At 42.9% G+C, this 209574-nt stretch overlaps 5 protein-coding genes and 1 long non-coding RNA gene across 11 annotated transcripts; 3 read left to right on the top strand and 3 right to left on the bottom strand.

Moving 5' to 3' along the window:
- Positions 1–17760: 17760 nt before the first annotated feature.
- On the bottom strand, positions 17761–23817 carry LOC139538041 (small ribosomal subunit protein uS11). The gene is made up of 5 exons (XM_071339955.1): positions 23656–23817; positions 22689–22839; positions 22324–22485; positions 20364–20440; positions 17761–17873 (listed from the first exon to the last, which is right to left on the bottom strand). The coding sequence occupies exons 2-5, from the start codon at positions 22835–22837 to the stop codon at positions 17806–17808; spliced, it is 456 nt and encodes a 151-aa protein (XP_071196056.1). The 5' UTR covers positions 22838–22839; positions 23656–23817; the 3' UTR covers positions 17761–17805.
- Positions 23818–33610: 9793 nt separating this feature from the next.
- On the bottom strand, positions 33611–141472 carry LOC139538040 (bifunctional heparan sulfate N-deacetylase/N-sulfotransferase 1-like). 2 transcript variants are annotated; one of them, XM_071339953.1, is made up of 16 exons: positions 141130–141472; positions 109038–109220; positions 64071–65043; positions 58909–59400; positions 47675–47762; positions 47212–47366; positions 46805–46990; positions 45409–45537; positions 45011–45193; positions 43648–43744; positions 39288–39411; positions 38482–38656; positions 37998–38168; positions 37640–37749; positions 36982–37084; positions 33611–36311 (listed from the first exon to the last, which is right to left on the bottom strand). In XM_071339953.1, the coding sequence occupies exons 3-16, from the start codon at positions 64623–64625 to the stop codon at positions 36192–36194; spliced, it is 2688 nt and encodes an 895-aa protein (XP_071196054.1). In that variant the 5' UTR covers positions 64626–65043; positions 109038–109220; positions 141130–141472; the 3' UTR covers positions 33611–36191. The 2 variants fall into 2 exon arrangements, with proteins under 2 accessions (XP_071196054.1, XP_071196055.1); XM_071339954.1 differs by lacking the exons at positions 109038–109220; positions 141130–141472 and adding an exon at positions 77311–77448.
- Positions 141473–143063: 1591 nt separating this feature from the next.
- On the top strand, positions 143064–153319 carry LOC139536888 (pre-mRNA-splicing factor RBM22). 2 transcript variants are annotated; one of them, XM_071337593.1, is made up of 12 exons: positions 143064–143161; positions 143548–143601; positions 143783–143812; positions 144083–144215; positions 144382–144482; positions 145583–145755; positions 145961–146161; positions 146298–146462; positions 146667–146758; positions 147005–147130; positions 147326–147483; positions 150866–153319. In XM_071337593.1, exons 1-11 carry the CDS (start codon positions 143108–143110, stop codon positions 147466–147468), a joined length of 1272 nt encoding a protein of 423 aa, XP_071193694.1. In that variant the 5' UTR covers positions 143064–143107; the 3' UTR covers positions 147469–147483; positions 150866–153319. The 2 variants fall into 2 exon arrangements, with proteins under 2 accessions (XP_071193694.1, XP_071193693.1); XM_071337592.1 differs by lacking the exon at positions 150866–153319 and having other exon boundaries at positions 147326–149255.
- Positions 153320–155635: 2316 nt separating this feature from the next.
- Positions 155636–160735, bottom strand: LOC139536887 (ADP-ribosylation factor-like protein 3). Its single transcript, XM_071337591.1, has 6 exons — positions 160626–160735; positions 160256–160399; positions 158873–158989; positions 157231–157281; positions 156868–157053; positions 155636–156209 (listed from the first exon to the last, which is right to left on the bottom strand). Exons 1-6 carry the CDS (start codon positions 160641–160643, stop codon positions 156156–156158), a joined length of 570 nt encoding a protein of 189 aa, XP_071193692.1. The 5' UTR covers positions 160644–160735; the 3' UTR covers positions 155636–156155.
- Positions 160736–168064: 7329 nt separating this feature from the next.
- rgs14b (regulator of G protein signaling 14b) lies at positions 168065–197361 on the top strand. Of its 4 annotated transcripts, XM_071337588.1 has the most exons (16): positions 168065–168259; positions 168524–168646; positions 169448–169469; positions 173176–173348; positions 179292–179384; positions 179494–179637; positions 179865–180065; positions 180834–180960; positions 181077–181147; positions 181238–181426; positions 182889–182965; positions 183082–183208; positions 183306–183387; positions 185467–185525; positions 194055–194169; positions 194291–197361. In XM_071337588.1, the coding sequence occupies exons 1-16, from the start codon at positions 168197–168199 to the stop codon at positions 194671–194673; spliced, it is 2049 nt and encodes a 682-aa protein (XP_071193689.1). In that variant the 5' UTR covers positions 168065–168196; the 3' UTR covers positions 194674–197361. The 4 variants fall into 4 exon arrangements, with proteins under 4 accessions (XP_071193689.1, XP_071193691.1, XP_071193690.1 ...); XM_071337590.1 differs by lacking the exons at positions 168065–168259; positions 168524–168646 and adding an exon at positions 169098–169254 and having other exon boundaries at positions 181241–181426; XM_071337589.1 differs by lacking the exons at positions 168065–168259; positions 168524–168646 and adding an exon at positions 169098–169254 and having other exon boundaries at positions 182892–182965.
- A 2923-nt stretch (positions 197362–200284) lies between these two features.
- Positions 200285–206957, top strand: LOC139536886 (uncharacterized). The gene is made up of 3 exons (XR_011667419.1): positions 200285–202615; positions 205879–206066; positions 206167–206957. It is a non-coding gene; the product is annotated as an uncharacterized lncRNA (long non-coding RNA).
- The last annotated feature ends 2617 nt before the right edge of the window (positions 206958–209574 follow it).

Genomic DNA, 209574 nt, shown 5'->3' with positions numbered 1-209574 from the left:
AATACATTATCACCACATATTGGCTTTGCTTGAATTGCCCTGTCAATGCATTGTTGTTCAGGACATTTTTTTAAATTATATTTAAAAATTTGAGGTAGAATATATGATCACACCAGTAATAGATCCGTTGTTCTATTACTTGTTATGCACAGCTGCGTGAGCATACATTTAAAGACTGAACTAGATAAGACTGAACTAGATCAATTCAGTAATCAATATTTTGTTGCACCTTTAACCAAAAGCCTAACAAATGAACAACTCTGACAAATAAAGTACAAAGACCTAACTTTTAATTGTCTTTTTTATGACATCCTCTATATTGGCTCTATATTGACTATTGGCTTACGTCGATCCCGGAGCAAACTCAAATCATTCCGGAGCTAGCCAGCTGAGGAGTTCCATCAGCCATTCCTGGGCTACAGTCACCTATCCGGACCCGTTTTTTTTTTTTTTTTTTTTTTGCTGCAGATACGGAGCCCCACCGGGCCTTCACGACTGACTGCCGACGTTATCTGCCCGAGGGAGTTATCCAACTGGCACCTCCGTCCCGACGTTACCTGAACGCTCATCTGGGGCCCGCTAACCGTTAGCTGTCTTATCGGCTGCTATCTGAATAAGTATATCGGACAATTATTATTATTATTTATTTATTTTATTTTCTTCTTGGGTCACTATATCTATTTTGCCAATTTGGATTGATCCCCTCTACCACACGGAACCCCACTAACCTACCGACGGAAACGCACGAGGTATCTACAAATAGACTTCCATACTATGCTATCTTGCTACCGATAGCCATCTACCCGGCCAGCTGTCTGGATCGCCGTGACCCCAACCAACCTCTACTCACTGGACCCTTATTGATCACTCGATTAAGCATGCCTCTCCTTAATGTAAATATGCCTTGTCCATTGCTGTTCTGGTTAGTGTTTATTGGCTTATTTCACTGTAGAGCCTCTAGCCCTGCTCACTATACCATATCCAACCTCACAGTTCCACCACCCACATATGCGATGACATCACCTGGTTTCAATGATGTTTCTAGAGACAATATCTCTCTCATCATCACTCAATACCTAGGTTTACCTCCACTGTATTCACATCCTACCATACCTTTGTCTGTACATTATTCCTTTAAGCTATTTTATCGCCCCCAGAAACTTCCTTTTACTCTCTGCTCTAGAAGTTCTAGACGACCAATTCTCATAGCTTTTAGCCGTACCCTTATCCTACTCCTCCTCTGTTCCTCTGGTGATGTAGAGGTGAATCCAGGCCCTGCAGTACCTAGCTCCACTCCTATTCCCCAGGCGCTCTCTTTTGATGACTTCTGTAACCGTAATAGCCTTGGCTTCATGCATGTTAACATTAGAAGCCTCCTCCCTAAGTTTGTTTTGTTCACTGCTTTAGCACACTCTGCCAACCCGGATGTTTTAGCCGTGTCTGAATCCTGGCTTAGAAAGACCACCAAAAATTCTGACATTTTCATCCCCAACTACAAGATTTTCAGACAAGATAGAACGGCCAAAGGGGGCGGTGTTGCAATCTATTGCAAAGACTGCCTGCAGAGTTCTGTTTTACTATCCAGGTCTGTTCCCAAACAATTTGAACTTCTACTTTTAAAAATCCACCTCTCTAAAAACAAGTCTCTCACCGTTGCCGCCTGCTATAGACCACCCTCTGCCCCCAGCTGTGCTCTGGACACTATATGTGAACTGATTGCCCCCCATCTATCTTCAGAGCTCGTGCTGCTAGGCGACCTAAATTTTAACATGCTTAACACCCCAGCCACCCTACAATCTAAGCTTGATGCCCTCAATCTCACACAAATTATCAATGAACCTACCAGGTACCACCCCAATTCCGTAAACACGGGTACCCTCATAGATATCATCCTAACAAACTTGCCCTCCAAATACACCTCTGCTGTTTTCAACCAAGATCTCAGCGATCACTGCCTCATTGCCTGCATCCGTAATGGGTCAGCGGTCAAACGACCTCCACTCATCACTGTCAAACGCTCCCTGAAACACTTCAGCGAGCAGGCCTTTCTAATCGACCTGGCCGAGGTATCCTGGAAGGATATTGATCTCATCCCGTCAGTAGAGGATGCCTGGACATTTTTTTTAAATGCCTTCCTCACCATCTTGAATAAGCATGCCCCATTCAAGAAATTTAGAACCAGGAACAGATATAGCCCTTGGTTCTCTCCTGACCTGACTGCCCTTAACCAACAGAAAAACATCCTATGGCGTTCTGCATTAGCATCGAACAGCCCCCGTGATATGCAACTTTTCAGGGAAGCTAGAAACCAGTATACACAGGCAGTTAGAAAAGCCAAGGCTAGCTTTTTCAAGCAGAAATTTGCTTCCTGCAACACAAATTCAAAAAAGTTCTGGGACACTGTAAAGTCCATGGAGAATAAGAACACCTCCTCCCAGCTTCCAACTGCTCTGAAGATAGGAAACACTGTCACCACCGACAAATCCACTATAATTGAGAATTTCAATAAGCATTTTTCTACGGCTGGCCATGCTTTCCACCTGGCTACCCCTACCCCGGACAACAGCACTGCCCTCCCCTCTGCTACTCGCCCAAGCCTTCTCCATTTCTCTTTCTCCCAAATACAGTCAGCTGATGTTCTAAAAGAGCTGCAAAATCTGGACCCTTACAAATCAGCCGGGCTAGATAATCTGGACCCTTTCTTTCTAAAACTATCTGCTGAAATTGTTGCCACCCCTATTACTAGCCTTTTCAACCTCTCTTTCGTGTCGTCTGAGATTCCCAAAGATTGGAAAGCAGCTGCGGTTATCCCCCTCTTCAAAGGGGGGGACACTCTTGACCCTAACAGCTACAGACCTATATCTATCCTACCCTGCCTTTCTAAGGTCTTCGAAAGCCAAGTCAACAAACAGATTACCGACCATTTCGAATCCCACCATACCTTCTCCGCTATGCAATCTGGTTTCAGAGCTGGTCATGGGTGCACCTCAGCCACGCTCAAGGTCATAAACGATATCTTAACCGCCATCGATAGGAAACAATACTGTGCAGCCGTATTCATTGACCTGGCCAAGGCTTTTGACTCTGTCAATCACCACATCCTCATCGGCAGACTCGACAGCCTTGGTTTCTCTAATGATTGCCTCGCCTGGTTCACCAACTACTTCTCTGATCGAGTTCAGTGTGTCAAATCGGAGGGTCTGTTGTCCGGGCCTCTGGCAGTCTCCATGGGGGTGCCACAGGGTTCAATTCTTGGACCGACTCTCTTCTCTGTATACATCAATGATGTCGCTCTTGCTGCTGGTGATTCTCTGATCCACCTCTACGCAGACGACACTATTCTGTATACTTCTGGCCCTTCTTTTGACACTGTGTTAACAACCCTCCAGGCGAGCTTCAATGCCATACAACTCTCCTTCCGTGGCCTCCAATTGCTCTTAAATACAAGTAAAACTAAATGCATGCTCTTCAACCGATCGCTGCCTGCACCTGCCCTCCTGTCCAACATCACTACTCTGGACGGCTCTGACTTAGAATATGTGGACAACTACAAATACCTAGGTGTCTGGTTAGACTGTAAACTCTCCTTCCAGACTCACATCAAACATCTCCAATCCAAAGTTAAATCTAGAATTGGCTTCCTATTCCGCAACAAAGCATCCTTCACTCATGCTGCCAAACATACCCTTGTAAAACTGACCATCCTACCAATCCTCGACTTCGGTGATGTAATTTACAAAATAGCCTCCAAAACCCTACTCAATAAATTGGATGCAGTCTATCACAGTGCCATCCGTTTTGTCACCAAAGCCCCATATACTACCCACCACTGCGACCTGTACACTCTCGTTGGCTGGCCCTCGCTTCATACTCGTCGCCAAACCCACTGGTTCCAGGTCATCTACAAGACCCTGCTATGTAAAGTCCCCCCTTATCTCAGCTCGCTGGTCACCATAGCAACACCTACCTGTAGCACGCGCTCCAGCAGGTTTATCTCTCTGGTCACCCCCAAAACCAATTCTTCCTTTGGCCGCCTCTCCTTCCAGTTCTCTGCTGCCAATGACTGGAACGAACTACAAAAATCTCTGAAACTGGAAACACTTATCTCCCTCACTAGCTTTAAGCACCAGCTGTCAGAGCAGCTCATAGCTTACTGCACCTGTACATAGCCCATCTATAATTTAGCCCAAACAACTACCTCTTTACCTACTGTATTTATTTATTTATTTTGCTCCTTTGCACCCCATTATTTCTGTCTCTACTTTGCGCTTTCTTCCACTGCAAACCAACCATTCCAGTGTTTTTAGTTATTTTATTTTACTTGCTGTGTTGTATTTACTTCGCCACCATGGCCTTTTTATATTTTTATTTATTTATACATATATTTGTTTGCCTTCACCTCCCTTATCTCACCTCACTTGCTCACATTGTATATAGACTTATTTTTTTTCACTGTATCATTGACTATATGTTTGTTTTACTCCATGTGTAACTATGTGTTGTTGTATGTGTCGAACTGCTTTGCTTTATCTTGGCCAGGTCGCAATTGTAAATGAGAACGTGTTCTCAATTTGCCTACCTGGTTAAATAAAGGTTAAATAAAAAATAAATAAAAAAATATCCAATTTTAGCCCGAGCCGCCTGCACACCTGACTCCCACCAGTCTAGTCAATAACTAAACTCTCTCCCGATAAACTTCCTTCCTATCTTTTTACGTCTCAAGCGTAAGGTTTGAAAAACATACGTTTAATAAAAGCACACCTACACCTACACATTAACACACAGAAACAGTACATCCTCCATATAATTCATATCATGGGCCTAATAAAGCTCTTTTTGCACACAATATAGCTGGGTCACCCCGTCCTGCCCCTAGGGTTCCACAGCCCTGCAGCGCCCCAACCAAACACACCCCACTCAGCTTTAGGATCTTAGTAAAACATTCATTATTGCTTTCAGAGTGGCAACCAACAGTACGGCAGACCCCCAGGGCCAGGACTGAGCAGCCTAGCAGCTAGGGATGGCCTAAATAGGTATCTCCGCTGATGTGGGCATGTTTTCAATATAGACTCCTTTTGTCGTACAGTATTCCATATAAGGCATCCAGACGTTATGAAAGTTGCACAGTATACCTTTAATCTTGTAATAAATCAAATCTAGTGATAGATCACTTGACATTTCAGCCATCCATTGTGGGAGGATAACCAACCTTCCAATTAATGACAATACATTTCTTAGTCGCTATAAATTCTGGATTACACAGTTTCTACTGATAACAGTCTCCATTATCAACATTTTCAAGCAAACAAAAACAGGGAGAATCTGTAGACATGCTGAGATTAAAAAACATACTCTTTGCCAGCATTCAGCCAGCATTCACAAGACCATAAGGTAGCCTAGTGGTTAGAGCGTTGGGCCAGTAAGCTAACATTTGCCAACTTTTGGCTAGCTCTAGCTAACGGTACATCGTTAAATTTACTTCTGTTGAAACAGGACAAAACAAAGGCTACAAAACATTTCCATACACACAAGACCTGTTAGATACTGCTACCTGACAGATAGCGAGAGGCTAGCTAGACCTGACCTGGCTGTGGTAGCTACTAGCTAGCTAACTAAACTAGCTGCTAGTGGTTAATTCACTTCAGTGGAGAGGGGATGAAACATTAGCTAACGTAACATGTCAGTTACACTACTAGCTCAGCACTGGGAATAAACACAATTTTTTCTGTCAAACAGCAGTTACTTTGCTAGCTAGATCTTTCAAATAAAGAGTATCCAGTTTCTGCTCTGCTTGCTTTTACAACTCTGAGAAAAAGTGCAATACACTGCAACACACTCACAACGCTGCGCTCTGGTCAAGTTCTTTCAACGGCCATGACAGAACTACCCACCACCAACGGACCAAGCAGCGAGGTAAGGAGGAGCAGCGTGTTCAGGATTCATGGACTTGGGAGGAAATCCTGGACGGTAAGGGACCCTGGAGGCAGGCTGGGGAGTATCGCCGTCCACGGGAGGAACTGGAGGCAGCGAAAGCAGAGCGGCAGCGTTACGAGGGAACACGGCTAGCAAAGAAGCCCGAGAGGCAGCCCGCCCAAAAATCTTTTGGGGGGGCACACGGGGAGTTTGGCTGAGTCAAGTTGGAGACCTGAGCCAACTTACCGTGGCGAGCGTTGTACTGGTCAGGCACCGTGTTATGCGGTGGAGCGCACGGTGTCTCCAGTACGCGTTCTTAGCCCGGTGCGCTACATTCCAGCTCCCCGCATCTGCCGGGCTAGGGTGAGCATCCAGCCAGGACGGGTTGTGCCAGCCCTGCTCTCCAGACCTCCAGTCTCCGGTACGTCTGCACAACCCAGTGCGTCCTGTGCCAGCGCCCCGCATTTGCAGGGTGAAGATAACCACCCAGTCAGGACTGGTTGTGCAGGCTCCAAGCTCGAGACCTCCAGTGCGCCTCCACGGCCCAGTGTATCCGGTGCCTCTGCCAAGGACAGGGCCTCCTGTATGTCTCTCCAGCCTGGTGAGTCCTGTGCCTGCGCCCAGAACTAATCCTCCTGTATCTCCCCAGCCTGGTGAGCCCTGTGGCAGCTCCACTTACCAGACTGCCCATACGTCTCCTCACTCCAGTGATGATCCATGGCAAGAAGCCTCCAGTGATGATCCATGACAAGAAGCCTCCAGTGATGATCCATGGCACGAAGCCTCCAGTGATGAACCATGGCACAAAGCCTCCAGTGATCATCCATGGCACAAAGCCTCCAGTGATGATCCATGGCACAAAGCCTCCAGTGATGATCCATGGCACGAAGCCTCCAGTGATGATCCATGGCACAAAGCCTCCAGTGATGATCCATGGCACAAAGCCTCCAGTGATGATCCATGGCACGAAGCCTCCAGTGATGATCCATGGCACAAAGCCTCCAGTGATGATCCATGGCACGAAGCCTCCAGTGATGATCCATGGCACCTACCTGGCGCGCAGGGCAGCTGAATCGAGTACACCTTCCGCCAACAGTCCGAAATGAATAAAAAAAGAATTGAAACATAAGGCTTTATTCGTTGGGTTCTTTACAGAAATGTTTGGTGATCTAATAAAAATGCCTTCGATCGCAATCGACCGGTTGGTGACCACTGCTCTAGAAAGTTGAGTGATGTTCAATCTCATGCTTCTCTCTGTGGGCTGATATTTCTATGGCAAGAGTGAAAATGGTTGTCTAGCCATAATCAACAACCAATTTGATAGAGCGTGAAGAATTTTGAAAATAATTGCACAATCCAGGTGTGGAAAGCTCTTAGAGACTTACCAAGAAAGACTCACATCTGTAATCGATGCCAAAGGTGCTTCTACAAAGTATTGACTCAGGGGTGTGAATTCTTATGTAAATTAGATATTTCTGTATTCCATTTTCAATAAATTTGCAAACATTTATAAAAACATGTTTTCACTTTGTCATTATGGGGTATTGTGTGTAGATGGGTGAGAAAATAAAATATTTAATACTTTTTGAATTCAGCCTGTAACACATAAAAATGTGCAATAAGTCAAGGGGTTTGAATACTTTCTGAAGGCACCGATTGACCTGCTCCAAGTAGACCTGTTTTTTGTGTCTGGTTGATAGATAGTTTTGAATGAGAAGTGTACACAGTACATCACAAGGCAGTCTATAGAATGGTACACAGGGACCTCTACAGGAAAACTATTGGACCTGCAGTTTGCATGCATGTCTTGCAGGAAGTACTGGCAGGGGTTCATTAGTCGTATGTACAGGATACAAATGGTATGCAGCGTCCAACGAAATGCTTACTTGTAGGTTCCTTCTCGACAATGCAACAACAATAAGAAATATTAAAAGATAAGAATTTGAACAAAGTAAATGGCAGTAACAGAATAAATATTTTAGCATAAGTATAATACATGAAGGCAGAATATATAGTCCAGTATTTACACGTGTATTGGGGAAGAGGGGGACAAGTGTATAAATTAAGCAGTATAATCAGCAGACTATAATAAACATTATAGCATAACTTTAATAAAGGAAGAACATTTATAGTACAATATTTACAAATGATTCAGATTGGGCTGCAAGTGTTTAAATTGTGCAGTATTATCAATAGGAGTCTGGTAGCAGCAGCAGTTGTGATGTGTGTATAGCATGTGTGTGTGTGTGTGCTAAGGTGCGGATAGACAGTGCAGGTGGTCAGTGCAGTTCAAGTGTTCAGCAGTCTGATGGCTTGTAGATAGAGCCTGTTAGTGTCAGACCTCATGCTCCAATACTGTCTGCCCAACGGTAAGGGAGTGAACCGCTCATGGCTGGGGTGTTTGGGGTCCTTGATGATGCTGCGGGACTACCTCAGGCACTGTTTCAAGTAGATGTCCTGGATCGGTGGGAACACGGCCCCAGTGATATACTGGACCGTCTTCACCACCCGCTGGAGGGGCTTGCGGTCTTGAACGGAGCAATTCCCGTACCAGGCCATGATGCAAGTGGTCAGGACATTCTCAATGGTATTTACCAACGTAAATCCATCTACCTACTGATATAACACTGGACATCTGGATTGTACATTACAATTCCATTAGTGTCCAGTACAGCCTTTCAGCCAGGAATTAGTATATGGGCAAAATTGAACTGATTTACCACAATACTTGTTTTTTTAGGCCCATTCTTGAGAAAGGCACTATTAGATAAATGATTTTTTCCTCAGACAGTGGGTTGTAGTCTCCTAACAGCCATTGTCACGAGGGGTGTAGTCACTAAGAACCAACAAACTAAACGGAAGTCAACAGAACAAAATGGAGAGGTGCATACCTGAATTTGAGTAGAAACTCATTGTGTTTCCGTTGCAAAAGGTTTTGCATCTGTTTGCATGGTCTTTCTTGGTCTGAATGAATACCCCCAGACTGACAGGTGTTTGAGAGCTTAGTGGAAAGAGATGCTCCCAATATTATTCATGTTCTCAGCACTAAGATGCAGTCTATCTGTCAATACTTTAAAGAACTGTCAGGAACAGTGAAACAAGAAATTCTCAATATCAGAGCATTTTTTATTGGTTTTCCTTTTTCTGCATAGATGATGCATGTTACAGTATATCGGTGTTGTATGTTGGACTGTTTTCCTTCTTGTGGTGACAAAATGTAATGGCACATTTTCTTTTGCTTTGATTGGCTTTGGTTGGTTTGTGTTTTACACTTGAAATGGTATGAAACTTGAATTTTATGGCATCTCAGTTTTTAACGATTAGCAGTGAGCAGCAGTCAGTACACCTGACCATATTATATTGACTATCGTAGGTTAATTAAAAATACTTTCCACCCATAGAGAAAATACAAGAAAATAAAACTTTTTAGTTTCCAATGTAATTTCCACAGAATCAGGGTGTTCGGAGAGGAAGTGCTTACATGTAGCTAGACTACATGACAAAAGTATGTGGACACCTGCTCATCAAACATCTCATTCCAAAATCATTGGCATTAATATGGAGTTGGTCCCCCCTTTGCTGCTATAACAGCCTCCACTCTTCTGGGAAGGCTTTCCACTAGATGTTGGAACATTGCTATGGGGACTTGCTTCCATTCACACACAAGAGCATTAGTGAGGTCGGGCACTGATGTTGGGCAATTAGGCCTGGCTCGCAGTCAGCGTTCCAATGCATCCCAAAGGTGTTCGATGGGGTTGAGGTCAGGGCTCTGTGCAAGCCAGTCAAGTTCTTCCACACCGATCTTCGACAAACAATTTCTGTATGGACCTCACTTTGTGCACGGGGGCACTGTCATGCTGAAACTCTTGCCACAAAGTTGGAAGCACAGAATCGTCTAGAATGTCATTGTATGCTGTAGCGTTAAGATTTCCCTTCACTGGAACTAAGGGGCCTAGCCCAAACCATGAAAAACAGCCCCAGACCATTATTCCTCCTCCACCAAACTTTACCGTTGGCACTGTGCATTCGGGCAGGTAGCGTTCTCCTGGCATCCACCAAACCCAGATTAGTCTGTCGGCCTGCCAGATTGTGAAGAGTGATTCATCACTCCAGAGAACACGTTTCCACTGTTCCAGAGTCCAATGGCGGCGAGCTTTACACCACTCCAGCCGACACTTGGCATTGCGCATGGTGATCTTAGGCTTGTGTGTGGCTGCTTGACCATGGAAACCCATTTCATGAAGCTCCCGACAAACAGTTCTTGTGCTGACGTTACTTCCAGAGGCAGTTTGGATCTCAGTAGTGAGTGTTGATAGAAATCTGAACACACTACCAGCACTTTGAAAAGTGTATTTAATGATGCTTTCCTGTGGATATATTGTCTCCAACCTGCAAAAGAACCAACCGGACAACCGGTAAATTAAGCTAAAATATCAGGTCTTGAGAGGAAACCTAATTTCATTAGGTCTCCAGGTTAGATAATAATGGTTTAAATATGTACTCATCGATCAGCACAGGCATGAATGCTCATGGGCACATCTGTAGACAGAGGAAAGATAACCTTTTTATGTTCACTTATTTCCTGTTCACTTATTTTTCTCCAAATAGAGGTTGTAGCTGTGATAGCGATTAGCTGACACTAGACCCCACAGGCCCAGGCCCACAGTCTCACCAGCCCTAGACTCAGGTCCTCCTTCAGGAATTTGCTCTGTTCCTCCTGGGCTTTAATGTTGTTCCTCTGGACCAGGACGAAGTAGGCCGTCAAAGCCTGGCCAGAAATGAGCAGGCAGGCCAGGAGGGTGAAGCTAGCTATCTCGAAGGCCCTCTTGTTGGACCCTCTGAGAAGGAGACAGAATATAAACATTTAAAACATGATGGATGCTTTATTGCTTTGTTATAAGTATTTTAGGTTGTCTGGATTTTTCGTATGATTCCAATATTACAGTAATCAATATAAAAGTGTTAGAGGCGAAACGAGATTTTAATCAATTAATAGACCATACTAAAGCATGCGTTCTTTCTGCTGGTATAAGTAAATTCCACAACATAGTGACATCAGGGGTTTCAGGAATTGATCTAGATTCTAAATCACATAAAAACAAAATCAGCATCTATATAGACAAAATGTATCCAATCACAGATTAAAACTAATACTGCGTGACAATTATTTATATCTAGATAGCCTTTTAGCCAGTATAGTAGTGATGATAACTGTTTAGTTTGGCTATTAAAAAGTATTATTCCCTTCTTACCCTGCTGTAGTTTCCACATGAATTGCAGTATGTGGCTAAGACATCATGCGGAAGTCTCTCTGTTACAACCTTTCTAATGGGTTTTCAATCTGAAATGGCTCCCCCAAAACAGACAGTTTATAGTCTGTTTGAAGAGAAGTGAAATTGAGACTGTGGTCAGGTCCAAGGAAGAGCTGATAGCCGTTGAGGGCTGATAGCTGTCACCCGCTTGCCTTGAAAAACAGTTTGCCCTACAGCCAATTCTGTCAAATCAAAATAAACTGCAAAAAAGCATCAGATTAAGACTGGCTAATATGCAAAGAAATTTCAAGGAGAGGCGGTACAAAAATGGTCAGATCAATACTGCCATTGAGAAAATCTTAAACAAATCGAGACATGATCTCTTTCAAGGACACAGTCTTGTAAAAAGAGGCATTCATCATTCACAAACATTGGCACATTCTAAGACCCAATGACAGTATTGGTAATGTGTTTTCGGAACCTCCCTTGGTCGCATTATCGCGGGGCAGAAATATCAGAGATCAATTGGTAAACTCTGATTCACCACCCCAAAATACCCCCGCACAACATCTATTTGCGCCTCTACCGGATGGAAATTACAAGTGTAATGGCTGTGCTAAATGCAATGGCACTTACAAATGTAGAGCCTTCAAACAACCCTTAAACAGGGAAACAGATCCCAATCAAAGGTGTTATCACGTGCTCCACTAATGCAGTTATTTATCTTATAACTTGTTCATGGTTAAAATGATGTGGGTAAAACGAAGCGCGAATTAAGAGCAAGAAACTCGGAGCATCGTAGTGCCATTAGATGAAAAAACTCCACGTACACAGTTGTGGCCCACTTTTTGGAAGCAAACCACTATTTCTTCCCTTCGCTATATCGGCATCGAACACGTCACCCTCCCTTGGAGTGGGGTTGACCTCGACAACTTATTGTTAAAACGATAGGCTGCATGGCTCTTTAGTTTAAAGACCCTTGTTCCCTTCAGTCTCAACATAGACTTTGATCTGAAACCATTCTTGTGATTGTTATTTTGTTATTCATTGTAGATGTTTGTAGGCCTATGTAGCCAAATTGTATCTACAGTTGAAGTCGGAAGTTTACATACACCTTAGCCAAATACATTTAAACTCAGTTTTTCACAATTCCTGACATTTAATTCCTGACATTAATTCCGTCTTAGGTCAGTTAGGATCACCACTTCATTTTAAGAATGTGAAATGTCAGAATAATAGTAGAGAGAATGTAATATTTCAGCTTTTATTTTTTTCATCACATCCCCAGTTGGTCAGAAGTTTACATACACTCAATTAGTATTTGGTAGCATTGCCTTTAAATTGTTTAACTTGGGTCAAACGTTTCGGGTCGCCTTCCACAAGCTTCCCACAATAAGTTGGGTGAATTTTGGCCCATTCCTCCTGACAGAGCTGGTGTAGGCCTCCTTGCTCACACACGCTTTTTCAGTTTCTGCCCACAAATTTTCTATAGGTTTGAGGTCAGGGCTTTGTGATGGCCACTCCAATACCTTGACTTTGTTGTCCTTAAGCCATTTTGCCACAACTTTGGAAATATGCTTGTGTCATTGTCCACTTGGAAGACCCATTTGCGACCAAGCTTTAACTTCCTGACTGATGTCTTGAGATGTTGCTTCAATATATCTACATAATTTCCCTACCTCACGATGCCATCTATTGTGTGAAGTGCACCAGTTCCTCCTGCAGCAAAGCACCTCCACAACATGATGCTGCCACCCCCGTGCTTCATGGTTGGGATGGTGTTCTTCGGCTTGCAAGCCTTCCCCTTTTTCCTCCAAACATAACGATGGTCATTAGTTCTATTTTTGGTTTCATCAGACCAGAGGACATTTCTACGAAAAGTACAATCTTTGTCCCCATGTGCAGTTGCAAACCGTAGTCTGGCTTTTTTATGGCGGTTTTGGAGCAGTGGCTTCTTACTTGCTGAGCGGCCTTTCAGGTTATGTCGATATAGGACTCGTTTTACTGTGGATATAGATACTTTTGTACCTGTTTCCTCCAGCATCATCACAAGGTCCTATGCTGTTGTTCTGGGATTGATTTTCACTTTTCGCACCAAAGTACTTTCATCTCTAGGAGACAGAACGGGTCTCCTTCCTGAGCGGTATGACGGCTGCGTGGTCCCATGGTGTTTATACTTGCATACTATTGTTTGTACAGTTGAACGTGGTACCTTCAGGCATTTGGAAATTGCTCCCAAGGATGAACCAGACTTGTGGAGGTCTACAAATTGGCTGATTTCTTTTGATTTTCCCATGATGTCAAGCAAAGAGGCACTGAGTTTGAAAGTAGGCCTTGAAATACATCCACAGGTACACCTCCAATTGACTCAAATGATGTCAAATAGCCTATCAGAAGCTTCTAAAGCCATGACATAATTTTCTGGAATTTTCCAAGCTGTTTAAAGGCACAGTCAAACTTAATGTATGTGAACTTCTGACCCACTGGAATTGTGATACAGTGAATTATAAGTGAAATAATCTGCACGTAAACAATTGTTAAAAAATGACTTGTGTCATGCACATAGTAATGTCCTAACCGACTTGCCAAAACTGTAGTTTGTGAACAAGAAATGTGTGGAGTGGTTGAAAAACGAGTTTTAATGACTCCAACATAAGTGTATGTAAACTTCTGACCTCAACTGTATGATCGTATGTTATCCATTAATGCTTTTTAAATATATTTAATTTATATCTGTAAATCAACCAATGACATCAAGCCACACCCGGCCATAATTACAGAACCCTGTGAACTTCCAAACTATATAAATGACCCGCAGTTTGTCATTATACCCCGATAAAGACAGCTTGTCTGTCAAAGTTGGTTATTAAATTATTGCATCTGAGCTCCTGGTGTGGCTCTCCTTTTATTTTTCAAGTGTTCTACTTTGCTAGCCAGCACCTCACCTAAAAAGGTGTGCATTTCTTTCGCCCCCAGACATAATTTATCCAGCTACCCACGCTTTATCCAGTTTCTTTAGCTGTCACCTTGATAAATTGGCTACACTATCTATCTATCTCTCTGGCACCATTCGACACCCTGTTAGATATTGCATGTCTCGCAGCGTCTGTGTCCTGAGAAGGTGTCTGCTGGAACTAGACCCTATTGAAATAATTGCCAAAAGATCTGAATTCGGCTGCCTGTGTAAACGAAGCCTTTAGTATCCGATGGACATCCAGGTTATCCCAGACTGATTGAGTGTATGTAGTACAATCTAAAATATTTATCCTACAAAATGTTAACTACTTTCCAGCTACAAACCCGATCAAAATTCAACACATAGGAACATGGTAGGGCAGCAGCTTATAATATTGCATTATACAGTGCATTTGGAAAGTATTCAGACCCCTTCCCTTTTCCCACATTTTGTTACATTACAGTCTTATTCTAAAATGGATTAAATAAATAAAAATCTTTTAGATGTTTCTACAACTTGACTTTAGTCCACCTGTGGTAAATTCAATTGATTGGACATGATTTAGAAAGGTACACACCAAGGTTCCACAGTTGACAGTGCATGTCAGAGCAAAAACCAAGCCATAAGGTCAAAGGAATTGTGTCGAGGCACCAAAAAATGTCTGCAGCATTGAAGGTCCCCTAGAACAGTGGCCTCCATCATTCTTAAATGGAAGAAGTTTGTATCCACCAAGATTCTTCCTAGAGAAGGGCCTTGGTCAGAGAGGTGACCAAGCACCCGATGGTCACTGACAGAGCGATGGAGTGATGAATCACGCTTCACAATCTGGCAGTCCGATAGGTCATACATTGGTTACTACGTGATACAAATAAAAAAGTCCCTAGTGGACGAAACCGATATGACGGCTTGGTAGACAAAGGAAAGGGGTGTGGATAGCTCAAGAGCGGGAAACTCAGAGCTGATAACTACACTCATAGAAATTGCTAATACTTTGAAAATGAGCAACCGCTCATTCAAAAAAAATGGCAATTTACATATTTACAAGTGTCTTTGTTGTCCCTCTCTGCGATCGCCAGTCCGTCTGCTGGATAGACAGTCGACAGAAAGCCTCTGGTTTGTCCACCAGAGATCAAAGTTTGTCGTAGTTGTAGATTGGTACTCTGAAGTATCCATTATAACATTCAGAAATGTTCTTAGGACAGATGTGTTTACCAGACTAAAGTATTTAAACAGCTGCAGGCTGAATAATTGGTCTTTAGTTTGTTTATTTCTTCACCATTTCAGCGTGGGGATGATCTCCACGTTTTCTGGTCTTGTCCTTTTGTAGAGTTGTAGTTTGAACCACTTCACACACCAGCTTCACCCGGCATGTTTTGGTATCTAGAGTGATAGCCATTCCAACGCGGGAACCTCGTCCCGACGTTAACTCTAGTTTGTAGATTTCTTAACCATTCATGGCGTCCGGCTTACCGTGGGTCTCTTTGGCATAAAATTTACATTTTGTCACGAGTGGTTTTATACACTTCTGGGAGAAGGGGCGGTTCATGACGCCGAGGTAATGTCTGTGCTTACGTGGGCGTGGCCATTGACTTGGTTTTAAGGCTTCATATGGAACACCATTTTCTTATTTAGAAGGTTAACATCACATCTTTTCACAAATAGTTTCATATTTAATCATATACATTTCAAAACATTTAGATGTAAACCCCATAATTGAGAAGTGTACACAACCAAAGACACAGTAATGTGTGTTTCCTGTCCTTCATGAGATCACCACATGAAACAAACTCGACATGATTGTCCCTTAACTGTCCACAGACCATTTCAACTGCTTGGAATAAAGAAATACTTTTCAATTATTCAACCTTTAATGTCTAAGTGTCTCTCTGTGTTCCACAGTTACATTCCAATCTCGACCACTACAGAGCATAGAGGCAGCGTATTTTACGACCGCCATAAATTGGCCCCCTCCCCCTCACCCTCTGCGGGAGAGAGAGAGAGGGCGTTGTAGAGACTGCAACCTAATCCTTCGAATCTTCACAGGAGAGTTATGATAGTAGAGTGGCCAGATGGAAGCCACTCCTCGGAAAAAAAGGCACATAACAGCCTGCTTGGAGTTTGCCAAAAGGCACTTAAAGGACTCTCAGACCACGAGAAACAAGATTCACTGGTCTTATGAAGATTGAACTCTTCAGCCTGAAAGCCAAGTGTCATGTCTGGAGGACACCTGGCACCATCCCTATGGTGAAGCATGCTGGTGGCAGCATCATGCTGTGCGGATGTTTTTCAGTGGCAGGGACTGGGAGACTAGTCAGGTTTGAGGGAAAGAGGAACAGAGCAAAGTAGAGTGATCCTTGATGAAAACCTGCTCCAGAGCACTTAGGACCTAAGACTGGGGAAAAGGTTCACGTTCCAACAGGACAATGACCCTAAGCACAAAGCCAAGACAACGCAGGAGTGGCTTCGGGACAAGTCTCAATGTCCTTGAGTGGTCCAGCCAGAGCCCAGACTTGAACCGGATCAAACATCTCTGGAGAGACCTGAAAGTAGCTGTGCAGTGACACTCCCCTGACAGAGCTTGAGAGGATCTGCAGAGAATGGGAGAAACTCACCAAATACATGTGTGCCAAGCTTGTAGCGTCATACCCAAGAAGACTCAAATTCATTTAAAGATTCTATGAGTTTTTAAGTCAATTCACATTTGTGCACCCCAATACGTCAGACCCATGCTTACGTTATGTACCCAGTAGGTCCTTCAGGTCTTCTGGCACTGGCCTTTTAACAATCCCAAAGCCTAGGACCAAGAGGCATGGAAAGGCAGCCTTTAGTTACTATGCCCCCAGCCTCTGGAATAGCCTGCCTCAGAACCCGATATGGAGGAAAAAACACTTTTTTAGCTTTGCTTATCCTTAAGGTGCTTTTGTCATTCGGTTATTTTTATCCTTGTGTTTGTGTAGTAAATATTAACATTTTTATTTATTCTTCCTTTGAAGCACATTGTGTTGCATTCCATGTCTGAAATGTGCTGTATTAAGCATGATTTGACATTGTTAATTTCTCTACCATAAGCCACCTCCAATCAATGTGGCAACAGCTCTGGTTGACATTCCTGCAGTCAGCATGCCAATTGCACTCACCCTCAAAACTTGAGACATCTGTGGCATTGTGTTGTGTGACAAAACAATTTAGTGGCCTTTTGTCACCAGCACAAGGTGTACCTGTGTTATGATCATGTGGTTTAATTAATCAGCCTCTTGATATGCCACACCTGTCAGGTGGATGGATTATCTTGGCGAAAGATCAATGCTCACTTACAGGGATGTAAACTAATTAGAGAAATAACCTTAATGTGTATGGAACATTTCTGGGATCTTTTATTTCACCTCATGAAAGATGGGACCAACACTTTACATGTTGCGTTTATATTTTTGTTCAGTGTAAATCAACCCTTTGATAAAGCCACTCATATCCCTGCATACAACTTGCAAACAAGTCTTAAGCCAAGCTGGCTTGTTTTGCTAAATAATTAAAACTATTTGCTTGACGTATAAGAACATTCAATAGGATATTATTCCTAGACAGACTTGGGAAAAAAGAATAAATCGAGAAACCACTGAAGAACCAGACAGAAAGCAGAGGTTGGAATTAACCTTTTATTGAGTGAAAATCTCAAAATGAGCACATTTACAGACGACGCCCACGACGACCTCCCTTTCTGCGGGTGCTGTCTGATGGAATAGGGGTGACATCCTCTGCAAGAGAGCAAGGGTTAGTGAGCATGATAAACAGTAACAAGAATTGTACATTGAATCCTTTATTCATCAACATCCTCATTTTAACATGTTCAATGAATATTGTCTGAAGGGCATTGAACAGATTCATACATTTGGCCAACATGTCTCATCCAAAGTCGCTTTGAATATGAGCATCTGCTAAATGTGTAAAAAAGACATGGTTGTGACAACAGTATTCCAGAGTACCGTAAAACTTTAAATGAAGTCTCATAGCCGCCTGTCCCCTTTAGCCGGGCAATGACACACATTTCAGCAAATAAAGTGTTTCAAATAAACACCCAGTCTAAATCTACGGTTTATGAGCTTACCATGAATTGGCAAAGATTTAATGTTTGATTTGTTACATAATTCAATAATGACTCGAATAAGATGCCAATCATCCCAATTTTTTTAAATATTTTTTAAATATATATATATATTTTTTTAAATTATTATTATATATATAGTTTTTTTTTTTTTTTTTTTTTTTTTTTTTAATCGGCAGTAAGAAACTGCTAGCCCTTGGCTGCTAACAGATGAATACTGCTAGCTAACTGGCAATCACAAACAGTCAACTCTGGGAGTACAGACCAAGTAAAATCGACTGATCGCCCTCTAGTGGCCAAAGTAAGAACTGCCGAAAACGCACAGAAAGAAATTATTAGGATGTTTTAGGACGTTCTTGAAATAGAGGTATACTAACACAATAAATGTGACGTAAATAACAGTGCAGGAAATTAAGAAATTGATTAAAATGCTTTAAGTGAATGCTGGAATTAATTAATTAACTAGGCAAATGAGCAAAAGCGGTATCCATTATGGAAATCGACGCCCGGCTCAAATAGAAACCCGTCTAAGCGCCTGTTGTGGTCAGTGATTAAAGCTAATAAAACACCCAGGCTAATAATTGAAAGTTTTACTGTATGCATATAAATAACACCGTGTTCAGGATGCTTAAACAAAATCAGACCAACAGAAAAGTACAATTGTTTCACATTTAGTATAAGACTAGCAGAAAAATCATTTCCCAAATGAAACATTCTTATCCCCCGGAAAACATCAATATAAGCAGTATATATAACCATTCATGCATGAAATAGGCACACACATGGTAGTGTTTCCCAACGCTGTCCTTGATTAGTTGAATCAGCCATGACAGTGCAGTGCTATAACTGGGCGATATGGATTAAAATTCATTTATGGGGGATTCACAATATACACCTACTGTAGTTTTTTTTTTTTAGGTTGTCTAAATAAGCTTTGCTGCACAATTAAAAAAGGTTGATACACTGCATTTCAAACAGTCAGGAATCAAATTCAGGGCTTGTAAAGTTATACCTAGGCTAAATATAAGTCTTCAAAAACCATAAGAGCCTCTAATAATTATAGCAAAAAAATTGACGCTGCTTTTTTGCAATAATCACTCCTCTAGTTCTCAAGTCTTGTCTACGAAAAGGCAGTTTGTTACAAAATTAACCAGAACTGTGCACATCCACTAATGACCAACTTCTAGTAGCAGGCATTATAGGAAATTAAAAACACGTCTCAAACAATGAAGCACAAGCCCACGTGCTAGTGAGTAGCCAGCTAATCTTTTAAATTTAAAGCCAATGTGGATCTAATTGCTTGCTAAAAAGGTAGAAGTTAACTTATGAATAGACCCTCCTGTCCGTGTCCAACTGTTTGAACATCGCCTGTTCACTTTGTCTAGATGAAATCAAGTGGCCTACCTGGATAAGATACTTTCTCAGAATGAGAACGGAGTAGCCAATTCCTTACATAAATGAGACTGTTCATTGCAAATTTATAACACAGCCTAGACAGCTAGCACACAACTGTGGCTAAAATGCTGCTAGCGGTATGGGGGTACTGCAATGGTCTGTGCGATACGGGATGCTTGGGAGGTCCAGATCACCGATTGAAGTTAAACTTCTATATGGTCAAAGTTATGCTGAAGTTTAGGGCCATTCCAAGGATGCCAAATAGCACTGATCGTACCGCAATGCAGAGCGCAACAATCTGTGCATTAATGTTCCAGTTTTACTGTAGCAGGGTATGCTTTTCTTCATGTTAAAACAAAAACTGCATCGCAAGACAGATTCGGTTGTCCCAAATCTTATAATGCAAATAGCGAGTTCAAACTGCTTGTTGTCAGAAAGGGAGACGTGATCTCGTGAGTGGCAGTGGGAGGGGCTTTGTGTCTGTGCAAGTGGGGAGGTGCACAGTGCACACAGTACAGAAGGCGCAAAGGGGATAAACCAAAAAGACAAACGCCCATTAAAAAGTAAAAACCTTGATTTTTGTAATACTGGTATTTGGAACATCGCACTAATACAAATAAATTCAATATATCGCCCAGCCCTACTAACAAGTGGGCCATCTATTGGTCGAAGGCAGGGGTTGAGAAAAAATAACAGCACCATCTCTTTTATTAGATACTCCTGACAGACTAAATGAGCTATAGCTTACCGATGCGTCCAATCTTCATGCCAGAACGAGCCAAGGCACGGAGAGCAGACTGTGCGCCTGGTCCAGGGGTCTTGGTTCTGAAAGGCAAAATGTTCACACTGAGTACTGTTGCACACAAGACAATCTAATTTAGTCCACTATAGATAAATTCAGTTCCACAACACAGACAACCGGGCAAAATACAGAATACACGTAAACGCCCGCACTAGTAGAAATCCACTTTCGCGAGCTGTAAGAACGGTGTTGCACAATGATTTAAGTCAAGTCATAGCTTTAGTCAAAGTATGATATATTAGGCCTTGAAGAGACAAATCCAAACGACCCACTTTGTGCAAATCCGTGTGAATGCACATGATACCTACGTTTCGTTTCAGGGCTAGGTTTATTTCAATGTTACCACCCACCAGCATGGCATTGTTTAACCAGAAACAGGTGCTAAGTGATTCTTCTTGGCGACCGAGATGAACCAAGTAGCCTCATGTCCACTTGGCTGCCTGAGCAAATTAAGATGGGGCGGGGTACAAACTTGATATTGCACCTCCACTTTTTCCCCCTGCCGAAAATTCTCTTAATCCATTGCATAATTTGTAAAATCTCTTTAGCTAGTATGTATAAAAAATAATAATATCTGACCATTTTATTAAATTGCGTGATATGTCATTTAACAAAACCTGCTCCCCCAAGATGAATGTGTTGATCACTAAAGTTCCGCCTCACTACAGTTCTTTGATTTGTGTAACGTTTGCTAAAAAACATTTAACTTCCAGGGTCTGTAGTGACGCCTCTAGCACTTACGATGCAGTAAACCGTTGCGCCCAGAAAGCACGCTTATCTTTTTGTGTGTTTTGTTAGTGTAATTTTAGTAGGGGGGAAAATATTTGGGATGGTAAAAAGATGTAATTGGCTGGTAGATTTTTAAAAATTTACCTGCTAGCGTCTGGTGTACCAAAAAGGTAATTTTATTCTCTGCTCATATAGTTCAGTTGGCTGATATTCTGACTACCAGAAAGGGCCCAACATTAGAAACTCCCATACTACCCCACTTCTGAATTGGAAATCTAGTAACTATAAGACTGGTTGGTTCTAGAGGTTCCGCGGGTCTCTAAAGTTAAGGAAGACTACTTTCCGTTACTATGCCTCTCAGTCCTGTAATGACCTACAGGTCACTAAAACTGTAGTCTTTTGTCCCAAAAGGTGAATTTGCGGCTCTGATACCAATGGAAACCGCACTTGTTTTGATTGATTGTATACATTAGTTTCCACTGACCTTTTGAATGTAATGCAACGTATTTGTAAGTATGTAACTAATGCTGTAGTGATAATGCTTGAATTGTTGCTCACATTGGAAAGACGACCCTGGTCCTAATGGTTTCCCCTGGTTATATAAAAGTTATAAAAAAAAATACAAATATGGCAAAGTCAAAGACATGCCAGTGGTTTCCATCTGTGGCGAAGTTTTCCTTAAATAAATGTTTATTGCAAATCCAGCTCCAGCCAGAGCCAGCTTGGCTAATCTTTTGAATATGGCGTAAAAAAAATAAAAAATAACATTAGCTAGCTAGATAAGGTTAGCAGGATACTATACCTAGCTATCTAACTAGATAAGGGTAGCATGCTGGCTAGCTATATTGAGCTGTCAGTGACCTATTTGTTGAGGTTTATCAACTCCACAGGAAATTCTCACACCCAATTCGTGAATATGTAAAGTAGCATTCGTCATACTTCAGAGGTGGAACCTAAAGGTACATTTCCTCTCTAGGACAAGAAATTACATTTAAATAGTGGCTGCAACTTCCCCTGGGAGTGGGTCCTTTAATTGCACGGTATATTTACACATGCAACAAGAGTAGTTCAAGGACAATGTACCAGAACAATTTAGCTGCATCATCCACTGTAGATGTACAAAAGACATGGAGCAACACCAGATTGTGCTTCAGATCAGTGAGGGTGGGTTCCTAACCTGTTGCCGCCAGTGGCCCTCAACTTGATGTGCAGGGCAGTGATTCCCAGCTCCTTGCACCTCTGGGCAACATCCTGGGCGGCTAACATGGCGGCGTAGGGGGAGGACTCGTCTCTGTCGGCCTTCACCTTCATACCACCAGTCACACGGCAGATAGTTTCCCTGGAGGGAGCGGGTACACGTTTAGAGCAAAGCATTTGAAACCAATTCAGACAAGGCATTTACTCACAATATGATCATACGACCGATTGCTATTGATGGATAGCATGCACTTTACACACAGCTTAAGCCAAAAACGGCACACATATTTCGTATTTTTTATTATAAAGCTGGGCATGCACTGTTCCATTGTATCCTGTACTTACTTGCCAGAAAGATCAGTGACGTGAACAAAGGTGTCGTTGAAGGACGCAAAGATGTGGCAGACTCCAAAGACATTCTCGCCTTCGGCAACCTGAGGTCCCAGGGCGATGACCTGTTCTTCCTTCTTTTCCTTACCCTTACGAGGTGCCATAGCTGCAAAAGATGCATTTGTCAGTATTGATGGCGTCAGACATGTCTGGCATTAGCATCCATTCAAGCGCCCCAATTTGGGACCAGGTGGAGTGAGCACCAGTGCTAAATAGTTAGCAGGCTAGGTCTTGGTTAGGATGGGTTCCTTTGTAGTTAACTTCACCACAATATACTTTTGTAACTAGTTAGTTCGCTAAGTAACTGTAGGAGAGCATATTAACCATTAACTAGATATTATCGCAACTGACCAATAACCAACTATCTGGCATAAAAGCCAACGCGCGATAGAAAAATTACATAGCACGACAGGAAAGCAGCTAGACTTGCTAGCTATATCATAGCATATACGACAATTTCCATACAAAAATAACCCATGTGTGATTGTCAGTCACAGCAAAGTCGAGACTAAAAACTGCAGATGCCCATCGTTAGCCGACTACTTTAACCTTAGCACTGAATTACCACGACAGCAACCTAACTAGCTACAGTCAACATGTCTCTTCGATTTAATTTGAAACGCAATCGACTTCAAAGCTGCAAAAATGCACATGACTTAAGACAATATGGTTAACATGGCAAATCATAAAACCCACTCAATATGCTCCATCCAGTAAGCGAAATGCAGGCCTTACAGTGATGGATACCGCTGCTTACAGCCAACACCAATGCCGTCTAATCCAAACGTCTAAAGCCGATTTCAGACAAATTACACATTTAACATACCAATTAAAGTTCAGTGTATCGATTAAAAGCCCCAATGACACTTTGTACATTATGTGAAACAGGATTAATTTGGATATAAATTCTGCGACATTGTACCTGTGTGTGTCTCTTCTAAAGCCGAAACAGGAAAGGAAAGAACAAACGCAACCGGGTTCAGAGTTCAAGCTTTCTTTTTCCGGAAGTGGACCATGCATTTCACTGCCATCAAGCGGTTCATATGTAGCATAAACAGCACGCGCAGTCGATCTCTCTCGTTGTGTACAGGCAGAAATATAGGTCCGATATATGAAAACGGCCCATTATTGTATATTTCAACAGATACAGTATGTGACATATATGTACTTATGTGTGTGGATACATATATCTGTATGTATGGGCATAATACTTATATGCTCATATATGTGTGTCTCATACAGTATTCACATTTATATTACATTCACTACATGGCCAAAAGCATGTGGACACCTGCTCATCAAACATCTAATTCCAAAATCATTAATATGGAGTTGGTTTCGCTTTTGCTGCTATAAGATCCTTAACTCTTCTGGGAATGCTTTCCACGAACCAAAATATATGGAAATGTCTGCTTTACTCAAAATTACAACCAACTAATTGCAGGATTACCACAAAAATGGAAGAGGCAAGTGGAAGGGGGAGAAAGTAAGGAACTTGTCTGTCAGTCCTGCATCAAAGACCAAAATTGGTTAAAGAAAATTGTGATAAATAAAAAAGTATACCAGTTTCATTTAAGGACCCAAAAATTGACAGCTGTGCCACATAGATTGCAAAATAGTTGGGAAGAGATTTTCGATGTACCGATTCCATGGCACATGGTTTATGAACTGATACTCAAAATGACGCTGGATTCAAAACTTAGAATTTTTCATTTAAATTATTATACAAAATTCTGGCAACCAATAGAATGTTATATATTTGGGGGCTCCCGAGGGGCGCAGCGGTCTAAGGCACTGCATCTCAGGGCTAGAGGTGTCACTACAGACCCTGGTTTGATTCCAGGCTGTATGTGACATATATGTACTTATGTGATTGGGAGTCCCATAGGGCGGCCCCCAGCGTCCGGGTTAGAGTTTGGCCAGGGTAGGCCGTCATTGTAAATAAGAATGTTCTTAACTGACTTGCCTGATTAAATACATGTTTTTTTTTAAACATCCCAGCTTTACAGATTTTGCTGCGATGAGACAGAATCATTAGATCATTTGTTTTGGTACTATCCATATGTAGCTTGTTTTTGGTCGCAGGTCCAGGAATGGCTGAAGAACTGCAGATAGCACTACTGCGTGATTTGAAAAGTCATAGTCAATCGATCAATAATATAATAATACTTTATGCAAAAAAAATTATCTTTAATTTAGAATCTGTAGAAACTATGAGAATAGAAAGGTTCAGAACTTTTGTGAAACATCACAGCACAGTTGAAAAATATATGGCAAATAGAAATCCAATAGGGATGGTGTTAAGAGATAGGTCGGAGGGGTTGAGTGGATCTGAAGGGTGGGACTAATAACAAGATAACTAATGTAAAATATACTGTGTCCGTAAAATGTATATAGGTTCAGAACTTTGTGAAACAGCACAGTTAAAAATATAGGGCAAATAGAAATCAAACTGTATGTTCTTCAGAAATAGATGGGACGGGTTGATGGTAGCGGAAGGATAGGAGTAAAAACAAACAAGAATAACTATTGTAAAATAGATGGTGTCTATAAAATTTGAAAATGTATATACAGCACCAGTCAAAAGTTTGGACAGCTCCTCATTCATGCTTCACGGTGGGAACCACCCATGTGGAGATCATCCGTTCACCTACTCTGCATACTCTGCATCTCACAAAGACACGGTAGTTGGAACCAAAAATCTCAAATTTGGACTCATCAGACCAAAGGACCGATTTCCACCGGTCTAATGTCCATTGCTCGTGTTTCTTGATCCAAGCAAGTCTCTTATTATTATTGGTGACCTTTAGTAATGGTTTCTTTGCAGTCTCCTCTGAACAGTTGATGTTGTTACTGTGTCTGTTACTTGAACTCTGTGAAGCATTTATTTGGGCTGCAATCTGAGGCACAGTTAACTCTAATGAATTTATCCTCTGCAGCAGAGATAACTCTGGGTCTTCCTTTCTTTGGCGGTCCTCATGAGAGCCAGTTTCATCATAAAGGTTTTTGCGACTGCACTTAAAAAAACGTTGAAAGTTCTTGAAATGTTCCTCTTTGACTGACATTCATGTCATAAAGTAATGATGGACTGTTGTTTCTCTTTGCTTATTTGAGCTGTTCTTGCCATAATATGGACATGGTCTTTTACCAAGTAGGGCTATCTTCTGTATACCACCCATACCTTGTCACAACACAACTGATTGGCTCAAACGCATTAAGAAGGAAAGACATTCCGCAAATGTACTTTTAATGGGATGGGTGTCCCTAAACCGGGACGAATGTTACTAACGTGTGCTAATGTGACTAGAATGACGTTGTATACAACAGCCAACTTCCCGGGACATAGGCATGTGTTATATGGGCATAAAGCTTAAATTCTTGTTAATCTGACTGCACTGTCCAATTGACAGTAGCTATTACAGTGAAACAATACCATGCTGTTGTTTGAGGAGAGTGCACAACAACAAAAAACTTTTATCACTGGCTTGATACATTCACCTCTGAAGGTAAATAATGTACTTGCATTCAGTACTCTTGCTCTGATTTGTCATCCTGAGGGTCCCAGGGATAAAATGTAGCATAGTTTTGTTTGATAAAATCTATTTTTAATGTAGGAACTGGGGTCTAGAGTTTGACCCCACTGCTGTCTCTTGCTCCACACCCACCACACCCGGCCATCTAGATGTGTGAAAGTTAGTGTATAAGCTAATGTTCCATCATGTATGACATTCCTGGGAGTGTGTAAACTTAAATTGTTTATTACCATAGCATACCATATCATTTTGTATGTTCTCTATAGTTATGTACTTGAAAATGTATGAATTGACCAATTCGGCACATTTGCGCAAACTCCTGGCAGACTTGATACAAAATATTGTGCAGTAATGTAATTCTTCACTGGATCAGTCTGAAATGTTGCACACCCACTGCTGCCATTTGGTTTCCAAAATCTAAATTACACCTAGACTCCTATCTGAAAGTATGGCCTTTCTCTTGCATTTCAAAGAATGTGTTATATTCTCCTACATTCATTTCATATTTCCACAAACTTCAAAGTGTTTCCTTTCAAACGGTATCAAGAATATGCATATCCTTGCTTCAGGTCCTGAGCTACACGCAGTTAGATTTGGGTATGTTATTTTCGGCTAATATTTAAAAAAGGGTACAATCCTTAAGAGTCACACCTGTTAATTGAAATGCATTCCAGGTGACTACCTCATGAAGCTGGTTGAGATAATTCAAAGCTGTCATCAAGAGTGTGCAAAGCTGTCATCAAGGCAAAGAATATAATTAGATTTTTTAAACAGTTTTTTTGTTTACCGCATGATTCCATATGTGTTATTTCATAGTGCTGATGTCTTCACTATTATTCTACAATGTAGAAAATAGTTCAAAAAAATGAAAAACCCTGGAATGAGTAGGTGTGTCCAAACTTTTGACTACCAGTCAAAAGTTTCGACACACCTACACATTCAAGGGTTTATATTTTTACTATTTTCTACGTTGCAGAAAAACAGGCTTTCCACTAGATGTTGGAACATTACTGCAGACAATTGCTTCCATTCAGCCAATTGCAGCCAATTGCTTCCAATTGCTTCCATTCAGCCACAAGAGCATTAGTGAGGTCGGACACTGATGTTGGGCGATTAGGCCTGGCTCACAGTCGACGTTCCTATTCATCCCAAAGTTGTTCGATGGGGTTGAGGTTAGGGCTCTGTGAAGGCCAGTCAAGTTCTTCCACACCGATCTCGACAAACCATTTCTGTATGGACCTCACTTTGTGCATGGGGGCATTGTCATGTTGAAACAGGAAAGGGTCTTCCCCAAACTGTTTACACAAAGTTGGAAGCACAGAATCATCTAAAATGTAATTATATGCTGTAGCGTTAAGATTTCCCTTAACTGGAACTAAGGGGCCTAGCCCAAACCATGAAAAACAGCCCCAGACCATTATTCCTCCTCCACCAAACTTTACAGATCGCACTATGCATTCGGGCAGGTAGCGTTCTCCTGGCATCTGCCAAACCCAGATTTGTCCATCGGACTGCCAGAAAGGTGAAGCGTGATTCATCACTCCAGAGTCCAATGGCAGCAAGGTTTACACCACTCCAGCCGATTCTTGGTATTGCGCATGGTGATCTTAGGCTTATGTGTGGCTGCTTGGCCATAGAAACCCATTTCATGAATCTCCCGATGAACAGTTATTGTGCTGAAGTTGCTTCCAGAGGCAGTTTGAAACTCGGTAGTGAATGTTGCAACCGAGGACAGATTATTTTTTGCACTTCAGCACTCGGCGGTCCCGTTCTTTAAGCTTGTGTTCTACCACTTCACGGCTGAGACTTTGTAGCTCCTAGATGTTTCCACTTCACAATAGCAGCACTTACAGTTGACTGGGTCAGAAATTTGACGAACTGACCTGTTGGAAAGGTGGCATCCTATGATGGTGCCATGTTGGAAGTCACTGAACTCTTCAGTACTGGCCATTCTACTGCCAATGTTTGTCTATGTAGATTGCATGGCTGCTCGATTTTATTTACCTGTCAGCAACGGGTGTCGCTGAAATAGCCGAATCCACTAATTTTAAGTGGTGTCCACATACTTTTGTATATATAGTTTATGTAACAGGAGCATTATTTCAGTGATACTTAGTAGTCATGGTAATAAAACGTTTGAACAAATGACACAACACACTAAACACATTTAATCCAATTAATTAAATGTTTTGCTCTCATCGCTTCTTAATTCAGCCATTTATTGCTGTAAGCCATTCCCACGTGTCCATTTGTTGAACCAGGGAAGCACTTCATGACAGAATCTGTGGAGGGTTTGGGGTCAAACATGTTTTTTTTCAACGTTTTTTTTTTCAAACCTTTAAGTGAAAAGCTTATCAGATTCAGTTGAATAAGAAATCCTTGACCATTAATGCCCTATTTGCAATGATTAAATTAACTTCTTGACGCTAGGAGGCAGAATTGTTATTTTTGGAAAAATAACGTTCCCAATGTAAACGGCCTATTTCTCAGGCCCAGTTGCTAGAATATGCATATACTTGACAGATTAGGATAGAAAACACTCGAAAGTTTCCAAAACTGTCAAAATATTGTCTGTGAGTATAACAGAACTGATTTTGCAGGCGAAAACCTGAGGAAATCCAACCCGGAAGTGCCTCTTATTTTGAAAAATCCCTGTTCCATTGCCTGCCTATCCTCCATTTAAAGGGATATCAACCAGATTCCTTTTCCAATGGCTTCCACAGGTTGTGAATAGTCTTTAGACATAGTTTCAAGCTTTTATTCTGAAAAATGAGCAAGATTTATCAAATCGCGTCAGTGTCCTTGATTAGTTCTTCCGCGTGAAAGTGGTAGCTCGACATTTTATTTCTGTCTTGTATTGAATACTTTATCCTCCGGTTGAAATATTATCGATTATTTATGTTAAAAACAACCTGAGGATTGATTATAAAAACGTTTGACATGTTTCTACGAACTTTACGGATACTATTTGGAATGTTCGTCTGCCCTTCATGACCGGCACGAGCCTGTGGATTACAGAACATAACGCGCAAACCAAATGGAGGTTTTTGGATACAAAAATCATCTTTATCGAACAAAAGGAACATTTATTGTGTAACTGGGAGTCTCGTGAGTGCAAACATACAAAGATCATCAAAGGTAAGCGATTAATTTGATTGCTTTTCTGACTTTCGTGACCAATATTTATTGCTGCTAGGTGTTCGTAATGTTTTGTCTAGTGATCGATAAACTCACACAAACGCTTGGATTGCTTTCACTGTAAAGCATATTTTCAAAATCGGACACGACAGGTGGATTAACAACAAACTAAGCTGTGTTTTGCTATATTGCACTTGTGATTTCATGAATATAAATATTTTTAGCATTTTTTTTTTAAATTTGGCGCTCTGCAATTCAGTGGTTGTTGATGACAATTATCCCACTAAAGGGATCAGTGCGCCAAGAGGTTTTAAGGGATAGTTCACTTTTTTACACCTTATAGTCAGTAAGATGGTTCCTTACCCTGAAAGTAGTCCATGGGCCAGGAGAAACTGTAATCCATGGTTCAAAGATTTTTAAATAGCCACTATTAACTTGAGGGGATTTAGCAATCTGACTATAAACTCTAAAAAAGTAAACTATTCCTTTAACATCTTAAATTTGTTGAATGGGGGGGAAAAAAGAAATCTCGAAATCAGTGTCTGGAATAATATTCACCATTCTTTCTGCCATGAGTCATTTAGAAGTGATATTATTTTTAAAACAATATCATGACGATACCTGCACACTGTCAAATGCTTCTTTGTAATTGATGAAGAAAACAACCTACTCACCGGTTATTGTTATCACTTTTTCAGGATCCAATCTGTCTTTTTCCCCCCATCTTCTTCCATTTTAGCTTTGCAACTTAGAATTGTTCAAAATAAATATGTTCAATGTGTCATGATTAATGACACAGCCAAATATTTAAGTTTGAGTTAGGTCTAAAGATAATGACTCTGGTTTAGCTGTACAATGCTACAAATAATACATACATATAGTATATACATACTATACCACAGCCATGGATGTCGATTAAGGGAGCCCCCCCCACACCTCTCTGATTCAGAGGGGTTGGGTTAAATGCGGAAGACACATTTCAGTTGAATGCATGTACAACTGACTAGGTATCCCCCTTTCCCTTTCCGTAGTCCCATAGAATTAGAATGAATAAAACGGACATTCCCATCAGAAACAGTGTTGGTTTGCGTGAACAGCAACTAGCAACTCCGGTTACCTGTTATCCTTATATGTGCATTCTGAGATGGAGACCCCCAAAAAATAACCCAATGTGATTAGATCTTCTTCAAACTGGGAGATGAAATTCGACTGAGCCTGAAAATACTTCTCCATCACCTGCAAGGCCCAGCCCTTCCATGATCTAAGGGCCTATGTCCCTTATAGTCATTCTAATTCTACGGTCTATACGATCTCTTTACATACCTCTCAGGTTGCTCTTCAGCAACATGTCAACATCAAAAGCACCCAACAGCGCTCTTGCCATGTCAGTGGAACTGTTGACCTGTTGACTGTTGACCTAAAACATGAATAATTCAGTCAGATACTGTAAAAGACTAGAACGTACTGTAAGTACAGTAACATAATACATTCTCTTTATTTAAAATAGTCATGCTAGCTAATACATTGACTTGTATTTAAAAATACACCATTATCTTAACCTCAGATTATATAAACGTTAACAATCATCAATAAAAATAAATACACATATAAGGAAGCCTGTTTTAACCTTTATAGCTAAATAAAAAATAAACCAAATCAGCCATCTCAATACTGAGCAAGCCTACGGTAGCACCAAGCTAATAGCAACCCTATAGACTTGACAGGCTAGTGTTAGCGCAGTTAGCTTAGCGTTAGTGTATACCGTTTAAAAAAATGAAATAATACAACTCTGTAATATATAACACTTGAAATCTGGAGATGTCAGGGTATAGAAAATATAAACGGAGTAGAAAAGAAACCACAATATTACCTCAGAGAAGGTATGAATCAATAAATTCAAACCAGAATATTAGCTGGCACCATTTCTTCATGTTATTCTATGGGCTAGGCTAGCTTGGCCACAAACCCAGTCATCTCTATGTCAAGATCGCTTACAGTTTTCACTCGATCAATTTACACATTTAAACTTTACAAGTTCAACATAAAAGGTAAATATCACTCAGAACACCATTTAGTCTCCAACATTTCTATAAATAATGTGCTTGTTTACAGTAGCGGTGCGTGGGTCAAATCAGTGGGGAAGCCAAGCCAGAAAAAAAGCTAAATTACAACCTACTGTATGTGTTGTGATAACTGTGTTGTTTGCTCTGTAACCTGTTAGTTCATATGCCTTGCGACCATGATATAGGCTTAAGGCCGAGACAATAAGAAGACACAGTGGCAGAATAAATTCAACCACACCTTTGTTTCATCACAAAACTGAAATCAGAAGAGCAATTTCACACTGTCCGGTGAAATCCATAAAGCACATTGCATGTAACAAACAGTTATGTAACAAACAAAACCATTTCAACTTCAACATTATCAAATCACCTATGCTTAGTCTAATACATTGACAACTAAAAGATACTAAAAACAATTTAGTCCAATCAACATAAGCTAAATATGATGTGGCTGAATACACTGCTTGTGTACACCACACACCTGTTTAACAGAACAAAGACAAAGTAGACAGGAGGAGAAACGGTTAGTTGTCACAGACTTCTTCGAGTGTTGGTGAGGGAAGGGGAGACGCTCATACACATACGCCCCCTGCTGTTGGCAATATGCATAAACGATTCCCAATGGAAATTCTCGGAGGACTCAGTCCAAAATAATAGGGAATTACAACCCTACTGCAGTCATTAGTTAGAACAATAATATCTAAACCATGTTTTATAAATCCAATGTGATGCCATAACCTTATGGGCAGCCACAACTACAGTGTATGACAATAAACAGGTTTCTGTGCATTTTTAAAACTTGTACATAAATTATAAACCTACAATAGTTGTCTACGCCATGTCAATCTATTCTCAAAATTTTGGCAAGTATCATCTACAGTAGCTACAAGAAACAAAGTAGTAATAATGTTGCCTAACACCAAATGCAATGACTAAATAATGAATCCCTACATGTGAGATTTATGTATGGTTTTTAAATATATGCTATGTAAAAAAAACTTTTATGGAAAACATTTCAAAGCAATAAATCCATTGAACAAAAGAATAATCTACGCATATTAAAAATATATATCCATATAAAAAAATGTATGGGGGTTGTGAGATTTATATGAGTTTTAAATATATGATAATATATTTTAAATTGTCTGTCACGTTCTTTGATATTTATGGGCATACATTACTTTTCCCTATCCTGTTCCGGCAGGATTCAGCTCAAATGAAGCACTGGATTTACTGTTATATGACAGCTAAGAAGACAATTTACAGTCACTCACCACGTTTCCGTCCAGTTTTTATGAAAGTAAAGTCATATCTTATTTTGAAAAAATCACAGCTGTGATAGAAACAGGTAGTTTCGGTACAATTTTATAAATGCCGACATTTGTTTGACATGGGATATTTTTGTGTCGGTGAAATTAATTGACATAAATTGTGCTGGAAACGCCCTTATGCGCAAATGTTATATAATAACCATCAGATCGAAGTAAACTTGGAGTCAACGCGATGATATGGTGTGTGGTCCTCCCAATACGACTCAGGACACCATGCAGTTTATTAGGCTACAGATGAAGTTATGAACTTCACAGGGTGGTGAAAGTGCACGATGATCTTGATGCTCCTTTCCCATATATATCGAGGGTCTGATTCTGGTGACATGATTGATGATTGCCTGCCGTTTGACAAATAAAACTATTCTCGCTCTTATCCATAAACTAGCCTACCCGCACTGTATCTGCGTGCTGTTGGTTAGAGCTCAAATGCCAGGACCAGAGTAGCTGTATTTGCTATTTCACGCAAAACACGGTAGAATTGACTCGGTAAAATTTTAAATGCGACGGAAACACATTGAACTTTTATTATTCGGTACATGAACATGTAAGTGAAAAAAACAAACATTTCTGCACTGTCATCACGCACTGACTTTTATCCGCAACAAATCCGTTTGGTGCGAAAATGCGCATATTTTCTTTATGATTTTTTATTATATTCGCATTAAAATCTGTCGCCAATTGGATGAAACCTCGTTTGTGTGCCACATTGTCTTACACAGCTTTTAGGGTGAGTCCCTGTCCTGCTCTTATCATATTACATACTCCAAAATATCGTCGTCAACTACATGGAAAATTAAACTGCATGACAAAAGTTTAAAAGACAGTGGTTTCTTTATTTGTAAATTAAAAATCAAAAATATTAGCTACAAACAATAAAAAAATATTAACAACAATTGGTTGATTGTACAGTCCAGATGATTATCATTTCCTTATAGTTAATGAATGATCACTACTCAATGTCCAACATTATCATACAGAGTGAAATTCACTGGGACTTCGGCTGAGTGAGTGGGGTAAAGAAGGAGCTGCCCAGACATGGGAACTCGCTCGGCCCATCTCCTGACCGTAGTGTCTAGGCTCAAAGAACACAACACCCTCCCTGATACTCTGAACCAGAACACTTGTACTTTATATTGCATTGTAAAATGGCTCAAAAGCAAAAGGAAATGACGAGACAAAGGATTTGTGAATATATTACAGCTCCTTGAACAAATTGAAATGAGAGCAGCATTTGTGTCACCACACAAGGTGCATGATTCAGTACCTTAAATACAATTCATCTAGAATGGACCCATAAGACCACACTTCTTTACAAGGGTCCAGGTAATACAAAATGCTAAATGGACCCTCGTATTCTGGAGCACTGCAAAATCCCTCACACAAACAAGGACTGTTCTCCTTAACAGGAAAGTTGTACCAAAACCTTCTTCTTACATTGTGTTGAGAAATAAATATTGTGCTTCTAGGAGAGCATGGATTCAGAGTAGATCATGTATTTGTACATACCGGATTGTAATACAACAAAGAAACATTAACCTCCCAGATATGTTCATATTATTCGTATATGCATCCATAGCAACTGACAGGAGATAAAATGATGCGAGTTTACATTCCTATAACCTTGACTAATAAACTGAGAAAAAAAAAAGCTCTCAATGTCTCCTGTATAGAACACCCCAGCTCCTCCAGAGGGTGGGATTAACAGTCTTGAATTTGCAGCTTCAAATCCAATTTCACCTCTTAATTTCCCCCAAAGTCTTTGCAGAACACACCTGATTGGACACTATGAAGTGGGCTCGGACTATAAGCTGCGTTGATGAATAATGTCCGAGGATGACACGGGACAGTGTGAACCTTTAAGAGCCATCCTACACGGAAGGATAAGGACCACTTCTTACAGGCCGCCAGTTACACTACCAACTGATCCAGTGGGCTTGGGTTCAAAGGGCATACTAAATCAACCACCGCAGAGCTAGAGATACGTTGCTGTGAACTACGCTCCTCTGGTGTGTTGGTTTGACCACAACATGTGGCAAAGCCATTCCAAGTGGAAGGGAAGACAGTGTTGTCTGTAACTGGAAACTAGGAGACAAGGGCTAGGGGTACCAGTATCCTTCCCCAGTGGAGCCGATCAAAAGACATCCTTGTATTCTGCACTCACCTATTGTACAGGCACAAAAGGAGTAACCAATCAGATGACAGAATGAATAGGGAAGTGATTAAGCTCTAGTCAGCTGAGTTGGGAAAGACCAGGAATCAACATCCTGCTCTATTAGCGGGAAAATCAAGAGACGTGCTCGGTACAGTAACTAGTTGGATGGCGACGAGGATGCCCGTCTCCTTGGAGTGAAATTGCAATATCCACTTTAAGGCCTTTAAAACAGGCAGCTACATTTTTCATGTCACATTTACGTTCAGTTTGTAGTGTACTCTACAGACATGGTAGGGTCCAGCTGTATTTAGGAATGGGTTTCAATATATCATTATTAAGGCAGTTACGACCGAGGACAACGTTCCACTGACCAATACAAAGCAAGCTGGTCTCATTTGGAAATATGACCATTTTCCACTTTTTTAATCCCACTGTACTGTGGATTCATTCGATTGAAGGTCTTAAAGACCAAAAGGTGATTTGACTTGACTTGATAAAGGTCAAGTGTCGGTGTGGTCTGTGGGAGCAATTCATGGACTCCAGTTATGTTTTCAGATGAACACAGATTAAAAACATGGGACAGTTGAAAGGAACATACAATGCTCGAAAGACGCATCGTGCAACCATAACAGCTCGGAAAGAAATACAGACATCCAGCAGTATATGAGTGTTAATGATTAAAATATAAATTCAGAAATACTTTCAAATTAACATTCCACTCCGGCACTTGAATATCCATTATTGGCTAGTGTATTTTTCCATAACTGGCACAGAGAAACAAAGTCTTTCTCCGCCCTCTGCAAAGCGCACAGAGAGTGAGTGTGTCTGCCTGTCTGTGTGAGAGACCGAATAACAACATTGGTTCTCCTTGAGGAAATGATACATCTCTTTGATCCCTCCCTCCTCTCTCTTGGCCCCAGCGTTGCTGTGTGCATGTGCCCATGGTCAAGACGGGCACTTTGTCATTCTTTCTGAGAAAGAAATGGAACAATCCTAAACACAGTTCATGTCTCTCCTTCACCCCTGCCTCTTTTCCCTTCTGAGGCCCACACCCCAAACTGGGGTCGCTGGGGGCCACTGGGTTGAGTGGGCATGGAGGGCCTGCTGTGTCTCTCCTGCTTCCTCAGCTCCTGGTCACCCCGCGTGGCGCTGGCTGGCTGGAGCGGAGGGGAGAGTGCACCCCCTATGTGTGGGCAGGTTGGGGTGGCGTCTCTGTCCTTGTGTCCCCGGCCATGCTGAGGCTACCTGGTGTGGATCAGCTCCTCCCTGAGCCAGCTGGGCAGAGGCTGGCCCATCTTATAGAGCAGCTTGGACAGCTCTATGTTGTGGTCCCTGTAATGCTCCCTAAGGAAGGCGCGAGACTGCCACAGGATGAGAGAGGGGGAGAGAGAGAGTCAAATATAGGGCCATATAGTTACAATAAAAATTTGAATAGACCAATACATCATTTATAGCTCCCACCCACAGTAGCTGCCCATTTAGGTGGTGCTCAAATTATATAAAAATATTCAATGTTATCATGAATATCTAACTTTTATGCACAGGCACAATACCACATTACATATGATCTGTAGTTAACTTAGTGTGCAGAGATTTTTTTGCCCAGATACTGAGCAACTCAGGCAGCGTGCACTGCAGCTCTGTGAGTCTCATGAGCCCTGCCATTCTGACTGCAGCAGAGAGAAAAATCACCCGCCATTACCCAGCTAATTACCTCCGAGGTGTCTGTGCCAAAACAGTCAAGGTAACTTCAAGGACCTGAGCTGTGCCCACTGCCCACCCTGCCCCCCTCACAACCCCTCTCTATGTCTGCTCATTAGACACTCTGCCCGATCTGGTGGCTTTCCAAACCCAGCCTGAAAGGAGCGGAGTCTGTCACAGACAAGCAATGATAAAGCAGCACTGACTGTAGGAAATAAATATTTTTTTCTTCTATAAAATCAAAAAATACTTGCTTTTCAAGGTGACAAAAGTGAAATAAGTGTTGAATAATTTAATCCACTTCTCTTTAGGGAAAGCTTCATAACTTACATCTGTGTCCATGTCAGGGTATCTCCGTCCTTTACTCTTGCCCAAGCATTTGGTCTTCCCCCCATCTAACAACTGGCACCAGAACCCTTTTTTGGGATCAAACCTGGAACAGAGGAACACAGAACCATAAAACGGAGGAGGGCCAGTCAAAATGATGAAAATAAATTCCCAACCTAATCAAAAAGGGAACATCCTGAACAGATGGTTTGCGGCTCTTCGTGTTTAGAGAAGAGACGCGGGACAAAACATATCCATTGTCTACAGAGGATGTGGCCGACAGATGTTGCTGTTTACAAGGATGGCTGAGTGATTATGTGGTCAAGCATCAGAGGCAGAAACAGAGATATATGGGGGGGCTGGAGACCAGGGGGAGGCAGAAGAAAGGGAATAGGTTGGCAGAGAGATGTCAAAGCGATGGTAATCCCTCCAGAAGGGAACATTCTGAAAATCACATCAAAGCTGTTCACAAAGCAAGCACCTCTGCTCTAAACAGGAAAGATAGGCTCCTGCACAACCACACCGGTGTCGGCCAGCTCAATGCATTAATACGCATAATGTTACATTTCACAACGGTTAGGGAAACAAAAGCCTTCATTTGCCATGTGTTGGCTCCAGCAAGTGGGTCTACAGTGTGTCGAAGCCCAAATAAGACACTCACGCTAGAATCTTGTGGTAGTTCAGTGTGTTTGTCAGCCCAAGGAACTTCTGGATCTTGTCCATCAAGGCAAAAGGCTCTGTTCTCAGTACCTGACCATCCAGAACCAGAATCTGAGGAACCAGTTACAACAGCACAGTAGGTCAGATAGACTAGGTGAGCGGTCTTAAATTCAACACCAACAACAGTCTATACACACACACACACACACACACACACACACACTGTACTAAACACGTTCATATAGTATATACAGACTGAATAAATGTTTGTTTCCATTTAACCACATGCTTATGCACAATCCCTGTAAACACACATGAGTATAAGCATGCACACCTGGGACCCAGATGACCAAACGTACCTGGCTGGGGTGGTAGTGGTTGAGCCAGCGGCCCAGATGGGTGGCGTACCAGCCCGGTACCAGACAGCGGTTCTGGAGCACCCGCAGCTTGATGGGGGCATTGCGGCCAGCAGTGATGACGTCATGGAAAGTATACTTCAGGGCGACCGAGTCACCATGGGCACGTTGGTGCTGGGGCAGAACAGACAGATATGACGTCAGTCAGCCCACCTTGCCAGATTCCTCCAGAGTACTGTGTCCTTGCAGAGGGCATTCCAACTCATTTCACACTCCTACAAACCGGTACATCACCTATTTCTATACCAGCATATTAGATACTTTATTTGCAAGCTCAAGGGAAATCAGCAATGCGGCTGACCTGGAAAAGGAGTGAAGCTACCCTGAAGCCACCCACAGCATTTCACCCAATTGCTATCCCTATAATAGAGTCTGGTGTTGGAAATGGAACGATGGGAAGTGTTTTTTCTCTGGGAGCGAGGCTCACCTGGTACCATGAGTAGGCCCTGTCTGCAGGGTTGATGAGGATGGTGATGATTTTGGCCTTGGGCAGGAGGGCGGCTGCACGGCGTGCAGCCACCTCCGAGTCAAAGTAGTTGGCGCTCTTCTCAAAGTAGAAGTCTGAGCTGGTGTTGGAGGGTAGGGGAAAGTACTCCATGTACCTGTTCCAGCGAGGACAAACAGACAGAGCAGTTTGAACCGGATTAGATGAATCGGTCACCAAAAGACAATTTGGTTATCACCATTTAAAGTACAACAACAACAATTGCCTGACAAAAAGGATCTAAGGATCAGAATGATTCAAGATAAACAATGTCATTCGTGTCCATATAACAAATACCAACATCCTACGTAAACAGACTAGTTTAATGTTTCATCAATAACTACGAAAATGATTAAATGTTCTGGATAAAACATATGACTGCACCGGCATAAACCAGTCACTAGCTGAAAGAGACCAATTTTCCACAACCGAGCCCACCACACATTAATACAATGGTCTGCTTTCTGTTAATCAATGATTGAGCTCAGAGGGGGATGAACCAAAGCCTCTCCCTTTGAAGGATGAAACATTCCACTAAAGCCAAAAATATTAACTGGAATACGTCTCAAAACAGTTGGTTTAATACACTATGAAAAGCATGGCGGGTTAACATTAGCGATTTCTCTTTCCATTCTAACATGCTACCCCCAAAACCCAACCAGAAATGTTGGAAATGTCTTGGAGAAGAGGAATTAGTGCCAGAGTGGTGGTAATGAAAATGATAAAGTAGGACAAGGGAAGTCACATACCAGTCGATGCCTCTGTGGTAGTTGTGGCCATTGAAGAACTGGATCTCCTCAAAGGTCTCTTTGCTGGGGTAGTTACTGGTCAGATCAGGATGCATCCCCAGGAACAGATACAGGGCTGTGGTGCCTGCACAAAGACCAGCAGACCATTGCTGATACAAATATCCAATATAGATACTATTAGACGATGTAAATATATGTTAGATATTAGACATAGTCCCTTCAGAAAGTATTCGCACCACTTCAGTTTTTCCAAATTTTGTTGTGTTACAAAGTGGGATAAAATATATTTCATTCTCATTTTTGGTCAACGATCGACACAAAATACTCTACAATGTCAAAGTGGGAGAAGAATTCTTACATGTATTAAAAATGAAAAATAAAACACTAATATATCTTGATTAGATTAGTATTCGATGTCGTGATTAGTATTCAATGTTGTCTTGGTAAGAAACTCCAGTGTATATTTGGCCTTGTGTTTTAGGTTATTGTCCTGCTGAAAGGTGAATTCATCTCCCCGTGTCTGTTAGAAAGCAGACTGAACCTGGTTTTCCTCTAGGATTTTGCCTAGTCTTTGCCGATAACAAGCATACCCACAAAATGATGCAGCCACCAACATTCTTGAAAACATGGCACTCCGATGTGTTTTTTTGGGGATTTTCCCAAACATAACCCTTTGTATTCAGGACGAAAAGTTTATTTATTTGACACATTTTTTACTTTAGTGCCTTGTTGCAAACAGGATGCATGTTTTGGAATATTTTATTCTGTACAGGCTTCCTTCTTTTTACTCTGTCAGTTAAGTTAGTATTGTGGAGTAACTACAATGTTGTTGATCCATCCTGTTGTTTTCTCCAATCACAGCCATTAAACTCTGTAATTGACTGGAAACCCCGAGTGGTTTCCTTCCTCTTTGGCAATAGAGTTAGTAGTAGTGACTGGGTGTATTGATACACCATCCAAAGCCTAATTAATAACCATTCTCAAAGGGATATTCAGTGTATTTTTTCTTTACCCATCTACCAATTGGTGCACTTCTTTACGAGGCATTGAAAAACCTCCTTGGTCTTTGTGTTTGAAATTCACTACTCGATTGAGGGACCTTACAGATAATTGTATGTGTGGGGTAGAGAGATTGGGTAGTCATTCAAAAAAAAAAAAAAAAATCAGGTTAACCACAATTATTGAACACAGAATGGCTCAATACAACTTATGTGATTTGTTAAGCACATTTTTTTCTCCTGAACTTATTTAGGCTTGCTATGAAGGGGTTGAATACTTACTAACTCAAGAGATATCAGATTTTCATTTTTTTTTATTGATTTCCCAAAAGTTCTACAAACAAAATTCCACTTTGACATTATGGGGTATTGTGCGTAGATCAGTGACACAACATCTCAATTTAATAAATTTTAAATTCAGGCTGTAACAAAATGTGGGGGAAAAATCAAGGGGGTGAATACTTTGAAGGAACTGTAAATGCCAGGGGTGTAAAGTACTTAAGTAAAAATACTTTAGAGTATTACTTAAGTCGTTTTTGAGGGTATCTGTACTTTACTTTTTATATTTTTGACAACTTTTACTTCATTACATTCCTAAAGAAAATAATGTACTTTTTACTCCATACATTTTCCCTGACACCCAAAATTACCCGTTACATTATGACAGGAAAATAGTCCAATTCATGCACTTATCAAAGAGAACATCCCTGGTCATCCCTACTGCCTCTGATCTGACGGACTCACTAAAAACAAATGCTTAGTTTGTAAATTATGTCTGAGTGTTGGAGTGTGCCCCTGGCTATCCGTCAATTTAAAAAATAATGCCGCCTGGTTTGCTTAATAAGGAATTTGAAATGGTTTATACTTTTACTTTGACATTTAAGTATATTTAAAACCAAATCATTTTAGTCTTACTCAAGTAGTATTTTACTGGGTGACTTTCACTTTTACTCGAGTCATTTTCTATTAAGGTATGACAATTTTTCACTTTTCCCACCACTGGTAAATGCTAAAAAATTTGATATATTTCTGGTTCTTTACCACAGCTATTTACTACCCATCTGAAATGTGCTATAGCTTTAAATAGCAACAGGTCTAGCTAGAGGCTGAGAGCCCAAAACACTCTACTAAGTAAGAGATAAAGTGCCAGGTAAAGAGGAGTGGTGGATGTGAAGTTGACAGACAAGATGGCTGATGAGACTATAGTGAATGCTGGTGCAGTTTGGTAATTACAATGGTGAAATATGTACATTTACTCTCAGACCCAACCCCCTAATCCGTTTTTATTGAAAAGATTAACATGGCCATTTTACAGCAGTCTCAGGAGGGCTATCGCTCCCTTAAGACATCTTTAAGAAGTTTAATTAGGCTACGCACTAAACCTGAAATTCCCATTTAGTGGGAAGCAGTCAAGGTTACAATAAAACCCAATGACTGACTGCTTGCCTGCCTCTGTGGTGATCCTATAAATTAAATAAAGTGTGTGACACTCCGTAAATGACTGCCCAGATGCCAATTATCCATCCCTTCTCTCCTTGCTGTCAATAAACAGAGGTTCAAGGCTGTTCCATGCCAGGCAGAGAAGCGCTTGTCCTTCTGGTGCAGTGGATCTAGTACAGTTAGTCTACACACCACTAGGGTATGGCTATCTGAGACACAGTGCATTATCTATAACCCCCTAGCTTCACCTGGAACGAACTCAGGCCATGTCTCTCTGGATGTACAGGTAACTGCCAAAATAAAGGAAACACTTGAGTAAATGAAGGATACAAAGTATATTGAAAGGATGTGCTTCCACACAGGTGTGGTTCCTGAGTTAATTAAGCAACTAACATCCAATCATGCTTAAGGTAATGTATAAAAATGCCCAGTTGTCCATTATTTTGGCTACCATGGCTAGAAGAGGAGATCTCAATGACTTTGAAAGAGGGGTCTCAAAGGAGTATAGGGGGTTTAAATGGTGTTTGTGTCTCAGTCACCAGATCTCAACCCAATTTAACACTTTTGGGAGATTCTGGAGCGGTGCCTGAGACAGCGTTTTCCACCACCATCGACAAAGCACAAATTTATGGAATTTCTTGTGGAAGAATGGTGTCGCATCCCTGTAATAGAGTTCCAGACAATTGTAGAATCTATGCCAAGGCGCATTGAAGCTGTTCAGGCGGCTCGTGGTGGCCCAACGCCCTATTAAGACACTATGTTGGTGTTTCCCTTATTTTGACAGTTACCTGTATGTTAAATGATGACCCCAGAGGAAATTGCTGCCACTATTTCAACGTCATTTCCTGTCATGGAACCTAAATGTGCATTTCCGCTCTACCTCTGAGGGATGGCGAAGGCTTCTTATACATATTCACAAATTGGGAGAGGGAATTTCCACGTGGCGTTAACAAACATCAACAAATAGGGCACTGACAGCTGTCAGTGTAGCTAGCCAGCTTATCTAGATAGCTAGCCAGCCATTTTGCTAACCTTATCTGGAGCATGTAGTGACTTTTTGTGGTCAAAACCAATCTTCTTGGGGGGACGGGGGTAGCGGGGGGTTATGCAAAATGCCATCCTATGCAAAATGCCATCCATTTATAAAATGGTCAGATATATATTTATAACATAGACTAGCTAAAAAATAAGTAAACATTTATTTTCTTTCTCTAATGGATTTTGATAATTTTTAAAAATGGTATAAAAAAGTGGAGGTGGCCAATAACGTTGGAATAGCTTTGCAGCTGTTTCTAATTAACAAACAATGCCATGCTGGTGGCTGATAACAAAATAAAACCCAGCCCTGGACAAACCAGATTGGATGGTGTATCGCTGCAGAATGCTGTGGTAGCCATGCTGGTTAAGTGTGCCTTGAATTCTAAATAAATCACTGACAGTGTCCCCAGCAAAGCACCCCCACACCATCATACCTTCCCCTCAATGCTTCACGGTGAGAACCACACATGCGGAGATCATCCGTTCAACGACTCTGCGTCTCACAAAGACACTGGTTGGAACCAAAAATCTCAAATTTGAAGCTGGTTGAGAGAATGCCTAGAGTTTGCAAAGCTTTCATCAAGGCAAAAGGTGGCTACATTGAATAATCTCAAATAAATTTGGATTTGTTAAACCCTTTTTTGGTTACTACATGATTCCATGTGTTATTTCATAGTTTTGATGTCTTCATTATTATTATTCAAAAACCCGGACGACGCTGGGTCAATTTTGCACCGCTCTATGGGACTCCCGGTCACGGCCGGTTGTATCACAACCTGGGATCGAACCCAGGTCTGTAGTGACGCCTTAGTCCGCTGCACCACTCGGGAGGCCTCATGAGATATTGTTTTTGTACAATATGATATCTGTTGTTTACTGCTCACCTGTCTTCTGTGGTCCAATGATGAGCAACTTCGGGAATCGGTCGCATGTCTTCTCTTTGGACCAAATGTCTTTGTGCCTTTTGTCCTCACAGGGGTCCTGTAGTGACAGAGTTAGTTCACCTGGAAGTTCAGTACAGTAAAACGGTAAGGTGCCTCAGGATAAGTTGCCATGGATGTGACTTGTACGCACACACACACACACACACACACACACACACACACACACACACACACACACACACACACACACACACACACACACACACACACACACACACACACACACACACACACACACACACACACACACACACACACACACACACACACACTTCAGGTTCCAGTATCATATCTCGCGGCAGTCTGTTTGTAATTAAAGTCCACCGCTGACTTGGCCAGGGGACTTCAGTGTTACGTGATTAAAGCCAGCCAAGAAAGCAGCGAGACCTTTGTGGGGAGTGAACAAACATGCGGCACAATGGTTACAGGCAACCGTATCCACCCTGTGGGACCAACGATGCCAATCGGAGGACGGGTACTTTCAATTCAGCTCAAATGAACCCAACCAGTCCAGTCCAACAGAGGTTTGGGGGAGCAGACTCAAACATTCAGTTACTGATTCACCCCTTGATCAATTATGCTTGTACAAGAAAGGACTAGGGAAGGAACCCGTAATCAGTATCAGGCAGGCTGTCTTTCCATTGTTTTTCCTGAGTGGTAAGTAGCCTTCAGTGTATCTGTGTGGAAAATAGTTCAGAGCAGCCCTGCAAGGCGAGCATCTTCATGTGCCTCAGGGTCAATCTGCATGTCAAGCTGACGCCAACTGCCTTCAATCTACCTGCCTCCTTCCCTTCGGTCCCCACTGACATCTGCCTGATGGGTAATGAAGTGACCAGGATATCACATTAATCCCAAGACACTTAACACAGCGCTGTGATGAAGAAGCCTTTGGACCCAGGCAGGCACAAGTTTGCTCCAAACTTCAAAGGGAGCCGGCCGGCTCACATTAACCTCTCCCCTTTGTGAGAACTCAATATTGACAGTCAGTGTGAGCAACTGCCAAGATGGCACTTGGACCTCTTAGGGAAGGAAACCTGTCTTCTTTCTGCGTTGATGGGAAACAGTGTCAGAGTGCTACTGTGGAAGCAGGAGCACCACAAAACCACAGTTCAAAGAGCCAGCCTCTCCTCGCCGTACCTACCAAAATAACATTTGCACTGTATGACGCAATGGAGACTGAGTCAAAAGGCAACATCTCTTCTAGCCTTCTCTTAAATGACAGCCTGGTTTATGATAGTCCCGAGTTCCAAACACCCAGTGACCCCACAGCTCTCATGGCCTCTCACACAAAAAAAACACACACCTGCCAGATGGGGTCTCTCTCCTCGGGGAAGATCTGGAAGTAGCGCTGGGCCAGCTGCACAGGCGCCAGGGTCTGCAGCCGCAGGTTGGTCCATGTCTGGACGAACTTCACCAGGTTCTTAAAAGTGTACAGACCCAGACGGTCATTCCCGTAGTTGGACAGGTGGGTCATAAAGATGCTGATCTGTGAGGACGGAATGAAAAAAACCAGAACGACATTCAGAGACCACGCAATGCACCGTCGTTTCCAACCACCCTGGCACAAAATGAATTTAAAAAAAAGTATAAATAAAATCAATTTAAAAAAAGGGTTTTCAAAGCAGCCGTAGAGAGAAGAGCAGCACTATCCGTGATGGTGAAATGCAATCCTCTCTTGATGCTAGTGGTGTCTGGTCTCACCGGGTTGAGGAGCACCGTGAGGAAGAGCTCCCCTCCGTTGATGAGTTTGTCCAGCTCCTTGGGTCCTCCAGGGTACTCGTTGTAGAAGATGGTGTGAGTGAACAGGCCACACGTCTGCCTGGGCAGCACCTACAGTACATTAACACACACAATCAATATTACATAGCAACACATCTGCACAGTGGGGAGTGTACTAATAGAAGCAGACCCTGGTACCCAGTGAATAACTAATCAAATACACAAAAGTCCAAACATGGCCACTCGGTCAGAAATGCTTGAGGACTTTTTATTCCTCTGGGTTGACCACACTCTTCCAGCTCAGGTGGTTCAATATCATTATCCCAATAAACTAGAGTGGTCACACTGTCATTGTGGAGAATGAAATATGACGTAGCTCAATTTAGTCTGTCAGCGAACCCAGTTCTCGATCCGAACACAAAGCCTCTGTCCTAACATAGTTAAAACACAACAACTCGCAATCGGTTGGCATCTGAGCACACAATCATGCTAGCACTGTCTGTTCAGCCGAGGTGCACGGTGTATCAAATCGGGCCCTGTCATAATAGCTAGCTGGGGCTGTGGGTAAAAATAGCAGCGAAAGCAGCAGTGAAATGCTTAGGGAGGGAAAGGAAGGGAAGGCTGGATGTGCAGACTGAAGCTCCCAGGCTTTTCTCGCTCTCTCTGATTTTTGAAAACACAAGAGTGGCTAACGGTCCCACGCTAACGGGAGTCACAGACTGCTGATGAAGGGGTAAAGAGGGAGTGGAAGAAAGAAGAGGGAGAGAGAGAGAGAAAAAAAATCTAGGTTTACTCCTCAGAGGGTCTCTGCCAACTACCCAGTGAATATTTCACAGGGACGTGTTGAGGTCGGAATTAACATCTCCGCGACATCATCGCACTCCTCCAACAGACAATAAATAAATAACTGAAAACTGCTGGAGCTAGAAAAAGGGGCCTTCTGACAGAGAAAAAAAAAAAAAAAAAAAATCCTAAACACATTGTGTATAAAGAAAATACAAATGTCTTTCAGCTTTAAAATGTATGAGACATCTGAGCGTAAATATCTTACCCAGGCAAGCTGTTGTTTATGCCCATGCCAAGCATATGGACATAAAATTACACTTCGTAGAGATACTGTAAATAAATTGGCATTGACAGCGATATTACATTCGTCTGAAAATGACAATGTTCTCGTCACATCACAAGCCAAGCAGTTGTCTTTGTTGATTTTGGCAGGGCTGTCATCGACGGTGAGATTGTCATGTTGAGCGAGCTTAACATAGCAATCATAGCAGATCATTTCAAGAACAGCTAGTTTATACATAGAACCTAGTGTGTGTGTGTGTGAGAGAGAGAGAGAGCATGAGGATAGGGGGTGATTGGGCCGAGTTCTTACACTGATGCCACTGTGGTAGAAGCCTCGTCTGAAGCGGGCAGGTTTGAGGTGGGGGTACTCCTCCGTGCTGGTCACCTTGATGCCCCACACCTTCTTCCAAGCGTCGTACAGCTGGACGTGGACGGGGTACACCCCAGAGTGGTGGGGAGCCACCGCGTAGCCCATGTTGGTGGGGATGCCATGCTCCTGGGCAGAGAGAACCGGTTGATTCAACACGTTATGATTTAATTCACCGTGCTATTTTTCTACCTTTTTTAAAAATCAACCGTAATGCTAACATTCAAACAGAAAAGCATTTTTTTAACACACCACCTAGTATGACGTCTCCTAGTATCAATATAACAAAACCCTCAGTGTGTAGAATATGTAGAGTGTGTGTAAAGACCGCAGAGGCCACCCCAACCTACCTGCGCAAACCTCCTGTTGAGCAGCATCTGTTCGGCCAGCACGGATTGGTTGTGGAAAAGGTGGGGCTGCATGTGGCTCCACATGTGGGGGAACCACCAGAACTCTTTCCCATAGGAGAGGAGCAGGTCATCCCCCAGGTCCTCCTCATCCGTACCTGGAGCATAGAGACAGAGGGAGACTGGGAGTTTAGTCTAGTCTACACATACGCAGGCATAGGTGTGTGGCGGTGCTGAAAACCTAGCTATTAGTGCTGAAGTTCATTCATTAATAAGCATAAAAATTTGCGCATTTTTTTGTTGATATTTGATCTATGCATTTTCTTGGTGATGTACCTCATGATCAATGGTATTCTCTGGAACATACAAGACTTGGATTGTCTGTCATGAGACATTCTATTATAAGCTCTGCCCTGGGTTCGCCTATACAGTCATACAGTGGGTAACCAACTGCCTGTCCACTCACCAGTATGGAAGAACTTCCCAGAGAAGCCCAGGTTGAAGGTGAAGTTGGGGACGAAGGTTCGGAGGTCATTCTGGGTCTCCAGTAGGGCCTGGACAGAGGGGACATGGATAACTGTTAGGAGTCATTCACATGCATTACATACATTTAATACACTACCATTCAAACGTTTGGGGTCAATTAGAAATGTCCTTGCTTTTGAAAGAAAAGCACATATTTTGTCCATTAAAGTAACATCAAATTGATCAGAAATACAGTGTAGACATAGTTAATGTTGTAAATGACTATTGTAGCTGGAAACGGCTGATTCTTTATGGAATATCTACATAGGCGTACAGAGGCCCATTATCAGCAACCATCACTCCTGTGTTCCAATGGCATGTTGTGTTAGCTAATCCAAGTTTATCATTTTAAAAGGCTAATTGATCATTAGAAAACCCTTTAGCAATTATGTTAGAACAGCTGACAACTGCTGTGCTGATTAAAGAAGCCATAAAACGGTCCTTCTTTAGATTAGTTGAGTATCTGGAGCATCAGCATTTGTGGGTTCGATTACAGGCTCAAAATGGCCAGAAACAAAGTACTTCCTTCTGAAACTCATCAGTCTATTCTTGTTCTGGGAAATGAAGGCTATTCCTTGCGAGAAATTGCCAAGAAACTGAAGATCTCGTTGATCTTCATTATAAAAGGTTTTAAACACTGTTTCCCATGCTTGTTCAATGAACCATAAATAATTAATGAACATGCACCTGTGGAACAGTTGTTAAGACACTAACAGCTTACAGATGGTAGGCAATTAAGGTCAGTTATGAAAACTTAGGACACTAAAGAGGCCTTTCTACGGACTCTGAAAAACACCAAAATAATGATGCCCAGGGTCCCTGCGTGAACGTGCCTTAGGCATGCTGCAAGTAGGCATGAGGACTGCAGATGTGGCCAGGGAAATAAATTGCAATGTTCGTACTGTGAGACGCCTAAGACAGCGCTACAGGGAGACAGGACAGACAGCTGATCGTCCTCGCAGTGGCAGACCACGTGTAACAACACCTGCACAGGATCGGTACATTCGAACATCACACCTGCGGGACAGGTACAGGATGGCAACAACAACTGCCCGAGTTACACCAGGAACGCACAATCCCTCCATCAGTGCTCAGACTGTCCGCAATAGGCTGTGAGAGGCTGTACTGAGGGCTTGTAGGCCTGTTGTAAGGCAGGTCCTCACCAGACCTCACCGGCAACAACGTCGCCTATGGGCACAAACCCACCGTCGTTGGAGCAGACAGGACTTGCAAAAAGTGCTCTTCACTGACGAGTCGCGGTTTTGTCTCACCAGGAGTGATGGTCCGATTTGCATTTATCGTCGAAGGAATCAGCGTTACACTGAGGCCTGTACTATGGAGTGGGATCAATTTGGAGGTGGAGGGTCCGTCATGGTCTGGGGCGGTGTGCCACAGCATCATCGGACTGAGCTTGTTGTCATTGGTGGCAATCTCAACGCTGTGCGTTACAGGGAAGACATCCTCCTCCCTCATGTGGTACCCTTCCTGCAGGCTCTTCCTGACATGACCCTCCAGCATGACAATGCCACCAGCCATACTGCTCATTCTGTGCGTGATTTCCTGCAAAACAGGAATGTCAGTGTTCTGCCATGGCCAGCGAAGAGCCCGGATCTCAATCCCATTGAGCATGTCTGGGACCTGTTGGATCGGAGGGTGAGGGCTAGGGCCATTCTCCCCAGAAATGTCTGGGAACTTGCAGGTGCCTTGGTGGAAGAGTGGGGTAACATCTCACAGCAGGAACTGGCAAATCTGGTGCAGTCCACAAGGAGGAGATGCACTGCAGCACTTAATGCAGCTGGTGACCACACCAAATACTGACTTACTTTTGATTTTGACCCCCCCTTTGTTCAGGGACACATTATTCAATTTCTGTTAGTCACATGTCTGTGGAACTTGTTCAGTTTGTCTCAGTTGTTGAATCTTATGTTCATACAAATATTTACACTTGTTAAGTTTGCTGAAATAAACGCAGTTGACAGTGAGAGGACGTTTCTTTTTTTTGCTGAGTTTACTTACACACACACACACACACACACGCACACGCACACGCACACACACACACACACACACACACACACACACACACACACACACACACAAAGTATTCAGACCCCTTGACTTTATCCACATTTTGTTACGTTACAGCCTTATTCCAAAATGGTTTAAATATGTTTTTTCCTCATCAATCTACACACAATACCCCATCATGACAAAAACAGTTTTTTCGACATTTTTGCAGGGAGGTGACCAAGAACCCAATGGTCACTGACAGAGCTCCAGAGTTCCTCTGTGGAGATGGGAGAACATTCCAGAAGGACAACCATCTCTGCAGCACTCCACCAATCAGGCCTTGATGGTAGAGTGGATAGACAGAAGCCACTCCTCAGTAAAAAGCACATGACAGCCCACTTGGAGTTTGCCAAATGGCACCTAAAGGACTCAGACCATGAGAAACAATATTCTCTGGTTTCATGAAACCAAGATTGAACTCTTTAGCCTGACTGCCAAGCGTCACATCTGGAAGAAACATGGCACCATCCCTACGGTGAAGCATGCTGGTGGCAGAATCACGCTGTGGGGATGTTTTTCAGCGGCAGGGGCTGGGAGACAAGTCAGGATCGAGGGAAATATGAACGGAGCAAAGTACAGAGAGATCCTTGATGAAAACCTGCTTCAGAGCACTCAGGACCTCAGACTGGGGTGAAGGTTCACCTTCCAACAGGACAACGATCCTAAGCACACAGCCAAGACAACGCAGGAGTGGCTTCGGGACAAGTCTCTGAATATCCTTGAGTGGACCAGCCAGAGCCCGGACTTGAACATCTCTGGAGAGACCTGAAAGTAGCTGTGCAGCGACGCTCCCCATCCAACTGGACAGAGCTTGAGAGGATCTGCAGAGAAGAATGGGAGAAACTCCCCAAATACAGGTGTGCCAAGTAGCATCATACTGTACCTAAGAAGACGAGACCGTAATCGCTGCCAAAGGTGCTTCAACAAAGTACTGAGTAAAGGGTCTGAACACTTATGTAAATGTGTCATTTCAGATTTTGCTTTGTCATTATGGGGTATTGTGTGTAGATCGATGAGGGAAAAGACAATTTAATCCATTTTAGAATAAGCCCGTAACGTAGAAAATAATAATAAATACTTCCCGAATGCACTGTACGTGAACTATTTTCGATGTTTACTGGACAGAGAGAGAGGGAGGTGGGGTGAAAGGTAGGAGAGAGATCTGAAAGAGCCTTTGCGCTACATCTTCCATGTGCCTTAGATCACTAGGCCACCACATACGCATTCTTTATCCGTTACTCCAAGACGCACTGCAGTTAGCGGCAGTGCTTCAGTCCACACATGTCCCCCCGGCACAGACAGACAAATGCACTCTCCCTCCCTCTCTGACAAACACACACTGATGTCAGTTGTTTATTGTGCCTCCAGCAACTTAGCGTCTGTCTCGTCATCCCTCTATACTTCATTACCCCGTCCACATTCACTTTGCATCTGGGTCCATTTGTTTTTTTTTTAGGTTTAGCCCCGCACTGCCACAGCTCAATCAAAGCCTGATTCATATTTAACACTGTGGTGGCAGACAAGACGACAATGCTTTGATTGTGTTTGTGTTTCATTCCCTCATTCCCCCCTTCACGGAAGAACAGTCCATTGCACCGGAATGGGCCTCTCAGAAGAAGAATACGAGAGGAGAGATAAACAACACAAACGATGCAAAGCTGCGTCTGTATCAAATATTCATGCTGTAGGGCCCGGTCTGCGGACGCCCCTTGAACAGTGACTCATCACAAAGCAAAGCCGAAGATAGTGGTTGAGCTGAGCTTCACACCCTGCTGCTGCTGCTGCGGCAGGGAGGGGGTGTTAAAAGGCCTGGACGGCTAGAAAGACTGGATGGACAAAGGATGTCCTCGGGGTTGGAGGGAGAGAGAAAAAGATGTAGACAAACACTGGAGGGCGGTTCGTGACCTTTTGTTTGAAATAAGTGTTTGACTGAGGAGGAGGCTGTATGGGATTCCAGTCTCACGGAGTCTTATTCTACTTTCAAAAGAGACATTGGATGGCAATACAATAAAATATATTCTGTTCCACTCAGTTGCATTCTGATCCTTCTCTGGCTGTGAAGGGGATATACAGTGACAGCGTGAGGGAGAGACAACCATGGCAGTCAGGCCAGCTGTGTCCCCCTGTCCTGTGTCCTCAAGACGGCACCCCCTGGGGACAGACATGTTGGTGGCTGCCCCTGTGCCCCTCGGTCACTGCCACATCTGCACAACTCTGGCATGGGCTCACTCACACATGGTAAAGTCACCTGGCTGTCTCACTGTCTGTGTCCCTCCAAGGTCAGCTCTGCCTCTGGCGTCGACACCTGAATGACTCACTGCTTATTATAGTTAAGTGTTTTTTATACATTTATTTTTATTCGAAATTCAGTTTAGCTTCAGTTGGTTTTCAGACCCGATTTGCTCGTTTTTATTTAGTTTTAGTTTTCTAAAAAAACATTTATGTTTTTATATGATTTAGTTTCAGTTTCAGGGTTCGGGACAAAAAGGACGCGTGGGAGACTAGGAGCCATTTGGTTTGTATAGTTTGTGTTTTTTGGGATGTCACGTCTTGCCACTATGGGGCGGTAATACATAAGGTGATGGGGTCAGGTAATAGGTTTAAATTATAAAGTCAATATCAACGTGACTTGAATTTAAAAGGAATAGCGCCTAGACTGGTACAAGGGATGTGGTAGAATGAAACTCTTGCTTATGTTCACACCAATCCAATGCTTTAACTTTAGTAGTACATGTCAGAAGAATCAATAACTGTGACCTTTATCTGACAAAGTTCTCAAAGTAATCCTCTACGGGGCTTTGCTGTTATCGACCGACCACTGGAGGTTCACGGTTTGCTATTGCTTAAACACTGCGCTCACCCTTTGGCTAGGTCATCTACCTAGCGGATTTCTTCCCTTTTAGCTAGCTTGTGATGCACAAGCAAGGTCCATTTCAAACCTCACCATTTCCTGGCAGCATTTACCAGCCAGATTCAGTGGCTTGAATCACCTCCAAAAGCATGAAAACCCCATGAATGTTAGGCACACAGTTTAGGAAAAAAATAAACTAAAAACGGACATAATTCATGATGGTTTTTATTTTAGTTTTTGTTTTGGAGTCAAAGATAGTTTCAGTATAGTTAGTTTTTAGTTTGTTAATTCTTTTATTTCAGTTTACTAAATCGTTTTTTTATGACTAGTTGTTGTCTTAGTTTACTATAATAACCTTGGCACTATCACACAGTAAAGCTCTCTGGGAATATGTATGCCAGCAATAGAATAGGGCATATTGATATGCAACAGATTAGTGACTAGCAGAGGTGTGGACTCGAGTCACATGACTTAGACTGGAGTCTGCCTCGAGACACACATTTCATTACTTGAAACTCGAGTTGATAGAAAAAAGAAAAAAAAACTTCAATCTGACCAGGTTTAATAACGTTTTGTAACTCATTTTGTGGCACAGAGTCTCCGTGGATTAGGGTAATGTGGGGTAACAAGCTCCCCCCACCTGAGAACAATGTCCAATTGCTGGCACAGTTTGGTATGTGGATGATGGTCAGGCTTAGGCCAACAAACTATGAAGGGAAATAAGTGGCTACAGTTTACACTTATTTCATTAAAATGTTTTTAGAAAATGGGCATTTTCCCCAAGTACCGGGGTAACTGCGTCTTGAATGTTGACCAATGACCAGTCATTAGCATGCAAAGGCGGGCACACATTAGTGACCAGAAAGCGCTTGTTTAATTTTCAATTTTTTTTCCTGGCAAAAACAGAGTAGCCTATGCCTTCCTACATTACTATTATCTATATAAAGTCCAATTTAGCAATCTGCTACGGACGCATCTTTGCCACAACAATAGGCAACCAGGTGATTTCATTGATCATTTTCATATTTCAGATCGGTCTAGTTTGGGTGGGTTATAACTCTATACCTCAGTGGTGGTACTGGCTATATGTCTAAAGAAGGCTGTAACATTGCACTACCTTCAATACTGATGGGATGAAGACGTAACTAGGGCTGTTACGGTGACCGTATTACCGTCACACGGTCAGTCACTAGTCATGACCGCAGTTCAATTCCACGTGACCGTTTAGTCACGGTAACTAGGCTTCTCCAACCTCTGATGCTGCTGATGGTCAACATCCTGCTGACGGTCTATATTTCTCAACTTTCCTAATATCAAGCACACTACTGATCTTTACAACAGGAGTATAGCCTACCTGGCTGGCATGAAAATGAACCATGAGAAAAACGTCCTCCATTCGCTATTTAAGCACCCAGATGACATGTATTTTCCCCCTGCACATGTTCCGAGACAGGTGCATGATACTGGTCCATTTTAAATCAAAACTCATTTCTAAAATATATTATGTAGTATATGTAAAGACAAGATTACATTAAGAATAGTCTGATGGGTGACAATATTAGCCTTTCACTAGTGAATGAGGCCCAGCTTGTGTGCAGTAAGGCAAGAAACAGTGCAGGCCTTTTGCGACTTTTTCAAATTATAGTCACACACCTCATGTAGCCGAGCCCATAGGCCTATATGTTTTGATAAGGTTTGTATCACAACTAAAGTGGCCAAATAATTTTAAGAAGTTAAGCACTTTAATCCACTTTACAACCAATGTCGAGCTTAACTAGCATACATAGGCGGCGCATAAGTTTCAAGTTTGAAGACACGTTTGAGGTCACTTTTGAGAATGGTGTTTTCCCACTACTGGATTGCATTTTGGAACATTCACGCTTATAGCCTACGGCCGTGTGCGCATTGCGGCGCTTATTATGTGAAGAAATAGCCTAATAGTTTATCAACATTTTAAGCTTAATGTTCTGATTTGTTGCATCAGCCCCATTGCTTTAAAAAGAAATGTGACGTGAGTGGTTGTATTCATTTGGGATCTATCGCATCCCACAACTGTCCCAGACTATGTTTGGAATATTTCTTCCTCGCAATAGAATAGGTCAACCTTTGCACTATTGGGGATAGTAGATTGACATAGACTAGTGCTTTTGCTGTTCGTTAGGCCTACTCATCTTGTTGGGTGACGAAAATCCTCACATGGTCTCTCCTATCATTGCTATGCAGACGACACACAATTAATCTTCTCCTTTCCCCCCTCTGATAACCAGGTGGTGAATCGCATCTCTGCATGTCTGGCAGACATATCAGTGTGGATGACGGATCACCACCTCAAGCTGAACCTCGGCAAGACGGAGCTGCTCTTCCTCCCGGGGAAGGACTGCCCGTTCCATGATCTCGCCATCACGGTTGACAACTCCATTGTGTCCTCCTCCCAGAGTGCTAAGAACCTTGGCGTGATCCTGGACAACACCCTGTCGTTCTCAACTAACATCAAGGCGGTGACCCGTTCCTGTAGGTTCATGCTCTACAACATTCGCAGAGTACGACCCTGCCTCACGCAGGAAGCGGCGCAGGTCCTAATCCAGGCACTTGTCATCTCCCGTCTGGATTACTGCAACTCGCTGTTGGCTGGGCTCCCTGCCTGTGCCATTAAACCCCTACAACTCATCCAGAACGCCGCAGCCCGTCTGGTGGTCAACTTTCCCAAGTTCTCTCACGTCACCCCGCTCCTCCGCTCTCTCCACTGGCTTCCAGTTGAAGCTCGCATCCGCTACAAGACCATGGTGCTTGCCTACGGAGCTGTGAGGGGAACGGCACCTCCGTACCTTCAGGCTCTGATCAGGCCCTACACCCAAACAAGGGCACTGCGTTCATCCACCTCTGGCCTGCTCGCCTCCCTACCTCTGAGGAAGTACAGTTCCCGCTCAGCCCAGTCAAAACTGTTCGCTGCTCTGGCACCCCAATGGTGGAACAAACTCCCTCACGACGCCAGGTCAGCGGAGTCAATCACCACCTTCCGGAGACACCTGAAACCCCACCTCTTTAAGGAATACCTAGGATAGGATAAAGTAATCCTTCTAACCCCCCCCCCCCCCCCTTAAAAGAGTTAGATGCACTATTGTAAAGTGGTTGTTCCACTGGATATCATAAGGTGAATGCACCAATTTGTAAGTCGCTCTGGATAAGAGCGTCTGCTAAATGACTTAAATGTAAATGTAAATGAAAAGTAAATGTGGACAGTTCTAACATCTTCAATTAATTCAATAAGGACGAGCGCAGTTGCGTTCCCGATTCGTCTGTCTTCACTTGTAGCCTACGTCGGAGCTGAGATGCCTGTGAGAAGGACCCGATCACGTGACGTGCATTGGCTAATAATAATTGCGATATCTGAGAGAGCCATGTGAGTGAAAGGTTTTTCGGGGCACGGCGATTGGCAGCCGGGAGAATGGAATTTTAATTATTACATTCAGACCAAGAGCACAACGGCCGCAAAAGGCATGGATGTTTTTAGGGGGCATTATGGCTACACAAGGGGGATGCCCCCGGGAAATTCGAGGCATAATCAAGAGCTTGTCAAATTGTGAACGAGAGACTGATGAAGTGTGTGCAGCCTGTGCAAGAAACAAAGCAGAGCGCATGCCTTTGAGGGAACTCTTTTCTAATTATCATTGTAGACGCATCATGCAGCCTTAGAATGAATAAAAAAATCTAAACATATAGCCCAACGTTTGTATCACAACTAAAGTTGCATAAATAACTCAAAATAAAACATATAGGGGGACCTGTTTCTTCGTTAACCGCTGAACACAATAGCCGCACGCGCGCACTTCCTCAGAAATCGCTCAGAGAAAATATCCTTTCCATTTTATTCCACTATGTTCAATTGTGTTCTTCAAACTACAAAACAATATAAAATAATGCCACGGAATTCTAAGCAAATATTGTCTGCTAGCCAGATCAGGGTCTAACATAAGGACACTCATAGTAAGGTATTATGTTCTTCTGAAATAACTACATTTTCTTCATAACATGTTTCTTTGGACCTGTCTAAAATAAATAAACGGATTTACTGTGATGGCGTAGGCTATATTAATTGGATTTACTAGACGTTTTCAAATGTAGATGTTCCAAAAGTCTTCATCAGTGGCTTGAAGGCTATGCGTGTGAAGAAAGGAGATGCTAAAGCTGTTTATGTTAATTAGCGGTCAATTACCGTGAGACCGGCAGTTATTTGCTTGACAATCACCGGTTGATTACATTTCCTGACACCCACAGCCCTAGATAACATAATCTGGCTAATTAATAATGATATTTGTACAGAAGAAAAGGTCTACAGACAGATCATGCTCTCCATCCGATCCCGTAACTTCAGCTGCATACAGGTAGGCCCGTATGATCCTGCTTGCTCTGGACTCCAGATAAGTGAGAATGTGACATGATATCCCTAGTTGATATTGACTGCTAACATGTGTTACTTTCAACAAAAAAATGCAGGTGTAAAAACAATCTATTTCTGTATCTTCCATGTTGAAAATGCATTACCATTTATGGCTAAATTGACAGGTTACAGAGCATTTGGAAAGTAGACCCCTTGACGTTACAGCCTTATTCCAAAATGGATTACATCTTTATTTCCCCTCATCAATCTACACACAATACCCCATAATGACAAAGTGAAAACAGATTTTGACATTTTTACAAATGTATTACAAAAAAATATCACATTTACATAAGTATTCAGACCCTTTACTTAGTACTTTGTTGAAGCACCTTTAGCAGCGATTACAGCCTCGAGTCTTCTTGGGTATGATGCTTCAAGCTTGGCACACCGGTTTTTGGGGAAGTTTCTCCCCATTCTTCTCTGCAGATCCTCTCAAGCTCTGTCAGGTTGGATGGGTAGCGTTGCTGCACAGCTACTTTCAAGTCTCTCCAGAGATGTTAGATCGAGTTCAAGACCGGGCTCTGGCTGGTCCACTCAAGAACATTCAGAGACTTGTCCCAAAGCCACTCCTGCGTTGTCTTGGCTGTGTGCTTAGAGTCGTTGTCCTGTTGGAAGCTGAACCTTCACCCCAGTCTGAGGTCACAATAATGGAGGCCACAGTGTTCTTGGGGACCTTCCCCATTTCTGTGCCTCGACACAATCCTGCCTCGGAGCTCTACAGACAATTCGTTTGACCTCATGGCTTGGTTTTATCTCTGACGTGCACTGTCAACTGTGGGACCTTATATAGACAGGTGTGTGCCTTTCCAAATCATGTCCAATCAACTGAATTTACCACAGGTGGACTCCAATCAAGTTGTAGAAACACCTCAAGGATCATCAATGGAAACAGGGTGCACCTAAGCTCAATTTCGAGTCTCATAGCAAAGGGTCTGAATACTTGTGTAAATTAGGTATTTCTGATTTATTTATTTTTAAATCATTTTAGAATAAGGCTGTAACGTAACAAAATTTGGAAAAAGTCAAGGGGTCTGAATACTGTCCGAAGGCACTGTACATTTGCGCAGCGATTGTGCGCACGTGTTCGCCCTGTGCCCGATTGCATGTGCACGCGCATGGGTCGCAAGCTTTGAACCACTCCTTTTTGGGGGTCGAGGGTCAAAAAGTTAGAAAACCACTGAGCTAGCGAAGAAATTACTGATTTGCTGTACAGGTATAGGATATGGTGCAGCGCAAAATACTAATTGTAGGGCGAGAGGATTGCCATAAATTAATATGCAGTTCCAAAACGTTTGGGGTGATCAAGAATATGAACCATTTACTTACCAGCAATGGGGCTTCAAGCAACAATTACTAGCATAGATTTACTAGTCTTTGCATGTCAAAATTGATTGAAATTGATCATTTACATATGAAGCTCGCATTTGGAATTTGTATGTGTTATTACATAATCAAAATGTGTTGCAGACAAAATAATGAAAAGGGCCGTCTGGTAGCCTCAAACAGAAACATTTGTCATTGCCTGTACAGCTTTTTTAATTTTTAACTTGACTTATGACTCGTCACGCTCTTAGAATGCACGACTTGGACTTGACACGAGACTCGACCCGTTCTACTTGGGACTCGGACCTTGTGACTTGAGACTTGCGACTCGAACAATAGTGACTTGGTCACACCTCTGGTGATTAGCCTACTTACTGAACTAAACGTAAATATATATAGTCATATCACGCACAGAAACACACTGACACGAGTAAACGCACTTCACAAACAAAACCCCCTTTACAAAGACCAATACACTGCAGATGCTTACCTTGACGTCTGAAACCTTCATGCGGGTGCCCTCCTTGCCCACGAAGATGTCGTCGATGTCCACCAGCAGGTAGCGATCTAGAGCCAGAGACAGCCTCTTGCCCGTCAGGAAGGCCACAGCGTCCACAAACACCAGCTTGTGCAGCCAGAAGTTGAGGTTGTTGCCGAAGAGCACCCGCTGGATGCCGTCGTGGAGCCCCAGGTCCTGGACCACAGAGGCATGGAGGGGGCCGCCCACCCCCACCCCCGCCCCGGATGGGCCCAGGTCAGGCACCCGGGTCCTGGCTAGGAGAACAGGCTCGTAGGTAGAGTGGTTGGACTGGAAGACGGTCCAGTCGTCCCCGGGTAGGGGGCCTCGCTCCACCTCCCGGGCCTTAGTGATGAGGAGCAGGGGGGACTTGGGGTTGACGCTGCAGTCCCTCAGGCCCAGGTTTGAATGGAGGAAGAGAGGGAAGCCCTTCAACTGGGCACTGAGCAGGCTGTTCTCATTGGCCTGGGAGAGAAGAGAGGGGAGAGATGGAGCCAGGTCACAGCGGGCATTTCAGTTAACAGTTAATTTCCTCCACAACTCAGTGGCCTCAATTCTCTTCCAATGCTGAAAACATTTACCAAAGAGTTACGGGCTCTGGCCATGTGTGGGTTGCGCAAATCTCTGTGTGCATTTGTGCAGGAGCGAAAGAAAAATGTAGGTGAACCCTCTGCCCCTTATTTGTTCATTTACATTCTGAGCAGGAGCCCCATAAAGCTTGTATCGATTGGTGATAAACAGCATTTGGTAATTCGACACAATCACAGCCATAGACAGTCCGTGTCTGCCAGACTCACATCCAGACTAGCAAATCATCATTCAGTGGCTTAGCAGATGCTGCTCTATTCTCAGAGCCACTGGCAATATCTGACTTTGGAAAATATGATTTACTATCCATCTATCTAGCTGGATATTGACTTAAGGAATTCAACATCATGCAATATATGCCTCTAGCTAGTAGCCACCCTTTACACAAGAGCCCCTCAGTCAGATCCACAGACTTGGGTGGTTATCACCTATTAGGCTTAGCTTTCAGTGCGTCATGGCCAGTGGTGGGAAAAGTACCCAAATTGTCAAACTTGAGTAAAGTAGTAAAGTACAGACACCCCAAAAAACTACTTAAGTAGTACTTCAAAGTATTTTTTTTTTTTTTTACTTAAGTACTTTACACCACTGGTCATGGCAACATGGCTACTAGCCCAGGGACACTACGAGGTTGATTGGCCAAACGCCCACAGCAAGAAAAGGAGGCAGTTCTTAATATAGCCTAGCCCTGGGTGAATTATGAGGAGACTGACTCTAGTGCTAGTTTAGAAGGGGAGGATGTATTCCAATTACACAGCAACAACATGGATATAGGATTAAGCTCAAGGACTAATGGGGAGGACGAGAGGGGCTTAAAGCAGCCTCTATCCCTGCCTGGGTGTAATTAAAAGTGAGGGTGCTGGTTAGCAAATGGGCCGAGCTGGCCTTTCAGGTTGTGAAAACCCTGCTCCGGTGCTTGGACTTCACCCTGTCTGTCAGCTCTGGGACCAGGCTGGGCGAGGCCACTTAGTCCCAGTATTGTGGTACTAACAGGACGGGGTTTACTTCAGACCCGACCAAGGGGAATTAGGCAGGCCAATTTACTGTAGCAGCCAAGCAGCTGAGTGAGTCCCACTCCCACCCCTGGTGAATTTTCCAGCAGGGCCATTATCAGCTAAGCTACGGGCCTACGGTCGATGAGCCATGACAGGACCACTGCACTAGAGGAACGGCAGGGTAGCAACCAACCACAGGCAGAGACTCTGTTGATAGACCTGTGTGTGTGTGTGTACTGTATTATACTGTACGCGCTGAACACAGAGGTAGACTTCCAGGTTAGACGACACCCTCAAGGCGGAACCTGCCCGCCTTTTACACAGTCGGGAGTCATTTAAAATTAACGAGCGCACATTTCATTCAGACACTTTTATTGCAAACCACTGAATTCCCCCTCGGCTTCAGGGCGGACCTGGAGAATTCTGCTGTCTCACAGCTCACGGCCCACTTTTCTACTCATCCGACTATGTACTTACACAAACCAGTCTAGGTGTCCACTTTCTCTGACCTGACCTCCAGCAATGCCTGCCTATCCCAGACTATGAGAGGATGCTTAGTGGTTAGGAGGACCTCTTCTAGTCTATATGGTGATTGTAGCCTGAAGCAGTAAAGTCAGGGTGAGGAGATTTTGAGTGGAGGCATGATGATAAATATGATTACTTTTTCAGCACGATGAACCAGGGATCAGATTGAACACACAAAAGGTCTGACACAATCAGCACAAGTGCTCCTACCCGGCGAATCAGTATAATTTCTATAGCGCTTCTTAGGACGTATTGTTTCTTTATACAGCTGATTAAAGATACTTGAGATTGATAAGCAATGTACACCTATCTTAGCAGGCTGCAGTCGGTGACTGGCTCTCACCTTAAATGAGCCTATGATCCCGCCACTCCGTAGTCCACACAGTACTAACCTTAAACACTAGAAAAGCCTGGCCTCGTAGGACCCCCCTCCGGGCCAATGGCGCCTCTTTTGAACGTCAACATTCTAGCAGTCTAATAAATAGACTTCATATATGCGATCGCAAAATTATTAATTTGGTTGTGTTTATGAAGGTCTTATAGCGTTTATTATTTTATTATTTATGTTTCTGTAAAAACAAAAAACACGGCAGTTCAAGAGTTAAATCCATCACAAAAAAATCTATTACAATTTACTTAAGAAACATTATAGATATAAGAAAAAGTACTTCAAAATAACATATATTTTAATTGTGTTGAGCGATTAACATTTTGGTTATTTTAAAACAACTAATTGAATTCCATTTATTTATTCATTTTCCTGTGAGTTTCTCGAGAGATAAAATCAGAGTAAGCCCGAACTGTGTGATGTAGTTGGGAGTTGTAGTTTCCAACAGGTCAATATTTTATATAGTTCAGTGCAGAAAACATAGTAAGTAACTACAATGACCACGCCTACTTGTCCGGTCTGAGGCTGAGGGAAGACACAGAAAAACGTGTGATCGAGAGGTATAGAGAGCAGTTTCTTCGTGCAGTATAGTGCCTTCAGAAAGTATTCACACCCTTTGACTTTTTCCACATTGTTGTGTTACAAAGTGGGATTAACATTTATTTAAATGGTAATTTGTTGTCAACGATCTACACAAAATAATCTGTAATGTCAAAGTGTAAGAAAAATGCTAACATTTGTAAAACATTTATGAAAAATGAAATACTAACATATCTTGATTACATAAGTATTCAACTCCGTGAGTTAATACATGTTAGAATCACCTTTGGCAGCAATTACAGCTGAGTCTTTCTGGGTAAGTCTCTAAGAGCTTTGCACGCCTGGATTGTACAATATTTGCACATTATTCTTAAAATTCCTCAAGCTCTGTCAAGTTAGTTGCTGATCATTGCTATACAGTCATTTTCAAGAATTGCCATTTATATAAGCCTATTTAAATTAAAACTGTAACTAGGCCACTCTGGAATATTCAATGTCTTGCTGGTAAGCAACTCCCATGTATATTTGCTCTTGTGTTTCAGGTTATTGTCCTGCTGAAAGGTGAATTTGTCTCCCAGTGTCTGTTGGAAGGCAGTTTTCCTCTAGGATTTTGCCTGTGCTAAACTCTATTCCGTTTTTTTTAATCATAAAAAAAACTCCCTAGTTCTTGCCGATGACAAGCATACCCATAACATGATGCAGCCTCCACTATGCTTGAAAATATGAAGAGTGGTACCCAGTGATCTGTTGTGTTGGAATTGCGCCAAACATAACGCTTTGTATTCAGGATATAAAGTTAATTTCTTTGCCACATTTTTTGCAGTTTTATTTTAGTGCCTTATTGAAAACAGGATACATGTTTTGAATATTTTGAGTATTCTGTACAGGCTTCCTACATTTCACTCTGTCATTTAGGTTAGTATTGTGGAGTAACTACAATGTTGTTGATCCATCCTTAGTTTTCTATCACAGCCATCAAAATTAAATCTAGAATCGGCTTCCTATTTCGCAAAACAAAGCATCCTTCACTAAAGCAGCAAAACATACCCTCGTAAAACTGACTATCCTACCAATCCTTGACTTCAGCGATGTCATTTACAGAATAGCCTCCTAACACTCTACTCAGCAAATTGGATGCAGTCTATTACAGTGCCATCCGTTTTGTCACCAAAGCCTCATATACTACCCACCACTGCGACCTGTATGCTCTCGTTGGCTGGCCTTTACTACATATTCGTCGCCAAACCCACTGGCTCCAGGTCATCTATAAGTCTATGCTAGGTAAAGCCCTGCATTATCTCAGCTCACTGGTCACCATAGCAGCACCCACCCGTAGCACACGCTCCAGCAGGTATATTTCACTGGTCATCCCCAAAGCCAACACTTACTTTGGCTGCTTTTCCTTCCAGTTCTCTGCCACCAATGACTGGAACTAATTGCAAAAATCACTGAAGTTGGAGTCCTTTATCTCCCTCTCTAACTTTAAGCATCAGCTGTCAGAGCAGCTTACCGATCACTGTACATGTACACAGCCAATCTGTAAATAGCACACCCAACTACCTCATCCCCATATTGTTACTTATCCTCCTGCTCTTTTGCACAACAGTATCTCTACATGCACATCATCATCTGCACATCTATCACTCCAGTGTTAAAGCTAAACTGTAATTATTTCGCTTCCATGGCCTATTTATTGCCTTACCTCCCTACATTTGCACACACTGTACAGAGATTTTTCTATAGCGTTATTGACTGTACGTTTGTTTATTCCATGTGTAACTCTGTTGTTGTTTTTGTCTCACTGCTTTGCTTTATCTTGGCCAGGTCGCAGTTGTAAATGAGAACTTGTTCTCCACTGGCCTACCTGGTTAAATAAAGGTGAAATACAAAAAATGTAAATAAAGGGGGGAAGAAAATGACATGTCCTCTTAACTATAAGAGAAATTATGTTTGTGATATTAAGATTCTAACAACGACAGTCTTAAATACACTTATCTAGGAAAAGTAAAGGGTTGAGGGGCATTACTTAAAATGGCAGAGTAATTAAAAAAGTAAATTTGTTTTGAGTCATTACGACACTCATTACTCCACACAGTACTAACCTTAAAGAAGCCTATGATACCCACGCCGTATTCCACGCAGTACTTGTCCAGTAGGTCTCTGTTCCAGGCGTCCAGGTTGACGTATTTCAGGATGTTCTCGTAGATGACCAGCGTGAAACGGCCTCGGTCCTTGTCTGTCAGGGTGGGCATGTCCCCCTTCCCCGGGGCGATCTCGGTCCGGTAGAGGAAACGGCCAGACTCTAGGATTGCCACAATGTCCTGGCCCAACTGGGAGTACAGACTCTCCACAAACACCAGCACCACAGGGTCGGTGCGTGACGCGTCTGAGGGCCTGGCCGTGCGTGGAGGGAGCGCTCGGGAGGAGGTGGAGGGCGTGGTGGCCCGAGGGTCGTCCCAGTCGGCAGTGCCTTCCTCCGGCCCTCCTACGCCTCCCGCCGCCGGCTCCAGCTCCCGCTTGACTCCGTAGAGGAAGTAGGCAGAGACCAGGACGCTGACCATGCAGAAGAGGAAGAGGAGCAGCAGGCTGGTCTGGAGAGTGAGGGAGTGAGAGTGACGGAAGAGCCGCCGGAGGCGACCGCATGACGGCAGCAACATCACCCTGCGCAGAATCAGTCACAGAGTTCACGGCGAAAGCTAATCGGAATGCAACAGTTGCTTCAGAGGTGGCAGAGATTCTTCTTCCAAAATACAATAGGCTCCTTCACGTCACATACACTCATGTCACCATTGCAGAGGGGTGGTGGGAGCGACATGGGCAGGGGACACCATCAGGGTGGGTGGGTGGCTCGCTGGCAGAAGGGATGTGTGCCTTTCCTCCATCCACCAGCCCAGGTCCCCTGCCCTCCCCACCCCCCGACCCCCAACTGCTCACACTAAGTCTTTGGGCTCTCCGCAGCACTGACAGAGGGGCGAAGGTGGCGACGGGGTAGAGATGGTTCTCTGGGGTCACACGGGTTGTCCAGCAAGGTGCTGCTCTTCCAGCAGTTCATCCCCAAAACATTCTCCTGGAGACCTGGAGGACAAAGACAAATATACACACAGTTTAGAAAAGGACTGTTCAGTGTTCCAGTTCTCTCCTTTTACTGAGCTCAACCTCCATCCCACCCCGCATTTCTTGATTGCATCTTTGATTCATTATTTTCAAATGTTGTTTAATGACATCCATTTTGAATAAACAAAAAAAAGTCTCTTAAGATAGGCCACCCTGATCAAAATGTGTTGGAATTGTGCCTGTGTCTACCTGATTGCTTCAACATGCTCCCAGGGATATCAACAAGCCAACATCAGATCCCCTAGATCAGTGGTTCCCAAACTTATTATAGTCCCGTACCCCTTCAAACATTCAACCTCCAGCTTTACCCCCTCTAGCACCAGGGTCAGCGCACTCTCAAATGTTTTTTGCCATCATTGTAAGCCTGCCACACACACACACACACACACACACACACACACACACACACACACACACACACACACACACACACACACACACACACACACACACACACACACACAATACGATACATTTATTAAACATAAGAATGAGTGTGAGTTTGTCACAACCCGGCTGGTGGGAAGTGAAATAGAGCTCTTATAGGACAAGGGCACAAATAATAATATAATAAATAAATAAATAGTTTTGCTTTATTTAGCCCTTTTCACACAAAATTTTATTTGTTCATCAAAAATTGTGAATAACTCACCACAGGTTAATGAGAAGGGTGTGCTTGAAAGGATGCACATAACTCTGCAATGTTGGGTTGTATTGGAGAGAGACTCAGTCTTAAATCATTTTCATGCCTGTATTTAGTTTTCATGCTAGTGAGAGCCGAGAATCCACTCTCACATAGGTACGTGGTTGCAAAGGGCATCAGAATCATAACAGCGCGATTTGCCAGGACAGGATACTCCGAGTGCAGCCCAATCCAGAAATCTGGCAGTGGCTTCTGATTGAATTCAATTTTCACAGAACCATTTGTTGCAATTTCGTTGAGGCTCTCTTGTTCAGATATCGGTAAGTGGACTGGAGGCAGGGAATGAAAGGGATAACGAATCCAGTTGTTTGTGTCGTCCGTTTTGGGAAAGTACCTGCGTAATTGTGCACCCATCTCACTCAGGTGCTTCGCTACATCACATTTGACATTGTCCGTAAGCTTGAGTTCATTTGCAAACAAAAATCATACAATGATGGAAAGACATGTGTTGTCATCCTTGCTAATGCAGACAAAAAAAAGAGCTCCAACTCCTTAATCATTGCCTCAATTTTGTCCCGCACATTGAATAAAGTTGAGGAGAGTCCCTGTAATCCTAGAATCAGATCATTCAGGTGAGAAAAATACATCACCCAGATAGGCCAGTCGTGTGAGAAACTCGTCATCATGCAAGCGGTCAGACAAGTGAAAATGATGGTCAGTAAAGAGAACTTTAAGCTCGTCTCTCAATTCAAAAAAAGGTGTCAATACTTTGCCCCTTGATAACCAGCGCACATCTGTATGTTGTAAAAGCGTTTAAATGGTCACTGACCATATCATTGCATAGTGCTGCAAATACACGAGAGTTCAGGGGACTTGCTTTAAAAAAGTCAACCATTTTCACTGTAGTGTCCAAAACATCTTTCAAGCTGTCAGGTATTCCTTTTGCAGCAAAAGCCTCTCGGTGATGCTGCAGGTACCCAAGTGGAGTCAGGAGCAACTGCTTACACACGCGTTACCACTCCACTCCACTAGGTCTCCCTGTCATGGATTTTGCGCCATCAGTACAGATATCAACACATCTTGACCACTAAAGTCCATTTGATGTCACAAAGATGTCCAGTACTTTAAAAATATATTCTCCTGTTGTCCTGGCTTCCAGTGGTTTGCAGAAGAGGATGTACTCCTTAACTGTCCCCCCATAAACGTAACAGAAATATTCCAGGAGCTGTGCCAGGCCCGCCACGTCTGTTGACTCATCCAGCTGTAATGCATATAATTCACTGGCTTGTATGCGAAGCAGTAATTGTTTCAAAACATCTCCTGCCATGTCACTGATGCGTCGTGAAACGGTGTTGTTTGATGAAGGCATCGTCTGTATAGTTTTTTGGGCCTTTTCCTCCAGCATTGTCCCAGCTATATCCGCGGCAGTCCTCCACAATAGTATGGGACTTGCCTGTCCTAGCCACTCGGTAGCTCACCATATAAGATTCTTCTAGTCCCTTCTTATTAATGGTATCTGTTGCTTTTATACGTCTTACTACGCGAAAGTCGTCTTAATTCTCTCTCAAAAAACTTGTGGCTTATTTTTCAAATTGGCATGATTTGTTTCTAAATGTCTGCTACCTGTATTTGACATTGTGTTAATTCGCTGAACAGTAGATGATTTAATTAAATTTTTGGCAGTGAAACGAAGCTACTCAGGCGAGAAAAAAAACCTTACGCAAATGTATAGCCCCGTTGGAAAATACAAATGGACCGTTTGAAAACAGAACTTTTTTTTTTGAATGTGAATCACATTTTTATTTGGCGTACCCCAGACGGCATTGTGCGTACCCCAGGTTGGGGATACCTGCCCTAGAAAGAGGCGCATTCCAACACGTACATACAGTAAGGTGCTGATTCTGATGGGTGCTGCCCCATAATTTTTTCATACCGTTTGACAAAGAGAAATGTATAATGGGTTTTTAAAGGAGAGCAGAAGACCCAGTCAGTGAATTAATGTGCTGATGTCACGAGATCCCGGCGTTCAGGCATTCCTCTCAGAGAATACCAAGAGGATCTGGGACAGGCCAATTCTGGATTACAGAGTAATGACAGCCACTTGAATTGATTAGCAGGGGCTTTCACAAATGATCCTTGCGCTCTTCCATTCACTTCAAAGGAACCAAGGAACCTTTCCGTCTGTAAAGTTAAAACTAAAAACTTTAAGAAGCGAGTGTGGTACAGGTAAAGAGAGGGGGTGGAGCAGAATATGAATGACCTCTAGTCTCTAGAAGCCTGCATCATTGCCAGGATGGACAGCCCCGTCCACAATGTCTCCATCATGACTCCGGAAACGAAGCACCCATCCAGGGTCATGTCATTGTATAATAGAAGTTGCTTGCATACTGTTAATGTATTGTCAATTGGGCAATTTCAGCTGGAAATGTTTCAACGAGCCTAATCTGTTATGACATTCTGGTTCAAAATGAACCCAAAAAAGGTTGAGCGAGTCTGTAGTGAAGCTAACAAAACACAGGTCTGCAAACAGAACTTCTATTTACCCACAAAAAAAAATCAAACACAAAAACTGGTACATTTAACCTGCCTGTGTATATTCTATAGGGTTGCTTGTTTAGAATGGCCGCACCTTGTTTTTTTTGTCTTCCTCTACAAAGCACCAATTTTCAGAGGACAAATACACAAGCTTAAAACGAGAGCTTGTTCAAACTTTGGAAAGGGCTGAGGTTGACAGGGAGACAACAAGATCCAGCGTGCCTGAGGTGGGATCCAGCCAGTCACCACAGATCCATTAATATATGGAAGGTGGGAGGGCGCATGGGAAAAGAGCATGGAACAAAGAATCAAAGCCTTGCAGGGGTACGGGGATAAAAATGCACGAATACCAAAGCAAAGCAAGAGCACAAAAGTACATTTATAAAGATGAAAACACAGGCAAGGCCATGGAGAGGATAGGAGAGGAGGGCCAGGGAGAAAGCCATTTCATCACTTCAAAAGGGTGCTGGGAGCAGAGCATGTGAAAGACGCCCGAGTCGCCCTCCCTTTGGTGTGAGACGCAGCTGTTCGTGTGCTAGTCCGTCTGCGTGATCCAATATCCCCATCAGAAAGTTTAGAGGCGGGAAAAGGGGCTAGTTTCAGAAAGCAACAAAGCAAGAGAAAATTCCAAAAGGGGTTCTAAGGATGACGTGCAGGCATTTGAGTCCTTTACCCCACTCCCTGCCCCCTCCCCAGTCCCCACACCCAGAGTCTAAGCTCCAACCACAATACCTGTCACTTGGCTCCCATTGTGGCCGAGAGAGTGACGTGAAGGCCTGTCACCATGTCATCTGGGCCAGGATTAAAAGGGACGGGGGGGGCTCTGCTATTCATACACAAGTTATTTAATATGCACCAGGCAGCCACCGCGACGGGAGTAGCCCACCCTTTTAAATGTGTAAAGGATTATGAAAACCCCAGTATGATTCAGATGACACAATGCATTTGTCAAGTGAAACAGATGGGATACACCCCAAAAAAACAAGGAGTGCAAAAACTGCTCTGTCATAGACAGTTGGTTCTACTGTAGGACGGGGCTGCGTTACACAAGGTAGCTATAGCTAAAGTGCTTATAAAGTATAACGTAGATAGAAATATATGTTTATAACAATGTGCACCACAGCTTCTTTTTAATGATCCTTTAAACAACTGCTACTAGCTTGATGGTTGTTGCCGCCGATTGTCCCATTAACAAATCAGCCATATTAGCAAACTTATTTCATTTCACTAGCACAGGCAACTTATCGTAACGAACAATACCAGCAAAATCCTGCAATGAAATACTTTTTTGGGGGGGTCACATGCGCCGAATACAACAGGAGTTGAAACGCTTATTTACAAGCCCTTAACCGACAATGCAGTTAAGAAAAATAAGTGTTTAGTAAAAAAATAGATGGGTAAAAAATTACAAATAAAAGTAAGAAATAATTAAAGAGCAGCAGTGAAATAACAATAGCGAGGCTATATACAGGGGGTACCGGTACACAGTCAATGTGCGGGGGCACCAGTTAGCCGAGGTAATATGTACATGTAGGTAGAGTCAAAGTTACTAAGCATAGATAATAATAAAGAGTAGCAGCAGTGTAAAATAAAAGGGGGGGGGGGGGGGGGGGGGCAATGCTAATAGTCTGGGTAGCCATTTGATTAGCTGTTCAGGAGTCTTATGGCTTGGGAGGGGTAGAAGCTGTTAAGAAGCCTTTTGGACCTAGACTTGGCGCTCAGGTACCGCTTGGTAGCGGAGAAAACAGTCTATGACTAAGGTGGCTGGAGTCTTTGACAACATTTAGGGCCTTCCTTTAACACCGTATAGAGGTCTTTGATAGCAGAAAGCTTGGCCCCAGTGATGTACTGGGCCGTACGCACTACCCTCTGTAGTGCCTTGCGGTCCGAGGCCAAGCAGTTGCCATACCAGGCAGTGATGCAACCAGTCAGGATGCTTTCGATGGTGCAGCTGTAGAGAACATTTTGAGGATCTGAGCACCCATGACAAATCGTTTCAGTCTCCTGAGGGGGAATAGGCTTTGTTGTGCACTCTTCACAACTGTCTTGGTGTGTTTGGACCATGTTAGTTTGTTGGTGATGTGGACACCAAGGAACTTGAAGCTCTCAACCTGCTCCACTACAGCCCTGTTGATGAGAATGGGGGCGTGCTCGGTCCTCCTTTCCTGTAGTCAACAATCATCTCTTTTGTCTTGATCACGTTGAGGGAGAGGTTGTTGTCCTGGCAACACACGGCCAATAAGTGATTGGTATGGTCAGTTTATTGTCCCAGCTCTAGTATAAGGTTTGAATATCTGTGTCTTCTCGTTCTCTGGCAGTAGAGATACAGAGCCTTCAGAAAGTATGTCGCACCCCTTGACTTATTCCACATTTTGTTGTGATAAAGCCTGAATTGAAAATGGATTAAATAGATTCTCTCACCCATCTACAGTACACACAATACCACATAACGACAAAGTGAAAACATGTTTTTAGAAATGTATTGAAAATGACATACAGAAATATCAAATTTAACATAAGTATTCACACCCCTGTGTCAATACTTTGTAAAAGCATATTTTTTTATATTTTTTATTCTGTACAAGCTTCCTTCTTTTCACTCTGTCAATTAGGTTAGTATTGCGGAGTAACTACAATGTTGTTGATTCATCCTCAGTTTCCGCCTATCACAGCCATTAAAACGCTATATATTATTTTTTAAAGCCACCATTGGCCTCATGGTGAAATCTCAGAGTGGTTACTTTCCTCTCCGGCAACTGAGTTAGGAAGGACAACTGTATCTTTGTAGTGACTGGGTGTATTGATACAGTATCCAAAGCGTAATTAATAACTTCACCATGCTCAAAGTGATATTCAATGTCTGCTTTTTCTTAACCAATAGCTGCCCTTCTTTGTGAGGAATTGGAAAACCTACCTGGTCTTTGTGGTAGAATCTGTGTTTGAAATGCACTGCTCGACTGAGGGACCTTACAGATAATTGTATGTGTGGGGTACAGATATGAGGCAGTCATTCAAAAATCATGTTCAAAATACTATTATTCGACACAGTGAGTCAATGCAACTTATTGTTACTTGTTTAAGCACAGTTTTACTACTGAACTTATTTAGGCTTTCCATAAAAAAGGTCTTGAATACTTATTGACTCAAGAGCTTTTATTTTTGAATTAATAGGTAGAAATGTCTAAAAACATTAGTCCACTTCGACATTATGGGGTATTGTGTGTAGGCCAGTCACAAAAAAGCTACATTTAATCAAATTCAGGCTGTAACACAACATTTTGAAAAAGTCAATGGGGGTGAATACCTTCTTAAGGCACTGTAAGTGACATGAGTCACAGTGCCTGAGGCAAATAGCAGACAAAATAACAGAATTTTCACATCTCCTCCAGATCAATACACCTCGCTTTTCCTTCACATCAATTGTCTCTTCTGAGAAACTGAATACCAGGCTGAAGTGACGGCAGATAGTCTTACAAGCCGAGTGACAACGGCTTTCAGGAGTGTTCTTTTTTTGTTCCATGTACCTGACAAAAACAGGGAGAACGGAAGGGAAAGAGTGGTATTCCTGGCATTTGAGTCTTAGGTGTATCTATAGCGCAGAAAGTCGATCCTAACTTTGAGAAATGATACCTTCAGTAATAATAGCGTGAGCAACATTAATGAGCACGAGTAGAGACTGGCTGTCTGCGTCACCAACACACCGCTCACTCCACCCAACGCTCACAAATTGCTTTCGTGTCACAAGTTTCCAAAGCCTCTACAATGACATACCAAAAATGATGAGATGGCGGGGGGGGGGGGGGGGGGGTTGGGGAACAGGACTGTTAGAAATGTGGGAAAATGAGGACCTTGACATTTACCAATAAGTCACCAACTCCCAAGTTCCATTTTTCTCTTCTTCTTGCAGTCAGAGAGTTCTGACAGACGTGAAAAAGAGCCGAGGGCCTCCGGGAACACACACACACACACGGCCATTTTCTAGGAGCATGATCAGTGCTAGCACACACCCTTCCCTCAGGGCATCACATACGTCATGCATCATGTGTTCCTAGAGAGGGACAGCAATACGCTCTCAGCTCTCGCCCTGACCCAGCCACATACAGTACAGAGGCCCTTACGACACATTAAGGAACAGATGTGGAGAGAACCATTTGGCATGGACTCACGTTCCACCAACTCTAGGAATATCCTCTTTAAATGTGGCTATCAAAATGAGGACAAGACATTGTATTTGAAAACGTAGGTCGCCTATGTTAATTGTTTGAATGTTATGTCATCATAACCTCAGGTATGTGAGGAATCTGTGTCAACTACCCTTATTAAAGTAGTTCAAATTGGAACGTCGCTGCACCTAATCAATCGCATTGTTAGAATGTAATAGACGGTCAGAGATCTTAACGTGCCGGAATTACTGGTCATCCGATTCAACCAATCAATGGGATTTTACTGGAGAATAGAGACTAGAAGAGGGAAGAGGTTAGAATATCAACACATTTAGGAGACCGAGTTCTCCTTGCATATGAGGGGCTGTGTGACACAGTGGAATAATTTAAGACAGAAAAAAAAAAGTTCAAAGTTCTAGTCTTCAAAGCCTCTCTGCTTTTGCTTTATCTTAGTCAAGGCTTCTTCTCAATCCTTTCTTTTTTTATTTTCAAAGCAAATTTGGACAGCGGAGATGGGCTACTGAAATTAAAAAGATAACGTGAAAACACAAAGGCGTCATGCCTCAACACTCGGAATATTAGCGAGCCACTGATTGGAGCGCTGAGCCAGTAACACCGGAACACTTCCTGTAATGAGCACCGTGGGTAACTGCGCCAGAGGCTTGGGCTACAAGACCATCCCTGGCCGCTGGCCCTGGGTGGCTAGCCTTGCAGGACTGCTTTCTCTTAGTCTCAGGCGACCCCAACTTCAGATTCACAGAGTGTACCCTGGCCTACTCCCCTAGGCCCAGTGCCATTTCACATTCACAATGACAGACATTGTTTGAAGCACATGACGACGGACTGAGAATCCGGTCCTTGCTCATGCATGAGGGGTTAGCAGACTGAGACTAATGCAGGTTTTAATGGGCTTCCCTTCCTGCCTCAACTTTCGTCTCCACTGTACGCCTAAAAAGAAGTCAGGGTGGATCTAGTCGACACAGGGCAGAGGGAGTGGTTTGGCGGCAGTACGATGGAGGAGCAGCATGTTGTGATAGACGGCAGGAAGACAGACACATTAGAAAATACCTCTTCAAAAGCCAGATGTGGACACTGATGTTGCTTCCTGTTCCAGAGGTTATGTTGTGTTATTGCAGCTCTTGCAATCAATGCGTCGATAAAAGGAAATGAAATGGTGGAGAGCTGGTGTAGAGTGAGGAATGTGCTCATTATGTTAATGCTTGTACTAAAATGCAACTGCCAGCCACTGATTATGTGCAATTAGCCAGGCTCTGTATTCTAAGGCACTGGGATAGTTACTGATAATTAGTCCTCGGACTAACTACTATCATCACCGAGGTCTGATTCATTTCACTAGAAGTTGTGAATGTTTCTGCTTCGGACAAACTAATATCATCACCGAGGTCTGACTCACTTCACTAGAAGCTGTGAACGTTTCTGAATCATCACAGCGTTGGACTGTCTTGGGTTATGGGTAATAAGACCATGGCTTAGGTTTACAGATAGACCAGCTCAACTATGATGGGTTAGGAACCAAACGGGTTGCTAAGGCTAAACACAACCCAGACGAATAGCCATTACAGAGGGATCCATGCTAACTGGATAATATAGGCTGTTACACATAGACCGAATGTATGTTGAGGCCAACTTACATCACAGAGGGGGTGGTATGTTTTAGAGACTCTGGAATCCTCCACATGGACCCAAGTTGAGATATTCGGCATACCATAGAAGTCTCACGAGTGAGGAATTTGTCTGCCAACACATACATGAAGAACATAAATATTGCTGACTGTGGGGCACTATCTGTACATATACGGGTTGAAAATGGCAGATATGGGCACAGATAAACGCCTAAATTGAACTTACAGTAACATGATATACATGACGTCAGAGCTCTGGCTCTGCGCTTCACAGTGCTGTAAGGGTTTTGACTTGACAGCCGTTCTGAAATTCAGCACCTTGCTCATTTTATTTCCCATAATCCTCAAAATGTTCCCTTTCAATCGCTACCATGGTCATTTATGCATATGCATTTCATATTTCGTCTGGAAACAAATATGACAATTTAGCACGAAACATATAGGTCAATTCCCACAAGTGTAAAGGGTTAAGTAAATAGGGGGAGGACATAAACGATGTGAAAACAAGGCTAAAAACAAGCGTTTGGTTGGATCAACTGTTCCAGCTACCACTTCTAAAAGGAAAAGCACAACCACATCATCCTTCAGAAAAGCAGAAGTCAAACTGTGTCCTATATCAGACATCACCACAAAGTCTCCTGTCTCCATATGAATTTGAATTATTTCGTGGAGAGCTGGCAACTGCCACCCGTGAAAACAGACATTGCAAAACTTCAGACGAGATCGTGCAGAGAAATGCGATCCGCCGCTGTAACAAACAGAAATAAAAAAATAAATAAAAAAACGGTATTAAGAGCGCCAATGCCTTCTGATCGCATCTAAATCCGTTTGACTGAGGAGCCTGAAATCCCAGCGCTGAACTTTGATCTATCGCACAAAGGAATTTCTTAGTTTTCTGTGCATTTTAATATGATATGCCATGAATGTAGAGCACCATAATACCTACTAGAGTGTGTCATCTTTACTATGGCATGACTGAAAAACAAGATGAAATCCAGAGTTCTTACACCGTTGTCCTCACTTGCTTATTAATTGGCAATAAAAGTCAGTCGCAACCACAACGCTGTTTACTGCCTTCATGCAGCCATTTGTTTAGCGCAGTCACTATTCTTGCCTGCTAAAAAAACGCAATTTCTTATTTTTATGCACAGATTGAGGCTGTTCTAAAAAGGTGCACCATGAAATGGCCCATGGAGAAGCGATTTTCAAAACGGACAAGAAAAGCCACTGAATACAAAACCAATACCCATTCAAATGCTGTGAGACACAGAATAATTTCCCCCCCAGGTCATCAGCCACCCAATTGGATATCAATCAATGTGGCATCGGGTTGGTAGTTACCCTCAGTCTGAGGCAGGGTTAAAACAAAGCATTAGCAATCTGAAAAGGCCTAGACCAGCACAATATGGGGAGGGTCAGGGAAGTGTAATCCTAAATATCTAATCCTGTTTATCTAGCAGATGCGCAAACAAGCGGCAGATGAAGACAGAGCCAAGTCAGTGGCCACAACCAGGTGGACACCTGCATAGAAGGAGCCAGAACATTTGCAGGAAACACAATTGAATCAGTTTGAACTCTAAGGACTCAATGTGAACCAGTGAATAACATGTGTTCAACATAGCCGAAGCCTACAGAGGGAACATACAGTGCCTTCAGAAAGTATTCATAACCCTCGACTTAGTCCACCATTTTGTTGTGTTGCAGCTTGAATTCAAAAATGGATGAAAATCATTTTTCCCTCACCCATCTATTTACACACAATACCCCCATAATGACAAAGTGCAAACATGTTTTTAGACATTATGGCAAATGTTTTGAAAATGAAATACAAAAAGATCTCATTTACATAAGTATTCACACCACCTTAGGTAGCGACGGCAGCTGTGAGTCTTTCTGGGTAAGTCTCTAAGATCCTTTGCACACCTGGATTGGACGATATTTGCACATAATTTCAAAAAGAATTCTTCAAGATCTGTCACGTTGGTTGTTGATCATTGCTAGACAACCATTTTCAAGTCTTGGCCATAGACTTCCACGCCGATTTAAGTCAAAACTGTAACTAGGTCACTCCGGAACATTGTTTGTCCTCTTGGTAAGCAACTCCAGGGTATATTTGGCCTTGTGTTTTAGGTTCTTGTCCTGCTGAAAGGTGAATTTGTCTCCCAGTGTCTGTTGGAAAGCAGACTGAACCATGTTTTCCTCTAGGACTTTGCCGTCTATCACTGTTGATGGGTCTCCTATCACGTGTAAAAATATAAAGAGTGGTACCCAGTAATGTGTTGTGTTTGCTCCAAAAATAACTGTTTTCAGGACATAAAGTTAATTTCTTTGCCACATTTCTTGCAGTTTTACTTTAGTGCCTTATTGAAAACACGATGCACGTTTTGGAATATTCTGTACAGGCTTCATTCATTTCACCCTATCATTTAGGTTAGTATTGTGGACTAACTACCATGTTGTTGATCCATCCTCAGTTCTCTCCTATCACGGCCATTCAACTCTGTAACTGCTTTAAAGTCACCATTGGCCTCATGGTGAAATCCCTGAGCGGTTTCCTTCCCCTCCGGCAACTGGGTTAGGAAGGACAACTGTATCTTTGTAGTGACTGGGTGTATTGATACACCATCCAAAATGTAATTAACTACTTCACCATGCTCAAAGGGATGTTCAATGTCCGCTTTAAGTTTTTACTTTTTTATTTTATTTAACCCATCTACCAATAGGTGCCCTTTTTTTGCCAGGCATTGGATAACCACCCTGATCTTTGCGGTTGAAATTCACTGCTGGACTGAGGGATCTTACAGAGAATTGTATGTGTGGGGTACAGAGATGAGGTAGTCATTCAAAAATCATGTTAAACACCATTATTGCACACAGAGTGAGTCCATGCTACTTATTATGTGACGTGTTAAGCAAATCTTTTGTCCGGAACTTATTTAGGCTTGCCATAACAAAGGATTTGAATACTTGACTCAAGACAATTCAGCTTATCATTTAATTAATTTGTAAACATTTCTAAAAACATAATTCCACTTGGACATTGTAGGTTATTGTGTGTAGGCCAGTTACACAAAATCTCAATTTAATCCATTTTAAATTCAGGCTGTAACACAAGAAAATGTGTAAAAAGTCAAGGTGTGTGAGTACTTTCTGAAGGAACTGTAAGTGCCTAGCCTTCATAAGACCATACAATCCCTTTTCTCCTCAATGGAGCTACTCTGCAGGAATGCATCAGCCACAGTACCTTGTGAAGCGCGTCTGGGGAGCTCTATCCTCCCATGTCCACCTCGAGGGCCCTCCAGCAGCCTGTGTGTGCCCCTGCCAGGCCAGTCTCTGTTCGTGCTCCTCCACTCTCCACTCTGCTAGCTAATGCTGCTGCCTACCTCCACAGGCGCTCTGCTCTACTCTGCTCTCAGAGCTTTAGCACCACTTCACCACCAGCCTCACTAAGCTCGGCTCTGAGCTCACAAACACACACACGCGCTGCTTACATCTGGTGACAAACACACACAGTCCGCCAGCCCAGCACACACTGTACCACCACTAGTGGTACACGGGTCAGCTGTTTGTTCACCCGCCCGCAATTGCTAATAACCCACCCATAACCGCCCGACTATATGTGATAGTGAAAATTTGAGACCCAGACCCCAACAGCTAATACAGAAAAGGGACTGTATGCTACAGTCAGATGGCGGAACGATTTTTGACAGAGGATGCAGGATTTCTTTTTGCCTGATTTAGATATGTATCCGATTGTAATTTTAAACATTTTGCTAGGCTATTTGTTAGTCAACTTGCCTAGAATTAGGAACATGCAGTTTCTCTTCTGTCATTACTCGTTGCCCTAGAAGACTATATAAACCCTTGCTCACCAGAATGATGTCATAAATCGATAAATGAATGCTTCAAATCTAGTTGACATCAAGTAAAGTCGTCTCTGCTTCTTTTGCGGAGCAAAGACGTTTAGGGACCGGGGAGAAATTGCAATAAAAAAAGATGTATAATAAAGATTTGCTGTCCAAAATGATATCAGTTTGACCGGTGGTAAGGAAATAGAAAGCTTTGAAAACGACCCAACATGTTCTAATAAGACTTCAGTTTAGCTTGGGTACATATTTTACGTGGTCGAAACACTCAAAATCGGCTTTTATTATGCTGATAAAACAGCACCTCTACAGGTGGTATCTAACTGTGGATTCCCTTTCCCTCGAGATGCTGAAAGAAAGAAATCAACATTTTGCCTACATTTGGTGTATAATTGCACTACAAGAAATGCTTAATTCTGTAGGAGTGAATATTAAGGCTATGTGAGAGGTTATAGACCTACAGTCAGTGTCCAGATTTCAGTTTCCAAATTGACCCATCTAAACAGTAGGCTACAGTTCCCTTGATGTGCCATAGGCCTATTTGAAGTCCCCATCTCGTGACAGTCAAACTTTGTATCGCGCCTCACAAACCGTCACACATATTACTGATATCATCCTTTTTTACCACTTCACCAAATCTAGCCCAAACATTACAGTACTTACCCTTCTTTATTTTCAGCTCTCTGTTTTGCAGCTTGTCTATTATTGAATTCAACTCCGACATTGATCCACGGAGGCTAAAAGGACCATGTTAACTTTTTCTTCCCATTCCCAAAAGCATTTGGCGATAGGCTGTAGGCTATTTGGCACACTTACATTAAGGCCCTAAAGCTTAGGCTTACGCTCTAATGCCAGATAGCCTAAAATAATGAAAAATTAATGTATAAATTGCACAAGAATTATACATTTATAGATTGTTTTTAAGGTATTGCTTTCTCTTTATTCAATCCGCCCGCCACCCATCCACACAATATGTCATGACCCTAAACCCGCCCCGTGGATATACAGTAACCGCGACGACTGCAGGCTATGAGTCAACCCACGCGTCAATAAGCACCACGACTGCTCTGCCGGTCCCTCTGCCAACCCTTAGAGAGGACTTGCTTGGACAGAACGGGTTCACCCCCCACGCACAGCATGGCCAGTGTTTGGTGTGAGCGGCGAGCCCACCCCGCTGCTTATCTAATGTGTGCTAATCTCCTGTCATTGGGACGGTGCTAACCCTGTGAGCTGTACCCCTGACATAATCCCCCTATGGACTGACTCCGGCATGAGGGTAAGGGGATTACTACTGCCCGTTTGGAGGTGTCCTGTTTGTCTCCTGAAATTAAAAAGAAGGGAGGGCAGGGGACAGGGGAAACGTCTGTGTTTTCAGAGATAAAGACTGGGGGAAGGGGTGGGTCTAAATCCAATATGATACACCACGGCACGCTTGCGCTATGTAGTTTACCTTGAATGCTCTACTGAAACAGCACAAATATGAAACATGAAAAGAGACCGTAAACTGAAACAGTCTTTCCATAACTGCTGTCCATAAGCACTCGTCAGAATTCCAGTAGCGTTCAACAACCACTTGGCGGTCATAAAATGCATAATTGAATTGGGTCGCGCTTAATCCATCTGTGACCATGATGAAGTATCGCGCCCAGATGGCCTGACAAGCAAGACAGACAGACCGATCCCAACTACTGCTGCGGCTAGCGACGGATGTAGTAAATGTGGTTCCAGCATGCGGTCACACTGCGATAAAGCACTACGGCGAAACAAAAGGTAGGAGGCTAAATCAGTTCCAGTGGGTACAACTGATCCACCTGCTGCTGTAGTGCTCAGATCTCCACAGTCACTCTAAGAGGACTGTTGACGTGACTCCTAAACGCAACCACAGCAGGTTGAGAGCAAAAAAACAAAAACAAAGGGCCAACTCTTGTTCTTTCAAATTCCCTTTCCTTTAAAAAGAAAGAAGAATTTAGCGTTCCACTGGAATTTCGCTATGACATAGTCATGTTGTAGAGTTAGAACATATCCCATCATGCAGTGCGCAACGAAGAGGCGGTGCTGCCGCCAGTTCAAAAGCCTTATACCTTTCGATTTTATGCTATGCGATGATGCAGTGATCATTTCTGTCTGTCACCTCAATTAGGGCGATATGGCCTAAAAAAAAACATCTAACCAATTTTTATTTTATAATGGCCAGTTCACAATATACAGTACCAGGCAAACGTTTGGACACACCTAATCATCCAAGGGTTTTTCTTTATTTTGACTATTTTCTACATTGTAGAATAATAGTTTAGACATCAAAATGATAAACACATATGGAATCATGTAGTAACCAAAAACAGTGTCAAACAAATCAAAATCTATTTTCTATTCTTCAAAGTAGCCACCCTTTGCCTTGATGACAGCTTTGCACACTCTTGGCATTCTCTCAACCAGCTTCATGACGTAGTCACCTGGAATGTATTTCAATTAACAGGTGTGCCTTGTTAAATGTTAATTTGTGGAATTTCTTTCTTTCTTAATGCGTTTGAGCCAATCAGTTGTTACAATACAAGGTAGGGGTGGTATACAGAAGATGAGTTCAAATTTCAGATCCAACCGCCGTGTCTTTGTGAGACGCAGTGTAGGTGAACGCATGATCTTCGCATGAGTGGTTCCCACCGTGAAGCATGGAGAAGGTGTGATGGTGCTTTGCTGGTGACACGGTCTGTGATTTATTTAGAATTCAAGGCACACTTAACCTGCATGGCTACCACAGCACTCAGCAGCGATACGCCATCCCATCTGGTTTGTGCTTAGTGGAACTATCACTTGTTTTTCAACAGGACAATGACCCAACACCTCCAGGCTGTGTAAGGGCTACTTGACCAAGAAGGAGAGCTGCATCAGATGATCTGGCCTCCACAATCACCCGACCTCAACCCAATTGAGATGGTTTGGGATGAGTTGGAAGGCAGAGTGAAGGAAAAGCAGGCAACAAGTGCTCAGCATTTGTGGGAACTACTTCAAGACTGTTGGAAAAGCATTCCAGGTGAAGCTGGTTGAGAGAATGCGTCATACCCAAGAAGACTCAAGGTTGTAATTGCTACCAAAGGCGCTTCAAAAAAGTACTGAGTAATGGGTCTGAATACTTATGTAAATGTGATCAGTTTTAATTTTTTTAATACATTTGAAAAAAAATCTAAAACACAATTTTTGCTTTGTCATTATGGGTTATTGTGTGTAGATTGATGAGAACCCCCCCCCCCCCCCCCACCACCCCACCCCATCCAATTTAATTAATTTTAGAATAAGGCTGTAACGTAACAAAATGTGGCTAAAACTCAAGGGGTCTACTTTCCAAATGCACTGTATATGCTACCTCTTCCAAATCAAATGAGCTCAACAAAAAAAAAGTGAATATTGTTTTGTGTGACTACTGCGCCAGTGATGAAACGTAAATAGAGACACGTTCTAATTAAGCGAGGCGTCAAAGCGGACTACACGCATGCCTGGCTTCGGTTGGGTCATTATAATTCAAAACAATGCATTCTAAAATAAAATCGCATGCTCGCGTTTGGTGAGTTTAGGCCATAATTCGGCCAGTCCTAACCTCAATCAAAAGTCATAGCAGTGTAAGCAGAAGTGCTCCTTTTTCTCACCTTCATCCTGTCCAACCCTTAGAAGACCATGCATAAAGCAAAGCTAAACGGGTTTACATGCATCTTTTTTTGCTGACAAAGTCACAGTGGTTCTAGCTCAGGGGTGGGCAATAATTTTGGCCGAGGGCAACATCAAGATTTTGAAATTCAACAACAACATTTTTTGGGGAATGATTTGTTCGTCAAATCCATTTGCGGGCCGTCATTTCCCTTATCCGTATGTAAAACATGCTGACCCTCATCTCCATCCAACATCCTACTCACTGTCTCTGTCAAAAGTATTCCCCTAGGAGCGAAGACCGAGGCAATTACTTAGGGAACAGCAATAGGAACCATTTTGCCATTCTGTGTCCAATTTTTAACTGGCTAAATTGATTCTGGAAACACAACGCCAGAGCTATTACCATAAATCAAGCGAGGACTGGAACATGACTGTCTCAGACAGACACAAATCTACATTGTTCACTTGTTTACAAAAAGTGGGCTGTATATTTCTTCCCTAGCCTTCAGAAGAATATTGGGAGGTGATTTACTTTAATTTGTTATTTTGTCAAGTGCATTTTTAAAAATGATTTAGTATTTTTTTTTTTTGAAATCAGGGATTGTTCCTTTAAAGTTGTATTAACTTCAGTCCGTGATTCCTGTGGGAGTACCCTTGGATGTTGGAGGATCACACAAGGCATACCACGTTACTGGGGATAATTGGAAGCGGTGTGCAAATACTAGAGAGCGTATGAACGGGGTAGCCATTCCGCACCAAGCCCAGATGCTTGGGAGCACCTTCGTCCCCCATCTTAATTAGGCTGCACAACACGGCAAAAGGCCGCTATTTATAGCTGCTTTAACAACTGACAGATATCACCCAGAGACAGAGGCAGGCTGGGGAAACAGACAAATCTTACCTTTATTAGAGGACACTGGCACTTTTTTTTGCTATGGCCTCTGAATTTGAGAGAGATTCAGGCTACGGTCATCGGAGTTGTGGCAAGTCACACCTAAAATCTTATTTTCAGAGAGGTTGGGAGGATACAAAGTCTATCTGCCTTTGTTAACCAATGACAAGACTGCACTATACAGTATGCAGTGGCACTTCTACACACCCGGCCCAGTATGAGATAAAGGCCTTTAAATGGTTAATTCATAATCCCTATAATGACATCCTAGACATTGCTGTGCCCTTGACCCGTCTGGATTACAACGCACAACAACTCATTAAACAGGCTGAGAGCAGCCAGCCAGCCGTCTGAGTGATGCCAGGTAAGGCCCCCCAGAGGACGATGTATACACACACACACAAAACGAAACTTATCCTGATCCCATAGCTTTACATCCTGCTCTATTGATTGGAACCAACTGCACAAATAGCACACACATACATGCCTTATCTTTACCCATGTCGGGGTGGTTTGTTTAAATAAGCCTAAGGGAGCCATCTGTTCCATTACCAGTGATTAGACCAGGGCTAACATGATTGTTTAAGTCGTCAGCATGCTTCAGTTCGGCTGCCGGCTAGCCGAACCAAACGAGTGTGCTCGCATACTCCCTTAAGACCTTTCGCAAAAAAATAAAAAAAATCGAAAAAGCAGCAATAGTACCGTTTGTCCATTTTGAGATGCCGTAGCCAGTATGCACTTCCTCAAAATAGTCAGAATTAATCTAATATGCACGAACTCTATCGAACTGGTTCGGCTGGGAAGCATGCGGACTCCTTAAGTGGATTGCTCGGAGCGTGGGTGTGCAGATAGGGCCGTTACGCGAGACACAACCGGATGACTAAACTAAAACCCTTTTGAGAAACTCAAAACCTCCCCTGGTTCATTTGCCCACTACCTCAGTTAATCATGTTGCTTCCTGAAAGAAAAGACGATCTGAGACAACAGCACTGGGTATTAAATCATGGCAGAGGCTGCAGATCTGTAGGTAACCGCCACGTCCCGCCACCCTGGATCCCTTTCCCCCAAAATCTGAAGATCCGAATCACAATCTGCGGTTTGTGTTTCAAAACCTCCACTTTACGCACCAATTGTTGCGGTCACCCTCCCTTCCTATTTCTGTTCATTTATTATTAATGATAATTCTTCACGTTTTACCAGTGAAACACCCATGTAGCATCTACATACCAACCATTTGATCTCAATCAGTTTCATGGGGATATGCATTTAGATCTAGAGTTAGTGTCGTTTTGAATTATTTACCGCAAGCAAATTTTTTAGCAAATGGTGTTAAACTACAGCATAGCCTACCTGTGTTTAGTTGCAATCGATGCACATATTATGGCTAGTGGAGCAATCCGGAGCCACTCCGTTAAATGAATAGGCTTAACTTTCTACTCTGAACTATTTGTATTGTTTTAATTTCCAGTTAATCAGCTCCCCTCTACCTCAGGAGGCAGCCATCATCAGCTGCAGTTCGATGTGGAATTAAGCTTTGATTTTCCACATTACAACAAGCTTTTCAGTGGGAGAAGCCAACATACAACCGAGGCCTCTGTGGGAGTTCAGCGATAAGGAACAGGTTTCTGTGGAAAAGGGCTAGGAATGAACGCAGTCCTGAGAACTCGCCCACGCTAGCTTGGATGTGTGTCCGTTGTAAGGCTAGAAGGTGAGAATTATAGAAAGCATGTTGCTCATCCCACTGCCCCCCCCCCCCCCCCCTCTAAACTTCAGCAGAGAGCCCAATTTACTAAATCTATTTTGGTCCCAGCTGGCACACGCACTTCCTCATTAATCTTAATTTCGGAGAGGTGGAATAACAGACATCACCAGATACTGGTAACCTTGTTAAACCACCATGAAAAACAGCAGACAAATACAAAAACATGTTCCAAGATGACACTCAATTCATTCTAGAAGAACGTGTGCATTATTTAACCCGGGGCTGGATATTAATATACATTCCATTTGAAAATGAAAAGAGGGTGTGTGTGCGCACCCCTATCGAGGGTCCTGCTACAGGAAAACATCCACAGCCCTAGTGTTTGTCAGCTTCCATATCCCCATTAGCTGTAGACAATGAACAGGCAGTGAACAAATGAGAGTGTGTGAGGGAAGTATACTATACTAGAACCAGAAGACAAAGGTTGGTAAAGGTTTAAGGGAAAGGGAAAAATGCTAAGGAATGCCAAGATTGAGACATCAGCTTGTCATGATCCAAGCGTAGAGGAGGCAGAGTTTACTCCAATGGAGTAAAGCAATAGGATTTGCCTTCCCAGAGACGTATCACGAGCACTACCAATTAAAACGTCAGGAGCTCTCACCGCCATTGATCTTTTACAGGAGAAATCTTTTGTTACACCTTCATTGATGCATACAGTGAATTTGGGAAGTATTCAGACCCATTGACTTTTTCCACATTTTGTTACGTTACAGCCTTATTCTAAAATTGATTAAATAAAAAAATCAGAGTTCCTCTGTCGAGATGTGAGAACCTTCCAGAAGGACAACCATCTCTGCAGTACTCCACCAAATCAGGTCTTTATAGTAGAGTGGCCAGACGGAAGCCACTCCTCAGTAAAAGGCACATGACAGCCTGCTTGGAGTTTGCCAAAAGGCACCAAAAGGACTCTCAGGACCATGGGAAACAAGATTCTCTGGTCTGATGAAACCAAGATTGAACTATTTGGCTTGAATGTCAGGCATCACATCTGGAGGAAACCTGGCACCATCCCAACAGTGAAGCACGGTGGTGGCAGCATCATGCCGTGTGGATGTTTTTCAGCGGCAGGGACTGGGAGACTAGTCAGGATCGAGGGAACGATGAACAGAGCAAAGTACACAGAGATCATTGAGGAAAACCTGCTCCAGAGCGCTCAGGACCTCAGACTGAGGCGAAGGTTCACCTTCCAACAGGACAACGACCCTAAGCACACAGCCAAGACAATGCGGGAGTGGCTTCGGGACAAGTCTCTGAATCTCCTTGAGTGGCCCAGCTAGAGCCCAGAATTGAAGCCGATCTAACATCTCTGGAGAGACTAGAAAATAGCTGTGCAGCAACGCTCCCCATCCAACCTGACAGTGCTTGAGAGGATCTGCAGAGAATGGGAGACACTCCAAATACAGACGTGCTAAGCTTGTAGCGCCATGCCCAAAAAGACTCGAGGCTGTAATCACTGCCAAAGTCGCTTTAACAAAGTATTGAGTAAAGGGTCTGAATACTTACGTAAATATGATATTTTAGCTTTTTTTTATTTTATAAATTTGCTAAAAATTATTTAATCCATTTTAGAATAAGGCTGTAATAAAAAAAATTAAAAGGACAAAAGTGAAGGGGTCTGAATACTTTTCGAATGCACTGTATGTTTACAGAGTACTGCAGCTGGGGGAAACACACAACTGCAGACAACTCTTAGTCTACCGCTGTATGGAGATAAATATATGGCAGTTTGGCCTCCTTGAAACCTCGGCCCAGTTCTCTGAAAATGCCATCGCACACACCGCCACCCCCTAAAAAAGTGGCCAATAGCCCTCAAACTGCACCTGTAGATTTGCAACAGTGGAAAACCAATTTGTGCTGACAAGCACAGCAACACAGATGAATTACGGAGAGTTGAGAGGTTATTAGAATCGGCCCATCTGTGGCATCGGTTCAACAAACACAGACTTAAGAAGCAATTAAATAATCACCAGCTAACAGATGGTAGGCCAAGCAAGCGCTGGCATACCTGCCTGCTTTCTTCTCCGTATTGCTTTAGGTGGTTTGTACACAGTCTGCCCTGACGACATTTACTGACACTCAGAGACAAGGCACCATAGTACACACTGCTCACACAGCCCTGATCATAACCACTTGCCAAAACATGAGCTTCCTCTATAGTCTATACCAGCCGTATTCAACTCTTACCCTACGTGGTCCGGAGCCTGCTGGTTTTCTGTCCTACCTGATAATTAATTGCACCCACCTGGTGTTCCGTGAATAAAGCAGTCCCTGATGAGAGGGGAATTATTTTATTTTATTTTTTAAATGCAGTGGAACTGGCTTCGGAGGTCCAGAGTTGAGTTTGAGGGATCTATACAGCTGCGTTTGTTATCTTAATGGCTGAAAAAATAAGTGGTGCGCAGCTCAATTTACAGTGGACAATAAGACGGAAAAGGGGCGAGCTGGGCATTATCAACATCCCCAAACAGCTCCCTTGTGGCCCATTGTTTAAGTCTATGGTCGAAGCATTTCGGACCGCTCATCCTCGCTGGCACTTGTAGTCAACAGTGTCCTGTTTGAAACTCATGACCGCGCATTTAGAAATGGAGCAAATGGCAAATGGAACCACAGGCATGGGCTGCACCACTAACCATTTATCATATCCATTAGCAGGGTTCCCTGTGGAGACGACATACTACTTTATTACATACCAGATGCCATACATTCTTAAGGCTGTGGTGAGAGGGGGGTTGTTTCTCCCATAACTCGGTTCTCACCTCCAACCCTCTCTGGCAAAACCTCATGGGGTGGAAGGGCAAATTGAGTGCTTCCTGAACTATCCATTAGGCCAATAATCTTTACACTGCTGGCGTTGACTTTTGGCGCAGTAAAACCGCAACAAGTCTAGACTGTTTTGTAAAAAAAAGAAAAAAAGAAAAAGAAAATGCTCTCACTTTAACGGAGCACAGTCAATAAGAACAAAGTAGGAAAAATAGGGCTGCAAGAGTCGACTGAAGGTGCATAGCGGAAACGTTGGAAACGTGTTGATTGCATGCCAGCCTTTTCTCAGAACTCTGAGCGGGAGATAGACAGCGGTGAGATGTATGATCGCACGTCTTCTTGAAAATCTGCGATGCCGTTCTGAAACACTAGGGATGGCTCGGGCTGCAGCGCGCACCTTAAAAACATCCAGATCAATGACACTCACTCGTTGGCTCCTCAAATCAAAAACGCAGGGAGACTGCCGCACCTTATCTCTTCCGCTCTTACCATGAGCAAACACACCACAACCAATATCTCCCGCTTTGCTGGGTCCCTTATCTTAATAACTGAGATTGGCTTACAATTGGACAGATCAGATCAAACTCAATAGCTACTACATATTTGGACCCTGAATAAATAATTATGAGTAATTCAGAATGTGCAAACCTTGCCTTGTCAGTAGGCGCAGAGCGAATGGACATTTTACAGCCGCTTGTAGTCACCAGTCTATTTCCCTTAACCGAGAACAGCAATGTGCTGTTATGCTGAATACTACGAACCCCCATTTCCTCTCCGATTGTGTGTCCACCATGACATGATACTAAACAAGCCCTAGGTTTTTCAAACTACGTATTTTTGATTTCTTTTAGGGGGTAGATCAGCTTTAAAATTGCAGATAGATTGTGGCTTCAATCAATGTTGTTATTGTCTGCATAATTTCCAATCCCCCATATTTATTTTGTAAAATATAGAGTACCAGTCAAAAGTTCCAAGGGTTTTTCTTTATTTTGACTATTTTCTACATTGTAAAATAAGTGAAGACATCAACACTACGAAATAACACATATGGAATCAAGTAGTAACCAAAGTGTAAAACAAATAAAAATATATTTGAGATTTGAGATTCTTCAAAGTTTCCACCCTTTGCCTTGATGACAGCTTTACACACTATTGGCATTCTCTCAACCAGCTTCATGAGGTAGTCACATGGAATGCATTTCAATTAACAAGTGTGCCTTGTTAAAAGTTAATGTGGAATGTCTTTCCTTCTTATTGCGTTTGAGCCAATCAGTTGTGTTGTGACAAGGTAGGGGTGGTATACAGAAGATAGCCCTATTTGGTATAAGACCAAGTCCATATTATGGCAAGAACAGCTCAAATAAGCAAAGAAAAATGACAGTCCATCATTACTTGAAGACATGAAGGTTAGTCAAAGAGGAACATTTCAAGAACTTTGACAAGAAGTTTCTTCAAGTGCAGTCGCAAAAACCATTATGCGCTATGAAACTGGCTCTCATGAGGAACACAACAGAAAAGGGAGACCCAGAGTACCTTTGCTGCGGAGGATAAGTCCATAAGAGTTACCAGCCTCAGAAATTGCAGGCCAAATAATTGCTTCAGAGTTCAAGTAAGACACATCTCAACATCAACTGTTCAGAGGAGACTGTGTGAATCAGGCCTTAAATGGTCAAATTGTTGCAAAGAAACCACTACTAAAAGGACACCAATAAGAAGAGGCTATCTTGGGCCAAGAAACACGACCAATGGACATTAGACCGGTGGAAATCTGTCCTTTGGTCTGATGAGTCCAAATTTGAGAGTTTTGGTTTGAACCGATGTGCCTTTGTGAGACGCAGAGTAGGTGAACGGATGATCTCCGCATGTGTGGTTCCCATCGTGAAACATGGAGGTGGTGGTGTGATGGTGCTTTGCTGGTGACACTGTCTGTGATTTATTGAGAACAAGGCACATTTAACCAGCATGGCTACCACAGCATTTTGCTGCGATGCGCCGCGCCATCCCATCTGGTTTGCACTTAGTGGGACGATCATTTGTTTTCCAACAGGACAATGACCCAAAACACACCTCCATGCTGTGTAATGGCTATTTGACCAAGAAGGAGAGTGATGGAGTGTTGCATCAGATGACCTGGCCTCCACAATTCCCCAACCTCAACCCAATTGAGATGGTTTGGGAGGAGTTGGATCGCAGAGTGAAGGAAAAGCCACCAACAAGTGCTCAGCATATGTTTGAACTCCTTCAAGACTGTTTGAAAAACATTCCTCATGAAACAGATTAGCTCAAACACATTAAGGAAAGAAATTCCACAAATTAACTTTTAAGAAGGCACACCTGTTAATTGAAATGCATCCCAGGTGACTACATCATGAAGCTGGTTGAGAGAATGCCAAGAGTGTGCAAAGCTGTCATCAAGGCAAAGGGTGGCTACTTTGAAGAATCTGAAATATAAAATGTATGTTCATTTGTTTAACACTTTTTGGTTACTATATGATTCCATATGTCATTTCATAGTTTTGATGTCTTCACTATTATTCTACAACGTAAACCCTTGAATGAGTAGGCGTGTCCAAACTTTTGACTCGTAATGTAAATATAAAATTATATATATATATTCACCCCTAACCCTACCATCCCTCGTCTAATTGGAGCAAACTAATGAACAACACTTATGCTTCTACTTCCAGATTACACATACATTTTACAGACACAGGATATTTCACAATAGAGGTTTTCTTTTGGTTCATTTTTAGTCCCATTCTTCACTACGTATTTTGACCACATTCTATTGAAAAATAATGCCAGCTCCCTGAGCAATCCAAAGGACATAGAGGGAGAGGCCATTCCGTGCATTATATCTATGGAGTTAAATACTCACAGCGATTAGAGGCCTTGACTGTACAGTGTGGCCTCACTATCAAGTTACACAGGGGATACAAAGTTACACCACTGTTAAGGTTAAGGTGACAAGGCGCTGGGACTGGAGAAGTGGGGCGTCAATGCACTTGGGAGCAATTGGCAACATGGCAACAGCATCTCACTAAAATGGGGTCATTTCACCCTGAAGTTCATCCACTTTAGGCCATTACATTCCCCCTGCTCCAATGGTGTCACAGTTGGGGAGAAGAGGAGACGAAGGGTGGAGTGATGGACTCAAAACGCACAGGGAGTCCAGTCTGGTGGGGAGGGAGGGGGGCCTGCAATAACACTCCGGTGGATGAGGCGCGTTCAGAGGTAGCTGACTGGAGCACACCACAGGGAGAAGACTAAGTGGAAGAGGGCATTTTCCTCAGAACATAAAAATACTATTTTTTCCACTACACGATCCCCTTTCAGCAGTGGTGTACAAAACGCATTGAAATAGTAATTTTACCCCCCAAAAATTGGAAAACGCAGTCTGTATCCCTTGCTACATATTTTATTTATTTAACCAAGTCAGTTAAAAACATATTCTTATTTACAATGACGGCCTACCGGGGAACAGTGGGTTAACTGCCTTGTTCAGGGGCAGAACGACCGTTTTTTACCTTGTCAGCGTGAGAATTCAATCCAACAACCTTTCGGTTACTGGCCCAACGCTCTAACCACTAGGCTACTGTAACAGTATAACTTTAGTACGTCCCCTCGCCCCGACACGGGCGCGAACCAGGGACCCTCTGCACACATCAACAACTGACACCCACGAAGCATCGTTACCCATCGCTCCACAAAAGCCGCGGCCCTTGCAGAGCAAGGGGCAACACTACTTCTAGGTTTCAGAGCAAGTGACGTAACTGATTGAAACGCTAGTTGCGCGTACCCGCTAACTAGCTAGCCATTTCACATCCGTTACACTACCTGCCGCCTCAATGAACATCGATATTTTTCCCAAGTCGGTAGATTTGAATTTCTATGAACGTGAACAATACTCTCACGACAACACAATCTGTTGGCATTACAGGAACATGAGAAACACAGACAAATAACATTTTTATTTTTATTTTATTTTATTTCACCTTTATTTAACCAGGTAGGCTAGTTGAGAACAAGTTCTCATTTGCAACTGCGACCTGGCCAAGATAAAGCATAGCAGTGTGAACAGACAACACAGAGTTACACATGGAGTAAACAATAACATGGTAGAAAAAAAAAAGAGAATCTATATACAATGTGTGCAAAAGGCATGAGGTAGGCAATAAATCGAATAATTACAATTTAGCAGATTAACACTGGAGTGATAAATCATCAGATGATCATGTGCAAGAAGAGATACTGGTGTGCAAAAGAGCAGAAAAGTAAATAAATAAAAGCAGTATGGGGGGTGAGGTAGGTAAATTGGGTGGGTAGTTTACAGATGGACTATGTACAGCTGCAGCGATCGGTTAGCTGCTCGGATAGCAGATTTTTAAAGTTGTTGAGGGAGATAAAAGTCTCCAACTTCAGAGATTTTTGCAATTCGTTCCAGTCGCAGGCAGCAGAGAACTGGAAGGAAAGGCGTCCAAATGAGGTTTTGGCTTTAGGGATGATCAGTGAGATACACCTGCTGGAGCGCGTGTTGCGGGTGGGTGTAGCCATCGTGACCAGTGAACTGAGATAAGGCGGCACTTTACCTAGCATAGCCTTGTAGATGACCTGGAGCCAGTGGGTCTGACGACGAACATGTAGCGAGGGCCAGCCGACTAGGGCATACAGGTCGCAGTGGTGGGTCGTATAAGGTGCTTTAGTAACAAAACGAATGGCACTGTGATAAACTGCATCCAGTTTGCTGAGTAGAGTATTGGAAGCTATTTTGTAGATGACATCGCCGAAGTCGAGGATCGGTAGGATAGTCAGTTTTACTAGGGTAAGTTTGGCGGCGTGAGTGAAGGAGGCTTTGTTGCGGAATAGAAAGCCGATTCTTGCTTTGATTTTGGATTGGAGATGTTTGATATGAGTCTGGAAGGAGAGTTTGCAGTCTAGCCAGACACCTAGGTACTTATAGATGTCCACATATTCTAGGTCGGAACCGTCCAGGGTGGTGATGCTAGTCGGGCGTGCGGGTGCAGGCAGCGAACGGTTGAAAAGCATGCATTTGGTTTTACTAGCGTTTAAGAGCAGTTGGAGGCCACGGAAGGAGTGTTGTATGGCATTGAAGCTCGTTTGGAGGTTAGATAGCACAGTGTCCAGGGAAGGGCCGGAAGTATATAGAATGGTGTCGTCTGCGTAGAGGTGGATCAGGGAATCGCCCGCAGCAAGAGCAACATCATTGATGTATACAGAGAAAAGAGTCGGCCCGAGAATTGAACCCTGTGGTACCCCCATAGAGACTGCCAGAGGACCGGACAACATGCCCTCCGATTTGACACACTGAACTCTGTCTGCAAAGTAGTTGGTGAACCAGGCAAGGCAGTCATTAGAAAAACCGAGGCTACTGAGTCTGCCGATAAGAATATGGTGATTGACAGAGTCGAAAGCCTTGGCCAGGTCGATGAAGACGGCTGCACAGTAATGTCTTTTATCGATGGCGGTTATGATATCGTTTAGTACCTTGAGCGTGGCTGAGGTGCACCCATGACCGGCTCGGAAACCGGATTGCACAGCGGAGAAGGTACGGTGGGATTCGAGATGGTCAGTGATCTGTTTGTTGACTTGGCTTTCGAAGACCTTAGATAGGCAGGGCAGGATGGATATAGGTCTGTAACAGTTTGGGTCCAGGGTGTCTCCCCCTTTGAAGAGGGGGATGACCGCGGCAGCTTTCCAATCCTTGGGGATCTCAGATGATACGAAGGAGAGGTTGAACAGGCTGGTGATAGGGGGTGCGACAATGGCGGCGGACAGTTTCAGAAATAGGGGGTCCAGATTGTCAAGCCCAGCTGATTTGTATGGGTCCAGGTTTTCCAGCTCTTTCAGAACATCTGCTATCTGGATTTGGGTAAAGGAGAAGCTGGGGAGGCTTGGGCGAGTAGCAGCGGAGGGGGCGGGGCTGTTGGCCAAGGTTGGAGTCGCCAGGAGGAAGGCATGGCCAGCCATTGAGAAATGCTTGTTGAAGTCTTCGATTATCACGGATTTATCGGTGGTGACCGTGTTACCTAGCCTCAGTGCAGTGGGCAGCTGGGAGGAGGTGCTCTTGTTCTCCATGGACTTTACAGTATCCCAGAACTTTTTGGAGTTAGAGCTACAGGATGCAAATTTCTGCTTGAAAAAGCTGGCCTTTGCTTTCCTGACTGACTGCGTGTATTGGTTCCTGACTTCCCTGAACAGTTGCATATCGCGGGGGCTCTTCGATGCTATTGCAGTTCGCCACAGGATGTTTTTGTGCTGGTCGAGGGCAGTCAGGTCTGGAGTGAACCAAGGGCTATATCTGTTCTTGGTTCTGCATTTTTTGAACGGAGCATGCTTGTCTAATATGGTGAGGAAGTAACATTTAAAGAATGACCAGGCATCCTCAACTGACGGGATGAGGTCAATATCCTTCCAGGGTACCCGGGCCAGGTCGATTAGAAAGGCCTGCTCGCAGAAGTGTTTTAGGGAGCGTTTGACAGTGATGAGGGGTGGTCGTTTGACCGCGGACCCGTGGCGGATACAGGCAATGAGGCAGTGATCGCTGAGATCTTGATTGAAGACAGCAGAGGTGTATTTGGAGGGCAGGTTGGTCAGGATAATGTCTATTAGGGTGCCCATGTTTACGGATTTAGGGTTGTACCTGGTGGGTTCCTTGATGATTTGTGTGAGATTGAGGGCATCAAGCTTGGATTGTAGGACTGCCGGGGTGTTAAGCATATCCCAGTTTAGGTCACCTAACAGAACAAACTCTGAAGCTAGATGGGGAGCGATCAATTCACAGATGGTGTCCAGGGCACAGCTGGGAGCTGAGGGGGGTCGGTAGCAGGCGGCAACAGTGAGAGACTTATTTCTGGAGAGATTAATTTTTAAAATTAGAAGTTCGAACTGTTTGGGCATAGACCTGGAAAGTATGACAGAACTTTGCAGGCTATCTCTGCAGTAGATTGCAACTCCTCCCCCTTTGGCAGTTCTATCTTGACGGAAAGTGTTATAGTTGGGTATGGAAATCCCAGAATTTTTGGTGGCCTTCCTAAGCCAGGATTCGGACACGGCAAGGACATCAGGGTTGGCAGAGTGTGCTAAAGCGGTGAGTAAGGCAAACTTAGGGAGGAGGCTTCTGATGTTGACATGCATGAGGCCAAGGCTTTTTCGATCACAGAAGTCAACAAATGAGGGTGACTGGGGACATGCAGGGCCTGGGTTTACCTCCACATCACCCGAGGAACAGAGGAGGAGTAGGATGAGGGTGCGGCTAAAGGCTATCAAAACTGGTCGCCTAGAGCGTTGGGGACAAAGAATAAAAGGAGCAGATTTATGGGCGTGGTAGAATAGATTCTGGGCATAATGTGCAGACAGGGGTATGGTGGGGCGTGGGTACAGCGGAGGCAAGCCCAGGCACTGGGTGATGATAAGAGAGGTTGTATCTCTGGACATGCTGGTCTCAATGGGTGAGGTCACCGCATGTGTGGGGGGTGGGACCAAGGAGGTATCAGAGGTACGGAGAGTGGAACTACAGGGTCCATTGCAAACCAAAACAATGATAATGATAACTAGCCTGAACAACAGTATGCAAGGCATATTGATATTTGAGAGAGACATACAATAAGGCATAAAGTGATTGCAGGTCTTGATTGGGAGAGCTAGCTAAAACAACAGGTAAGATAACAGCAGTAATAACAGGGTGCTAGTCTAACACAGCAACAACAGGTAAAAATGGCGACGACTAGGCAGAGAGGGTCGGATTAACTACACACAGATCCTGAGTTAAAGCACAGAGCCGACAGATAAAACACAAATAAACAGAATGGAGTACCGTGAATTAATGGACAGTCAAGCATGCATCAGCTATGTAGCCAAGTGATCATAGTGTCCAGGGGGCAGCCGTAGATGGAGCAGGGAGGCCTCCACTAAGCTAGCACGCGGCGTTTAAAGTTAGTAGCCCGGGGGGTGGTCTGCTCAGACGGAGGGGGTCTGCTCAGACGGAGGCCGGTTGAGGGCACAGCGGGTGGGGCACTCGTCTGCAGACCAGACGTGGTCGTGTCGACAGAGAATCCAAGCCAGATGTCGATGGCGAAAGAGAGGTTGTGAATTGTAGAATTGTGTTTGCTAACTGGTGCTAGCTTCGTGGCAGTGGCGCTAGCAGCGCTAGCTGCAAGCTAGCTGTGAGGATCAGAAGTAGTGGCTCAGGGATTACGGCAGGAATCCGGCGTTGTTGTCGAGAGACAGTCCGATGCTGGTAAATTGGTGAGTAATATCCAGGCTAATAACAGGGCTGGTGTCTGTGCAGAAGGTAACAGCTACTAGCAGCGGCAAAAAAAAATTGGCTAAATTAGCTTGTAGCTGGTATTGTAGCCCAAGAATTCGCTGGTAGACCTCTTCAGCTAGCCGGCAGATGGGCCTAGCTCGAGGCTAGCTCAAGGCTAACTGGTGCTTGCTTCGGGACAGAGGTGTTAGCCAGTAGTAGCCACTCGGTTGCAGCTAGCTAGCTGTGATGATACGGTGTAATTGTCCAGAGCTTGCGTCAGGAATCCGGTGATGTGGTAGAGAAAAAGCAGTCCTATATGCTCTGGGTTGATATCGCGCTTGCAGACTGGCAGGTATTGGCCCGGTATTGAAGCTGGCTGTGTCCGAGTTGAGGGTGAAGACCGCAGCAGTGGCTAACTGACTACTAGCTAGTTATCTGGCTAGCTTCTGATTGGGGTTACGGTTCTAAAGTATAAAAAAATAGCAGGTCCGTACCACATTGGGTGAGGCGGAATGTAGGAATGTAAATTCAGTTCCTAGATGGAAAGTGAAATTAAAATATATACGAAATGTACACGAAAAATACGAAGACTATTTACACGGGACAGGACATGACAAAGACACGTCCGACTGCTACGCCATCTTGGATTCGACATGACTGCTCTTTTTATCCTGAAAGAACGGATACATATAAAAAAAAAAACTACAAAATGATTAAGAGAAAACAGGCAATTGTTCAGACAATGACAGCTTCAGCCACCAACTTGAGCATATGCGACTAAAGCAGGATTACCACACCAAATATCTACCATAACTACCATATGCACATCGGTCTGTAAAAATAATACCAGACATATAAAATACAACCAAAACGAAATAAAAAGGAGAATAGAAGCCTGGCATGGACTCCGAGCAAGAGTATAGAGGGAGAGCAAGAGAAAGGAGGTGAGAGTGAAAGAGTGGAGAGTCACCTTTACTATTTCATTTGGCTTGGTACAGAGGAAGGCAGGTGAGGGAGGGGTAGTTTAATGTGGCCCCCTCCTCCCCCGCCATTGTAATTGCCAGCTTGCAGAGAATTCCTAAACACAACACGCCATTATTAAAAGGGTACAGGCTAGTACTCAGCCATTCAGATAATTGAGTTGAACAGCAGCTGAAGAGAGTGGCGATGGGGTCTTGTTCGAGCAGTGCCGCGGGGGTAGGGGTGGAGGAGGGAGGGGAGGCGATGGAAACATTTCCGCTCTCTCTCTCTCACAGCATAACCAACGACGTTCATGGACTTGTGTTCCTGCTTTTTCTTCTCCAAGTGCGTTACGGATATGGAACTAATCTCTTACGTGTCCGTATTTGGCTCTGAGCGTACAATAAAATATTAAATGATGTGAAGACTGCCTTAATGCTCGGGGAGCAGAGATGGAACCCGAAGAGCTGGTGATAAAAAGCAGGGCCTTGCAATAGTAGAATTGTCTGTCTCTCTCCGTCGGTGTGTGTGTGTGTGTGTGTGTGTGTGTGTGTGTGTTTGTGTATTCTAAAAGAAAAGGCATGTACACTGAAACAACGTGGAAGACTACCTGTCAGGGTGAAGCAAGCAGGTATTAGGCCAATAAACAGCAGCATCATCTCACTCTCTGAAAGGGGCCCTCCTTTCATCCTCCCTTTCCTGCATTTAGTGCTGAGCGATTAAACAACATTTATTTTATTTTTCATTTTATAAACAAGTAATTGACCGTCATTGGTTGAAACTTTTTTAAATTCCAATTCGTTCAGGGTTTTTCTATGAGCTGAATGTGCAGTTTCTCCAGACATGGCTCTACAGTGCGACCATTTTACTCATATTTGCGGCTTAATATTTTGCTGTGCGACCTGGGAATTTTAATTTAGGAGTACCAGTGAGACTAGAAACATGGATTGTGTGCCATTCAGAGGGTGAATGGGCAAGACAAAGGATTTAAGAGCCTTTGAACGGGGTAGAGTAGTAGGTGCCAGACACACCGGTTTGTGTCAACTGCAACGCGACTGCAACGCTTCAGAGTTTTTCACGCTTGAAGTTTCCCCGTGTGAATCAAGAAATGGTCCACCACCCAAAGGACATCGAGCCAACTTGACAACTGTGGGAAGCATTGGAGTCAACATGGGCCAGCATCCCTGTGGAACACTCGATACCTTGTAGAGTCCATGCCCAGACAAATTGAGCCTGTCCTGAGGGCAAAAAGGGGACACACTCAATGTTAGGAAGTTGTTCTTAATGTTTTGTACACTCAGTGATCATGTGACCGAGAGGGAGAGAGAGCAGTTGCTTGACTGCGTCGCAATATATCTCTGCCTGAAAATACATGATCTAAATGATCGTTGGTATTGATTTTGTCAGACGGCATAAGCAGCAGCTCTACGGAGATGAGATGACGACTTGGAATGAAATAATAAAGTCATCAAATAAAACAAATGTAATATATACAACTGTAATATTTTATTAAAGTAATGTGAATAAACTATGGTTAAGCAGTAATGCAGTCATTACCATCATAGCAGTTCTATTGATCGTTTCATTCTGTGTTACAGAAATCAACTCGCATAATACGTAGTGCATTTAATGTAAACATAATAATCGAAACCAAAGTCTGTGATTATTTTGTAATAATCACACTGAAACAGACCTCAAAAAGCACTAAATCGCTCAGCACTACCTGCATCTCTTCCCAATGGGTAGCCAACCCTTTCTCCAACAAGCTTCATCCACTGTCCACTGGGGAGCTCTGCTGTGCTCTCATTAACAACAGCTAAACCAGCTCTGATGTTTGGGCAGCAAAGCAACCTCTCGTGGAACACATTCAGGTCAAATTTAAGGACGGCTGGTGGGGACGACATGCGGTCAACTTTGTAACAGGTGCTGCAGCACATACCCTACCTGCAGAAGAACCAGGCCATTCAGAACACAATTGATCAATCAGGGCAAACAAGGGAGAACAGGGATGACATCAAAGGCTGGCCGCCTGGGGCGAGGTAGAGGGCACAGCAGACCAACACACACACACGCCCAGCACAGAGACCATCTGCCAGCTCGCGGTCTGTCGAGGGGGCATGGATCTAAAGAACACCACACCAGACTGCTGGCGATGCTCAGAATAACCTGCTTAAAGGCTTTTTTCGTCGTTTGCCTCCCTGCTGATCTCTCAAAAAACCCTAACCATGTGTCATTGCATCCAGTGTCAAAGACGCTAATATTTCGAAGAGACCCTATTGACTGTCTTCTCTTTAATTATGTTCCAAAGCTGCATGGCTGTGATTTAGCTCCAGCCTACTACTTAAACGAACACAGCTCCATCCAAGAGTGAGCCTGGCGGTGCTAAGTCAGAGCCGAATACATGCCTATTCCAAATCAAATTATATTTGTCACATGCTCCGGATACAGTGAAATGCTTACTTACAAGCCCTTAACCAACAATGCAGTTAACCAGGATGCTCTCGATGGTGCAGCTGTAAAACTTTGAGGATCTGAGGGGGAATAGGTTTTGTCGTGCCCTCTTCAAGACTGTCTTGGTGTGCTTGAACCATGTTCATTTGTTGGTGATGTGGGCGTCAAGGAACTTGAAGCTCTCAACCTACTCCACTCCAGCCCCATCAATGAGAATTGGGGCGTGTTCAGTCCTCCTTTTACTGTAGTCCACAATCATCTCCTTTGTCTTGATCACATTAGGCGAGAGGTTGTTGTCCTCGCACCACACGGCCAGGTCTCTGACCTCCTCCCTATAGGCGGTGTGTTGTGTCATCAAACTTAATGATGGTGTTGGAGTCGTGCCTGGCCGTGCAGTCATGAGTGAACAGAGAGTACAGTAGGGGACTGAGCACGCACCCCTGACACTGAACCCAAACCGGCACCATCGCGCATAAATGTATTTTGTCCCCCCACACCAAACGCGATCACGACATGCAGGTTAAAATATCAAAACAAACTCTGAACCAACTATATTAATTTGGGGACAGGTCAAAAAGCATTAAACATTTATGGCAATTTAGCTAGCTAGCTTACACTTGCTAGCTAATTTGTCCTATTTAGCTAGCTTGCTGTTGCTAGCTAATTTGTCCTGGGATATAAACATTGAGTTGTTATTTTACCTGAAATGCACAAGGTCCTCTACTTCACCAATTAATCCACACATAAAACGGTCAACCGAATCGTTTCTAGTCATCTCTCATCCTTCCAGGTTTTTTCTTCTCTTGACTTTATATTGCGATTGGCAACTTTCATAAATTAGGTGCATTACCACCACTGACCTCGTTCGTCTTTCAGTCACCCACGTGGGTATAACCAATGAGGAGATGGGAGAGGAAGGACTTACAGCGCGATCTGCGTCAGAAAGAGAACCATTGCAACGCAGACGTTCGTTGGCACACGCGAGCAGTGTGGGTGAAATAATTAAATAATCTAGATCTCTACATTTATTTTGCAATGCTCGCGTGTAGTCAGCCTGTGAGGGGCCCGCCGTGTTGAGGATCAGAGTGGCGGATGTGTTGTTACATACTAGAGGTCGACCGATTAATCGGTATGGCCGATTAATTAGGGCCGATTTCAAGATTTGGCCGATTTAAATATATACATATATTTTTTTACACCTTTATTTAACTAGGCAAGTCAGTTAAGAACACATTCTTATTTTCAATGACGGCCTAGGAACGGTGGGTTAACTGCCTTGTTCAGGGGCAGAACGACAGATTTTTACCTTGTCAGCTCGGGGATTCAATCTTGCGACCTTACAGTTAACTAGTCCAACGCACTAAACACCTGATTACATTGCACTCCACGAGGAGCCTGCCTGTTACGCGAATGCAGTAAGAAGCCAAGGTAAGTTGCTAGCTAGCATTAAACTTATCTTATAAAAAACAATCAATCAATCATAATCACTAGTTATAACTACACATGGTTGATGATATTACTAGTTTATCTAGCGTGTCCTGCGTTGCATATAATCGATGCGGTGGCATTCGTGAAAAAGGACTGTCGTTGCTCCAACGTGAACCTAACCATAAACATCAATGCCTTTCTTAAAATCAATACACAGAAGTATATATTTTTTAAACCTGCATATTTAGCTAAAAGAAATCCAGGTTAGCAGGCAATATTAACCAGGTGAAATTGTGTCACTTCTCTTGCACGCAGAGTCAGGGTATATGCAACAGTTTGGGCCGCCTGGCTCGTTGCGAACTAATTTGCCAGAATTATACGTAATTATGACATAACATTGAAGGTTGTGCAATGTAACAGGAATATTTAGACTTATGGATGCCACCCGTTAGATGCATCCATGCCACCCGGATGCCACCCGGTTCCGTATTTCACTGAAAGAATAAACGTTTTGTTTTCGAGATGATAGTTTCCGGATTCAACCATATTGATGACCTAAGGCTCATATTTCTGTGTGTTATTATGTTATAATTAAGTCTATGATTTGATAGAGCAGTCTGACTGAGCGATGGTAGGCACCAGCAGCCTCGTAAGCATTCATTCAAACAGCACTTTCGTGCGTTTTGCCAGCAGCTGTCGCTGTGCTTCAAGCATTGCGCTGTTTATGACTTCAAGCCTATCAACTCCCGAGATTAGGCTGGTGTAACCGATGTGAAATGGCTAGCTAGTTAGCGGGGTGCTCGCTAATAGTGTTTCAAACATCACTCACTCTCAGACTTGGAGTAGTTGTTCCCCTTGCTCTGCATGGGTAAAGCTGCTTCGAGGGTGGCTGTTGTCGATGTGTTCCTGGTTCGAGCCCAGGTAGGAGCGAGGAGAGAGACGGAAGCTATACTGTTACACTGGCAATACTAAAGTGCCTATAAGAACATCCAATAGTCAAAGGTATATGAAATACAAATCCTAGAGAGATAAATAGTCCTATAATAACTACAACCTAAAACTTCTTACCTGGGAATACTGAAGACTCATGTTAAAAGGAACCACCAGCTTTCATATGTTCTCATGTTCTGAGCAAGGAACTTAAACGTTAGCTTTCTTACATGGCACATATTGCACTTTTACTTTCTTCCCCAACACTTTGTCTTTGCATTATTTAAACCAAATTGAACATGTTTCATTATTTATTTGAGGCTAAATTGATTATATTAGGTACAATTAAGTGTTCATTCAGTATTGTTGTAATTGTCATTATTACAAATAAATATAAAAAACATATTTAAAGAAATTAAAACATTTAAAATCGGCATCGGCTTCATTTTGGTCCTCCAATAATCAGTATCGGTGTTGAAAAATCATAAAATCGGTCGACCTCTATTACATACCCTTACCACCTGGGGGCAGCCTGCCAGGAAGTCCAGGATCCAGTTGCAGAGGGAGGTGTTTAGTCCAAGCGTCCTTAGCTTAGTGATTTAGTATTTCCCCAACACATTCTGATACACTACAGCTATTTGGTGTGAAAGACAGTTCAACGATTCTATATGACACATGGACATTTTAGGATAGTTATTGGAAAACATGGTTATCACGATGTGCTCCCACTCAATCAAGCGTTTACGTATTCTGTGTGAGTATAGGCCCATTTTCAGGGGTAAAGCCAAAGGCAAGTAAAACTCACACTAGAGTGCTGCTGCTGACCTCTTGTCTCCTCAGCTCTATCGAGCCTTTCTACCCGTAAAAGCCAACCTTCTGACTGGCTTGTCAGTATGAACTATCACACTGGCCTCTGCAGTTTAGTGCCACCTGGGTCCCATCAGTTTAGTGGATGTCCTCGGCATCTTTTCTCCTGTGTGAGCATTTGTGTTTTAAACTCCCCCCTGAGGGTTAGAAAGCTCTGAGCTGGTGGTTTGGAACGAGGCCCGAGAGCCACAGGTACTGAGTCAGGGAAAGGGACTGAGGCTAGGCGCCCAGGCTACGGCCAGACAGACAGCAGCCGTCAGTTCCCCTGCTCTGGGCCAAGTCCAAAGAATCGCCTTTTAAAATGTTCATGGATTGTAGGCCGGGTGAAAGAATGAGTGAAAACAAAGAGTGTAGAAGATGTACCATGTCTATTTGGATATGCATTTAGCCCATGCGTCGGTAGTTGTGTGCTCGCATATGTTTTTCTGAGAGACTGCTCATTCATTATTCATGTGCAATCATGATAGCGACGGCCTCAGAAGTTTTTATGACTGGAAAACAAGTCTCCACACTCGAGTCAACTAAGCACATCTCTATCTGCAGCTATTCTATGGCGGAGTAGGTGAGATTAGCCTGTGCCGACTACGGAGTTACTGGTCCACTTATGATCAAAGGACCTCAAGAGGTCTTGAATATGCATCATCTGACAAAGTTATGTCTGTCCAGACTGGCTAACCTCCAGTCTGAAGAAGCCCTGCAGGATCCGGCAGTGTTGCGAGTTAGTCCCGGCACAGCAACCGGCTCCAGGAGATGCCTTTCTCTCACATTAATTATTCAAACCTGCCAATTGCTTTCAATTATTCATGGAAGTTCATAATTCATCCTCCTCCATCACTTCCCTATAGAAGGTGAAGAACATTTCAAGTTGGTGAGAGAGACATTTTGTCTATGAGCCAAAATGCAATTTATTTCATTAACGCAGTACACATGAATAGTCAAAAAACTTACCTGTGGTGTCCTACAACAATAACTTTGTATTTGTTAACACCAGACATTTTGAAATTGTGTTCCTAAGAGGATATGAATAGACTGGGTAATACGTCAACCCAACAACAGGCTACTATTAAATAAAAGCAACATCTCTTTGAGAACGAATAAACTCAAAACAGCTAGATCAGGGATGGGCAACAATTGATGGGGGTGGAGGCCACCCAATTGCTCGTGGGTCTGCATACCCACATCCATACCCACACATGCAGTCAGAGCCAGCCCTAGCCTTTTGGGGGCCCCAAGGAAAATGTGATTTTTTAGAGTGAATTTCCTACAATTCTACACATGTTTACATTTTGCAGTTTTAAAGCAAGTTCGCTGCAAATCTACACATTTTGCCATATGGCGGTGATAAGATTTCACAATTTTATAATTTATTGCAATTCGATGTATTTTGCCATGGGGCTGAGAGAAAAATTAGCAGTTTTACAGCAAATTTTCTGAACTTCTACACATTTTGCTAAAGGGTGGAGAGAAATGCTTGCCGTTTTTAATATGATATGACTGATAGTGACAGAAAAATCAAATGAGGGCACCCCTGATTGGTAAGTTGACCATGGTTACTAAAAGTTTAGATAGCTGGTTGTAGTGCTTAATTTGAGCTGGAACCTGAGGGAACAGAAACCGGCACCTCAATTTTGAACCGTTTTGTTCCGGAACCCATTTGCCAGGATCTAGTACCTCTCTTAGCATGAAAGATATTTTTCACTTGTTTGCAATGTAAAAATTATAATGAAATCAGAGTTAATTAAAGTTACCTCCTAAAAAAATACAATGTGAAAACATGCCTGATATTCTTAGAATTGATTTGTGTTAGACTTGGCCCGAGTTTATGGTTTGCACAACATTGTGGTTTTGAGAGAAAGAGAAGTGTGCTTGTATCTAAGAGAACTAGAATGAGACTCACGTTCTATGATCTCGCTCCCTCTCTCTGGTCTGACAGACATGAGCCTGAAACTGTCATCTCACCAGCGTTGCACTTCATCATTTATTTCCTTATAGAATCATGACCGCGGGAAGCTGCTGGAGGTGCCGCAGCACCCCAGATAAATTGAAATACATTTGCCAAAGTTATAGAATTACTGTGGTCTGTTCAGAAATAAAATGAAATAGTTCCGAATATTACACCAGGTGTAGGACTATAATTTAGCCACAGTATATCAATAACTTATTTCTCTAAAATTGCCTAAAGTTGTGGACTGTGTGTAGCTCAATCACAAGGCATGGCTACAGATGGGAATGTGCATAAAATCTGTCAGTGAACTCAAAACAGGCATTTCACAATATTTCAAATACAATCGCAAGGGAAACAGGTTGGAAAGCAAATGGATTCCGCTGAAAAGAGAAAACTAATTCTGTCTATAACAGGCCTTGAATTTCCCAGGGGCATCGACGGCCATGTCCATCAATGTTCCCTTGTGGCCGTAATACCCCCTAAACAAAAATCTATGCCTTGTGCCGAATAATAATAATTATATGCAAATGTATTCAAAATTCGAATCAAACACTTCATGAGAGCCCATGAGCTCATGTTGCGCAACATTTCTAAAGGCTATGCAATTGTGGTAGAAAAACAGAGTGATGGCCTCTACTAAATAGAGGAGGATCTCATCAGCTTTCTATAGGCTAGGCCTAATATAATTTATTTTTAAACTTTCCTAATATTAAGCACATTGCTTATATTTCCAGCAGGAGAAAACACTACCTGGATGGCATGAAAATGAACCACGGGAAAAGCGTCCTCCATTCGCTATTTAAGTGCATGTATTTTTCCCTGCTAACCCTGTTGTTTCGATACAGGTGCATGATAATGGTCCATTAAAAATCATAACAAATGTCACACATATATTATTTAGTATATGTAAAGTAAATCAAGAATAGTCTGATGGGTGACAATATTACAACATTCACAATTGATAGGCTATCACTTGATAGTATATAATGAATGATGACCAGCATAAGAAACAATGCCATTTTTGTACGAATCATACTCGCACACCTCATGTAGCCTAGCCCATAGGCCTATATGTTTTGATTAGGTTTGAATCACAACTAAAGTGGACAAATAACTTCTTAAAATTAAGCACTTTATTCGCTTTACGCTTTTCACCATAAAATGCACCTTTAAAATAAAAGCATTACATGCATAATTGCATTTGCAGTCACTTTTGATAATGGTGTTTTCCGCTAATGGAACATTTGCTCTTATAGCCTATAACCATGTGCGCACTGCTGCGCTTATAATGTGAAGAAATAGCCTAAAGGTTAATCAACATTTTAAGCTAAAAGTTCTGGTCTGTAGCATCAGCCACATTGCATCAAAACGTTTTTTTTGATGCTAGTGGTTGTATTAATTTGGGATCTATCGCATCCCACAACTGTCCCAGGCTAATTGGAATATTTATTTCTCGCACAGAATAGGTCGACATTTGTACTATGGGGGATAGTAGATTGTTGCTGTTTGTTAGGTCTACTCATCTTGTTGGCTGACAAAAAGTAAATGTGAACAGTGCATCCAATATCTTCAATATGCACCTCGGAATTGGATAAGGACGCGCGCAGTTGCGTCCCCGATGTGTCGGTCTTCACTTGTAGCCTGTGAGAGAGACCCGATCACGTGATGGAGAGCCGTGTGAGTGAGAGACGCTTCGAATTGTGCAGCACACTCAGGGAGAAGGGCACAATGCAGCTCTCCTGGGCGCAAAAGACATGGATTTTTTTAGGGTGCATTACGGCCACAAAGGGGATGCTGGCTTGAAATTCGAGGCATTATCAAGTGCTTGTGAAATTGTGAATGGAGACTACTGGTGTATACAGCCTGCGCAAAAAAACAAAGCAGACCTCATGCCTTTCAAGCGACTTTTTTCAAATCATCAGTAGTCTCACCATGTAATCTTACAAGGTACTAAAAATCAAAACATACAGCCCAACGTTTGTAAAACGACTAAAGTTACAGTAATAACTCTAAATTAAGCAGATAGGCGTACTTATTTCTTTGTTAACAGCTCAACACAGAATAGCCACATGATAGATCCCAAATTAATACAACCACTGTAGGCTACAATTTAAAACAAATACAAAAAAGCAACGAGGCGATGTTTAGATCATAAGGTTTAGCTGACATTATAAGTGCAGCAATGCGCACACGGCAGTAGGCTAACTGCAATTATCAGAAAAACACTGTTCTCAAAAGCGCACCGCAAATGCGAGCGGTTTCATTTGACAGATTTTTTAAAAATCCTTTAGAGATTTTGAAAGACGGAAAATCTAATTTCTATTTTTCCCTGTTTATCATAAGTGTTGGGGGGGAAAAGAAACTGTCAATAATCAACTGACTGGCTTTCTTGAGGTCTAAAGTATTCTCTCTGGTATGCAATCTGGTTTCCGCTCAGGTTATGGATGTGTCACTGCAACCTTAAAGGTCCTAAATAATGTCACCATTGCCTTTTATTCTAAGCAATGTTGTGCTGCTATTTTTATTGACTTGCCAAAGCTTTTGATACGGTAGACCATACCATTCTTGTGGGCCGGCTAAGGAGTATTGATGTTTCTGAGGGGTCTTTGGCCTGGTTTGCTAACTACCTCTCTCAAAGAGTGCAGTGTATAGTCAGAACATCAGCCACTGCCGGTCACCAAGGGAGTACCCAAAGGCTCCATCCTAGGCCCCACTCTCTTCTCAATTTACATAAACAACATAGCTCAGGCAATAGGAAGCTCCATTTATATGCAAATGATACAGTCTTATACTCAGCTGGCTCCTCCCTGGATTTTGTGTTAAAGGCTCTACAAAAAAGCTTTTAGTGTCCAGCAAGCTTTCTCTGCCCATAACCTTGTTCTGAACACCTCCAAAACAAAGGTAATGTGGTTTGGCAAGAAGAATGCCCCTCTCCTCACCAGTGTGATTACTACCTCTGAGGGTTTAGAGCTTGAGGTAGTCACCTCATACAAGTACTTGGGAGTATGGCTAGAGGGGACACTGTCCTTCTCTCACCACATAGCAGAACTGCAGGCTAAGGTTAAATCATTGACTTGGTTTACTCTATCGTTAATCACTCCTCTTTCCCCCCAGCTGCCAAACTAACCCTGATTCAGATGACCTACCCATGCTAGATTACGGAGACGTCATTTATAGATTGGCAGGTAAGGGTGCTCTCGAGCCGCTAGATGTTCTTTACCATTCGGCCATCAGATTTGCCACCAATGCTCCTTATTGAACACATCACTGCACTCTATACTACTTTGTAAACTGGTCATCTCTGTACACCCGTCGCGAGAACCCCTGGTTGATGCTTATTTATAAGAACCTCTTAGGCCTCAATCCCTATCTGAGATACCTACTGCAGCCCTCATCCTCCACATACAACACCCGTTCTGCCAGTCACATTCTGTTAAAGGTCCCCAAAGCAGTTCGCTGCAGCTAGTGACTTGAACGAGCTGCAACAAACACTAAACTGGACAGTCATCTAAATCTCTTCATTCAAAGACTCACGGACAGCCGGCTGCGACATAGCCTGGACTCGAACCCAGAATCTCTAGTGGCTAGCGATGCAGTGCCTTAGACCACTGCGCCACTCGGGAGGCCCCAATCATGGACACGCTTCTTGACAGTTGTGGCTGCTTTGCGTGATGTATTGTTGTCTCTACCGTCTTGCCCTTTGTGCTGTTGTCTGTGCCCAATAATGTTCGTACCATGTTTTGTGCTACTACCATAATGTGCTGCTTCCATATTATTCTGCTGCCATGCTATGTTATCGTTTTAGGTCTCTATGTAGTCTTAATTGTTAATCCCAGCCCCCGTCCCCACAGGAGGCCTTTTGGTAGGCCGTCATTGTAAATAAGAATCTGTTCTAAACCAACTTGCCTAGATAAATAAGGGTTACATTTTTTTTTTTAAACGATAAAAAAAAAAATAGTAATCACCGTTGAGTGAGTCAGTGAAACCGGAATGCTTTTTTAGGACTATAATTTCCTCCTCCCACCAGTTGGCCATCCCTGAGTTAGACAGACCAATCAATACCTTGGCAATGGCCCAAGTGGACAAGGGTCTTTTGACTACTCTATTTTAGTTATCCTTTTGCCCAAGTCCAATATTGCATTTGCACTCGAAACCCAAAACTCTATTTCCTGCATTTGATGCTATCCAATAGTGTGAACTGCTTCTCCAAGTTGACGGGATCTTTTGTGTAAACGTACCAAGATCAAGACCCCAAGGTTAGAATGCCTGTTGAACAAGCTGCTACTATCATACCACTGGTACACAACTCCAGCCCAAATGGCAAGTGATGGGTACAGGCACTTCCACCTCCCACTTAAGCACTGGGTGCATTGTCTTATTAGTGGAGGGAGGCCTAGATCTGCCACATCTGCCATTCAAACAAATCATTCTCTCTTCCATTCTCAGAGAGGGTTTGGTAAATGCAAAGCTTTGAGCTTTTGAATCATGGTGTCCAGGGTTGGAAATGAACACCGACCATCTGCCAAATGCGGGTAGATTTTGTCATTGGCGGGTAAGAATGCCTATTTCACCAGCCACACTGGCGGGTGCTCACACAGCATTGAGGGAACAGTGTTTTTTTAATCCAAAGCCCATATGTAGAAGTTGGTCGAATTGACAAGAAAGGCTACTAAAGTGTGACTTTGTCTTTGTGTTTTCTTTGGCCAGTTACATCGTTTTGTTCACGTTAGGTTGTTTTTCAATGTTAGTTCGAGTTTGCTGCAACTTTCTGCTGCTAGGAAGACAAGATTGTTTTTTTACATCCCAGACAAGGGAGTGCCCAAGTTAACACGGTTACAGCCCATCCCTTAAAGGGGCAGTGGAATTTTTTGGTCTCACCTAATGATTGTGCTTGATTGAGCATGGATCACTCCGCAAAACTTTAATTCACTAACTTTTAGTCATCGTTCTCCTAGATTTGCGTGCTTCTACATTTCTACTTAGGAACACATCATGTACTCATTGTACAAAAATCACTTAGTCCATTAGTTTCTCCATGACACCCTCATTCCCATTGAACTGATCTCAGGATGAAAACTAAGCCTTGTCTGAGGCCAGAGTGGCCCATAGGGCAGGACCCTCTCTCCTGTTTACCTAGAGTGAGGGAGCTTGATGTAGCCTACACCCCCTGGACAGGACACTAGTCAGGATGAAAGTTCTTACCCTTTTCCAAACAGTGGAGTGAGTGTAGAGGTATCTTCCCTAGAAGTCCCCAGCCACAGCGCAGTGGTACTCTGTCTTCTGGAAGAGCATCAGATACAAAAGACGCTTCAAGTCAAGTCAGGGGACCCTGGTGCACTTGGTGATGTGGACTAATGTTCCTCTGGGACGCACCACAGTCAGGCACTAAGAGGAAAAACACAAGGAGAAGACATTCATTAAAATGAAATATAATATATAAACAATAATAATAATATAAGCCATTTAGCAGACACTTTCATCGAAAGCGATTTACATGCATGGTTCTCTTTTTTTGTCCCGGGAATCAATCCTACTATCCTGGCATTGCAAGCGGCCCGCTCTACCTAACTGAGCTACAGAGGACCGCCCTTGCAACGCATGTAGCCTACGCATGAGAAGAGTCTGTATGGAGGACGCAGAGCAACATTGGTTTAAGAGTAGGGGGGGGGGGGGGGAAAGCTCCATTGCAGATAATTATGACATAGGAGGGGTTACACATCAACAGTCATGTGGGTTGGGACAACATGGCATAGCTTGTATCAGATGTAACTATATTGTTGTCGCTTTCATGAAAATACTTATCAAGCGGACCTACATTCAAGACAATAAATAACACATTTGATTGCACTGGTATATACCAAAGTGATTATCATTGTCAATGTTAACACTGTACAGGTTCCTGCAAATCAACCCTGCTGATATGGTGTTCTCTACGGTTTAATTACCTAAACACCCTGGCTTAAGATAGAGGAAAGAGTACCGTTTTAAACAGCAGTTCCAGCAGCCGTCAGATTACAATTGGGTCTACTCAAATCGCTCTGTCTTCTGTGCATACCAGCGCAATAACAAGAATGAAAGCGGAATCGGGAATAATGCAGTGTTAATTTTGGCGTTTTTTTTAATTTTTAGATTCAGTCTAATCTTAGTCATTTTGACCAAAAAAACATGTCTTAGTCACATTTTTGTTATTTGAATAATGATTTAGTCTAGTTAGTGTCAAAACGATGAAAGAAAGTTGGCCATTTTAGTAAACTAAATGCCATTTCATGAGTCACATTTTTTATTGCCTCAGGAACATATAGTAAACATAAATCACTGAGTTCCATGTGCACAAACATACATAGCCTAGTCCTCCCCAAAATACTTCTTGACAGGCTCCAGACTAACATTTTCCCCTGGCGTCACTAACTTTCAGTTGGTGGCACCAGCCCATGATTTGGTCACACCAACTTTTTTCCCACGGCGTCACACAATAGAAAACATTTGTGATCGTTCACCTTACAAAGTCATTCACAGTGCTTTAGATTGTACAAGAAATAAGCTGTTTCATCCAACATGCATGACTCAACATATTTCGATGTGCAACTGAATTCAGTGGTTGCAATGAATTGTGGGTTGACAATAGGGCATTGTTATTATATTTGACTGTTGAAATAGGGCTCCAGAATTTTCTGCATTTTGTTGTTCAATAGTGATGAATTTGCCTACATCTTGATGTGCAGTAATATCATTAGGCAAAGTTATTTTTGTGGCCAATTCACCACGAGGAAGTGAAAACTCGAAATACATTAGCTTGATCGCTAACCCTAAATATAATACCCACTGCTAGTAATCATGTCTTAATTGAATTTAACAGTACATTTAATGGCCAACGTTTCAGTTGTAGCTTGCTACCCTGTGCAATGGCCGATGTGGAATTGCGCATTTCGTATCATAAAGCCGTATCAAATATCTTGGTTTTAAAAAATAGTTGCTATTGAGACGCTCAATATTAAGAAATGACAAACAGAAAGTATACACCCATAGAAAACTGAGAACAGTGTCTTCCAAAGACGTGCATTTCCCGCAATTGGATTTTTTATAGAATTAGAAGCCTTTTTTCTCTCTCTCCAGAGTGCACATCAAGCAGATTGCTCATCACAGCAGCAGGCCCCAGCGAAACAGGCCCAGGGGCTAGGCAGACACTTTCATTAAAGGAATCATGGGGATAATGCACTTTAAATGCTAGACCAAATCATGGTTTCAGCCTCGCCCCAAAAACCAAGACGTTTCGAAACTTGTCAGTGTACTCGCACAGCCATGTCAAAAGGGTCATAGTCAAAGTTCTGTCATAAGTAGTGGTCTGAGAGTGCTAGCTAGTAGTTTGCTGGAACCTATCAATCTGATATTACCTCAACATATACACCAAGTGTACAAAACATTAAGAACACCTTAATAACATTGAGTTGCACCTCCCCCATTTCGAGCTTAGAATAACCTAAATTCGTCTAGGCATGGACTCTTCAAGGTGTCGAAGCTTTCCACAGGTATAATGGCCCATGTTGACTCCAATGACTACCACAGTTGTGTCACGTTCGCTGGTTGTCCTTTGGGTAGTGGACCACTCTTGATACACACAAGAAACTGTTGAGCGTGATAAACCCAGAAGCGTTGCAGTTCTTGACACAAACTGGTTCTTGACTACCACCCTCTGAATGGCACACATTCACAAAACACATTTTATTTGTCACATGCGTCAAATACAACAGATGTAGACCTTAGTAAAATGCTTACTTACAAGCCTTAACCAACAATGCTTTAAGAAGTTAAGGGGCCTCCCGAGTGGCGCAGTGGTCTGAGACACTGCATCGCAGTTGGTAGCTAGAGATCCTGGTTCGAGTCCAGGCTCTGTCGCAGCCGGCCGCGACCGGGAGACCTATGGGGCAGCGCACAATTGTCCCAGCAGCGTCCGGGTTGGGGGAGGGTTTGGCCGGCAGGGTTGTCCTTGTCCCATCGCGCTCTAGCATCTCCTGTGGCAGGCCGGGCGTATGCACACGGTTGCCAGGTGTACGGGGTTTCCTCCGACACATTGGTGTGGTTGGCTTCCGGGTTAAGCTGGCATTGTGTCAAGAAGCAGTGCGGCTAGGTCGTGTCGTGTTTCAGAGAACGCATGGCTCTTGACCTTCACCTCTCCTGAATCCGTACGGGAGTTGCAACAATGAGATTAACTACCAACTGGATACCACGAAATTGGGGAGAAAAAGGGGTAAAAGTAAAAAAATAAAGAACAAAAACATGTTAAGTAAAAATAAAAATATGAAACAAATAATTAAACAGCAGCAGTAAAATAAAAGCAATAGCGAGGAAATATACAGGGGGTACGAGTTAGTTGAGGAAATTGAGGTAATATGTACATGTAGGTAGAATTAAAGTGGCTAATGCATAGATAAACAGCGTAAAAGAGGGGTCTGGGTAGCCTTTTGATTAGCTGTTAGCTGCAGCCCTTTGGACCTAGACTTGGCGCTCCGATACCACTTGCCGTGCGGTAGCAGAGAGAATGACTATAACTAACAATTTTTAGGGCCTTGTATAGAGGTCCTGGATGGCGGGAAGCTTGGCCCCAGTGATGTACTGGGCCGTACGCACTATCCTCTGTAGTGCCTTGCGGTCGGAGGCCGAGCAGTTGCCATACCAGGCAGTGATGCAACCAGTCAGGATTCACTCGATGGTGCAGCTGTAGAACCTTTTGAGGATCTGATGACCCATGCCAAATCTTTTCAGCCTCCTGAGAGAGAATAGGTTTTGTCGCGCCCTCTTCACAACTGTCTTGGTGTGCTTGGACCATGATAGTTTGTTGGTGATGTGGGAACCAAGGAACTTGAAGCTCTCAACCTCCGCAACTGCAGCCCCGTCGATGAGAATGGGGGTGTGCTCGGTCCTCTTTTTACTGTAGTCCACAATCATCTCCTTTGTCTTGATCACGTTGAGGGAAAGGTTGTTGTCCTGGCACCACACAGCCAGGTCTCTGACCTCCTCCCTACAGGCCGTCTCATCGTTTTTGGTGATCAGGCCTACCACTGTTGTGTCATCAAACTTAATGATGGTGTAGGAGTCGTGTCTGGCACCACCCGATGTCACAGGAAGGCCATAAAGATCATCAAGGACAACAACCACCCAAGCCACTACCTGTTCACCCCGCTATCATCCAGAAGGCGAGGTCAGTACAGGTGCATCCAAGCAGGGACCGAGAGACTGAAAAACAGCTTCTATCTCAAGGCCATCAGACTGTTAAACAGCCACCACTAACATTTAGCGGCCGCTGCCAACAAACTGACTCAGCTCCAGCCACCTTAAAAATGGGAATTGATGGAAATTATGTAAAAATGTACCACCAGCCACTTTAAACAATGCCACCTAATATAATGTTTACATACCCTACATTACACATCTCTTATGTATATGTATATACTGTACTCTATATCATCTACTGCATCTTGCCATCTTATGTAATACATGGACCACTAGCCACTTTAAACTATGCCACTTTATGTTTACATACCCTACAGTACTCATCTCATAGGTATATACCGTACTCTATACCATCTACTGCACCTTGCCTATGCCGTCTGTACCATCACTCATTCATATATCTTTATGTACATATTCTTTATCCCTTTACACTTGCGTGTATAAGGTAGTAGTTGCGGAATTGTTAGGTTAGATTACTTGTTGTTATTACTGCATTGTCGGAACTAGAAGCACAAGCATTTCGCTACACTCGCATTAACATCTGCTAACCATGTGTATGTGACTAATAAATTTGATTTGATTTGATTTGGAGTCGTGTCTGGCCGTGCAGTCATGAGTGAACAGGGAGTAGTGGAGGGGACTGAGCACACACACACACCCCGTGTTAAGGATCAGTTAAGGACGTGTTTTTAACTACTTTTACCACCTAGGGGCCCATCAGGAAGTCCAGGATCCAGTTGCAGAGGGTGTTTAGTCCCAGGGTCCTTAGCTTAGTGATGAGCTTTCAGGGCACTATGATGTTGAACGCTGTCTCAAGGCTTAAAAATCCTTCTTTAACCTGTCTCCTCCCCTTCTTCTACAATGATTTGAAGTGGATTTAACAATTGACATCAATAAGGGATCATAGCTTTCACCTGGATTCACCTCGTCAGTCCCATGGAAAGAGGTGTTCATAATGTTTCGTGCACTCAGTGTATATTGGGATGATACGCTTTCAGATGTCGAGGTTGGTAGTATTTTCCCTGTCAATTTTCCCTGTCTTTTTAAAAATGTATTTTTTTACCTTTATTTATCTAGGTAAGTCAGTTAAGAACAAATTCTTATTTACAATGACGGCCTACAGGGAGAGCAGTGGGTTAACAACCTACCTTCAGGGACAGAACGACAGATTTTTACCTTGCCAGCTTGGGGATTCGATACAGCATCCTTTCGGTTACTGGCCCAACGCTCTAACCACAAGGCTACCTGCCGCCCTTTCTCCCGTGGAAATGTGGCTTTTGGTCTTGTTTGAATCTGTGGCTCCAAACAAAATGTGGCTCCAAACATCGCCCATTTATCTACAAGGAGATTGTACCACCGGGAGAGCAGCCATGGCGTGTGCCTTATCAATGATTTGTTGCCGCCAGATTGGAGAACAGTTGCGGGTGAGTGAATGACCTGGGCATGGTACACTGTATACAAAAAAATGTGGACACCCCTTCAAATTAGTGGATTTGGCTATTTCAGCCACACCCATTGCTGACATATGTATAAAAATCGAGCACACAGCCATGCAATCTCCAAAGACAAACTTCGGCAGTAGAATGGCTCGTGCTGAAGACCTCAGTGACTTTCAAAGTGGCACCGTCATAGGATGCCACCTTTCCAACAAGTCAGTACGTCAAATTTCTAGGAGCAACAACGGCCCAACCTTGAAGTGTTAGAACACAAAAGCTCACAGAACAGGACCGCCGAGTGCTGAAGCACGTAAACATTGTCTGTCCTCGGTTGCAACATTCACTACCGAGTTCCAAACTGCCTCTGGAAGCAACGTCAACACAAGAGCTGTTCGTCGGGAGCGCCATGAAATGGGTTTCCATGGTCGAGCAGCCGCACACATGCCTAAGATCACCACGCGCAAAGCCAAGCATCGGCTGGAGTGATGTAAAGCTCGCCGCCATTGGTTTGGCGGGTGCCAGGAGAACGCTACCTGCCCAAATATATAGTGCCTGCTGTAAAGTTTGGTGGAGCAGGAATAATGGTCTGGGGCTATTTTTCATGGTTTGGGCTAGGCCCCTTAGTCCAGTGAAGGGAAATCTTAACGCTACAGCATACAATGACATTCTAGGCGATTCTGTGCTTACAACTTTGAGGTAAGTTTGTGAAAGGCCCTTCTCTGTTTCAGCATGTTATAACAGAAAAGGGGGGACCAACTCCATATTAATGCTTATGATTTTGGAATGAGATGTTTGACAAGCAGGTGTCCACATACTTTTGGTCATGTGGTGTATTTATTTTCCACTAACAGCATTGCAATTCTGCCTTACAATTCTGTTAAATAGGCTTGGGCGGTATCCAGATTTTCATATTGTTCATGTCCTCTCATCCCGGGATTTACGGTATTACCTGCATAGCACACAAGGGGGCGCTAAAAATGCAAGAAAAGTCCATTGGGTCTCTTATCAGAATGCTAACTAAATTAGCACAAACTAAATGGCAAAATCACAGATGCTGCTAGCTAATCTCGCCCTCTCGCTCTATAACAATACTGCTCACTTACATAACACTACCAACACACACTCGGTGTTGGACATGTGGTTAATGGTTACTGGGCAGATCACAATACAGGGTTTGAAAGATCTAACTGGGTAACCAAAAAGCCCAGCCTTTTGAAGTAAAACATGCCATTTTCCTGTTATGATAGAAACCCATATGGGATGGGTTCTATTTAAAATGCTAACAAACAAACAGTCTTTGCCAATGACCACGCTTGTCCCAGTGAAAAGGTTACGGGATGGTCCACGTCCCTGGCAATTTACTGGGACCACAAGGTCTCATCTGCCTGACCTGCTGACAGCCAGCATGCCTCCCCATCGTGACAACTTTCCATCGAACATGCCAAATGACAGTGAGCATGAGCAGATTAAAAACATACTTATATTCCATGGGGAGAGAGAGGGCGGGGGGGATACGGGTAGCATGCAGAAGGTTATTTCAGCTGTTCAGGGCCCCTTTATTTTGGGTTGACATCTGTCATTTTTAGAGTAACGTAACACTTCGGAGGTGAGAGAAGGGGACAGCCACACACAGCCAACAATAACAAAAGCACTCTGGACAGCAGTCAGAACTCACAGCTGACGCCATCTGTCACCAGCTCTGGTGGTAATGTCTGATTGTTTTGTCTTCGGTTTCAGGATATGAGGCATTTATCTATGAAACAAATAAGAAATCCCAAATTCTCTATCCCACAAATATGGGGCTAGAGCTATCAGATTTAAAAAAAAATGTTTTATTTTTTTATAAATGTTGTTGGCAAAATGTATAATATCGTTAGCTTAACGCAATTGCTGTTTGTCTGCAGGAACTACTCGCCAGCTCCTCTCAAAAGCAGGGAAATAGACCTAACTACAGTCGGAAGCACAGAATTGTCTAGAATGTCATTGTATGCTGTAGCGTTAAGATTTCCCTTCCCTGGAACTAAGGGGCCTAGCAAAAACCAAGAACATTATTCCTCCTGCACCAAACTTTACATTTGGCACTGCACTGGGGCAGGTAGCGTTCTCCTGGCATCCGCCAAACTCAGATTAGTCTGTCGGACTGCAAGATTCATCACTCCAGAGTACTCGCACAGTTTCCTCTGCAACAGAATCCAACGGCGGCGAGCTTTACACCACTCCAGTCGACGCTAGGCATTGCGCATGCTGATCTTAGGCATGTGTGCGGCTGCTCGGTCATGGAAACCCATTTCATGAAGCTCCTGATTAACAATTCTTGTGCTAATGCTTCCAGAGGCAATTTGGAACTCGGTAGTGAGTGTTGCAACCGAGGACAGGCAATTTTTACGCTCTACGTACTTCAGCACTCGGCAGTACCATTCTGTGAGCTTGTGTGGCCTACCACTTCGCGGCTGAGCCGTTGTTGCTCCTAGACGTTTCCACTTCACAATGACAGCACTTCCATATGACCGGGGCAGCTCTAGCAGTGCAAAAATTAGACAAACTGACTTGTTGGAAAGGTGGCATCCTATGACGGTGCCACGTTGAAAGGGTGTCCACATACATGTATGTGTGTATATATGTACTTCAAAGTTGGTTATTTATAGTCAAAGTTATACAGGATTTCCTATTTTGTAAGAGGTAACCTAAATCCTTCAGCACATATGGAAAGACATACTGTATGGGCTCAGTATTCACAGCACGGAAGCATGTTGTTTAGGAAAGGTGTGGCATGAGTGAGCGAGTGAGAAAGGCATATGGAAAAGAAAACAGCAAGAGAATCCGACCTGCTTGACAATAAACGCAAATCACCTTCGTGGAAGGAATGAAGGTGGAAAGAATCATAATTCAAAAGGCTACTAATTTAACATTTTCTTTCCTCATTTTGTCTCTTTCACATGCACGCACACACAAAGCCAGAACAGATAAATGCACTTAGGGCTTAAGAATTAGAAATAAATATTTCACTGCTCTGTTTAACTACCAAGAAAAGGAACATTGTTGAGTGAAACCATGCATTATAATGTGGACGATTCCAGCGTCATGGTCATTAATGTCTCACAGAATGGACAAACAAAATACACATTTGACTTTTGATGTGTGTCTATAGTACCTCTGGGGGAATGTATACTCAAGAAAGCGGACTTCTAAATATTGGCATGTTGGAGAAATAAAGCATGAAGCACATATGGAAAACCATATGGGCTCAATTGATGCCGGTTCGATACACACACATGTTTTTGCATGAACACATTCCTTTTCCATTAATATCTGCTGATGGGAGCTCAGGAGCTGGATCTGTGAGACGAATTCTCTAAACTGAGTGGCCCTCTGTGTGTGTGTGTGGCCACCTGAGCTGAGCCATAGGGCAGACTGAGCATCTACCACCCCATTATCAGCTTAGGGTTGGGGACAATTTTTCCCCCCACTTATCTGAAATCACCCACTGATAAACTTGGCATTTTTGTAGATTAAAATTGGTTTTCAACTATTAATATGTCAATATTTATCTTTAGAAATTAGCATGGCATTTTGCCAATTAATATAAACGCAGCTTTGGATTTTACCCATATCAAAAGTGAATGGTTTAGACCGTTTTACGGAGAGGTTTTCCCGCTCCGACCAATGAATGAATGCGACCATGGGCAGCTGTCAAAAATGATTGCCGTCCTTTGACATTACCCTGTTCATGGAAAAATGACCAAGTACACTGACTGTTTAAAGCAAAACCACCAAAACTACTTATGGTGAACAATTTAAATAAAATCTGAATGATTGAAAACCCCAACCAGTAGTTGGAAGTGAGTTGCGTCTACTCCGGTAAAACACAATTTTCAACAGCGCATTTGGTAAAAATGACCCAGCAAATTACATTTGGTTGTCACTAAACTAATAAAGCTGTGCTATCTAATATAACTATATGTTAACTAAGACAGTGTTACCCAAACTCGGTCCTCGGGACGCACGTTTTGGTGTTTGCCGTAACACTACACAGCAAAAACCAAAACATGCACCCCTTTGGGAAACCCTGATAAGTTGTGCCAAATAAATCTCAAGCTATGCAATTGGTTTAACTTGCTAAGTGGCTAGCTTGCGAGATTAAGCTTTTTGGTTACAGCAGAGACAATCAATCCCGTCCTGTATCGAACGCTGCTTATTGACCAATCTTGACTTTAATATGACTGCATGTTAACATAATAATTTAAACACCTACATAAGTCACAGTGATTCACTGGTACATATGGTATGATGCTTGTAAAGTTGTCTCGCACACCTGCTGCTGCCTCACGAGGCAGACACTCACTTCCCCAAGCTCTGGGGGGGGGGTGCTAGTCAGAAGAAAAAAAATCCTGCAACCTGATGGCTGGAAAAAAAAGAATCCCCCCAAAAGCTGCAAAAACAGAGCAAAATGACAATCTATACTGAACAAAAATATAAAACGCAACAACTTTAACGATTTTACTGAGTTACAGGAAATCAGACAATAGGGAAAAATGAATTAGCCCCTGATCTGTGGATTTCAAATAACTGGGCAGGGGCGCAGCCATGGGTGGGCCTGTGAGGGCATAGGCCCACCCACTGGGGAGCCAGGCCCAGCCAATCAGAATGTTTTCCCCACAAAAGGGCTTTATTACAGACAGAAATACTCTACAGTTTCATCAGCTGTCTGGGTGGCTGGTCTCAGACGATCCCCGCAGGTGAAGAAGCCAGATGTGGAGGTCCTGGGCTTACATGTGGTCTGCGGTTGTGAGGCCGGCTGGATATACTGCCAAATTCTCTAAAACAAGGTTGGAGGCAGCTTATGGTAGAGAAATGAGGGATGCACGATATATCGGAAACGGCCGATATTAGCTAAAAAATGCCAAAACCGATGTCAAACCTGAAGTGCATACCTATATAAACGTAGGTACATGACGTAATGACGCCACGTAAAATTTTGCGCTACACGTGCCACACAGCATTCCTAACCTAGCCCACAATGTCTGCTGCGTGGATCGAGCAGTCAACAAGTCGAGCAGTCATTTGAAAGAGAAAGAACATTTCAGCGAGACAACTCAAAGGTGAAATCCATTAATGCCAAGATAATGGAATTCATTGCCCTTGACAATCAACTGTTCTCTGTCGTGGGTGATGTTGGCTTTCGCCGACTGGTCGAGCACCGGTACACACTCCCAAGTGCGCTATTTTTTCAGATGTTGCCCTACCGGAGATACACAGTAATAGCGTCACTGCTATTAGCTTCACGACTGACATTTGGACCAGCGATATCAGCCCCATGAGCATGCTGAGTCTGACAGCACAGTGGGTCGTCGAGGATTTCGTACTGAGGAAAGTCGTATTGCATGCTCATGAATGTGCTGGTTGTCATACCGCTGCTGCCATTTCAATGGTATTTGAGAACATGTTTGAAACATTAACACACTAGATAGCTCCATTCTAACTGACTGGAGAAATACTCATCAACTGTGCCTGCAGCAGACATGATATCCTCTTTCATGGCATTGAAACACCTGCTCAATAAAACTGGCGACACAGGCTGTGAACAAGCAATTCGGTGGCACTCTCTCTTTACTGTGTCGCCACCATGCTCGATACTAGGACCTCTACTTCGATGAAGACAAGAAACAAGGTTTATGTGAAATGTTACATACACAGCTGGACAAGATGGAAACAGACAGTGCAAACCGAGGAAGAGAGGCCACGGACAGACAGAGCTGAAAATTTGTATGATGAAATCCTGGTTGAGAATGAAACTGAACAACGAAACAGCACAGTAATTAAGTGAAAGAAATAGGTTTTGGTTACGTTTTACTGGTAACGGGGACATACGTAAATGCCAACAAAATAACTTTTTGGTCAGTGTGGTGTGTAACCTTTATTTAACTAGGCAAGTCAGTTAAGAACAAATTCTTATTTACAATGATGGCCTAACCCGGGCAAACCCAGACAACACTGGGTCAATTGTGCAGTGCTCTTGCACTGAGATGCAGTGCCTTAGACCGCTGTGTCCGTGCAACCATTTACCTGTACTAGAATGCTTAAAAAGGCTGCTGGAATTTTAAATATCGGTATCATTTTTTTTGGCAAGGTAGATTAACATTCAATTCTATGGCAACAGCTTTGGTGTACATTCCTCCAGTCAGCATGGCAAATGCACGCTCCCTCAGAAACATAAGCCATCTGTGGCATTGTTTTGTGTGACAAAACTGCACATTTTAGAGTTGCCTTTTATTGTACCCCAGCACAAGGTGCCCCTGTTTAATGATCATGATTTTTTTTAAATCAGCCGCTTGATATGCAACACTTGTCAGGTGAATGGATGATCTTGGCCAAGGACCAAGGCTCACTAATAGGGATGTAAACAATTTTTTTCACAACATGGGAGAAGTAAACTTTGTGCATATGGAATATTTCTGGGAGCTTTTATTTCTGCTCATGAAACATGGGACCAACACTTTATATATTTTTTTCAGTATAGTTAGTTAGCTAACTAGCTACGTTTCATCATCTGAATACCCACATTTAGAAGACTGTATTTATTTGTATTTGGTAGATGGTTGGACCAGGTCCGGTAAATGCAAAAGCTAAGATTTAACACATCAATATCCATCACATCCACAACCGGTATAGATGTTTACGATATCATAATGCCCAGAAAAAAAAGGACACTCACAATGAAGAGAGAGAAACCAATTATAGACAAAGTACGCTTTACAGAGAAAGTTAAGATGATCCGAAGTACGCTGCATGTAAAATAAATACATATATTTATTCATATTTATTTTTGGATGTTACATTGCCTCTGTCCCAGTCACCCCCATATCTTTACAATACTGTAGAACACGCAAACAAAACTCAAGATACTTAAATATGGCTCATGGTTCTCACACCCTTCCATAGACTTACACTGTAATTATGAAGACTTCCAGGGGACCTGCTTCAACCTATCAGAGCTCTTGCAGCATGAACTGACATGTTGTCCACCCAATCAAAGGATCAGAGAATTAATCTAGTACTGAAAGAATAACCTACAGCTAGCTAGCACTGCGGTGCATAAAATGTGTTGAGTAGTTGACTCAAAAGAAAGGGAAACACAAAAATTGAGAATCAGCAGAGATTTAATTGGATTTTTGTTCACTTTCACAGTAAGCTAATGCAGGTAGCTAATTTAGCCTACACAAACACCCGGCTAAAACAGACAGGAAAGCTATTTATGTTAGCTAGCTGGCTAAGGCTATCCAACACTGGAACTCTTCCAAGTCAAGGTAAGCTTTCGGTTTTGTTAAATTTACTGCAACTGGGGCCCGCCGGTGTAACTGCTAAACTGCTTGCTGTACACTGTACTGCGTGACTGTAGCGGGTTACATAGCTACTAGAACTATGACGTTAGCCAATATGGTGACAATGATGTAGGCTATGTAGCGGTTAACAGTTAAGGTATGAAGATTTGGCTTGGAAAGGTCACAGACAGCAGGTGTGTCCACAAGCGAAGGGAAAAGGTGGGAGGAGAGCGTGTAGATGCGAGAAGGAATTATAGAACAAACAAGGTGAGCATGCTGTTTGTATGTGGCTGCTATGAAAGTGAACTGTGTGTGCGGGTGATCAGGGTGTATTCATTCCTCTGATTCTGTTGAAAAACATTTCTTAACCATGCAAACGAAGCAGGGATAAACCTAACTGAATTTGTCCATATGAAAACTCTAATTTGCAACTGTTTGGACTAATGATTACACCCCAAATCAGCTAGATGAAGGCAAGTGCGTGCAAGGCGGTATTGAATGTGTCACGGTCTGTCAGTCACCTTGATTACTTCAATTTGTTTCTCAAATGTGTGCATATACGTGATAAACTTTCATTTGTAGGCAACCTCATAATGGGTATAGGGAAAATTCAAGTATCATATAGTAGCCTAAACCTATCGATGTTACATTGAGCTTGGTGAATGGAATATGAATGACAGTCATCAAATATGCTGTAATAGAAATAAGACCACGCTGATCATTTTTTAAATTGTCCCCCCTAATCTTACATAGCACTGACCGCCACTGCCCTATGCTAAACCCTAACTTTAACCCCTACCCTATCCATAACCATTTTACATTTCTACTTCAATTGGGTAGGGACATCCCAAGGACGCAGGATAGCAAAGACCATTCACTGAGGCAACGCTTTGGGCAAGAAGCAAATTTTGTGATTGGTTCTCACTTGAAAGGAAAAACATCAATGTTCCCTCTAAGCTGCACCCGCACACAGCCCCCTCGGGACTGCCGGGCAGAAGAAATATCAACCCGCACAGAGAAGCATATTCAGAGCTCTGAGGGAGAATTTTCCCCCTTAGTTAAACACTATCAACATTTCCCTTCACTATTGGAATTGTGATGGAATCAACGCAATATTAGCCACTTTCAATGCAACACACAAAGAAAACTTCTGTTGGCAGAACGCATTGGAGTAGGATTCTATTGCATTGATATGCACAACAGCCATACTCTACACAGTCCGGTGCGGCATAACCAAATCAGAGCTGCAATAGGCCTATATGCAAATAGACCATTGCCATTCATGGATCTGTGCCATTGACTTTGAACTGGGCTGTGTTTACAGCATGAGCAGTAGATGCGCTTGTTTTGAGATCAAAGCGAAAGCTGCATGTAGCCATGTGTGCACATTTGTTCCTATCCTTTGCTAGTTAGTGAGTCATTAGGCCAGTTAGACAATTTGTAGTCAGAAATGGGGGAGTCATTGCTTCCTACAAGAGCATAAAACGTGTACATTTCTAGATATCTTTGAAAAGCGAGTCTGGTAAAGATTTTTTTCTTCTTGTCTTAAAAAGGCAGTGTTGTATTTTGAGACACGCTTGACTAAGCTAAGTAGCCAATAGGCAGAGGATTACATAATTTGTCTCGGAATAATGCATTTTATATTGGAAAGATGTTTCTTGCATCAAACATCAAATCACCTCGTCTGAAGGACAAGTGGATAAACAGGTTAATGTCAAGCCATGTCAAGTTCTATTTCAAAAAAGACATGGAATGTAGGCCTACAGTGAACACATTGGCTGCTACTGTAGGCTTAATGATAGCAGTTCTATTTCCATGTTAAAATGTTATAAGATACATTTTATCATTTTTTATGTAGGCCACTCTGGTAGGCCTACATTATGACCAAATAGCCACAGTAGCTTACTTGACCACTGTCTGAATCTGTAACGTAAAGCGGGTACAGATTGTACAAGCGATGAAAACGTAGCTAAATACCAATACATTGAAAATGTGTCCTATGTTGTTGTTTTCCAGATGGCTAGCATGAGATAGTCTTCAGAGTTCAGGCAAAATGTTTTGCTGGAATTAGTGCAGCTTAGATTAACACACAGTTTCGATGATGTGGTGCTTACAAATTTGATGTGGTGCTTACATTAATGCTCTTTCCACAAATTTAAGAAACCAGTTTATATACACTGCCATTCAAAAGTTTGGTGTCACATAGAAATGCCCCTGTATTTGAAAGAAAAGTATTTTTTTTGTCCATTAAAATAACATCAAATTGATCAGAAATACAGTGTAGACATTGTTAATGTTGTAAATGACTATTGTAGCTGGAAATGGCTGATTTTTAATGGAATATCTACAAAGGTGTACAGAGGCCCATTATCAGCAACCATCACTCCTGTGTTCCAATGGCACGTTGTGTCCAAGTTTATCATTTTAAAAAGGCTAATTGATCATTAGAAAACCTTTTTGCATTTATGTTAGCACAGCTGAAAACAGTTGTCCTGATTAAAGAAGCAATAAAACTGGCCTTCTTTAGACTAGTTGAGTATCTGGAGCATCAGCATTTGTGGGTTTGATTACGGGCTCAAAATGGCCAGAAACAAAGAACTTTCTTCTGAAACTCGTCAGTCGATTCTTGTTTTGAGAATGAGTTGGCATTCTAGTAGGCATTCTAGGCAATGTGATGGTCTGGGGGTGCTTTAGTGGTGGTAAAGTGGGAGATTTGTACATGGTAAAAGGGATCTTGAAGGAGGAAGGCTATCATGCCATTTTGCAACGCCGTGTCATACCCTTTGGACGGCGCTTAATTGGAGCCAATTTCCTCCTACAACAGGACAATGACCCAAAGCACAGCTCCAAACTATGCAAGTACTATTTAGGCAAGAAGCAGTCTGCTGGTATTGTGTCTATAATGGAGTGGCCAGCACAGTCACCGGATCTCAACTCTATTGAGCTGTTGTGGGAGCAGGTTGACCGTATAGTACGTAAGAAGTACCCATCAAGCCAATCCAACTTGTGGGAGGTGCTTCAGGGAGCATGGGGTGAAATCTCTTCAGATTACCTCAACAAATTGACTACTAGAATGCCAAAAGATCTGCAAGGCTGTATGCTGCAAATGGAGGATTATTTGATGAAAGCAAAGTTTGAAGGACAATTATTATTTCAAAAATGTTTAAAGTCATTATTTATAACCTTGTCAACATCTTGACTATATTTCCTATTCATTTTGGAACTCGTTTCATGTATGTTTACACGGAAAACAAGGACATTTCTAAGTGACCCCAAACTTTTGAAGGGTGGTATATATCGGTTATCTGTGAATATTTCCACTATAAAAATCAGATAAAAAAAAAAATCCCATAACGGTCGGGCTCTAGAGTCACCCACGTACTCGGCTAGAGCAACGCCAAGGTTTGGTCGCAGACTCAGGTAATGCACACACGGTTTCCATAGAACTCAACAACAAACAGGCCAATCATTTCATGACATTTTGTAACCATGACAATGGCCCACGAAGAACACAAAACGCTGAGGTGAGTACAAATTGTAATTGGGCTATGAATACCATATTAAAATTCAAGTCATTTTTCCTTCAGTCCTTTCTTTTCTTTGCCTTTTGGATCATCGTGTGCCTTTTGTTGTGTCTCTAATTTCCCACCAAACACTAGCATGTTGTTATTATGATAATAGCCATTAATTTGCTCTGGTCATGGCAAGGCATTAGCCTAATTCGGCTCTGCTATAACAAAATGTATTTATGAAAAAAGGTAATTCATTAAATGCAATCATCTTTTTTACCAAAAACTTAATACGAGCACAGTTCTGAGCCACCTCTAGGCCTATCCTTTAGCAGCTGTTCGTGCCCGATAGAACTGGGAACATGTGGCATAGTCCTCTGTAGCTCAGTTAGTAGAGCATGCCACTTGCATTGCCAGGATAGAGGATTCGATTCCCGGGACCACCCGTACGTAAAATGTATGCACGCATGACTAAGTCATTTGAATAATAGCGTCTGCTTAATGGCATATATTATATGTAGGATGAGCCAGGCAGGCGGTTTTCGGCATGTCAGCTCCATAGTGCCTCTACCTCACAGTTCAATGAAGCTCACCTTTCCCAGATGGACTGGGATATAAAATGTAATCAAATCAAGATACAAAAAAAAATGTAATTGGTTCATAGGCCTAATCAAGTGTTAATTAGTAAGTCAATTAAAAAAAGGCAGGTAAATAAGCATAGCAGTTGTATTTTCATATGACAGCTTACGGCTCAATTCCCACACCCACCAAAAATAAACTAAACCCACATCAGTTTCTCTGGAAAACAAAGCCAAGATGGATACAAGAGAACCTCTCCTGGCAACTTCACCAAAACAGTATAAAACCGATTTTGCACCCGTGAGTAAATGTAGCTGAAAACAGCTTCAAACTGAGCTTAGGGCTCCTCTAAAACAACATCCCTGTGCTGCGAGAATGAGGGCTTAGACTTAATTGATGAGAAAAACAATGTTTGTGTGAACATTTAGGAGTACCCCCACAGTGCTAGGTTATCCTGAATAGGTCAAGACTGAGGCTGAAGCAAAAGCAACCTAGAACTAAACTCACGCATGGATGAGGAGCTTCATCAAACGCAGATTCTGGAAGGAGGTCACATGCATGTACGACAAGTTTACTGACAACTGGCCTAGATGCTCAAGATTAAAGAGTCAAAACTTACAGGAGTGGAGCTCATCATTTACATGTACGGCACCAAAACAAACAAGCTCTAACCCCACCTCTGTGTGCGGTTCCTTGAGCCAAAGAACCATGTTCCAATCGAATCTCAGAAAAATGTAGAAGAGCTTCACCAGCTCAGAGCGGCTAAAAACAGTGTCCTATAATGAGGCATGTCGACATCCATTGATTGCGGCTCACATTTAGTGCCCCATGCTATGTCGGCTAAACATAATGTAAGCTTTGCCACGAAGCCTATTACACAACTCCCACACAACCTCGATCGCCCTGTTCTCACAAGAGAGCTAGTCTGCGTCTTTTTTTCTTTTTTTAAACAGGTTTTCATATTTGAATTTATATAACACATTCTAAGTAGTAAGTAATGTAATATTAACACAAATTACATTCCAAAAGTAAACAAAAAATACATTATCAAAAGCAGCCTCATGTTTGTAACTGATAAGTGGAGCTCGTTTCCCACCTGAGGGCCCAGAGGCAAATGAGGAAAATACAGTATCTTTCAGATGGCACATTCAATCTCTCTTCCCCATGCAGTACCAGACAACAGAGGGAAAGCAGGAGAAATTACACACACCCAGCACCAGTGTCGCTCCATATCGGATGTGCCCATGGGTGCAAGATAGTGGAAATTAGAGCAACAAAGGCAGACACTTAAATTCAGACGAGGGAAAGAAAACCGTCCTTGAATCAGCAGTTCTGCTGCACAGAACATGCTAACAATCAGGGCTGAGATCCTGGGCTTATTTATATATACACACACACACACAGTAGACTGAGGGAAGCATGTGGGTCTGCAGAAAGGCCCAGGGCACCTGCTTAGGCATATACGGTGCACAAACACATGCTGATCATGTTTTGCTTTTGGGAATAAAACAGAAAATCAACTTTCGATTGCAACAACATTGAGTCTCCAGAGATGTAAAGGGAAATAATTAAGCCATGTTAATGAACTAGAGGCTGGGGCTGTACTGCAGCAGAATCCCCTTCATCTAGACTCTCCCTTTTTACAGTACTTCTGAGAGAGAGGGGTGGGGAGAAAAACGTGAGCACGGACACAAAAATGTCCTGTAATAGAAAGCTAAAATCTGTCTTTCCCAGAAGACGGAAGATTGGATAGGACATTCCAGCACAATGTAATAAGAAAATGAATCAGATGTCCATGTGAGATGGGGTGTGTTGCAGGGTGAAGGGGCTCTGGTACAACCAAAGGTCTTAGGCTCCACGCCAGCCATAGCAGTGGAATTACATCATGTGGGGAATTGTCTCTGGCGTTAAGAGGGGCTGAGAGGCTTGAACTGCTGCCTACCACAGCCTAGTCGCTCCTCTGTTTCCTCCCCATGACAACTCCACCTTTGTCAGCTCTCTGGGCGAAATAACACAGACAAGGAAGCAAAAACAAGTCAGTCATTTTGTCACCGCTCTTGACATTTGAACCCAATTTCTTCCATCCAGCAGCAACGTAACTCAAACAGCTTGCTTGCCTGGCTGGAAGAGACAAGTATATCACACTTGGGCTGACGAAAAAAAAAAAAAGCAAGCGACAGAAATAGCCATCTGTGTGTCGTGTGCAAGCATTGATATGAGCGTTATCACTTATCCAAGCACACGATATGTGTCTGAGCAAGTTAGAGCAACTCATTTTGAAAAACACATTTTGCTGCGACAAAGTGCCAATTCTGGCCTTGACCCTGTCTGGGAATGTATATTTCTTCCAGGCATACGCTGTGTGATGCAGTGACCTTTCTCTGCTTGCTCCCATTGTTTTCTCTGTCTGCACTCTTCCCTCGGCCCTGTGTAAACACATTGACACAATCTCACAGGGCACCAACTGGAATGGAACAAGTACACAGGCTGAATAAATCAAATTATTTCATTAAATTCCACAAAGAGGAGCAATTGCTATGTAATACCTAACTCACGGTATGTTGCCTGTAAAAACAAAATTGGGCAACATTGATATGATCCCATTTCAAAAACAGCCCCGTTGTAACCTTTCTTGTTGGCATTCACCTTCTATAGAGCCATTGCTTTGCCCGGCATCTGAGCAAGAGACATTCAAGTTTGACCCTGTTGTTGCAATCGTTATCATGGTAACCTGGCATGACAGCAAGCGGTATCAAGTGCTCAATTCCTCAGAACGCACTGCTTTCATTTCTTCACAACAACGTGTGAGAAGCTGGCCATACTAGTAAACAATTCCCTTGTAAAAATGTGTAACCCTTTCCTGTTACGGTCAATAAGAAGTTGACTCCAGTTAAACGCAAAACGTTTTCAGATATGTTCTGGTAATTATATGCGCTGGCTAGCCAGATAGTTGATAGCTAGATAAAACATTGACTAGAAAGTTGCTTGTTTTAGTCGCTGTTTGAGGAAAAGTTTGATGATGTCGGACAACAACAAAATAATGTTCGCGCCGAAGCTGGTTCTACAGTTGCACCATTGAGAGCTGCATCACTACTTGGTGTGGCAACTGCTTGGCATCCAACCGCAAGGCACTACAGAGGGTGCTGTGTATTTCCTTTTTTCTTATTTGCCCCCCGTTAGTAAGGCTCGTTAGTAAGGATTTCACTGTAAAGTTTACACCTGTTGTATTCGGCTCATGTGACAAATAAAATTTGGTCGGTTGCCGGAAATATACACGGAGTGTAAAGAAAAAAAACTTTCGGTCACACTGGTTAAAGTAGGATATTTAAGCCTTGAGACAATTGAGACATGGATTGTGTGCGCCATTCGGAGGGTGAACGGAATGGACAAGACAACATTTTTAAGTTCCTGTGAACGAGGTATTCTAGTAGGTGCCAGGCGCACGGGTTTGTGATAAGAACTGCAGTGCTTCTGGGCTTTTCACGCTCAAGAATGACCCACCACCCAATGACATCCAGCCAACTTGACACAACTGTGCAAAGCATTGGAGTCAACATGGGCCAGCGTCCCTGTGGAACGCTCTCGACACCTTGTAGAGTCCATGCCCGACGAATTGAGGCTGTTCTGAGGGCAAAGCGGAGGTGAAACTTAATATTAGCAAGGTGTTATTAACATCTTGCACACTCAGCGTAAGTACAGGCTTTGTTTGCGGGCTATAAAACTTTCAGATATAAAGAAAACAAAAAGCGGCATGCTAAAGTTGGCAGCTTTTCGTCTTGGTTTGAAAAGGGATATAAAATTGTAAAACTGAATGACAATCGCTTCAGTTTTTTTTCTCCAATTTTATTTAAGTGGACCACTGTGGAATGCAGAACAACATGCTCAGCCACATCTGCTTTCTGCAGCTAATACCCATGAAGTCATTGGTGCCTGACTGGCTCATCATTAGGGATGAGATGAGCTGCTTGTTAAGACACAAAGCTACTTACTGCACAATCTACGTAAGGCAACTTTCAATTTCCATTTCAATGGAGAATCCATCTACTGGCGCGGACAGGGCTGCATACCAATAGAGTGACTGACTGCACCTGAGACACAAGGGGACAGGAGGCAGCTCTACATCCATGTGGGAATACAGTCTATTCCTGCTGGGAGAGACCTGTCCTACAGGCTGACTGAACACTTCAGCTGTCTGAATGCTTTTCAAATTATTCCGTTTCAAAAAAAGCCATTAGATAATTTCCCTGACTGCTGAAATAAATCTAAAACTAGCTTGAAGAAGTCACTCATTGTGACAGTTCCATCGTCTGGTACAAGAGAGAGGTGGAAGCCTGGCCTGGGAGACTGATGTAACAAGGGGAAACTGAAGAGTAAGGCTGGTTGATACGGCCCAAAAATCCCAATAACTTCATATCAGTAGAATATGGGACTGCAGAGACATAATGTGTGTAGAATAGATAGCATGGTGTAAATGTAACGGTAATATCATAGAACACTGAAATCACACAAACCTAATACATTTTTATTTCACCTTGATTTAATTAACCAGGTAGGCCAGTTACAACAGCGACCTAGCCAAGATAAAGCAAAGCAGTGCGACACAAACAACAACACAGAGCTACACATGGGATAAACAAACGTACAGTCAATAACACAATAGAAAAATCTATATACAGTGTGTGCAAATGGAGTAAGATTAGGGAGGTAAGGCAATAAAATAGGCCATAGTGGTGAAACAATTACAATTTAGCATTAACAGTGATAGATGTGCAAGTAGAGATACTGGGGTGCAAAAAATAAATAACAATATGGGGATGAGGTAGTTGGGTGGGCTATTTACAGATGGGCTGTGTACAGGTGCAATGATCGATAAGCTGCTCTGACAGCTGATGCATAAAGTTAGTGAGGGAGACTTAAGTCTCCAACTTCAGCTATATTTTTTTGTGCAATTCGTTCCAGTCATTGGCAGCAGAGAACTGGAAGGAAAGTCGGCCAAAGTAGGAGTTGGCTTTGGGGATGACCAGTGAAATATACCTGCTGGAGCGAGTGCTACAGATGGGTGCTGCTAAGGTGAGCAGTGAGCTGAGATAAGGCGGGGCTTTACCTAGCATAGACTTTTTTTTATTTTACCTTTATTTAACTAGGCAAGTCCGTTAAGAACAAATTCTTATTTTCAATGACGGCCTAGGAACAGTGGGTTAACTGCCTTGTTCAGGGGCAGAACAACAGATATGTACCTTGTCAGCTCGGGGATTCGATCTTGCAACCTTTTGGTTACTAGTCCAACGCTCTAACCACTAGGCTACGCTGCCTACTTATAGATGACCTGGAGCCAGTGGGTTTGGCGATGAATATGAAGCGAGGGCCAGCCAACGAGAGCATACAGGTCGCAGTGGTGGGTAGTATATGGGGCTTTGGTGACAAAACGGATGGCACTGTGATAACAAATTGGATGCAGTCTGAGTAGAGTGTTGGAGGCTATTTTGTAAATGACATGGCCGAAGTCAAGGATCGGTAGGATAGTCAGTTTTACGAGGATATATTTTGCAGCATGAGTGAAGGATGCTTTGTGGCGAAATAGGAAGCCGATTCTAGATTTAATTTTGGATTGGAGATGCTTAATGTGAGTCTGGAAGGAGAGTTTACAGTCTAACCAGACACCTAGGTATTTGTAGTTGTCCCCATATTCTAAGTCAGAACCATCCAGAGCAGTGATGTTAGACGGGCGGGCAGGTGCGGGAAGCGATCGGTTGAAGAGCATGCATTTAGTTTTACTTGCATTTAAGAGCAGTTGGAGGCCACGGAAGGAGAGTTGTATGGCATTGAAGCTCGTCTGGACGTTAGTTAACACAGTGTCGAAAGAAGGGCCAGAAGTATACAGAATGGTGTCGTCTGCGTAGAGGTGGATCAGAGAATCACCAGCAGCAAGAGCGACATCATTGATGTATACAAAGAAAAGAGTCGGCCCGAGAATTGAACCCTGTGGCACCCCCATAGAGACTGCCAGAGGTCCGGACAACAGGCCCTCCGATTTGACACACTGAACTCTGTCTGAGAAGTAGTTGGTGAACCAGGCGAGGCAGTCATTTGATAAACCAAGGCTGTGGAGTCTGCCGATAAGAATGCGGTGATTGACAGAGTCGAAAGCCTTGGCTGGGTCGATGAAGACGGCTGCACAGTATTGTCTTTTATCGATGGCAGTTATGAAATCGTTTAGGACCTTGAGCGTGGCTGAGTTGCACCTATGACCAGCTCGGAAACCAGATTGCATAGTGGAGAAGGTAAGGTGGGATTCGAAGTGGTCGGTGATCTGTTTGTTAACTTGGCTTTCAAAGACATTAGAAGGGCAGGATGGATATAGGTCTGTAACAGTTTGGGTCTAGAGTGTCTCCCCCTTTGAAGAGGGGGATGACCGCGGCAGCTTTACATTTTACATTTAAGTCATTTAGCAGACGCTCTTATCCAGAGCGACTTACAAAAAAAAAAGCTTTCCAATCTTTAGGGATCTCAGACGATACGAGCTTGAACAGGCTAGTAATAGGGGTTGCAACAATTGTGGAGGATAATTTTAGAAAGAGAGGGTCCAGATTGTCTAGCCCAGATTGTCTAGCCCAGCTGATTTGTAGGGGTCCAGATTTTGCAGCTCTTTCAGAACATCAGCGATCTGGATTTGGGTGAAGAAGAAGTGGGGGAGGCTTGGGCAAGTTGCTGTGGGGGGTGCAGAGCTGTTGACCGGGGTAGGGGTAGCCGTAGAGAAATGCTTATTGAAATTCTCAATTATTGTGGATTTATCGGAGGTGAAAGTGTTTCCTAGCCTCAGTGCAGTTGTGAGGAGGTTCTCCTTGGACTTTAGTGTCCCAGAACTTGTTGGAGTTTCTGCTACAGGATGCAAATTTCTGTTTGAAAATGCTAGCCTTTGCTTTCCTAACTGCCTGTGTATATTGGTTCCTAACTTCCCTGAAAAGTTGCATATCGCGGAGGCTATTTGATGCTAATGCAGTACGCCACAATATGTTTTCGTGATGGTCAAGGGCAGTCAAGTCTGGAGTGAACCAAGGGCTATATCTGTTCTTAGTTTTATTTATTTTTAATGGGGCATGCTTATTTAAGATGGTGAGGAAAGCACTTTTAAAGAATAACCAGACATCCTCTACTGATGGGATGGGGTCAATATCCTTCCAGGATACCCGGGCCAGGTCGATTAGAAAGGCCTGCTCGCTGAAGTGTTTTAGGGAGTGTTTGACAGTGACGAGGAGTGGTCGTTTGACCGCGGACCCATTACGGACGCAGGCAATGAGGCCGTGATCGCTGAGATCTTGATTGAAAACAGCAGAGGTGTATTTGGAGGGCGAGTTAGTTAGGATGATATCTATGAGAGTGCCCGCGTTTACGGATTTAGGGTTGTACCTGGTAGGTTCCTTGATAATTTGTGTGAGATTGAGGGCATCTATCTTAGATTGTAGGACGGCCGGGGTGTTAAGCATATCCCAGTTTAGGTCATCTAACAGCATGAACTCTGAAGATAAATGGGGGGGCACTTAATTCACATATGGTATCCAGGGCACAGCTGGTGGCTGAGGGGGGTCTAGAACAAACGGCAATGGTGAGAGATTTGTTTCTGGAAAGGTGGATTTAGAAGTAAAAGCTCGAATTGTTTGGGCACAGACCTGGATAGTATGACAAAACTCTGCAGGCTATTTCTGCAGTAGATTGCAACTCCGCCCCCTTTGGCAGTTTTATCTTGTTGGAAAATGTTATAGTTAGGGATGGAAATTCCAGGATTTTTGGTGGCCTTCCTAAGCCAGGATTCAGACACGGCTAGAACATCCGGGTTGGCAGTGTGCGCTAAAGCAGCGAATAAAACAAACTTAGGGAGGTTTCTAATGTTAACATGCATGAAACCAAGGCTTTTACGGTTACAGAAGTCAACAAATGATAGCGCCTGGGGAATAGGTGTGGAACTGGGGGATACAGAGCCTGGGTTAACCTCTACATCACCAGAGGAACAGAGGATGAGTAGGATAAGGGTACGGCTAAAGGCTATGAGAACTGGTCGTCTACTGCTTTGGGAACAGAGAATAAAAGGAGCAGATTTCTGGGCGTGGTAGAACAGATTCAGAGCATAATGTACATAATGTAGGATGTGAGTACAGTGGAGGTAAACCTAGGCGTTGAGTGACGATGAGAGAGGTTTCGTCTCTGGAGGCACCAGTTAATCCAGGTGAGGTCTCCGCATGTGTGTGGGGTGGAACAAAAGAGCTATCTAAGGCATGTTGAGCGGGACTGAGGGCTCTACAGTGAAATAAAACAATGAGAACTAGCCAAGACAGCAGTAGACAAGACATATTGACATTAGAGAGAGGCATAAAGCAAATCACAGGTGTTGATCAGGAGAGCTAAGACAACAACGGGTAAATGGCCATGAATGGGCAGAGCGGGTCAGTTAGGTACATACAGGACCTGAGTTCGAGGCTGGGGCCAACATGTAAACAAAATGAGGTACCGTGTTATTGAAACAGTCCAGGGGGCATCAGCTGTGTAGCCGAGTGATCATAGGGTCAAAAGAGCAGCAATAGGTGAGTCAGAGTGTCGTTCGGCAGTCACTACTACGCTAGACGAGCAGGGGACACAGCGTTCAGAAAAGTTAGCGGGCCGGTTCTTTGGCGACGTAACAGAATAGCCTGTTGAGACCACATCGGGCAGTCCAGTCATGATGGATCGGCGGGGCTCCGTGTCAACAATAAAGGGTCCAGGCCAGTTGGCAAAGGAGGTATTGTAGCCCTAGAATTAGCTGGTATATGGGCCTAGCTCGAGGCTAGCGCAAGGCTAGCTGGTGTTTGCTTCGGGACAGAGGCGTTAGCTAACAGTAGCCACTCGTTTGCAGCTAGTTAGCTGCGATGATCCGGTGTAATGATCCAGAGCTGCAGGAATCCAGTGATGTGGTAGAGAGAAGCAGCCCGATATGCTCTGGGTTGATATCTCGCTGTGCAGACTGGCAGGTATTGTCCGGGCTAAGGCTGGCTGGTGACTGAGAAAAAGGTGAAGACCGCTAGCCGTGGCTAACAATGTAGCTAGTTAGCTGGCTAGCTCCTGGTGGAAGTTCCAGTTATAAGGGAAGAAAATTGCAGATCCGTACCACATTGGGTGAGGCGGGATGCAGAAAAGTATATTTAGTTCGTAGATAGAAAGTGAGATTAAGATATACACGAAAAAGACCGGCTATTTACACAGGATAAGACAAAGACAAATGTCCCACTGCTACACCATCTTGGATCAGAAAATACATCGCTAAGCTCTACTGCAGACTGGTACCATCATGCCAATCTCACTTCGGGGTAAATGAACAAGCAGCAGATTTCCTACTGTATCATGGCTGACTGAAAATGAAAGGAATGGCAGTCTGATACCTGGGGGGATTGTATGCCACTGTGTGTGTGTGTGTGTATTGCGACATTTACAGAGTCAAAGACATGTAATTCACGCTGGCTGCGTGTTTATCTGGATCCATGTGATTACAGATGCAGGGCTAATACAACCACCTGCAGTGGCCGAGCTGCAAGGCTCATGCCCACTGGATTATCGGATCATACTCAGATTAACATCATACTCAGCATTATTCCTGTGACATTTTCACTGCTGGCCTGGGCAATGACCATGACACTAACATGTGCATTTTAGACCTCACCGGTTTGTCAGATCAGTGGATTTCACATGCTGGTAAATACCGGTTGTTGCTATTGACATGCCAGTATGTGTTGTTGCTATTGCCATTTAATAAACCGTACAGTGTGAAAATGTACATTGCTATTGAGAGAGCATGCATTGAACATAGTGTGTTTATGAGAGCATTGTTGTTGCAACTGTGAGTGCAAGCTGGCAATGGCCAATTGAGTAAACAGCAGCCCATCTAGCCTAGCTGTGCTAATTTGGCACACACCGAAACATGGTGGCTCATGTGTCAGAGGCCCTTTACTGAGTCAACAACGCTGTTCACATCAGCTGTGACAACAACAATGGCAATGTGGATATGAGAGGGAGGGGGGGAATAAATGATTGGATGTTTTCCCAAATGCTGCCCATCTGTCAGGAAATGTAGAGACATTTTTTCAGCCAGATCTAACTCGGCACGCAGATTTGTTGGTGAGAATCTTCTCTGATCTATTCTCATGAAATCAATCTGGACCTGCATGCCTGACGCTCTGCCGGGTCAAACAGGACTAAAATCAGAAGACAGACAGGCACAAACACTGTTGGATAAAAGAGCAGAACCATACTGTCAACAAACTTCATTAACTGTAGTCTCCACAGACGAATAAGTGACTCACGAGTATGAAACAGTAGCACATTCTTAGAGCATTTAGTCTCACTCTTTGTCATACTACCATGAACTGCGTTCCAAACATGCAAGCAGACAGCGAGTCCCCATTGTTCTATCACACTACTCTCAATCAATTCCAATTCCATTTGAACCAGTCAAAAGAATCCCAGCAGTGTAAACCTAAGGAACTGATCTCTGTCAAACAAATTACATTAGTGTGGTTTACAATAGTAGCAAGGACCCCTGGATAATCATTAGTCTAAGATGATGGATCAACAGAGTAATCCCAGTCATTACAGAGAATCAGCTAGTTGGCTCGTGTACACGCGCAGACAAACACAGAACCAGGACTTTGAATACAGTATGTCTGACTTGGAAGGTTTTACAACAGATGGGGGCTAGGCCTTTATTGAACTAAAAGCAAACTGTGGCAAACTAGGCCTATCATTTGCCCTGTGCCTTACTTCAGAGCAGTTAGACATCATATCGTTATCCTTCACTGTCTGAACTTTGACCCCACACACTTCCAGAACAACACATGCACCTTATTAATGAAGTCAAGCGGCTCGCTGTGCCAAGAGATAAGAGGCCAGCTGCTGATGTATTCTACCGCGAATGAGAAGGAGTTGATACTTGGGTGAGTTGAACACAAATATCCCTGTGTTGACAAAGAGGCAAAGTGACAGCTTGCTCAGTGTCGGTTCCAGCAGGGAGGGTGGAGGGAGATACTGGGCCAGGCAGAACTTGGCAGTGCCCCTGCGAAGAAGACAAATTGTTATGCAGTCCCTAGATTTGGCACGCTCCTCCTGGAGATTAATTACTCTTTCCTCCGTGTCGAACAGAATGAGAGCTGGAGGAAAGAGAGGCACTGGCTGGCTGGCAGCATGAGGACTGGGGAGAGGACCAGTGACAGGCACACAGGGCCATAGGCATTATGTGGTCCGGTTCCTTTACTTCTGGTTACCAACAGCCTCAGACGGGGACAACCAACCCTCCTCCTGACCATCACTCATCACAAGTGGCAGTTATGTGGTTAAGTTAGTAGCCATTTAATTGTTTTGGTAAATAGTTTTGCTTTGTAAGGAAGTGTACTGCCAGAATGTATGGAATTGAGTTAAGCGGCAATGAGTATTGCACGTGTACAAATATAGTTTGGCCTACAGACCCAATAGTGGAATATCTTGACTAGAGTACATCATCTTACCGGTACTACTTTTGTTCATTCATGGACCATGTAGAACACACCCTGATGCAGATAGCCTATTGTTCTACAGAGCCAATCTGAATGGGAGAGGAGGTACTTAACTTGTATTCATCATACTTTCCAATAATTTGTAATATTACTGCACGATCAAACAATAGATGGCTTGATGAGCAACCCAGGTCATGCTTCACAGCCTCAGGGGTTCTTTAAAGCTGCAAAATGTAACAAAGAAATGTGTGTTATAGGTGTCACTCATTGGAAGCAAGTCTAAGAAGTGACAGATCTGTTCTATGTGCGCTATTTCTATGCTTCCCATTCTAAAGGTCCGTTTTTCGCGTCTTTTACTTTTGGTTTCGTATATCAACTTCATACTGCTGAATTAAAAAATATACTTGAAAGCGGTTTAGATGGTACAATGATTCTCTACACTATACATGGCTTCTTTGATCATAAACTGAAAATAGGTGAACTATTAGAATTTTTGCAACCAGGAAATGGCGGAGCAATTTCTGCATATTGCACCTTTAAGTAGATTGTTTCACCATCAATTAGGGATACATTAGAACTCAGCTGAGTTGCAACCGGACACTGACAGGTCATGGAAGCAGGGACTGGATGCCATTAATCGAGGGGCATATCAATCTGCAGTACATTATTACGTAACCATCTATGGTAACAGTTTAATGGAATATACTAATGGATATTGCACAAGTGGAGGATGATCTTGATCATACCTACAAAAAGTTTTTTTTTTAAGAGCATTTCAAAGCCGAGGTATAATTCTCAAGTACACTAAAATCTACAGTCCGGGCCATAAAACATATTAAAAGATTATAGTGTAAAAACATCTGGTCTTCATTTTGCTAAAGGTCCATTACACAGATTATACCACCACAAGATAGGCCAAAACGTAATTGCTTATGGCCAAAAAGTCACTAATGGTGGCTTAAGGAGAGTCTTGGATATTATTTACTATCCATTACATTAAACTCAATAAGTGAAATAGATGAATGATATTTTCGATCTCCATTCGCCCTGGATAAAAATGGAAACACTAGTGTAGCCTATGAGTCCCGGTAACCATGATGAAAAGGTATGATCACATCATTAGTGGGGCGCTCTAACTACTGTACAATGACTGTGGCCAATCAACCACAGGCCTGTAACATCCAGCAGCGCATGTGTTCACCAACCTAACATCACAGTGAAGTCTAGAGGCAGGAAGTTGGCAGAGCGACTGGGACTCTCTCCATACAATGATGTGTTTCATCAAAGACGAGCAATTCATTCATGTCAGTGCTTCATGTCAGGCAAACAAAGTGCCTTGTGAGAGGGGAGCATACATCATGGACTTGGGAGGGCAGAGGGTGGGGTTTGGGTTTTAGGAGAGTCAGAGCATAGGCTACTGCAAAAACTGGAAACCAACATCTGTTGAATGCAGTAAAATACCAATTCCACATAGTGGTTTACAATAACATCATATTTGTGCATGAACAGTACCATTGTCTAATGTTATGGCATGAGATATGAGTGAAGGCAGATTTCTGACAGATAAAATAGATTAAATGAGATCCATTTGAAAAATGGACCTTTAGATAAATCGGTCAAATAAAAGGTCAAAAACTGAATAAATACCATTATGTAAGAGACTAACTTATCAGGTCAGGTGCACCCTAAAGTAAACATGATTTTAATAGATGTAATGTCAACATCCTTCTGCGTAGACTTACGTAACATCAGAAACAAATGTATGCATTGCAATTTTATTTATGTAGCCCAAATCATCATCGCTCTACAAATAAGCCATCTCCCAGGGGGGGGGGTAGTAGAAAGCAACATTCTGGGGAGAAACAGAGCTATGAGCAGATTCTGATTAATTTGCCTAAGTGGTGGTGGTGGACTGTGACCCACTATAGGAGAGAGGGAAGCACCCTGTGGAGTAGCACAGCAAGTGCTCAGTGAGGGAGGTTTAGACTAGAGGTCCAAGGATTGGAAGGTTGACTGAGTCCAATCCCATGATAAAGGAAAGCTTAACCTGACGCAGTGAGGGAACATTTTCTGTGCTGCATGTGCAGTGTAACTTATGATAAGCCCTCGCTGATGGAGCTATCGAATAATAGCTCAAACGGTTGGTAAGTTGTCGAGGTTGGTGGTCACGCGAGCAGAGGATCACTGGTTCGAGCCTGGTATGGGGACAGGGACAGTGGAGGAAGCTAAACTGTCAGCAGCACACTGACGTCGGTCTCACAGCATGAAGAAAAACACATTGTATGCATAAGTATGCAATGGGAACCTGTTGATGTTTCAATGTCAAAAAACAACATAGGTTTATTTTATTTCCAAATAAAGTGTGGTCTAAGGTTTAAAACATTTTAAAATACAGCCAAATGAAGTGATCACTCCCAAAAGTGTTTGGCAGAAAGCAATCTGACCCAGTGCACTGACAACTGACCAACAGGAACAGAAAGAAGTAGGCAAAGCATATTGCTATAGGAAATGGCATATGCCTGAATCTAGAAACGTAATCCACTTTTCACAGAAAAGGAATACAATATGGTCAGAACTGCTCTGCTAAAACAATTTCAAGGGGGAGGGTGACCAAGGCAAAAACATCTTGCAGATCCTCTGAGAATATGAGTGCAAAGAAAATGGGGCTCCCGAGTGGCACAGCGGTCTGAGACACCGCATCTCAGTGGTAAAAGCGTCACTACAGACCTTGGTTCGATTCCAGGCTGTATCACAACTAGCCGTAATTGGGAGTCCCATAGTGGGCGCCGCCCGGGTTAGGCCGGGGAATGCCGTTATTGTAAATAAGATTTTGTTCTTAACTGACTTGCCTAGTTAAATAAAGGTTAAATAAATTAAAAATGTAAAAGAGCTTACCCACGCCATCCAAAAATGTATTTGTAGTTGGCTACACTTCTATTATAACACTCAAACTGTGTGCACAATTTGGCAACATTGTCAGCTAGTAACGTTAGCTAGAGCCAAGTATAGACAAAACAGGACATGTTGCTGTTTACGTGTGCATTGCATTGCAGTAGTAGGCTCCATCACTGGGGTTCTTAAATGGTTACATTTAAGCACTGGCATAATAAGATGCATTCAACATTGATATCCATGTTACTATGTTGTTTTATATTCATCATCACAAAGTGATCCTTCTGGAGAAAAAAAACATTCACTCAGCAACTGTGCATGGACACAAAAGCTGTAACGTTAAATGCTATCCTCCCTGGCTAGTTAGTTAGCTTGATCGATTCTGTACACCGAAAATAGCTGGCTGTTTTCAACTCATGGTTTAGCTGGGCTAGCAGAACTAACGTTAGTTAGTTGGCAGGCTAGCTGAATCAGTGTGAAGCTAACGTTACCAGATAAGCTAGCTATCATCATGCATTAGCATTGCAGTTTACCAGGTTAATAAATCACTGTGTACTCTTTGTTTTATTGTTATAAATATAGGTCGCGATCAACCGTATTTACGATTTTAGACAACAATTTAAAAGGTTCACATATCTAACTAACGATGTCCTCGTTTCTCTGTCGTTGTAGCTACAGTAGCGGGCTCCCCGCTTCTCCAAATTTCTCGAATTTGGAGAAGCGGAGACTTTCAGAGGCTAACGTTATTAAGTACAGTAGCGTTCTCCGGGAACGCGTGTGTTTCCTGCAGCACGCTTACTACACAAACCCATTTAACTTACCCACTTGATTGTTTCATCGACACGATCAAAGCTTGGTGTATAAAAGCTGGACTTGAAGTTCGGATTTAGGCAGTAGCTTTACCAGAATTGGGGCGTCCCGGTTTAGATTTAGCCTACTCCTAGGGTGAGAGAAACACGAGTGGACTCGCCTCACTCCTTCTACTTGGGAGTATTCATTAAGCCGATTCTGTTGCAAAACCTTTTGTCTGTTGTTAAACGTTTTGCAACAGAACCCGTTTCCTTCAAACTGAAAATGCTTTTGCAACGAAAACGAGAGTTTATATTGGACAAATGCAGGTAGCACTCGCAACGTTTTGTTCCATTTGCTCTGTTTGGTTCTTAAAATGTGAACGGTTTCCGTTTCAATACGCAATGAATACACCCTTGGTCGCCTTCTCGGAGAGTAGCGAATGGTCGCTAGATGACGTAACAATACCTCGACTGATTCCCCCCCTAAAAACAAAGGGTCAACAAACTGATGAGGCTCTTTGCAACATTAGTTTGGGATTTTATATATATATATTATATTGTTGTTTTGTTGAATATAGGCTGTAATTAAAAATTACAAAAATTACACATTCCACTGAACATTCACGATGGGATAAGAATCACAATAATCTCTATCTCTTCTCTCTCTCACTCGCTCCATCTCAGCCTCTCCTCTCTCTCTGAAGGCATGGGTTTCATACTATATAGATGCCTTATGACACGAATGGGGCAGGGATCCGAAGTCTTCTGAGAGAGTTGATCCATTGCTCTTCAACAGAAACATACCTCTTTACACCGGTGCCTGCTATAATGCATTTATGAAATCACTAAAATACATAAATGTGTTAATCCCTAATCCTGGTTATTCTTATGACTTTACAGATAAATAGTAGTATTTTTGACCTCTGCTCAGGCCATGTTGTTAATCATCACAGTCATGGCCCAGTTTTTCAAAACTTTTTTTATCTGGATCAGAATGATCCGTATTTGTAATCGTCTTTTTTGCTATTCAGGATCAGATCAATCTAGCTGTTTTTTAGCCATTTTTTCCCAGAAAATAATCAGATAGGATCCTTCTGATCTAGATACCACAATATCAAGATCACAGAATCTGGATTTTCAGTGCTTTGAACAGGCCTACACTTTGCCCTCCACTGGACAGATTGTGATAGGCTACTTTGTCTACACTGTCATAGGAAAAAGGGATGACTAAACTACATGAATAAATGTATGGTTAGTGCTATCCGGGGTCCTTGGGAAATCCCTACCCTAAACCCTTAGCCTAGCCATAACCCTAACCTTTACTTAAGAATTTAAAATGTAATTTTCCATGGGGTACGGATGTCCCAAGGATAAATTAATTATAAAACTCACATACTTGCATTTACTAGACACTTCTCAAAATAACTGACAACATAGCCTACCTATACCGCAGTTCATTTAACATAATTAACCTTTGGTTTTCAGATGTAAGAACAGATGTAAGAAAGAAAATAATCCAGATTTTCGCATCAACATTTTCCTAATCACTTTCTTTGAGTTTTGAAAAACGCAACAACAACATATAATCCTGTTTAAAGGTCAGATTGGGTTACCAAATCCTTATAATAATATATATTTTTTGAAGTTTTAAAAACCCAATTCTAACATTTAATCCTATCTGATTGCCGAAATCCGATCAGATAATTTAACAAAAAAAACAAACCCACGTGAGAGACTAGGGGTAAATTACTTTACCCCTTTCCTCAATGAGCAACAGCTATATACGCACAACCATGCTGGTAGAAGTATTCACGATACACATTAAAATTATCTCCAAATGATCCACACATTACAATTATCCAAAGAATTGTTAAAGACGTTGTTTCGACTGTGAAATAATAGTTATACACTTTTATAAAAGCGTGTGTGAACCCGGGTGCGTGTTTTTGGTCCGATCACGTGAGATGCTTTTTGCTGCATTGCATGCTGGGAAGCAAACTTTTTGAAAATGGCGACATCTTTAGGAGCTAATATTTACAACAGACAAAATTGGGAAGACGCGGTATGTTTGAAATTACATTGTCATTTAATCAGAATTATTTGAAAGGAATATGTCATTTGTAATTGTTATTCCGTGACATTGACTGTGTCAATAAGCGGTGGTAGCGTTGTACTAGGCAAGTGTTGTCATTTGAGCTCGCTTAACTAGCTAATGTTAGCTAATACCTAACTGGCATGGAATCGCCCAATAATAACAGTACAAATCATATATGGTTTCTAGCTAGTTTACCAAGTCGTTGCGCTAGCAAAATAAAACAAAAACATTCACAGTTACGTAGCTAGCTAAACATGTGAACAAAAATTGGTTCGAGCTAACCTTAGTAAGTTTGCTAGCTGCAATGAATTGTTTTGTTTGTTACTGTAATGTACTAATCTTCCCTTGCGCAGGACTTTCCTATTCTCTGCCAGACATGTCTTGGAGAGAATCCTTATATTCGAATGGTAAGTTTAATCAATTGTCTTTTGGTTATTGTTCTGTAGGAGTTAACTGTTAACAGTTTTATGCTGAATTTCATATGACACCATATCTCTATGGCTGAAACCTGTTATTTTGATTGACATGTTCTTCTAGTTATGGTTATTTAAAAAACTCGCCCTGTATCACACTGTTTCTGTTTGATAGACCAAGGAGAAATATGGCAAGGAGTGCAAGGTAAGAAATTAAGTTAATTCATTCTTACTTGGATAATCAGTCATTGTTTACTCGTATAGCAGAGTTCTCCAACTTAGGTTCTGAGGAGATACTGCATGTGCAATCTATGACTAGCTGATGTTTTTGTATGATCTACTGCCAGGCTGGAAATAGAGCCTGCACATATACATCAGCTCTCCAACACTGGAGTTAAAGAACCATACTAAAGTACAGAGTATGAAACTGCAATCTAAACAGACTGACACCCTGCTACCGCTATGTCCTGCTTAGATATGTGCCAGGCCCTTCACAGTGTTCCGATGGTGTCCTGGGACCCGCATGCGATTCAAAAAGACAGAGGTGTGCCAGACGTGCAGTAAGATGAAGAATGTCTGTCAGACGTGCCTGCTGGATCTAGAGTATGGTGAGTCAACAAAGACAGTTTTTGGAACACTCATCCTCTGGCCAGGTTATGCCTGTTACCATCCAGAGAATGAACATACACATAGTTGTACGGGTATAAAAGAGAGATATTGCACGTCAGACACATTCAGGGTGGCTGTTGTCTAAATTGGCATTATTCCATCAAGGCTTGCCAATACAGGTCCGAGACACTGGGCTGTCAATCAAGGACGACGTGCCAAAATCCGATGTGAACAAGGAATACTACACTCAGAACATGGAAAGAGAGGTGATGTATTTTCCCTTATTTAAGATAAAAAGGTTCCTAACATTCCTAACATTAAGATCTGAGTCCCGTGAGTAAACTTCTAATTGTGTCGGTAATGTTATCAGACAGATCTACGTTTACATTCTGTCATATAACTTGGCTTGCTTCGTAAATATCCTTACAGTATGTTCATGCCAAGAAGGTTCAGATAGCACCCTTTGACCCTCCTCATTTTCCCTTGGAAAGATTTCAGACAATGTTTACTCACTGATTTGAGTACCACCCAAAAATATCTGCTCTTTGGTCCTCTTGTCTGAGTTGTGTACCTTCATGGCCAGGTCATTCATCATTATTTCATTCTTCATGAGGTTTCCTGTAAAATCGAACACCCTGGTTTTAATTAGAGGCCGGCGAATATATAGTTTCACCAATATTATCAGCCAATATTGGCCCTTTACCGATAGGAAATATCATGCTCATCTGAGTACTTGTTGAATAGGTATCCACTTTAGCAGTGAACACTGCCAATGATTCATTTATGGGTTTGAGTTGTAAGTCGAGGGCAGAGGTGATCTCCTCACAAACAATCTCTTGTATAGTAGCGGACAGCTCTTTCTGTTGTCTGGTGCTGAGAGATGCCATCTTCCCACAGTTTAATTGTGGACGGACAAATTCTAGCTGCTGGAGCGTAATAGACCTGCTAGTTATTTCTTGTCACACAATATATGTCCCACACCTTAATATTTTGTTTAGTATTGCCAAGTTTTAAGAAATAAGTAATTTGCAAAAGAAAGTCATGAAAATGCCATGCGTTTCCATGGATCCCACCCGAACCGGAAACAGATCTGAACACTTGTGACCATTCATGATGTGTCATTACTGTCACAATGTAAAAATTCAACATTTGAAACCTTTGTCTTCTACAATTGCTCTTTTGGTTGACAATTTATGAGAACTTGGTGTGTAAAATCGTGCCTTTTTAAAATTTCCTCGGTAGATGTAACAGTTGTCTCCCCAAAAATCAGAATCGGTATCAGACCCAAAATACCAATATCGGTGGGGCTTTAGTTTTAATGGAACCAAAATGCACCCTCTTGACAGTAGCTCTTTCCTGACCGCAGATCGGGAACTCTGATGGTACACGGCCAGTGGGTCTCCTGGGTAAGGCCCCCAGCTCTAGTGACATGCTGCTGAAGCTAGCCCGCACCACGCCTTACTACAAGAGGAACAGACCACACATCTGCTCCTTTTGGGTGAAGGGAGAATGTAAGAGAGGAGAAGAGTGTCCCTACAGGTGAGCAACTGTCAACATCATGAAACCAAAGGTGCAAAGAGAGACTTGACACACATGTTAAACATCAGGCAGCTGTGTACTTATGAGCCAATGGAAAAAGTCAACTTAAGGTCTGATTATCTACTTTGTCCAAGATAAGATTGTTTCCAAGGATGTTGACATGTTTTGCTTTAACTCTCATTAACTATGAACTACTGAACTCCAGGCATGAGAAGCCAACTGATCCTGACGATCCCCTGGCAGACCAGAACATTAAGGACCGTTACTATGGTATCAACGACCCTGTGGCTGACAAGCTGCTGAAGAGGGCCTCCACCATGCCTAGACTGGATACGCCAGAGGACAAGTCCATCACTACGCTGTATGTGGGGGGGCTCGGAGACTCCATCACTGACTCAGAGCTCAGGTGAGTGTCTGCTCGGGAATTAATGTAGTACATTTTACTCCAAATGAAGCATATGAAATTTTGTCACGTGTGCTTTGCTGAATGTTTACAATGGTTGGGTGCGGCAGTCGTGCTGTAACCGCGTGCCTCCAAACAGGAACCATTTCTACCAATTTGGGGAGATCCGGACCACCACCATCGTTCAGAGGCAGCAGTGTGCCTTCATCCAGTTTGCCACCCGTCAGGCTGCAGAGTTGGCTGCTGAGAAATCCTTCAACAAGCTCATTATCAAAGGTCGCAGACTCAACGTCAAGTGGGGCAGGTAAAGTCCCACCCTCTGATATGACAATCTCATACACTTACACCTGTGGTTTGTAATACTAGTGACAGATGGCTGTGCCAGCAGGTGCCCATTCGTCTGTTGACTGATTGCTCTGTTATCATAGATATTACAAGCTGTGCATTTTCAACCCAGTATAAATGCCCACAGTGTGACATTAATTGATTGATATGTGTTCTGTCCCAGGTCCCAGGGAGCAAGGGGGAAGGAGGGAAGGGAGAGGGAAGGGGTGACTGAGATGGGGATGAAGCTGGAGCCGGTACCTGGACTGCCTGGAGGTGAGGGCAATTAATTACATTTATTTTATAAAGACTTTTTAACGTTAGTAGTTGTCACAAAGTGCTATACAGATACCAGAAGAAAAAAAAGCCTAAAACCCCAAAAAGCAAGCAAGCAATGCAGATGTAGAAGCACGGGACACACGAGAGCTATACTTATATCTTTTAGTAGTAAAACTCTCACATTTTACCATACACTTCCAATAATGTGATTGTCAATACTGACCCTCTGTCTCTGTCCTGCAGCGCTACCTCTGCCACCTGTGGATGAAGATGCCCCTACCAACTATTTCAACCTGGGCCCCAACTCAGCCCCACCTGTCATGAACATCAGTCTACCCCCACCCCCCGGCGTGACTATGCCCCCTCCAGGTAAACAAGAGTCCCATGAATTCTTCTCCCACCTTTTCCCATACTTTCCCCCCTGTAGAGGACCACATTTGAAAGAAGTGTTTTATTATCCCGAGTCCTAATGTTCTCCGTCTATCTGTATAAGACTTTGTTTAACCCCCAAAGCAGATCAGCAGCACTAAGGATTTATAACTTGTGGTCTTTCCATCCCTACAGGCTTTGGCCCACCAATGTTCCACTCCATGGACCCCATGGCGATACCCCATCCCATGGGGATGAGGCCTCCTGGCCATGTCCACTACCCCTCCCAGGATCCACAGCGCATGGGTGCACACGCCAGTCGTCACGGAGGCTCCTAGGCCCTACTCTTAATAGTGATTGCTGTTTTTAATGACATTTTAATTTAGTCTTATACCAATTCCTTACCAAATTACCAATTCCACCCTATAAACAAACCAGGCACGGTAACTGTAGGCACATTTCACTGTTGTGAGAGCCGTGTTCTAGAGGATAACCTCTGTTTGTGCACCAGCAAGGTCTCGCTGGTTAGGAAAAGGGAGTTCTGAACAGTGTCATTTTTAATGGTTCCTTAAACCTTCCTCCGTTTGAACCTATGTTCTAACCAAGGGTTGGAAGCGTTTCAGGGAGCAGAACCGAAAATAAATTATTTGAGGAAAAGAAGCCGAACTGAAAACGTGATCTATAGTGTTCTGGAACAGTCCACAAAAAATCGCAACGAAGCACCTCTGCAAAGCCCCCTCTGTCACTCAAACTTATTCCAGCGTCTGCCTTCCAGCTGGAAATCTTTGCCAGTGGGTGTATGTGTTGGCTACTTGCCCCTCCCCTCTGAAGCATAGGTTACTGTGGCCTACTGATGACGTTACACGCATACTTCAGAAATTAGGGAGAGATGTTTATTTAAAGAATGAATTGACTTTTTGATGATAGTTAATGATAGTTAAGGATACTATTGTTTTCACACCTCACATTGGAATTATTAACTACAAAAAGGTAAGATGTGTTTTTAATTCTAGTTCTGCTCTGCACACACAAGCTTGTTAGCTAATGTTTGATCTGGTCCAACATTAAACCAACTCGGAAGTTCAGTGATGTTCAAAGTTCCTCCATAGAAGCCGATCCTCCGTAGGTATAATTCTGTGGGCCTAATTCAGATAATGCATGTCATAAGATGCTCAGCGCTTCAAGGCAAGCTTCCTCCATCCTCTCTCTCCTCACCCTCAAATGTTCTGTTGCATTTCACGCCCTACACACATTGTGTGTGTGTTTGTCTCTCATTATGATTAAACCATGCTGTTACTGCAAAATACTATTTGCTCTTAACGACTTTCCTATACAGATTAAATCGCTTACCCGCTCCACAGCAAGCTGCTTTATCCGCACTGTTTGGTGAAGTAATTTAATGTTGAGCTAAATGTAAACAAAAATGTTTATTTCAGAGGTTTAAAAAGGAATAGGAAGGAACTGTATGTTCGAACCGGTTCAGAACTTTATTTTGCTGGTCAGAAAAGGGAAACGGAATGAAAGAAAATAATGGTTCTGTTCAAAACGAAACGATCGTAAAATTATTTATTTTCCAACCCCTGGTTCTAACTCTGATGGCTTGTAGATTTGAAAGGAGGGAGGTTTATGTTTGCAAAATGTGCATATTGTACAAATATTTCTTATACAAGAAAATGTCAAACTATTTCCATTTGTACAAAATTATTCTGTATATCATGTATTTTGTGCAGAATTGTCAGACGTTAAAGATGGAGTCCTCATTAGGGCAAACGGCTCCTTTATTTATGTTGTTGATGAAATGGAGGTGAGCACCGTGGCAATTTTTTTTATGCAGTACATATTCTGCTCTATCGTGTGTGCAACAGTGTCAAAGGGGGGGAAGTGTTCATGTATTTTTTTGTTGTAATATCCCAAGATCATTTACTTCCAAGTGGTGGCACTATTAGCTAAAGATTGATGAAGTTGTCCATCTCTCTGTAGAATTGTAAATGTCTTTGTTTTAATAGAACTGTGAAGTGTATGGTTGTCACATTTTAGCGTCATGAATATTATCCTTTCGTTTGAAAAGTTATGTACATAGGTTACCAAGTTCCATCCTTGATAAAGAATTACCTGGTTTAAGGCATTCTTGATCTCATTAGTTGTGGCAGAAAAAGACAGGGAGTGAACAGCATTTTCTCAAGAAACACAGCAAATATCCACTATTTGGACTCCCAGTTTATGTATGGAAGAGTACAAAGATAAGTCCTCGGCAAATCATTTGTCATCTAAGTTCTAAATGGTGTCATGGTGTCACCGGTAGGAAGTCTTCATTTTATCAGAGTACTGGGTGGCCCAGCCCCTGGGGGTGCAGATGAAGTTGGGATGGTCACACATGCTCTCCCAGGTCAGACTAGGCTCAGCACGGGCCTGCAGAAGCTCAAACTCAGGCAGGGGGAATTTCCACACACTATCTGCTGTCCCTCTAAATGGCATTGGGGCCCTTACAGAAATAAATGGGTGTCAGGATTTGAATTAGTAAGTATAACCATATATTACATTTGCCCTCTTTCTTCTCAAAAGCTCTCTAGTATGTGGGTCATGGTAGCATGGTGTGAAGAGACCATCTCAAAGTTGAGTGACACAAGACAGATGACCAGTTTTGATTAGTCATTTCCCTTTGTGTCTAGATATAAATCGGTCTTGAGCGTTTTTTTGTGTGTGTGTGTGGACTTTGGCTTGTTAAAATATAAGCTTTACTCAGTGGCCCAGACTGGTGTGTGAGCCTGCGCCAAATTCTGGATTCACACGCAGACAGAAACCTTTTATATAGTGGTTTCAGAAGCCGGCCAAGAAGGAAACCAGACTCCTAGAACTTTCTTTGACTGAGACTCTTAGACTGAACTGAAACGTGTGTGTGTGTGTTGAGGGCAGCTACAGAGGCAGTAGCTGGGGCTCACCTGTTGAAGCACCTGTAGTTGGATGGGGTGATTTTCTGAGGCAGCTAAGGGAGACGGGCAGAGATGGCAGACAGCAGCTGGTCTTGCCATGGGGAGACGTAGAACTTGGAGATCACAGTGTCATTGAATATCACACGAGGAACTTCTTTCAGAGGACCAGAGTAACCTTTGAGGTGGATTGTTAGAACCTCTACTAGACAGCAGGCTGAGCTCCTCCATCACATCCTTAGGAACGGCGATCACTTTCCCCAGGTCGAAGTGCTCTGATACAGACAAGAGACCACACAAAGGCAGATACAGTAGATGGTGTAGTCATAAAATGTACATACAATCCCATGCTAGAGAGATGAACACAGACTAAAGTATCCATATCCTCCAGTCTTTTAACTTGATTGTAGTGACTTCTTTACCTTGTGAACAAAGCCACTGCCCAAGCTGGAACAGGGTTTTTTTCCCGACATGTAGGCCTACAGTCAACGTTCAAAGTTCCGTTTGTCTTCTGTGTTCCATAGAATATGACTGACTGGCTCTAACAGTGCATGACTGAATTGCAGACACTAATCATGTAGCTAGCCTCTCACTCTTTGTAACAGTGTCTGAGACTGGCACGTTGTACTTTTTCAGATCATCAATGAGGATGATTACTTCAAGAATGTGTTTGATTACTACAATCAAGTCAAAAGACATTTCTATGCGCCAGTAGATATGGAATATATTAACTTTTTGTAATCAAATAGGATTCAACCCAAAGATGATCGAATTCTCTAATGAAATGCAATGTGGCTTTCTTTTTCAGTAGCCCGTCATGATTCCCTCAGTGGACTGTGGGTGGCTGCCATACCTTCTTCTGTCTCCATGCGCAGTTCCTGGACCAGGTGTTTCCTCTGCTTGGCCATGTCACAGTGTTGTGCCTGCATCATCCCTGTCAGTAGGATTACACCCTGCGGTCAGAGAGTATGGCAGGTAGAAATAGTCGCAGTAAGCGTGTGTTCTTATGTTATAGTTTTGTTACTGCATAACAATACAGCATAGCAGCAAGTACAAATCCAGAGATGTTACGAGTAAATTGGTCACAACGAAACCAGGATGTCACTATATAGAACAGGAGTAGTTCAGCGATAACATGAGACTAACCAACAGAACACATAAGCGTCTCAATGTCTTAGAATTCCAGAACTACCTCCAGATATCCATATCCAGATAACTCACTTCTTAATGTTGGTGTAAGAAACTTTTCCAATGACAGTGCAGTTTTCCGATCCTTTATCGGTTTGCTTTTCAAATTGTATCTGTCGCATACACATATTTAGCAGATGTTATTGCGGGTGTAGTGAAATGCTTGTGTTCCTAGACGGTAGGCAATTAAGGTCAGTTATAAAAACTTAGGACACTAAAGAGGCCTTTCTACTGACTGATAAACATCAAAAGAAAGATGCCCAGGGTCACTGCTCATCTCCGTGAACGTGCTTTAGGCATGCTGCAAGGAGGCATGAGGACTGCAGATGTGGCCAAAGGCAATAAATTGCAATGTCCGTACTGTGAGACGCCTAAGACAGTGCTACAGGGAGACAGGACAGACAGCTGATCTTCCTCGCAGTGGCAGACCACGTGTAACAACACCTGCACAGGATCGGTACATCCGAACATCACACCTGCAGGACAGGGACAGGATGGCAACAACAACTGCTCGAATTATACCAGGAACGCACAATCCCTCCATCAGTGCTCAGACTGTCCGCAATAGGCTGCGAGAGGCTGTACTGAGGGCTTGTAGGCCTGTTGTAAGGCAGGTCCTCACCAGACATCACCGGCAACCATGTTGCCTATGGGCACAAACCCACCATCGCTGGACCAGACAGGACTGGCAAAAAGTGCTCTTCACTGACGAGTCGCGATTTTGTCTCACCAGAGGTGATGGTCGGATTCGCGTTTATCGTTGAAGGAATGAGCTTTATATCGAGACCTGTACTCTGGCGCGGGATCGATTTGGAGGTGGAGGGTCCGTCATGGTCTGGGGCGGTGTGCCACAGCATCATCGGACTGAGCTTGTTGTCATTGCAGGCAATCTCAATGCTGTGCGTTACAGGGAAGACATCCTCCTCACTCATGTGGTACCCTTCCTACAGGCTCATCCTGACATGATCCTCCAGCATGACAATGCCACCAGCCATGCTGCTCATTCTGTGTGTGATTTCCTGCAAGACAGGAATGTCAGTGTTCTGCCATGGCTAGTGAAGAGCCCGGATCTCAATCTCATTGAGCACGTCTGGGACCTGTCGGCGGGTGAGGGTTAGGGCCATTCCGCCCAGAAATGTCCGGGATCTTTCAGGTACCTTGGTGGAAGAGTGGGGTAACATCTGTTGGGGCTGAATCAGAATTAGTTAGGTAACAGATAAATAAGATGTTTTATTTACATAATATGCTTATGTGAGATACTTGTCATTAGAATGTCTCCCTTTGGACTATACTGTTGAAAGTTGCAGTTATCCCTTCTCAGCTAGGGCTCAGTCACTTGGGGCCCAGAGAGGGGAGAGGTCAGGCTTGTCTTCATATGTGAATGTATCTGTTAAACCATGTGGTGCTATGCAGAATATCAGAAGGGGAGGAGGACAGAATGGAACATTGTCTTCTGATGGGAATGTGTCTGTAACTATTCCTAAACCATGTGAAGGGATGGCGTGATTAATGGGGAACCAGTTGTCTCCACAATGTCTGTATGCCAGTCACTCCCTCCTTTTCCCATTGGAGGGAGGAGTATGGCAGTGTCTGGAACCATTGTATGTCCCCTCTGATGTTGCCCTTCTCTTGACCTAGTATATGACCTAGAGGCTCACTCCCCTCAGTGAGCTTGTCCAGGAGTGGGGAGAAGAGGGGGTGTATTTGAGATGGGAGTATCTAGAATTGACAATTGATATATGCCATTGGATGAGGTAATGTTTTGGTACTATGAAGTACCAAGAACGAGATTAGAACCTTGTCTTAGAGACCAAACGGAACGACAATTTATAGCTAATGCTATCTGGCTACGGGATACTCCTCTCTCAAGTAAAAGGACCTTTGTGAAGTTCCTGAGATCTGTGGTTCGTCATGTGAGTTGAGAGGGGTGTATCTTGGCTATAAAAGATACTATAATTATTTTGTAAGAACTCTCAGAATTCCTTTATAGACACTGAATTGATCTGAAAGTCAAAGGGCTATGGTGAAGCTCATATAATTAAAGATGAAGTTTAAATATAACTCTGACTTGTGTGTGGTTTGTAAACTCTCCTCATTTAGTAATACAGGAAATTACCACGACACATCTCACAGCAAGAACTGGCAAATCTGGTGCAGTCCATGAGGAGGAGATGCACTACAGTACTTAATGCAGCTGGTGGCCACACCAGCTACTGACTGTTACTTTTGATTTTGACCCCCCCTTTGTTCAGGGACACGTTATTCCATTACGGTTAGTCACATGTCTGTGGAACTTGTTCAGTTTATGTCTCAGTTGTTTAATCTTATGTATACAAATACTTATGTAAATACAAATATTTACACATGTTAAGTTTCTGGAAATGAGAGGTGAGAGGATGTTTCTTTTTTTGCTGAGTTTATACACACACACACATACATACAGTGCCTTCGGAAAGTATTCAGCCCCCTTGACTTTTTCCACATTGTGTTACGTTACAGCCTACTAAAATGTATTATCCTTATTTCCCCTCATCAATCTACACACAATACCCCATAACAATGAAGCAAAAACAGGTTTTTAGACATTTTTGCTAATTTATAAAAAACGGAAATATCACATTTACATGAGAATTCACCCTTTACTCAGTACTTTGTTGAAGCGCCTTTGGCAGCTGTTACAGCATCGAGTCTTCTTGGGTATGACGCTACAAGCATGGCACACCTGTATTTGAGGAGTTTCTCCCATTCTCTGCAGATCCTCTCAAGCGCTGTCAGGTTGGATTGGGAGTGTCCCTGCACAGCTATTTTCAGGTCTCTCCAGAGATGTTCGATCGGGTTTAGGTTAGGGCTCTGGCTCCAGTCAGGTCCTGAGCGCTCTGGTGGAGCAGATTTTCATCAAGGCTCTCTCTTCTACTTTGCTCCGTTCATCTTTGCCCTCGATCCTGACTAGTCTCCCAGTCCCTACTGCTGAAAAACATCCCCACAGCATGATGCTGCCACCCATGCTTCACCGTAGGGATGGTGCCAGGTTTTCTCCAGATGTGACGCTTGGCATTCAGGCCTACAAGTTCATCAGACCAGAGAATCTTGTTTCACGTTGTCTGAGAGTCCTTTAGATGCCTTTTGGCAAACTCCAAGTGGGCTGTCATGTTCCTTTTACTGAGGAGTGGCTTCCGCCTGTCCACTTTACCATTAACGCCTGGTTGGTGGAGTGCTGCAGAGCTGGTTGTCCTTCTGGAAGTTTCTCCCATCTCTATAGAGGAACTCTGGAGCTCTGTCAGTGACCATCGGGTTCTTGGTCACCTCCCTGACCAAGGCCCTTCTCCTCCGATTGCTCAATTTTGCCGGGCGGCCAACTCTAGTAAGAGTCTTGGTGGTTCCCAACTTCTTCCATTTAAGAATGATGGAGGCCACTGTGTTCTTGGGGACCTTCAATGCTGCAGACATTTTTTGGTACCCTTCCCCAGACCTGTGCCTCGACACAATCCTGTCTCAGAGCTCTACAGACAATTCCTTTGACCTCATGGCTAAGTTTTTGCTCTGACATGCACTGTCAACTAGGGGACCTTATATAGACAGGTGTGTGCCTTTCCAAATCATGTCAGATCAATTGAATTTACCGCAAGTTGACACTCAAGTTTTAGAAACATCTCAAGGATGATCATTGGAAACAGGATGCATCTGAGCTCAATTCCGAGTGTCATAGCAAAGGGTCTGAGTATGTCTCTTTATTCAAGGCAGAGCTTCCTTTGCTGGTGAAAGACAGGGTTCTGACAGTCGGACCATCTACTTTAGAACACAGGCTTATTTTAGTGAGTGGTTGTCAGAGTGTGCTATGCTCCTCACAGGGACTAATGAGATAGGATTTAGCTGTCATCCATCCATATCCCTGAGAATAAAAACACGATCCAGCTGCTGACATCGACTCTGAATTGACACCATAGTCCAGGGATATTAAAATGTTACTCTAGACTACTGCTGGTTTTCTGTTCTACCTGATAATTAGTTGCACCCACCTGTTATCCCAGGTCTAAATCAATCCCCGATAAGAGGGGAAGAATGGGAAAAAAAGCAGTGGAACTGGCTTCGGTCCAGATTTGAATTGAATTAGCATAGTCTATAGCGATATAGATACTTCTCTTTCAGTTGTTCGCTGAGCCCTCGTCATGTGTGCGACAGGAATATACATTTACTTACAATGTATTTGACACAGACCATGGATTGTTTTTTGTGAGTTTACTATTCCTGGCACAGGTGTAATGATGACAGTCCCCCACTGTGGGGCAGCACTGACTTACTGTCTGACAGCAGTGACAAACAGAGGATGGAGGAGTGCTTGCCTATTGCTTTAATTGATGGTACAAACAAAGCATGCATACGTATGAGCAGATTTTGCCAATTCAATATTTATTTTGTATCACAGTCTCGATTCACGCGATAAACAAATAATGTATAAACAATGAAACCACACCAACTACAAAATGTATGACTTTTTCCTAAAATGTGCTTAAAAGTAAAGAGATGTTCTACAAACATTTTTGTGGGACTATTTGCCCATGAAATGCTCTGTCCCTTGGAGTACTTGTGCTCTTCCAGAATAGTTTTTTCTTCCATAGACTTATATATCAAAGAAAGTATCATTCCAGAGCATTAACCCTTCATGGGACCGGGAGAATATGTTTGTTTTTCTCTTGTTGATGGTTTCTATTGTGACCCCTCTCCTCCAGTCCATTTTCCTGTGGCTGGATTTGAGAAGCCAGAAAGATCTCAAATGTTTTGGGGCATCCTCAGACAGATGGCTTCATCTATAAAAACCTGTCACCATTGCATTGGGTGTTAACATTTGTACAGAGTTTTCATGAAGCACACAAAGTATGTGTATACAAAGCAGCATGTTGGATATTCAGGGTTTAGTCAGCTTTCCTCCTATTCGCAATGGTGTCCGAAATCCAGTTCATGCCGTCCTTTGAGAACAAAAAGATTACAAAGCAATTACAGCATATACCGGTCGTAGATGTACAGTATATTGCAGCTACAGTGTTACGTATTTCATTGGAAATATAGTCAGGTGTTATGTTAGGGTCTGACCTCCTGATCCTCTAGGACAGTACTCGGGCAGATGCTAATCTGGAGCTTTACGCGGCTTTCACGTTGCGTTACGACGATGAGGCAAAGCAATCCAGCAGTTTGTTTTAGCTCTTCATTTTCACCCCTACTGAGACGTTGCCCTGACAACCCTGCTGTAAACTGTAATGACGTAATATGCTGCACACTATGTGAAACCCAGTTATAGGTTCTGAAAAGATCCTACTAATGATATGGTGGCTAACGGAGAATAACTTACTCTCCTGTGGGCTCCAATTATTTTACTACATGAGTAGTGAGAAGAGGACGTTTTCTGGAGTACGCACGGCACTCCCCTTTTACTACATGAGGAGGAACAGAACATGACCGCCCACTGAGTCCACTGAATTGGCACTTGATGTTGCCTTTAATATGTCTTGTAAGTCCCAGAGGATTGTACAGTACAGTTATTTTATATTGTGATATGGTGTCCCTCTAACTTCATTAAATGGTAACTGTGACATGAGCTGTCCTATTTTCTGAGATGTTGTGGCCTACCTGTACTCCCTCTCCAGAGAAAGCGGAGCAGGCCTGGATCTGCCACGCCCGGTCGCGGTACGTGTGCAGGTTCAAGCCCTCTGCAATTTCGCTGGCAGGCGAGGCCGTGGCCAGGTCCTGCTTGTTGGCAAAGATAAGCACTGGAACCCCCTTCAGGTTCTCGTCAACGATCAGTTCTGACAGCTCCTGAGGGGTCAGCAGTGTTATTTCAGAGAGGAGCATAGTGTGTGGACTACATCTCCGTGTTGTCAGCAATTACTGGTTTGCGTATCCACTGTTATAATACAAGGCTTACTGTTAACATTAAAGATTTACAAGACAACGTTTGGAATAGAGAATGACTGCTATTTCAGTTGGCCTCACCAGTCCAGTTTCTTCAAACCGCTTCTTGTCTGCACTATCTATGACATATATCTGGAGGAAAGAGGAAATAGGGGGTTAATTTATCATCTTGTAACACATATGATTGATTCTCTATTTGGTATCTCACTTTTATTGACATTGAAGTAAACTAATGCCCAAGCAATAAAACAGACTGTAGTCTAAACCTACCTGGCTTCTATTTTACTCTCTGAAGCATGTTATAGATACAGTGCCTTCGCAAAGTATTCATACCCCTCGACTTATTCCACATTTTGTTGATACAGCCTGAATTCAAAATGGTTTAAAAAATAAAATAAAAAAATGTCTCATCCATCTACACATAATACCCCTTAATGACAAAGTGAAAACATGTTTTTAGACATTTTTGCAAATTAATTGAAAATGAAATACAGAAATATTACACCTCTGAGTCAATACATGTTAGACTCACTTTTGGCAGTGATTACAGCTGAAGTCTCTAAGAGCTTTGCACACCTGGATTGTACAATATTTGCACATCATTTTTTTAATTCCGCAAGCTCTATCAAATTGGTTGTTGATCATTGCCATTTTCAAGTCTTGCCATAGATTGTCATTCCGATTTAAGTCAAACTGTAACTCAGGAACACTCAGGAACATTGTTTGTCCTCTTGGTAAGCAACTCCGGTGTACATTTGGCCTTGTGTTTTAGGATCTTGTCCGAAAGTTGATTTTCTCCCAGTGTCTGTTGGAAAGCAGACTGAACCAGGTTTATCTTTAGTATTGTGCCAGTACTTAACTTAATCTTTTTATCCAAAGAAACTCCCTAGTTCTTGCCGATGACCAGCATACCCAAAACATGATGCAGCCACCACAGTGCTTGAAAATATGAAGAGTGGTACACAGTGATGTGTTGTGTTGGATTTGCACCAGACATAACACTTTGTATTCAGGACATAAAGTTAATTCCTTTGCCACATTTTTTGAATATTTACTTTAGTATGTTATTGCAAACAGGATGCATGTTTTTGAATATTTTTATTCTGTACAGGCTTCCTTCTTTTCACTCTGTCATCTAGGTTAGTATTGTGGAGTAACTACAATGTTGTGGATTCATCCTCAGTTTTCTCATACCACAACCATTAAACTCTTTAACTGTTTTAAAATCCCCAATGGCCTCATGGTAAAATCCCTGAGTAGTTTCCTTTCTCTCTGGCAACTGAGTTAGGAAGGATGCCTGTATCTTTGTAGTGATGATTATTATTCTTTTTTTAACCAATAGGTGTTCTTCTTTGCAAGGCATTGGAAAACCTCCCTTGTCTTTGTGGTTGAATCTGTGTTTGGAATTCACCGCTCTTATTATGTGACTTATTAAGCACATTTTTACTCATCATTTTTTTTAGGCTTGCCATAGCAAAGGGGTTGAATACTTATTGACTCAAGACATTTCAGCTTTTCCTTTTCATTAATTTGTAAAAATATCTAGAAACATAAATCCACCTTGACATTATGGGGTATTGTGTGTAGACCAGTGACACAAAATCTCAATTTAATATTTTTTTTTAACACAGCAAAATGTGGAAAAAATCAAGGGGTGTGAATACTTTCTGAAGCCACTGTATAATAGGACAAAGTGAGAAATCTGCTAACAGGATTTACACACCAACAAATCTGTGTTTTCCAAATATTTCTTCCAGAAGGGTCGAATCTTCCTCTGTCCTCCAATGTCCCACACGTTCAGTTTCATTCCGTGAGACGTGAGACTCTTAATGTTGAAGCCCTTTGGGATCAATGGAGGAGCAGAATTTGGAGGTAACACAGTTCAGCAGAACACTGCCTTAATCTTGTAGGCTACCTTGTGTCTCTGAATAAGCATTTGTTTATAACATTCTGCAATTACAAGACAGACATGTACATTGATAATAAACCTAGACCCTCTGTTTTTAGCTAGGCCTTACAAAATGTGTGTCACACCCTCTGCCTTAATGATTAAGTAATCTGCAACCCCTGGATTAAAGTCACAGCCTGGTCTCTATTCTTAGTCTAGCTAAATGTACTATTGTTAATGTGCTATTTTGTGCAAAGTCTGCATAAACCAACTGCTTAAACAAGCACTGTCTGTGATTGCCTTTGCACATATGAAAAACCAAACCAAATCATACTGCACTACTATGATGAACTTGAATAGACAACGTGTCGATATTTGATGGCACTACTTGTTTATTTCCAAAGCCCCTTATCTCTTGGTCAGAGGGATATACTACAAAGCAGGACAATGAGTTAGCCATGTGTTTTTGGTCGTTGAGTTAATTAGACCATACCCATTTCAAGCTCATCTTTCAAAAAAGCGAACTTATTTCAGAATATTTAGGCAAGTGACTCTTTGATCCTGCTTTGTAGTGTAACCTTCTGGAGTGACCTGACCCTTGTGAAGTCATCGGTACAGCCAGAAGGGGACTGGCCAGTGGTCATACCTCGGAGACTATTCTTTCTAGGTTTCTTCCTAGGTTCCTGCCTTCTAGGGACTATTTCCTAGACACTGTGCATCTGCCTCTGCATTGCTTGCTCTTTGGGGTTTTAGGCTGGGTATTTGTAAAGAACTTTGTGACAACTGCTGCTGTAAAAAAAAAAAAGGATCATAAAATACATTTGATTTATTGATCTGGGATCAGGCCATCTATTTCCCTTTCCATGTCTGACATGAAGTGTGACAATTCTTTGCATCTATTTGCATCTATTTGAACTGCTGACAATTAGGTTAATATGCCATTGTTTTCTCAAATGTCACCCATGTAGAGATCCAAGAATGATTATAGCTTGGTAGAAGACATTGATATGATCAAAGATCCGATTTTGAATCAGCAGGTTAAAAAAAGATCTGACATCCGGCTTCCATTGAGTAAGTGTCATTCCGTGTAAGCCTTCAGCAACAACCTGAGGAAGGAAGTGTAATATCCTGCCATGGAGGTGGGTCACAGAGTTGTCATTACAAAACTACAGTGGGCCTGCTTATGTAAGTTCAGAGCATGCCAGGATTGGATCTGACCTGTGTGGGAGTAATGGTGTTGACATCCTCGGATGAAAGCTGTTTTAGCAGCGTTGTTTTGCCAGCGTTGTCTAGACCCAGAAGGACTATCCGAAGTTCCTGCTCTGTGGTTCCTTTTAATTTCTGTAGGATTGAGAAAAACCCCTGAGAAAAACAAGATAGAAGAGGATATTGCAAACAGACACAGAAAAAAAAGCAATTAGGAAGCTTGTAAGAGACTACTAGGCATTTTATTAGCTGAGATTGTGTCAAATCGTCAGTTAGTTAATGAAAAGGGAAAACAATTTGTCCCTGAATAACCCTTTAGGACTCATCAAGATGTGCATTTCCATCAAACTCAAAGATCGGCAGCAGAAGGTAGCGGAATTACCTTTTGAACTTCTCCCATGTTGAATGATGTGCTTCAGATGGTGGGAAAAAGGACAGGTAAGAGGGTAAATCCGCATTCTATGGTGAATCTTCAGAGGTGAGCACAGTGTTGTCCAGGTACCCAGTAAATAGGCCTAAAGGTATCTCCTCGGTACCCCTTACATCCGTTTGAAGCGTCCAGAGCCAGGGTGGAGTCGTCTCCTGCTTGGCCTCCCTCAGCAGCTCTCCCTCAGGAGGAGAAGTAGGTAGGGGCCAGGGAAGGATTACCAGGCTACAATTAGCCCTCCCTGTTTTGCACACCTTTCCCCCAACCCCATTGGCCCCCACCCCTCCCTTGTCCTTTCTGTGCCTACCTCCATGCATTAAAGAATTTACCTGGATTATCCTCCCCACCACCTGCCACATGGGAAGCACTCCTCATCTGCTGCCTTTCTCTGGTCTCTGCCCACTATCCTCCAACCCCTCATCCTTCTCCCTCCTCCGTGTTCCTCCAAAATATTGTTTTGTGTTTTCCTTACAAATCAAATCACATTTCTTCCCAACAATGAAGAGAGAAAAATAGACAAAAAAAAGAAAGATAACACAAGGAATAAATACACAATGAGTAATAATAACTTTGCTATATACAGGGGGTACCAGTACTGAGTCAATGTCCAGCAGTAAGAAATATTGAGGTAGATACTGTATGTACATATAGGTAGGGGTAAAGTGACTAGGCAACATGATAAATAATGAGCAGTAGCAGCAGCATATGTGATGAATCAAAAGAGTTAGTGCAACGGGGAGGTCAATGCAGATAGTCCGGGTAGCTACTTGGTAAATGTAGCAGTTTTATGGGTCCTGAGCTTAGTGATGAGCTTGGAGGGCACTATGGTGTTGAATGCTGAGCTGTAGTCAAAGAACAACATTGTAACATAGGTGTTCCTCTTATCCAGATGGGAGAGGGCAGTGTGGAGTGCAATAGAGATTGCGTCATCTATAGATCTGTTGGGGTGGTATGCAAATTGCATTGGGTCCAGGGTATCTGGGCTGATGGTGTTTATGTGAGCCATGACTAGCCTTTCAAAGCATTTCATGTGCTACGGGGCGATTGTCATTTAGACAGGTTACCTTGGCGTTCTTGGGCACAGGGCCTATGGTGGTCTGCTTGAAACATGTAGGTATTACAGACAGGGTCAGGGAGATGTTGGAAATGTCAGTGAAGTTATTTGCCAGCTGATCAGCGCATGCTCTGAGTACGCATCATGGTAATCCATCTGGCCCTGCGGCCTTTTGAATGTTAACCCGTTTAAAGGTCATACGAGATAACACAGTCGTCCAGAACAACTGGTGCTCTCATGAATAGTTCAGTGTTGCTTGCCTTGAAGCTTGCATTTAACTTGTCTGGTAGGCTCACGTCACTGAGCAGCTCGTGGCTGATAGTGATAGTTTGCAAGCCCTGCAACATCTAATGAGCGTCAGAGCCGGTGTAGTAGGAATCTATAGGAATCTATCATAATACTTATTTTCCACCATAATTTGCAAATAAATTCATAAAAAATCCTACAATGTGATTTTCTGGATTTTCTTTTCTAATTTTGTCTGTCATAGTTGAAGTGTACCTATGATAAAAATTACAGGCCTCTTTCATCTTTTTAAGTGGGAGAACTTGCACAATTGGTGGCTGACTAAATACTTTTTTGCCCCACTGTACGTATGGTCACTGTGGGGACGACGTCGTCGATGCACTTATTAATGAAGCCAGTGACTGATGTGGTAAACGCCTCAATGTTATCGGATTCATCCCAGAACATATTCCAGTCTGTGCTAGTGAAACAGTTCTGTAACTTAGCATCCATTTCATTGGACCACTTCCGTATTGAGCACGTCACTGTTACTTCCTATTTGAGTTTTTGGTTGTAAGCAGGAACCAGGAGGATAGCTTTATGGTCAGATTTGCTAAAGGGAGGGAGAGTGAGAGCCTTGTTTGCGTTACTGTGTGTGGTGTAAAAGTGAATTAGAGTTTTGTCGCCTCTGGTTGCGCAGGTGACATGCTGGAAAGAATTAGGTAAAACGGATTTCAGTTTAGCTGCATTAAAATCACCGGCAACGAATGCCGCCTCTGGATGTGCATTTTCTAGTTTGCTTGTGGCCCTATACAGCTCGTTGAGTGTGGTCTTAGTGCCAGCATCTGTTTGTGGTGGTAAATAGACAGCTAAACATAGATTATCATGAGGTATTCTAACTCAGGTGAGCAAAAACTTGAGACTTCATTAAAACCTCTTGGCGCACGGATCCCTTTAACGGGATCATTTTCGTAAACAACCGCTGAATTGCAGAGCGCCAAATAAATAAAAAAAATACTAAAAATATTTATTTTCATGAAATCACAAGTGAAATATACCAAAACACAGCTTAGCTTGTTGTTAATCCACCTATCGTGTCAGATTTTGAAAATATGCTTTACAGCGAAAGCAATCCAAGCATTTGTGAGTTTATCGATCACTGGACAAAACATTACGAACAGCTAGCCGCAAATTAGCTTGGTCACGAAAGTCAGAAAAGCAATACAATTAATCGCTTACCTTTGATGATCTTCGGATGTTTGCACTCACGAGACTCCTAGTTACACAATAAATGTTCTTTTTGTTCGATAAAGATTATTTTTATATCCAAAAACCTCCATTTGGTTTGCGCGTTATGTTCAGAAAACCACAGGCTCGTGCCGGTCCTGAAGGGCAGACGACAAATTCCAAAAAGTATCCGTTATGTTCGTAGAAACATGTCAAACGTTTTTTATAATCAATCCTCAGGTTGTTTTTAACATACATAATCGATCATATTTCAGAAATTTGACTTTTTGGAAAGGTGGCATCCTATCCTATATGCAATCTGGTTTCCGCACAGGTTATGGATGTGTCACTGCAACCTTAAAGGTCCTCAATGGTGTCACCATTGCCCTTGATTCTAAGCAATGTTGTGATGATATTTGTATTGACTTGGCCAAAGCTTTTGATACGGTAGACCATTCCATTCTTGTGGTCCGTCTAAGGAGTATTGATGTCTATGAGGGGTCTTTGGCCTTGTTTGCTAACTACCTCTCTCAAAGAGTGCAGTGTATAAAGTCAGAACATCTGCTGTCCCAGCCACTGCCTGTCACCAAGGGAGTACCCCAAGGCTCGATCCTAGGCCACACGCTCTTTCAATTTACATCAACAACATAGCTCAGGCAAAAGGAAGCTCTCTCATCCATTTATATGCAGATGATAGTCTTATATTCAGCTGGCTCCTCCCTGGATTTTGTGTTAAAGGCTCTACAAAAAAACTTTATTTGTGTCCAGCAAGCTTTCTCTGCCCTTAACCTTGTTCTGAACACCTCCAAAACAAAGGTCATGTGGTTTGGCAAGAAGAATGCCCCTCTCCCCACCGGTGTGATTACTACCTCTGAGGGTTTAGAGCTTGTGGTAGTCACCTCATTCATGTACTTGGGAGTATGGCTAGATGGTACACTGTCCTTCTCTCAGCACATATTAAAACTGCAGGCTAAGGTTAAATCTAGACTTGGTTTACTCTATCGTAATCACTCCTCTTTAACCCCAGCTGCCAAACTAACCCTGATTCAGATGACCATTCTACCCATGCTAGATTACAGAGACTTAATCTATAGATCGATAGGTCCAAGGGTGCTCTTCGAGAGGCTAGATGTTCTTTACCATTCGGCCATCAGATTTGCCCCAATGCTCCTTATACGACACATCACTGCACTCTATACACCTTTGTAAACTGGTCATCTCTGTATACCCGTGGCAAGACCCACTGGTTGATGCTTATTTATAAACCTCTTTTAGACCTCACTGCCCCCTATCTGAGATACCTACTGCAGCCCTCATCCTCCACATACAACACCCGTTCTGCCAGTCACATTCTGTTAAAGGTCCCCAAAGCGCACACATCCCTGGGTCACTCCTCTTTTCAGTTCGCTGCAGCTAGTGACTGGAACGAACTGCTACAAACACTCCAACTCGACAGTTTAATCTCTATCATTTCATTCAAAGATTCAATCATGGACACTCTTACTGACAGTTGTGACTGCTTCGCGTGATGTATGGTTGTCTCTACTTTCTTGCCCTTTGTGCTGTTGTTTGTGCCCAATAATGTTTGTACCTTGTTTTGTGCTGCTACCATGTTTTGTGCTGCTACCATGTTGTTGTCATGTTGTGTTGCTACAATGCTGTATTGTCATGTGTTGCTGCCATGCTATGTTGTTGTCTTAGGTCTCTATGTAGTGTTGTGGTGTCGCTCTTGTTGTGATGTGTTTTTTCTTCTATTATTATTATTATTTTTTTATATCCCAGCCCCCCTCCCCACAGTAGGCCTTTTGCCTTTTGGCAGGCCGTCATTGTAAATAAGAATTTGTTCTTAGTTAAATAAAGGTTAAATAAAATGTTTAAATAAAGGTTAAATAAAATGACGGCGCTACGTTGAAAGTCACAGAGCACTTCAGTAAGGTCATTTTACTGCCAATGTTTGTCTATGGAAATTGCATGGCTGTGTGCTCGATTTTAAACACCTGTCAGCAAAGGGTGTGGCTGAAATAGCTGAATCCACTATTTTGAAGGGTTGTCTACATACTTTTTATATATAGTGTATATACAGTATATGATATGCTGTAATATATAAAAAAACACTAGCAGCCAACCTGCTTGCACCAATCCCATGCAACTACAGTTAAATACAAACCTGCCTCCCCTCAATGAATTTAATTAATTAATTCAACCATTAATTCATTCATTTCAATTACCGTCAAAAAACCACAGTAAGAGTATTGGTACTGTAAAACAGATTACAGTAACATGCTGTACTGTACATTTACAGCATTATATTGGCATCAGATTTGCCAGCAAATTACTTCATTATATAATATCCTATCGCTGTGTTGCTGTAATGATTACCGTTGGCTCGTTTACATTATTTACAAAATTACAGTATTTAACTGGCAACTGCCAGTAAAATGGTGTAAATCCACAGGGAAAGTTTGTTTTACAGTTTACAATAGGACCATCTGGAAGCTGTAAGAGGCATAGCCCATGTATACATTTAGACTGAGTGGTGGAGTGCCCAGGGGGGGATCAACCTTTGTCACTCAGACACATACATTTTCCTAATTTGTACAATGCACTCCAGGATATGTCTGAATCAATGAAATATTCAGGGATTGTTAGTGAATAATATCAAGGGAAACACAGTCAGAGTCCAGGGTTCATTAATCATCATCAGATGATCATGTTTGGCATCGTGCGTGTTTGTGTGAGGAGAACACAACATAGAGTCTTCTCAATTGGGATTTGTGTTTGGAGTAAAAATAGCTTTCTGAAAGAGTTTCAAATTTCAAATCACGACTCCGTTCACCCTCTCAGAGGACCGTTACTCAAGGATTAGTAGCTTGAGTGTCCTCTCCCTCTCCCAGTACAAAAGCCTGCATTCCTCTGGTCTGGGTCTATACTCAACCAAGGGGGTAATCTTTGTTATTAACTGTCTGTGAAATGGGACAGAGGCTTAACAAGTCTGTCAGAGTGACAAAACTAAGATGTATTGCTACAGTTTACACAATGCAGTCCAGCACAAATGCCTTTTTAAACATCTCTATATGATAGACACTTAGAGGAGATTGCACATTATCTTGGAATCCCTCTCAATCTTAAAATAAAGCAATCCTGAGTAAAACCGAATGACAACTATAGCAACCCTACCAACTGCACTAGTTATTATACCTTCTTGGCCTCATTGCTTATTTGCTGCAATACAAATACCTGGGCTGCTAAGAGGAGAGGGTGTTGTCGAGGTAATCCTAGCGGTCACACTACCTCTCAGTCTCGTGGCCTGATGCTCCTAGAGTGAGAGCGGAGTGCCCCTAATAGTGCATGTTAGTCCTGTTTGAAGATCCAGTCTGCTCCAGCTGTGGTCAGTTCAAAGCTGCATTGCTGCTAATGCCTTGAGCGAGAGGATAATGCAGATGTAGGATCTCAATTTGATCACCATGTTACAGAAGAACATTCCTGCAATGCAGGAAATGTGCAATTTGTAGTATATTTGAAATGTAAAAAGTGTTCTGAAGTTTCTAATTTCCACTTTGAAATTTCAGACTTGATTTTCACTTATAATAATCAACCACTACAAAAATGTCCATTAATTATAATCCACATAATAATTCACATTTCCTGTTCCAACAGGATTATGCTCCCACTGTAGCAAACTGATTCAAATTAAGATCCTACATCTATACCATACAAGGAGAAAAGGGGGCTTATTCTCATGATATCATACAAGAGAAACTGCTGAGACATTTGTGTTTCATTGCACCTGTAATCTCTTTGCTTTTCTCTTCCAATAAACTCTACTCTATCGTAACAAGAAATGTTCTCTTGAGTCACAAATTCAAAGCAAATCACCTTGGTTTTAGTTTTTGCTCCTCTTCCACTCATGCATCATCTCGCCATGAGTCAGATTTGTCTGACACACCTTCACACTCTTATCCATCAGTTACCTACTCTATTATCATTCTCTGTGCACGATGCCCTGCAAGCTGAAGCTCTCAGCTTTTCTCCTCAGTTCCTCTCTCGGTATGATCGAGTCACAGGCAGATTGAACGTTTAGGTAGCATTTGCATTGTCGTTTTCGTTGCACTTGCGTTCAGTAGCAACTATGAAATCACATTAATATTATGAATAGCGTTGACGTCAAATGGCAGAACCAAAGACACGGGTGGCTCCTAACGTTGTGAGATTCTCGCTAGTGTTTACAGAAAAACTGGTTCTGAGAGATTAGGATCAGGACCTGCAATTGTAACAGTAAGCAACTGCTACAAACTGGAAGACTGCAGTGTAGCCTTTGTTAGGAGTACATATTGTATGAATTGCTCAGGCATAAGAATATGAAAGTGTGTATTCTTATTTAAAATGTATGTGATTCTGTCCTTCAGCTATCATTGTCTGTTAGTATTATGTATTATTTTAAGTTTTGTGTGGACCCCAGGAAGAGTAGCTGCATCTTTGACTGTAGCTAATTGGGATCCTAATAAAATACTAATAAAATACTAATAGGTTACTGCAAAGAATTAAATGTTACAGTGAATGGTGTTATACACAGTATATTACACAAGGATGAAGGTCAATCTTATTTTCTTCAATTGTGAAATAAAAACATGGTATGCACAGGTCTATATTGTGTATGTATAAATGGCCATATGGGTATGCAGGCTGGTTTATGTTCAAATGGGTTATGAGTGGGTTACATGCGGGCTGGTTCACACAGTTTTAGGAACAGACAGTCACTGTGAAACTGGAATGGAGGAGGAGACAACCTGAGACTTCCCCTTGAGTGGATGTTGTGTTTATCTATCTGTGTCCCACCCGTTGATTTTTATATCCATGTGAGCTGTGGTTTATGGCTGGGATGTTGTTTGTTCAGTGATAAGCCATCATCACTGTGGGCCCCAGACCAGTCCCCTGGCATCAGCCGCCCAGAGCTGTTAACCTCTCATCTCCTTTCCTTTCCTTTCTCTCTCTGTCTATTCCAGTAGGCTCCACCACTGTCATGGAGACCTCTGCATCCTGCCACTGTCCTATGAGGAAAACAACTGGAGAATCCAGAGAGAAGGTACAATACTTTTACATAAATTTAATCATGTGCAGTAGATATTCTGTATCGTGAGGATTGTGGCTTTTGGGGGAATTTCCTGTGGTGCCTTTTGTAGCATTTAGGGATAGCTAGGATCAGATTTACCCGCTCCCCTTGGGTTGTCATGGAAGTTCAAGATTTTTAGAGAGTATGAAACATGCTCAGACAAGTCATATTATAGTTGAGCCAAGTGTGATGTAATTTATCTGATCAATGTTGGATTGTTTTGAATTTATCCTACAGAAAACAATGATGTTCAAAGAGTTCACCAAAGGATTCTCTCAACTTGCCCTGAGATCCTCTCTCCGAAGGAGACTTGGAAGATACAACAATGAAACCAGCATTAGACCACTGAATCTCACAAGGGTAAACCTATACTAAAATTCTCTTATAGATAATTAACTTAATTCACTTGTAGATAATAATGTACTAACTAATTATTAACTAATATTAGATGACAATATGTGAGCTGTGGTTTATGGTGGTGATGGCGTGTGTTTAGTCACTTACAGCTGGTGGCAATTTATCATGGTTAAGCATAGAGATCCTCCTAATTCTATATGGTTAAGATCCAGTTTTATGCTAATTAAAACACATGACCAATATTTGGCTAGAGAAACTCAAACACCACAAACTATTTTCAAACTGGAATCTTCAGTGTGTTCATTTCATGTTTTGGTGTATTCTATTGTCTGCATGAATGAGAATTATATTGCTTTAGACAAGGGGGTAAAGTAAGACGAGGGTTTGTGTAGAGTGCACACACATCCTCTTGTGGTCATGTCGCTATGGCAAGACTTCCTGTGCAGTCAGGAAGTGGCAGTCACTGCAAAGCAAGTAGGTTCAGAGAAGAACATTACCGGAACCCTTCTTCAGTGATCTATCAATGTCTCTCTTGGAATCTTTCAATTAACCGAAGCGATACGGCAATGTTCCTAACACATAAAAACCTTGGAATAACGAATGGACGTGCAGTAAGTGGGCCTAGACTGTCTGTCTGTCTTTCTGTCTTACAGTCTCACTGTCTAAGCTCTAAAGTCTTCTAAAGATTAGAGGTTTTACGCCAACTAAAAATATGTTACTTTAGATATAAAATCATTGTGTATCTGATTGTTGTTACCCTAATCCAAAGCAGATTTATTCACTAGTCTATGTTTGTGGTTACAGAGTCTGGCAGTGTCGGACGGAGGTGAGTTCAAACATGGACACATTCGTTTTTTTTCACTGAACATGTTGGACCAGACAATAGATGGTCTGCTTTCTCCCAGTTATACATATGGATGCACTCACTCACTCACTCACTCACTCACTCACTCACTCACTCACTCACTCACTCACTCACTCACTCACTCACTCACTCACTCACTCACTCACTCACTCACTCACTCACTCACTCACTCACTCACTCACTCACTCACTCACTCACTCACTCACTCACTCACTCTTCTGCTTAGTGCTTTGAGGAGCTGTAAATCAGAGCTGCGTGTGAATAAGTGAATTGCCCTGTAGCACAGTGTCCTCCTCCCTCAACATGTTTCACTCATATACAGTTAGCTCCAAAAGTATTGCAGTGAAACAATGAAATGATACAATGACTGTCAGCTTTCCAATAAAAGTGACTCCAAAAGGACACATTACATTATTTACCATTAATTTCTATTGGGCACAAAATAATCTGAAACAACCAAAACTAACAGCAAATGCATCCAATAAGTTTGTAGTCACAAGCTTGATGTAGTCAATGCATGCTAGGAATATGGGACCAAATACTAAACTTTTGACTACATTAATACACATAAGTGAATTTGTCCCAATACTTTTGGTTCCCTAAAATGGGGGGACTATGTACAAAAAGTGGTGTAATTCTAAACGGTTCACCCGATATAGATGAAAATACCCTCAAAGTAAAGCTGACGTTCTGCACTTCAACCTCATAGTCACTGTATCATTTCAAATTTAAGGTGCTGGAGTGCAGAGCCAAAGCAACAACAAAAATGTCACTGTCCCAATACTTTTGGAGCTCACTGTATGTACTGTTTACTGTTTGTAAAAGCTAAAGAATTCACTGTCTATTGGGTTCACCTGCCTGTCTGGCTCTGAAGTTACAGTGTTACCACAATGACTTCCTCCTCAATAGCTGACAGCCGTATGTGAGAGAAAGTCACGTGAGGGAGTTGCTCAGGACTTGTTCTCTTGTACATTCATCTTTTAATTTCCTGTAGATTTTCACAACTCAGTGATTAGATTAAAGTGTTCTGTATTCAAAATCACGTTACTATGTTCAAGTGCAGGAGAAGACACAAATAATATTTCAAAGTGAATAATGATGAGTGAGCACAAATATCACCCCCCCCCCCTCCCCCAACAACAAAAAAAGCACGTCTTGGGTGTATGATATTTGTGCATCTGTAACTTTCTCACTCATCATTATTCATGATTCATTCAGGACTATCCGTAATCATGGTAGCATCAACATTAATGTAGAAGTGTTTAGAAACATATTCTATTCTTATTTACAATAAAAGGGATTCCAAAATGACAATACATTATTTAACATTCATTTCTATTGGGCACAAAATAATCTGAAACACAACCAAAACAAACAGCAAATGCATCCAACAAGTTTGTAGAGTCACAATAAGCTTGATGTAATTATTTAATGCTAGGAATATGGGACCAAATACTAAACGTTTGACTACGATAATACACATACAGTGGGGAGAACAAGTATTTGATACACTGCCGATTTTGCAGGTTTTCCTACTTACAAAGCATGTAGAGGTCTGTAATTTTTATCATAGGTACACTTCAACTGTGAGAGACGGAATCTAAAACAAAAATCCAGAAAATCACATTGTATGATTTTTAAGTAATTAATTTGCATTTTATTGCATGACATAAGTATTTGATCACCTACCAACCAGTAAGAATTCCGGCTCTCACAGACCTGTTAGTTTTTCTTTAAGAAGCCCTCCTGTTCTCCACTCATTACCTGTATTAACTGCACCTGTTTGAACTCGTTACCTGTATAAAAGACACCTGTCCACACACAATCAAACAGATTCCAACCTCTCCACAATGGCCAAGACCAGAGAGCTGTGTAAGGACATCAGGGATAAAATTGTAGACCTGCACAAGGCTGGGATGGGCTACAGGACAATAGGCAAGCAGCTTGGTGAGAAGGAAACAACTGTTGGCGCAATTATTAGAAAATGGAAGAAGTTCAAGATGACGGTCAATCACCCTCGGTCTGGGGCTCCATGCAAGATTTCACCTCGTGGGGCATCAATGATCATGAGGAAGGTGAGGGATCAGCCCAGAACTACACGGCAGGACCTGGTCAATGACCTGAAGAGAGCTGGGACCACAGTCTCAAAGAAAACCATTAGTAACACACTACGCCGTCATGGATTAAAATCCTGCAGCGCACGCAAGGTCCCCCTGCTCAAGCCAGCGCATGTCCAGGCCCGTCTGAAGTTTGCCAATGACCATCTGGATGATCCAGAGAAGGAATGGGAGAAGGTCATGTGGTCTGATGAGACAAAAATATAACTTTTTGGTCTAAACTCCACTCGCTGTGTTTGGAGGAAGAAGAAGGATGAGTACAACCCCAAGAACCCATCCCAAACGTGAAGCATGGAGGTGGAAACATCATTCTTTGGGGCTGCTTTTCTGCAAAGGGGACAGGACGACTGCACCGTATTGAGGGGAGGATGGATGGGGCCATGTATCGCGAGATCTTGGCCAACAACCTCCTTCCCTCAGTAAGAGCATTGAAGATGGGTCGTGGCTGGGTCTTCCAGCATGACAACGACCCGAAACACACAGCCAGGGCAACTAAGGAGTGGCTCCGTAAGAAGCATCTCAAGTTCCTGGAGTGGTCTAGCCAGTCTCCAGACCTGAATCCAATAGAAAATCTTTGGAGGGAGCTGAAATTCCGTATTGCCCAGCGACAGCCCCGAAACCTGAAGGATCTGGAGAAGGTCTGTATGGAGGAGTGGGCCAAAATCCCTGCTGCAGTGTGTGCAAACCTGGTCAAGAACTACAGGAAACGTATGATCTCTGTAATTGCAAACAAAGGTTTCTGTACCAAATATTAAGTTCTGCTTTTCTGATGTATCAAATACTTATGTCATGCAATAAAATGCAAATTAATTACTTAAAAATCATACAATGTGATTTTCTGGATTTTTGTTTTAGATTCCGTCTCTCATAGTTGAAGTGTACCTATGATAAAAATTACAGACCTCTACATGCTTTGTAAGTAGGAAAACCTGCAAAATCGGCAGTGTATCAAATACTTGTTCTCCCCACTGTAAGTGAATTTGTCCCAATACTCTTGGTTCCCTAAAATGGTGGGGGGGAGTGGACTATGAACAAAAAGTGATGTAATTTCTAAATGGTTCACCCGATATGGATAAAAAATACCCTCAAATTGAAGCTGACAGTCTGCACTTCAACCTCACAGTCATTGTATCATTGTGCTGGAGTATAGAGCCAAAACAACAACAAATGTCACTGTCCCAATACTTTTGTAGCTCGCTGTAAGTAGTGTTTACTGTTTGTAAAAGCTAAAGAATTCACTGTCTATTGGGTTCACCTGCCTGTCTGGCTCTGAAGTTCCGGTGTTACCACAATGACTTCCTCCTCAATAGCTGACAGCCGTATGTGAGAGAAAGTCACGTGAGGGAGTTTCGCAGGGCTTGTTTTTTTGTACATTCGTCTTTTCATTTCCTGTACATTTTCACAACTCAGTGATTAGATTTAAGTTCTCTGTATTCAAAATCACATTACTATGTTCAAGTACAGGAGAAGACACATATCATATTTAAAGTGAAGCATACATGGTAGTTTCTGTATTACATCCAGTACAGCCCTGTTGTTAATGTCTCCAGAGCTGAATGTGGCACCAGAGGAGCGTGGAGCCAGTGTGGGACTGTGTTCCAGCAGTAACTCCAGTCTCCCCACCGTGCCCAGTGATGGAGCCAGTGGTGTGGGGAAGGTGGCCAGCTGGGCTGTGAGCTTTGAGAGGCTACTACAGGACCCAACTGGTGTCCTCTACTTCACGGTAGGACCTAAACCTGACTGTACACAATCTTTCAGGCTTATTCATGATGAGCTATACAGTGTGTGTTTACGGGTATTGTTTGTTTGTTTCAAGCAGAGTCCATTGTTTTGAAGAGATAAATTAAGTCATTTTGAACACTTACATTGTCAGGTAAAGGAAAGACTATGATTTTGTATGGATCATTTGACCTTTATTTAACCGCGGTCTCAGGATGTCATCGCCATCTTAGACATGGCAGGACTGCTTCTAGCTGCTAAGCAACTTTGCAGTATTTTGCTTTTTTGTGTTATTTCTTACACTATTAGCCCAGAATGTTTTTGTGTTATTACATACAGCCGGAAATAACTTTTGGATATCAGTGGCGGTAACTCACCAGCATATTACGACCAGGAATTTCCCGAATTGGATCCTTTGTTCTTACCCCTCAGGGCAATTTAACTTATCCCAGAGGCTGCTCCAAGATGCTGCTCGTCGGAGAAGAGGTATTCGGAGTGGACTTCTAGTCTGACTCAGGAGGCGGGCACACCATCCACCGCTTCTGAGTATATTACTCGCTAATGTTCAGTCTCTGGACAATATAGTAAATGAGCTCAGGGTGAGGATCTCCTTCTAGAGAGACATCAGGGAGTGTAATATACTCTGTTTCATGGAATCATGTCTCTCTCTGGATATACTGTCTCCATCCATATAGCCAGCTGGGTTCTCAGTACATCGCACAGACAGGAATAAAGAACTCTCCGGGAAGAAATGGGCATGGTGTATGTTTCATGATTAACCACTCATGGTGTGATTGTGATAACGTACAGATACTCAAGTTCTTTTGTTCACCCGACCTAGAATACCTCACAATCAAACGCTGAGCGTATTACCTCCCAAGAGAATTCTCTTTGGTTATAGTCACTTTTGTGTATATTCCCCCTCAAGCCAATACCCCAACGTCCCTCAAGGAACTACACTGGACTTTATGCAAACTGGAAACAACATACCCTGAGGTTTATTGTATTTATTGTAGCTGTGGATTTTAACAAACCTAATTTGAGGAAAACGCAACCGAAGTTCTACCAACACATTGACTATAGTACTCGTGATGGGAAAACACTCGACCCCTCCTATTCTCTCTTCCTGGATGCCTACACTACAAGGCCCCTTCGGCAAATCAGATCACGACTCCATTTTTCTCCTCCCTTCCTAGAGGCAGAAACTCAAACAGGAAGTCCGTGCTAAGGTCTATTCAACGCTGGTCTGACCAATCGGAATCCATGCTTCAAGATTGTTTTGATCATGCGGACTGGGATATGTTCCAGGTAGCCTCGGATAATTTCATTGATGTATACACAGACACAGTGACTGAGTTCATCAGGAAGTGTATAGGGGATGTTGTTCCCACTGTCCCTATTTAAACCTACCCAAACCAGAAACCATGGACAGATGGCAGGATTCGCGCAAAACTGAAAGCGCTAACCACCGCATTTAACCATGGCAAGATGACTGGGAAGATGGTCGAAATACAAACCGTGTAGTTATTCCCTCCGTAAGGCAATCAAACAGGCAAAACGTCAGTATAGAAACAAAGTGGAGTCACAATTCAACGGCTCAGACACAAGACGTATGTGGCAGGGTCTACAGACACTCATGGATTACAAAGGGGAAAACCAGCCATGTTGCGGACACCGACGTCCTGCTCCCAGACAAGCTAAACACCTTCTTCGCCCGCTTTGAGCATAACACAGTGCCATCGATGCAGCCCGCTCCCACGGACTGTGGGCTCTCATTCTCCATGGCCTTTCTGGCGCAGGCGTTCCGCTAGCGACCCACCTCGACAACATCCGGTGAAATTGCAGAGCGCCAAATTCAAAATACAGAAATAGTCATAATAAACATTCATAAAAAATACAAGTGTTATACATCGGCTTAAAGATTAACTTCTTGTTAATCCAGCCACTTTGTCAGATTTCAAAAAGGCTTTACGGCGAAAGCATACTGTCACGCCCTGACCTTGGAGATCTTTTTTATGTCTCTATTTTGGTTGGTCAGGGCGTGAGTTTGGGTGGGCATTCTATGTCTGGTGTTCTATGTTGTTCTATTTTTTGTATTTCTATGTGTTTGGCCTGGTATGGTTCCCAATCAGAGGCATCTGTCTATCGTTGTCTCTGATTGAGAACCATACTTAGGTAGCCTGTTCCCACCTGTGTTTGTGGGTAGTTGTTTTCTGTTTTGTGTATTGCACCTTGCAGAACTGTTCGTTTGTCGTTTTGTTGTTTTGTTCAAGTGTTTCGTATTTATTAAAAGTAATATGGACACTTACCACGCTGCACCTTGGTCCTCTTCTCCTTCTCCCGACAACGTTCGTTACACATACCATGCAATTATCTGAGGACAGCGCCCCGCTTACAAAAGCATACAAACATTTTACAACCAAGTAAAGGAATTACAAAAGTCAGAAATAGCGATAAAATGAATCACTTACCTTTGAAGATCTTCATATAGTTGCAGTCACAAGAGTCCCAGCTACACAAAACTTTTTGGTTTTGTTTGATAAAGTCCCTCTTTATATCCCAAAAACTCTGTTTTGTTGGCGCATTTTGTTCAGTAATCCACTGGCTCAAAGGCGGTCAAAACATGCAGACGAATACATCCTAATAGTACCGGTAAAGTTCATCGAAACATGTCAAACGATGTTTATAATTAATCCTCAGGTTGTCAATTGTCTAAATAATCGATAATATTTCAATCGGACAGTAGCGTATTCAATAGAAAGGAAAAACAACGAAGGGCGCGCACTCGGTCACGCACTCGGTCACGCACTCGATCACACACTCGGTCACGCTCATTCTTCTTAATTTTTCAGAAAACAAGCCTGAAACAATGTCTAAAGACTGTTGACATCTAGTGGAAGCCATAGGAGCCGCAATCTGGGTCCTAACCCATTAGATACTCTATAAGGCATTCAATTGAATATACCCACATCAAAACAATCCCACTTCCTGGATGGATTTTCCTCAGGTTTTCACCTGCCATATCAGTTCTGTTATACTCACAGACATTATTTTAACAGTTTTGGAAACTTTAGAGTTTTTTCTATCCAAATGTATTATATATTATTTATCCAAATATATTATATATTATTATGTGCATATCCTAGCTTCTGGGCCTGAGTAACAGGCAGTTTACTTTGGGCACGCTTCTCATCCAGACGTCGAAATACTTCCCCCAAGCCATAAGAAGTTGCATGGCTGCCGGCCCAGACAGTATCCCTAGCCGCGTCATCAGAGCATGCGTAGACCAGTTGGCTGGAGTGTTTACAGACATATTCAAGAGGAATACCTATGTAAGAATGCTGTTCATTGACTACAGCTAAGCCTTCAACACCGTAGTAACCTCCAAGCTCATCATCAAGCTTGGGGCCCTGGGTCTGAACCCCGCCCTGTGCAACTGGGTCCTGGACTTCCTGGCGGGCCGCCCCCAGGTGGTGAAGGTAGGAAACAACACCTCCACTTCACTGATCCTCAACACGTGGAACCCCACAAGAGTGCGTACTCAGCCCCCTCCTGTACTCATTGTTCACCCATGACTGCATGGCCAAACACGCCTCCAACTCAATCAGCAAGTTTGTAACAATGATGAGACAGCCTACAGGGAGGAGGTGAGGGCCCTGGCGGAGTGGTGCCAGGAAAATAACCTCTCCTTTAACGTCAACAAAACAAAAGAGATGATCGGGGACTTCAGGAAAAAGCAGAGGGAGCACGCCCCTATCCACATTGAAGGGACCACAATGGAGAAGGTGGAAAGCTTCAAGTTCCTCGGCCTACACATCTCTGACGTTCTGAAAAGGTCCACCCACACAGACAGAGGGTGAAGAAGGCGCAACAGCGCAACAGCGCCTCTTCAACCTCAGGAGGCTGAAGAAATGTGGCTTGGCCCCTAAGACCCTCACAAACTTTTACAGATGCACATTTGAGAACATCCTGTCAGGCTTTATCACCGCCTGGTACGGCAACTGCACCGCCCGCAACCGCAGGGCTCTCCAGAGAGTGGTGCGGTCTGCCCAATGCATCACCAGGGGCACATTGCCTGCCTTCCAGGACACCTAGAGCACCCGATGTCACAGGAAGGCCAAAAAGATCATCAAGGACACCAGCCACCCAAGCCACGGACTGTTCACCCCGCTATCATCCAGACGGCGAGGTCAGTACAGGTGCATCAAAGCTGGAACCGAGAAACTGAAAAACAGCTTCTATCTCAAGGCCATCAGACTGATAAATAGCCATCACTAGCTGGCTACCACCCGGTTACTCAACCCTGTACCTTAGAGGCTATTGCCCTATATACATAGACATGGAATCACTAGTCACTTTAATAATGTTTACATACCGCTTTACTCATTTCATATGTATGTGCTGTATTCTATTCTACTGTATTTTAGTCAATGCCACTCTGACATTGCTCATCCTAATATTTATACATTTCTTAATTCCATTATTTTACTTTTAGATTTTTGTGTATTGTTGTGAATTGTTAGATATTACTGCACTGTTGGAGCTAAGAACACAAGCATTTCTCTACACCCACGATAACATCTGCTAAATATGTGTATGTGACCAATTAAAATTGTATTTGATTTGATATAAGCCCTGCATGAACACATCAAAAAACAACAATTACACTATATCTACAGTACCTCCACAATCACCCAACCTCAACCCAATTGAGATGGTTTGGGATGAGTTGAACCGCAGAGTGAAGGAAAAGCAGACAACAAGTGCTCAGCATATGTGGTAACACCTTCAAGACGGTTGGAAAAGCATTCCAGGTGAAGCTGGTTGAGAGAAGGTCAAAAGTGTGCAAAGTTGTCATCAAGGCAAAGGGTGGCTGCTTCGATGAATCTCACATATAAAATATATTTTGATTTGTTTAATACTTTTTTGATTACTACATGATTCCATATGTGTTATTTCATAGTTTTGATGTCTTCACTATTATTCTACAATAGTCACAATAAAGAAAAACCCTTGAATGAGTAGGTGTGTCCAAACTTTTGACTGGTACTGTATATACACATCAATTACACAATACATGAAAAGCAAACACAAAACATTATTTGAATGAAAGCATTTTACTGACTGGGAGACAATACATAACACTGCCACAAAGATTGTTTGTCAAAATGCCCAAGAAAGTAAAGTGAGAAAGAGGCCCACGCAAGAGTCCCTTAAATAGAAAGAACCACATGGGCATCTGATTTTCTCCTGAGGGCTGGAGGATTTATGGGAAAAGAGATGAGATTCACCAGTTTGGATTACGAGGCCTGTGGAGAGCAGAGGAATGTGTGTGAGTGAGACAGAAATATCAAGTAAACAATACCCAGCAAACCGAGAACATTCCCAGGACATTAGCTAACATTCCCATTAAGTTCTAGTTAGGGTTTTTCCTAACATTAGGATGATAACGTCCCAAAAACATTCAAGTAATGTTCTTGATAAGAATATGTTTGAAATTAAATATCCTTGGAATGTTCTAGCATTCACTAAAATGTTGTGCACGACATCTGTAACAACCACCACAGAGCATTGCCCTAAGGTTCTTATTAGGTTTCCAGGTGATGTAATAACAAAATGTGTTCTGGGAACGTTCTTGCAACATCAGGCAAATGTTTTATACAAACATTGCATAATCATCAGCACAACTAGACAGTTTTTATGGCAACCTAATGAACGTTCAGGGAACGTTCTCAGAACCAATTTTGGTTTGCAGGGTATACTGTAAGTCAAATTTAAGGTAGTGTTAAGGTCCAATAAAAGAACACTGTGGAAGAGGTTTCCCCCTTAAAAGAAACTACCCACAGTTTTTAGACAGTCAAAACAGGCTTAAGATTATGCCTGGTGATAAGGTATTGTGGTTGGGTAAATATTGGTGACATGACTATTTTTCTGCTTAAACCCACAGGCTTTCCTGAAGTCGGAGGTCAGTGCCGAGAACATCTTATTTTGGCAGGCATGTGAAAAGTTCAGACAGATCCCAGCCAATCAGAAAGAGAAGGTACTTCACAGATGAAAATGGGTTTTTGACATCTTCAAGATTACCCCATGTGCTATTCTAAGAGGGATCTCTATCTGTCAGGGTTTGACAATGTTCCTTTTCTGTCCAGTTAAATCAGGAGGCTCGCTCCATCTACAGCAGTTACCTCTCAGGCAGTGCCTCCCATCCCATCAACATTGATGACAAAGTCCGCATCGAGGAGTGGGAAGTGAGAAACCCTCAACCTGACATGTATCACAAGGCTCAACAACAGGTACACCATCATGGACACATCATCTACTGTAGCAAGCCTCCATTAGAAAATAATGAAATATTCCTTTATTAAGTATTCATACAGTAGCATGGCCATCTTTTGCTGTGTGAAACAGCAGGAAAAATAAGAAATGCCATGAAAACTGAGTTTAGTAACAAAGATGGTTGTGTTGCCTGACTTAAAAAGGCTTCCTCTCTCTCTCTCTCTCTCTCTCCCCCTCACTTCAGATCTTCAAGCTGATGAAGTTTGACAGCTACACACGCTTTGTTCGCTCCCAGCTCTATCAGAGCTGCATGTTGGCCAATGTGGAGGGCAGGCCTCTACCTGAGCTGGGCCCCCGCTCGAAGAGCACAGTAACCAGAAAGACTGCTGGGACTGACATCCACTCTCTTAGTGACAGACCCAAGGCTGACCAGAAACCCAAAGAGGTACCGTACACAGAGCCGGCCCCAGGTATAAGCGTACAAAAATAAAAAATACAATTGGAACTCAGTTGGAGTTTCAACTTACTGTTTGTTGAGAGTTAGAATTGTAAAATACACAAGGTGCAGTTGAGAGATATGGTTGTGTATCAGCAGTTTTCGTCTTGTTATGTCAATCGCTGACAGTCACTCAATTATTCCAAGTCAGCTAAATATTTTTAGATTGGAAAATGAGTCTAGCCAGCTATCTGAACTTGTAGTAATCATGTCCGAATTAACGACCGGGTAAGAAGAACACGTGCTCAGAGGCCCCCATTGATTATGTTAGTCACTCTCACTCAGATCTATTAACATGGAATAAGTAATGGCAAAATGTGTAGAATTGCAGGAAATGAACTGTTAAACTTAATAATGTTATCTCCGCCCCGGTGGCAAAATTAATAGAATTTCATGAAATTAGTTATAAAATGGCAAAATGTTGTCTCCACCTCATGGCAAAATGTGTAGAATTGCGGAAACTTGCTTTAAAACTGCAACATTATCTCTGCGCCCCATGGCAAAATGTGTAGAATTACGGGAAATGTACTTTATCTCAGCCGTCAAGAGGGGGGCCACTAAAATGTTTTGCCCGCGAGGTGTGGGGCCCCTCAACTAAATCTCATTTAGGGCCGCCAAAAGGCTAGGGCTGGCCCTGACCATACAGTACTGTAAAAATGTGCTATGAAGTTTGTGCATAAACCAACACATCACTTCATAACTGAGTATTGTTCATAGAAACCAAAGGTCAAACCAGGAAAGTCTCTACCTTTGGATTTGGACGAGGGTGCAGAGAAGAGAAAAGGAGTGCCACAGAACAAGCTGACCAGAGAGAAAGGACAGGAAAAGAGAGGATCGTGGGGAGGTATAATACAATAGGGAAAGCATTGGTTCAGAATTGACATTACAGTCTATTACTTTTCTGGTCTGATGACATACAGTATGCATGCAGCTGAATATACCCCCTACCCATTCCCTTAGCTGAGCTTGCTGACCATGCTGCAGTCTTACAGAGCACAGCCAGGTCGGGATCTCTCCTCAATGCAGTAGAGGTGAGCACACACACACCAAGCTCTGACTATCACATAATAGTTATTTCGACTTTTAAATTAACTTATGCCTTTTACCCCTTTTCCCCCCAGAAGTTGGAGAAGGAGCGTTGGCGTGCGGGCCAGGCAGAGAAGTACTGTTGTGTGTTCCTACCTGACGGCACTGCCTCCCTGGCTCCAGCCCGACCTGGCCTCTCCATCCGCACTATGCTCACTGGGCTCTGTGAGAAGAGAGGCCTCCCCCTCTCGGATGTCATCATCTACCTGCAGGGCAAGGACAAGGTGAGCCTCAGTCAGAATCGGCCAGCTGTGTAATATCTCTTACCCTACGAAGTCCGGAGCTTGCTGTTTTTCTGTTCTACCTGATAATTAATTTAACACACTTGGTGTCCCATGTCTAAATCAGTCCCTGATTAGAGGGGAACAATGAAAAAATGCAGTGGAACTGGTTTGTAGGTCCAGAGTTGAGCTTGAAGGCGTTAGTGTAAATGTCATCCCTGTTCATCGGTTCTGTTTTATTGTCATCGCATGTTAAGTTTGAACACTGACAGTTTGGTGGTTCAATGAAGCTTAGAGATCCTCAATCGCTTATGCAAATCCCAAAGTTGGAGTAGTTACCACGTTATTACTATATGTATTCAGCAATATTAATATTATATTAGAATATGTAACATGCCTAATGATTTGAGGAAAATTTAAATTTGCAGTGTATAAACTTAACATTGCGAACAGGAATGGTAAACGTCTGGCAAAAAAAACTATAGTAAAGCCACGCCTCCAGTAAGCCACGCCTCCAATCTCCTGATAGGCTGCCAGCTCTACAATATATTATTAGAAAGGTTCAACATTTAGTACCACGATACCACTTTTAAACCTGGACTGGAAATGGTTCCAATCGTTTTTCCGCCATAATTTTTTCCCTCTGGGGTTTAAGAGCTACTTCATATAAGTTCTGTGTTTCGTGTAGGCTTACCCTGGTGTGACGTTTTGATAACCGCGCAAATCTCTCTCGGTCGGACAAGGTAAGTTTCATCAATAATTGTCATTGCAAATTTTTTAGAGGAAATTGAGGTGAATATGTTGATAAAACTCACCTTGTCTGAGAGAGAAATACACAGCCATCAAAATGTCTCATCAAGGTAAGTCTACACCAAGCACAATTCATTCAATTCTTTTTGTCAAATTCATAATGTGAAAAATGTGTGGCGGAAAAACAATTGGAACCATTTCTGTGTTTTTCTGGGTATTATGACGCGTCCACTGTGGCGGACTATTGAACCCATCCCATCACAAAAAGGTTCCGGTTTGAACCTTTACACAGGGGTTCCTCTAAGACCCTTTTCAGAGGGGTTCCTCTGGGAACCTTTTTGACCTGGAATGGTTCCACTGGTGTGGCAATTCTTAGAACCTCAAAAGGTTCATCCAGGCACCTTTTCCTTCTAAGAGTGTAGAGTATGTACCACAATGGGACCACACGGGATCACAATGGAAATAAGTCAGACTTTATCGTGTTAACCCGGACAAGTTTGAATATGTACTGTGTGTATATGTATTTTTTTTTAACTGGCTTATAAAATCAATCAATCAAGCAACTTCTCAAGCAGACTATTGGTTTTACCCAAAATGGTGTCTGTCTGTCACTCAAGCAGCATCTTAGTTGGAGGAGAAGGGAGAATTTTCTATGCCAAGTATAGTTGATGTACTGTGTTCATTATTCGCCTTCTGTTCTCCGGCCTCTCCCCAGAAGCCCCTCTCTCTGGATCAGGACAGCTCAGTTCTGAAGGAGCAGCAGGTCTTCTTGGAGCTCAGAGTGACTTTTGCGTGAGTGTCCACATCCTGATATTTTACGACATGTTCACTTTTGTATTTCCTGTCATTAAATAAACCCTACAAAACAAACAAAATCATACTAATGCCAAGTCGTGTCTATTTCTCAGGGTGGAGATAGTGTCCACAGGGAAGACAGTGGGTATTGTGGTAAAGTCCAGTAAGTCTCTACAGGAAGCACTGACCCCAGTGCTCCAGAAGCAACGTCTGCGACCACAGGACGTCATAGTCACCATGGTGAGTCGAACTATGGGACTCGGGTTGTGACATTCTATGCTGTTGCATAACTCATAAACCCTCTGATGTTTTCTCTCCATACTCCCTTTTATTTCAGAGTGGGAGCAAAGAGTCCCTAAGCATGAGCATGGCCGTAACCTCCCTGGCCAACAAAAAGATAACACTGGACAGAGTGAAAGGCTAGTACGCTGCAATATCCTGTTTGTTTTCTGCGTTTTCTATTGTGTGTATGTGTGTGCAGGAGAGAAACATAGACAGTGCGATTGCTTGTGCTCAAGACTGATACTGTATCCACAAAGCTTATGCATATATATCCCAAAGGAGTCAGTACAATATTCTGCAATACGCTATGTCCTATTACGCCAAACACTATGATTTCCTATGATAATTTTCTGTAAAGCATGATAATTTACAGTGCTTGTTTAGCCAGTGTTTGTCTGGTATTTACTCAGAACTTCATGATAATCACTTCCAAGAAGACAGCACAATTGGCAATACTTAGTGGTGATCGTTTGTTTTTGCAATGAATCTGAAAGAATTAAAACCAATCATTTTTAGGCAATTATTATGTAATTACAGTACCTAGTCTAAGTGCCAGTCTGTTTGTGCTATCATGCCAACCCTGTATCACTAATTGTCTTGTTTTGCTTGACAATGACAGCTATGGAGTTGGACAATGTGATTTCAATGTAAACAGCAAATAAATAGCTGACTGTAAAATATAATATAATATTCTCTTTAAGTACAACATATCTTCTGATGAAGATTATACATCTACTGTGCCTTCAGAAAGTATTCACACCCCTTGACTTTTTCCACATTTTGTTGTTTTACAGCCTGAATTCAAAAATGGATTCAATTGTGATATTGTTTCACTGATCTACATGCATTTGCACTATACCCCATAATGTCAAAGTGTAATTATGTTTTTAGAAATGTTTACAAATTAATTAAAAATGAAAAGCTGAAATGTCTTAAGTCAATAACTATTCAACCCTTTTAACAAGTCACAAAATAAGTTGCATGGATTCACTCTGTGTGCAATAATAATGTTTAACATGATTTTTAAATGACTACCCCATCTCACATACATTTATCTGTAAGGTAGCTCAGTTGAGCAGTGAATTTCAAGCACAGATTCAACCACAAAGACCAGGGAGGTTTTCCAGATAACTGAGGATGGATTAACAACATTGAAGTTACTTCACAATACTAACATAAATTATAGAGTGAAAAGGATAAAAATATTCCAAAACATGCATCCTGTTTGCAATAAGGCACTAAAGTAATCCTGCAAAATATTTGGAAATATTTTGTCCTGAATACAAAGCATTATGTTCGGGGCAAATCCAACACAACACATCACTGAGCACCACTCTTTATATTTTTTAAGCATGGTGGTGGCTGCATCATGTTATGGGTATGCTTGTCATCGGCAAGGATAGGGAGTTTTTTGGGGATAAAAAGAAACGGAATAGAGCTTAGCACAGGCAAAATCCTAGAGACAAACTTGTTTCAGTCTGCTTTCCAACAGACACAGAGACACAATTTCACCTTTCACCAGAAAGACTCACAGCTCTAATCACTGTCAAATGTGATTCTTACATGTATTGACTAAGGGGGTTGAATACTTATCTAATTAAGATATATTCGTTTTTTTATTTCCAAATTATTTATTTTCAAATGTTAGCATTTTTCTCCACTTGGACATTACAGAGTATTTTGTGTAGATCGTTGACAAAAAATGACAATTAAATCCATTTTAATCCCACTATGTAACACAGCAAAATGTGGAAAAGTCAAGTGGTGTGAATATATCTATATATAAGCACTGTAGTTGTCCTTGCGAGTGTACTTGCTTCGTTTACAGTACATTATCTCGTCATCTTTTACTTATGTGCATCAGTTACCAAAACATTTTTTCCCTCATAATACCAATGACAGTGGGACATTTTCATCATATTATGTTCCTTTAAACCTGTCTAAAATAAATAATGGATTTAGTATGAAGATCTAGGCTATATTACATAGATTTATTAGACTTTTTAATATATAGATGTTCCAAAGGTCTGCATCAGTGTGGAAGCCAGGAGATGCTAAATGTGTTTATGTTAATTAACGGTCAATTACCGTGAGACCGGCAGTTATTTGCATGACAATCACCGGTTGATTAAATTTCGGGACCGCCACACGTCTAAATTGTTTTGCGTAGTTTTGTTTTTGAGATTGAGAATATTTTATCCTATTATTTTCCCCAGGTACTGAGCAGAGCAGCAGCTCAAGGGTGTGCGGTAGCTCCTCAGGCCCTGTGTTTCAGGTGAGTGGTACTTGAGCAACGTTCTGTCTGCTTGTCTGTCTGTCTGCCTGTCCGTCTGTCTATATATCTGTCTGTCTGCCTGCAAAGCAGTTTCATTGTTTTGATTTAGGCGATATCGGAGGTAACTGCATTGGAGCTGTCAAATCAGGATACCGCTCCTGGCGTTATACCCACATGAAAAAATATCATAGTTTACTATGTTATTAAAACTGTAGTATTAGTATATTTAAAAACAGTGCCCTCTGTAATTATTGGGACAGCGAAAAATGTTTTCTTTGTTTGGCTCTATACTTCAAAACTTTGGATTTGAAATCAAAACAATGCGTATGAGGTTAAAGTGCAGACTGTCAGCTTTAATTTGAGTGAATTTTCATCCATATTGGTGAACCATTTAGAAATTACAGCACTTTTTGTACATGGCCCATCCATTTTAGGGGACCAAAAGTATTGGGAGAAATTTCACAAACATTTGCTGTTTGTCTTGGTTGTGTTTCTGATTATTTTGTGCCCAATCGAAATCAATGGTAAATAATGTATTGTGTCTTTTTGGAGTCACCTTTTATTGTAAATAAGAATATGTTTCTAAACACTTCTACATGAATCTGGATGCTATCATGATTACGGAGGATCCTGAATGAATCATGAATAATGTGAGAAAGTTATAGACGCTCAAATGTCATACCACTTAAGAAATGCTAAGCTCCCCTGTACCTCCCATGTAGCGTCTGTAACTTTCTCACTCATCATCCAGGATTCTCCGTAATCATGGTAGCATCCACATTACTGTTGCAGTGTTTAGATACGTATTCTATTTAACATTCATTTAGATTGGGCACAAAACACTTCCGGCGCCGACCGAGATGGCCGCCTCGCTTCGCGTTCCTAGGAAACTATGCAGTATTTTGTTGTTTTATGTGTTATTCCTTACATTGGTACCCCAGGTAATCTTAGGTTTCATTACATACAGTCGGGAGGAACTACTGAATATAAGAGCAACGTCAACTCACCATCGTTACAACCAGGAATATGACTCTCCCGAAGCGGATCCTGTGTTTTGCCTTCCACCCAATACAATGGATCTGATCCCAGCCGGTGAACCTAAACAACGACGCCGTAAAAGGGGCAAACGAGGCGGTCTCCTGGTCAGGGTTCGGAGACGGGCACATCGCGCTCCACTCCCTAGCATACTACTCGCCAATGTCCAGTCTCTTGACAATAAGGTTGATGAAATCCGAGCACGGGTAACATTCCAGAGAGACATCAGGGATTGTAACGTTCTTTGCTTCACGGAAACATGGCTCACTCGAGAGACGCTAACGGAGTCAGTGCAGCCAGCTGGTTTCTTCACGCATCGCGCCGACAGAAACAAACATCTTTCTGGTAAGAAGAGGGGCGGGGGTGTATGCCTTATGATCAACGAGACGTGGTGTGATCATAACAACATACAGGAACTCAAGTCATTCTGCTCACCAGATTTAGAATTCCTCACAATCAAATGTCGACCGCATTATCTACCAAGGGAATTCTCTTCGATTATAATCACAGCCGTATATATTCCCCCCCAAGCAGACACATCGATGGCCCTGAACGAACTTTATCTGACTCTTTGTAAACTGGAAACCACACACCCTGAGGCTGCATTCATCGTAGCTGGGGATTTTAACAAGGCTAATCTGAAAACAAAACTCCCTAAATTCTATCAGCATATCGATTGTGCTACCAGGGCTGGTAAAACCTTGGATCATTGTTATACTAACTTCTAGCCTACAAACAGAAACTAAAACAGCAAGCTCCCGAGCTCAGGTCTGTTCAACGCTGGTCCGACCAATCTGATTCCACGCTTCAAGACTGCTTCGATCACGTGGATTGGGATATGTTCCGCATTGCGTCCAACAACAACATTGACGAATATGCTGATTCGGTGAGCGAGTTCATTAGAAAGTGCATTGACGATGTCGTACCCACAGCAACGATTAAAACATTCCCAAACCAGAAACCGTGCATTCGCGTGAAACTGAAAGCGCGACCCACTGCTTTTAACCAGGGCAAGGTGACCGGAAACATGACCGAATACAAACAGTGTAGCTATTCCCTCCGCAAGGCAATCAAACAAGCTAAGTCCCAGTATAGAGACAAAGTAGAGTCGCAATTCAACAGCTCAGACACAAGAGGTATGTGTCAGGGTCTACAGTCAATCCCGGATTACAAAAAGAAAACCAGCCCCGTCGAGGACCAGGATGTCTTGCTCCCAGACAGACTAAATAACTTTTTTGCTCGCTTTGAGGACAATACAGTGCCACTGACACGGCCCGCTACCAAAACCTGCGGGCTCTCCTTCACTGCAGCCGAGGTGAGTAAAACATTTAAACGTGTTAACCCTCGCAAGGCTGCAGGCCCAGACGGCATTCCCGGCCGCGTCCTCAGAGCATGCGCAGACCAGCTGGCTGGTGTGTTTAAGGACATATTCAATCAATCCTTATCCCAGTCTGCTGTTCCCACATGCTTCAAGAGGGCCACCATTGTTCCTGTTCCCAAGAAAGCTAAGGTAACTGAGCTAAACGACTACCGCCCCGTAGCACTCACTTCCGTCATCATGAAGTGCTTTGAGAGACTAGTCAAGGACCATATCACCTCCACCCTACCTGACACCCTAGACCCACTCCAATTTGCTTACCGACCCAATAGGTCCACAGACGACGCAATCACAACCACACTGCACACTGCCCTAACCCATCTGGACAAGAGGAATACCTATGTGAGAATGCTGTTCATCAACTACAGCTCAGCATTTAACACCATAGTACCCTCCAAACTCGTCATCAAGCTCGAGACCCTGGGTCTCGACCCCGCCCTGTGCAACTGGGTCCCAGACTTCCTGACGGGCCGCCCCCAGGTGGTGAGGGTAGGTACCAACATCTCCACCCCGCTGATCCTCAACACTGGGGCCCCACAAGGGTGCGTTCTGAGCCCTCTCCTGTACTCCCTGTTCACCCACGACTGCGTGGCCATGCACGCCTCCAACTCAATCATCAAGTTTGCGGACGACACTACAGTGGTAGGCTTGATTACCAACAATGACGAGACGGCCTACAGGGAGGAGGTGAGGGCCCTCGGAGTGTGGTGTCAGGAAAATAACCTCACACTCAACGTCAACAAAACAAAGGAGATGATTGTGGACTTCAGGAAACAGCAGAGGGAGCACCCCCCTATCCACATCGACGGGACAGTAGTGGAGAAGGTGGAAAGTTTTAAGTTCCTCGGTGTACACATCACGGACAAACTGAATTGGTCCACCCACACAGACAGCGTTGTGAAGAAGGCGCAGCAGCGCCTCTTCAACCTCAGGAGGCTGAAGAAATTCGGCTTGTCACCAAAAGCACTCACAAACTTCTACAGATGCACAATCGAGAGCATCCTATTGGGCTGTATCACCGCCTGGTACGGCAACTGCTCCGCCCACCACCGTAAGGCTCTCCAGAGGGTAGTGAGGTCTGCACAACGCATCACCGGGGGCAAACTACCTGCCCTCCAGGACACCTACACCACCCGATGTCACAGGAAGGCCATAAAGATCATCAAGGACAACAACCACCCGAGCCACTGCCTGTTCACCCCGCTATCATCCAGAAGGCGAGGTGAGTACAGGTGCATCAAAGCAGGGACCGAGAGACTGAAAAACAGCTTCTATCTCAAGGCCATCAGACTGTTAAACAGCCACCACTAACATTTAGTGGCCGCTGCCAACATACTGACTCAACTCCAGCCACTTTAATAATGGGAATTGATGGAAATTATGTAAAAATGTATCACTAGCCACTTTAAACAATGCCACTTAATATAATGTTTACATACCCTACATTACTCATCTCATATGTATATGTATATACTGTACTCTATATCATCTACTGCAGGGGTGTCAAACTCAAATACCCAGTGGGCCAAAATGTAAAACCTGAACAAAGTCGCGGGCCAACATTGAACCTTTTAATATGGACCCAAACAAGTTTTGCTTTAACATTGAATATGGAACAAGCATCGCTTATTACCATACAATATATAATTTAATAGTGGAGACATGCAAAATCGAATTTCAAATGAAAAAACACATCAATGGCATTAATTTATTAAATAAATAAAATTTAAATAAAAATCGTATGCCTCTTTTCTATTTGCAGCCTTCTGATTTAACTAGCCTTTACAGCAGCCTCACTTTGTGATGTGGCTTTTTTGAACATATTCTGTTGTGAAACCAAACTTCTTTTCATCTCCTCTACTTTCTGGCTCCTTTGAGTCATGTCCAGGTCCTTGTATTTGTCATGGTGTTTCGTTTCATAGTGTCGTCTAATGTTGTACTCCTTACTTACAGCCACGTTGACTCCACAAACAAGACAAACACGTTTGTCTTTTACATATGTAAACAGATATTCTGCCTCCCACTTGTCCAGAAAGCTCCTGTTTTCTGCCTTTCTTTTCGCCATTTTTGGGAAGGGATAGCGCGCTGACAGTTGTAGCGTCTATGTTGCTATGACTACTGTCACAGAGGAGAGGGCGTTTCTGGGTCCTGTCCTGATTGGCGCGCGAAAACAACAGCAGAGCATTATGGGATTCGTAGTATTAGCGGTGAATGCGCTGTATAATACCGGCGGGCCAGCTCTAGTAGTAATTTGGTATTGTCTCGCGGGCCAAATATAATTACCCCGTGGGCCAGATTTGGCCCGCGGGCCAGAGTTTGACACCCATGATCTACTGCATCTTGCCATCTTTATTACATTTACATTTACATTTAAGTCATTTAGCAGACGCTCTTATCCAGAGCGACTTACAAATTGGAAAGTTCATACATATTCATCCTGGTCCCCCCGTGGGGAATGAACCCACAACCCTGGCGTTGCAAGCGCCATGCTCTACCAACTGAGCCACACGGGACTATGTAATACATGTATCACTAGCCACTTTAAACTATGCCACTTTATGTTTACATACCCTAATTACTCATCTCATATGTATAGACTGTACTCTATACCATCTACTGCATCTTGCCTATGCCGTTCTGTACCATCACTCATTCATATATCTTTATGTACATATTCTTTATCCCTTTACACTTGTGTGTATAAGGTAGTAGTTGTGGAATTGTTAGGTTAGATTACTTGTTGGTTATTACTGCATTGTCGGAACTAGAAGCACAAGCATTTCGCTACACTTGCATTAACATCTGCTAACCATGTGTATGTGACAAATAAAATTTGATTTGATTTGATTTGAAATCATCTGAAACACAACCAAAACAAACAGCAAATGCATCCAACAAGTTTGTAGAGTCACAAGTTTGATGTAGCCATTGTGTGCTATGAATATGGGATCAAATTCTTATGTTTTTACTACTTTAATAAACATATACGTGAATTTGTCCCAATACTTTCCTCCCCTAAAAGGTGGGGACTATGTACAAAAGTGCTGTAATTTCTAAACGGTTCACCCGATATGGATGAACATAACCTAAAATTAAAGCTGAGAATCTGCACTTTATCATCATAGTCATTGTTTGACTTCAAATCCATACTTTTGAACTATAGAGCCAAAAGAAGAAAAAAAGCTTTACTGTCCCAACTATTGTGGAGGGCACTGTACTATAGTATTCATTGTAGTATTTTTACGGACTTAACTGTAGCACAGCAGTTTTTTTCTCTCCCAGAAACATTACAGCACATACTGTAGTATTTAGTCTGGTGTTTTTGCATACATTACTTCAGCATACTGTAGTATTTACTGTAGCATTATATTGTAGTATTTCTTGTCGCAGTTTTACAGACATTTCTGTAGTATATTGTAGTGTTCTATTGGACAAATAGTAAAACAGCAAACTTGCCATAACCTGCAAGTAGATCAGAATGAGTATGACCAGATCAGCACTCCTGCTCTTCTCCATGACCTGTTGGCCGACAGTAGACAATGGACCTGATTGGACAGCTCAGAGCTTCTGCTCTTTTCTGTCCATAAAAACAAATGGATTGGTGGAAGAGGCCAGGAGCAAGGAAGGAGGGTGTGGTCAAGCAAGGCATCACCCGAGGCTAAATGCCCTAAGGTTTTTATCAGAACAGGCGTAGATTAGTTTCACCTTTTTCCGACATGAGTTTGTTGGGTTTAAAATCAGCTTTATTAAAATTATAGCTCACAACTGTGCGGGGGCAGAGGGGTGGGGGCGCTAAGGAGTGCATTCACATATATCTACACACTTTCATACACACACACTTTTTATTGTATTTTTGGGGAACAACAATATATGATCTATACTTGGCATGTAGGTTTCTCACTCATGGGAGGCAGAAATTGGCACATAGGGGAGGGGGTTGGGGTATATGCAAATGACATATTAGCATATCAATGCAGTGTGTAGTATATAGTGTTCTACACTGTACTACAGTTTACTACAGTGTACTAAATCATTTTATAGTAAGTACTGTAGTATTCGAAAGTAAATTATAGTATTTTTTTACGAGGTAAAGCATTATTTATTTCCATAATGATCATATTCATGGAATGATTTCCAGCTTTACACCATGATACATCAGATTTGTTCAATGGCTACATATTTACAGTACAGCACATTCATTGTGTACATGATTGTCATTGCACAGTAGAGTAATATGGATAAATAAATACCATTATTTACAAAGTTATCATAGGCCTAACATAGTGTTCACCACGGTATACCATGGTAAACTATAATACATAATATAGCACAATGGTAAAATTAGTAAGTGCTGGTTCAGTTTTTCTGAATCACGTACAAGCATTTTTTGGAACAATCTTGTCGATTTTCAAAACCGACTCCGCAAGACATAGAATTCTGTGGCCTTTTGCAAAACAATAAATGTGTTTTCAAAATGTAGTTGCCTTCTCAAAACATAAATACGTTCATCAAAACTCTATTATAAAGTCAAAATTGCAAATACACTCATCAAAAGAACACAACTGCCTGCCAAAGCAATTGCACAACCATACTTTTCTCTTCAATCCAAGCAGACAAAACAGAAAGCTTGTCTGTGTTTTACATTTAATCAAAAATACACACATTGTGTGCAGGATTCATTCATCGGTATATCATCGGTATATCCATATCAGGCCAACATAGAATTATAATTCCCCTAGACAACCCACCCTAGTCATTTTCACGCCCCAACCACCATAGAGAATAAACAGCTCTCTATGGTCAGGGCGTGACAGTAGTATAGTATTGTGCAGTATACTACAAAATTATATAGTAAGCACTACACAATCGAGGGATACTACAGTGTGGAGGATAGTACTCTAATTCTACAGTACACTACAAAATGCTATAGTAAGCACTACACAATTGAGGAATACTACAGTGTATACTAATGGGTGTGTTCCTTATTCCCACTGGAGTGCCAAAGTGCGCTCTGGGCGTTCATACATTCAGAGTGTCCTCAGTTCATAAATTCAGAGCATTTTGCTCATGGAGTGTTCAGAACGCACACTGGACACTTTGGCTGAGGAGTCGGGTTGATCTGAGCATTCTGACCTCGCAATGGCATTCAAGCACCCAAGCTAATAAGCTAAAGTTGTCTAGCTTGCTAGATACTTCCAGACACAAATGAGAGAACACCTCACTTGCCCTAGCAGAGCTGGTTAGGCTGTTTTCATGTTATATAGAGCGTTTGCGACTGTGTTGCTGACAACAATTTAATTACGTTTTTTTTGCCAACGTTTATATTCAACGGGTGTTGCGCGTTCGTAAATTCTGATAATATCAGAACCGACAAGCCATCTGCATCATCATCTGGCGTCACCTGACATCGCCGTAATTAAACCATCATTTAACTTGGTTTAGGAGCCTGAGATCGCTGATCTACTGAGGGAGTCCTGCTCTAGGCTAAGGCAATGTCATTTTTTTTGTTGATAAATGTGTAACCAAAGTATGGCTAGTAGGCTATGTTTATGTGTGTAATATTTATTTCATACATTTTCAAACTTTTTTTGTGTCATCCCTGATGATTTTAATGCATTATCCACATGTGTGGTTGTATTGTGTTTTAAATTGTCAAATAAATCTATCAACTACAGTGTGGAGTACAGTATACTACAGTATACTACATATTATAGTAAGCACTAGAATGTTCTATATCAAACTGTAGTATTTTTTCTGCGGGTATCACAGACATTGCCATTGGATGCGCCGAGTCACATTAATAGTTTGAACACTGGAATCTGTGTTGTAATCTACACCCCGATTAAATCCTTATTTCTATTAATGATTTTCATTATATAGCATACACTTTCTTGTTCTGAACTTCCAAAGTGAGTGGGGCAGTTGTAGCTTCGTGACAACCACATGAGCAACCGCTCACCAATTTGACAGCTCTAACGCAGTTACAACTCCGACACCGCCAAAATACCAACTATGTGGGAGTCCGCTATCACCGGTTAACACTTGATCTGATTGAATCTAGGCTTTAAAAAATTCTTGGCATTTCAAACAACGTGAAATCTTTCTATATTGGTTAGGGAAGAAGATCAGCCGTTGTAGAGGTGGATACTAGCTCCCTCTTTAGTGCTGACAGAGTCCGGACCAACACCAGGCTGAGAAACCCTGCCGTTAGAAGAACCTATGACATGGATGGTAAGGGAGTGGTTTGTGTGGGAACCTACTAGACATTATTGCAATGATCAGCTGTTTTCAGGTATCTATGTAGCTATTACATTAAGACATGAGCCTAACATGATTTGTCTGTTGTCTGCAGGTCTGATGGAACTTCTGTCCAAAACCCAGTGCTGCAATGTGGACGATCAGAGAGGCCTGCTGAAGAAGGAGCAGCTGTGGCTTCCTCAGTTCCTACAGCTCCCCCTGGCTGAGGCGCACGAGGAGGAGGACCAGGAGGAGGAGCAGGGGAAAAGAGGAGGAGGAATGGGGGGACTGCGGGGTCAGGATGGACGAGGGCTCACTGAGACAGAGCTGGAGCCATCTCCTGTCCACTTCCATGCCTTCCCTGAGTCCTTTCAGCTTCCCTCTGGGCCTCCACTGCAGTTCTCAGACACAGGAGTGGGAGGGGAGGAGCAGACCAGACCGCCCTCCTCAGACAGCCAGCTCTCAGACCCTGACCCTGGCCGCGAGACTGTGGTGTGACCGAGGGAAAAGAGAAATGCTGTGGATGAATGGATTATGAATTAGCCTGGGTACAAGTCTGTTTAGCAATGACAGAGGAATGTTAGCTAAACAGACTGGTACCCAGGCTAGTTAGGAATGCCTGTTTTACCTTATTTATTAAGCTGAATTACAGTTCTGTGCCTTCTATTGCCTCATGTTGTTTACCTGACCTTTGGTATTTTCACTTTGCTTAAAGGCTCAGTGCAGTCAGAAATGTGGTTGTCCTGTGTTTTCTATATATTTCCACATTATGAAGTTGGAATAATACTGTGAAATTGTGAAAATTATGATAATGACTTTTTAGTGTAAGAGCTGTTTGAAAATACCTGAAATTTCTGCCTGTTTTGGTGGGAGGGAGTTTTGTCCTTCTATGGTGACATCACCATGCAGTAAATTAGTTAATATACCAATAAGAAAGAGAGTTCCAAACCTCTCTGCCAATAACAGCAAATTTTCTATTTTCCCCTCCCCACTTCCAGACAGTCCTAGCTAAATTCTTGCTTGAGAAATTACTCCTTTCCAAGAAGCAATTTTTGTTTCTTTTTTACCATTTTAATTGAAAACAATCACAGTAAGGAACTTAATTGTTACCCAAAAACGATTTGATATAAACATAAAAATGGATGCATCGGACCTTTAAATGCACAGTATAAATGGTTACCTATAGTGTCTGGATGTTTTTACTGTTGCTCTGCTGTTTATTTTGCCTAGGAGATAATACATGGATGTATTGATAACCTACAGTGTAAAGTGTAAATCAAATTATATTAGGTCATTGGAATACAACGTTTGCCACAACAATTTCATCACTGGAAATAATCCAGTGGAGAAATGAATGTTTCTCTTGCTTGGTGAAGAGATACTGTAGAGCATAAAATTGCCTGGGTATGTAGCAGCCTTTTATGTTCAGTCTCCTTCGGCGTGTTGTTAGTATTCATTGCAAGTCAGACACAGAGAGCAGACAGAGAGGGGAGGAGAGAGAGGAAGAGTATAATTATTAGCCATCCCACTTAACCATCCTCAGGCATGTCTCTTAGCCTTACACCTCAAGCAGTCCTGCAACTAGTTGTAGAAAAGAGTACAAATAGTCTACATCTTCTCAGAGCGAGCACTGTCTTTGTACTATAATAAAAAAATGACTTGATGAAACCAAGATTGAACTCTTTGGCCTGAATGCCAAGCGTCATGTCTGGAGGAAACATGGCACCATCCCTACGGTGAAGCATGGTGGTGGCAGCATCATGCTGTGGAGATGTTTTTCAGCGACAGGGAGACTAGTCAGGATCGAGGGAAAGATGAACGGCGCAAAGAACAGAGAGATCCTTGATGAAAACCTGCACCAGAGCGATCAGGACCTCAGACTGGGGTGGAGGTTCACCTTCCAACAGGACAACGACCGTAAGCACACAGCCAACACAACGCAGGAGTGGCTTTGGGACAAGTCTCTGAATGTCATTGAGTGGCCCAGCCAGAGCCCGGACTTGAACCCGATCAAACAACTGGAGAGACCTGAAAATAGCTGTGCAGTGACGCTCCTCATCCAACCTGACAGAGCTTAAGAGGATCTGCAGAGAAGAATGGGAGAAACTCCCCAAATATTGGTGTGCCAAGCTTGTAGTGCCATACCCAAGAATGGCTGTAATCACTGCCAAAGGTTCTTCAACAAAGTACTGAGTAAAGGGTCTGAACACTTACGTAAATTAGTATTGGTTGGCTTTCATCAAGCTGCCCCTCAAGAAAAAGCATTTTAACTGTAACCTGGTTCAGGTTGTCAGTGTTTACAACCTTCAAAGGAATGAAATCATCAACATGTATTGATCACATCTTTACTAATGCTGCAGAAATCTGCTTTAAAGCTGTATCCAAATCCATCAGCTGTAGTGATCACAATATAGTAGCCATATCTAGGAATACCAAAGTTCCAAAGGCTGGGCCAAATATAGTGTGTGAGAGGTCATACAATATTCCTATGTTGATGATGTTAAGAATATTTACTCGTCTGTGGTGCGTAATGATGACACATTTATGAAATTGCTTATTCCAGTTACAAATAAGCATGCACCCATTAAAAGAATGACTGCAAAAACGGTTAAATCCCCGCGGATGGATGAGGAATTGAAAAATAGCACGGTTGAGAGGGAGGAGACTAAAGGAATCGCAAGTCTGACTGCACGACCAATTGGCAAACGTACTGCAAATTGAGAAATCATGTGACTAAACTGAATAAAAAGAAAAATAACTATACTATGAAACAAATATAAATTATATAAAGAATGATAGTAAAATACTTAATTGAAAGTCAGCACCTTAATTGAAATTTTGGGCAAAAAGGCAAACTCAGCTCCATCATTCTGTCACGCCCTGACCTTAGAGAGTCTTTTTACGTCTCTATTTTGGTTTGGTCAGGGTGTGATTTGGGGTGGGCATTCTATGTTGTGTTTTTCTATGTTTCTTTATTTCTATGTTTTGGCCAGGTATGGTTCTCAATCAGGGACAGCTGTCTATCATTGTCTCTGATTGGGAACCATACTTAGGTAGCCCATTTTCCCTCCTTTCGTTGTGGGTAGTTAACTTTGTTTGTGGCACTAACGCCCTGTAAGCTTCACGGTTGTTTCTTTCGTTTGTTTTGTTGGCAACATTTTAAATAAAAAGGAAAATGTACGCTCACCACGCTGCACCTTGGTCCACTTCTTTCAATGGCCGTGACACATTCATTGAATCAGATGGCTCTTTCATCACAAAACCCACTGATATTGACAGCTAATTTAATAATTTTTTCATCTTCAAGATTAGCAAATTTAGACATGACATATCAGACACAAATGCTGACACTACACATCCAAGTATAACTGACCAAATTATGAAAGACAAGCGTGGTAATTTTGATTTCCAAATTGTGAGTGTGGAAGAGGTGAAAAAGTGATTGTTGTCTATCAACCATGACCAGCCATCTGGTTCTGACAACTTGGATGGAAAACTACTGAGGATAATTGTGGATGATATTACCACTCCTATTTGCCATATGTCACGTTCCTGACCTGTTTTCTGTTAGTTTTGTATGTGTTAGTTGGTCAGGACGTGAGTTTGGGTGGGCAGTCTATGTTTCCTGTTTCTATGTTGGTTTAAAGGGTGACCTAATATGGCTCTCAATTAGAGGCAGGTGTTTTTCATTTCCTCTGATTGAGAGTCATATTAAGGTAGGTGTTTTCACACTGTTTGTTTGTGGGTGGTTGTCTCCTGTGTCTGTGTCTATGTTTGCACCATACGGGACTGTTTCGTTCGTTCGTCATTTTGTTTGTAGTAAGTACTTGTTCGTTCGTTCTGCGTGTTTTATGTCAGTTCGTCGTTCTAGTCTGTCTACATTCGTTTTGTTATTTTGTAATCATTTCAAGTATAGTTCGTTTTTGTTCTTGTTTAATAAAATTCATTATGGCATTTCAACGCGCTGCACCTTGGTCGAATCACTACTCCTCCTCTTCGTATGAAGAGGAGGAGGAACGCCGTTACACCATATCTTCATTCCAAGGCTACAAGAAAATGTGTGCCCTCATACCTTGAGGGAAAGAAAAGTAATTCTGCTACCCAAGAATAGTAAAGTCCCCTTTACTGGCTCAAATATCTGACCAATCAGCCTGTTACCAATGCTTAGTAAATGTTTGGGAAAAAATGTGTTTGACCAGATACAATGCTACTTTACAGTAAATACATTAACAACAGACTTTCAGCACGCTTATAGGGAAGGACATTAAATATGCAAAGCACATACACAAATGACTGATGATTGGCTGAGAGAAATTGATGAAAAAAATATTGTGGGAGCTGTTTTGTTAGACTTCAGTGCAGCTTTTGACATTATCGATTGTAGTCTGCTGCTGGTAGAATGTATGCGTTATGGCTTTACACCCCCTGCTATATTGTGGATAAAAAGTTACCTGTCTAACAGAACACAGAGGGTGTTCTTTAATGGAAGCTTGTCCAACATAATCCAGGTAGAATCAGGAATCCCCCAGGGCAGCTGTCTAGGCCCCTTACTTATTATTATTTTTTTTTACTAATGACCTGCTACTGGCTCTGAGTAAAGCCTGTGTGTCTGTTTATGCAGATGACTCAACACTATACACGTCAGCTACTACAGTGAGTGAAATCATTGCAACACTTAACGAAGAGCTGCAGTCAGTTTCAGAATGGGTGGCAAGAAAATAAGCTAGTCCTAAATATTTCTAAAAGCATTGTATTTGGGATAAATCATTCACTAAAACTTAAACCTCAACTATATCTTGTAATGAATAATGTAGAAAATGAGCAAGTTGAGGAGACTAAACTGCTTGGAGTAATCCTGGATTGTGAACTGTCATGGTCAAAACATGTTGATGCAACAGTAACTAAGATGGGGAGAAGTCTGCCCATAATAAAGCTCTGCTCTGCCTTCTTAACAACACAACTTATCAACAAGGCAGTCACCAGCCACCAGAGGTCTATTCACGGTCTCAATGTCCAGAACAGACTATGGGAGGCGCACAGTACTACATAGGGCCATGGCTACATGGAACTCTATTCCACATCAGGTAACTGATGCAAGCAGTAGAATCACATTTTAAAAATGTCACACCCTGATCTGTTTCACCTGTCTTGTGCTTGTCTCCGCCCCCCTCCAGGTGTCGCCCATTTTCCCCATTATCCCCTGTGCATTTAAACCTGGGTTTTTTGTTTGTCTGTTGCCAGTTCGTCTTGTCCCGTCAAGCCTAACAGCGGTTTCCCCGTACTCCTGCTGTGAGGCGACCAGTCTATATCTCTTTGGGTTCTAATTGACTCTGGAGCCGACGAGAGCTTAATGTACGCCACCCTGGTGTCTGAGCTGGGCATCCCCACTTAGCCCCTCTCCAGTCTCCTGGAAGTTAGAGCACTGGATGGGTGCTCTATAGGCAGGGTTACCCACAATACTACTCCTATCCACCTGCGCGTGTCAGGGAACCACAGTGAGTCTATACAGTTTGTGCTCATCAAGTCTCCTCAGGTTCCTGTGGTTTGGGGGTTTTCTTGGCTCCAGTGCCACAGTCCCCTTATCAACTGGACTGCTGGTACAATCATGAGCTGGGGCCTGTTCTGCCACGCCCATTGCCTGAAGTCGGCGCAGCTTGCCACGGGACGTCTTCCTGTGGGCTTGGAAGAAGCCTCGGACCTCTCTGCCGTTCCAGCGGAGTACCAGGATCTCCGGGAGGTTTTCAGCAAGGCCCGGGCCACTTTGCTTCCTCCACATTGACCCTATGACTGCGGGATCAACCTTCTCCTGGGCACCACACCACCCCGGGGATTGCTGTATTCACTGTCGGGTCCGGAGACGAAGGCTATGGAGACGAACATCGAGGACTCCCTGGCTGCAGGGTGTATCCATCCTTCTGCCTCCCCCGCCGGCGCAGGGATCTTCTTTGTGGAGAAGAAGGACAAAACTTTACACCCGCGCATCGACTATCGAGGCCTCAATGACATCACGGTTAAGAACCGCTACCCACTACCACTCATTGCCTCAGTTTTGAGCCGCTCCAGGGGGCCACTATGTTCTCTAAGTTAAACCTGGGGAACGCCTACCACCTGGTAAGGATACAGGAAGGTGATGAGTGGAAGACACCCTTCAGCACTGCTAGTGGACAATATGAATACCTAGTGATGCCATTCGGTTTGACCAATGCTCCTGCTGTGTTCCAGGCCCTGGTTAATGACATTCTCCGGGATATGTTGAACCGGTTCGTGTTCGTCTACCTCGACGACATCCTCGTCTTTTCCCGCTCGGTTCAAGAACATATTCTCCACGTCCGACAAGTCCTCCAGCGTCTCCTGGAGATCCAGCTGTTTGTCAAAGTCGAAAAATGCGAGTTTCATCTCTTTCCTTGGATACATCATTTCTGCTGGGAATGTGCAGATGGATTTGGGAAAGGTGAGAGCGGTAGTGGATTGGCCCCAACCCACGTCCAGAGTGCAGCTGCAACGCTTCTTAGGATTTGCCAATTTCTATCGCCGTTTTATCCAGAGTTACAGCACCCTGGCTACTCCCCTGTCAGCACTCACCTCTCCCAAGGTCCTGTTCACGTGGTCCCCAGCTGCTGACTGGGAGTTCCTGGACCTTAAGCACCGCTTCACCACAGCTCCCATATTGATCCATCCGGACCTGTCCCATCAGTTCATGGTGGAGGTAGATGCTTTGGATGTTGGAGTGGGGGACGTCCTGTCCCAGCGTTCTGCCCTGGACCTCAAGCTGCATCCCTGCGCTTTCTTCTCCCAACGCCTCAATGCCACAGAGAGGAATTATGATGTGGGGAATCGAGAACTACTCACGGTGAAGATGGCCTTGGAGGAGTGGAGACACTAGTTAGAGGTGGCGGAACTTCCATTCATAGTATGGACGGATCACAAGAACATGGAATATCTCCGCACCACCAAGCGTCTCAACTCCAGGCAAGAGCGATGGGCCCTGTTGTTCACCCGGTTCAACTTCGACATCTCCTACCGCCCGGGGTCTAAGAATGCTAAGCCGGACGTGCTTTCACCCCGCTTTTGCCCCGTTTCTACACCCTCGGACCCTGAGACCATTCTTCTTACCTCGTGCCTGGCGGCTACCCTCGTCTGGGGAATAGAGATCCAGGTTCGTGAGGCGGGGCGTCTGTGACGCTGCCCGGTCCCAGAATAGGCTCATTCCTCCAGGCTTGCTTGCCACCTTGGTTCCCGTTGGACCCTGGCCTTTGTGCGACAAAGCTTTTGGTGGCCCACCATGGTTCTGGACGTCTCTGCGTGCGTTGCCGCCTGCACTGTCTGTGCTCAGAACAAGACTCCTCGGCAAGCTCCGGCTGGCTTCCTTAAACCTCTTCCTGTCCCTCACCGTCCCTGGTCACATATATCCCAGGACTTTGTCAGTGGTCTCCCTCCGTCTGATGGCAACACCACTATCCTCACGGTGGTGGACAGGTTTTCCAAAGCCGGCCATTTCATTCCCCTCCCCAAGATACCTTCGGCCAAGGAGACGGCCCAGCTCATGGTACAGCACGTCTTCCCAGATCCATGGGATTCCGGTGGACATGTTTTCCGACCGTGGTCCATAGTTCTCGTCCCGGTTCTGGAAGGCGTTTTGTACACTCATTGGGTCGTCGGCCAGCCTGTTCTCCGGGTTTCATCCCAAATCAAATGATCAGTCGGAGCATGCCAATCAGGACCTGGAGACAACTCTTCTGTGCCTCGTCTCGGCCAACCCCACCACCTGGAGCCAGCAACTCATGTGAGTGGAGAATGCCCAGAACACCCTTCCCTGCTCGGCTAATGGCCTCAATCCCTTCGAGTGCTCCATGGTTTATCAGCCCCCGCTCGTCCCGTAGTAAGAGGAAGAGGTCAATATACCCTCTGCCCAGATCTTCGTCTGCCGCTGTCGGTGTACCTGGAAGAGAGCTCGGCCTACTCTTCTTAAGACCACCTCCAGGTATTGTCGACAGGCGGACGCCGGCTCCCAGCTTTCGTCTTGGGCAGAGGGTATGGCTGTCTACTTGGGATCTGCCCCTCTGGGTAGAGTCCCGCAACCTTTCCCCCCATTTTATCGGCCCTTTCCCTATTTCCTAAATCTATAGTCCCTCTGCTGTTCGTCTCCTGTTGCCCCGCACCCTCCGTATACATCCCACGTTTCATGTATCAAGGATTAAACCTCTGTCTCACAGCCCTCTGTCTCCTCTTTCCAGGCCCACCCCTCGCCCCTGTCTCATCGACGGCTATCTGGCATATACCGTGAGGCGTCTGCTGAGTGTTCGACCTCGGGGCAGGGGATTCCAGTACCTGGTTGACTGGGAGGGTTCATGTCCAGTGGAGAGGTGCTGGGTCCTCGCTAGGAACATCCTGGACCCAGCCCTCACCGCTGAGTTCCACCGCCGGCACCCCGGTCAACCAGGTATGTGCTCGGGTAGGGCGCCAGGTGGCATCACACCCTGATCTGTTTCACCTGTCTTGTGCTTGTATCCACCCCCCTCCAGGTGTCCCCATTATCCCCTGTGCATTTATACCTGGGTTTTCATTTTGTCTGTTGCCAGTTCGTCTTGTCTCGTCAAGACTACTAGCGTTTTCCCCGTACTCTCTAGTCCCTGTTTTCTAGTTTTCCCGGTTTTGACCATTCTGCCTGCCCTGACCCTGACCCTGCCTGCCGTTCTGTACCTTGTGACACTGCCCTGGATTACTGACCTCTGCTTGCGCTTGACCTGTCATTTGCCTGGCCCCCCCCCTGTTTGTTTAGTAAACTTTTGTTACTTCGAACTGTCTGCATCTGGGTGTTATCCTGAGGTCTGATAAAAACAGATAAAAATATACCTTATGGAACAGTGGGGAATGTGAAAAGACACAGGCATAGACACACGCTTAACTTTTTATGGATACGTGGGACGGTAGCGTCCCACCTGGCCAACATCCGGTGAAATGCCAGAGCGCCAAATTCAAATGTAATTACTATAAATATTAAACTTTCATGAAATCGCAAGTGCAATACATCAAAATAAAGCTTAACTTGTTGTTAATCCAGCCAAGGTGTCAGTTTTCAAAAAGACTTTACGGCGAAAGCAAACCATGCAATTATCTGAGGACAGTGTCCAGCACACAAATGCATAACAAATCATTTTCAACCAGGGAGTTGCAACACGAAAGTCAGAAATAGCGATATAATATATGCCTTACCTTTGAAGATCTTCTTCTGTTGGCACTCCAAAATGTCCCAGTTACATTACAAATGGTCCTTTTGTTCGATAAAGTCCTTCTTTATATCCATAAAATTCAGTTTAGCTGGTGCGCTTCAGTCAATAATCCACTCGGTTTCCCTCTTTCAAAATGCATACAAAAGGAATCCCAAACGTTACCAATAAACTTATCCAAACAAGTCAATCAACATTTATAACCAAACCTTAGGTACCCTAATACTCAAATAAACAATTACATTTAAGACAGAGAATCGTTATTGTCTTTACCAGAGATAAACAAAAATAACGCGCTCTCTCGGCCATGCGAAAAACTACAACTTCTGAAACTCTTTCTAAAGACTGTTGACATCTAGTGGAAGCCCTAGGAACAGCAATCAGGGACGATTTTGCCCTATTATAAAAGTGCCAGGCATTGAAATCAGTGGTATGTTGATTTTTTTTGTTTGTTGATGGTTTGTCCTCAGGGTTTCGCCTGCCATTTCAGTTCTGTTATACTCACAGACATTATTTTAACAGTTTTAGAAACTTTAGAGTGTTTTCTATCAAAATCTACCAATTATATGCACATCCTAGCTTCTGGGCCTGAGTAGCAGGCATTTTACTTTGGGCACGCTTTTCATCCGGACGTCAAAATACCGCCCCCTATCCCAAAGAAGTTAAACACGATAAGAGGATGCACTCTACACACACGTACACATGGATTTGGTATTACAGTATGTGTAGATACAGTTTGTGGTAGTTGAGTAGTGGTCTGAGGGCACGCTCTTAATGTGTTGTGAAAAGTGTTATAAAATGTAATGTCATGTAATACTTTAAATTGTATATAACTGCCTTAATGTTGCTGGATCCGGTGAAAAGAAGCGGCTGCCTTGGCATCAGCTAATGGAGATCCTTAATAAGTAAAAAATAAGATCACACACACTGTACAAAAGGACCCGGTTGCATGACGAGTACATACCGTATCTGGCATATTGGTGTCTGTCTTACGATGTTTCACATGCACACGAAGCCAATCCAGTTGTCTGATAATCAGTGGGACACACCGGCGGCAGCTCCACTCCCTGTGTCCTTCACCCTTTTCATATTGCCAACATCCCGATTATTCCTCCATGTTTCTTTGATATCAGTATCGGTGTTCTACCTCCAGCTGCTTGGCCGAATACAACTACATCGAAGAGTTGTAAAGGTGCTGGTATTGTCTCACCAGCTCAAACAAATGCTCTTCAAAACTGGACATAGACATAATTGTGCTTAGCAAATCTCGAAATTAAAACCACAAAGAAAGGAAGCTTGCAAGTAGTAGAAGCGAAGTAGCAGAACATCAATCTCTTATGTGTTTATCCCAGAAGGGATATCGGAAAAGATGTGCTGTAGACACAGGGGCGGGACTTCCGTTGCAAATTTCACTCAATACTGCCCCTCCATCTTTGCAAGGAATGTTACGCCGGGTCTCAATTTCCAGGTAGTACAACACTGGGTCGAATGATGGAGCGTATTATAAGGAGCCGCCCCTTTCGTGATGAAAAACGTCATTGCAGCACTGCACTACGCTCCGTCTGGCCTGTTTGCATAGTGTCTGTAGACCCCTTAAAAGGGTCTTCATGGTCAATCCATCGTCTGAAGTGGCCGTACAGCATTTACTACCATGCAGCCTCTACAGACTTCAGGACTTTCATACTTCTTGTGCAGAGCAGAGCTGTTGTCAAGGAAGCGAGTTTGTGTTAATGCAGGACGTACCGCCCTCATCTATCGTCAACCAATCATGTCCATGTGGAGCAACACAGATTTGAGAGGTGCATGGCGATGCGGTAAGCAGCAGGATTTGGCCTCTGCATGCCTCCGGAGGCTCAATTGCGTTACACCCTCCATATGAAGCCGACCACATTTTCGGAATCAAGCATAAATTGGCTTTAAGAGTCATTCTGGCTTTAGTTCCAGCTTTGTATGGTGAACTGTATTTTGGGCAGTAGTGAACCATACAAGAACGTCTGCTACATAACAATTATTTTCAGGGATGAAAAGTAAGGCTGTATGATGTTATTTTTCTTTAAAAGAATGAGAATATATTTTCATCTTTGATGCCTTTCACAGCTCTCCTCAAAGCTAAACTAGAATGACAATTTCTTCAATCTAGTCTGTAGTGTGTAACCAGAGTTCTGAATCTGTAACTCTAGTTCCTATTCAATGTAGAGGTCAATGTATTCCTCCCTATACGAGGCTTATCAGATGTCGACATCAACAGTAGTCCGACAGTGTAACATTTTCCATGGGCTGTCAAGTGTCCTTGACTTTGTAACCACTCGTTTTGGTTCGTTCAAGGTCATGCAGTCTCAGTAATGCACTTATGCTCATGAAGTGTTTGCTGAATTCTTTACACCCTCCAAATGTGTAGCCTATTACAGACCGAGTCAACTGCAAAACACCAGAAACCTCCATAACGAAACTTACAATGCTCTGTTTTCATTTACAGCTTTACATCACTGAGAGGACCTGATCCAACAGAAGCCTCAGTCTGCCCACTGACCTGGTTTCTTGTTGACTGTTGTTTTTAAAGCAGAAGAACAGCTACCGGTTGCATCGATCAACAGTCTGTGAACTACAGCCACTGCACATGACCTGTGTCTAGAAGAAACTACTATGTAGTCGGCACAGAATAAAGTTAGTGAGAGAAAACAATTCTGTGGGACTTGTGTCAGTTGCTGTCATCATCCTGTCTGAACAAGTTGTATTTGTGCTTGTTTTGCTTTATCCCATGCAGGCTCAACCAACCTCTCCTCATAAACACACAGTGAAGAACAAGTCAACAGATGAGGTTCAACAAGCCATAAAGGTAGACGACCTTGTACCAACAGTCAGTCTGCTTATGTGTATCCAACAGCATCTTTCTTGATCCATCTCATTGTACCGCAGCATTTCCATAGCTAAGAGTGCCCCCTGCTGGTGTGTTGAAACCATCTGAGCTGCAGGTATTCCTTTCATGATAAAATGTGGTATGTTATTTTCAGACAGAGAGAGAGAGAGAGAGAGAGTATGCCGGGTGACTGGTTATTCCTTTTACATAGCCCTGTTTACATGTACAGTATATCCGCCTATCAAGCCTACACTGACACTTACAAACACTCACCCACTCATACACTCATACTAACACTCACACACTCACACTAACACCTACATACTGTACACTGTACACACACACACACACTCACCACCACTTATGCTGCTGCCATGTTGTTGACTATTATTACTATTATTATTATTTATCCAGCTACCAGTCACTTTCTCCTAATCCCTACCTGCATGTACATATCTACCTCAACTACTCCAGTATCCATGCACATTGTAAAATGTGGTACTGGCACTGAACCTGTATTTAGCTTGCATTCTCTATTTTTTCATTCCTGTCTTATTTCTTCTGTTTTTGTTTTTGTTATACTACTTTGATTTTGTATACTGCACTGTTGGGAATTGCTTGCAAGTTAAGCATTTTCACTGAACTTGTGCCTGTGACAAATAAAACTTGGAAGAACTGTTTATCAGAGAGATACAGTACCTTTTGGCTGTTTTCCTTTTGTTGGTATGAAAGTCTCTTTTCCAGGCCTTTCACACAACACAGAAATCATTGCCAGGGGAGATGGAGAATAAGGTAGATAGCTCTCTCTCTCTCTCTCTCTCTCTCTCTCTCTCTCTCTCTCTCTCTCTCTCTCTCTCTCTCTCTCTCTCTCTCTCTCTCTCTCTCTCTCTCTCTCTCTCTCTCTCTCTCTCTCTCTCTCTCTCTCTCTCTCTCTCTCTCTCTCTCTCTCTCTCTCTCTCTCTCTCTCTCTCTCTCTCTCTCTCTCTCTCTCTGTGTCTCTCTCTCTCTCTCTCTGTCTCTCTGTCTCTGTCTCTCTGTCTCTCTCTCTCTCTCTCTCTCTCTATCTCTCTCTCTCTCTCTCTCTCTCTCTCTCTCTCTCTCTCTCTCTCTCTCTCTCTCTCTCTCTCTCTCTCTCTCTCTCTCTCTCTCTCTCTCTCTCTCTCTCTCTCTCTCTCTCTCTCTCTCTCTCTCTCTCTCTCTCTCTCTCTCTCTCTCTCTCTCTCTCTCTCTCTCTCTCTCTCTCTCTCTCTCTCTCTCTCTCTCTCTCTCTCTCTCTCTCTCTCTCTCTCTCTCTCTCTCTCTCTCTCTCTGTCTCTCTGTCTCTCTCTGTGTGTGTGATTTGAGACCACAGAAGATAATTTTCTATTAAATGTATTCTTCCCTGAAAATGACCTGATTTACCTACCGGTATTGAAAATGGTCAAAATACCTACATCTGCATTCTTCACATCATATATTCATGCAGTGTGAGTGCGTGCATGCTCTCTCTGTGGGTCTAACCCCAAGAAGTTCTGGAAAACGGTTAAAGACCTGGAGAATAAACCCTCCTCCTAACAGCTACCCATGTCCCTTAATGTTGATGATGTGGTTGTTACTGACAAGGAGCACATGGCTGAGCTCTTTAATCACCACTTCATTAAGTCGGGACTCCTATTTGACTCAGCCATGCCTCATTGCCCGTCCAACATTTCCTCATCTCCCACCCCTTCTAATGCGACTAGCCCCGATGCTCCTCCCTCTTTTTTCCCTGCCCGCTACAAAGTGAGAGGTGCTCAAGACCCTTTCTTCTTTAAGGTTGCAGTCCTTATCATCGCCAAGCCTATCTCTGACCTTTTTAACCTGTTCCCTCCTCTCAGGGGAGGTTATGATTGCTTGGAAAGCAGCTATGGTGCATCCTTTATTTAAAGGGGGAGATCTAACTGTATAGGCCAATTTCTATTTTGCCCTGTTTATCAAAAGTGCTGGGAAAACTTATCAATAATCAACTGACTGGCATTCTTGATGTCTATAGTATTCTCTCTGGTGTGCAATCTGGTTTCCCACTCAGGTTATGGATGTGTCACTGCAACCTTAAAGGTCCTAAATAATGTCACCATTGTCCTTGATTCTAAGCAATGTTTTGCTGCTGTTTTTATTGACTTGGCCAAAGCTTTTGATACGGTAGACCAATCCATTCTTGTGTGCCGGCTAAGGAGTATTGGTGTCTCTGAGGGATCTTTGGGCTGGTTTGCTAACTACCTCTCTCAAAGAGTGCAGTGTATAAAGTAAGAACATCTGCTGTCTCATCCACTGCCTGTCACCAAGGGAGTACCCCAAGACTCCATCCTAGGCCCCAAGCTCTTCTCAATTTACATATACAACATAGCTCAGGCAGCAGGAAGCTCACTCATCCATTTATATGCTGATGATACAGTCTTATACTCAGCTGGCACCTCGCCAGATCTCTACAACAAAGCTTTCTTATTATTTAACCAGGCAAGTCAGTTAAGAACAAATTCTTATTTACAATGACAGCCTACCCCGGCCAAACCCTAACCCGGACGACGCTGGGCCAATTGTGCTCCGTCCTATGGGACAATTCTACAGCCTAGAATTGAACCAGGGTCTGCAGTGACACCTCTAGCACTGAGATGCAGTGCATTAGACTGCGTCGCTACTCGGGAGCCCTTAGTGTCCAGCAAGCTTTCTCTGCCCTTAACCTTGTTCTGACCTCCCCCAAAACAAAGTTCATGTGGTTTGGTAAGAAGAATGCCTCTCTCCCCACCGGGTGTGATTACTACCTCTGAGGGTTTAGAGCTTGAGGTAGTCACCTCATACAAGTACTTGGGAGTGTAGCTTGACGGTACACTGTCCTTCTCTCAGCACATATCAAAGCTGCAGGCATAAGTTAAATCAAGATTGGTTTCTTCTATCGCAGTGGTTCCCAAACATTTTATTGTCCCGTACCCCTTCAAACATTCAACCTCCAGCTGTACCCCCTCTAGCACCAGGGTCAGCGCACTTTGAAATGTTGTTTTTTGCCATCATTGTAAGCCTGCCACACACACTACACGATACATTTATTTAACATTAGAATGAGTGTGAGTTTTAGTCACAACCCGGCTCGTGGGAAGTGACAAAGAGCTCTTATAGAACCAGGGCACAAATAATAATATAATAATAATCAATCATTTTACTCTTTATTTAGCCATCATACATATAAAACTAAAATATTGTGAATAACTCACCACAGGTTAATGAGAAGGGTATTCTTGAAATGATGCACATAACTCTGCAATGATAGGTTGTACTGGAGAGAGACTTAGTCTTAAATCA

Source organism: Salvelinus alpinus, chromosome 13 (assembly GCF_045679555.1).
Source record: "Salvelinus alpinus chromosome 13, SLU_Salpinus.1, whole genome shotgun sequence".
NCBI lineage: Eukaryota > Metazoa > Chordata > Actinopteri > Salmoniformes > Salmonidae > Salvelinus > Salvelinus alpinus.
Note: the sequence above shows the minus strand (reverse complement) of the source record. Positions and strands in the feature narration are given on the sequence as shown.

Excerpts from the sequence above, each read along its gene's own strand:
- LOC139538041 (XM_071339955.1), bottom strand. The coding sequence starts at position 22,837 with ATGGCACCTCGTAAGGGTAAGGAAAAGAAGGAAGAACAGGTCATCGCC. Across the intron at positions 22,486-22,688 it reads GTCACTGATCTTTCTGGCAA|GGAAACTATCTGCCGTGTGA; the intron begins GTAAGTACAGGA and ends CGCTCCCTCCAG. Across the intron at positions 17,874-20,363 it reads CATGAAGATTGGACGCATCG|AGGATGTCACCCCTATTCCA; the intron begins GTAAGCTATAGC and ends GCTCTCTTGCAG.
- LOC139538040 (XM_071339953.1), bottom strand. The coding sequence starts at position 64,625 with ATGTTGCTGCCGTCATGCGGTCGCCTCCGGCGGCTCTTCCGTCACTCT. Across the intron at positions 45,194-45,408 it reads TCACGGTGCTCCTCAACCCG|ATCAGCATCTTTATGACCCA; the intron begins GTGAGACCAGAC and ends CCGTCCTCACAG. Across the intron at positions 37,750-37,997 it reads ACCACTACCACCCCAGCCAG|ATTCTGGTTCTGGATGGTCA; the intron begins GTACGTTTGGTC and ends CTGGTTCCTCAG.
- LOC139536888 (XM_071337593.1), top strand. The coding sequence starts at position 143,108 with ATGGCGACATCTTTAGGAGCTAATATTTACAACAGACAAAATTGGGAA. Across the intron at positions 145,756-145,960 it reads GGAGAAGAGTGTCCCTACAG|GCATGAGAAGCCAACTGATC; the intron begins GTGAGCAACTGT and ends ACTGAACTCCAG. Across the intron at positions 147,131-147,325 it reads CGTGACTATGCCCCCTCCAG|GCTTTGGCCCACCAATGTTC; the intron begins GTAAACAAGAGT and ends CCATCCCTACAG.
- LOC139536887 (XM_071337591.1), bottom strand. Across the intron at positions 157,282-158,872 it reads TGGAAAACACAGATTTGTTG|ATATATGTCATAGATAGTGC; the intron begins GTGTGTAAATCC and ends TCTTTCCTCCAG. Across the intron at positions 157,054-157,230 it reads GGTTTGAAGAAACTGGACTG|GAGCTGTCAGAACTGATCGT; the intron begins GTGAGGCCAACT and ends CTGACCCCTCAG.
- rgs14b (XM_071337588.1), top strand. The coding sequence starts at position 168,197 with ATGGAGACCTCTGCATCCTGCCACTGTCCTATGAGGAAAACAACTGGA. Across the intron at positions 179,385-179,493 it reads CAGCCAATCAGAAAGAGAAG|TTAAATCAGGAGGCTCGCTC; the intron begins GTACTTCACAGA and ends TTTTCTGTCCAG. Across the intron at positions 185,526-194,054 it reads CCTCAGGCCCTGTGTTTCAG|GGAAGAAGATCAGCCGTTGT; the intron begins GTGAGTGGTACT and ends TATATTGGTTAG.